The sequence below is a fragment of the Plectrocnemia conspersa genome, unplaced genomic scaffold (genome assembly GCF_051122295.1).
Source record: "Plectrocnemia conspersa isolate PC_06_02 unplaced genomic scaffold, ASM5112229v1 ptg000010l, whole genome shotgun sequence".
In the NCBI taxonomy this organism is placed as follows: Eukaryota; Metazoa; Arthropoda; class Insecta; order Trichoptera; family Polycentropodidae; genus Plectrocnemia; species Plectrocnemia conspersa.
The window spans coordinates 28,094,362-28,360,000 of NW_028277174.1; the positions used below are offsets into that span (position 1 = coordinate 28,094,362).

Here is a 265,639-nt window from a genome sequence, read left to right on the forward strand (position 1 = left end):
TTTTACAGACAAAGATAATTTATTATTATAATTTTAAAGTATCTGACAAAGGATTGAGTATGACGCTTTTGACTGAATTAACTGACCTTAACTTATACGTTACAAATTGTAAAGAATAATCTTATGCCAACAGGAGCAATGTGAAGGACAAATATATAAAGATATACAGTCGAGAATAACTAAATTAAATTGCTACGATTAATTAAAAAAACAATTACTCACAAATATTTAATTTATCGTCAATCTCCTGCTTTATTTGTTCCGATTATAATAATCATTGTAGACGCTAAAACCATGATTATAATTTGAAAAAATATCTAAGCAATGGTTTTAAAACCACCCTGTATTAATTGAAAATTTAATTAAAATATTATAATTAAATAGTGTTTGCAATACTCACTATCAGTCTGTAAAAAACACAGACGCATGTCACTCTGACAGATATTGTGTGTAAGTTTATACCTGTCACTGTATTTTTAATACGTATAAGATTAATTAAATACTTTTTTTATGATATAAACATAACATTGATAATACTTTGACTTAGACAAAGTGATGGCATATATATATAGTATATATGATGCGTTATAAAACGCAGACTAATATCTTCGCACCGATCAATCTATAAAAAAACATTTAATTTATTATTATATATGTTTTTAGTAACAAATTTCTGATTAGAATTTATTACCCGAAAGTTTTTTCGTAACAAGTAGTTACGAAAAAACTTCATTAAGTTATCAAAAAGCCTAACATTGATTAAGATTGATTAGTTTACTTTATAAATATTTTTTTCAGAAATTGTAATATTATGTTGTGTATGAAAAAAAATAATGTTAAGTGGTAACATACCTGTGAAAATTTATGGTTATAGTGATTACTGTTTATGGTTTTCGAAAGTCGTTGTTCTTGTGTGTTCTAAATATAACGACCTTTTTTAGGGAGTAGTTTTTTTTATACCACTGTTTTATCGTGGAGGCTCGTTTTAAATAAAGCAATATATATTCATAATATTATTTATTTTACAAATAAATATAATAATAATAATTTGTACATATTTATATATGAAAAAACAAATCATTTAATTATTTTCATCTCCAAATTCATCATTAACTTCTGATCTATGTCCTTTTCTAAGTTCTTATTCAAAGGCAAGAATCTTCTCAATGGTGGCGATATCAATACAGGATCAATTTTAGAAATATCTGTAGCTCCAGTGACGAAACTCACAACAGTACCAACAGAAACTCCAACAATTAGTCCAAGAATCATGTACATCATATACGAGAGCTTATAAAGGACGAATACATCGTCTTGTTCCTCAGGTTGATTACTGTGAAAAATATAAAAGGATTTACAATTTTTTAGATAAATACAAAAGATGCAGCAGAATTTTATTACGCTAAAATGAGTAATTAACATATTTTTTTTATTATACTTAGTTTAGAAATCACAGTCACTAGGTAGCATTTAGCACAAGTATTTATTTGAAAAAAATATTTTTTTTGTTTTGGTCTTCTAGATTTCGTCTCAGTCGATTTTCGGCGTGGCTCTACTTGTTGCGAATTCGGCTAAGCACTTATTTATTTCAAGTTAAAAACGATATTAAGTAAATATTATAAATAAATATTTTTTTGGGAAAGTTGAAAAAGCAACTTAATAGTTTAAGCATATTAAACTAACGCTAATTTTAATTTAAAAAAAAGTATGAGTCTTTTAATGTTAGATATAGAAAGAGCTTTCGATACAGTATGGATTAGCAATTTGATTCATAAACTATTTAAATATAAAACCCTTGACTATCTACTACGCTTTATAAGTTGGTACCTGAGAAGTTAAAGATTTATAGTTTCACTAAATAATGAACAATCGATACTGTGTAAAATTTCAGCTGGAGTTATATAAAAAATAAAATACCCATTTATATATTTTGACGAATAAGTTATAAAATTCTATTAAAATCCATAATAAATATGTCAAAAGGTGAATTTTTAGAACTAACCAAATTAAAAAAAAACATTTATTTTTATAAAACGTAGACAAACCTAAACAAAAACACTAATTTGTAAACCAGAAATTATTATAAAAATATTTCGCAAAACCACACTCACCAAAACCACACTCACAAAAAAAAAACCACCTTAAATTTAAATATCACAAAATGCCAAAGCATATTTTACTTTAAAAGCTAAAGACTATCAATGGCTCAATATATTAGGTGTAATATACTCAACTTAATAATAAATATATTGGTTTTTTCCTACCACTTTTTTCCCCCAAAATTATAAAAATATTTTAAGATTTTTTTATAAAATTATAACCACATTTAAATTAGTAAGTCTAAAACAAAGTTTTTATTCTGATCTGAGATTGTAGAGCTGGTGGATCATCTTTATTCTTTCAGTTGTCAATCGTCTGGCCAATATGATGATTTGTTTAATAAATATTTAGTTTGGCTATCTGTAAACAGGGATTTAAATAAAAAGAAAATTTTATAAAAGTCTAAATGATAATCACTTAAGCTTCAGCATTTTTGTATTTTGGCACCGACTGTATTTTTTGTTTGATTACTTTTTGCAAAGTACTTTTAAGCCGCACGTTCGAAAGATAATTGATTTTTATAATTTTAATACTTGTTCCTCACAAATAAATGTCCATGCATTAAATCTATAGAGTTTTATGTATATGTTACAGTGAAATTATATTTTTACTGGCATTTTAGTTTTTATGTTTGAATACAGGAATTATATTTGAATACACTTTTACTAGTAGATATATATTTTGATAAGGGAAAATAAAGTTTGAAAGTGTATACATATCCCAAATAAATAAACCAAACCCAATATTTCTATGCTTGATTTAGAAATCACATTGAGAGTATGAATGGATTATATTTAAAATCAACTGTGCCAAACTTAAACCAAATTGATATTAAATATAATCTAATCTTAATCTTAATGTGATTTATAAATTAAGCAAAGGCTTTTTAGTATCTTATATGTTTTATTAAACAAAAAAACTCACGTGATTGTTGAATTCATAGATAAAAGTGACTCAGTAGTAGGGATAATGTAATCACAAGTGTCTACTGGATAAACACTTTTAGACACAAAATTCACCTTAGAAAGGCTAGATCCTATGGCTATCCAAGCAAGTACTATACATGTACTCAAAGCTCCTGAAATAGCGCCTTTGGAATTCGACCAAGGAACTAGTATTCCAAGTGAGAATAAGACACACACAGGCGCAAAAGTGACGCTTGTTATTATGTAGCTTACCTGTAAAAATATTATAATTAAATTAAAAATCGAAATCTTCAATAAAATATTTTTCTACGTCTTACAGATAAAATTTTTCCCATTCTTTCTATCAAAAAAACGAATACGATCGAAAATGCTCCTACGGCAAATACAATACACTTCATATATATTTGTGCTCGATTTTCATTGCCTCCTGGCTTTTTGATGTAATCCTCGTAAATTGTGCCTGCAATTGTGTTTAAGCCTGTGGAGAGTGAGCTGTAAATTTAAAAGAATATTTATTGTTTGCCATTAAATCTAATATACAAAAATTAAATACCTAAGTGCGGCACTGAATACTCCGGCGATGAAAAATCCCGGAAGTGTTGGTACATGTCCAATCTTATCTAGCACGTACAGTACAAATATTTGATCGGCTTGATCTACCATCTTAGATTGTTATATAATTTATATTACAATAAAATATTTAATAGTATATTATTCAGTAAAAAAAGTATGTTTACTTGATTTTTTATTGGATCGCATCCGTAATAAGTAACATAAACCAGCAAACCTCCATAAACACCCATAGTACTAATCAAACCAACTCCAACGCAATAAATAAATAATACCCTGAAACAATTTATTAATTAATTAAATTTAGCATTAGATTAAATAATTTTAAAATAATATTTACATAGATGTATTGTTTGTATTTTTAAGAGATTTCAGTCTTTGAACCGTCGTTTGTCCAGTTCCAATACTCAAAGACCACGTGAACATAGTTCCAAGAAAAACGGTCCAAAATGATGATCTTTTAAACGGAGTTGGATCCATACTGAATTTAAAAAATGTTTAAGTAATAATTTTTTTGGAAAGTTTATTTTAAAATGCTGCTTACTCAAAAATGTTCATTTTTCCATCTTGATAAGATGTGCTTAAGAGTGTACCTAAGCCTCCAACTTGATATGTTCCAATGATTATGATGAAAAAGCAGGCAATTATGGTCACTACAGTTTGAAAGAAATCGGTCCATATTACAGCTTTGAGACCTCCCTGTTAAGATAAACGTTCCTTTAAGTTGTTTTATGTTCAGCACATCTCAAACAATGATATAAAAAAAATCGTATGCTAAAATTAAGTTTTTCCGATTGCATTTTGTATTGTTGCATAAATTATTTAACTAAAAAGTATATAATAATAGTTGTATTTTAACTATATTTTTTATCATATACTAAATAAACTAAAGTGTGAATTGTTGTATAATATAATTACATAATGTAGGTACTATGATTATTATAAAGAAGCAATATTTGCATTTATATAAGTTTTCCATAGAGCAAACCTTAACTTTAGTAGTAGTTTAGTCAATAGGATGCAAAGTAAGTTTAAAATATTTCTTTTTCTAGCAATTCTTGTGAAATTTTAACTATTGTTTAAATTTGTTTATGGTCTTTTAATAATGACTATGTTTCACGCTACGTATTTTTTTGACTTAAAAGTTTAACAAAAAAAACTTGTTATTGTAGTGATGTTAAAAAAAATATTAAACCATTTATTTAACTATTGGTTATGTCTAGTGTTATTTCATTGTTACTCTTCATTAAAAAGTATTATACATTTTTGAATAAACACATTATAAATAATAAAATATTTCGTCAATATGAACGTAAAAATTAATTAGCTATTAATGTGCTAATAATAACTAATAATAGATAACAACATAAATACCAGCATAAAAAGTAGGGTAATGTTTAATTTTAAATATAATAAATCTGGCGACGCAATAAAAATTGAAGTAGAGTTTAATTATCTAATCGTTTAATTAAAAAAAAAATGGTATTTATTATTAAGATAAATATTTAACAATTTAGTTGACTATGTTAATAAAATTTACTACACGGTTTGTGTTAATTATCCTTTAATAAAAAACTAAATATTTTTCTTATCTCATCTTATCTTTTTTAGGCCGTTCACGAGTTTATTAAATTTATATTTGCATATTTAATTTTTTAATCTTATTAAATTAAATAAAATTTGAGTTTGAAAACTAAATGTGCTTATTTTGGTTGTTTTATATGTATTAAGTATGGTGGTGACCGTTTTTTATATTAAAGAAGATAATGATGTTGCTCTGGATCACTTTAAAATAATGAATGATACATTAGATGAGTAATAAAATAGGTCACAAAATCAATTCTATAAAGTCGGATATCGCTTCGATAATTTTTTTTATTAATATTTCGTTGTAAACTGATTAGCGTATGTCAACCAGGCTTAAAAAATAGCTAAAGGTAAGTTATAATCATCAGACTGAAAGTCTGTGACATCTATTTAATTTAATATAAGCTATTATGTATGTTTTATTTAGCAATTAATAAATGTTACTTTGAATCTGGTGCAGGATTTTAATATCATACAAACGCATTTTTTTATAAATAAAAATCGAGTTTGCTCCTGTGGCTCGAGCCCGCATCCTTTGGGTCACCAGTCAAGACTACAGATTACTTTATTTCCACAATATATATTGACAATTAACGATAGACTATTGCTCTGAACAAAGATATGAGTAAACAAAATTAAATTCCAAAAAGAAAGGCTGAGATCGTTAAGATATAAAAATAAGTACTTTCATTGATCAATGCAGTAAAGTAATTATTCTATTCTTTAAAAAAAATAGCAGCAACGATCGTTATTATAGAAAAATATTGAAATTAATTAATTATAAAAACCAAGATTTATTAAAAGTAAGAGACGAAATGAAAATAGGAAATATTGCTTTGTAGAAAAAAATTATCAAAGTAAATAATTAAAGAGAAAAAATAATTGATGAATATAGCTAATAGCTCCTATATACTACCAAAGAAAGAACGACGAAACATAATGTGAGGTAACAAATAGGCCACAAAATTAAAATTAGAGTATGTTTAAATATAAATATATAAACATAAGTAAATTACTAAAGGAAAACCAGACTAAATAAAAGCAAGAAACGTAATATTGGAAGCAAAAAATATGAAACAAAGAATTTTAATTAAAGACATTGTCTTAAATAGTTATAATGTAACGTTAGTTGTCTACAAAATATTTTTTTTATATAATATAATATAAATATACTTACGATTAATGTATAAAATACGCATATAGCCGTAATTCCAGCACTGATGATGTGTAGATTTAAACCGGTTACTGTAATATGATAAATATTACTGATAAGTTAATAAGTTTAATAAATATAAAAGTAAATTGTACTAATACCTTGACTCAAACAAAGTGACGGTACATAGATTATTGTAGGCAAATATAGTAAATATGAAAGATTAAAAAACGCAGACGTCAATCTCCGAATCGACCGATCGAATCTGAGTTCTAAATACTAAAATATAGATAATTAATTATTATTTTACCTTATAAAAATATCCAATTTATATTAACCTCATAAACACTTGTCACATTTAATTCTAAGAAGATTGGAAGAAACATTGTATTTGCCACCCAACAAGCCAGAAACAAGGTTGGAACAGTGATCCAATAAGTTGGATCTTCTGTGTATACTTCTGCAGGTAATCCTATTAAATTTGTACCAGATGTTGAACTAAAAGGTTAAGATTATGAGTATGGTAAATTAAAAAAATCTTGTATGGTAAAATTAAAAATTACCTGGCCACTAATGAGAGCGCAACAGGAATATTTCTCATGTTTTTTCCGCCTAAAATATATTCATCGACTGTGTTTTCTTTTTTCTTATAGAATCCAAAATATACTCCAATTAACACAGATATGACTAGCATTAGCACAAAGACAGTATAGTCTGTCCAATCGAAATATGCTCCTTGCATGGTTGTAGGTCATGTAAGACGTGCACTTGGTCAAATGTCAAGAACTGAATGTAACTGTTTCACTTTAATTGTGATCATTCTGCTGTCCATAAAAGCATTTGCTCTGTGATTAAGTCGTTCAAATACGAGAAATATTATCAAGAGCAAAGGTATTATGTATTTAATTAATGTTACAAAAAATGAGAAAATACATTTTTAATTAAAATAATATTTAAAAATATTATTCCATAAATAAATAAATACATTTTATAATTATATTAACTTACAACCAAAATTAAATGTACTGGAAGGTAATATTTAAATGTTTCTGTTAAGTAAAAAATACTATTTAGATCACGTAACCGGTAGTAATCAATTAAGAGCAATGAAAAGAAACGGAAACACAGTTCATTGTTGAAAATTAGTCTATTGCTTGAAAAGTAAATGACGAGCAGTTCGCGGTCAAGATTAAGTACTAGATTTTTTTCTTAGATAGATTTTCTTAATAAATAATTTGGTTATTCAAAATGATAATTGATCTTAAGATAGAGAATCCAGACGAAATATTAGTATGCAATTTTCATCTTATTGTAAATGCGATGAAAAAATTGGTATAAGATAAAAAATATAAATATCTCGAGAGCAGTTTGTGTTAATAAAGATAAGAATTAATGCTGATAAAAACTTGTGTTTTTTGGAGAAAAAAAAACTAAATTTACGATTTTTCAAACCAATAATTTTAATAACTGAATAGATATTTTATTTTTATTTTCAGAGATTTTAGTAATATTATAAAATAATATGTTACGTGAAGTGTTTGTATTTTTGTTTCTATACATATTTTATTGAGCTATAATTGTCATTGATCAAATGATCAAATATATAAGGATGCTTACAACATAAACTGGTGGCATAGCTAAGTATTTATTCTATTTTAATCACAAGAAAACATTTTAACAGTGCATGTAAATGTTAAGATAAAATACACAAATATTATTTTATATGTATTTTAATGAGCATTTGTGATTTATTAGATATGTACATAACAAAATTTATTGTAAATATTTTTTTCCAACTCAGCAAGCAGTAACCCAATGCTTTACAACTGCATCAACACATTAAAAAAATACTTAGTAAGTAGTGAGACACCGGACTATAATTACAGCCTGTAAGTAAATAATAAATTATTATTCCATGACACAATAAAAATTCAAAAACATAAGGGTTCATAAAATATATGAATGCCTTTCAAGTATGAGTCCCAAATTATACCACAGGGACAACGAACAAGCGATATGACACTAAAATTTCCTTTCCGATGCAATTAATATTTGCAAAATGAGATAAATTTAATGCGCTTTTAAAGATAAGCAAGCGGCTAGAGAAAAAACATTAGTATATAATTTTTATGACGTACCGAAATTTGCAAATCTTACTGTCTCTTGCTTTTCGAAAACATTCGTATGCAATGCACCTGTCAAAAGCTATAACAATATTTATATAATATAGAAAATTACATGTAACGAATGTATTAAAAAATAATGAATCGTAAGATACACCATCACTTATTTTAATTATTAATTTATGTAAATATAAAATACATTATTTCTATAGTAAGATTTATTATCTATTACTTATTATAAATAATTTCAAAATATAAGATACGAGAAAATTAAGAGATAGGAATAATTTCACAATTTAATTATTAAAATGGGGTGTGATGTTAAATTTATTATAAATTATAGCTATATATTTTTTTATTATTTTTTATTTATTTCATGATTTTCATTTCTACATTTATCATTAATTTTTGCTTTAAACCTTTTTCTAAACTCTTATTTAAAGGTAGAAATCTTCTCAATGGCGGTGATATCAACATAGGATCAATTTTAGAAATATCTGTAGCTCCAGTAATAAAACTCACACCAATACCAACAGTTGCACCAACAATAAGTCCAAGAATCATGTACATCATGTAAGATAGCTTATATAAGATAAATATGTTGTCATGTATCTCTGTTTGATATCTAAAAACATTTAGTTGTAATAAGATTAAGTTAATGAACAGCATGTTTAAGGTACAGGAAAATTGCATCGCCTTAAGGCAAAATAAATGATGTATATTTTATATTAAATTAGAAAAAAACTCACATGGTTGTTGAGTTCATATGTGACTCGGTAGTAGTGACAATGTAATCGCAAGTGTCTACTGGATAAATGTTTTTAGATACAAAATTCACTTTCGAAAGACTGGCTCCTATAGATATCCAAGCAAGTAATATGCATGTACTCATAGCTCCTGCTATAGCTCCTTTAGAATTCGCCCAAGGAATCATTATTCCTAGAAAGAAGAGGACACAAACTGGCGCATATGTGACGCTCGTTATTATAAAACTAGCCTGAAATAATATCAATAAAAATCTTAGATATGTAATAGAAATCTTATGATCAGGTAAAGTTCATGATGCAAAAAAAATTAATTAAATCATAATTTATATTAAAGAAATCAGAATTATTTTGATTTATTGTATATATATATTTTTAGTCTTACAGATAAAATTTTTCCCATTCTTTCTATCAAGAAGACGAATAAGATCGAAAATGCTCCTACTGCAAATACAATACACTTCATAATGAATTGTGCTCGATTTTCATTTCCAGGCTTTTTGATATAGTCCTCGTATATTGTTCCTGCAATTGTATTTAAGCCGGTAGAAAGTGTGCTAAAAATTTACAATTATGTATAATGTTTGCTATTTATTGTATTATTTCAAAATAAATACCTAAGTGCAGCACTAAATACTCCAGCTATGAAAAAACCTGGAAGAGTTGGTACATGTCCAATTTTATCTAGCACGTACAGTACAAATATTTGATCTGCTTGATCCACCTTCTTATATTGTTATTTACAAAAAAATGATTAAATACATATATTTATTATTAATTAATAAGTATAAATAAAATATTAACTTTATTTTGTATTGGATCACATCCGTAATAACTAACATAGATAAGTAAACCACCATAAATTCCCATAGTAGTAATCAAACTAATTCCAATGCAAAACAAAAATAATGTCCTAAAAATATAAAATTAATCAAACTCAACATATTATGTAAAATATTTTTAATAAATGCATACATGGGTGCTTCTTTTGTATTTTTTAGAGATTTTAATCTTTGAACATTTGTTTGTCCAGTTCCAATACATATAGAATATGTGAATATAGTTCCAATTACAACGGTCCAAAACGATGATCTTTTAAATGGTGTGAGATCCATGCTAAATTGAAAAAAATTAGTATATCTTATAATTTTAATTAACTCACAGATCCTTACTCAAAAATGTTCATTTTTCCATCTTGATAAGATATTCTTAAAAGTGTTCCTATGCCTCCAACTTGATATGTTCCAATGATTATGATAAAAACACAGGCAATTAGAGTAATCAATGTTTGAATGAAATCAGTCCATATAACAGCTTTGAGACCTCCCTATATAAAAATAAAGTTTTTTTTAGTGTTAGTATGAATATAAAAGAAATATTGATTGCGACATTATATTAATAAGTTTGTTATTTATAAGCATATAATATTTAGGTTTTACGAATATTAAAATATCATTAAAACAGGCATATTTATTATGTCCAACACTGCGGCGGAAGGCAGCACATTTTTTGGTGGTCCGTAACGCGAGTTTGACGCACCGGCGGTGCCTCGTCCGCCGATTACTCGCGTCGTTTTATCAAAGAGCACAAATTATGAACTTTAAAAAATACTAGTGTAACAAATTTATCTGTGCTTAATTGTTATCCGTCATCATCAGTCCACTTAAGTTTTTTTATAATTAATTACGTAATTTATTATAATAGAAAATTAAATGTTTTTTGTATGGGATAATTATTGTTTCTTTCTGTCAATTTATTTTTTTATTTGAAATAAATATGAGTATAAAAAACAAGACAAATATACTATGTTACTACTGAAAGTATATAAAAGATAACTGCAATGTAATAAATTATTATGGAATTCATAATTTATATATTAAAAATATACTTACGATCAATGTATAAAATACGCACACAGCTGTGATTCCGACACTGATGATGTGTATATTTAATCCTGTAACTGTCATATAAAAAGAGGTTGTCAATACCATTTAATATTAAAATACACATAGATATAATAATTAAATACCTTGACTTAAACAAAGCGATGGTGCATATATAACTGTAGGTAAATAAAGCAAATTTGAGAGATTGAAAAACGCAGATGTCAATAAGCGAATCGATCGATCGAATCTAAGTTCCAAATACTGAAATATAGATCATTAGTCATATTTTTACGTTGCATACTATTTAATATGTAATTACCTCATAGACACTCGTTACATTCAATTCCAAAAATATTGGAAGAAACATATAGTTAGCAACCCAACAGGCTATAAACGTTGTTGGAACAGTGATCCAATAAGTTGGATCTTCTGTATATACTTCTGCCGGTACTCCTATTAGACTTATACCAGATGTTGCACTAAAAATTAGATTAAGCATTTTGAGTGGATTTAATTTTAGTGATTGAATTATTTAAATTTATACCTGGCAACTAATGAGAGCGCAACAGGAATGCACTTCATCTTTTTTCCGCCCAAGATATATTCATCGACTGTGTTTTCTTTTTTCTTATAGAATCCGAAATATATTCCAATCAATACTGATACAACTAACATAAGCACAAGGACAGTATAGTCTGTCCAATCGAAATAAGGAACTTTCATAGTTTAATATCGTGTGGTTTGAAACGAGCTCTTGCTAAATTATCACAAGGTGAATGCTACCGTTTGACTAAATCAAGATGACGCTTCTTTTGTGGTTCCATAAAAAATATTTGCTTAGTGATTAAGTCGTTCAAATACAAAAGCACTATTTTTTTATTATATTAAAAAATAATTTATGGCTCAACTATATTTTAAAACAATAAATATTTAATAAGAAAATAGTTTGAAAACCACTGGTTTGATTAAAACAAGTAAATAATTCATAAATTATAAAGCGACTGAAACATAGCTTATGCTCAAATAATTGTTTATTGTTTAAAGAAAAAAAAATTGTTCTCATAATAATGAGCGTTACAGTAAGGTTACGATCGAGATCAATTAGTAAAATAAATAATTATATTTATTTATTCTATATAAATAAATTATTAAAAAAATGGCTATTAAAGAATGTAAATCAAGATTTGTTATTGCGATGCTACGGAATTGTTAATATTATAGTTACTCTCTATAGTAAGAATTTAAAATTCAAAATAATCTACATAAGCATTCTAGTTAGTTGGTAAAGTTTTATAATTTTATGTACAAGCAAAAAGACATATTTACATATTTTGGAAAATAATATGGATCGTACATACGGATTTTGAGCAGGCCTTTGACAAAGCTTGTCATGAGATACAATTAAAAAATTGCTCGGATGATAAAACTTGGTTATTTTCGAGTTATTTAAGCGGTCAATTGTAGAAATAGTATTTTACCCCTTCAAGGGTTTTTCAAGGGGCTAATATGGCCGTCTGTTCTTCATGATATTTATTAATGATATAAATACGGTTTCAATGCATTCGATTTGTTGCAAGCTCCTTTTTTTATATTTATGATTTATAAATGTCTTCGAGAATCATGATCGCATCCTCTTTTGATATCAGTTAGAGCCAGGACGTCTGCATTAGACAACTCGCCTATGACTGTCGCCATCTAGCTCGTTATTACATTGCCATTTAACAATAATCTGTTAAAAGTTAGCTACGAAAAGCTGGTCCAGTTTGTTTATTATTTTATTATATTATAATTTTTCTTTCTTTCTCACTTTCTACTATTTTTTATTTCACATATTTTTTTTAGTGTATTGTAATAATATTAGAAATTGATTTTTTACCTGTTAGGTTAGGTTATTTTTTTGATTCATTATTTTACAATATATCTATTGCCAATTAGTGATTTTTATAGATAGTTTTTCTGCTTCCCTTTGTTAATAAGGACAAAAAAAATAATAACACGTTCAATATAATCTTGCTTTATTGGCTCTATTATTTTTAATATATTTGTGGTTTGGTTTTGTTAGCAGTGTGAGATTATATAATATATCTTAAATATATATATATATATATATATATATATATATATATATATATATATATATATATATATATATATATATAATTTATATTTAATAATTCCTTACATAGTTTATTAGGGCGTACTTACAATATTTTTATGTAGTTTACGCACAGATTTTTTCTAGAAATAAACTAATTTGGAAAATACAAAGGAGCGTTTACTATAATATACAAAGGACATTATTTTGGAAATTTTGTATAATATTTATATATGCCCTCGACTCTAGGTCAAATATAAACAGAGGAAGCACCTTAAACGTGAGATCCGTAGGTGATAATAATGATAATTTTAAATTACGATCTGTTAACTAATACAGCTTATTACGTTGTTTCCTCTTGTTGTATTAATTTAATTTTAATAAATAAATATGCTGTGTACCTTAAGATGGTATTCTAGTTTTAAAGCAATCATATTTTTATTGATTAGACACAATAAGAGTGGATGAGTAATACTAGATAATTGATCAGTAAAAAGTGACTATTAAAACAATGCGTTTTACAATCAGGAACTTATAATTTATTTAAAAGCGCTGCCCGAAAATATTCTCATACTACTTTAGAGAAAGTGGACATTTTTGGCAATTGCTCTAATTGAGCTTTTTCTCATTCGTCCAAGCTTTTAAGAAAACATATATAAATGGCATGATACTTGCTTAGCAAGATAGTACCAAAGATACTGAAGAGATTTACTACGACAATATATGCTAGTACTATTTATATATAAAAATTAGTTGTAATATTAATTAGTCCATCACAGTTACTAAATCTACTTATATTTTTAATATTTAAAAACAATTAATTTCTAAATTTGTTATAATGTCTGATCCAAATCATTTCCTAAGCTCTTCTTCAGAGGTAAAAATCTTCTCAATGGCGGCGATATCAACTTTGGATCAATTTTGGAAATATCTGTAGCTCCAGTAACAAAACTGACACCAGTACCAACAGTTGCACCAACAGTGAGTCCAAGAATCATGTACATCATGTAAGATAGCTTGTATAAGACAAATACGTCATGTTCCTCAGGTTGATATCTAAAAATATTAATAAAACATTTATAATCAGATGAATCTGCAACGCCTCAAAGAAAAATATTGTATGATAAAAAAATGAAAAAACCTCACATGGTTGTTGTATTTATAGATATAAGTGACTCGGTAGGGGTGACGATGTACTCGCAAGTGTCTACTGGATAAATGTTTTTAGATACAAAATTAACTTTAGAAAGTAATGTGAATGTACTTAAAGCTCCTGCTATAGCTCCTTTAGAATTCGCCCAAGGAATCATTATTCCTAAAAAGAATAAGACACAAACTGGCGCAAATGTGACGCTTGTTATTATGAAACTAGCCTGGAAAAAATATCAATTTATTAATCATATGTTGGAAATATATATGTTATTATAATAAGATTAAACGGATTGACAATATTCATACTTATATACTTATATATAATATATGTATATATCTTTTTGAATCTTACAGATAAAATTTTTCCCATTCTCTCTATCAAGAAGACGAATAAGATTGAAAATGCTCCTACTGCAAATACAATACACTTCATAATGAATTGTGCTCGATTTTCATTTCCAGGTCTTTTGATATAGTCCTCGTATATTGTGCCTGCAATTGTATTTAAGCCCGTGGAAAGTGTGCTTAAAATTTACAGCAATATTTATTGTTAGCTATCTTAATTATTATTTCAGATTACATACCTGAGTGCAACACTGAATACTCCGGCAATAAAAAATCCTGGAAGGGTTGGTATTTGCCCAATTTTATCTAGAACGTATAGTACAAATATTTGATCTGCTCGATCCACCATCTTTAAATAATTTAATAAATAAATTAAACCTAAATATATTTAAAATAAAATATTGTTAATAATATATTTACTTTATTTTTTATTGGATCGCATCCGGACCAGGTGAATATAGTTCCAATTACAACAGTCCAAAACGATGATCTTTTAAATGGTGTGAGATCCATGCTGAATTTTAAACATTTTAGTATAACTTATAGTTTTAAATAATGCGTATTGTAGTATATAAAGATTCTTACTCAAAAATGTTCATTTTTCCATCTTGATATGAAATTCTTAAAAGTGTTCCTATGCCTCCAACTTGATGTGTTCCAATGATTATTATAAAAAAGCAAGCAATTAGGGTCACCAAGGTTTGGAAAAAATCAGTCCATATAACAGCTTTGAGACCTCCCTGTTAAAAATAATTAGTTAATACCGTATTATTGTAAGCCTAAAATAAAATTTTAATTACGACACATTAATTTAATTACAATAGTAAGTAATATTTTATTCATAATATTAGAAGTTTCTTGATATTTTACGACATTATATTTTTGTGAAAAAATTCTTACGTATTACTTTTGTAATTTTTTTTATACTTGCATTGTAAGTGTATTTTTAGTAGTGAGAATTTAATTAATACAATTGATACAGTAGACTTTCATGTGATATTTTAGTATATAAAAATATCATAGAAATAAAAATATTTTATTATAATGATTGCATAAAAAATTGCTGTTTTTACATTAACCTAAATGTTATAAAATAGTAATACGATGAAACATATATTTTAATAATTGTTCGTATTATATATAGTGACCCAACTAGCTGTTCCGTTAACTCTTAGGTCATTTAAACGACTATTTAAAATATTATAAAATAATAAATAATCAATTTGTTTTACCAAAAGGCTCATCAATATATAATAATGTACAACTCTAAAAAATTAGTACTACTCGGGCTAGCATATTCATTCTGTTAACCACTAATAAGCATAATAAAAACTACCTTTTTTGGGCGTAAACAATGCGTCTGCCTTGCGTAAATATCGCTATTGTTACCCAACTCTTGTAGTTTCTTCATTAAGGGAATATATTTTATTGGTTGCGATGCAATTGGCCCACTAACATTTTACATCTGTGATTTGCCAGAGACATCTAGATTCATGCATCTATTTTATTTGAAAAGTAACACATTTTCTGCTTCAAAAAAAAATGATAGAAAATATTATGTCCATAATATTTATTATCTATCATTTTTTAATTCATTGATAAGCCTCTTATATGCCAAATAACTAATAGGTAAAACTTTTTTAAATCTGTTATACAAATTTTGGGCAACTACATAATTTTTTCTTTAAATCTGCTTTAAAATATATTAAAATTTAACAAATAATATTTTTTCAAATTTATGTATAAATTATTATTAATTATTGTATAAACTACAGCTAAATACTTTGGTATGCCCTTGGACACCAAACTGCGCTGGAAGGAACATATAAAAAAATAAAAACTTGAAACAAAATATAGAAAGCTATATTGGCTCATAGGAAGAAACTCGAAACTAGCAATATACAAAAAATCAAGATATACAATCAAATCTTAAAACCAATTTGAGTCTACGATGTACAGCTCTGAGGATGTGCCAAACAGTGCTACATAAAAATGATTAAGAAAATGTGCTCCGTGATATGTTCGCGATAGAGACATACAACGTGACTTATGTATCGAATATGTCGCTAATGCTATAAAATGTTTTACTGCTAAACATAAAACGAGGCTCTAACTGCACGTCAACATCGAGGCAACAAGCTCCTCAATGTGGACAACTTGAAAATACCGCTGAAGAGAAAGTAGCTCTTCGAACTGGTCTAGTTATCATTACTGAAACTTATTTATTATAAGTCATTCTGTAGTGTAAAACAGAGAAGCTTTGGACGGCAATAGGTGAACAGTGTTAATAAACATAAATAAGATCGTTTTTAATTAAAAAAAAAGTTGTGACAATCGATTTCGATACACAAGTGTTCTTATGAAAAAAATTTCAATTTATGTTATATTTTATACAACCTATAAGTACTGTTAAAATAGCGTCATAAAAAACAATTTGCCAAAAACAAAAAAAATGCTGGCAATGCAACAATAAAAGCAGATTATGTTAAGAAGTAGTCAGATAAATATGTTTTTTTATTGTTATTATTATTGCAGTGCTTTGTATAATACGCATGCTATATCATGCCTTAAATAATTATTTCGTATAATATACATATATATTTACTTTTAAATAAAAAAAATATATCCAGCAATAATCTAACGTTAAAACATATTTTTTTAAGAAATAAATATTTAATCATTTATTTTTATTTTTAATTTATTATTATACAAGACAGCGACTATAACTATTGCCATTCTAATAATTATTCACTTAAAGCATATATATATATGTGACAACAGTGTTATCAAGAGAGCTACAATTGCACCATTTAATTATTTTCAACAAGAGCGGTTATTCTACAAAGTAGAGGTAATTTAATTATACTTGGTTGTTACATATCGTCTCGTTTTTATATAATAATTTATTCGTAAATATATAAATTTATTGAAATATGTAATATGATCATTGAACTTTATGTATAAAAGATTCTACTCTTAAAAAATTCTGAAACTTTGGCAAGAAGACTAATTTAAAATTATTATGTAATTAAAAACCGTGTATGCAATGGTACTTACGATCAATGTATAAAATACGCATATAGCTGTAATTCCGGCGCTAATGATGTGTAGATTTAAGCCGGTAACTGTAATATAAATAAATGTAAGCAATATGACGTCTTTAAAACATACATAAATAAACTAATTAAATACCTTGACTTAAACAAAGTGACGGTGCATATATGACAGTAGGCAAATATAGCAGATATGAGAGATTAAAAAACGCAGATGTTAATGAGCGAATCGATCGATCGAATCTAAGTTCCATGTACTAAAAAATCATTATTAATATTTTAGATTGATTTATAAATAAAATTTATAAATACCTCATAAACACTCGTCACATTCAATTCTAAAAAGATTAGAAGAAACATATAATTAGCTACCCAACAGGCTACAAATGTTGTTGGAACTGTGATCCAATAAGTTGGATCTTCTGTGTATACTTCTGCCGGTATTCCTATTAGACTAATACCGAAAGTTACACTAAGAAATAAAATAAATATATATATAGCTTTTCAATTTAAGTATGTGTAATATAATAAATTTATAAAATTAATATCTAGCCACTAATGAGAGCGCAACAGGAATGCACTTCATATTTTTTCCGCCTAAGATGTATTCATCGACTGTGTTTTCTTTTTTCTTATAGAATCCAAAATATATTCCAATCAACACTGATATAACTAGCATTAACACAAATATAGTATAGTCTGTCCAATCGAAATATGTTACGTTCATTGTTAAATATGTGTGGTATAAGACGAGCACTGGCTAAAATATCACAAGCTGAATGCTACCGTTTGACTAAATCAAGATGACACGTCTTTTGTGGTTCTATAAAACCATTTGTACATTGATTATGTAGTTCAAATATAAAGTCATTGATAGGAGTAAAAGGATTAAGTAGAAAAAGGGTAAAAACCACTGGTTGGATTATGATAAATTGGAGTGCCATGTGCAGATCGACAAGAACAGACATCAGAGATAGAGGGTTTTGAGTTTTGAAATTATTGTAGTTTTCTCACGTTTTATTAGTCAATAGATTAAGTACATAATATTTTATTTTATAACTTTCATCTCTAAATTTAATATCAACTTCTGATCTAAACCTTTTTCTAAGCTGTTGTTTAAAGGTAAAAATCTTCTCAATGGAGGTGATGTCAAAACAGGATCAATTTTAGAAATATCAGTAGCTCCAGTAATGAAGCTCACAACAGTTCCAACCGTTACACCAACGATGAGACCAAGAATCATGTACATCATGTAAGACAGTTTGTATAGGATGAATATGTCGTCATAGTCTTTAGGTTGATCACTGAAAAATTACAAACGACTCTTCTGAAGCACAATTTTTAGCTAGTTATAAAATTAAGATATACACTCACATGATTGTTGAATTAATAGAAATAAGTGATTCTGTTGTGGTTACCACATAATTACAAGTGTCTATCGGATAGACGTTTTTCGAGACGAAATTCACCTTTGAAAGACTAGCTCCTATTGCTATCCAAGCAAGTATTATACATGTACTTAGAGCTCCTGTTATGGCTCCTTTAGAATTGGTCCAAGGAACAAATATTCCTAAACAGAAGAGGACGCAAACTGGCGCAGATGTCACACTTGTTATTATGTAACTTACCTAGAAATTTCAAGAATAATTTGAAATTTAAATGTTATGCTTAATAAATTTCTCTTTATATATTCATGTTTTACATATAATATTTTCCCCATTTTTTCAATTAAAAAGACGAATAGGATCGAAAATACGCCTACTGTAAATACAATACACTTTATGATAAACTGGGCTCGATTTTCATTGCCTCCAGGTGTTTTAATATAATCTTCATATAGTGTGGCTGCAATTGTGTTTAAACCTGTCGAAAGTGAGCTGAAAATGTGATAATATATTACTATTTATTGTTTAGTATTGATAATATATAACATACCTAAGTGCAGCACTGAACACTCCAGCGATGAAAAATCCCGGAAGTGTTGGTACATGTCCAATCTTATCCAGCACATATAATATAAATATTTGATCTGCCTGATCCACCATCTTAGATTGTTATATTATACAAATTGTTATATTGTAATATATTTAAATATACATATTTGGTTAATTGATAAATAAAATATTTACTTGATTTTTTATTGGATCGCATCCGTAATAAGTAACATAAATAAGCAAACCTCCATAAACACCCATAGATCTTATTAAACCAACTCCAACGCAATACACAAATAATACACTTAAAACAAAAAAATTAATTGAATCTAACAACATTATAAAACATTTTTATAATAATATTTACATACATACACTGGTGTTTTGTTGATATTTTTTAAAGATTTAAGTCTTTGAACAGTGGTTTGTCCAGTTCCGATATTCAAAGACCACGTGAATAAAGTTCCAATGAAAACTGTCCAAAACGACGATCTTTTGAATGGTGTAGGATCCATACTGAATTTATATAATGTTTAAGTAATAATTGTTTCGGAAAGTGTATTTTAAAATGCTGCTTACTCAAAAATGTTCATTTTTCCATCTTGATAAGATGTGTTTAAAAGTGTGCCTAAGCCTCCAACTTGGTATGTTCCAATGATTATTATAAAAATGCAGGCAATTATAGTCACTATAGTTTGGAAAAAATCAGTCCAAATTACAGCTTTAAGACCTCCCTGTTACAAAAATAAATATTATTATTGTCAAAATAAAATTAAAATTTTAATTGCTATTTCATATCCTTTTTATGTTTTTAATAGTTAGTCATATCATAATCATATTTTTATTTTTTTTTTATATTTTACGACAATATATTTTTATGTTTATATTTTTGTAAAAATTATTCTGTAATTTTTTTATAATTATTTATAATGTGAATGTTTATTTATAATTAAATTGTGGTTTGCGACAGAAAAATATTTTTTTAAATATTTTTCAATGTTGCACCTGCATAATGCCTAATATCTTTAGCCTAAATTTTATGTAATATTTGATAGGTATGATACTGTAAAATTTTACGATTTAATAGTACAATCCGAAGAAAACTTTTATAGCACTTACAATAATTACATATAATTGCATATTATATTATAGTCATTATGTCAAAATTTTAAAGGCTCATAAAATATACAAAACGTTCCTAATGACGTAATATATGCATTTATAGGATATATTATAATTAATTAAATGGTTATGTGCTTATTTTCTATATTTTGAATAAAATCTGAATAAAGAATTATTGCTAAGTATATTTTAAATATTACATATTATACTGATTTAAAATTAAAATAGGGAGCAACGAAAATATTGTTTAACATGTAATTTTATAAAAAACACACTAAGCCTTTGTTGAGAGAAAATATTATTTAGATATAAAAATAAAAAGTACATGCTTAATTAGTATTCCGTCACTCAAATTTTATGTAAAAAAATAAAATATGTAATATTTACACAAAACTTGATAATAAAAATAAAATTTAAAATACAAAAAGTTAAGCGTCCAGTATAACCACATTTGTTAGCTGCGGTACCTCATGACAGCGAGAAACCGACATCTAGTAAATATATTATAAATATATTATACTTACGATCAATGTATAAAATACGCATATAGCTGTCATTCCTGTGCTGATAATATGTATATTTAAACCAGTAACTATTATATAATAAATATTACTGATAAGTTCATTGGTTAAAGCAATACATATAATATGAATCGATACCTGGACTCAAACAAAGTGACGGCACATATATAACTGTTGGTAAATATAGTAAATATGATAGATTGAAAAACGCAGACATCAATTTGCGAATAGATCGATCAAATCTGAGTTCAAAATACTGAAAAATAAGCAGTTATCATTATTTTATGTTAAAAAATATTTAGTTTATAATTACCTCATAGACACTGGTCAAATTTAACCCAACAGGCTAGAAACATAGTTGGTACAGTGATCCAATAAGTTGGATCTTCTGTGTATACTTCTGCAGGTACTCCTATCAGATTTGTGGCAGATGTTGCACTTAAAATTTTTAATTAATAATATATTCATATTGATAAGAGTATTTAAAAAAATAATACCTAGCTACTAATGAGAGCGCAACAGGAATGCACCTCATGTTTTTTCCACCTAAGATGTATTCGTCGACTGTGTTTTCTTTTTTCTTATAGAATCCGAAATATATTCCAATCAACAATGATATGACTAGCATTATCACAAAGACAGTATAGTCTGTCCAATCAAAATATGCGTCTTTCATGGTTGAATATCATGTGGTATATAAACAGACGTACACTTAGTAAAATATCACGAGGTGAATGATACCGTTAGACTAAATTAAGATGACGCTTCTTTTGTGTTCCCATAATAGCATTTGCTCAATGATTAAGTCGTTCAAATGCAAAATTTATTATCACAATAAAGTTTTAATTTTTATTTAGTAGAAAAAATAATTGTTGAAAAGAAAAATATATTTTAAAATCATACTATTATTAACATACATTAAAAATAAATATTGTTTTCATAGATATAATAATTATTTAATCGACAATCCATTTTTTTAATAATATTATTTTATTAGTGTAATTAATGACTAATAGCGAAATAAATAATAAAAAAATAAGCTTATTGAAGTTTTAATTTGTATAATAATCAGTCTTTTATTTTATAATTTTCATTTCGACATTCGTCATTAATTTCAAATTAACATCTTTCTCTAGATTATAATTCAAAGGTAAAAATCTTCTTAAAGGTGGTGATATTAAAACAGGATCTAATTTAGAAATGTCAGTAGCACCAGTGATAAAACTCACAATGAGACCAACAATAACGCCCACAACAAGTCCAACGAACATGTACAAAATATAAGAAATTTTATACAGGATAAATACATCATCTGTTTCCGTTACTTCCAATTGATCTCTGTAACATATGCATATATTTTAAATGTATTATATTTAAATTTATTTAATTAAAAAAATCACTTACGTGAAGCTTGTTGAGTTAAAAGCTAATACAGATTCAGTGGCGTTGCTATAATCGCATGTATCTATTGGGTATACGTTTGAAGATGCAAAGTTGATTTTCGACATATTTGCTCCTATAGCTAACCATGCAAGTACAGCAAAAGCGCTTAAAGCTCCTGAAAACGCTCCTTTTGAGTTTGCCCAAGGAAAGAATACTCCCAGACAGAATAGAACGCCCACCGGAGCGAATGCGATGCTAGTGAGAGTATAACTTACCTGTGAAGAATATTTTACAACAATAAGTACACACGATTTTAATATACGCTTTGATAAACAATCTTACAGATAGAATCTTGCCCATTTTTTCAATCAACATCACAAATACGATCGAAAAACCTCCGACTATAAAAACGATACACTTCATTATCAGCTGTGCCTTTACTTCATTGCTGTCAGATTTTTTTATATAGTCTTCGTATATTGTCCCTGCGATTGTGTTCAAGCCTGTTGATAGTGAGCTGAAAGTGAAAAAAAAACATTTTTTTGAACTACCCTTCCAAATAATAATTCGACTACTCCATGAATGGATTAAATCAGCAAGTATAATGGCAGACTTAACACGGCCAAAAAGCTTTTAGTTGAATTTACGGCCGTGACAAACGATATATTATGCTATTATATTAAATATTAAGCCTTAGTCACAAACCTAGTTTTCACATATGAATAAAAAGTTTTTATCAGTGTTAAAAGTGCTAGAACATTTTCTAAAATTAAATTAAATGTCATATCTTGAAGTTTTTTTCTGGATCATCACTATATTTTTTTATAAAATTAACGATATTGTCTTACATTTATTTTTTTATTATTCCAGTTATACCATAATTTCTTAAATATTCTGTACAGAGTTTTCCTAGCTTAATATTTTATCGCAAATTTTTTACTAAGCGTTATGCATTTTAATAATTCAATATTTTAACGGTTTAAGACGGCTACCTAAATGTACATTTTCCGAAATTATTCCTCAATATTGAGGTTCAAAATATATCTCAGTGGTCTCTAATCATGTGCATGCGATCGAATGTATGCTAGCAAATCAATTTCAGAATTTTAAACAATATTTTTTCATTTTTTTAAAGAAAATATTACTCCTTTATTTGAGATATGCATTAGTAATTTTAAGGATCTGGATAATTTAAAAATAGATAATAAATTAAAAAATATTTATAATAGAGTGTAGCAGAAACTGAAAGAAAGCAAAAACTAATCCCGAAATATTTTGAATTTAGTTTATGTATTTAAAAATAGAACCGGGTATTGTAACATTCAGAAGCTCGAAAATACCAGTACGAGTTGAGTAAGAAGAAACACTAATTAAAAATACGTTGTATCTGCAACGTTCAACAGTAAAGGTATATTTTTTAGCACGACAATGCGTGATAGTTAATTGATCCATAAAAAAAATCACCATAGTTTTTCGACATTTTGCCAACTAATTTTCACTTATTGCTATTTCAATATCTTCTGATAAAGTAACAACCAAAATGCTGCAAAAAATAGCGTTTCTAATGATGTTTATTTTATATATAAAAATATGATTATTGGCTGAGAAAAAGGTATTTTAATTTGAAGGCTGTAAACCAAAATTGTTTCCTAGCAAAATAAAAAAATATTACGCTGTAACAATTTGTGTTATATTGTACAATACATTAAATAATAAATTTAATAAATTAAATACCTGAGAGCAGCACTGAAAACACCGGCAATAAAAAACCCAGGTAGCATTGGTATGTGTCCTATTTTATCTAACACATAAAAAGCAAATATTTGATCTGCTTGATTTACCATCTGAAAATCATATAAGTTTTGTATATTATATTATTTAACAAAATATTATAAATAAAGGTAGAGAGTGAGATAATTTAGAAATATGTTCTGATTGATAAATATATAAATGATATATTTTTTTAATTTAATCGGATTCTAAATAAGTTCATTCTCTTCTATTGATAGATTCATATACATTATTTTTAATTGGATCACATCCGTAATAAGTGACATAAATCAGTAAACCTGCATAAACACTAATTGTAGATAGGTATGCAAATCCTAACCAATACAATACTAGCACTCTGAAAAATATTTATTAATAATAAGAACATGATGAAATATTTTATTGATTATATTAATTCAACATACGCTTTGTCGTCTTTAGGGTTTTTTAACGACATGAATCTTTGAACATTTGCTTGGGCAGTTCCAATCTGTATAGTCCATGCCACGAACATTCCAAAGAAAACGGTCCAGAAAGTCGATCGTTTAAACGGAGATGGGTCCATGCTGCAAAATATTCATTATTTTAAAGATTTGTGGTATACTTTTAAATGTAATTTATTTAAAATATTTACTCAAAAATGTTTAATTTTCCATCTTGATAAGCAACATTAAAAACATGGCCTATACCACCAACTTGTTGTGTTCCGATTGCCATTATCATAAAACAAGCAATGATTGTTATCACGGTTTGAAAGAAATCTGTCCAAATGACAGCTTTTAGACCTCCCTATTCTCGTGTAAATTTATGGCGTGTTATAAACATAAACAATATGTAAAAAACGGTTTATTTTTTTGTATAAATAATACTTACTATCATTGTGTAAAATACGCAAACAAGTGTTACGCCGACTGTGATGATATGCAAGTTTATGCCAGTGACTAAAATAAATATAAAAATTTAAATTCCTTTATGACTTAATAATGTAAATAAGCTAGGTTTTTAATACTAGATTTTATTACTAATTTTACTACATAAAATTTTCTAAATTTTTTGAACAAATTATCATTTTTAGTATCATTAAATACCTGTAATACGTTGTTATATATATTATTATTTTATATAAATATTATTACCTTGATTTAAACATAACGATGGTACGTATATAATTGTTGGTAAATAAAGCATGTATGATAGATTATAACAAGCAGACGTCAATTGGCGAACTGATCGATCGAATCTTAGTTCCAAATACTAAAAAATATATTAAATATTTTTAATTAAAATAAAATTAAAACGAAATAAAATAATGTTTTGGCTATCACCTCATAAACACTAGTCACTTTTAGATCAAAGAAAATAGGTAGAAAACAATAGTAGCTGACAACGCAAGCCAGTATGAAAGTTGGTACTACGTTCCAATATGTTGGATCTGATGTGTATACTTCTGAAGGTACTCCTATCAGAGTTATACCAGAAACTGAACTAGAATAAAATATTTATATTTAAACTGAATAGTTACATTGTTTAATAGCAAAAAAACATAATATCTCACCTAGCTATTAAAGAGAGCGCCACTGGGTATTTTCCCATGGTTTTTCCACCGAGTAGATATTCATCTACTGTGTTACTTTTTTTAACGCAAAATCCAAAATATATACCGATCAGCATAGAAACTATTAGCATTAACGCAAAGACGGTGTAGTCCGTCCAATTAAAATGTGCCACATCCATGATTATTAAATAAAATATATAAATGATCTAACGTTTATACATAGACGTGCACTGTTTGAATGACAATATGAAAATGAGAGGAAACGACAATTTAATTTGCTTGTTTAGTTCTGTCACAAGATAACTTGACATTGATTTGTCACCCGCTTAGGTAACTCAAATACTATTATCAACTCAAAGAAATTTAATTTAAAATAAAACATAATGACAAAGTAAACTGATTTGGTAATGTTAACATTAGCATCAAACATAAGTTAATTTCAATAGTTTGTCAGTTAGTATCTCAGAAATACTTGATATAACACAGAAATTCTTGATGTTCACTGCAATATATCCCTAAGGAACGTATCAAAAATACCCTGTAAAAGATTTGTAAGTTATGCAACGTTTCATATTATCCCAGCCGTAATGCAACAACGGCATTTATTATGCATACTCACAACGAGCAACAGCTTATTTCTTTTAAAATGCACATTTTTAGTATTATCCTTGTACATGTTGAGCATCTGCATTATTTACTTAGCCACAATATTAGCATTTTATTTTACTTAATTACGTAGATTCATGCTGGATTTTTATTAAAATAATTATTGCTGTTTGCATTTTTTAATTGCTATATAAACCATAGATGTTACCATTTATTTTATTAAACTGAATTTAATATATTAAATAATACTGTTTGAATTTTTTAATTGCTATACTGACCATTTTGGCTATCGATTATTCCAGGTATGCAATCACATATTTATAATCATTGTAAAATGTCTTCTATCCAAGAAGCTATACATATGTATGATGCAATTCGTCACTCATGAATTTTTTTTTCTGCAAAATGGTTTTAATTTATTTTGCTGTAACCAAAATTCTTCAGCTAAATAACCGACTGCATCACAATCATTGTCACGCAATCATCATGAAAAATCCCTAAAAATCAATAGATAAAAAAATACGTGTTATTAGCATTTATACGGTTTGATCGAAATTAACCTCCTACCTACGTACTAAGTATATATTACATGTTTACATTTAAAACGTACCTGGTTCAATCCAATCTAACATATAGGTGCATTAAATCTGAAGCAATGATAATGATTATATATTAAAAAAGGAAAAACTCACTTTTCAGCTTTGGAGCCCGTCGACGGGAATTTAAAATTTGAAGATTTCATTATGAAGATTGTTTTATGATTGTTTATCTTGTTTATTCAATGTATTCTTTTAATCCTCAACGCATTATGTATATGGTTTTTAAAGTTATAACACACGTAATTAATTTGCAATCCGATGACGAATTAATGAAAATTATTGTCGCGAAACAAAATATAACTAATAAATAATAATTATTTAAAACTGTTGTCACGTTACGGTCGGCCATCTTGTTTTATATTTGAATGCTTATTTTTCATTGGTCGAAACAACAGAATACATTACCGGTGCCTCGGAAAGCAATGAAGCATATTAAATTTAAATTTTTATTATTATTTTTAAATATATTTCTTTTGTTTACATGTATTATTATACCGTTCATACAAAGCGATACGATTTACAGAGTTAAAAATTAAATTCAGAGAAGAAAAAATTGAATCGCGACGGCGCCGACACGATTTTATTGATTTTGACGTGAATTTTTGCCTTCTGAGAAGTGATAATTGTTTTTGCGCTCTCTTATTGACCAAAATTTGATTTAAAAATACTTTGATCAGCCCTTTTATATTAAAAGAGCATAATAATATCGGTAAGGATAGCTATCATATTTTTAAAACATAGTGTGATATCGAAATGTTGATAAACTGTAGAACAATATGTGAATTAAATTTAGTTGTCAAATTATCGATAATATAATCTATAGAAACATTAAATTTATATAGTTTCTATTTGTTTTTTCCTTTAGGTATTTAATCTGAATTTTCTGATCGAATAACTTAATTTACTGCTACTAATTTATATTCGTTGAATATTTACTCTCATTTCTAATATTTTTATAACGTTAAAAAAGCAATAAAGTCAACAATTATTTGATTTGCAAACAAATTTCAACACAGATGTAGCCGCGTCAAGAAATTACAATCTGTTCTTTTAAATAATAATGTTTATTGTGAAAGAACTACATAGAAAGTGGGTTCTTTTGAAGGCAATGTTCCGCTCCTTTTACTCATTGTATAAAATGTATAAAAAAATACTAAAGAAACTTATACCTTAAATACGTCGGTTTATACATCTCAAATAACGTTTGATTCAGATTCATTATTTGAGGTCGATTTTTATTTTTTTTATAAATATATTCTTGCTATGATTTTTTCCAGAGCTGAGCTCATCAAGGAAAGGGCCCCAGAAATTTGTTTACTCCCACCGTGCCTCGGATGAACCGGATACTTGCTGTCCTGTATGAACGATTCAACATCTGTAAAAAGACTAATGCCTGCACTACACTCTCTGGAAGTTATCCAAGGTTGGCCAAGGACGGAGAATATGTGAGTTACTTCGGTCTAAAATCTCTCGGAAGTTGTCCGAGGAAACCGAGAACGGGAGGTAAAGTGGGGGTAATTCAGTCGACTTGGCCAGCTTCGAGCGCTTTTGAACATTGTCGGCAAACGGACCGAAGTCAAAGAAACCGAAGTCGGAGCTGCTCTTTCGAGCGCGAGCGGTGAGATACTTCCTCTTTCGCTCTCTCGCGTGTTAAGTGACGAGAGTGAGATAGATAATGATATGGTTTTTTGCAAACTGAGATAGAACGAGTAGCTCGGTTCAATTTCAGTATGCGCGTAGGCGTCCTATGGTTAACACGCACGTCGAGCGCTGCATTGTGGTCACGTGGTCAAGCTATAATACCACATAACTCTTACTGACATCTTTGACTATTTTAAGGCACCAAAAAGGATTAAATATATTTTTGATAGTATATTCTTCTAACAGATATTGTTATTATATTTTTTTCATATAAAATTAAATAATTGAAAAATAGTTATTGGTACTTGATTTTGTTAAAAAAATCGTTTCGAATATCCTTATGTATTTTCCTAGATCGGTTTATATAAATGTCACATCATAACGAATTCTTATTAAGAATCGATGGCGATAAGTATAATTTTTATGCCTTATTGCATTTTGCAAAAGCCGACAAAGATTTTGCGTAAATTGAATATTTACGACCGTAAAGTTTTCACTGATATTGTATTGGTGAGTGCACACACAAACTTTTATAATTATCAGTAGCGTAATTTTAATAATATGACATTAAAATTGCGATTATTAGGCACATTTTTCGATCGCGCGCAAATATGCCAGCTGTACATGACAGCAGCCGCCATGCGTACGTCATTCACCCCGCCGTCTGGACGGTATATAAAATTTGTAGCAGTGTGGCCGCTACACGGAAGTCTGCAACCTCGGCCGACTTCAGTTGAACATCGGTTCGGACAACTTCCAGAGAGTGTAGTGCAAGTATTACATTTAAGAGGAGCGTTTGTATTACCCAGACTAATAGTGAAAGATCTCTGATCATTTGACTTCAGCAACTGGCACTGCGTGGCCCACAATAAAGCGAGGTAACAGATGATCTTGGATGATGTCAAGGCTCACAACAGCTGTTGATAGTGGTGTATTTCATAGGTCCAACTTTTATGTTTATTTTATTTTTTTAGGTTAACCTGTCTATTTATCAATTCTGCTTTTATATGTTATGTTCTACGTCGGTTTTGTATACCATCCGCCAACGCGCGCCGCAAATTATCAATGTATGGCAAATCAGATCCTCGAACGAATTAATCTTTGATGTAGCAGCCGACGTATCCTTCCGGATCTCGAAACGGGAATCAATTAGACTTATAGAGCCCACATTCCCGAAGGCATCCGCGGCGCAATCCTCGGCTAATCTATAGCCATTAATCATATCAGATTATTTCCCGGGGATAAAGCCGGATTTTGGGTTTGTCCAAAGGCACGCCGCTTTTCAGGCCGCCATTACCACCTCTCGAATTGGAAACCTGTTATTAGAGAAGCGATGATTGCATTTTAAATTTTATTACCAGCTCCAATTTGAATCCCGGTAATATCACTTACATAATCACTTACGACTTCGGGTCCTTCCAGATTATACAGGATGTAATAATGAAACGTTCAATATGGGGACATTATGATAAAATATATGAAATATTAACGCAATGCTAGATAAATATGAGTGTGTTGGTAAATAAGTATATTATAATACAATAAAGATAATAACTAGAATCAGAAAAATATGTATATCTTCGTAACAATGTTTATTATATAGTTTACATTTACATGAGATCGATTTTATTAAATATTTATATGTATCGATAAAAAATTGATTTAATTATTCCCATTTGTAATTCAACTAATTCAATTGCAAACAATAATTCTAAATAATATAATATTATTATTTATCAAAAATACATATATAAAATTTTAAAACACTGTCAAAAGTACATAGTTTGATTTTGAATTTATGCATTATAAGTATCTGCATAATTATTAGAAAATTTGACTGTGACGGCCGACATGTTTCACACAGACAAAAACAGAATTGCAATTATACAGCGAACAATGAATAATAAATAAATGCAGATTCTAGTAAGATTTTAGCGGTGGTTGGAGTATATACAAAAGATAAGCAAGCATTAAATATTTTTGTTAACTAATAAATGCAAATTTCAGAAAGGTGTTATCTAATTTGGAAATTCCAGGCCTTTTAAATATTATTTAAAAAATCTTGTGAGCCTATTTTGCGAATTAAATTATTATCTACCGCAGATGCTTTTATTTTTCTATCGATCCATTTATCTCGTTTCAAGTTTGAGAGTATTTTTTTTGTGACTTCCTACGATACAAAAAATCGTAAGCTAAGATCTCTACCTTAACCTAATCATTGTCAGCTATGATATTTACAGTTCTTCACCGCGGAATTTCTGTGTATTTATTTTCAAGTGATTAAGTTATTGTCCATAAATTCGAAAGAATGATTATTAGTTAATTAATGTAGCATATCGTAGTCTAATATTGTTTTTATCACAGGGACATAACAAGGTTGAGCTAGTTCACCGAGAGGTACTTATTAAAAATTGAACAAGAGCACCGTTGATTAAACGGACCAGTGTCGGGTCTTTTCCATTTATCTTTGCTGTTTTTCAGCATTCGTTTTTTCTCGTTGTGCTGACGGGTCGTTTGTAATGCCTGTGCCCTAATAAATTAAGGCACGGCGCTAATGGAGTCGGTGCATTACGTCCGCCTGGTGTAAACACGCGGCAGATTGCATTCGCCACTTATCCAGTTAACACGTGTGCAGAAAATACACTATAATCCGCAACGGTGTACGTGGGTGTAATAGGAGCCAACGAGCACCAACACCATCCCACTTCAAACACCGAATGGCTGTTGAGAATATTGCAGCACGTGTGATGGAAGCTAGCTTATTTGATTTATTAGTCAGACCCTTCTACAGCAATTCTCATTGAAGCCAATGATTACAGCTCTTGAAAAGTCTACAGCTATAGAAGAGAAACACGTGCAGTCGTGTGGGAGAGCTGCATGAACAATTGATGCTTACAAAAAACCGTCCGAAAGAATAACAACTGGTTTTCCTGTTAACCAGTTTTAACTGCCTCTAAGTAATAACGCTGTAACGTTTCTTACGCTCTATTTTTTTAAATTTTAATTAAAAACTTTTTATTCATACAACAATACAATTCAAAGAGTAATAATTTTAACATATATCGTTTCATTTTTGATGCGAGCATGTCCAACGGCGAAAGATTTGAGCAAATATATATATTTTAAAATTAATTTAAAAATATAAATAATTCCCACATGGATTGTTGGTTAGAGACATATGCTCTAACAAAGGTCAGCAATATATTTTTTAAAGGCCAGATCGTAAATATTTTAGAGTCGATGGGTCAGGAAGCAAACCCTTGTATATTTATATACGCAAATAGTAAAACAGTAGACTTTTATTATTTAAGTAGCTAATTCTTCACTTAAAATATAACATTGACTTTATTAATAAACAGCAGCAACCGATAGTACAAAAATTCAATTTTTAATTTAATGTTGTGCTAATTGTTTTCAGAATTCTCAAAATTATTACCTACTGTAATGTAACAGTAGTTTGTATTTAATTATATAAAATTTTTACTAATAATATTTCGCAAAGTGAGCGTGTTATAATTTGATAAATGGCACATTAGGAAAACTTAGATTCAATAAGAACGTCGAGATTAAAAAATTCGCTACCACTAGGTCATTAACCTTGATATTTAATTGGCCATTGATGTTACTCACAATGTGCTCAACATTTCTAGCAACTGTTTTCGCCGAAAGGCTGCTGGATATATTTAATTTCTTCGGCTGCAATAATCAAACATGACTTTATTAATTTTTTTGTTAGCTATTAAATGCGTTATTGTTAACTAACTTAAATTACAGTAGCATTTTCCTTCTTTATTTTTACGAAAAATTGCGTTGTGATAAAAAATCTGTTTTTAACTTTGCAACTTTTTTGATCAGAGTGCTTAGTCTGGTAATAGTGATTGTTTTTTTACAGACATAATGTCATTGCACTAAAAACCTATTGCTATGCCACTTGATTCGATAACAGTTAATACTCCACTCTACTTTAAAAATACGACATTTAAAATCCACTAGTCTTATATTTTTGTAGCTTTAATAGTGACATGATTAATATTCACGGCTAATAAAAAATGTTACACGAAGCACTGAAGACACTGTCAATAATAACTGCGTAACGTTACACCAAAATGCGAAGCAATAGGAGCACCACATACGATCATACCTCGCAACTCCTCAACTCATCATGGCTATTGATTCACCATTAAGTGTTAATTTTAAGATCACATATCTGATTTTCTTAAAAGCCATTATCAGCAAGATTTAATTATTTTATTTGAAACCCCATTTATAACACCTCCGTTCTTGTTTTATTTTTTAAATATTGTTTGATTAGCATTTTAAAAATAGTTTAGCGATTGCTTGGCATATAATCATTTTATGTAATTTCTTAAATAATTAATTAACACGAATTATATAATCATCTTCACTTGTTCCTTATAGTAACTATAGAAACAGTTAAAGTGTGTTTGTAAATGGATTCGTAAAACTTGAGCTTGCTCAAAATAAATTAAAAAATTAAGGTAAAGCACATATCTTAATGTTGTATATCATAACGGTCAAGCTGTATAATTCTAAAAATATTTGCTCATACTGCAATAGGATTGATCACTTCACATAAACATTCGTTCACTTCATCACCCACGGGTACCATTCGACGAAGAACAAATTACCATATTCATTGCCCTATCATGACTGAACCGAAAAAATAAAAAAAAACACGTTTCGCAGATTTCATATATGTAACGTTTCATTCAACGAGAACGAAGCAATATTTCATTGTCTATTTTTTCCGTTAGATTCCTCTACCCCCACCACCGACGTGTCTATTGCGAGAGCTTTCGGGGTTGACCCCCACCCCTTCCAGGCCATCTGTTTGCCGCCACTGACAGTTTAATTCTGACGTCGCAAACATGTTTTGCCTTTCGCCTTGCCCGGGAAAACAGCGAAAAACACGCACGTGTACCGGGAAATTTTCACACGGGAAAAACTTCATAAAGCCCCTGCGGGGGATCGAAAGCGAGAGACTGACTTCAATAATCCGCTCTTCAAGATATGATAGTATTCGATTTATTCTGCTAAACATATTTTTCACTATATCTGATTTTTGTGAATATTGTTTTAATTAATATTATAAATAACGTGAGAGGTTAACCTTGCTGTGCAGTTAACGCGTTTAGACATTTGCGTAATACAGATACCCTTCTAATGATAAGAAAAACTATCCCTTTGTGCATAAAATATGTTGACAATGCGCAATCTACTTCTTGCATTAACGATACCAAAATGCGTTATTCTTGCAGTTTCACTTATTCAAGTCATTATTATATTTTGCTGGTCGAATATGCAAGCGATGCAGTTGCTAACTAGCATCTGATCTGTGATTCGCCAGAGACGATTTTGAGACAAGAGTCAGATACGATCAGACGCCTCGAAATGGCAGACGACCATGAACAAACAACAACAAATACGATAGACTTTAGCGGATCATCCTGAGGACATCACTGCTCGACTAGCTTCTCCATCAGCACTGTGACGATATGTCGCTGTGGTAAGTTGTATAATTTATCTAAATATACTGTTACTAGCTTTCCAGCATTTATTTTGGCTGCAAAGTCATAGTGATAAGATAATATGGGAATTAAATCGGTCCAATTCAATATGACTAAAATTAGTCATTAGCGAAACTTCACTTTCGGTATAACCTACGATGAAAATGGTTTATTCTGTACCATTATGGATCTTGGAACATCATATGTTCTCAATTTTCATTACTGTATATGAGTAATTTTCATATTTATTTATTTTGAGATGCAGGGACTTTATTTGTGGGGTACATTTTCTTACCATAAAATCTGCCATAAACATGTGTCAAAATCGTGGTTGAGTTAAAATCGAATTCACTGCGTTTTATTATTTTATGAATACTACATACATGAATTTTCTTTGGAAAATTTAATCATGGAATTGTGTGTCAAAAATCTAATGTCAGCAACACTGACGATATAGAATCTAAGCAACATAAAAACATATTATATTTTTAACTTGGGGAAGAGTTGTAATTTTATTTATAAATTTAAAAACTGACTAAGTTTTAATCGACCCTATAAAAAGCTGAAATGACCCGATTAAAATGTCTGTAAAATAATAAATAAAAAATTTTCTTCTCAATTTCATTATTGATCAGTAATTTATGCATATTTTATACAATTCATAGAGTCTAAGGATTATAAAACTAATAAGTTACTAATAAAAATAATTTATATTAACCAATAATTAGTTGTTTATTATATATTATTTTACGTGAAATTAATTGCTTTTTTGCACTAACATTTAAACACTAAATTTATTTTTAATTAAATATTCGAATAGTTAAAAACTATGAATAATTGAGAACCCTAGTTTAAAGCTGTTAACTATTGTTAACTATTGGTCATATAAATCAGTATGAATTTTTTACAGGTCTAAGTTCGATAATTACAAAAATATTTTGATTTTTTAATTCACGATACTCTTAGCGGTATTTTTGAATTCCAGATCTCAAAAAAACACTGAAAGGAAAAGATACAATATATACTTAAGGACCTTCTTGAAATTTTTGTCACAAAAATAAAATTGTTTAGTGTACAAATTTTAAATGCCTTGTTTTTCCATATTTTTAATTCTCTGATTTTATCAATTCGGCGCCTTTACCATCGTCTACCTGAGACAAGTTCTTCGCTCGCCTCACCTGTCTTCCGGTTCTGATACAGATTCTTTTAACAGTAAAGTAAAAGAAAACAAGCAACAACTTTGTTTCGTATGCTTGATAATTAAAAAATAAGTATCTAAGTGTCGAATATTTTTGTCAATTTTTAGTATTAATTCTTACTAATGAGATATTTTTTACACATTTTTTCTCTTTAACTCGAGCTTATGTCCTTTAGAATACGTGGTAATTAAGTCTAGGTATAAAGAGTTAGGCATTGTAAATTATACATGTTGCATATTTTTATTTATTAAAAACGTTTATTTGTTGTTTACTTTTTTTCTCGAAACTATGTAGATTAAATATGGGATTAACATGGTGTCATCTGCATATCTCCAAATGTTATCGCGCGTTATAAAAACGTCGTAAGCGCTCCGCGGAAGACCTAATCGGCTTCAATAACAGGTAAAAAGTGTCGACAATGTGTTATAATTAGCGGCGACCTTTGACACTGGAGCACAAGGTGTTTAAGCCGAACTTTAACGGCGGCATTAAACGTGGGCCTCTCCGTCTATAATAAGGTCTGACTTCCGGCGGAGATAAGGCCCCAGAGGACCCCGTTATAGTCTCATAACGGATAAGCCCGCCAAACATCCAGCTCGGCCTCGCAAAAGTCGCAGGGGTGCAAGGGGATGAAGCTCCTGGACGGGGGGAGTGCCACACCTACTATTAACCCTTGAATTGAGGGTCCCAGGAACCCCAGAAAAGATTTAAGATAAATATCATAGAGATATATCGACATACACAATATAACCATATTTTTATATTAAATATATATGTATATCTTAGGTTATTAAGAACAATAGGATTTAGTAAAAGGAAAGGTTTTTAGATTTGAGATTATTATACTATTGCTCCTATTAATTGCATAATGTTTTTTCAGTGTAACAGAGGTTGGTGTTTTCGAAAGTGTTTTATCTAGAATTACATTCATAAAAATTTTGATTCCAGGGATTTTAAGAAGTGCCGAGGTTCAGAATCCCTAGTTCATACGACCCTACCAGTAAAAGTCCATCGAGGGTTTTAAGGCCAAACGAGCTGAAACGGCAATCCAGCTTTTAAACAACTGTAAAAATGTGCCGCACCTTTGCGAGGACAATAAAAAAATATGTAAGCGTCGTTCTATTCTCTCTTTTTTTATACGCGTCGATAAATTTTTACGTTCAAAACCCACCTCCACCTCACTGCCGCCTCCTTGGCATTACAACCAAACACACCCGCGTTTTGAGATTTACGCCAGGCGTATGCGAAACGAGCGGAATATGAGATTTGGCGGCGATAATTGAAATTTAAAGCTGGTGCAATGTTGTTATTTTTTTGTTATGAATTTTGTTTAGATATTTTGAGAGTTGTTGCGTTGTTGGTATATTGGAAGTTATTGCAATGTTTGCATTTCTGCGCGAGAATTTTTCATTTTCGGTACACGATTTTTAACAGTGTTTATTTTGTTAAGTTAAGGTATATATTAGTGTTTTGCAAATGATACTGCAATATATTTTCGGTAGACATCATAAATTTTCTTACTATGCGCTAACATATCGACACATTATTATACTGTGTAATTAAAATTAAAATTCAGTAAACAATTTCATTGAGCTAGCTCTTGGTGACTCAAAAATAGCAGGCTGCTTGTTAGTTTTTCTACAGACTATAATGGTATCTGTCTAAATGTTTAGACACGTTTGTATCAATTTGGTGAGCTCCACTGGTATGAACAATAGTAAAATTGTAAATCTTGAATTATAAGTGCTTATAGAAGTGTACTATATTGATAGATAAGATTTAAGAGAAATTCTACTGCTAAAAGAAAAGGCTTCATGTGTACACTAAGGGTGGAATTTAAAAAGTGTATTCTTTTACATATTGTACATTTAGACAGGTTCTTATTTAAATATTTTCTGTCAACATAAAACTAACTTTGAGGTTAAAAAACATAGCATATAATATAAATATTGACTATTATTTATAAATATTGAATTAAATATATACTAACTAAAAAAACATTTGTCTAAATAATTTTTATCATTTACGATAAATTCTGATTAGTCTAATTTAAATTCTAGCCGTTTAATATAAATTCCAAGCAACTAATATTCAATTAAATTCCAATCAATCAAATAAATTGTAAGCGTCCAATATTTATTTTGGCCGCTTATATTGTGACAGATGTATTCTGACATTCTATTATAAATTCTGACCTTTGTAATATAAATTCTGACCCGAAAAATGCGAGCCAATGTCTTATACACTATGTAATAAAACAAAATTGTCATAAACCTGTTCATAATTTATAATTATGCGTGTTTGTTAATTCACTTTGGTTTAATCATAATAATAGCTGAAAGCTCTAAATCACATATTATAATAAATACCAATTTTTTATTGTCATTTTTATTCTGTTCATTATAATTTTATTTTATATTAAAAAAATTCTACTTACTAGGTATATCAAAGTAAAAAAACAGCTAGTAGAAAAATAATAGTTTGATTCATTGGTAGTTTACATATTTTCTTGGCCTTAACAGTCATACATATAACTTGTTATAAAGAAAAAGCTTATTGTCTTTAAATACTGCATATATAAATATTGTAATGCTGACATTAGCTTTTTGATAAAAAAAATGATGGCATGTAAATCAGTGCATAACTAAAGTTCAACTAATTACTTAGATATTTACCATTAGCATTAAACATATGCTAAGATTTAATTATAACAGAGCTTGTATTTCCCAATATAGTGTACCATCTTTATAAGTTTATTAAATAATTTATAACTTTATAGCTTATAATTGAAAGTACATTACGTAACTTAAAATAACGTCGATATAGAAATTTCAGACATAAGCTTTGCAAAGTTTATGGCGTCATAGCTTTCTCTCTTTTGTGTCTCTTTTTTGATCTAAATGCGTAACTATATTATTTTTATTCAGTTATTTTGATGCAAAGAGTTTATTAAAGTGAAAAAATTATATTTAAAATAAATATGTAAGTATAAAATCTTAAAAAGAAAAATATATTTAATATACTTGTATAAAAATATATGTTTACAGTGTTTATATATAATTAACATAATAATTCATTCTAGATAATACGACAAGTATAAATTTTAATAACAGAATTTTATAAAACGAACATTATTGACTTATTCAGACGGAAAATATCCATATTTCATGTTTTTTATTGTCAGTGAAGGTGTTTTGACATTAGCTTTATATTTTTGATTATCAAAACGACAATGGTATGTCAAATTGACATATCCACACTGACTTTCAAAATCCTCAAAGCTCCACAAGCTTTGAAACTCGTTAAAAAAAATGCCCTCGCATTGAACAAGCCTTGTATTAAATATCCTTTGTAATTATCGGACGACCGCTCTAAAAATAAGCTACCTTGAAACCAACTTTAGATTTAGAGTTAGACTTATTTGTTAGTGTATTTTTAAAGGAACAATATAAAATATGTGACACTCGATCATATTACTAATTATTGACCACAGTTACTTTTCTGAGATACAAATCTCTAAGTGACATCTATATTTTTCTGCACACATTTTTGATTAATTATATATTTTGTACAAGAAACTGTGATAAGATTTTTGGCGTCTAGCTGCGAAATTAAAACCAATTGGACATTAATATAAAAACTTCGTATTTTTCTTTATTTAAAAATCCCATTATTTTTAATAGCTTATTAGAAATATAATAAATGCAAAATTATCAGTTTTGTTTTAGCGTTTTCCATACAATTTTCTTAAGAAATCCTAGAAAATGTTAATATATGGCAATTATTAACCATTTAACTTCACAATCTAAATGATATTATAAAATTAGTAAAAATTATGTCTGGTTTATCCACACCTAATAAACATCAACATTACGTACCCAAGAAAATTATTTATGTAGAAGATAATTTCAGTATGAAAAGGAATTTAATATTGTGTACATTAGGCATATATACTTTTTATGCGTATTAATATGTCGTATAACTTTATGTGTGTGCATAATCGTAGTTTTGACCCAAAGCATCAGCAAAACACAGGAATTTTATGACAAGCCTGACATGCTTCCTTTCTTCATTATAACTAATGGTGTATACACGGATGTTCCATTTTGTATGTGTGTACTTTAGACTCTTTTTACTGCACATAAAAGACAATTTTATATATTATAAACACTCTCGCCACTTTTATTTGTGTTTTGTTTAAAATTTATGACGCTTCTGACACATACGACTAGTAATAAATTATTAAAATGTATTACTTGTAAAATAAATATCAATATTATTATTGCAATAAATGCGATCTTATTTTTATGCACATTATCAATTATTTAAAATGTTTGAGTAAAAAAATAAAGCAAATACATCCCTAGGTTTTTTCGATTAAGTTCTATGAGTCAATTGTTGGTTTTACACAAATAAAAAAACCGAAGCGAACCTGTTTACTAATGTAGACTATAAATCTCCATTAGTCTGAAAAGCTTTCCTTGTAGATATAAACAAACATTCTTGCATTAGCTGAAAAGTAAACATTTTATTTTGAGATTTTTAAAAAATATTTTATCTTATTTTCGTGGCTTATATTTATAAAAATATTATACGTTATATATAAAAAAGTTTAAGCAAATATAATTTTTTAATATAAATAATACAAATTCCAATAAATCGAACATTTGATGGATTTTATTAATTATAAAAATAATTTAAAGTAAATGGCCACTTCTGGACCTTTTGCAGTAACCGATCTGTCCGATGACTTTTTTTGTACATTTTGATTTTGTTCGTATTCATAGCTTTGTTATGTTATGTATCGTCCTTAAATTAAATTTACAGCTTTAAGGTCCATTACCTAATTATTTTAGTGTAGCAGGATTGTTTTCTATATTTTCTTTATTTGAAACAGTGATAATTAGAGTGTTATTCAAATAATTACAAAGCATTTAAACATGCTTTTAATTATTTTAATAGATATTTTCATTCTGAAAATGATCCACGTATATTTGTGGGTGGTAGATCTGTTTATTCACTTTGATTGTTCTAAAAATAGTCACCCACGTTATATTGTCAGGAAAATGCATTGATTGAATTATCGTGCAATTAAACTTTTAAAAAAATATTTAAGAATGAATCATTGGATGTTTTTTGGATCAAAATATTTGGAATTGAGTGAAAGGGCTATTAAAAGATTACTGGCATTCCAAACAACTTTGTGAGCACTGGTGTCAATGTGTTTTAGATGGTTTAAACTGCTCCATTAAAAAGAAAGTCATTTTATGATTGGTGAAAAATTAATAAAATATGTTTTTTATTGATATATCTATGCACTTCATTATATAACGTAATAGAGATTACGTAGATCTTTTTATTAGTTACGAGGTAAAACATATTTATTAAATAGGTTTTTATTGCATATATTATACCTGTTTTTTAATGGCAATTATATGTTTTAGTAAAATGAATCTTATTAAATAAATACGAAGCACGATTTTCACGCGGTATGTTCATTAGTTCCAATTCTATTAAAAACGAAACATCCATTTGATTTAGTTACACATTAATAACAATTTATCCCTGCGCGTCGCCGCCGCCTATGGGCTGCTGTGGCCAACCTTTTTCGGCACGGGGCTCAATTGTAAAATTTTCTGAAAATTACGCCAATAAATTACTTCATTAGCAAAGTCCCTGAGCCTGTACGCGTGTATAAATCTCACGAGTATTATCAAAAGAGATAACGTATGAAATTTTGCGTAACGTGAATTATTGCATTTAATAACACAAAGCCCGGGGCGAGATTTTTTGGGGGGCGCCCCGGATTCGGACAATTCGGCATAATGCGGTAATATATACGGCGAAAGTTGTTCGGTTCGACATTCTTTGTTACCATACATATATGGCCCCGAAGAGAGTAATTGTTTTCCGTTCAACACCTGCCCATGTAATTAATTAGTGGGTGGGGTCATTAAAAATGTCGTGCGACCGCTAAGGGGGCCGTTTGGGGGGTCGAAGTGACCCTGTGCGGGGTGGGGCTGTAGTGATTAGTGGGGTCGGTAGAAAAATATGCCCCGAAATTCAGGCCCCATGGGTGTCGTGCCCGAAATTCAATACAAAAGTGAGATTGGGGTTTTCGTAATTGATTGACGCTACGAGAACCCGGAACTTGGGCCTTAATGCTAATTAATGGTGGATATTGTGCGGAGTGTTTAAGGCTTAGTTTAAAACTATTTTAACATGTTTATAAAAAAATAATAATGAAGATATAAAAATACTACAATAAATGAGATTTAATAATATTTTTCTACTGATATTTAACCATACTTATTTATTTATTTAAAGTTTGTATGTTTCGTGAAAATCAAAAACTTTACTAAACACAGTTTCGATTTACTACGCAATCGAGTACAAAATTTACATTAAATTTTTAACTGCACGGTTCTTTAACTGCTTTTCGTTTTTTTATTACAAAATTCTTACTTAAGTGTTTTATTTATTAAATGACTTATGAATAATATATTATTAAATGTTTAAAAAATTAGCAAAAAATGAAATATAGGTAAAATGAAATCTGTAAATTATGTATTTTTGTTAAAGAAACTTTTTTTAGTTATTGTAACAAAATAGATAAGGGTTGCTTGATTTTGATATATTACTAACGATTAAACTTACGCCTACGAATGTAATCGTATATTTCTAAAAATAGACGCAACCTTTAAAATACACCTAATATATTAACACAAATAGTACAATGTATAGAGTATTTTAATATAATAAAAGTATTTTACATATTTATAAAAATTAATGAACAAGAAACCAATACTTAAGAAATATAAAATACTCTATGTAGGGTTTTAATATTTGTAATATTTGTATTTTATTTAATTTTTTATCTCAAATCAAGCTTCTCTAATGCATCATGATGGCCCTTATATAAACAATAAATTTGTTATTAAAATATAATTGAAAAACGGAATAGCGTAGTCTGTAACATCTCAGATTGCGGGTTCGAGCCCCGACAGTGACATTCAAATTTTTATTTGTAAAAAAATGCGTTATTATTAAAAAGACTCGCCTCAACTGATCACCGATTCCCAGACTTTCAGTTTGGTGGTTACTTACTTGTAGGTATTCATTATGTCTGTTTGACTTACCCAGTACAGATTTGCCCGTTGTAACGCATTGGGCTCACGCCTTCCAGAATATAATGAAAGATTAAATAAAAATAAATAAATATACAATTCCCTAAATCACCAATGCCTCATTTTAATTTATTACATTGGTTCTAAAAAATGTATACTTTAAATAACAATATTTTATTTATCATGATAATTATTAAATGTGGCAATAGCAGCTTTATTAATGTTTTTTTTAATAAGCTTTTTTCACAAAAAGGCTACAAATTTATGCCTTAATACAAGTAAGACGTAAATATGGATTTTATATAATATAAGAAAAGATTTTAATAATTAATTATGCAAAATCTGTAAAATATTTATAATGATAAATTCATAATAAATCAATTATACCAAAGTATCGAAATTTTCATAAGAATTAAATAAGAATATCGGTAGCTTATTAGCTCACAAAAATGAGACAACTTACATTTTTTTACTCTAGGATCATTATATAGAATTTTTTGTTGTTACTTACAATGTAACCTCGAGGCAAAACGACATATACATATGATACAGAAAAATTCTAAAAATATCAAAGATTTGTAGGTTTTTGCAATATATGTTATATAAACATATATATTATATTGCAAAAAAATAAAATCTATTCCATTAAATCCTTGAATTTTATATATTTTTTATATAAAGCTTAAGAGTCCTACACTTAAGACTTAAAAAAATCTAAGAGGGATTAGAGATAGACGCATTTGAAATACGCCACTGAAAAATATTGCGCAGAGAAAATATAACCAATACCTATTGATAATAGATCTATAGTTTAAACATATAATTTTGAAATGGACGAAGATGTGTTTGTGAATCACGATTTTCATCAATGTGGATATTGTTTCAGGTTTATACTCTTATAGACAGTTTCCAAAAATCACTTCAGAATTCTTATCCATGTATTTATTATTGAACAATCAACATCGAATATCAATACCGTTGTTTCCGTTGATTTGTTAGTAATTTTCAATGTGGGAAACGTAATTGAAATCGTTCGTCAATATGTATGTAGATATCTCATGACGCCGAGATACTGAAATGAGTTAATAATTAATTGACTTCAAACATACGCCCGTCAATTTTGGACCACTTTGTGTGCCGTTTACTTTTCCGGGGCTGTTCGTCAGTCAATTAAGGCTGTTGACTCAGATAGCAGTCTACGTTAAATTTTAACTATTTGCGCGTGACGATACGCGGCCGTGTTAAACCACGGTTTGAACTAACAGGAATAGTTTGCCGAGTTACGTCTCCAGGATGCACGCAAACATTTGTAGTCGTGAAAGTTGCCTGAAAGTTATGACATGTTATGCTGTTATATAACATAAATTGTAAGGAATTCGAGCGTTATGATTTCGGAATTTATATTTTTGTTCTAAACCAGAATGGGTAGGCATTCACTTTTGAGTTATACATTGCAATTCGGCGTTAGAATGCTTCCAAATGCACGTCTTGTAATGTGTAAAGGACTGAAGCAACGTTTTATCTTATCTATGAATGCTATGCACTAGTTAGTGCATTTGAAAATCCGTTTGAATAGTCTGGAATCTCAGCGAGGCAAAATACACATTGTTACCGGAGAAGGTTCAAAGGAAATTCATCGGATATCTTAATCAGTACGGATCATATTGGAATATGTTTGTATAATGTCTACTAATTAAACACTTGCTAATGCGACCTGTCTCTATCACCCCGAACATGATACAATACCTCCTTTAACCTAGGCAAGCTGCATTCTATTGCAACGTACTGTCAGGCGAACGACCTGTATCATGCCAAACATCACTACCTATTAATTTGTTTGTATATCTAGTATATAATTAAATACATAGGCTTTTTAAATTAATAAACAATTATTTTAATAGCATAATAAAAATAAAACAGAATTTGCTGCTTCAAAGATACAGACTGAAAATGAAAATCACGTTAAAATAATATTACCATAAAATTAATAATTAATTTTTTTATTATTTATATATTTATTTATATTTTAAAATCTGATTTGTAAAATCACACTCAATCAATAAAATTGCCATTATTAATTATTTTTCCTGAACAAGTGACGATATATATTCGGTTATTATAATTTTCAATATACTGAAGCCTGTTTCAGCAGAGGGGTCAATGACCGGTAATGTTAAAATTATCTTTTATGCGATATCCAAATTCGGATATGACTAATATATTATATTCAAGCATTATTTTTATTCTTGTAATGTTGTAGTTTAATTAATTACCATTGCCTGATTTTTTAAAATTATTATTTGTAATATTAATTCTTTAAAATTAATATTGTTAAGATACACGAAGGAATAATCATAAAATTTTCTGCTTTCTCCGACATTAATTTTTCTCCCTTTCCGCTTGTAAGGTGCGTGAGACGCACCATCGCTTGGCTCTATATTACTCGTAGGGTGCGTTAGGCGCACCATTTCAATTAATGAAATATAACGTCGATTTTTGGGTATTTACCGTGCATGTTTTGAATGGTGTTTTTGCAGTGTTGTAGACAAGAGTTTCAAGAAGCATATCTTATCAAAAAAATATCATTTTTACTCGAATCAAGCCGGGGAGAGCTCATTTATCGCGATAAGTCAGGGTTTTTTTGATGACTAAATTTAAATGCAGATGTGCCGCAGATTTCTCCGAAGGCAATGGTTGGCGATTGTCCTTCGGTAGACACGCGTCGGTGACGTTTTTATTGCCTATTGGGTTTTCGACAGTCACGGGTGTACATAATTTGTGTCTAAGTAAGACTATAGCGAATAATAATTTTGTTTTAATTACTTATTTTTTCATTTTTTTAAATTTCATTGTTAATTTTTTTTTAAATTGTATTGTAAAAAAAACAGTGCCATCGCTGAATGTAGTGATTGTAATGATAGTTATGGAGAGGATTTCATGTTTGATTTTTCATCATGTTTGATGTAAAGAAAGTAATGTCAAAATTAGGTATGTTGCCTTGAATCGAAGATGGAATACAGGCAATTAAAATAATAGCGAAAGAAACGATACCTCAAACAAATCGCACCACATCAGAAAATTGGGGAATAATAACTAGTAATGACAATGTACTTTAAAAATAGCAATATTTTCACCAAGTGATAAATGACCTGGACCCCAAGTTCCCGCAAACTGTATACAACCTATTGATTATTTTCAATTGTTTTACACTGATGAGTTGGTATACTTGAGGATTTACGAAAAATTAAAAAATAATATTTTTCCATATTTGTTCCTTAATTTATAATAAATCAACATCTCACATATTATTAAACGTAGTGCCCTTTTTTGTGCATCACTTTTTTTATTTTTATATAAAAATATGCTATTTAAGCATTATTAGCTCGAATATATAAAATCACAAACAAATATGTACCATAAAGCTACTGAAAAGATAAAGTTTTGTCTATTATTAATTAAGAAATATATAAAATAATATGACATTAACTGCAACGTTTCATTTGACCTTCGATGGGACGTATTTTAGTTTTTAAAAATATACCTAACATCAGTTTATATAAACTTAGATATACCTTGTGCAACCGATGTAAGCTTTCTTCGTTCGCAGGTAGATACGTTTATCTAAAACTGAGCGGCATGTCTTTGTTATTTGTGTATATCTACTTATTTATGGTTAAAACATTTTTTGGTCCCATAAATATTTTAAAATGGGTGGTCGCCCTATTGTGTTTATTTATTGTTATGGATTGTCAACCAATGGTACTTGAGAAAACCAAAAAATATTAAAATGTAATTTAGAGAAAGTATTTGTTCTGATTTATTTGTTTTTGGTATTAGTTTATTTATATTTATGCTTTACATATATAATTTTAATTTAAAAAAATAATTTAACATTTTTCATTTTTCCCGAGCTGGCGACATTTTATTTTTATTTTTATTTTATTTTTTCGATTAAATTAAGACCATCGTGGCCTAACAGGTTACCCCAATGCGCCACGATGGTCGAAAGCAAATTATAAATTTATAAAACATAAAAAAACGTATACATATAAATAAATATAACAATACTTGAACATAAAAAAAAAAAATATAAAATATTAAAATTAAAAGATATAAACCGGATCAGATCCTCGTAGCTAACATTAAATAAATCAATTTTCAATGCCAGCGTATTAAGGAGCCGTATGGCCACAGCTATAGGCGAGTCGGCAAGTGCGGATGTCCTAGCCCTAACTGCCATCAAAAGAGGTCTCGATCGTGATTCTCGAAAATGTTCCGGAACCCAAAACTGGAATTCCTCGAGAATAGCTGGATTGTCGACAGCACCTTTTAGTAGTTTGAAAAAATGCTTAGCGACATACAGCTTTCTGCGAGAATTCAGCGAATCATATCCCAACGCTCCTAAAAGAAAGGCGCTGGGATATAAGAACGGATAATAACCAAATGTCCTTTTGTAAAGGTATCTTAAATACCTTTTTTGAATTTTTTCTACTAAAAGGGAATATTTGGCTATTCGGGGATTCCAAATTATAGATCCCGATTCAAGAATGCTACGAGCTAAGGTGTCATAGAGGATGCAAATAACTGACGGATCGTCAAAGTGAAAGGCATTCCTCATAACAAAGCCGAGCATCTTGGAAGATTTATCACAGACGTCGTGTATGTGTAGAGAGAACCTCCATTTGCTTTCGAAAGTGATTCCGAGATCTTTAATGGAAGTTTCTCTAGTCTAAATGTTACCACCGAGATGGTAGAAATAAGCTGATGGCGAACGGGATCGAGAAAATGACACAGTATGGCACTTTCCGACACTAAAGGGCAGACGGTTAACGGAAGCCCATCTCCACAGAGAGTCTAAATCACTTTGTAGAGAGAAGGAGTCCGCAACAGATCAAATGCATTTATATAATTTTAAATCATCTGCGTACAGAAGAAAACTTGAATTTTTAATTGCTGTATTTATGTCATTAATAAATAACACAAAAAGCAGAGGTCCCAGATTGGATCCTTGAGGAACCCCCGATTGGATCCTTGAGGAACCCCCGAACATACCTAGTACGAAAATGATTACGAGTGCAAAGGGTTATAATTTGAAATTTCATACAGTTTTTCATATCTACATTTAAGTTGTGTTATTAAAATATCCATAACCCTTTTAATTTTACTGTAGATAAAAAAATATCATAAGGAACATATTAAGATCGATTATCTAATTTAAAAAAAATACATCGTTTGTTCTCAAATTCTGTAGGCAATTCCATTTCAATGGTATCTCTTAAAAAAATCAGAAAACTATTGGTTAATAAGAAAAAAAATGCTTTCAATGTAAAACAAGTTAATGCTATACGTGGAAGATCTAACCAGAATGGATTATTCTAATTTGGAATACCTAAAATTTATTTCAGATAATTTTGACACGTTTGATTATATTTTCGACACTAGGGGTTAATATTATAAGATAATATATATTGACTTATTGAATTATTTTTAAGCCGCAATACATTTGAGATTTTTACACATTTTCTTCTACACCCTCCCACGGCGTGGAACACAGCCTCCCTTGCAAATTTACTGCACTGGGACTCGTCAGTACATCTTCGGTTTTTCTTCCGCCACCGCTGAGATTTATGAAAAGTCCATTATTGATGAAAATCGCACGCTGCCGAAGCGCTAGGCGGAATTTAGACGAGTCTCAGGACAACAGTAAAGATTTCATTCTATGGCCTAACAAATCACGGGCCACATTCCCGGAGGCACCAGACACCTGTACCAAATGATATTGCCTGGAATAAATCATTCCCCTCGGATACACACACTCGTCTATCCCGAGCCTCTATTACCCTACCTTAACGGCGGATATGCCAGGCATATTCATATATCTCTTTTCGGCGAGAGAAATCTTTTCGGGGCGAGAGCTCTGGGAATTCGCCGCGTTTGTTGTTTGGCTGTTGGCGTTTTTCGATTAATGCAATTTCGGCGCTGTGTCAATGGATGTTGCAGGCTACAAAGATCAAATGCAATCAAGGTACTGCTGTGTGAAATTGACGTCAACTGCGGCTAAAATCAGAGTGACATTTGGGAAAATGACATGTGATAGTATTGAACTCTCCGATATAATCGATAAAAGTTATTTTTTTATTCATATAAATATTGTCATATATTATCTAGTTGTGTTAATAGGTGTATATAAAATTATGCTTTCGGTAGCAACTTTTGGTTCAAAAGTGACAATTCAGCTCTCATTAAAAAATGTTAAGTCTCAGAGTTTTAATTTGTGAAACTATAAACATGTAATTTTTTTATAGTATTATGCTTTTAACTATAAAGAAAAAAACGCATCGTAAACTTGTGAAAAAAATGTTAGATATATAAAAACTGAAGATGTAGATCAGGATCCGAACCGCTGCCCTTTTATTTTTTTTAAACTGCACTTAGTCCAAATTCGCTATTAAAAAATTAATATAAATTTAAAAAATTAAGTGTTTTTAGTTTTCATGATATTTAGTAAAAATTTAATAGACCCCCCAATAACACAGTAAAGTTACTTAATGTATGAGTGAGCCAAAACGAGGACATCTTACCACATGCACTTCATCCGTACGTATGTACAACAACTACACGCACCCTAATAGCATGTCCGCAATTTACCGTGTTATTGGGGAGTCAACGGTACATTCACACACTTTTTAGAGAAAATAAAAACAAAAATATACATATGTATAATAAAATTAAAATAAATATTATTTAGGTGTTACAACAATATAAAAATATATTTTTTTATGTTTATTTACTTAAAAAAATATTAAAAAATTAAACTATGAATCTAGTGAGATTTAAAAAACACCTACCAACACATTTTAATTATAAATTATTCTAATTTGATCGTCCAGTGCAACGCATTTTATTTGGTAATAGACAACAAATAAAATTGCATTATTTGCCAATGAAAAAGGTTTCTTTAAAAAAAAACATATATTTCTTGCTTTTTTTCGAATACGTTTTTTTATGAATGTATTGAGACTTACGAATTGCTAATATTTAACACCAATATGGGTAAAATATGTTCGAATGAAAATAAAAATGTACAGATAGTAGCAAGAGTTTTGTGTATGCAATGTCTGCTTTTGTTTTAATTTCGCCAGCTATCCCTATCATATAAAACAGTGCAATCATTTTTCTGTTACATAAAAAAATTACTGGGAACTGCTACTTGGTACCGTTAGATTTTTTAAAATAAAGCAAATGCATTTAATTTATTTACTCAAGTTGCGCAAACACAAAGTTAAATTAAATTTTGAAAATATAACAAAAAAATGTGTATTTTTCGTGAAATTATATTTTCACTAGTTTACTAACTGCTTAAATTTTTTTACCGAAAATATAATGACTGGCGCTAGTGAAATTATATTCTGCTCTAAAATATCTTACGTAACGTCTATTTTTTCTTTGAGCCCAAACATAATTTAAACAAAATAAAAACAAGCCCAACGTGACCCAATGAAAGTTAAAGTACGATTAGATTAAGAACTTACATTATGTCATTTTTTTTTTGTTTAAAAAGAAAATATACTTTCTGTAACTATTACTGAGAATGTGTATTTTTTATTAAAGCTATATGTTGACTAGTATAAATATAATTAAACTATTCAGGTCAGTCAAAATGTACACATCAAATTGATTTATAATTTGACAGTGAATACCAGTAATGTATTTATTCACTACGTAGATATATGTTTGAAATATTTAACCATAACATGTAATATTTATAACTATAACCCTATAACTATTCGCTGTTAGTGTACAGGATTTAAGAACTCGCGTTTACTGTCTGTCGAGAACTACCGTTTATGTCGTAATTTTTTCACACGTCTCAACCTGTCTAATGAAAGCTTAGAGCAGTATATAATTTCACTAGCACCTGTCAGATAAATTAGAGTTTCGCTCGTTTAAATATATATTTCAATGAGATTTTAGTAAAAATATATATGAATAAAAAAATACGTTCAATGTATAATAACACAAGCTCGATTTCGATTAATTCGAGCAGTGTTTTTCCTATAATCAGTCTCGTATACTGGTAGTATGCATACAGAGATATTAATTACTGCTTAGTTGTTGTAAATTCCTAGTATATAAAATAATGATAAAATACAAATGTTTTTGCTATATTTATTAATATAATGCATTATCAGTAAAATATATGTTCAAATATAAATATATATTTAAATACAAGAAATACTAATTTTAATTTAAATATATTTTTTAATTGTAATACAATATTTATATAAAGAAAAAAGATACAACTATTGTAAATAATACAATAAAAGGCTAGGGTATGTATTTAAATTAAGATAAAATGTGTCAATTCGCAAAAAAATATAAAATAATAAAACTGATTTAATAAATATTTAGAAAGAAAGCAATCTTTTTATATTAAAAATCTTTAAACAAATGATCAGAAATTGTTTCAAAAATATTTTAAATAAATTTACTTCGGAATTTTAAAAATCGAATTAAACTCAAAATCCTTTTATGCACAAAGAAATTTATATTATTATTTAGGTTAAAATTTTAATTTGGATCTTAATTAAATAAAATAGATATAATGTATATGTATTTATTAGGAGAATAAATGTCTTATCTATATGTATGTATATAATATTATATCTTATACCGACTAATAAATAAATATGAATATGCAATTATGGAATATTATTTAAGATGAAAAATTATCCATGAATTTTATATGTATAAATTTATGAAAAAATAAATGTTTCTATATTTTAATCCTTATATAAATATCTAATGTTTGTTCTTAGTTTTAGAATACACACACCTGTCACTTCAGTTCAACAGTGAACATTTTTCCAACACCCACATATTTGTTTTACTAGAATAGAAACTCACATTCCTTCGAAAAAATATTTAATTTCGGACTTGTTTCATCCTTCGCAACGCCACCGCCTCGAACGATTTTCCGATATAAATTTCACTTTGGTAATGGAAAAATTGATTGATTTAGTGTAGTTGAGCAGTTTGACAATTATTAGAGAAATTCTTTGAGCAAACTTATATCCCGTCATCCCAGAAGAAATAACCGCGTGTGTGGCCATTAAAGTTTTACCGGTGTGCTGCGGGGAGAGATAAATTGATGAGGAAAGTTGCACGGCAGCGATATTATTGCCTGGTGGAAATCCTGAGATGCTCTTAGGCCAATATTGTTTCTGGCCACATCAATTATTTCCACTCGTACACGGGGGCGTGTGCAATCCGAGTCGGTTAAGGCGATATCGATACTTTTCCTTTCAGAACGTCGAATGAACATGCCCGTTCTCACGTATTAGGCGTGAAGTGTAATATATCGAAGCTTTGGGATACCTGTACAAAATAAATATGTTTGTGTTGTGTGTGTATTTAAACATATAAAATCGTTTACAAATATTTAGATCATACATTACCATACATTTTAGGTAGAAGCCAAGTGGTCAAAGTAAATGGATTTGAATCTGAACTAGTCTACATTATAAATAGTGTTTGTACAAGTGTTTCATTTAAGGCTCTCACTATTGTATTTTAAATAATTGAGGTGCGAAAAGTTATTGTCCAAGGATACGAACAAAATCATTGGAGCATTTTTTTTAAATTTCAAAAGAGCTTTCGAAACAATTGACAGAAGAATATTAAAGAAATTATAAATTATTGGTATAAATTAAATAGTTTAAAGAAGGTATAAAAAATATTAAAAAAATAAAGCAAAAAATGTTTATTTTAAAGAGTAAATAATATCTTATAGCGTACCACAGGGGGCCATTGATGTTTATAATATATACTAGCGGACTTGGCAATGCTTGTATATATATATATGTATAAGAATTAAGTAAATACAATTAAAGTTCCATATCACTTCATTCATTAAATTAAAATGACATGAATTAAATTGTTGAATAATTAATTTCTTTCTGTTTCATTGCTGTTTTGTTCATGATAGTGTTTGTTCTTCTTCTTTAGATTTAGCGCCATCTGGATACATATCTTAAAAAAATAATAAAATGTACAGTATCTATTCAATATTAATTTTATTTAAATTGGGTGAATTAAAATTAATGAATTATTCATATTTAAGATCATTGAAATGCTCTGGAATATAGGATGTTTTTGGTGATTCCATTTGACTCATATACAAACTGCTTGGTTTTCCTACATGCAATGCAACGTAATATTGTATGAGAAAAAAAGCATGCCAATTAAATTTTTTTAGTAAAACATAGGTATAGTATCCAGAATGAAAAATATGTTAAGTATAAACACAAAAAAATAATTTGCAATAGTATCATATTGCCCCATTTTACTTATTGTGAGATAATATTAGATATGTTAAATAAATTAGATAAACAAAAGTTGCAAAAATTACAAAGTAGGGCAATGAGAGTAGTCTTAAATAAAAATAGATTTACTATTAAAATTATAAATAATAGCGTTATACTCGCAAAATATTTATTTGTACATAAAACAGGACTTTGCGGAAAAATCCGGAAAATATGGGTCTGCCAGAACCCGTCAAAGATATAAAATTAAGGCCCCTATTGACACGTTTATATATTTATTATAGACTATAATAAATATATAAACGTGTACCTCGATCAATAAATAATATTTTGAAAAACAAAAGAATGAATAAAATGGCAGTTTTTTATTTATTTCAATGCATTTGTTTAATTCGGTCCGTGTCTATCAAAATCTAAATCGTAACAGTAAAATTCAATACAAAGATTTTCTTGTGAGTATTGCTAGATCATGGATGCAGAATTCAGTGGAATCTGTCGATTCTGAAAACATTTCACCGGTTTTCACCACATCTTGCCGCAGCCCGTGCTGTCGATCCATCAGAAAAGCTTTCGGTTAAGCCAAAAAGTCGAGAGAAATATGTGATAAAAAAGTGTTGTGATTGTTCTGCAAAGATTCAGCATACATGTGCGGAAGCTGTGATATTCCTCATCATCTTGATGAATATGTTTATATAATACGTGTCACTAAAAATATATTTAATAATAGATAAAAAAGTGTGAATAATAAAATATTTATAAATAAATATATAGTGTAGTTTGTAAGTGTGATTGTGAAAATAAACGTGTTTGTGATAGTTGAACGTAGAAAATGGGCGCTGAAAAATTTGGTGAGTGCAAATTATATTCTATTTTAAACGGATATTTAAAAAAAATCGGTTTGATCCATTGCAACCATTTTCAATTTACACAAAATATTAGGAACGAAAAAAACGTATTTATTCGTTCATGATTTTATTCCTCATAGATTCTTTTAAGCTCAATTATATTTTTTCTCAAATATTTTAATAAATGACGGCAATAAACTAATATGGCGATAATTTATCCGAAGTATAGCTTTTTTCCCTGGTTTCTTAATCTGTGAATTATTGCGATTTTTCAAATGTGATGAAATAGCAAAATAACACCCGGTAAAAATGTTCGTTAGTAATTGGATGGTATTTCTTTGAAGTTTTTTGATTACTTAACTGAAGTCGGCCGAGGTCACCGACTTCCGAGTAGCAGCCACACTGCTACAAATTTCATATGCCGTCCGGACGGCGGTTGTGAATGACGTCCGCACGGCGGCTGCTGTCACGTACAGCTAGCATATTTGCGCGCGATCGAAAAATGTGCCAAATAATCGCAATTTTTAAATTGTCATATTATTAAAATTACGCTTTGTGTGGGCACTCACCAATACAATGTCAGTAAAAACTTTTCGGTTGTAAATATTCAATTTACGCAAAATCTTTGTCAGCTTTTGCAAAATACCATAAGGCATAAAAATTATACTTATTGCCATCGATTCTTAATAAGAAATCGTTATGATGTGACATTTATATAAACCGATCTAGGAAAATACATAAGGATATTCGAAACGATTTTTTTAACAAAATCAAGTAACAATAAATATTTTTTAATTATTTAATTTTATATGAAAAAAATATAATAACGATATCTGTTAGAAGAATATACTATCAAAAATATAATTAATCCCTTTTGGTGCCCTAAAATATTCAAAGATGTCAGTAAGAGTCTGTTAAAGTCCCCGATAAGCATGTGGTATTATAACTTGACCACGTGATTACGATGCAGCGCTCGACATGCGTGTTGATCGTAAGACGCCTACGCGCATACTGAAATTAAACCGAGTTACTCGTTCTATCTCAGTTTACGAAAAACCATATCATTATTTCGCTCACTCTCGTCACTTAACACGTGAGAGAGCGAAAAAGGAAGTATCTCACCGCTCGCGCTCAAAAGAACAGTTTCGACTTCGGTTCCTTTGACTTCGGTCCGTTTTCCGACAATGTTCGGAAGCACTCGAAGCTGGCCAAGTTGACTGAATTAACCCCACTTTACTTCCCGTTCTTGGTAACCTCGGACAACTTCCGAGAGATTCACAGCGGGCAGAACCGAACTCGACCAAATTAACCCACTATATTCTCCGTCCTTGGCTGGCTTCCATAGAGTGTAGTGGAGGCATTACATAACATATTATTTTTTAGATTAAATTAATAATTATGATTCATACATTTCATAAAAAAATTAATGTGCCCCAAAAAAGCGATAACTTATTGCATAGCGACGCAATGAGATATGATAATTTTTATAAAAAAATGTAGTCAAATATAATTTATTTTTGATTTGATATTATATAGAAATAGTATACTACTATCTCTCATTATCATTTAAAGACAAACTTAATAGTATTCCAGTATTTTTTTATTAAATGAAAACGCATGATGCAGCCACTAAATAATGTTCTTTCAAGACTCGTACATGAGTCCACGGGTGTTAAGCTGTTAAGCCGTCAAAGTTGTAAAAGCATTTTTATAATTAATGGTGGCGAAGATGCAGGAGATAGTCCTATTATAATATCTTAAAGGCTTATAAGGCAGATTTTATATCAGCGGAAATATCACAAAATTTGACGCTGTAGTGGTATTATAGCCCTTGTTTAAAGCTTTTTAATTAGTGCTATTTTTATGTGGTCAATATGCTTAAACAATAACTTAAGAATTGGTTAAACCACGTGCATTTAAAATTGCAAAAAATCCTATAGGTTCTGAAGCATAACAAAAATTTGATCGCACATCCTCTAAAAGTAAGTTTTTAATTAGACTAGTTAACTGATAATTTAGTGATAATGTATTAAGGAAAACATATTTTTTATTTTGTGAGCCACTGAAGTTGACGTCATAAGGTAATTACATTTTTTAATCAGTAAATACCAATGAATATGATAGGCTCAATTTGCACAGATGGTGTTTCTGAAATGTTGGCCGGAAATTTTGAATCTTATTCATACGTCAAATACCGCAACAGCTAGTGTAAAATTATTTTCATTTATTAAAAGAACTAAAAATTTAGATAGTCGAGTTCAAAATATGCTTAATTAAATCGTTCTTAAAAATAGTAAATCACAGCCTTATGAGCGATCGATTTGTGAGCAATATTCGTGAGAGAAATAATTCACGTGACTAATGTTTCTGTGACCAGTTGACATGTAAGCAATAGTTCGTTCACTACTTGTAATCTAAACAATTCTTGACTAAAGTAAAATTGTCCAAGCCAATCTTACAATTTTTTTATTTACAATGGTAATAAAAAATATGTTAGTTTTAGACATTATATTTGAGTTATTGTTTATATTTTTTCTCAAAAATGAGCGATACCAAAACTTACAAATTCAAAGAGAATATATTCGATAGTGTAGAGGAAGTAATAAATATTACAAAAAATTAACACGGTATCTAATATTTTTTCGAATTTAGCTAATAATGTCCTCTCTTAAGTTTTATGTGATTTTATTTGTATTCGGGATTGTAAAATTATTTATGCATTAAATGTCGTTAAACAAATTTAAATAGATCATTTACCAAGAACTCTCTTATATAATAAATTAAATTAAAATATTATCTGGTCTATAAGGCTGCAGAGACATTTATAGAAATATGACTGTTGAATAGTTTAGTATTATAGTAACTTATTGAGAGAGCAGGGAAACATTTACACATTGATGAAGACTCACATTCAGGCGCGTGAACTGTTCGCAAGCTTAGAACTTATTATAACGAGAGCAGATGCACTGTGCTCCATGTATATATGTTATGGAATTAGTATTCTAATAGAAACTTTTACAATAATCACTTTATTTATTTTTATGCTCCATATACCTTTTAACAACAATAATATGTTGAAAGTAAGGTGTGTAAACAATGAATGTATACAAACCCTTTTCAAAGATGTAACCATATGAAGTAATCAGTGTTGTCAAGATTTTCATAATCGTTTGGCATCTCTAAACAATATAACTATACTCATTATGAGATTATATGGAGTTGTCACGTTCAAGGCATGTTCTAAAATTTATCAAGATTTGTGATATGATTTATCGAAAAAGCTTACTATGTAGTTTATTAAACATATTTTTAAATTAAAGTATAATTTTTTTCTATTTACAAAGTTTTAAACTGTCCTAGCCATTCTTCACAATTATTCCTCAAGGGTCTCTCGATATTCGGTGCTTAAAAATGAACTACGGCACCACACGCGCAAGGTGAGGCGTCGCCTAACAATGGCGTTATTCATTACCTTTATTGGCCTCTCAATAACGGTTAAAGTTAACCGTGTGTAATGAGATATTATATGAGAACTAATTGCCCTGTTAAGCAGAGACTTTCGTGTCCCAGTTCTTGGTCGTAGTTAGCGCCGACTGAAGCTTTAAACTTTGCGCCCCGCGCCGCCAACTTTGAGAAATAATAACTTCTTACACCGACGAACTTGGCTTTAATGCGAAACGATTCCGGCAGTTGGCGACCCCTGCTATTATGGCACGCGGACGTTTTTATTGCAGGATCATGCCACCAAAGCTTCGGGATACGATCTCAGATGTGCAAAGATTATTAGCTCGCGAAATTATTTATTCATTAAAAAACGTAAAACCAATTTGATTTTTTTATTTATCTATAACTGATCTTTGCCTTAAATTATATTGAATTATTATATGTTATAATAAGCTAATGAAACATTTAAAGCAATATATGTTGCATATATTATGCCAACTTACGGAGAAAGCACGGAAACATCCACCGTTGTTAACGCTTCGCGTTCGGGCGCATGAATTGTTTGCAAGTTGTGAGACTTGATTCATTATACGCCATGTTACAGGGTCAGTATTCTTATATCAACTAATACAATACTCGCTTTATTTACTTCTTAGCCCCATAGCCTATTTAAAAAATATTTTTATGAAACTTGCATTCCTATCTTAAAAATATCATTTTTATTATAACGTATATTTAAATTTTACAGCAAAACATAAATTTTCAACATATTCAGTTTTAAAACTAGTGAACGATACAATATAACGCGCAAAAACGTTTATTTTTATCTCCACACGTAACGCAGACATTTTGAGGTTATAAAAAAACGGTAGCGGCTGTAGATAGCGCGTTTTTTTGAGGTTAGGTTTCGATAACCGCCGGATTACATTGAATGCCACAATAATGGCCAGCGTGAAGCGACATTTTGCTTGATCATAAATCTTGCATTGTGCTACTACCTACAGCCGACTGGGGAAGGTATAGGTGAGCGTTTATGTATTTTTTTGAAGCGGGTAATCCAGGAAAAACCTAATATATTACAAATTAAATTTCCGACCGAAAGAGTCATGTGTAAAAACGTCACCGGGAATTAATAAGCCGTCCATGCCAAACAGCGGTCTTTGTGGCCCAAAGCGCAGGATTACGGGCCATAGTTGCGGCGGGCGCAAAAATTTATATATATAAGTGGGGGATTTTGTTGGTTTTGCACCTAGAATACATCATCATTTATTTATCAGGATTTATCAGGTATTTAAAGTAGTTTATCAAATTTTTTTCATATTATTTTGTAAAAATTTAGGGGGCGTAGCCCTAGGGGTGGTTGACCTCGCGGTCAATGAGACTTCGGTGAATCCTATTAGATTGTTTATTAAGTTATAATTGCAATTTGGACTATGGACGATTACCGCGTGACGTGTCTTGCTTTACATGGCTCTGTAGCTGCGTGCGGCGAGTGTCAAGTGGGATCTGCAGGTCTGTTGGTGAGGGCTAGAGTCTCCAATTACTCGAACCATCAACTACTCGAGTATCGAATATTAAAATTTTAAAATACTCGAGTACTCGAGTACTTTCGAGTATTTACCAAATGTACCAAAATAGCTATTATTTAAATTCGTGCACATATAAATAAATTAATAAAATACTTAGTATGTTAATTTTTACAATTATTTTAACTTCACGAACATACTTTTTAAAAACAATAATGAAAAAAGTGTCTCGAATTTAATATTACTGCTAACCTTTGGTTTTATTATTCCCGTTATGGAAAAAACCCTTTCCGTTGCTGTTGATGTTGGTCTTATTGTCATTAACGCGTTGGATAAGGCTTCTAATTTATATCTGTTCGCTTTTTATAGATATAAAATTTTTTGAACTCTCTTTTTATGTTCTCTTCTTTCATTCTCTTCTCTGATTTTCTCTTATTTCCTTCAACTATTGACAAAATAGCATTTTGTAATTCTTCTTGAATAGATTTTTTTTCTTAACAATATACAATATTCTACTCCTTCTGATTAATGCGAAGAATTTAAATCTATATCCTTCGAAGATGTATTTGGGTGAATCCCTTTCACTCTAGAGCTAAACGGTTCGCAAAGAACTGACTTTACTTTAAATGCCTTTAAAACACACAATTGTTTTGATTTATATTTAAAGCTGAGGGATCAGTATAAACAATTTACAACACTTTACGCTACAACTGCACAGTCATTTAACCTAAAATTTTTTTTTTTGATATTTCATATTATTCATTGCCATAAATTAGATAAGTCGGGACTGTCGAACAGAAAACACAAAAGAAATTTCTCCGTCGTACCCACTAACATAGCCGACGACCGGAACTATGCAACTATGGAACTATGAAAAAATTTTACCTGATAGTAACCGCTCTAACTCGGGACTTCGGGCATAAACGCCAAATAAAAGCAAGACGTTAACCTTTACCGGACCGAGTTAAAATTATTTTTGTTTCTGAAATATTTCAAAATTTTTTAATTTCGAGTATTAATCGAGTAATTTTCAAAATACTCGATTATCAAGTACTAGAAAAATAGACAAGTATACTCGAGTATCGAGTACTCGATTACTCGAATTGGAGACTCTAGTGAGGGCGCGTGGCTGGTTGTCTGCGTCACTGGCTCTGCTGTCTGGTGCCGTCTCTTGTCTCGCGCCTCAGCCGTCTCCGTGGGCCGTTTCTTAACCGTCTGCCTTGGGCCGTCTCTTGACCGTCTGCCCTCTCCTCGTCGGAGTCCAGGCTTAGATCCTTTCGGGGGATGCACGCTAGCTGGTCAATTACGATTGTGCATCGATCTCCTAACCAATCGCTGCAGTGGCTTCTTAAAATTCGAGAAATCGGATGTGTATATCGAAAGCCAGTTTTTTGCTTGTCTCTAGACTTTCGAATTCTAAGGAAAAGGTTAGCATTGACCCGTGTTTTGTGGTCAAAAGAAATTCCTCTTGTGCCATGATGTTTGTCTCATTGTTAATGAATGAACGTTTTTGGTCACGGTCATTAACAATGAGGCAATCGCCCTTCTAAATGTGCATAAATGTGTGGTCCCCACAGATATATGATCTGGTGCTTAAGATAGATCAGTGACTAATTTCCGAAAGACTTAGGGTTCAAATCTTATAATAAATATTTCACTGAGAAGTAGTTAAATAAAAATATATATGCATAGTTTAGTTGTTATTAGTATCCCTCTCGTTGGTGACGTCACGCGTGAGCTCTCAGGCCATGTATACTATTTGGTGTAGCTGGTGCATGCAGATATAGATATTATGACCTAAGGAATAATTTTGATTTATTATTTATGGTATAAAATAAATAATATTAAGACGGTAAACTTTTAAATCGTACCTCGCGTATATTGACAACAAAGGATGAATAACATTTTTCGTAAATTTTTTGAGTCTTTGTGTATCGGCGTTCGTTTTTTGTCGCTGTTGTGAAGCTTTTCAACATCTGAGATGAGAAATTTTACAGAGACAAAGCTCGATATTCCTTCACGACGTTTGACAACACTAGTCTCGTTTTTTGCTCTTGTTTTGTTTCATCGAGTCTGTTTGAAGCGGCGTTCGGATGGTCTCTTTGTACGACGGTTTTTGTTGTATAAACAACGAGCCATGACGAACATTGAATTATTCACGATATCTTGAAAAAATTCGCGAAGAAAAGTCGAACTTGATTGATGAGAGGCTTTCTACTGAATAATATTACGCACATTTCATTTGAAGCCATAAAATACATTATATACATTTACATACAGAGTAGGCTGCGAATATATACACACTTAATAGAAATTGTTCGCGAATAAAATTATATAAATAAATCGATTTTAGTTTATATGTATATATGCTATATACAAGGTTTTATTACGATTCCGGTTGAAAAACACTTAAGGGGAAACGAGCCTAGATATTTTGTTGAGTAAATTAGGTCATTTAATACACTCATATTGCTCCACAGTATTTTGGAACATATAATTCTACGACCCACAATAACCTGTGGAAGTTAAAAATAATCAATTTAATATTATAGTTTATAATGTCTGTATTTATTATAATATTATCATATTTTGCTTCCTAAATATGTCAGAAAAAATATGGCGTCGATATTTTTTTATGAATATATTATAAATAGAACACCCTTATCAAGAATCCTATTTTAAATGGGTTATAACATGTATATATTGAAAATTTATTTATATTTATTAGTACAATTTTAAAAGTACATTTTTTCCCTAGCCAAAACCATACAAGGATATCAGAAAAAACAAAGATTCAATTCGATCCATTTTGTTTTTTCTCAATATATTTCCATATCTATATCTATACTTTTTCATTAGTAAGCGGCAACAATGTATAAAAGAAAAAATATTATAAACAAACCCTTGAAATAAATTGTCATAAAGTAACCCATAAAATCAGATATTTGAAATGATCACAAAATACTATCAAAAACTATAAATCCTAATTCATTCATTAATTAACGGCGATAACCGTAATTAAAACTTCTATAATAACGATTTATTGCCACTGTATTTAATATTACTTTTAAAATATATTTTATAATTGTTAAAACGCGTATTGTTTCACTCAATAATTCTCATTCGTTTTATATTATGGTTATCAGATTTGTTTTAATGAATGGGCACCAAAAAGTATTTTAATCAGAAGTAACAAAGTTCAGACTGGTTTAAAATTGTTGTAGCAAGTGGTTAGATTTGATATAGAGTAGTTATTGTAGTGTTGATGGTGTGCCTTTTGAAATTCGCGGGTCTCTCTGGTCTCTGATCTCGGTTGTTCGCTTGTGACGCTCGAGTCGATCGCCTGATGTAAATAAGTCTCAAACCTTTTACACGTATCTTTCTAGTAACTTGAACACTTGAACAAAATAAAAAAAGGCTGACAATTAAACTTTTACTAGCCTTACTATTTAACTTTATTTATTCAGTACAACCCCTCTAAAAATGCTGATCATTAACAAGCGAAACCATTGCGGTTATTTCTTAGTGTTATAGAAGTATTTAACAAACAGTTAGGTGGTTTACAGTAATATACGTTAATGACTTTAAAAAGTATTAACAAATAAATAATTCTGAACATTTATTAAAAAATGAAGAAATATGTGATTAAATATATAATTTAACAATATAAAGATTGTTGAAGAAAATACAAATTTTGCGATTATTAAAACAAAATAATTAATTATACAAAAAAGGTGGAAACATTAAATTGGATTATTACGCTAGAGCGTGTTTTGAAGCAAATGCACAACACAGTCCTTTTTACATGTACAAGTTTGTCTTATAATCACATTTTAGTGAGAGCTAAAAATGGCTTATAGTTATGTTTAAGGTAAACATAAATTATTTTTAAGCAAAATGTCAAGTTCCTTGTCTTTTATTTATATAATACATTAGCGTCGCTTAATGTACACTTTATTATTATTTACTGCATAAAAATTGTAATCATTTTAGCTTAAAAATTAGTATTACTTTCCGAGAATGATTGATGGTGCAAATCAATATGCCTATATTGTTTTTCACGTCAAGAGGAATTTGAATTGAACATCTATCACGCTCGTATTTTTCCAACTACGAGCATTTCCATCAAAGCTATGATATTGTTCTATATAATAGATATCATAAGTGTTCGATGAATAAACTTTAATACTATAGGGCTCATCAGAAAAATATTTATTAATGTATTAATATATTTGTTTTCCAGTGAGTATTGTTTTAATGTTCATTCTGTATATCAGATAACAATATTTTAATAATAACCGCGTTTATTGTAGGCATTAAACTGACCGATAAAATAAGACGCCATACATTGAAATTTTTATGGCATGCTTACATTATATATTTTATATAGACTTTAAATGAAATGGAAAGATAAATGGCCGTCGGCAGTTGCTCCTGAGAATCCAGAGGTCTTCGCAACCCCCACAGGGTCAGATATGAATTATTCATAATTTTTATTTACTGTTCTTCAAGGTGAAGCACGGAATATTATTATGATAAGGGACGCACACACGAAATAAGAAAACATCGTCGATGTGTATGTGTGAATACAAATAAAATATAAATTAATACTGTCGACAAGTTTCTGTGTCAAGGAGTTGCGAGTAAGTTTTTATTTTCTTATGGATCACAAATGTATGTGGTCATCATTGAGAGTCGCTCATGTTCTCGTTGTTGCCGGTGACTCGTTTATAAAGCACTGATTATGAATTGATAATCAATATACTTGATTTTTCACGAGCAAACTTTTTAATAGCAGAGGAAAAATCGAGGATTATACATTTTTTTGAGTACGTCCAGTCTTTAGGGAATGCAGGTTTATTCTGGATAACGGACGTCGGATTTGATTAGGGATGTGTAGAGAGAAGCGGCGGGTTCTGTATATTTGCTGTTCTGAGGTTGGGTCGGCCTCGTTTTTATAGTTTGAATGTCTTAAACTTTGAAGTGGTAGTTTAATTGTTAATGCTAATAGAATAGGTGTTTGAAAATATCTCGGACGATGTGTCTGCGAACGAATTCTTGAACAAAGTGTCTTAGTCAATCTGAGTCAAAGTATCAGCCCCTTTTCGGCAGTACGAGCAATTACAATAAAACGAGTTTCTTTAATACAAATTTCCATTGGCCGCTGGAACAGATTATGAAAGGCCGTTTCGATTTTATTTCCTCAATGCGACATGTATGTTTAATTCTTTCTGATTTATAGCGCGTACTTTGCAACTTAAGCTGTTAAAAAGTTTTCGACGGTTGTGTTGCATTTTAACAAGTAAACATATTTTTTCCTAAATGGTTAAAACGATTCATCATAAGTCAAATTGACCTCTTTATGATTTAATACTCAGTACTCTTAGTGCAAATTTAGATGAACTCTCGTGTGTCTCAAGTAAATATTTAACTTGTGTAAGTTCAAGATGAAAGATTCTGAAGTGTATTCCAAAAAAGTGTCATGAGTACACTACGTTTGCCCTTATAAAATCTTTGTGAGATTAGGGAGGTGCTAAGACGTTTTCTTACATTACCTAATGTGATAGATTGGAAATGTAACAGACTATGTTGTTTGCGGTTACTTTTCTAATAATATTTTTTTGCGTAACGATTATTTTTTAAGCATATGGAGATGTAATAATTTAAGTTAAACATTCCACTGACAAATTCACTGGCGTTACGAATTCACTTGTTCTGCAAGTCACAAATATTTTTAGTAATGAATTAACACATAATTATGTTAAATCTAAGTCTTACAATGCAACAAGTAATGACGATAAAACAGTATTTATTTTTATATAGTATAATAAACTGTGGCGACCACACACATATGCCAACTTTGAAAGGATCTTATTTGCAAAACAAGCGTTAATTTTCTGTGACTAAAATCATTATTCATCAACAAGAAAACAAGACAATAGCGTGAAGGATGGACTTAAAACATAAGTTATCGTTACATATTAGAATTGTACATAGATTGTAATTAGATTACATATTAGAATTGTACAAGCAATGGTAAACACCAAAAAATAAACTGTGCTCTCAAAAGTTCTTAGCTTTTAAGAGCAATGGTATTTCACCGATTTTTAACAGGTTGTCACAATTTCCACTGTTTTAATTCTTCTCATTACAAATTTCTCATTACAAAGATCTCTCACACCCATCTTTACGAAATCAAACACAGATATGCTAAAATATATCTTTGGATAACATTTTAATTAAATATCAATTTTAACTTAAGAAATATAATATTTTAGATTTTTATGTGTTTGTATTCATCATAAATATATTTATTTATGTGAAAAACACATTGGCAATCTGTCACAAAGAATGCGTTTTAAGCCTGCGGCCCATATAAAAAAATGGTTCTCGAGAACTACAATTTATTAAGGTATAAAATTTTTTTAATGGAAAAAATGTTTGTATTGAAAACTATTAAATAACAATTAGTTTTTAAACGCATTTGCTGACGATTATAAAATTGGGTAGAGCGTTGCAGTAAACGAATTTTAATAATTTGGTTTTACTTTTTATGAGAAGCAAAAACTATTTTTTGCACCTACATATTTATTAATTCATTTGGCACATTTATGTTGATTGCTATTCATTTTTTTGGCACATACTATGTTATAAAATGTAGAGTAAAAATATATATTTGAAAACATATAAATTGTATTGGTTAAATGAATTGGACAAATTTATCGGACGCACGATTATAAGGTAGGGCAAGCTTAATACCGCAAAATCGCTGGCTAGACTTGTCCAAATATTATGGACATGTAAAAGCTCAAGCTTAATTGAAAGCTTTAGCTTGGCCCTTGAGAGCTTCTGCACTGTCAGACACATGTCACACGGAGTGGTCCTATCGTCTTTTATGGCTTAAGCATGAAACAATAAAATTATGACATTTCATTTCTGAGAAACATATTTTATTAAAATATAAATTAAATGTACTATTCGAAAGCTGTTTTTTTACAGACAGTTGATAAGCTTGAATATTTTTTTTCCCTTTAAAATAATTTGGATATTGTAATATTCTACATTTAATATATATTGAATTACTACTTAATGATTTTTACTGCAGGATTAAATAGATTTTAAATTTTATTAAGGTAAATGCTTTTTAGGATATCATTGATATTATTTCGAAATCTTTCACATTTTTGTAAACATATTTTCAGTAACAAAAATTATTATTATACTATGATGTTTATATTATAATATTAAAGTTCATATTTTTAATTAAAAAGTTGTGTGCTTAACATTATAATTATAAAGTTTTAAATAACTTAATTTTTTTTATTAAAATTTGTTTTTTGTTATTGTAGTGATGCTATAGAATATAATCTTACGTTTTGTAAAATTATTTTGCCACATTTGTATTTGTATTATTTTTTTTATCGCATAGATATAATATTCTAAATTTACTGACCATTGAATTATTTTTCTTAGTATTTTAATGCCATGCATAGTTTTTAATAGTATTTAATAATTATATATATTTTTAATAGTATTTAATAATTATAACTTAATATATAAAATTGTTGATTTATTATTTTTTTCAAAAAATGAATCTCAGCAAAATAATGCAACGCAAATAGCAATATTGTGATTTATTGTGATTTGATTATAACTATATTACTTAAAATATATCAAAAGTCTATTATTATTTTCATACTTGATTTTTTTAGGCTGTCAAATTGAAAATTGAATACTATTATAAATTGTTTTTGATAAAAATAAAAATTAGGCTGCTTGAAAAACCGTGTCATATAGTTACCAATATTAATTGAATATATTTGTATTATATATTATAAATATGTTGTGATTGGCACAGGAGATTTTATAAACGTTTATTCATTTTTAATGTATAAAGTAAATATTTGATACTGATTTAATTCATCGTATTTTACAAAATTGAATTGAAACTTTTACAATATCGAACCTTTAAATATTGTATCTACTCAAACTAACTTATAATAAAACACTTATAAACTTTCTCCGTTAACACGGAACATTATTCATTTTTAGTTCACACAAATGGATTTATTTATAAGGATAAAAGTTTCCAAAAAAGATAATGGAACAACTCGGATTATTGTACTTTTACAATAGTTTCAAGATCGTTAAAGCAAGTTTTGCTCCTGTTTTATCACCAAATGTAATTTATATATCATCGTACTCGTTGAAAAATAAACGACGAGTGTAAACTAAACGAAAGCTTTATATATTTAAACCAAATAAAAATATAATTTATGCAAAATACACAATTCTGAAATTGAGCTGAAGACATCTCGCTATGATAGCGCTATTGTCGGCTCTATATAATAAAATGTATCTTTTGCAAATTAATTTATTATGCGCGAAAAAATTAAATGTAATACGCGAACCCGGTAGTGGGGAAAAGCGATTTTCGTAAGCTGGGGTGGCAGAAATATGCCTCCACCCTTTGCTGGCGGCAAGAATGGGTGGTTTTAAGCCCTCCCTCAGATAAGGACGTGTGCATCCTTTTATCGGGGCGTTAAAAAGAGAAATGGGCAACTACCCGTCGGTGGGTTGGTTCGGGGTTTGGTTGGGGGTCCTGGGAAAAACTTGCGGGATGGCGTATTTAAATTAGCTGCGGAGTATAATGTATTCTTTCGCCGGGTCAGGGCCCCCGGGGGCCTTGCCGCGGGGGCAAGTGAAAGCGGTGCTTATTAGATTTTTGGTGTGAAGCACATAAAGACGCCACTATATCGACTGGTCCCGGATCATTATCATTAGGGTGAAATTGAATTTCATATTCTATGCGTAGGTATAATAATAATGTGTATCTACATCTATAATTTGGTTTGGGGCGACGCGAAAAAAAGAGGCTTTGGAAATTATATTAGACATTCAATTTCGTAAGTCGATTTACTCGATTTTATGGTTCAATGATTATTAAATTAAATTAAATATTATACCGAATTTGTGTGTTAGATATGATAAATATTTTATTTTTTTAACATATGCAAAAAAAGTACAGTAAATTTTGATATTTCTTATGATTAAGCATATGTCCTGCAGGCTTTGCATAGTAAGCTATGCTTCAAAGAATTTCGTCTTAAGCCGTCCGATCAACGACTGCGTCCGGGTTGCATCATAAGATTCCCTATCGAGCTCGACGGTTTACCGTTACATTCTGATTAGAATTCACTACTATTCGTCTCTCAGCCATACACCAAAATATGTTCATATGTAGCTTATTTATAAATTAATAAAAGAAAGTCATTTATGAATGGTAAAATATGTAAGTCATGATTGATTGTCCCAACTTAATAAATGTGCCCGGGAAATACGTTTATTTTAATCAGTTTCTTAGTGAGAAAAAAATTCTAGAAGGGTTGAGCACATTGTATGTAACATCAATAGGCGATTCAATAGAAAAAAAAATTTGGCTTCAACGAGTGATTCTCAAACTGTTTAGGCTCCCAAATATATTAGATAGAAAATATTATTTATATTTAAAGTAAAAAACTAGTATCTATGTAACACGATATTGTATTTTGTCAAGAATAAACATTTTTAATAATGGAATAACGTTTGTCAAAAACTTATCTACTAATATATAATTTTAAAAATTAATACAATAGTGGTCTTTTAAAAAGATTTAATAAAAAATTTGACAAAAAATATTTTAAAATGATATTTTTTTTAGAAAACAATGACTTAGAAATTAAAAACGTTTCATTTTTTTTAATTCAATAATTTTTCATTTGCCGGTAGATAATTTGCCAACTCTAATTTTTTTTACAGTTTGAAGAAGTTGGTTAAAATCGTAGAATCACTCATATAACATTGTTCAATCAAAATCTCAATTTAGACTTACGTCAGTTTCAAGACTTTTTTTGATCAGAAACAAAGGCTGTATATCTTTATATCCTATACTTTACAGCAGTTTGATGGCTCAGTCATAGTAAAGTTTTATAGAGATTTTTTAAATCAGAGGGGCGAATGAAATTTTTCTTAACGAAAAACTTTTGTTGCAAATAGCAATGAATTTTTTTTAATAGGATAACCACATTTCAGTACAGCTGAAGATCATCCAAAAATAAAATAAATAAATTAGTATATTAAGTGTAGATTATAGGAAATATACCATGTACTAATATATTGTATATATAATAACTCATAAATAGACAAAGTGTAGAGTTATAATGTAAATTATATGATTTACAGGCTTTAACGGCCAGAGGATTAGATTAATATGCTTCTTACATATAAAATAATATAAAATGAAAAATTTCATACCCATACATTGGCAATAATACAAACATATGGCAATGACTATAATTATAATATCGAGAGAAAAATATTATTCAAGCTATTTTTTTATAAAAATAATTTATTCAAAGTATATTTATAGTATTAAAATTATTAATTTTATATACATATAATTTATAACAATTTAATATTGTATGCTTTGTATTACAGAAACTGTGTACGTTTGAGCTTATCGCGATTTCAGATCATAAATTTTTGATTTCGCTCCAAATCGAGTGGAATTTATTAGGAAAATTTATAGTTTGTCTCGACTTTGTAAGCGTTATTGTATACACATTATATTATCGTTTATCTTGTTCGTGAATAACGCTAAGACAACGAAACATAGACAGACGCCTAGACGCCTAGCTCACAGAATATTCCATTAGCAGCTTGAAAGGGGTGAAATATTTTTCTAGCGTTTAAATCCTCGCTTTTCAATCTTCTTAAAAATCTTGAAAAGCAACATCACCGCCAGATGCTCTAGATGAAATTTTTACGTCCACACACACGGGATATTTTCCTAAGATGGAATTCGTCTCGATTAACCTTTCACTGGAGGTATATTGGATTTTTTTCTTGTCACTATTCGAATGGTGTCAGTGCATTATTGAGCAAGTTGTGTAGATGCATATTTGATTAAATTAATACAAACGTATAGGAGAAGCATGTAGCCGACTAATGTGGCATGCGACACTGTAATCTTGCGGTAAAGTAAGAACTCCACAGCGACATTTTTATTTGTAATAAAAAAAATCGCTGATAAAAAAGCCGGCATCAGCTGCAAATATATATTTTCAAAAGAAAATTATAATAGTTGAATCAAGATTGAGATGTTTTGTCTTAATCTATTGTATATATTTAATTCTCTAACTAGAGTACGCTCGGGATAAGGATGCCGGTTTGTTATTGTGTGCGTGTATATGAGAGGAAGAAGCGATGTAGCGTGTACTTCGTTGTTTCGCTTTCTCTTTTAAGGACAGTCGCTGATTCGTCAACGCTGGTATTCGTCATTAAAGTGCAGTGTGGCACAGAAGTTCGATCTTCTCTAGTGATTTATTTTAAATAATTTTGTGTTGATATTGGTTTAACCCAGATGTGCCCACTGTCCCATGGGTAGGTCACTAAACTCGTGCCACTGTTTTTTATTTATAAATTACATTTTAAGAGAACAAAATTTCTTGGGCATATCTGGGTTAATTTATATCAAGGCTTCAAATATACATTGTAAGTTATTCGTTCTCTTACCCGTGGATTTAACTATTTTAATTATTTTTCCATTAATCCGTACGTTGTTGGTTTTTTTACTCTATTCTCTGTAAAGCTTAAAAAAGTTATTATTCTTATCGTTGCGCCAATGATAATTTTTTAATTTATTCAATGGATTCTAATGATTTAATAGAGTCGTCGAGCCATTAAACAATCTGCGAATACTTTCTTTCCCCATTTATATCTTTTTGCTTTTGAAGAAAAGCTAAAGACATCATTATTTTTTTGACTAGTGAAAGATTTTGAATTTTGCAAATATTTAATTAATGACATCAATGTCTGGTTTCTTCGATTATATAATATATTGTTAATTGTCCGTTGAAATTTCCAACTTAGCTCAGATGTATGTATGTTAAATAAACATATATTTTCTTTAAAAATAAAAAAAATAAATATTCTGAACGAAATTGTCTTGAGCTACACAGTTCACGCACACAATAACAAACCGGAATCCTTATCCCGAGCGTACTCTACATGACCGCTTGAGAAGTAAAACTAAATAATACGATTTGACCTACAATTTGGGTCTAGAAAAGTTTACCGACTGGTAAATTTACTGATCCCGCCATTCATCAAACGGAAAGTTCGCCGATTCTATAATTTATCGCTGATGATTTATTTATGAAAAATAAATTTTAAAATTGTTGATTCAATTGTAATTTGATTTTTTTAAATTTTTATTTATTTGTGAGTTTACGTAAATTATTTATTTAATTACCTATATATGAATAAAATACACAACAAATTAATAATAATAATACTCAAGAGAGTAAAGCCACATGAACTTGTTCGGTGATAAGTTTTTGTGACACAAAGAAAAGTTTGACACGGATCAATATGTTTCACAACATAATGTAATATTGTATATGAAAATAAAAAAATATTACTTATTTGCTGCGTTGACAGTTTGATTGTAATGGCAATAAGAAGAATATAATAATAAAATACATTGCATTAATTTGTAATATAACTTTACTAAATTAAATTAAAGTAATTAAGAAATACGAGAAAAAATATTATTTTTAATAAATAAATTATCAGCGATCAATTGTAGAATCGGTGAACTTTCCATTCAACGAATTTTAAAGTCAGTGTTCTTTCTGCTCGGTGAACTTTCCGGATATATAGAATTTCTTGTCGACCGACCCAACTAGCGAATTTTCGGCCCTGGACATGTAACCGCACAGTTCATGGTCAATCTTACAAATAGGATAAAAACTGCTCCGTTGAAATTATTTTTAGTAATAGTAATAAAATGCCATTTAATAATTTTTGTTATTAACGTAACTCCGCATGAGTAAAAATAATTTATTCTGCGGTTACAATTTAATACATTAAAATTTTAAATGTACTACATATACATTTATAAAAATATAATAAATACACTAAAAATATTTATTATTAAATTTTAAATAAACAAATATTATTGTAAAATGACATCAAAAATAAATATGATATAATGATATATGATACATATATGTATTATTTATTGACTAAATATTATTTAATTAAATTTTAATGAATTGAATATAAAAATATTTTTTAATTTCTTTGCAATTATTTGTAGTTAATTTTAGTATGCAATATATTTTAAAGAATTTGCCCCGAACTTTATAGAAAGTTCTAGTGAAATGAGTAAATTATCGGCAAAAAAATAAAAATTATTTAGCTCTTTCTGAATTTAAATGGCGTATTTATATTCGATTATTTTTCTAATTGTTTTTGGTTGCTATTATTATTTAATATTTTAGTAGTTGATGCCGTCCTAGTTTGCCTTCAGAGATCACCACTATGGGGGCGTTGTGGTTCGGAAGCCAGGAACGACTCTCCAAAAATAATACGACTGTTTGATGCCATTTATTTATTTTAATTGGTTCATATTTATACTTGATATCTAATTCTGTACACGTGTATTAATGTGTAGCGCGTGTAAATAATTAATTACAAACATTTTAAATAATTTGTAACATGTGTTTATAAAAATTTATTCGTTATTTATATGCGTATTTATTTTTATTAAAACTAATATACAGTTAACTTGTTTGTTCCGGCAGTAGAATAGTTATAGTAAAGTTTATAAAAATACCAATTAAATAGTAGATTTAGTCTAAATGTAGGAAAGATCTGTTGTAATGAATTTTAAAACTTCATTTTATCGATTTTCGTATGCGCATCGGTAACGAAAAGCACATTTGCGCAAATTGTTTCGATGTTTTGCCTGTCCCTATCTACATGTTTATTGAAAATTCTAAAAAAAATCGGGCAATGCTCATTGATGCGTGAACAATTTCTCTTTATATTTGCGCGGATTATTGAGGCATTTTCGAGTATCGAGCTCATTTCGAGACCTCTTTAGACGGGCGTCGGTTATTGCCGCGTGATTGCCCCTAAGTCATCCGAATCCATTAAGGGCGTCGCATTTTGGCCGCGGCGGCTCCCCGCCCTTAATTGCACCCATAAAATCGTCTTAAACGGTGTAACGTAATATTTTGCACAATATCCGATATCATCTCCGCAGCGTCCGCATTATGGTTGATCGTAAAGATTTCTAATAATGGCGACGCCGTGGACGTGAAAGCTATTGGGGGTCGGCTAAATTGGAACTCGCCGAGATTATTAATGTGCGCTAAATTGGCGGGGTCGCACATATTTTAATCGGACAAAGTATCATCGAAGAAAACGATGAATTATTGTTACGTAGATGAAGATACAGAAATTTTGCGTAAAAAAATGTTAAGTTTTAGGTTGCCAGGTAAATAACATTCTAATCTAAATTCATTTACAAATAAATTTGATTAAAGTTGATACATAGTATTAATACCATGGTGACCTAATAGGTCATTCCAATGCGTAACAATGGTTGAATAAAAAAACAATATAGAGCATAAATTTAATACTAGGCTTATGTTTTCCAATTAAAGATGGCAGTGTTATTTTGTCGAAAACTACGTTTGGTTGAATAAAAGTTTTCACTTTTTATTTCGTGTAGTAAAAATGTATTTTGTTTGCGACATTTTTGTAATAATTTGTAATAATCATCGGAAATGTATAGAAAATTGTTTTTTCGAATAGTCATTTCTATAACTCCAAAATAGCGATCATTTGGCAAGAATGACTTTTGCGCTTTAAGCACGTGTCTTTATGTGGATGATGAAAGTGCAAATTAAATTCTTTGTTAAAAAAATTTCCATAAATTATCTTCTTAACATAGCTTGTGTTATTTTCCCTACATTTTTCAACGTATAAATTATATATTTTTACTATATTTAATTTAAAGTTTAAATACTTTCTATTTGGATTGTGAGACCTTGTATAATGGCTTTCTGATTTAGGAAAACTCTCAATGTGCTCCTTCACGCGTTTTACTTCTTCTTCATTTCCTGGAAGAACCATCTATTCTACCATGAAAATCTTTTCCAAAATTTCGTTACATTGAGAGCACGGACCATTCTTCCTATAGATATATTTAAAATCTATTGCATATTAAAATTTTTGGTTCTTTGGTATCTAAATAATATTTAAAACTGCAAGTCCTTTGCGTTACCCTGTAGTTTCTCGGTCGCATTCTTTTTTTCACACACTTTTGTGTAAAACTAATGCTTTTTCCTCGTAACTCTGGAAACTGACTAACATAGCACGCTTTTCAATTTTTATTCAAATTATTCTATTTTGAGTGGACTTGCCTCACTTTCAAAATCAACAAACAATTAATATCATTGACCAAAATAAATTAATAATTAAAAATTTACACTGTTATTTATAGATATGGTTGTGAATTAATTGAAAACAGAAATTTTAAAATAATTACCAATGAAAATTAGCTCTAATTATTTCTTTTTATCAAAATGAAATTGCCCCACTTTCAAAATCAATGGCTCATTTAATAAATAAATCAAGTCAAATAAAATCTTGATAATAATCATATATATAAATATATTTCTATTTTTATTTGCCTGTAGAAAAGTTAAAATAAAGTAAAGTATTATTTAAATTATGACAGAATGATTATATTTTAAATAAAAGTAATCAAATGTTTAGTTAACGTTTTATTATTCTATTAAAAGGCTTTATTAAAATATATTTATTTATATTATTCTAATAGAAAAAATATGTAATTTTAATAAATATGAAATAAAATTATATCTCGAACTTTGTAATTAATGACATTCTTATCAGGAGCACTAAATACTTTAAATTATTAAAAATATTACTCATAAAACTAAATAAATAGGCTCAATTTTTTTCTGTCTAGTCTTGACGTTCTCTCGTATAATAAATATTAAAATTAATAAAACGCACTTTTTGTATACACATGCTATACAGATGATCAAATAAGATAAATTAAAAACAACACATTAAACAAATAGTATCGTTTTATTGATGCATGTTATTAATCAATCATTAGTTTAAATACAAAATTCCGGTCAACATGTATAATTATAGAAAATGAAAAATACGTCCGTTTTTAGTGGTAGTAGTGGTTTTCAAACTTTATGTTTCTACGCCCTTCTTTAAAAAAATTTTGACGAATCTCTAGCCTTTATTTCTTAAAATATTACAGACACATTTTTAATGATGAAAATGTATTTAAACATACAAATAAAAAAAATTGACTGAATAAATAAATATATTGGTTTTAATGCCATGGATCTGCTAGATGATTAACACAAAGTCTGTTGAATCTTGGTGTCGTTGGGATGAGTGTACAATACCGGTAATACTAGTATTGAGGTGAATATAGACGTAGTATCGAATAATTTTATTTGCTTAAAAATATATATCTATGGGTTAGAACTACATAAAACGACGATTCCTATATTGCATGAAAGCAGAAGCGTAGAATAAATAGTGCTCATTGTAAGTGATTAACTTAAGTAGTGTTATTGGCGTAGGATATTAATCTAAAAAATATTATACGTATTCTATATTGCTTACATAAACATTTATATTTAAAATTTTATTTAGCATGAATAGAAATATATAAGTATACATCAGATATATCTTTTATAAATAAAAATTATTGGGTTATTTAAAAATAAATAATAAATGTGCAATAATTAAAATAATATTATATAAATAAATCGGTAAACGGACATTTGCTCTCGGGACAATTGCTCCTACGACAATTGCTCTTAAGACAGTTGCTCTCTGAAATCTGGAACGACGCTAGTAATGCATTTAAAGAAATAGAAACTATTTTTTTAGAACGTTTGTTTTAGTTTATTAAACTCAGTTATATTTCTTTAAAAATTGTATGGACTTACAAATGTAACCAAACTGCAAAGTTTCATGATGTCGTTTTAATTTGCATGGTCTATATTATCTGCAGCTAAAATGTTGCACAACATATACACATTGATTTTTCCAAGCCATATTTATTGATTAATAGGCTAAATCGTATTTGCTTGTATTGGGAGCTTTACATTATTATTCCCTATTGGTTGTATTCTCACTACTTTTACTTGAAACAGCTTCAGTATCATATTATTAGTGGATTTTTTCTTGTAACTAGTAAAATATTAATTCATTCGTCAGAAAATATTTACACATATCCGTCATTTGCATTTTTAAACAAAATTATTAAAAAAAAACAATTTTTAATATTTTTTAAAGCGAAAAATGATTTAGAAGAAAATAATTAAGACAGTTTTTTAAAAAAAAATAAAGAATAGCAAAACATAATACCAACTTGAAATAAGAAGCTGTCTAAGTTGACCCTATATGTCTCACTACAAATCACATATTTGACGACCTTATACTTTATGCAGGTCTCGTTAATTTTAATTTAATCTATGATTATTTAATCGAAATAATGTGATTGCACAACTTAAAAAAATATCCAATTAATCATTCGTTTCTATCAATCTTATATATAAAGTAAATATTTCAAATATGTGATTTAACAGTTTACATTCAATCTAAATTGTTGAGTTGCAGATTTATTATATTTACAAAGTTGACATTTACAGATGTCCATTAATTACAAAAAAACGTATCTTTTTTCTTGTTTCAAATCATATAAAACGCGGGTAAAAATTAAATCGAGTATCAATTGTATCAACGCTTCACTACTATTACCTGCAAGGCAATAATTGGTAGCAACATGTCGAGTAAAGCTCTTCTCTTCTTCTTCGCCTGCCTAGTCGCAGCTCAAGTAAGTTCAATTTATCTAAAAATAAACTCTACCTTTAATTAGTAAACTATTACGAAAAATTTAAATGATCGCTAGTTGTAATTTTTTAAAAATATTAACATAAATTTACATATTTTATATAAATACGTAGGCGTATAAATTAAAAATAATCCATAATTTTTGTTTTAAAACTATAATGTAAATGTAATAATAAAAATTATTGACTAACATTTTGAGTACAATACGTATTAAGGTCGCAATAATGTAGTCCATAAGGTCTATCTTGATAACCCAGAGGCCACGGGTTCGGGCCATGACAGCAATTTTTTGTTAAAAAAATAGACATACTTTGTAATCTACTGAAGTTTTTAATACAAAAAATATGTATCATGTAGGTGATCGAAGGATGCGGAATCCGTCCATCATGCGGAGGCAGAAAAAGTGGCAGTGACAGTCATAGTAATAGTCACAGTCATAGCCGTAGCAGAAGTGTTGAAAGACCAACTCCAGCACCGGTGTGCAATAAAGCTTGTGCTGGTGCCACAGCTACAGCCGAAGCCAAGGCCTCAGCTTCTGCCAGTTCTACTGCTTCAGCTAGAGCAGCTGCGGAAGCTAGAGCCGCTGCTAAAGCCAAGGCTTCTGCGTACGCTCAAGCTGCAGCATACGCTCAAACCTATGCCGCTGCTACAGCCGCCGCCTCAGCTGATTCTCAGGCTAATGCAAGGGCTGCTGCTGACGCTAGCGCCTCTGCATCTACTACTGCAACATCCGCTGCATCTGCTTCCGCTGACGCCAACGCTATTGCGATCGCCGCAGCTTGCGCTTCAGCTGCAGCTTCTGCCGAAGCATCAGCTGCCGCCAAAGCTAAGGCCTCCGCCATAGCTGCAGCTGAAGCCGCTTCCCAGGCTTGTGCCGAAGCCGAAGCAAGAGCTTCTGCCGCCGCTGAAGCCGCTGCTTTCGCTCAAGCTACAGCCAGCTCACAGGCTTCCGCTTCTGCTTCAGCCACTGCCTCTGCCAACGCTGCCGCCTGTGCCAGTGCTGCCGCTTCAGCTACAGCCACCGCTACTGCGAGCGCCGCAGCCGCAGCCTCTGCATCCGCATCAGCGAGAGCAAGCGCTGAAGCTAGTGCATGCGCCGATGCTAAAGCTGCCGCTGAAGCCAGCGCTTCTGCTGAAGCAAAGGCTTCCGCTGACGCCAGTGCATCTGCTACTGCTACAGCCAGCGCTTATTCAGCTTGCTGCAATCCTACTCCTGCACCAGCGCCATCAACTTGTAACTCTAACGCCGGCGCCACCGCTGTTTCCAATGCCTGTGCTAAAGGCGGCGCTAACTCATCAGCGAATGCAGCAGCTAATGCAGCAGCTAATGCAGGAGCTAATAGTGGATCTCGCGGAGGTTCATGTGCCGGAGCCAATGCCGCAGCTACTGCAATAGCTAATGCAGGAGCTAATAGTGGATCTCGCGGAGGTTCATGTGCCGGAGCCAATGCCGCAGCCAATGCCGCCGCCAATGCTGGTTCGTGTGCCGGTGGCAACGCCATGGCCAATGCTGCCGCAAATGCTGCAGCAAGCAGTGGATCTCGCGGCGGTGCTTATTCCGCAGCAAACGCAGCTGCCAACGCCAGTGCAGGTGCTGGTGCCACCGGCAAAGCATGCGCTACTTCAAGCGCTGATGCAACTGCTATTGCAGGCGCTAATTCAGGCGCCGGTGCATGCGCTAGTGCAAGCGCGAACGCTGTTGCTAATGCCGCTGGTTCTGCTGGATCTTGTGGATCTTCCGGAGCCACGTCTTCCGCCATGGCTAATGCTGCTGCGACGAGCGGCGCACGTTGTGGATCAACCGCAACCGCTACTGCAACCGCTGCAGCAACTGCAGCAGCTGGTGGAAAATCACGTCCTTGCTAATAACTCACCAAATGATCCAGATCTTCAAATTTGTCCATGTATTTTTTGCTTGTAACTCATTCACTCTTTTTTGGATTTTTGACACATAATTTAATAATTATTTATTAATAAAATAAAGTCACTTGCTATTAAAAACATTTTCTTTTTTTATATTTATGTACGTTTTTTCACAAATTAAGTTAAGTTAAGCTTTTTTAAAAAAATTATGGATTGTCGGCTTAGACATGACTTAGCGTCACCCCATAAAAATCAAATGGCGGTAAATCGCATGATCTTAGCTGCCAGTTGACGTCAGCAAAAGGTAAAATAATGCGACCTGGGATTTTTTCACGAAACATATCCAACGTTGCACTCAATGTGTTGCAAGTTACTTGTAAAAACCATATGTCTTCCACAAAAATATCTTGGATTTTGTGGCAAAAACAGTCGGCTGTAATGGACTTATAGCCGTTACAGTCTGTTACAGTCCTATATCGTTCTCAAAAAATTAAGTCTCAATGACGCCGTCTGACCCCAATGCGGACCAAACAGTCACTTCTTGGGCATTTAATGCTCTGTTGTGAATCACAAGAAAATTTTTCTTGCCCCATATGCAGCCATTTTTAATATTATTCCTGGAGAGGTGCCTCATCAGAAAATAAGATTTTCTTTGAAAGTTCAGCTTCAATTTCCTGCTGCTTTAACACCCAATCTGCATAAATTCTTCCCTGAGAATGGTCTTTAAATATAGAAATTTTTCGTTGCATTTATGAATAAATATTTAAAAATTTAGATTGGAGTCTCTACTTACAGTATTGGTTTTAATTTCTGTTTAAATCAAGGTAAACGATATATATATATAATATATATTTGTAGAAAAAATTAGAATTATTAGGATATTTACTTAAAACATAACTATTGACATGTACTTATTCAGAATTTTGAAATTTATTTGTAAATATATTTTTTAAACAAATATTAAAGATTCAATGTACGAATTAAATAATGATTTTTTACCACATACATATATACATACAAAGTCTGCACTTTATTAATAACTTTATTGTATTCAAAAAAAAAATATTTTAAATTCAATATTCTGTGTCTCCACTAATTAAAAATCATTAAATGAATATAAGAATAAAAAACACAAAGCATTTTATTTATTCTAAATAGCTCTTGGTTTTATGCTCAATAATAAAAAATAAATAGCCTAATTATCATATTGATTCATTTAAATACTTTTATTTACCTTTGTAAAAGTTTTTGCATATATTAAACTTGTTATTACATTCGTCTTATTATATTTTTTTAAATTTCCTCTTGTTAACTAAACAATGGTTAAAAACCAGCAACTTCTACTTTATTTGAGAGTTTAAAATAAAATTTTGTAATAAATGCCTGTATAAAAATTAAATACAGCATACTATTACTTTCAACTAAGGTATAGAATAGTACATTGTAAATGTTTCATATTTTTTTTGTTTTGGAAGGAAAAAAGCCGTCGACAAATGGTTTACTTTAGATTGTTAACTTTAATGAAAATCCTACTTACAATAAAAATTGAACTAATTCGTTCTATACTAAATTAAACTGATTTACAAAAGCAAGTAACATTAACTTACGCTGTAATTTTTTTTAAAACGAGTAAATTGGACTAAAATAACAAAAACTGTACCTTCCTTACCTATTTCATATTACTTGAATAAATTAAATTTGATGTATAAGCTGATGCAAATAAGCATTAAAGTGATTTCTTAATAATCTTAATTTTAATACCTGATATTTAAATAAAAAAATATTTTGATATTTGGGTACTTGAATCAAAATCAGATAAACAAGTCAGGTTTATTAATATAAATTTTCTCGCTTTATCATCTCAGTGCAAAAAAGCTAGTATCAAAAACAGGCAGTAAGAAGTGAATTTTTATTATTAAAATAATGAATTCTTTGAGTTAATACTTTAAAGCGTTCTCGACCCTAAGGCGATTATCCGAGTCAGCAAGTCAAATATGCCACTCTTAGCGTCGACTTTCGCCAGGTCTACTTAAAGCAATATTTTTATTAAAATTAAATATTAAAATTAGCATAGGGATGACTGTGAATTTTGTTTCATTATTTTACTGAAACTTTTTTATTGAATTGTATTATGCGTAATACGATTGAATACATGTAGCGGTTATCATTGCAGAGATGAGTTGGCGAAATGTGTTGATTCGCTTTCGTCAATGGCTGTTTAAACAAAGTTATCTTGTTAACATGTTAAACGATCAAACTTGAGCCTTAATTTAAACGTTATATTTATATTTTCATAACAGACTTTTAAATAGTACATTGAAATTAATATACATATTTATTTCAGTAGAAATCTATTTGATAGGGATTATTTTTTTTATAGATATAATATATTTTTCAAAGCATAATTAAAACCTAAATTAACCAAAACTGCAGTTAAGGCGATCTTTATTTAATTTTTAGATGTGTTTATTTACAAATACACATATCAATAGAACATAAAACCAATTATCTAATTAAAACAAATTAATTCATTTTTTGGGCCATAATAATGGGACACCCCAATAAATGTGTTATATCTTATAAATAAAAATATAAAACCAACTAAGGTTGTTTGAAACATTTATTTTAAGCTTATATTTATTATTTAGTAGGCCCACCCTTAGCTATAATTACAGCTGTAACCGTATGTGCCATACTGTCAACTAATGACAATTTTATCGATTCCATCTGCAATTTTTCTTGCAGCTTAGTTTTCGGTTTGCAATCGTGTTAGGCAACACTTTCTTTAATTTTTTTCAATTAATGCTCTATCGAGTTTAGGTTAGGTGACTGTGTAAATCATCCAAAAAGCGTTAAACTCTTTGATGTAAACTAACCAGTGCTTTTTAGCGAAATACGGCATGAAGCGTTTTACTGCTGGAATCAGTTGGTAGCTCAGTCTGTGCTTAAAAATATTTTCCAGTAGAAATCCATTGAACGGGATTGCAACATTGAAATATAAATGTCATTATTCATACTATTCTCGCAAGACTACAGTTTTCCTACCTCTGGTGTTGCCATGCAACCCCAGACCATAACGCTTCCGCCATGATATTTGACTTTGGGTACTACGCAATCAGTTAGATATTCTTTTCCGATTCTTAGACGAACATGTACTACACCAGTGTTCGCAAAAATTAAAAAATGTTAAAAGCGTATTGTTAGTTTAAAAAAATATTGCTTTAAAATTTTTTTTTAAATAAAAATAAGTTTTTATTTATTTTATATTAACCAATTTTAGTTTAAAATTATCATCGGACTAAATCTTCAGATGTCCAGTCTCGTTATTTTCGGGCCCATTTTAACCTTTGAGTTTTATTCTTTCTGAAAGCCATAGTTTGTGTTCCACATTTTTGAGATTTTTGAGATGGCCCTCCGCTTTACGATTTTATAGGGATTCATGAACTAAGATTTAATTTTCCTGTGCAGTTGTCTTTTGTTTTTTTTCAGTTTTTGGCTTTGATTTGTAAGAATCATATTCGTTGAACCGTTTCATATTATTTTGAACAGTGTGTCGTGAACACACTGCCATGAAACAAAGGATAAGCGATTGGTGCAGACCGTACGTGACAATAGACAGATGCATCACAATAGCCATTTTAAATCTTTTTTGTTTAAAATTGATATTTTTTATTGAATCAACTTTGGATATGCATTCAGAAATACATCTTCCATTGCGGTTTAAACTTGCTCAAACGACAAGTTTTAACCATTCTAACCATTCAGATGCAAATCCACATCTTCCAGTCTGTCGTACTTGGCCGTTTCAGCAAAAAGCAAGGAGCAAAAAATTTGTGTATAAATGCAGATACATAGGGCTCAAATGACTTTCGCTCAAGACAATAGCTCTACAACATCATTAAAAACTGCAACCAAATTTAAAGTAGACTTACGACAGACTAACCGCTTCTCTCTTCACATTAATCCTGATTTAGTCTAATGACTAGAATTTTGAGTTTAATTAATTTAAAATATAAATTAATATTTTGGACCACATTTGAACATCATTCAAACTGTTATCAGTTTTTTACTACTTGACAAACAAGCGTATTCGTAACACCAAATAGGTACGTCACAATCTGAGATTTGGACGCATTTACTAAATGCAATTATAAAAAAACAAACGTTTGCTATATTTTATTAAAAAGTGCCGACAGTCGGTGAAATATGCTATCTAAAAAAGTGCCTTATGACAAAGTTGCCAAATCTTTAGCATTTTAAATTGTGAATAAATGTCTAAAAGATGTTCTTAAGCAAAGTATATTACTAATGGAAGTGATTTAATGTATACGTGTTCTTATTATATACCCTTTAGAATTGGAAAAAGTTCAATGTATCTTTCAGTTTTGATTGTCTGGAAAATTTCTTTGATTCAAGACATATAAATTATTTTTAACGCTAAATAAATTACTTTATTCTTAGAAAATGTAAAAAGCACAAATTTAATAAATACATTAGTATAACAAGTTTCAAAAAATCCTTGCAATTTGTGATTCAACTAGCAACAATGGTAATTTTATAATAATACAAATATACATCTATCTTTTAAAACCTAAAGTTAGTTATAGATTGAAGTTTACAAAGCCTAATAAAATAATGAAGAATATGAAACGGTGGCTTTCACGAAACAGATTTAAAATCGTAAAAATCAAAGCTTAAAATTTAAGTTTATCTTGTTTCGCCGCCTGCAACTTGCTCCTTACTTATATATATTATATTATAGAGCTATAAATTTTAATTTAAATTACTAAAAATGTTTCATTAAAACTCGCGTAGGCGTTTAACGCCGTCGCCGAAGCAGGTGGTAAATTATAAATTGTAATGAAACCATCGGTGACAGGTATTTACCTTCGGGGACAATTATCCGAAGTTACTGTTTGCCCAGCAAAAATTGTAACAAGCCGCCGAGTTTTGGAACAATTTGAATTTATAATTCGGCCGCCCTTCTATTTTATATAATATAATACAAAATTATGGGCGGAGAAATTGCGCCATGTGCCGTAATTTTTGTTTGAGCCCACTTGGCCAAACAAAATTCAATTTGGCGTAACGCTTATCTGGTTATTGAACCATCGGTACAATCTTACGGAGGCTGTGCTACGAGATAGCGATCTGCCGCTTTGCGAATTCGCAGCTTTCCAACTATTGCCAATTGCCGCATTCGAACATTAAAGATTTGGATGTACCTATGTATGTATAATATAATATTAAAGTGGGTTGGTGTTTTAGATTTTTAAGGTAGATTAGTTAAAGTTGAAATTGCATATTTATACTTACGTAAAAGTGATGAATTTATATTAACTTTGTCCTGAAAGAGCAGCTTCTTTCGTCAACAATTCGTAGAATATTTGATTATATTGTATTATATGACATGACATATAATACAATATAAATACATATAAATTAAGCAATGCTTAACATTAGACGTGTTAAAAGTTTAATCAGTCGTAAATTAGTATATTTAATAAAATTATCATTGATAGATATTTAAAAATATTTTTGATTATATAAGAAGCAAATATTATTTGTTTTAAATACGATAATATATTTTGCGATAATAAAGTTAAGCTTACTCGTTTTTTAAAACAGTTAATAATATTTTAAAGCTAGAGCTAACTCATGACAACTTAAAGTAACGGCTGGGTTGAACGAAATCTTAGAGTTAGAGTGTGTTTAGCTGCCTTTATTTATAGAATTGTACTGGCTTCTCGATTCAGTAAAAGTTTCACTGGCAAGCTCAGGACGTGAATTATATATTTTAGTGTCTAGTGATGAAAAGTCTCTTTCAAGTGGCGTTGACAGTGAAAATCAACTACTTTCTTGGTATTCTAAGGATCGTTTTTGGCCTGTTTACTAGAAATATGAAACTCTTATATATTTCTAGTAGGCAGTGAAGTGACAATTATTGTTTAGAATGTGACAGTGCATTTATTTCCTAATGCTCTAGCTTTTCTACTCTTTTAATATTTAAGAGAAGTCCTTAAATAGCATTTTTATCAATTGTAAAGCCAATGCTATAGCTTAGAACAGATACAGCCTATTTGTTATTGACTTATAAATTTTTTAGTTACCATTTATTTTTATTGTAGTAACAACAATAATCTAATTTCGATAAACTGCATAATCTTAGTTATATGTATCTATATTATACACAGTCAGTCATGTATTATGTCACCGACTGTATCATTTGCTTAGAACCTTTTTGTTAAAGTGCTTGCAATACACGCGCGTTTGTGTAATGTGGACGAATAAAAAAACATTGTCATTAAAAGTCATAAATAGGTAAATATTATGTATAAATTTATTTAATTAATTTTTTTATTACAAATCTTACCATAATGATTAGCCAAATTTACCCAATGCGTCATGATAGTCAGTAAACAAATAATAATTATACAATTAATCATTCAAAAATGAACAATTATAGTGGACCTAATATATGAAGATGAGCACCATCTGACATTTTTTACCGTTCTTTAACCCTTTATGTGCTATGTGCGGATAAATCCGAATCACTGTGTGAGGCTCTTAATTGTAAAATTCGGATTTATCCTACGCTCAATAAAAAAAATAGGTGCTAAATTCATTTTAATAAAAAGTCACATAATTAGTCAAATAAAATAAAATTTAACTTAAACTAGCTTAGAACAAAAAATATTTACTTAAATTTATTTTGCAAAACAAGGATTGAATAGTTGCAATAATTATTTTTGCTACTTTAATAATTAAAGAATACTTTTAGCCACAAATATTAAATTACAATGTTGTGTTTATGTACATTTATATTTAGATCGAAAAATTATGTAGCTTTAAGTTTAAAGTCATTGTTAGTAGAAGTTTGTGAGTAAAGCTCTAAAAAGGTGATCGTTGGTTGGCCTATAGCTCTCTTTATAAAATGTTTTGTTTTCCGACCCTTTCAGGGGAGCGGCCAATTAGAAAAAGGTGGCGAGTTTTGAAACATATTGCTGTTAGAGCAGATTACAAACTGTTTTACCAGCTTAGATCGCGATTCTGCATGCACGTGTTCTTTCTCATGGAATTTGCGACGGATACTTTTAATGTTTCTGATTAATTGCAAGTACATTGACTTAGTCTGCAAAAATGCTTTTTCACGACGGTGTTCCGTTTTAACAAAGACTTATGTAGAGTAGCAAATATCACATTCCGGAACTTGCTAAATGCTTTATTAGACTATTTATATACATCTCGATTTAATCTTATTAATATCACATATTATAAACTTATATTATATAATATTGAATATTAAAATGTTGTTGTTTATTTTGTTTGAAACTTTATACTAGTAATTGTAGTTTTGCGGTGGGTATTTTCGTAATCGCTTTTTCTTCTTTAGCGCGGCTTTAACATATTTTTTGGACTTGACTCTAAAACACAACAAAGGAAGAATGATGCCTTTGCTTTTACATTCCTGAAACAGTAATAAAGTTTGCAGGGTCCGCCTGTATAAATTGAAACATGACAATAAAGCGCGTCAGCCGAGTAAAAATGAGCAGAGTTGAATAGTTTTACTCGGCCGCTGTGTGGCGGCGCAGGGGTTAAGTAATAAAAGGTTAACGAGTGGAATGCGAGTGCCGAGGTTGCGGAGGTAACTTCCGCGCAAACCGTAACGAAATTGTGTAACAACCATTATCATAAATTATCCCAAAGTTGTATCATTAACGCTTTTCTTGCAGCAGAAAAGTTGGCCCGAAGTCGAGAATTAATACGTCCGTTTGCTAAGTCGTTAATTACCCGGCGATATTGTTTTGGGTTTTTTCCCTTCGTGGTTGCTGAATTGGATGTGAGATACTGTAAAATAGAGCAAATATAAACACGAGGATATAATATTATATTAATCTAGCAAAAAATCTAGATAAAACTATGTATAAAATATATTGTTTTAAATATTGATAGATAAAAAATGATATAAACAATTACCAAGATTTTTATTTGTTAAAATTTATATTTAATCTTTATTTAACAATCATTATAATGCTATTTTTAAATAAATATTTTTAATTATTTTTCAATGATATTATTCTTATAGCTCAAAAAGTTATAGTTTAGTCACAATTCAATATCTTCTTGCCAAGGTTTCACACAATTAATTTTTTTTAGTATATATTTAAGAGGTGATTTATATAATATTTATTATTATTATAAATGATTAATTGTTGGTCAAAAATTGTACACTAATATCCTTTATTTATAAAACACTACGGCATTTTTAATTTGACACACAAAGCACGTTTTTCACAGACAATAAATATAATGATACTATAGCGTCTAAATTGCACCTTTTGTAAAATTTAAAATTTTATATGCAACGTTGGCGGCCATTTTGTGCAATAAGTTTATAAAACCATGACCTGGCCCACTTTCAATAATGTGGTCGTATTTTATTTGTCCCATAAAAGCTATATTCTACAGCGATAATAAACATTTTATGCACACAAATGTATACAATTAAAACAATAGTGATATGTATTTTATAAAAGTAAAGTTACAAAATTGTATACTAAATTAATATTTTGATTAGGATTTGTAGCAATATAGATTAATTATTATTTATTACATTTTTGTTGTATTATAACTTAATTTATTTAGCTAATTTTGCTTATTTTCTATGTACTAAACAAATATAAGCGAAATATTAATATAAAGTATATTTATAAACATATTATTGTATAAAAGGGAATATTATTAAAATTGATTTATTAAAGCACGAAGGTGTTTCTTTATTCCATTGAAGAGATCCACTACATTTTTATTTATTTCTCCATACTATATTCCCCTGGCCGTACTCGTTCTTTTATATTCATCCATGTTATCTACATTTCAGTCGCATTTTAAAAATTAAATTCCTAATTTGTTAATTTTTTTATAATCTTATTATTATTTTAACCGTTATTACGTTATGTTTTTCTATATATAAAAATTATTAGAATTATTTTCACTTTTCATTGAATTTAAAAAAAAAAATTATCGATGTCCTCGAGTTATTTGTTTTTCTATTATTTTCGTATTCCAAATATATTTGCACGTTTTTTAATTTTTGCAGAATAAAAACCTAACATTTTCTGCAATTAAAATTCCATTCTCCAGTATTTTTAATTTTATCAAAACTTCATTCTAAAAAAATAATTATAAATTCCAAAAATAAATTTGGATCAATATTTGAGGATCTATATGTTAAACATAATAATCTTTACATGAACCAATCTGTTTTATCTTAAATACTGTATTATAATTATTATCTTTTTTAGTATATAGTATACCATCTACTGTATGTCTGGAATTAGAATCGCATTTAATCATATTATATTCCTCATTATTCATTTCATATTCTGCAATATCAACATAAATTAAAATACAACCCTTACGTATGGTTTGAAAGAAGAAATTTTGTTGATCTTCATTACCAATTTACAAAATTTACACCAGTATCTTATCAATGAGCGGTAAATTTCTAATCCTAGAATGCTTTTACGCAATTTTCTATTGTATGTGGAAAACGTTATTTAGCAAATACAATAATTCAAGTTCATTTTTTTTTATGCAATTATTTTTAAAAAGAGATATGTCAGACAGGCAAAAAAATATTTTAAAATTTCATTTAATTTTGACTTTAACTTAATATTAGAAATTCTGCGATTATTTTTAAAACTTGTAATATACAAGAGTACGAGTTAGATATTAAATAAAAACAAACCCTACAAATATTTTCATAGCATTTTTTTATTGAATAGATTTATATTACCTTTATGTTTTTCTTTTGTAATATTATAACCATTTATCTTAAATGCATTTTCTAAGTTTTAGAAAACATTTTTTAAGTTACATAATCTTTTGAAATAATTTTGATATGAATCAAGAATAAGTGCATTAGTTGTAAATGCTGATTTAATGAAAAGGCTTTGATTCAGTTTTTGATAAAAATAAATCCCAGCAAAATCTTGCAAAATTTACGTTATAACTGCATTTTAAAATATAAGATTGCTCTATAAATTATTGAAAAAAATTTTGTCGTATTTTATTGTAAGAAATCCAGTTTTTATAATTTATTTTTAATTATTTTCAATGAAATTTCACACAAATTAATTACTCGAATTAGGCAAAGTCAGCGTGATTGCGTATCTCGGCTCGCCAACCGGGCGTTCATTACTCCCCGCTAAAGTATTTTCGTGGAAAGTCCAAAGAGCCAGTCCTATCCTTTAAAAGCCTACCATGACAACTAATGGCCAAAGTTTAACACTTAAAATGTGACCGAAGATGCATTCCCTCCACATTTTCACGTGGCGAGCAATCTGTACAAATTTTCCACAATGCACGATAGAAGACTCTTTGGGGTCTCTGAGTTGGGAAATCTTACGGAAAACTTTGCCCTTGGAGCCCTTCGTGCGCTTGTTTTAAATTTAAACGTGTCATGTTTACGACGTAATTATTTGATCATTAGTTGACGAGTTATGTATTACATATAATTAAGTTTTAATAATCACGTCAATATTAACATGTATTTGACAAGGTTGGATAATATCTATTGTAATATACATTATATTTACTATTTTAGGGTTTTGAGGCCGAAGGCAACTAGCTTTGTTGCAAAAATAGACGCTTACATTTAATTATCAAAAAAACTGTAGCATGTATATTTATGTATAGTTCAATTTAAATTGAGGTTAAATATAATAAAATATATACTTTTTAATTATTATGTAAAAAGTACTACATATAAATAACTAACACGTATAAACCATGATCACACTCACTTATATATAAATATTTCACGTAGGTCAGCGACTGTTTAAGTCTAAAAGATGCTAGACAGTTATGTCTAGGATTAAACGGGATCTCGCCAAACTCCGCCGAGGCTTATCTCGTTATCCCGTTGAAACCCTTACTTTGGTCCTTAACGAGACCGAATTATTTAATCAGGGCATCCATGTTTTTAACGCCTCTGGGCGTTATTTGGTTACGATCGTTGTTGTTATTGGCGTTTTAATTGTGACACAATTAGTAAGTTTAGTTTTATCTTGAGGTTAACTGCGCGCGTGGGAGACGTTAAGTTAGTGGTTAGTGGGAGACCTAGGTAATAATCGTTATTACCTTACATATGCAAAGGTCAAATAGTTTGGAATTTGTAATTTGTGGGTACTGTTGGCCGTATAGTTTATTTATACTTGTTGTTGGTGACTCAACTGAAACGCTTCTGAGCATATTATTTTTATATAATTTATATCATAATTAAAAATGTGTTTCAATTAGGGTGTCAATGTTGGAATGTAAGATGTTGGTCCGGTGAAAAATACTTCTTACACCAGGCGATTTAAATCTGTAAATTTGCACTTGTAATTTAAAAATAGATTAAAAAAATCTGAACGAAGCAAAAATAATATTTAAAACCTAAAAAGTTGCAGGTCCGGTACTCAAACACTCACAAGCTACGGTACCTCACGACAGTGAGGTACCGACAGCTAGTTCAATAAATTGCCTACAATGAATTATTTTTGGCTAAGTCTCTACTTCTCATGTATAAGTTTATTAAGCGTAACATATAGTCTGTGGTTTTGTATATGTATAGTTTATGCATTAAACCGTCATACCATACTGTGTCGAAAGCTTTTTCTATATCTAGCAATAAAATAACTGTACTCTTTTATTGCAACTTATTTTTGCAAATAAGTGATAGTAATAAATTATCGTATGAATTTCAGTAGTTTTCCAGATAGTTGGGAAATGATCAAAAATAGGCAGGCGTTAAAGCTGTTTATGAAGTTATAAATGCAAACTCCAGGAAGGTGTTTCATTACCATTTTTTATTTTTTAAAGTTTACAATGGTATATAAAATTTAATATAAATTACATGTCCTTAATCTTTGAGTATTTTAAACAGAAGTCAACATATTTATAATATTAAACCCTTATTATTTAGTTTAGATTGACTATATATTTAAAAAAGTATATGTTAATATATAGCATAATTGAGTATTATTTATTTAAAATACAAACAGATACTTGAACCATAAATATAGAGAACCATAAAAATAATAAAATCGTAAAATAAAATAAAAAATTGCTGTACCCTTAAATAATCTAAATTAACTAGTTAAACGAAAATCTTTTAGTATTTTTCGGTAAATTATATATTAAGCTGTTAATTAACACGTAAGTCCATCGACGTGTTTTTTTGTGCATGTTTGCACATTTTTTTTAACGTATGCATTCACATTTCAAAACCTAATAAAAAACCGGTCCTTCAAATAATTTATTGCCTATTCTCTACCACAAAGGTGCGATGAATTACGAGAGAGAGGATCGCCCCCATCAAATGCAGGTATTAAAATTTTAATTAAAAACCGAACCATTGATTTCCACCGCGTTTTTTTTATTTCCCTGCCCCGCATCTTTATCGTTCCCCTAAGCCGCTATAATATTTTTTTAGAGATGTCGTCTCGCGGAAATTCGCAAAAACTCTACTGCGACACGCCATTTCAACCGCTTAATGTAGTGGCAAGTCTACTCCGGGTCTAAATTGAAAACGGTAACCGTTAACCGTAATGTGTTTAATTAAATTTTATATTTCCCGTGAAAATTGAACACGCCCGAACATGCAATTGGCCTCGGACCTCTAGAGATTTTTAAATTTTTAATAGTCTCTCTTTCGCCCGGTTAAATATCACTACCCATATTTAACTGAGATTTTCACTTTTGAGTTGACAAAGTTTACTTTTTTTTTGACGAAACATTGGATATAGCTAGTGTCAAATGTTAATCGTTATTTTTTTATATCTAATAAAATCAGGTTTTGCGGCTGAAGGGGTGTGATTTAAGAAAATATGTTGATATTTGATTTTTTAATCTGTACAATTTACTACAGATGTGTTGTGAATAGTGTGGAGCTATATTCCGTAGACTGAGTGCTGTTTGAGAAACTCAAACGCTCACTAATGTCTCTTGTGTCAATGCTTTCTCGGTTTGGCTAAAATGCAGTCTGTGTATCGTCTCTGATTGTCTCTTGTTTCAAATCATCTCTGACCTTCTCATATCGTATCGTTTGATCGTCTGCTTATGTGGCAAGGTGTCACACTTTTTATACTCCTGATTAAAGACAACTCTGTCGAATCACAGAAGCAGATGTTGGTAAGCTAATTGCATCGCTTGATGATCCATCCAACGGAACGTGAAGCGAAACTCTCAATAAATCTCGAAAAATGCTTTGTCTATCGCAAGCGATAGTTTTTCTTAGATTAACCAGTTTAGCACAGTTTACCCGTGATTTTTTTTAATGATTGCGCATTTTTTAGCAACAAGTTATTTTTTGGGCCTTTTGTTTTTTTCATACTATTTGAAATGGTCATTTAAATGCATCTAAAGTATGCATTTCCCACAAATATTATTATTATTGTACAACTAATTATTATTAATTATCACTAGAAGATGTATTATATGTATAACAACATATCCCTGTTAGGTAAATCTCACAAAAATAAACTAAATGTTTTTCATATATAGGATTGTCAAAGTTTTGTTGTATTTGAGGTTTGATAAACTTTGCCACGTCAAGCAGACACTAGCAGAATCGGAAAGTTATCAACTGAGTTAAACCTGTTTTTTTTTTCTAACCATATCTTAACGCTAAGCTGCGTAGCAAAATTTAATTAAAAATTCATATATAAGTATATAAAATAATTTACTTACAGTATTTAGTATTTTATTAAAAATATATTTAAATTAATTAATTACTTTTTAGTAAACATGGCGAAAAACAATAGTGACCGTTCGAAAAAAACAAACTCGGATAAAAAACAACGGACGGGATAAAAACCGATTTTTCAGGAGTGAATTTTTCCCTGACGTCATCATCAAAGCGATTTCCTACTGCTCTTGGAAAAACCAATTAAAAACATAGAGTCGAGAGGTCCCTAAAAAAATAATAAGAAAAAATATTTTTCACAACCGACCCTCGGCGATCTTTCGTTGCTTGTCTAACTAGATTTTTATATTTAATTGCGGCTCGCTCCTAATTTATCCCTAACTCGTTTATTAATGAAAACTCGATAAAACTTTCAGAACGAAACGGCCTTGGTTTGATTGCTTTTTTTCAATTAGGCACGTTGCTAAGTTTAAAAGTAAATAAATTCAACTTTCCGACAGATTATTAGATTTGATGGCGGCGATTACGTTTTTCGATTCGTTTCTCAGAACGATCGTGATAATTTTAAATAGATTTGGCCTTTTTAGTAGGAACGTTTTAATATATATAATATCGCGTAATCATATCTCAGTATTTTTTCTAGCTTAAAAATATATAAAAAAATGTAAAGGAACTACATATGCATATATAGAATATGAGGTATAGATTATTTAAAATACAAACAGACACTTGTAAAATAAATATTTAATGGCATACATCATGTTTACCCTTGGGCAGGTTATTGTACAAATTAGCTTTAGGTCTGTATCGACCTTTTTTACATGTCACTCTTTTGGGTTTCGGTTATTTTTGCGAATCCTATTAAAATTATATTTAATTATTTTTTATAGAGGTTGATTTATTTATGATTTAACATACTACTTAAATATATAAATATAGTTGGGAATTTAAAATCATAAAATTGGCTATAAGAATAGGATACAATAAAATTGAAAAACTGTACCTAGTGCATTTTCTCGAGAACTATTTGCAAAGAAATGCTTGACAAAAATATAAAATCATGATTTCTTATTTTTCAAAAAATTTCCTGATTTTTTGATCATTATCATTTAATCCTTTCTAGTTCAAATTTAATTTTATATTTTAGGGATTTACTACCATTTGAATCTAAACTTTAAACTCCGGCTTTCGATGAGTTCTAGCTAAGCAATCACCTGCATACTTAGAGTTTAGTCTGATCATCGAGACGAATTAGTGATTGCTAATATATGCTTATCTTATGATACGTATTTAATTTAATAGTTTAAATACAGAATGATAAATATTATTAATTTAACATTATATCTGATATATTGTATTAAGATAGAAGTGTAAATGTGATTTATTTTATTTCTCGACAATGGATGGGAGTCATGAAGAAACATGATGATACTACTTACATATATGTATGTGGTGTTATCTCTTATTCCATATCCGTGTATTTTAACATCTGACGATAAGCAGGCACAGCCAACATACTCAACTTTACATTACAGCTACCGCATCAATTACACGCTTTTTGAGCACTCTTCCAAGCGCCTCGTTCCACGATATTAAATATTTACCTAGCGACCCTGGTTTTTGGGTTTAAGGAGGTGGGGGGTACGGTCAGTAAACAGGCCACTTTATCGTCCACTTTCTGGACATTATAACACCTCCCCAACGTGGATAATGCTAAAGGCCTGAAAGTAAGGAGACGTTTTTGTCCCAGCAGATGCATTATGTAAGTTTCAGAGACAATCCCGAGGCGCATTGCTAATTCAGGCGACCGAAAGAGAACGTACTAAGATTGCTTTTTTCTCCGGATAAGATAACCATTTAAAAAATATAACACTACTTGCCAGCGAGTCCCGCGTGACTGCTAACTTATAGGCCCGAGATTAAATAAGTTGAACCGTAACGTTTCTCTACCTAGAAGGCACGTGTTACAGACTGGTTAAAAATGAAAATGGTCAACGAAGGACACAGAATGGGTTTAAATAGGTGGATAAATTATTTTAATAATTTTTTGACACCAAACAAACCACCCTTTTAGCCTAAACCATTTTTTTATTAGTACGTTGCATATTATACCATAGAAGCTTTTAATAATATTTATTTATTTCAAATATACCATATCAGGTATCTTTAATGTATCGTTCTATTTATTTATTTATTGTAAATCTAAAAACACAACCATCTAATACACTGTAATGAGCGTCGCCTGGTTGATGTTTTTGAATTTTCAGCAATACTATTTTGCACTAACACTATTTTATTGACTGCAATTTAAATTGCCAAGTCTGTAACTGATCTTTTTGTCTGAAAACGTTAAATTATTCAAGTGTACAGTAATAAAATGACGTTGATATGTACGTTTAGTTTCAACGATTTGAAAAAAAATAATTCGATCACTTTCGTTTATTGGTTTATATTAAAACTTTCTATGGTTAATTGTAAGATTTTAATGAAAGTTACTATTAAAAAAAATTAAACAAACTTTGATAATTATTTTGTTATAAATTGTTAACATTGGTTCGCGACTTTTGCGCCACCCGTTTTTTACATTTTTACTTTTTTTAAAAATAGTTTTTAACAAACTATCTTTAATTAATTTCAAAGTCAAATTTATTTAAAATATAATTCATCATCGATATTATTTTTTTCTAGAAAGTATTATTTTAAAAATATCAATGCATTTAATGTTTCATATTTCATAGAATTTCGAATTTTCTGTTCTGACAGACCTATGTAATGAAAATATTGTAGTCCGGTCCTGTAGGAAAAGCTGTAGTTTAAGCTTTCCAAAACTGTACTTTATGTCTAAAATGTCAATTTTATTTATGGCTTAAACTTAATTACTAATTAAATTTTGAGTTAAGGTTTTTTTATTATGATCTAAAGCTTAAGATGATTTATAATAATTATTAGAATAAAATTCTTGTTAAATGATATTTTTTATTTAATTAAAAAAATATAAATATATATTTATTTATATATTGTGCTGAGAGAACTTTAAAATTGAATATCGATTTTACAAAATTTCATTTTTTTGTTATAAAACATTTTTTTTTATTTGTTTGTATTTATTTTAATTATATTGTGAAAGTTACTGTTTCACGTACGCATATGCTCATTGGCCATGCGCATATATTTAAAAATAAAGTACTCGATTTATATGTAAAAAAATAATAAAAAAAAATCCTGTCTTGTAAATCTGATATAAAAATTATACAAAGATAAAATTCATTCTAGTACTAACATATAAATTATTATCTGAAAGTAAATAAATTGGTTTCACCATTTTGTTTTACAATACTTGTTTAATAGTTCCATTCTGATATTAATTTATGAAATATGTTTTATATAAAAATATTATTCAAATACGTAAACCATTTATAAATATGTGTTAAAATGTGTATAAGCTTTTTTATTGTATTGGAAGAAAAGCCATTCGAATAATTATTACCGTCGAGCTTAACTGAGTTTATCTGCGCTATATGTATGCAAGAGAAGTCAAAGCTCGCGAAGGCTAAAGTTTTATTACACGCTTGGTCTCCGTCGAGCGATTTCTACTTTTGGTTTTGCAATCGACTCGAACCAAATACTTATTTAATAAAATATATGTAGATAAAATAAAAGTTATAAATAACATACTTTCTGACACATTTTAAGTCATGTTAAATCATTGGAACAATTTTATATTGTTATTAATATATATTGTAATAATTTCATTTAAACATATTTATGACAGTAAAAAAATAGTATTTTTCAAACCAAGTCTATGGCCCGGACCTTAAATTTGTTGAATACCGATGGATTGTCGACACCACCCTTCGTCTCTAGAATCGTTTTGAGATTGTGTTTAACACTCAGCATTTCTTGATAATTTCATACATATGTTTAGGTATGGAATTAGCCTTTACTTTGTTTTTTATCTCCTCTAAATAGGATTTTATTGTTTATGACCTTCTTTTAACATAAAATGTAGGATAACTTTGATACATCTGTGTGGTTTATGTTTCATGTGTTTTGATCAGAAAATATTTTATTAAACCATTTTAGACCGTTCCAATCTTTTGTTTATCATGTGTATGATTTTGATGCCGCCTCTGCTAAAGCTAAAGGTTAAAGTTAAAGGTTCTTTGATTCTGGGAAAGATGACAATATCCAAAACACAGACACGCTTCCAAACAATAGACGGAGAGAAAATTGTATGGGAACGCTCATTTTCGGTGTGTTAATCTTCCCCGGGGAAGATTTTTATTTATGCACGTATATTACCGGTGGCTGCGGAATAAAGGGGAGAAATGCGGGGATTAAACGTGTTTGTATTAAGTTATTTTGGCGTATTTAAACCGCGACAATAACCGGATGATCTTCGCGGTCTCCCTGTTTAGTATGTATGTATATTTTAATATACATTTACATACGCAATTTTGTTATGCGATTATTATACGAAGTTTTTTCAGGTATGGGCGTTTATATTTATAATAAAAATATATACACATTTATATGGAGATATGTACATTCGCGAACATAATGAGATTACCGTGTGTATTTGTGTTTGTGTAGGTAAAAAGGCGTTTATTACTTGCATATACGAGAGATAACATAATTTTGTTTTGATGATGAGCTGCATAATCTATGAAAATGTGTTGTGTATGATTCGCGTGAAAGATATAAATTTTCTTACTTTTATATTTTTTTTAAATATGGCATATGTGTTTGTATTAATAATAATAATATTAACTCCAATAAAAAAGATAAAATCATGTAAATTAATATACAAAATTTCTAAATTATTTGTTATAAAATTTATAAAAAAAAAGTCTTGAATTAATAAACAATATACGGGTTGAGCAATTTAATGTTTAATTTAACTAAGCGTTGTTATTTATTCCAGATTATAATTTTGCCTAATAATTATGATAGATCTATTTATTAAAGTTGCATTTTTTATTACCAATACATTTCTTATAAAGCTGTTTGAAACAATATATTTTTTTTTCTCCTTGAGTTAATACCCTTTTTCTTTGAGATGTGTATTATATTTGTTCAGCATCTGATACATTTTATCTTTTTTTATATTTTTTATATCAAACACAAAATTGCATTGATCCTTTTCTAGTTAAAAAGAAAATATTGTGTGACACTATACAAAAGAAAGAGCGACGCTTTCACTTTAACAATCGAGGCCCAACTTACATGTGCGGCTTTTACCGAGAATCAAGGCATGAAATAGCTGACAGAACAAACTGTATCTAGCAATTTCTATGTAATTTATAATAACCCTCTTGAAAACATAAATATATTGATCATTACCACGTTTGCAGGGTACAGTGTAAAGCTTGCAATAATTATTTATGTATTGAGCGACGCTTTAGAATAAGTTATTGCATGTGAATAGTGCTTTAATAATTCCCATTTCTCGAGAAAATCGCTGATTTTAAGAGAATTTTCATAAAATATTGTTTTGTTGAAAATTTAATTTATAAAAATATTTTTATTTTTATTACAACCTTTGGATTTTATATATATCGTTGCATAAGAAAGGACAGGTCCGTTACAGATGTTTAAAAATATGCGCGTTTTCTTGAAAGCTTTTAAAAGAGGTCAAAGGCAAAAAATGATGCCTTTTTTTTTGATTATTTTAATCGGCCTTAACTTTGCTTTAAATTCTAAGAACAATAATAATAATCAAATAAGAGAAATCGACAGATTGAAAAAATGCATATGGATCTTCCACAGAGTAACACCATAAAATTTTGCTGTCGACGAAATGAAATCTTGTTTTTTCGGTAATATAAAAAATGTAAACTATCAAAAGCTGTTATTTTCCATTTTCTCTCTAATTTGGTTATAAATGCGGAAGCCTAAAACTCCTTCGCAACTTGATGCTCTCTAATCAATTGTAGTATATCGTTTCGCTCTGGTCCTTCAATTATTCGCATTAATTTTAACGGGAATATTGTACTTTTATTATTACCAGCACATTAAAAGTTATCTAATTTCGGGTTTTCTGAAGATCTCATAAATCTATTCTCAAATTACTTGACCAATAGATATCAATTCGTCAAGTATAATAACTCTTTTTCAGAACGATATAAGACCCCTACTGGAGTACCTCAAGGATCCAATTTGGGTCCATTGTTGTTTTTATTGTTCATTAATGCCATAGAAACAGCAATAGAGCATTCAGATTTTTTATTATATGCAGATGACTTGAAAATTTACAAGAAAATGCATTCCATTTCTGATTCCCTCGACCTACAGGAGGATCTCAACTCTATATGGAAATGGGCTTGCTATAACCAATTGCCTTTCAGTGTAAAGAAATGTCACACAATTTCATATTCAAGGTCATTAACGCCGGCAAAATATTCATACCATCTAGGCGGATATTTTCTGGAAAGGTTTTCTTCAACTAATGACTTAGGAGTGACTTTCGAAGAACGTTGGAAATTTAGCCAGCACATTGCAGAGACTCATAGCAAATCCTTAAAAATGTTCGGTTTTATCTTGAGAAATGCGCGTTACTTCAGGAATACTTTAGTATTGCGTACTCTTTATGATACTCTAGTCCGCAGCATACTAGAAACTAGCTCCATCATTTGGATCCCAGGCGTAATGAATCAATGTAATGAATTGAAGCTGGAAAAAGTACAACGTAAATTTCTTCGATATTTATACTTGAAGGAATACGGGTATTATCCGTTCTTGTTTCCCAGTGATTTTATTTTGGGAGCCCTGGGATACGTTTCTTTGTCGACTCGCAGAAGTCTTTATGTAATTAAACACTTCTGGAAATTGCTCAAGGGCATCGTAGACAATCCTTCAGTGCTCGAGCAGCTTCAAATGTGGGCTCATGAAGGTGGTTATAGTTCTCGGTCGCGTCCACTATTCTTGCCTGTTAAGTGTAGAACTCGAGCACTTGCCAACTCTTCTCTAGCCAAGGCTATTTATCTGCTCAATTCTGTCTATAGAAATATTGACATTTTCTCTTGCACATATGGAGTTTTGGTTCAGTTCGTATGGGACAATGCACACCTGTTGAGGTGATTTGTGTCTGTTGTTTTGTCTTGTTTATATTTGTATGTATTATGATGTATTTGTACTTTTGACTATCGTGACGCATTGGGTTTGCCTGTCAGGTTACGATGGCTATAATTTTAATAAATAAATAAATAAATAAATTAAGAAAATCTGGAAAATTAAGCTTAAAGAATCTTCCATGTGACTATTAGTCAAACACACTTAATTTTTATGTTTTATTATTTTAAGATACAAAAAATCTGATTAACATAAGTACGTATATCGAAAACACAAATTTAAATATTCACATTTTCTTAAATTTTGTATTTTTCGTTACAAAAATATTTATACAAGGACTTGGCTTTCAAAGAAATGTCATATTGCAAACTAATAATTTTATTTTATGTACTACTTTATCAAAATTAAATAGCTCTGCAAATTTATATATCTACGCTATCTTTGAATTAAAAATTTTCCAAAATTATTAAGCCTTTGTTCAAAATCTTGTAGGACTTTCTGTATTTCAGACACAATTTTTTGAGTTGGAATAATGGCAATTATTTCTTTGTAAATAGTCCCTTATATTTAGAAATCGGTCCTAAAATTTATCCCTTGGATATAGGATTATAATTAAAGCTTATCTTTAAAACGCAAAAATACTGCTAATTAAATCACAAATGATGGTGTTCTTACCTTGCAAATTTAGGTCAAATTTGTTTAAGATTTTTTGATGAACATATTTTCTTTCTTCAAGAAATGAATGATCATGAAATATTTGCTAAAACTTGCTTCGACTTATGCACCTCACACCTGTATGTAAAATCAAGTACCTTTTTGTCCTTGGATTGCATTAAAAAAAATCGCCACTGAAGAGATTTATCTTTTTAAAGTGATATCAATTACAATTTTTGAAACATAAAACTAATTTAAAAACAATGCAATGATAGCTCAAAATAACTCAAAAAAAATTCGTTACTCTGACATGTGGATAAAAATGACGAAATTTAGAATAAAAATGATGAAATCCATAAGTAGGGTTTTGATTGTGACTAGTTTAGGTAATAGCAACCGTATCTTGGCTACATATTTCTTAAATCTTACTTCCGTTGGTTCATCCGATTTTAAAGAAAATTAAATACCTTTATAAATATGCTTATCATGAGGCATTCAATTATATTTTTGCTTATTTTTGGGTTAGAAGATTATTGCATAACTTGAATGATACTTATTTTAAATGATACTTATGTTTTCAACTAGTAAATCAATTGCGTTATTAATTGAAAATATTACATATTCATCTTAATTTGCTATTCACCCATTAGTACTGCTGAAAACTGCTTTGGTAATTTGTTAGTAAACACACGAGAGTGAGGTAATTAAATGTATTTTTCTATAATTATTTCTGTTGCTATTATTATTTTATTAGAGAAAATTATAGAATTTTTTTTTGACGTTTTCTTGCTTTGGTTTATTTTTATACTCTTTTGTATTAGTATGTTTTAATAATTCATCTTAACACTTTTTTATTAATAAATATCAGTAATTTATTTTACGTATTTATTATATATATTATTTAGCCTTTTTATATATTTTTTTTATATATAATAAATACAGATGCTTTCAATATTTTTTATAAAATTAATAATAAATATTTTTTGTTATGATAATTTATTTCCTACTCATAAATTAATTAGTATTATTTTCTGTCAAATTAAAAAAATAATTTTCAGAAACTTTTTTATTTCTTAAAATATTTTTTTAATATTCATATATAATATTATAATAGCACACCCGACCATATAAGTATTTTTAAACTGAAGTTTTGCCTCAGTGGCAACTATTATTAATTAATTTATTATCATAAACCAATTTTACCCCACCCTAGAAATAATATGCCGAAGCACTACTTAATTATCATATTAAAATCCATGTATTTTTAACTAGCATCAACGTTCAAAAAACGGGGTCCGTATTTTTTCTAAAGCATCCCTGATATTTTTTTTATTACACGCCGCGGCACCGTAATACACGTCAGGCTTTGTGAAATATTTAAGCATTTCAGCGCGTTTATCCTTCAGGATTACATAATGCCTTTGTATGAAACATTGTTCAGTCCCGCATTAAAACCCGTATATATATACCTGAACATTATAAGAACCGAATTATTACCAACAACGTGCACGTTTAAAAACTGAATGGCCGTTTTTTTCATTCGCGCCTTACGCCGCCATTGCAGCGCGGTTTTTGTTGGCAAAAAAACATGAATAGGATACGAGGGTACGAAAATTTTGAATATCCTAATAGGGATAAGGGAAGAGGGAAAAAAGTAATCGCAAGTGACGCGTTTAACGTATAAAAAATGTATCCGAATTCTAAACTGCACGCGCCGTTCTCCGTCTGGGGTTTCTTCTTTTATTTTTGTTATTTCATATTTATTTGCTTTTCTGTGTATATATGAATTATTTATAGAGTAATCGGTAGGGTATGAGTGTAGGGTGTGAGAACAATAACAGTTTTTTTTGTTTTTGTATTTTATTATTATTTAATTAATTTCATTATTAAAACATTCATTGACCTTTACTTATAAAAGCGAATTCTATAAAATAATTGCAATTTTTTAAAATGTTTATTCATCTGTATGTATTAAATATGTTGTGTGAGTGAAATATTAAAAACAAGAAAAAATTAATAATTGAGCGATTTAAAAATACTATATTAAAACAGTTCATAAATATATGTAAACCGTATTATTTTTAACTAAGTAATTTATAAAAACATGTATCTAATATTCTCGCGATTAATTTTTTGCTTATTGCTTTGATTATATTTCATTTTCTACAATATGATAAAAATAAAAATAAATAAACGTCAGTTGATACTGATTATCAGGTTGTTAGTAAAATAAATTTGCTTTTAAATTTAGAATCATTTTTTTATTCAATTAAATACATGTCTGGAATTTCATATGGGGTAAATTTTTTAAAAAACATAACTTATTGTTATATTTATTATTTAATTTGTTATGCAATAATTTTTCCATAAGCTGCAAGCGTCTTCAAAGTGGCTATAGACTCTGGACTATTGGATGTGAAGAGGGAAGCAGCGACTTCTGTGATCTCTGATGGCCTGAAGGTGAATTGGTCTCCTCCTGATTATTGTCCAAGTAAGAGAGCTTTCAAAGTAATGTTGATTTAAACTCCAAAGCGGATGTCTAAGTTTAAATGTAAACGCCAGTTTAAATGATTTTTGAAAAATAATGTTACTTAAGGAATATTTTGTTATCCGCCTCTTTTCGGTGGGATAACAAAATACAGAAACAAATTGTAGCTGGCCGCTAAAGCAGATTAGAAACAGCCGTTTAGAGGGCAAACCCAAATGCACGCAATATCTTTTCTGGATATTCGAACTCTAATTGATTTGTGGATATTTGGTGAATTTATTATATAAATGTTTTCTCACGGTGGTATCCCATTACAACAAGTTTTTTTTCTAGACAGTGAATAAATAGTATCAGTTTATTCTTACAATTATAAATATAAGAAAAGTGAAATTGATGAGTTCGATACAATTTTTTAGAATTATTATAATTTTTTCATAAATTACTTTGTAAATATTATTTTTATATAAATAATTATTTATACTAATTATTCCGAAGTTTTAAATGGTGTTAAAATTACAACTGATTTGTTAATTTTAATAGATACGTATTTTTCTTGTAGCCTTGTCTGAAATATTCTTTAGGTCTTCTTTGGATTCTGATTCGCTTTCTGTAGCTTTGGTTTGTGCAAATTCGGCTGAGCTTGGGTTTTAGGTCTGAATGCAAAGTAGTCAAAATATAAAATAATAGTTGCTGGTAAAAATATCCGATTGGAAGGGTTGTTATGTTTACGCTTACATACTCTTTTAAAGTTAGAAGTAGTGCTTCGCTCTCTTCTGCTTTTAACCATTGCAGTCTGTTACTTATCTTATAAAAAATGTTCTTTGCGCAACGATCATCATTCAAACAGCTGTTATGACGGTGTATTTATTTGTGAAAATTCAATTAAAAAGAAAATTTGCTAATGTTCCTAATCCATTCAAATAGGTGTTTGGCACGTGTGCTTGTATAATGTCAGCGTGACAAATATTGTTCTGAAAGTCAAGAATAAATATTGTATTTGATATTTTGGTGCTTTTAAGAAGTAATTCTTAAAAGCGCCAATGTTTAAGGAGTGGTCCCGTTATAAAGTTAGCAAAAAATTGTTTTTTTTTTTTTAAATTTCTGAATTCAATGTTACAGAAATACAGATCATAAAAAGGCAGTTAAGTAGGTCATTTTTATTTTATTTTATATTTATTTAATCACCCCTTTAATCTTTTATTAACGAGAACGATATTTGTATGTTAATTTTAAAAAAGAGTTATATTTTTCAGTATTTAAATTTTTTTTAGAGATTATTGCAAATATAATGCAAGATAGTGTATATTATTTAATTATTTAATTCGGAAATTATAAATTATGGCGTAAAATGAAAATGAAACGACTTTTTTATGCGACAAAAATCGCATTGTTTAGTATTCACAATATCTCTTTGATTTTATCTATATTCAACCGTTTTTATTCAGTATAAAATAAAATAGGTATATTGTGATATTGTAACTGCACTTAGTGATTAAAATCTATATACTATAAAATATAAATTAATTTATCTTTAAATATATGCTGTAACGCACTGAGATTTTGCCTGTTTTATAGCGGTACATTTTATCAATATTAATATATTTATTCATATATTAAATACACTGTTATTTTAGTATTCATTTTTTATTAACCTCGTTTTGGCAGTGGTCGGAGTAGAAAAGTCACCGCTTTACGTGTTTATAATTTCTCAAGGCTTGACAGAATTGGCTCGAAACAACTTCCCGTGGTCTAACATAAACCCGATGGTAAAAAAAGGGATGACACACACATCCTGGATAATAATATCCGAAATGTCGTCCATAAAACAAGATTGGACCGTTCATAATGCTGCATAATCCGCGACAGAAATCCTTCCCTTCGAATTTCGCCTCGGTTCTATGTATCGTATTATATTACATTTGCTTATTTATTTTTGCCAGGCGAATTAATCAAATGGCTTGTTGGCATGTGAATTAACTACTGCTGTATTTATTATAAAATTAATTATATTTCAACCTTAAAAATCCATTTGATTATAATGTGATTTATTAAGTTGTCAAGAATTGACTTATTTTATTTAATATTTATACAAAACCAAATAATTAAAAAAAAAATTGTAACGTTGATAAATTATTGGTTATTAAGCCAATGTTGAAATTTATTAAATTAAATTTAAAGTCATAAAAATTAAAAACAATTTTTTTTATGTATTTTTTTATATAAAATACTATATTTTCATCATATACTAAAAAAATAAACAATGACTTTCAATGAAAAAATATCAGCCCAATGAGAGAAAGATTTTGTTACTGGTTTTTATATATTTAGTTAGAAAATTGATTTAAAAATAAAAGTTTGATATAAAAGTTACAAAATATCATAAAAAATTCATTTAAAAAAAATAGTGGCTTTGAATTAATTGGTTCATTGAAGTTACAATGAAATAAAATTCAATGTTTTATTATTATTGACTTTTCCGTAAAGTATATAAAACGGACATAATATCATTAATTTCTAGGTAAATAATTGTGTAATTATTTAAATTATAAACTTGGGCTATTAAAAAGTAAAGTTTTTCTACTATACTTTTACTCTTAAATATATTGTATATAAAATACTCATATATTATAAGTGTATCATAAATGTCATATTAAATTTTATCTCCGTGTTAAACAAGTAATAAAACGTTGGTAACTTTACTTTATATAATGTGAACATATTATTATGCAGATTAATAAATCATAACGTATACGTTATATACAGTGCATTAATATTTTAACTAACTACAGTGCTATAATTTTTTTACACAAAGATAAGATAACTTGATTTATATCTTAAATTACAATATGATAACATATAAAGTAAAAGTATATCTAATTATGTTTTATTTATATACACAGAAAATGGTAATTATTTTATACGTGGCATTAGCTCTATTATTGTTTTTTAAAGTACAGTACAGAAAAATTGTCTAAAAACATATATGTTTATTAATATATTTCAGTTAATAATATATAAAAACGTATATGATATATAAAAATAGAAAATAAGCAACGGAGGCGAATTGACGAATAATTTTTGGTTTGAGAGTCTTCACTGTAGTCGTCGATGATTAAATTGGTGATTGCCGTCCATCGAGTACCAAGTATTATACTTTTTATTATCAGATATCTGGATAACGCATTTCATATATAATCACTATAATAGTCTGGTATGATCGAGAGAATTTTAAATGTGTTGTGGGAGAGCCCAGTCTTGAGCAGTATATATCTGCAGAGCTTATTTCAGCGTTGGGGCTTAACGGAAAAAGACTTTCACAGCACTGTGGCATTTAAATTGTTTGAGAATTTTTGTGGCGCCTATGGAAAGAGGGAGAATTTCTTAGGAAATAGCAAGACACTTGTCATCTTGTGCCATCCAGCAGAAATCTTAAGGCTTTTGAGAATTTTAGTATTGCTTATGTAAGAGCTATAAATAATAAGCAGTGTAATACGTATAATGTATTATCCAATCTTTATTTTTATTGTTTAATTTATATAATTATTAAATAATATAATTTCTTAATTGGTATTTTGTGAAATTCGATTAAATAAATAAAAATTGTTACATTACGGTCCGCTATTATTTTTAATTGTTTTGTCATGTTTTGGCAAACGATAAGTTTTTATTCATTAATAAAATAAATATTGTAAACTGATAAAACTTTGAATTATTATTAAATTCAAAGACCACAAAACGGTCTTTTAATGTATGTCGAAATTCTTTGGATCATCTTTATGTGCAGATCACTTTCTGTTTGTATATTTATTTTTGCCGCACGTTACGATACCATAAAAATATTTTTTCTGATCCATATAATTCTTAACTGCAATTCTATTAAAACTGCACTCTCTGTCAAGCTTATTTTGTAGCTGTTTCAATGGTTCAGAACAGTTTAAAAAAATTATCTAACGCCATCAAATTATCGTTAATAAATACAAAAGGACGAGCAAGACTTTTTTTATTTTCAAAACTCTCATCCTCAGCCTTATTTTTAAAACCACTACTGCACGATAAATTCATTAACAGTACTAACATAAAAAGCATTGTTTAGTTTATGAGCAGTTTCTGTTGCTCCGTGACACTCTTTGAGTTGAGCATGGTTATGAATTTTAAAACATCGTATACATATTTGACATGTAAGTTATAATTAAATTATAGTTTATATTCAGTTTGAAGTTTTATTAAGACGTATCTATCAATGTCAATAAACGACACGTTTCACACAAGTTGACATTATCGTCAATTGCTGCCTGAAAAACACTCCAAAAGGCCAATAGCGCTACCAGTTAATTGCTCGGACAATTACCGCCGTAGGTGGCACGGTCCGGTTACTTTTTAGTCGATCCGCACGACCCGAGACCGAACTCTACTTAAAGCCTGGGTACCCAATAAACCCGTTCGCTAACAGCCTTTCATGTGGCCGTTAGAGATTGGGTTTACATGTATCCAATTGAAATCGAAGCACACTCGCAGAACGGGCACGGGAAACCATTTTGTTTCGTACCTTTCTCGGTCACGCTGCGCGACCAATCGACTGGAACTTTAAAACGGCACTTGGACTTTGTATAGGAAAAGTGTTGTTTATTTTAATTTTTATTTTAATGTTCGACTGGGATTTTGTACGGGAGTCACGGGAGAAAAATAGGGGAGCTTTTCCGTTATTGTCTTGCGTGCTGCTTGGTAACGACAACGCTGTTGTTTTGTAACGACGCAACGGTCGTTCTCGGATTGGTACAAAAGCAAAAACGAGTCCAATACGATTGTAAAATATTGTTGCATATTAAAAATTTCACCATATTTTTAAAGTACGAGATGAGAAATTCTCCAGTGCTTCTAAAACTTTTTGGGCCTGAATAAAATTAACTTATTGTAAAAAAAACATATTTTTTGTAAGATGGCATGCTGATATCATTTGAAGTCACTCAAATGTGTATTATTAAAGATTATCTTACATTATTCTAATGTTAAAGATTGTCGTAGCTATCATTATTAATCGCCGCGTTGCAATTACTTTGTACAAGATTAAATTATTTAGCGAAAGTTGCAATTCTCTAGAGTGACAACGCGCGACGAAAGTTAAAATATGAAATACTTGTTGCTAATTTTTGCTTATACTTCAAAAACAATCAAACTGCTGCCAAAAGTGTATTTTAACATTTTATTAGCACCGGAACAAAAAAATATATTACAGAAGTAACTTAACTTAATAATAAAATATCAAAAAATTATTATTCTTATTAAAAAACACATTATAATCTGAGAAAAAAATATTTTAATTTATAGGTCATAAATGGCAATTATTTTTAGGATAATAAATTAAATTAATAAATAAAATTTTTAATTAATTTATATTACACTTTATAAATTTACTTTATTTTATACTATTTAAAGAAATACGACAATTTATTAAATTAAACTGTCGGTCCCTCACTATCGTGAGGTACCGCAGCTTATCAGTGTACGGATACTAGATCATTGACTTTTTGTGTTATATTTTTTTATTGCTGCATTCTGACTGTTTTAGACCTAGTTTTTGTAATAATTTGTCTTAATTACATATTTGGGTATATTAATTTAAAAAAATAAGTTAAAATATTTTATTGCACTATATTGTCATATTTTATAGTTTAAATTAATTTTCTTTAGCTTAACACAGCTTTATTATTATTAAATAAAGCCATAGAAGCTGTTTTGGATTTTATATTAAAGCCCGTAAAACATGTCTATTGCGTATAAAATTGTGTACGAATCAGGAACGCAATAAATATTGTAGCGATTCATATACGACACCAGTCAAGAGACACGCCAGATGCGCGTCTGAAATTCCGTGAACTGTGTCAACGAAACCTTTAACATGCGAGTGGGTATACGGTTTACGCGTACTATACACACTCCATTATACTCTACTACACATCAACGCTCGGACTACTACTTCGCTCCAATCACTTTTTCGCTGCACTGACCTATTCGACCACGAATTACGCTTCGCCTCCTATCTGAGCAATCACCTCCACAAAAATGACGTCCGTTTAATACAAATATTAATTTGTTCCTAATTTATTGTGCGAGTAACATATAACAACTTATTTTCACAAAGTCATATGTTATACTCCCCTTGGTTATTCTTGTCAATATAGTGCTAAAAAAAATCATTTTAATATTATTTTATATATGCATATAGACCTAAAACGGTTCACGTACTAAGATTGTATACCACTGTTTTTCGGAATGGATGTTGTGTGGAGGCTGTAGTATTTGGGGGTGGCGCAGCCAATATTACGTGTGGATGCAGAATAAGCAAACGAGATATGTATTTCCTGATCAAATTTGAAGATGGATGCGGATAGGCGCGAGGGTGGGCTCGAGTCTGAAAAATGAGGCATGCTCTCTTGTGATGTATGTATGTGTGTATCCGTAGTATATACGAATATGATGAAATCGAATCTAGGAGAAAATCTATACGATCGTATCAGAAATTGAAAATAAATGATATATAGACACGTGGATGCGAGAGTTTGGGGATAAGATGCTTATATCTGATTTAGGGAAGGGTTCGTCTAGTGTAACTTTGTGTTTTTTAGGGATGTAATGTAAAATATAAGTTGTTTTTAAGACTTTGAATAGTATATATTTCAATACTATGGATCAATAATGTAAATGTTACGCTTTAAAAATATGCGCGTCTTAAAACTTTTAATAAATTATATATATATGAAATAATGACTAGATTATCCACTAAGTGTAAGTGTATGACATATAATATAATTTTAAATTGCAACTATGTTGTAGTAATGTTAAATTTATATTGTATTCTTCAATAAATATTTGTTTCTATTTTATTTGGAAATGAATTATAAGCTAAAAGTATAGCGAATATTATGTAGTCATTAATATTTAAAAAATTCTTAGTTCTAAACATGACTATTTTGAAAGAATATTAAATAATTTACGCACTGACGTATACTATGTGTTAAACTAGTATTGCTAAATTTGAATGAATAATATACCTTATAAATTAGATGTTTCACATGAAATACGGAAAAACCAACATAAAGTTTGCCGCAGAGCGATTTAGGAGCTACACACGCGCCGTCCGAAATAAAACACGAAAAAGTGTAATACGCAAGAAAGCGTTAAAGTGCTCCCATTCTTTTTTTTTAATAAGAAACACACAGGACGCTCTTCTTCGTTCACAGGATGTTTCGCAAAAAGTTAAACGGCGTAAATTGGATGTTTTTATGCGCGGAAAAATCGAGCTCACGCGTGACGGCATTTTAAAGAATGTTAGGGAGATGAGGGAAAAAACTCAGGATAAAATGGTGTTATGTCTAAACTTAATCCGCGTCATACGCCGACGAGGAGAAATGCAATTTGAGCGAAAAGGAAGTATCGTTTGACGCCAGTGCTTTTCAATGTAAATGTATTTTTAATAATATAATATTATAAGCTCAGTGTTCGTTTAAAGAGTAACAAAAAGCGAATGATGTGGTATGGTTAAGTTTTTTTTACATAGCATAGTCAAATAGTGAAATAGAATTTCCTTCATTACAATTTCGTAAAAGCATTATCTGACGCAATTCTATCCCCTGTGCCTTTTTAGAATTTTGTAAGAATTATGTTCTTTATTCAGTAGTTTCAAATTATATATTTTCAATTCATATTTAATAAATAGTATTATCGTTAATTCGTACTTTAACAGTCACATTTATATTTGTAATTTTTATTTTTTTAATTGATTCGATAAGCCCTAATTTAATATTTATAGCCACCCCTTGGTATAAATTCTACTCGATAAATAAACAATCCGTTAATAACAAGCAGAACCGCAAACAAGCAAATTCATTACGAGCCACTGAACGAAAGGCTTCCGAAACCGATACGAATTAATCAATCCCGGCAATATCCCAAGCATCTGCATCTGGACTCCTTTAGGGATGCTTTTAAGGGCGGTGGCTCGATTAATCAATCCGCGGCCCACCGAAATTAATTAGGTTCTTTTCCGAATTAACCCCGACGCGAAATGAGTTAGTTAATATTTAAACGGCACTTTGCCAAACCTCCGACCTAACGAATAGCCAATTCGGAAAATTAACTAGGTCCAATGAGCTTTTTTCCCCGTCTTGTAGGTATGTACGTTCGTACGTACAAAAGGGATAATCGCGCCCTTTGTATAATTGATGCTTTGTTTTAAATGGTCGCTCTCGGGGTTTGTCATTATTTTTTCAGTGGTTCGTTATTTATTATTGGGTCTCAAAAATAGCAAAGTGCGTGTATTAAGTATTTTGAGAGTGAGACTCTATAAATTTGATTTAAAATAGTGTTTTATATTTCTTTACCAAAAAATAATAATCGATAATATGAATATTTTTTTATATTTTTGTTGTTGATTTATAAACAAAAAATTAGCTCCCAAAATCATTGGTGTTATAAAAATATAATTTAATCTGCTTTATATTTAAAAAAAAACTAAAAAAAAAATTGAATGGGGTGATTTTGTACCACGTTATAGATCTTATGTCAATTTTTGTGGTTTTGTAAATTTAAATTTAACATATTAAGCAAACTTAAATTGCTATTAATTATTTGTTATATTTATTGCTTAGCTTAATTAGTTATAAAATATTTTTTTTGTAAATAATTCTAGCACAATAAACACAATATTTATTTTTGGGAGTCATTACAAATCAGTTAAATTTAGAAGATAAGTGCGAAAATTACACATGAAAAAAATTCACGACATTAATGCATAAGGAAACAATTTACATTACACACGCAATAAATTACCACTAGAGTAATTTAACATTCTCCAGTATCACATTTAACCCTTTTTAACATTTTAAATGTAAATATAAAATATTAAAACAAACCCCAAGAATGTAAACTTTTTTATTAAATATATTTTATTAATGACAAAAGTAATTTTAAATATAAAAAATAGTATGAAATAAAATTTTTAATTTTGATTGCTGTGAAATACTTTATTATTATCTATTTAGAAGTTATAAAAATAATACCTTCTTTTAATATATTTCGTCAAGTTTATTTGGATAAATAATTTTTAATTTTATTTGAGACTCCCTTGTATTTTAAAATAATTTTAAAGTATAAGAAAGTTTACAACAGCAATGATAATTAATAATTTAATCGTAAAATATTTTTTATTCGAATTAATCATTATTAAAAAATATTTATAAAAATTAAATAAACTTTTATGGTTTTATCATCATATTTTATATGCACACCATATATTTAGCATTTTACTATACATTTGCGTTAACACAGTCAGTTCGAGAGCTATCCACTTCATAACTTAGAAAGAAATGGCAAGTTTGGGTTTACGCCACTACTATAAGCTCTAAAGCACACGATACAGATATACTTATCATTACTTAGGTTAACTTTTTGAACACATTTATACAATTTTTTTTTCTATAAATGTGTTAAAAAATAAACAGAAGTAATGATGAGTATATCTTATAACCGTATCGTGTGGGGCGTAAGCCCAAACTTGCCGCCTTTTTCTAAGTTATGAATAATAATGCAATGGATGGCTCTCGAACTGACTGTGTTAAATCAAATAGAGTGTAGAGAATGTGAATTAACTGCAGTGTGAAATTTATTGTGTGTGTAATTATTTCTCTTTTTATGTGTAGTTTATGACTTATGTATTTTTTACTATGTAATTTTAACTTGTGTGACTTTATCTTGACACCAGTTTATTTTCAAGGAAAGTGAATAAAAATATTCCAAAAGTTGCGATATTTACATTTTTCTGTCATTAATGTCATAAAATGGTTAAAATTATTTTTTTAATATTTAATGTTTTTACCGTAATAGTTGGCAGGCAAAAATGTATTTTTTGATTTCTGAGATGAATTAAAATAATATAAATAAAATAAATTTTACCTATTTCTTTGAAAACTTTATTCTGCGACAGTGGTTGTTTTTAATTAAAAATGTTGTATTGCTTAAATTAATTGAGCAAAATATTTAAAATACGTTTAGGGCTGTGGAAGAACTGTGGAATTGCTTAAAAATTTATTGACTCCGACTTCAACTCTTACATTACCTTATGCTTCGATTCGAAAAAATAAGTTGAAATTTTAATTAAAAAATAAATTTATTGAAACACAAACTAATTAGTTTCATAAAAAATACACAAAATATACATAAAGCAATGTCTTAATACTAAAAATATAAATATATATAATATGATTATACACACATACATATATATATATATTACAATTCAAAATGTGTTGAAGTCGGTCGATTTTTTAAGACTTTTCTTAAAATTCTAAGCTTCTAGTTTTTTTTGCTTAATTTCGTTCTACATAGAGATTAGTACATAATATTTTTATAGACAAAATATAAAATAAATTTTTAATTAATTAATATTATTGTAATAAATTAAATAATTATTCTTAAGTTTAAGAATCTTTACGGTGAATTTTAAAATTTAAATATATAATACGACATAATTATACTTATATCGTTTTATATGATATACATATAAGAAAACTATTTTATTCAACTTCTATGTACTATTGGTAAATTTTTATACTGATACTATGATAATAGTAAATTTATTTATATTTTATTTATTTATTTTATGTGTATACTTGTCATACATAAGGCATGCAAATCCCGGCCGTGTTTCGTGCAATTTTTTATTATTTATCACCAATAATGTTACGAAAAGGTTACGATGTCAACACGCCAAAACACCGGAAAACGCACAACCCGGAAAAAAATAACGGCCATAACGCCGTTTATTACGTACATATCTCACTTAAGGTGCAACTTATGGTCATTTGGCAAAGCGGAAAAGCCGTCGCGGCGTTAAAACCGGAAGAAAACCGGAATAGCAATGAACCGAACCCGAAATTCAATATCGAAAAATATTTACGTAGCATTCTTTGGTTTTTGTGTCAAACTTAACGAAAATTCATTACAGGGCAGAATAGGGAAAGGATAAGGGATAGAGGTAGAGTAGGAGAGAAAATATTCGAGCCTCTTTCTTTGTTGAGTATTCGTTTCACGAAACACTAAAAAGCCTATGACGTGTATGAAGACGCCGATGTTACGGTCCGTATGAGCCAAATGAGACGGGAACACCCTGTATATTGTTGTTTGGCTGGTACACGTGGCTTCTCTTTTTCGTGTCGTGCGCCCTGTCTCAACGTATAAAGGCGGATAAATGAGTTTAGATTTTTTTATAGCGGCCGTTATGCGGCTCGTGGAATTGAGGCTTTTTTTCTTGAATGCACTGTACATATGTATGTATATAATATTTTTGTTTAACATCGCAGCATCTTTTGTTTTAAATCGTATTTTTTTAATTTACAATATTTTATTTTTATTGTTATAAACAAAATTATACAATAAGTTTTAAGCACTATGAATATTATAGTAAAATAAGCACTACGACATTTCTTTCTGTAATTGTTGCGCCAATGATAAATGTTAAATTTCTTCAATTTCTTCTAATAATTTCATAGTCCTTAGAATTAATCGAGAAATTAAATAATTTGTGAATATTTTTTTCCCCTATTTTACGCTTTTAAAGAATAAATTATTTTTTTAACTAAAATATTTAATTATTGGTATCATTGTGTAGTTTATTCGATTATATATTCTCTTCAATTTCCCGTTGAATTTTCGAGCTAAGCTCATAATTGAAATTTTCAAATTATTTTAACAAAAAAATTATGGCCCCTTCGACTTAGACAATTATCAATAACAGTTGTTACTACTTTATAAAAACAATTTAAAAAAATCTTTTAAGATTATCAAAACAGAAAAATAGCCCTAAATCGCTTTGCATTCTTCTGATTCCAATGCGTAATTTCTTCTTACCAAAGCGTGTTTTAGATCATCAAAGCAAAAATAAAGCCGCCGGCCGGCTAGAGTAAATCGCAAAAAATTTCCATTTAAATATTTTTAATCTTCCGAGAAAGTTTACATATTTTCAATTATCTCACAAAAACACTTTTGAGAAAAATGATTATCTGAGTGTCTTTTTTTATTACTTAAGCAAATATAAGATGCATTTAAGAGATAAAAAATTATAAACACTTTTACGTCATTCCTAGCCCCCTAGTAAAACCTTTCATGAAATCGGCATGAATCCGTATTTATTTATGCAGCATTATAAAAAGAAAAGTGGTTGTAAACCTTTTAAAACATTTGTATAAATTTAATTTAATATAATAAAAAATGCTTTATAAAATTTCTCTAAAAATTAAAATTCTCGATTTGCTATTTTTTTCGAAAAATTCTCGTGACCCCCAAGTCACCACGACCATCGGTTCAAGAAACGCTTATAGATTTTTTTTATTGAACGAATTATTTATGCAACTGAACAATTTATTAACTGTTTGTTTTTTTTACAAAATTAAAATTTGTAATGTGTGTGAACTTAATTTAGTAAAATATGTATCTCTTAAAATATATTATGCTTAGAACACAATCATATGCACTTTAAGTAACATATGAGGTGTTTCTTAAAAAATAAAATTAAGACCGGTTTCGTCATGATCGCAATCTAAACTTTTACAATTTTTATAAACTAAAAAATTATCGTTTAGGCACATCATGAGTTGATATATTATAGATAGAACTACCACTTTACTTTAAAGTTAAAATAAATTTTAATTGCACTAATTCGTAAATAGGTTGAAGTATATGTAGCCTAAAACTTATATTTAAGGCTTTACAAATTTACTTAAAATCGCAAAGCAACTAATGTAATTGAATTTTGTGTTGTGAACTGCAAGGTATCACAACTGGTCGTTTGGCAAGTGATTAATTCCGTGCCGGTCGACTCAGAGAGTCAGCTGGTATCTGGTCTTAGATTCGCAACCTCATCTTAAAAACTGCTTCGGTGATTTTGCCAATGTCAACGTTATTATTTCAACATTAGGCAAGATCGTCGACGACGAAGTATATTATTGTCTTGGGAATCGATGCAACTTCTGACCCTATTAACAAAAGATAACGTTGACAACAAACGACGCACGAAATCGTCGACCCTTAGATAAATATTATATTATAAATTGCATTATACTTCTTTATTATTTTTCATCACTATTTAAATTTAAAAAACTTCGATTCAATTTTTTTTGTCGTGATTTTAAATACTAACTAATATTTTTTGCAAGTAGATTTTTCAAATATGAAGTGGATCACACTAAAAAAACAGCCATCCTAATTAATTTTAATATAAACGCAAAAATAGCATAATACAGAAGAGTCCAGAAAAAGAGTCCCGTTCGCAAAATAGTCTTGGGAAAAATTGCAGTTTATAGTATTTAAACGCAATTCAGCTTTTTATATTCGGTACTGTCTATTTACCGAATTAATAATTATATTATAATTTATATTAACTGCGGGCTTTCATCACTATCGATGTAACAATATATTTGCATTAAACGTAATTTTGCTGTTAACTATTATTATTTATAGACCATCTAACAGATTTCCTGGAAATTTATGTTGTATAGCATTATAATATTCTTATACGTAGCAAACATTTCAGGCGGTTTAATTTGTAAGCGCCTGAACGTGAAAACCTTCATCTGAAAAGCCTGCGACTTCTAGTGGTATTTTAATTAAAGTTTTTCCAGGCCAAAGGTTTTTGCTACATACGACCATGCAACACACATAATCTCCAGGGCGTACAAAAATAACGAAACGTCAAAGAAATTCAGGCTTTTTACAAGCGACACACGAAAAAACACCGTCTGAATAATAAATAAACAGTAAAAGAGCTCCAAAAGGAATAATGTATGAATGCGAGTAATTAAAATAAAAATGCTATTTTAACTTTGTATTGTATTATCGAATGTCCTGAGAATCCTGAATGCGGTAACTAAATTTACATAGCTCGAATTCGTACGCTCTTGAAACAATTCAACGGTGTATTTGTACAAGGTATTTCTTTAGTAGTTCTCTGGTTGAATTTCTATACAATATAATGTGAGTCTAGACACAGGAGAGTTGTGCTTTGAACTTTATTTATCTTTTATCATGTATCGTCCGAAGCGCATAATGTATGTTAAATATTGGATTTTGGTTGCACGTTTATGCATTATTTATATTTTATACATAATTTATTTAAAAAGTATATCATATTTTTAAGCTGTTTTTTTTAATGTAACAACAACAAGAATCAGTTTTACATAACATATTTGTAAAAAATTTAAAAGCTTTAGATTTGTGTTATTTATTATCAAAGTTTAATTTATATAGTATGTATAGCATATGCAAAATTAATAAATTCATTAAAATAATATAGTAAAATATTGAACGATCATATAACTTTAATCTTAAATTTATGTAATACATATTTTTTTAATTTGTTTCAAAAAAGCAGTTAGTTCTTATTTTTTATTTTATTATCGCTATGGCATTGAAGACAACCCAAATTCTTAGAATTTCGTATATATGTTTAAGATTAACCCAAATAGCTATTTTACGCACTTCATATCAGAAATATATTTATTAAATATTCTATTAAATTATACTTCTTAAAATTAATGAATAATAAAACGTTAATAATTTTGTATTTATTAAAAATTAAATATAAATAAAATGTGTTATTATTAAAAGTTAATTTAAAGTAAAGCACCTATTATTTTATGTATTGATAATATAACACTCCTTAATATTGAAATAAATAAATAATATAATATTATATTTTCGAGTGAGGCATACAATTTTAAAGTAGGGTGAACTATAATGAATTTAAATTATATAATCGTATTTTATTTGCATTGTAATTTATATATTGAAAATTTTGGTCTCTTGGGCTTAAAAATAATACACATTGACCCATTGTAGTTGCTATTTTTTTTATTAATAATATTAATATAATTCGCTCTGGTTTATTATTTAATATTATTCTTGAGGATTAAAAAAAGTTCTGAAACTATATTCAATAAATTACACCATTGTCTTATGATGATATTTTTGTTATAATTGAATATTTTTGTTAATTTTACAGTTTTCTTTTATCTTCTATGAGCTATGTAGCTAATTATTAGATAATTTTTAATACCTTGTATGTTGTATGTACGACTGGATTTAAATTTTTCATTACGATATTCATTCATGAGGAAAATTTAGATAAACCTAATTTGTGGTAATCGATCAAAATTATAACTATAAAATATTTAATAATTCGAATCTCTTTCTTAGGTCAATAGTCAGTGCCTTATTTTTTTAATTTTTGTGGTATTACATAAATATTAATATTTTTCCCCTAAGATAAAAAAATCATGCCCATTATTTTTTTATATAATATATATCTACAATCATAAAATGTATACAACAATTTGTACTTTGCAAATATGACGTTGGTGATAATATATCATCATTTATTTAATTTGATGCAGAAATAAAACAGTAAAATCTAAAATATGATGATTTTCCAAGCTTTGTGATGAACTAGTTACACATATGTATGTGATGACATGATAGATTGCTTTTCGTTGAATAAAGTATTTTTATATTAAAATAAACTGTTTTAAGGTGCAAAAGTTATTATAAATTAACGTGGGATAAAAGTTGAGTTGAACCGAAAAAATTAAAGTTTCGCATTAAATTTGATGTTAAAATTAGTTTATAGTCTGGTGAAATACAATTTTTACATAAGCATTAAAATACGCTTTAACTTGCGAGGATTATACTTTACAATAGGTATGATTTTTAAAGGTTAGAGATCATTGGACAGGATAATATAACCCAAATTTTTAATTTATGAAATTATTTTTGGAATCGATAGATATATTTTAAAGAAACAACATGTCTAAATACAAGAGCTGTCGTTGGAAATTTTTCCTTACAAGATCCAAGGTCTTACAGAATCAGTTTATTTAAAAATTGTATAGCAATAAAATTAATTTCATTGATATTTTGCCTTTGTTGTATTTGATTACAAGAGCTCTTGTTCATATTAACCCTTCTTGAAGATCAGCAAAGCGTCACATCGATTCACAAGCTGTTTTTTTACGGGATTTACAGGAAATGCGATGTCAAATGGCACGATATTTATTACGCTCGAGTTGATCAAAAGGAATTTCACAATGGCCGAAAAGCAGCGAAGGGAAATAATGGAAAGGAGTACGCCGGAAGTGGGTATCCTTAGTATCGTTTGAGTTGCCGACGAACATAAGAGCTGAAATGCTCGCCGTTAACTTTATACGCTGCTTTCATTGAACGGTTTATAGAAAAAGCATAAGACTTCGGTAGGATAGTGTATTTGCAGCGGACATGTAATCTGCAGTTCGTTTGGCTATTGGAACCAATTGCACGCGGACGTGAGAATACTGTTCAAGAAGAAATCGCATGAGATGCATACCCCCACGTGAAAGAAATTGCCTTCAACAGTTGCTCGTATGTGTTTGGATTAACGTAATCTATATGCCAAAGAGAGTTGAGAATGTGTAGAAATTCATTTGGATAAGATTTGAGTGAATGTGAATTTTATGCTAGTTAATTCCATGTGGAAGTAGATACGCCTGAGATATTCAATAGTGTTTTGAATTGTAAATCAAACTAAATTTAGTAATGGGTACATTATTTATTAAGTCGCATTTGAAATGAGATCTTGAAATTTCTGTGAAATCTGCAGTTTTTCTCGCAGCATAATTTTGGGTTCGCAACTGTGTTGTGCAACGTTTTCTTTTAATCTTGCCACTAAATGCTTTATAAGATTCAGGTTTGGTGACTATGTAGGCCATTCTAAAAGCGTTAAACCCTTTGACGCAAAATAGCCCCTGCTCCTTAGCGAAGTATGGCATTAAGTGTTTTTTTGTTGGAATCAGATGGTAGCATGGTCTGTACTTGAATATATTTTTCAGTAGGAATCCATTAAAGTGGGTTCAACATTGAACTCACAATGTCACTGTTCATATTACCTTTGCAAATGTACAGGCTTCCTACCCTTGCTGCTGCCATATAACCATAGAACATAACGCTTCCGCCACTATATTTGACTTTGGGTACTACGCTATACAAGATAATTTAACCATCTTTTTTAATCCGACAAATTTCTTTGTAAACTTCTCTGAAATACGGTTGAAATTAGCTGCTAAAATATTTCGGTCAGAATATGCACTTATAGAGAGTTACACACCATTTCAAGGGGTGTCCCATTATAATGGCCAATGCTCTATTTATACATTTTATATTATGTAGTCTGTTATTTATGCTTTATTGTGTTTTTGTAATTTGTAAATTTTAAATTATTTTTAATTAGTATTTATTTATACTAAGTACTAATTTTTTTACCTAATTTTAAAGTATTATACATTTGCCAAAAACATGTTGCTTCGGTGTAAATATTTTTTTTATTTTTTCAAATTAATTTTTAATGCCTTTCAGTAAAAAAATAGTAGTAATATAAAAATAGGTCTTATTATATGTTTGTTAATTTTATATTATTATTTTTTTTAGTTATTAACCCTTTGAAATATCAGTCTAAAGTTCCGCACAGCAACGTATTTAATAAACTTAAGCTTAGAGCTCAAGTGAATATTAAAGTATTTATTGCTTAATTTTATTTTATAATACTACCCTGTATTTTTTAATCTTGAGAAGCGTTTGAAAAGCTCGTTTACGTTTATTAAATACAATTTACTTTGTTTTATTCTATAAATTCATAATTTTTTTTCTCTTAAAATACATGTTTAAATTAAAAAAAGTTTTTTACGATTTCCTTGATTTGGTTAAAACCATAAGCACTTGTGAAAATAACTTTGTCGGTAGCATATTTTATTTTTTTTATTATTATTTGTACAATATACATATAAGGTCAAAGAAAATAATTATTTTTAAAAACTTACATGGTTGAATATTAAGTGGAAAAAATTGTAACAGATAGTTATTAGTCTTAAATTTTTATAGTTAGTAAATCAAATTGTAATGCTAATTAAAACTATCAGTTATTTTATTATATCTTAAACTCCCTTCAGATAAAGTCAAACGGGATGAGATTATTTGTTTAAATATTTGACTAATGTCAGTAATAAACTATTTTTTTTAACTCATTTGGTGAATAACGTAGTGTAATCTGGATATCTCTACCTCATAATTTCTCGATTGTTTTTGTATTAAAATCTGCACACTGAATTATTTAAAGTAAGATTGCTTATATACAATGTGACGCAAATATTCACAATAATACAGATTACATACTGTTTAAATTATATTTTAGATTGTATTGTCTTTATTTTATGCATAAAAACTAACATTCTAAGAAATAGACAGAATTCATACAACCGTTAAGTTCTCGTTCTGCGTCAAGCAAAAAGCAAATATCCGCTTTGCCACACAACGACAAAAGAGTTTTATTTGCTCAGTTTACGTTCGTTATCTTCGCTTCGCTTTTCCAATAACTGATATATATATTTTTAAATATTTAGTTGTAGCAAACGGAGAGATATAGAATTTAATATGAATTTCATCAGAGGCGTGGTATATACGCATCTTGAGTACACTCGTAAGGTAGAAACATGTGTAGTCTTTTTGCACCGCCAGCTTTTATTCTTCTCACAATCTATCCGATCCCGCCGAGAATAACCTGCTTGCTATCCTCTCCGTTGCAGCAAAACAAACGGTTCAAGTATTGATTCAGTGCCGGCAAACAAGTCCACAAATCTGCCCGAACATCTAAACGAAAACAAACTATTTAAAGCGATTCGTTTTCGAGAAGCGAAAACTCCAAAATGAACGGATGGTTAATTTCTCATTTTCGGATTAACAGTGAAAATAAAAAAAAACGCTAACACATAGATGTGATAGTGCATTGTTAGAATGTCGGGCGAAAGAATAAGTTTGATTCTCACTGAGAAGTCCAATTTTTCATCTGAATTGAAGCTATTTATATAAATACTTGTTTAAACTGCAGCTAATGTTTAATACATCGGGATTGACATATGGCTTAATTGGCTAAAATAAACCTGTTCAAGTTTTGTTAAAGCTGCAAAGGATCTGACCCATACACATTCATTAGAGGGCGGTAACATCAGCTCTTTGAAGACGACAACTCTTTAGTGGACTACTAAATCGATGACCTGCTATACTACTTTAATTTAAATTCACTGCATCGCCAATATAAACACGTGATTTTTATCTAAATATATATACGTAGGAGCCGTTGAGTTTGAAAGTGGCGCAAGTCCATTTTGGTAAAAAAAAAGTTACTGTTAATTTTCATTAAAAATTAATTCACAATCATATCTATAAATAACAGTGTTTTTTTACCAGTAATGTATTTTGGTCAATGGTTTTAACTGTTTATTGATTTTAAAAGTGAGTCCACTCAGAATAAAATAATTTTAATAAAAATTAAAAAGCGTGGAAAATATTCACTAAAAAAATATGGATCTTTATAATTATTATAACTTTATAGTTACATCGGTCAGTGAGACTAATAAGTTAATTAATAGTTCAATTTTATAATAAATATGATAAAGTACGTTTGTATACACAGTTTATTTTGTAACGTATGTGATTTTTGCAGACCACTATTCAAATATAAAACATGCAGGCTAACAGAATAACCTTTAGTGAATAGTTATATAGCACATCCTCGATAAAATGTTACACTATAAATATTGGCAGGTCATCAGCGTATCTAGTGCATCATACATAATATAGAGGCCACGTCGATTTTTCAGGTCGACCATTAAAGTCCCAGAGGCGCAAAGAGGCTTTAAAATATTGCAAACAACATCATCGATATGGTAATGTCATTTGGACGTGTCGCTAATGCGAAATCGATATACCCCGAGAGGTACATGTCGTGAAAAGGGACACGCTTGTGCGTACAGGATGACCCTCATTTTTACATACCTTGAGCACCGTACACGCGCACGCAAGTCCTGTAGGACAATTATCGCGTTTAATTCCGGGACCGCAATTAATCATAGACACAATGCACAATGCGGGGTATTGTACTACACGGTGCGACCAAAAAGTTGGCGGACTGATCCTGGAACTTGAAATTTGAAGGAGACAAATGGAATTTACACCCCGTTTCAAATATTCCAACGAGGTCTAGACAAAAAATAAAATCCGCAAAAATGTGTATACTACAATTTAATAATATTATTTTAAAATGTACGAAACACGATGACTGACAAAAAAAATACATAGTGATCATTCCGTCAATAGTTAGCTAGCAGTATGGTTTTATTTTTTTTAGAACAACAGTGCATTACAATAAATATACAGTGACAATGTCAACCTTTTTATCTATCGGATGTAAAGTAATTAAAAAAAAGGCCTGTAATGTTGATTCAGAGCCGAATTAAAAAGTATTTATATATGCCTTTTTTATTCTTTTTGTTGAATGGTTTTTTGATTAACAATATTCATTAATAATACTCGTACCTGTATTCATTATGAATCTGCGTTATTTTTATTTTGCAAAGTTATTAAATTATCAGATAATTCGTAATCTATCAAACATTTTTTTATAGGGCAATAGGGGAAATATGGCAATATAATAGTATTGTAGATTATTTTTATTTGTATTTATACTTATTAAATATTTCTCATCCTAGAGAATATCCATACTTATTTTTCTACTATTTTTTTAAAATATAATAACAATGTTCCTTAAAATTAGTACTATATATTAGACTGATGCATTAAATTCATAATCACTTCCGTAGTCTCAATGTAGTATGTATTATTTTTTCTGCTACCATGTGATGCTCTTATTCAATTAATATATTTATTATGTCATTTATCTAAGTAGGATTATTTTATATATATTATTCGGGTTATTTTAAATTTTATTTTCCACTTTTTATATATTTTTATTAGCTATTCCTAATGCTTTAACTGTCATATTTGTACATTATTGGTATGTTTTTTAATTTTTTATTGTAAACTTTATATTCTACTTGCTTATTTTTTATTACTTGTAGTATTTAATATTAATAATCTCTTCTCTTTAAAGTGTTTTTAACATCATCATTAAACCACGGTTTTGGGTTGAATCGATTTTCTGTTCTAAAATTAACTTTACCTTTTATCATCCACAATATTTTTAGACATATTGTTCCATATTATAATAACATCATGTTATCTACATTCTAGTCACATTTTTATAATTCCATTCTTAATGTGTAAAAATCTAATAATTTATTTACATTAATTTCATTAATTATTTCTAAATAAATACCTACAATAAAATAATCAGTAATTCTAGGAGTTATTTTTATTTTATATTACAGTGTCTAATATTAATTTTTATTCAGTTCCTGGCCAAAACCATTTACCTGGGTATCTATTAATTTGTTCTAACTTTTATTTATTGATTCTTTAGGGCAAAAAAAAAGTAAGAAATTTTTTTTTTTTTTCTCATTAAATTAGCTAGTATTTTTTTAAAATATTTATGTTATCTTATTAAGGTTTTTAACTAATAGGTTAAAATGATTTTTATTTTTGTCATGGTAATTTACTTTAAGTTTATCGAAATAATCGCGAAAAGGACAGGGGTTTCGGACAAACCATTGAGCATTTGTCGCCATTCTTTAATTTTATATTGTACTCTTTTACTATTAGTAAAAAATAAATCTATTAATGTGCTAGAGTTATTAGTTGATTCTTGTATTTTCGTTAACACATTATCTTAATCCAAATATCGTGCGGAAAAATTCTGTAAAAACCTTGCTTAATTCGGGTGCAGTGTCGCATCTAAAAATATTTATTATTTTTTATTATTAACAGTCCTATTAAAAAAATAATATTATTTAAAAAATATTGATTTGCATTGGTGATTTTTATTGATAAATTGCATTTGATTAATCCTTAATTAAAAGTCAGAATTTCGTGCACTCTAAGCTTATGCAAGCGCTATAAACTTTATCTATCAGTCGGTTTTTTTATTTATTTAAATATCTTTTAATGTCAATAATAAAGTCTCACAAGAGATTTTTCAGGGTGCTTAAAGTGTCCGATAATAGGTGTCAAGCACTAAAAATTTATTGTTCGTAGTCTCATCCTTCTTTATTCTCCAAATAATTTGTTTCTAGATGTTTAAGTTTGGCTTACTACAACACTTTAAAAATATCATTTAAATATTTATTATTTCATTAGTAAATAATATTAAAGAATTTATAACAGGTTTGTGTATTTATTTTAATAATGAATAAAATATTATTCGACTTTACCGAGGCGTAAAGGGTCAAGTGATGGTTCAAAATTACGCTTTTATGTCGGTATTTGCCGCCCTGCAAATGACCGATGTTTAATGTATTAGTTATTAATGGAGTATTGGGTGTTTCAAGAATATTCTTAATGCTAGGAAATCTATAAAAAAAAACAATATTGGTCTGATGATTTTTAATAGTTTTTAAAAAATGCAACAATATTCGAAGCAGTTAATTAATACCAGAATTTTTGTGTATTTTTTAATTACTCTAGACTTTAAGATCAGCAATATAAAACACTATGGGGTGTTGTATAGATGTGATATAAAAATATTTTGTGCAAGATAATAAAATCGATTGTAATTATTACATTGAAAAATGTGAATTTTCGAGATAATTTGTGACATAATATGTCATTACTTTATTTTATGCTTAAATAATTTATTATATTATTTGATCATAATATAAATTCACATACATAATATTTAATATTCTATGTGGAAAAACTGTATATTTTTTGTTACAGTCTACAAACTTATACGCCTCGCATTTGCGTATAATAAGCGATTTTCAGCTTTGTTTACCCGCTATGGTCTGGGCTTTTATTTTTTCATTACCCAAAGCCAAAATCGAAGGATATTCGGTGAACGGCCGCCGGGCGGGCATTACGTTTTATTTTATTGTCGGTCGAAAAACGCTAATGCGATTTTTGCGCCGTTAATTAAACGGAGCGGATGTTTTATAAGCGTTTTGTGCTTTTTATCCACAACATACATACATAGCTGTGGATATGGATATGGAGGCTGTGGATGTAAAAAATATATGAGCGGGTGGTTTCGACGGTTTGTTTGCTCGGAAAGCGAAGCGCTTTGCCTAAGTACCGATGGTCGCTGATTGAAAGCCGATATATTGAATCTCTTTGGCGCACTCAAAAATGTGCTTATTAATTATAGCAATATTTACTTTTCAATTAACGTTTAATCGTTAAAATTTTAATATAAAACCGTCGTTGATTTAATAAGAATATCTTGTGCTAAGCATGCTTATTAAAAATTGCGGTATAAATAAATGTAACATAAATAACATAGAGACGCAATGTCCGTGAGAGGTGACCGCGAACCTAGCAGTCTGTACTTCCAAAAACAGCGTATTCGCACGTAGTTTGATTTTGATATCTTTAATAAATTTTTTCACCACGTTGTGTTTGTATTAGCCTATCATTAGATACTCTAAAACCTGACATAAGTTATTTTTCATTTTATATGTATGACAGAACTGGCATATTTGCTGTGATATTTAATTCTGTTATCTAATCTTTGCTAAATACTCTACGTACAATTTTATATAAATATGTCTAACTAAACAGAGATATATAATAATTTAAAAATACTGTTTTTAATAATTCGCGTATGTATAAATTCACAAAAGTCGAATTTGTTTAAAGCGATGATTCACTAATATCTTTACGTATTTTCATAGATTTAAGTCACCAATCTGCTAAGTTTTTAATTCAGTAATAATAATATAGACTTCTTTAATTGTAGTTGTTGAGTTTTTTCAATTTTTGTATACATTGAAATACTGAAAAGTTAAAGTATTTTTTTTTACAAAAAGCTCTATAGTAATATAATCATAAAAAAACTAATTAAATATAATGAGTACATTAAAAGCATTTATATATTATTATTTATTAAACATATATACACATAAAAAAAATTAATTTTATTGGTTGTGAATTAATTTAAATTTAAATTTAGGGCAAAATATCAATTTTCGGATATTTCACTTTTCTAGTAGGCATTTTCTATAAATAAAAAACTATTAGTAAGGCAGCTTTATAATTTAAAATATTATGATTGTAAAATAATATACACATTTATTTATATGTATGATGAAAAATAATTACTCAGAATATAAATTCATGGACACTAACTCAATATCTTTTAGCGTCTAGTCTCGTAATCTTTTCTAAGTACTCGAAGACAGGGCTTTTAGTGAGGTCAATAAATTCCTAACGTTTTTCCTTGATCGGAATCGCTCTAAACCACATACATAAAAATACGTAATAAAATATATAATACGTACTTGCACTTTATAAATAGTCAAGATTCACTCACCTTTACTGAATAAATCGCATTTTTTCCGGGATACGACTTTTAATTAACCGGGACGAAAGTGGAGTCCCCGGCACGTGACGAACTTCGGTAGACGGTTAACTGGGTGGGTACATTTTGTTATTTATTGCCACTTTCTCTTTCTCGGGCTTAATTTAAATAATAAACTAGTCAAGGGGGTCGTATTAGCATAAAACAAGCTCCTAGCGCGGCACGTCTTTGAAATAACACCTTCTAAGTGGAAAAGTATGAAGGGACAAGTTTTGCTCTACGCTGACGCCTGTTTTTAATAATACCTCTGATTATAATTTTATATTATGCCAATTGAAGATTTAAACAGATTAAGGAAATAAGCGCCAAATTTTATAAAACTTTCTTTATACTTTAAAAATAATATTTAAAGTAATTGTATATTAAAATGTTGTCACTCACAACATTTTATGAATTATATTTTTTTTTAAATAAATAGATGGTTCAATTTGGAGAACACAAGCCGTTTAAATACTTTGTTTATTCAGAAATTATCCAAGATTATAATTTCACCTTATTATTGTTTTTTTTCTATTTTTAACCTATTAAGGATTATTAAAAATATTCAATTTTAAATTTAAATCTATGTACTATGTAATTCTATTTACTAATAAATTACATTTAATCATTAAAAAATATCATTTCATGCATAAATGTGGCAACCAAGTTGGTTGTTCTATTTCAAGAAGACTACATATTTCATTGAAATATGAAAAAAACATATGCAATAGATCTTAAAAGATATTGGAAGTTTTATAGTACATGTGTGTCATGTCCTGGACAATCATTCACGGCCGATGGCACAGCATGTGTGTCATGTTTACGCCAACAGTTATTTTTCTTTTCATATTTTAATGACATCATATAGGGTTTATCAAAATTATTGCTTACTGTAACAAGCCAGTAATTTAATTGGAATGGCATTATTTATTTAATAATTAAAATATAAACTAAAAAAACAATTTTTTTAATTTACCTAAAGAAATTATATTGTATATACAACTGTTTTTTTATTACTAAATTCCCTTTGAAACGATTCGTTCTATTCGATAAATATTTTGCAGTCACTGCAGTGCGAGTACGTGTTATACATACTAGTCTCAAATAGTTACACATATTTTTATATATGCGTAAAAATGTTGAACTGTTCATCCCTGTGTTCAAATACCACTTCAAAAATGCGCATCGTTAATTGAAAAGTGTACTAAATCAAATTGAAACATAAAATACTCTTATAAAAAATAAATAATATTTTACATTTAACAAAAAAATTGTAAATATTACAAACTCACACTTTAAATATTATATAACTAAAGCTTTGTAGATATTGCTATCGCGTAAATCGATTGGCTGTAATCTAAATCTCGTATTTCTCTTGTCTCACATTGTATTCGCGTTACATGAGTTTGTGTAGGATAAATTTATTTTCAAACTGATTTAAAAAGCGATTTCGCTTTCAGAGTGGATATGGAGAGTGACTAAGAAAAAATAACAGGTGCCTATATCTCAAATTCGCTTCGTATAACGAAGCTTCAATCACTCGTCGCGTCTCGGGAGAGACTCATTGAATTATATGAAAAAAAATCGTAAGATGTTGTTATGGCGAAAGATGAGAGATTCTCGCGAGAAATTCGAGCGATTCCATTATCATTCGTTCGCTCGTCATATTGTATTTGATGAAAGAATAAATTATTTGGTGAAGAATCTGGAATATTTACTTTCCATTTACAAAAGTTTGTTTCGTGGAATCCAAATATGCAAATCTTGATCAATGCTTATTCTTTGATTAAATATGTGACAACTTTCTTGGTCATGCCTTAATACATGTCCAGAGCCTCCCAAGTTTTATATATTTATTACTCAGCAAAATTTAATTTATACACTATAGATGACATACAAAACAAAAATTTATTTAATTTTTTAAACATCGATATTAGGTTGATCTTTGTAAGTAATATGTAATATGAAATTATTTTTTTTAGCTTATAGGGTTCGTGGTTTTTTTTTAATAATTATTAGTAGAGAAGGGGCTCTGGGTTCCAGACGTCTTGCTGACCAGTGGATAAAAAAAAATACAGCGATTACTGAAATATTTTGCTGGTTCAAATCAGCCTCATCTCGGTTGCGTTGCAAATTAAAAATCTTTTATAGTTCAAATACATGTCAGAAAAAATGATTTCTGATTTGCAGAGTCATAGTATTTATATTTATGGCTACTCTATAATAGATTTTCTGTAAAACGATCAAATATAGAAATTAATTGCTGGTGGCAACTTAGATAGATTAGAAACGGTTGTGCACGTTAAATATTTCTTAAGGCAAAAATATTAATTTTGATATAATTTATGGCGCGTACCTTATTCCGTTAAAAGGTCTCCCATTGTGTTTCATTTTAAACGTATAAACCAATTTTTCAACGTATAAAATACTTTTATTAAAACTCCAACTGTTAATCCTTCAAAGTATAAATATGATGTGTTCAAGTTGATGAACTCGGCATCTTTAATTTAGTGTAACTACAATTTTATTAATATACAGAATTACTTTTTGCTTACAATGCAACAATGAATAAATTTCTTTGTAAAAATTTCAATTTTAAGAGCTTGTAGGTTCGTGGAAAGTTTTTTTAATTTAATGAATATTGAATTTTGTGTTTCGAAGATCTCAGTCTGAATGTTTAAAACAATTATAAATCCCTAGTTGAACTATGAAGGACATTAATTATTTTAGGAATATTTGTATGTAGATTTAAATATTTTTAAAATATAATTTTGCTGCAATGGTATTGAGTGTTTTTTTTTTATGGAATACACTCAAGATTTTCTTCATAAGCAGACGTTAGACATTATTTTAAAATTTTAAATACCCATATGTTAGACCTAGCTCTATTCAACTATTCATAACGATATTTTTCAGTGAGATTAGGAAAATCTATGATGATTGATTGGAATTATATTCTTATAATAATAACTAATTTCGATCTCCTAGACAAGACAGATATTAAATAACACTAAGGTCCACTGGGAAATTAGATAACCACTTCTCTATTGTTCTGCTTAAATAAACGATCGATAAATAGCTCAACCAGAATACCATTATAGAGCTATAAAAATTATTCTTAGCTTATTAAATGTTTAAAAAAATCATAATATCTTCTGGTTATCGTTAGAATCCATATTATTATATGAGGTAATGACTCTTTTCAATAATGATATTTTTTCATTATGTTTTACTACTAATCTGACCATCGTGACTTGATAGATTATACTAGTAAATATAAAAAAAAATATGGAAAATAATACAAATAAATTAAAGATTACGAAATAAATGGCATATTAATTATATGAAAAATTATTGGGATCTTCTGAACTGATATTAAAAAAATTCTATAAAATCCGAATAATAGATAAAAAAATATGTAAAATAAAAACCCGAAATTTATTAATTGAAAATTGTTAAAAAAATATTTAAAAATACTGATACAAAAAAGTAGTAAGACAAACCAAAGAAATTAAACGTTAAGAATCACTGATTATTTGTATATTTTAAAATAAATGCAAAATAAAAAAGTAATAAATAAATACCTATTTAAATAATTATGGAATGATACGTACAAATAATTCTTTAATGTGTATAAATATACTCACTACTCTTAGGGTTAATATACTGAAATTTCACATTGATTTATTTTATGTCAGATATAAGGAGCTGGTCCGATTTGTGTCATAACATTTTATTATTTTGTGAATTTTACTATATATTATTTTATTAATATTGTGTATTGTATTACAATGTATGTTTTATCATCGTTGTGGATTTGGGTAACCTGCTTGGTTACTATGGTTTTGATTTAATTTAAAAACATTCACTTAAGTAGCTAATTTTAATCAGGTAAAATAAATCAATCTCAAAGTAAATTACATAAATATCTGAAATATTTATTGCATGTATTAAAAAATGCAGGTTTTTCGAGTCATTATAGCGACGTGTATTATAAACCACCTACGATGGATGATGGGTCAGGTCAAATGGGTGTGCAATCAAGATACTCTCGAAGATTCCCCTTTCTGCTGAATGAGGGTAGACAAGATTCTATTCAAGTTGTCACGATCTTTTTATAGACTGTTGAGACTCTCGAAAGCCCCTCGGCTGAAAACTTGCTTACAAAAGTGGATATCCTGCCATGTTCGAGTGCTCAGGTCGTTGCCATACCTTCGACACTTAATCGGGCAAATGACTATATTTTATAGGTGTGTAGACTTGACTTTTTAACAAAAAAAAATAAAATATTTGTTAAATTTTATATTTATTATTTAATTTTATAGTTCAGTGCTTAAACAATTTTGCGAGAAACGTTTATGTTTATATATAAAAATAAATTGATAAACGCTTTGATATGTTACGAAATCAATATAGTATTTGGCAATAAACATTTATTTTACGGAATCAAACTCACAAACTCTTTAATTGTTTTTTAATGAGTACATTTTCTGCAATTGATTCTGGAATTTTGGTAGGCAAAGATCGTCACACTCAACGTTCAGTCATATTAAAAATAACAATAAGCTGCTTAGTCTGCTTGTGCTTTTTTATATGTAAACAATATAAAAAATGTTCTCTGTTGATATTTAAATTAAATTAAATTATCCCAAATCCATTTGACGTGTATCTCTCTGCAAGTATTAAGTGACTGTTTTCAGTGGCGATACATACAGGAGGAAAAAAATCCGTAAAAATATTTAATACGTATTGAATCGCTTTGATGTTTTCTCGCTGATCCTTCACGCGTGAAGATTTTTTTTATCGAATTGAATATAAAAAAAGAGTGAAATAAAACTCGGCAGCAAACGGGCGCAGTCAGTGGTTCGTGAAAAATCCAGGGCCGGATCGCGCATTGTGCGGGCTGCACCGGTTTTTACCGGTTCCGCTGATTTATCTCCACCGACGACTATGACAGATCGCAGTGATTTTGTAAAACCGAAATTCCGTTTTTGTAAATAAACCGTTATTCTGTCCCATTTTGCAAATGTCCTGATTTATGCGAGCCGCTTTCCGGCCCGCGACCGATCGCGGCTCGGGCGCATCAATTTTGTTAATGTGCTACTCTTTTCGGGTACTTGTGCGATAATATTTTATATATATACAAACGTGAAAATATCATACACATAATTCGTATAAATAATATTGAAAAAATGAGCACTATAATCGTATATAAAATATTTTCCTAACTAAGTTAAGCTTAGGGTTACAAAACGTGTTCAAGTCCTGTAGTATTATTTTACAATTTTCACACAATTGTTAACCTGCCTTATTCTAAAATTCATTAAAATATAATTTCAGCTCATAAAAATATTGGGTAGCAAATATTAAAAATTAAAATAGCACCTTTAATTTTATATAAATAATATCTATCTATTCAGGCAGTCAAAAATGTACTTTAAAAATCACCATTTGTATTTTTTAAATTAATGTAAACGCTGAAAAATTTTTTTTTATACTAATACGAAACAGTAATTTCTTAAGATAATTTTTATTTATTTTTAAAATTTTACTTCTAAATTAGAATGACCATATTTTTATATATATTATAAAAGCTTTAGAAGAGAAGTGTAACTACATTTAGGCTAACTGTTAATTTAATGAAAATTAAATAGCAGTAAAAAATATTTTTCATTAATAGACCTATTTTTTTAATAATTCAATACAAAATTTAGATATTGATTTCGTACTCTGCGCTCAAATTATCGCGTTTTAATTGTTCTTTGAAACAATTCATTCATAAATATGTGTAATAACCATGGCATAACTTTATATTATTGAAGTAATCTAATATAAACTAATTTATGTGACAATTATTTCAAATTAAACGGCATTTCAACCAATTTAAAGCTCCGACCAATCAAAGTTAAAAAGTTTATTAATATACGTGATAATTAAATACTGTCTTATTAAAATTTTAATTTAATAAATGATAAATTTCATAAAAAGGCGTTGATAAATTTGGTCAGATATTGTTTTATCTCACTGTTAAATAAAATAGTAATTTAATATTGAGACTTCATTAAAAATATAAATAATCTAATTGGCGATCGATATAACGTCATTGTTGTAGGGCGTAATTATTTTTTTACAATATAAAAGTTTGATTGAATTTAAACAGCCGATTTCTCTCTATATATTAGTATCATGTTTTATAAATTTATTTTTATCTAATATAATTTTAACCATCATGATTTTACAAAATAATTTATTTAACACGCATATACGTCAGCTATAACATGGACTCTTAATCACAGAAAATCGTATTAAAAATACTTACTTCAAGCACTGATCAAGACCAAGAAAGCAGCCGCTTCTCTCTTTGCGTAAATTTTTTTTCAACCAAGATGTCTGAAATTTAGATTTTAACCTGATCTTATGCGAGAAATTTTTTTTAATGATGCATATAATGCTACAGATTTATCCGTGACTCAAAAATTGTTAAATAATAATTTATAACGAAATAAATTTGTCTCCTACAAAAAAATTAAAAATGCAGAAAGATAAATAAGCTTATTAATAATTAGAATATGTGTAATAAATAAGTGATAATTTATATTTCTCATCGCTGGTTTTGAAACAGGTACGATATAGTTTATTATATAATTATCTAATATACGTGCGCTGTAGATAATCTTCAGTGGTAATTATCGTACCATCAGGAACAATCGTGAATGGGAACCGGATCTTATCTTCACAATGAATTGAAAGATAAAAAATTGTGGAACAATGAAAGAAAATTAACAATGAGTTTTATAAATGCGAATTAAAATATATAAATATTTTGTTGTATTATATATTTAAACTATATAGCTATAAGTATATATATCCTAGTTCTTATTAGCCATATATTTTTTTAAATAGTAATTAATACAAATAATTAATTAAAAATAATTTAATTTAAACAGATTGAAAATATAGTCCCTAACCATTCAATATAATCTCTACAATTTTTTTTTTAATTTAGGAAAATTGACTAAATTATAAGTTGTAGGTATATTTTCTATATTAAGATGTATGAAAGACACTGTAAATGTAAACAGTGCGTAAAGTTGGCTAAAAAGTCTTGTTTTACGTCACGCAAAAGCGATAAACAAACGTATAAACGTGTACCTATTTTTTTTTCGAGAAGAGCCAAATTGGCGCAATGAAACGGTAAATTATACGCATGAAGTGTATCGTACGTAATATCGCGCCTTTTACGGTCGAATTTTTATTTTTGTAAATTTCGCTCGTCCTTTTATATACCTTAAGGGTCATTAAGATTGTTATGTGGCCGTAAATGTGGACAGTATAGTGAGGTATAAGGAAGTGGCTTGCTCGCGTAACGGCTGTATAAAGTGCGGATATAAAGTGTAGTAATATTGCACGGTCGGATGTCGGGTATTATTTTACAATATTTTTATGTCATTCTAACATACGTACACTACACATATGTACATATCAAAAATATTATAGAGATGTAATAGTTTTTACGAAACAGCATATTTTAAGTTATTGTTATAATTTCATTGTATTATTTCCTTTTAAAAGCGTCTGGTTTTTCTGTCGCGCAACCTGTCTTATCTTATCCCCGTAACAATTGACAAGATAATTTAATTTTATTTTCTCTGACAGTGGTCCAAAAACTGATTACCTTAGCCTTTTCTAAATCTAAATTATTCCCTGGTAATAGCTTCTTCGCAACGTGTGGCAATTTTTCTTTGTATAATTTTTAGCGAATGACTTATTAAGCTGATCAGACTTAAGTTGCTGTGCACGTACGAATTGCTCTTTTTTTGCTAGAGGAATAAATGCCGATCGTAAAACAGTCGTGGGGTACTTTTTAAAGAAGCATATTTTATTAAGGAGTTTTGTGGAAATGCTTAAGTTTTTCTCGTTCAATTTTTTTTAAAATTCTGCTGATAACGAATCAGGTATGGTTGACTTATTGTTTTTTTAATTTTTATAATATTCATCTTATAGTGTGGACATATTTAAAGTTGCTTCTCATTTGTTTTGTAAATATTATATTGCGACATGACTGGCGTTAGGCCAATACGTTACAACGGGGTAAATACTATCTACAACTATCCATCATATTATTTATAAACTATTATTATATATATCTAATTGGCAAATAACTGTTGTTTGACTCCCTAAATCTGACAAAATACTTATTGGCGTACTAATAATTAAAATTTTTATTTATATTTTCTATAATTGCGATATCATTTTGCATAATTATCAACTATCACTGTGTTAGAAAATTTTAATATGATTAAAAACTTGTTGACTATATATTTAATATAATTATTTACAATAACTTTTTTGTGGTACGCTGTCATTGTAAAACCTCTATTGCCGATTTGGATTTAAAAGTGTTGCCATTAAAAAACACTAAATTAATAAATTCAATTACTGGCGCGCTTTTGAGAAAATTATACAATTTATTTTATTGATTAAAATTATAGAACACTAATTTAAATGATCTTGAAACCATCAAGCTCTACAATAAAATAAGTTTAAATCAAAATATTTATTTTACTTGTAAGCAAATAGTTTACAATTTATTTGGGATTTAAAATATATACTTTTTTTACCGTTTTGAAATATACGTCATATTTTAAGATTTATTGTGTACTTGGCCAAACCTTGGTGAAACCTAGAAAATTAAAAAATATTATGCTGCGCAGAAAAAACTTTGCTCGAATTAGTTTTTCTACCTAAAATAGAAGAAGGTCTTTAAATTGATAATATTTTTAAATAAAATTATGTAATCAGAATTTATTTTTGTTTTAAAGACACTTATAGTGTGAATATTTAGTGTCTTTTTAAAAAAAGTTCTCATCATAAAAACTTGATGAAATTATGTATTAAAATATACAATTTTATGTGTATTTTATATCATTTATAATTATGTCAATTTAGCAAGAATTTTTCTTATAGTAATACATTTCAAAAATACGATTTTAAAAAAGCGGGTAATATTATATCAAAAATGAGCAACAACCCAATCAATGACTATAAATTGAACACTTTGAAACAAATACATAAGTTCAGTCAAATAAGATTTAATTTTTTTGAGTGTTATATTCTAAGATTATATGTAAAAATACTATTTATTAATATTATTTAGCCATGTTGTGAACCTATTTTTAAAGACATCATTTTTTTGTTTTATTAATATTAATCTAATATGCAAATCCATTTTCAGATTAATAGTTTGTCCACATATATAGCTTTATTATTTAGTACTTAAAAGCATCTAAATAAGTCGTTCTCGTAGTGTGATATTTTACACAGAAACGCGTGAACGGTCGAAAATTTGCTTGGATCAACTGCATATACATCGCAACAGTAAAAATTAGAATAATATTTATAAACCAACTTTATTCGTACACTCACTTGCTGCGGTATCTGATGATAGTGAGAGACCGACAGCTATTATAGTATATTTATTTATACATCTTATTCAAGCAAAGTTTTTTTTGAGCAGCATAGTATATTTTAATATTTTTTTACAGTAAATTATCTTAAAAAGTTTTTACTGCGTTACCATTTACACAATAAATCTTAAAATATACCCATTTATAAAATTACGTACTTTACTTTTTCGTGTAAAAAAATATGTTTTAAAATATGTTTATTTTAATGAAATAACTTCCTTATATAGAAATATATCTCTGGTCTCCTAAATGTAATCGTATTTTTTTAACATCCTGTTTCTATATACATGCAGCTCTTTACTGAGATAGCTCAAGTTTCGAAAACCTTTTCCAGCATCCAATAAATCTGTTTAAGAGATTTTCGGCAGAATGCATCCTGTCACATCAATTTTGTTGAAGTGCATTCACGACCGGTTTATTTTCAGCGTAACATGTCATTTACTACCTTTAATATATTACATATATAGTGTAGCGCTTTTAAGACTTGTAATGTATTAAGGTCATGTTGATTTTTTTATTTAGTTCTATCTTCTATCAGCATTTTAGCCATCCATGTGAAAAATAACAAAAAAGGTGCAACGGGAAAAAAAAATTTTTACAATATAATTTTTTAATTTAATACTTTCATTCCTAAAAAAATGGTCTTTAAATTAATATAAACTGTTTTAAAAAAATTTTATCTTTATGTTCAAAACATGAAAATTTATAGTACTAATATTATATTAATAAAATAAAATTTATTAAAAAATTAAATCTGATAAATTTACGAACAACTACATAATTATGGCAGGTGAATTTTACAATTTTGTTTAGTTATGCAACTTAAAGCTGCATTGTGAACTTTGTTTCGCAATAATGGATACTAAAAGTTCACACAGTTTTAATTAAATTTAATTTTATAATAATAAGTTTAGGCAAATAGTAATTAATATGTAAGTCAATTTAATATAGCCATGAATAAAATGTTTTAAATCCTAGAACCAAATTACTTTCACGCATTAAAAATTCTTTAAGATAGAAATCAATACCAACACATAAAATATATTTTTATTTATTTACATTTTGAAAAAAATTATAAATATTTTTAATATTAAATATTTATCGCCATTTAGGAAAACTAATATATTATATAGAATAATACTTTATCTGCTATTTTTAAAAGAGATTAATATATTGGTCATAAATCATATCAAGAAAATTTGATAGCTCTTTAAAATACCCTATTTCATATATATACCCCAAGTTTATTGCTTTGGAAAGTTGTCTGAAAATTCCAGCACACTGTAGCACAAAGCCAGCGATAAGCTCAGCAGATTCGGGCGGGTTAAGTGGTTCGCAACATGTTGCACAGCTGACGCAGCATATTTCTCTTCGTCGGTGAAGGAAGAGTCTATCAAGTCTTCCTTTGGTGAGAGATAATTGACACTTGGGGGGCGGTGTCGAGTGCTTTTCCGGTTCCATGGAACGTGACCGGATGCTGAGAAAAACAATCGAATAACAAGCCTAAAGGTGCAATGCCCCTTATTTAAGGACACTTACATTTGAATATAATAATAGTAAAATTGTGGTACTGGCATTATTAGCTGCTGATATAATTTATATTTAATTTTTATTTCAATGAGCAGTCCAAAAACCGTAATATGCCCCAAACATATACAGCGGAAAATCTATCTAAACAACTGTATAAAATTCAGAAAAGCAAATAATATGGGGGTGTCTCCTATTGGTATTCACTTTATCGATGGTACAATGAAAGCGTTGGATTATGATATTGTCTTAGATTTTTTTCCAAGCCCTTTGATGAAGAAGTAAGTGAGCAAAATGTGTACTGAAATTACATAGTTTGCACTCTTTGACCCTAAGCTGGTATAGTCAGAAATATTTTCTTTATATTTATTTAAATATTGCAGTAAGAACAGGATAAAAAATTATATTTAAATAAAATATTTTAGAATATAAAGAAAAATGCTAAAAAAACTAAATAGCTATAGAATATTCATAAATTGATACAATAAAAAATACGATTGCAATTATAAGAGCAAAAAAATTATATAAGTGATCTAGAAAGTATGCCATGACGATTTAAATTACATATTCGTTGAATTTGTAATATTTTAAAATTATATAGGAATTATACTGTTTTATTATATATTTTAGTTATTTTTTTATATATGTAGCGCTTTAATAAATATTTAAAGAGTTAAAAAAATATGTTAATTAAAAAATATAACACATCTTCAGTTATACAAAATGTGATATTGACGAGCTAACCATGAATCTCATTTTGCAATTATTGATAGATTGTTTTGTCATAAATTATGCCACATAAATACTTTTTTGTAACGTTTAATAATAAAAAAAGGTTTTAAAAACACCCATACAAACCGTAAGACAGGAGTTCATAAATAAAGCAAAGACAACCCCAAAGATCACTACAAGGACGATCTACGCGATTACACTTAATTGAGGGCCTTTTTTATTGCCCTTTTGCGTTTTAAATTGAACAGCTTTGGCTCTGTGCTTCTATGGACGTATTGTTGCGATCTCTTGGATATATTTATTTATTATTCAACGGTGTGCTTTTTTTACGATCCCTGCCACAGTTCAGGGGCGAAACAATCGGTGGAAGAATGGAGAAGAAGAATTATTCCGGCGGCGAATGAACGAGATTTTAACCCCCTTCAATTATTTATTGGACGTCTACTATTTTTCTTCCGAGAGATAGTAAACCTGGAATAAAGTTCCAAAGTCCTTAAAGGTTCGATGCGCATTAAAGCGGAAGGCAGTGTTCGATAAAAAATTGAGTGTTCCATAAAAGCGGGATTTGTGTACTTGAAATTTTAATTTTGCATCAACAGACACAAACTATGTAGGTGTATGCATTGTAAATATTTTACAACCGAATGAAATTGAGTTTTTGTTATAAATATTCTGAGTTTTATAGAAAAATATACGATCAAGGAAATCCCTAACATTTTAAAATTTATAATTAAAATATTTTGTACGTATAAAAAATAACTTACGAATATAAAATAGAAAATAAGCAAAAATTAGTCAAAAGGGTGTGAAGTGGTTTAAAATATTACCGACTCTTACTCGATATTCGATTATAAAAATATACTATATAATTGATAGCAATAAAATTAAATTTAAAAAAAAGTTATAAAATAATCAAATAAAAGGCCAAGGCAATAACAGATTATTTACCTTATGTACCACAAGAGGTAAAATTAAGTATACGTGTATCTGAATTTATATATTTTTTTCATATTTAAAAACAATATTATTTTTAGCTAGGCTAGATTATGGTACAATAAAATGTAACCGAACACAGCATAACTTAACTACTTATAGAACACATTTTTCTTAAAAATTAAAGGTTTAAATATGCGATTTCACGAAAATTAGGAAAGCGATAACTGCTTAGTTTTTATTATATCAAAATAATTTTTGGGCCACAAATAGACTTTATAAAATTCTGTAAAGTTTTTTATGTAATCTAAATAAAAAAAATATATTTATTGTATATTCTGTGATTTTATTTTTATTGTAAAAATAAAGCACTATTTTCAAATTCGCTCTATTTTCGTACAACGCCTTTCAGAACTTGTAGGGTATTTTTAAGTGAGCGTTTTACAATTTAAATTTGAGTACTATTATGCCATTTTTCACGGTGGGAAGTATATAAAATTTGAAACGGTCCAATCTCGCTATGAGCGGATATTAAAAACAAACAATTTTCAGGGTATCCATTTTCAGCGAGCTGGAGCGTTTTCCAATAGTTTGACATCCGCTTATGCACCCTGTGTATATTATTATACGTATCTGGTAAAGTGGTATAATACATAAAATGAAAAGTTGGACGCTTTCTCTAAAATTCGATTTGTTAGCGAAACATTGCATCAGCATAGATTAACTTTATATGCGATGTTATATACTATAGTAGGTGTAGGATATTGGAATATATAGAATGTATCTCATACAAGGATTATAAGTTGCGGCAAACGTTGCTATGTAATCTTCGGTTCCAACTCGGATCAAGTTTTAAGCTTTAAGCTCGTTATAAAAGTTTCGAGTAGCTATTGAATATTTATAATATTTTATATTTCTTATTATTTTAAGAGGAAGCTGTGATTAAAAAGGTTTATAAAATAATAAAGTAAAAATATATATACATTTATAAATTATTATTATACAACAAGTATAAATAGTCAAGTATGTTTTTAATTATATCAGTTATTTATATATTTATTAATAGGATTTTTTCCATAATTATCATAATTTATTAAGATTAATTGATGTATGTATGTTTATAAAGAGTCCCTTGAAACATAAAATAATATTATTTAATTTCACATAAGCCAAATAAGGTTTACAATGAAATTTTTATAATAAGTTTTCTAACATTTATTGGTTACAAAACAATTATTTTCCATACAACAAGTTTTTTATAAAAACGGGTGTTATCATTTTGCCATACATTGACGATGATGATATAATTTTCTTTAATCACTTATTAGTTTTTTAAACCACTTTTAGTTAGTTATGCATAGCAAATATCATGGGTTTCGTCTCACCAGTTCTACGGTTATTAAAATTTTGTTTTTCTGCGGAATAAAATATTTTGATGCGGAATACAAGTAGAATTTTGAAAAGGTGACAATATTTGTCATAGGTTTAAAAAAAATTCGACCATGGTTGCTCAGATGTTTTAATTCAATAATTCTCAAGTTTATGGCGGATGAACAAGTGTATTTAATTTTGTTAGAATTTTTATATGGTTTGCCAAAAAAAACCTCGCTCAGTGTGTCAAAAAAGTTTGGCAGACACTGTTCTACAGTGATTTAGATTTTTTATAGAGATGGGGTTTCGCCAGCCCTTTACCCTTTAGTGTCGGAAAGTGCCATATTGTATTATATGATCTCGATAATAACATTCAGGCCTTAATTTTTTTATTAACAAGTGGAGGTTCTTTCTATAGAAAAAGTAAAACAATGTCTACTAAATATTTGATATACAAAATGACAGATAAATTCATTTTATAATGATATTCAATTCTAGTTGTTTTGTAAGTTTATGAATATTTGATCATAATAATATTTATTTTTATAATATTATTAAAAAGAAGCAAATATGAATGTATATTTATTACTTAAAAATATAATTTATTTTGTATAATATAAAAAATAATCAAATTAAGAAACAGATGAAATATTATATATATATATATATATATATATATATATATATATATATATATATATATATATATATATATATATATATATATATATATATATATATATATATATATATATATATATATATATATATATATATATATATATATATATTAAATATATTAAGCTGTTGATTTCGCTGATTAATACATAGTTACCAAATTTGTAAAAAAACAATGGAATAAACAAAATGGTAGTCTTTTTATTAATTTCAATGCGCATTGTTTAATTCGGTCCGTGTCTATCAAAATCTTAATATTAACACCAAAATTAAATACAAAGATTTTCTTTTGTGTAAGGCTAAAGAGTGAATGCAAAAACCAGTGGAATTTCCCCGGTTTTTACCTCATCTTGCCGTGCCAGTGCTATTGATCCATCAGAAAGGCTTTCGGATGAGCTAAAAAATCATTAGCCAATAAACATAAGCAGTTTAGTGAAATGAGTGAAAAAAGTGTCGTGTTTGTTCTGCACATTGAATAAGATAAAATACGGCATACATGTGCAGAATTTGTGAAATTCATCTTCATATTGATTTGTATCACTAAAAATATAAATAATAAAATAGATAAAAAAAGTGTAAATAATAAAAATAAATTTAAACAAGGATATAGTGTAGTGTATTAGTGTAATTTTAAAAATAAATGTGTGTGTGTGACAGTTGTATGCAGAGAACGGACGTCGAAAAATTTGGTGAGTGGAAATTATATTATATTATAAATGTATTTTGCTATAAATTGGTTCTACAAAATTTTATTAACGCGTTAAAACTTACATATCATTTAATAATAAGGTACTGGTTTATAACCAATACAACTATTTTCAATTTACACGAAATATTAGGAACGAAAAAAACATATTTATTCGTTCATGATTTTATTTTAAGCGCAATAAATTTTGCGCAATATATTTTACTGAATGATGGCAATAAGCTAGTAGAATGATAATTTATCCAAATTAAAGTTTTTTTCTTGTTTTCTTAATCGGGTGAATCATTGCGGTTTTTCAAATCGTATGGAAATATAAAAATTATAAACATTCGGTAAAAATGTTCGTAAGATAATGGATGCTATTTCTTAGAAGTTCTTTGATTACTGTTTTATCTGATTTATCTATATATACTATAACTTTTTTCTTTTTATTTTTGCAATAATATACAGAATTTCAGGTGGGAAAACTTTTGTTGATTGCTGTGCTATCAACAGAATTTACCTACCCAAACATTTTTGACCTTGAAATTTCTTTTTGTTTAAAGAGTGTAAGATAATATATTATTTTCTACATGAAAATAAATAATTATATTGCAAACATTCTATAAAAAAATTTTAGGTGCTCCAAAAAGGTGACGACTCATTGCATTACAACGCATGGGATAAGACGACATTTTTTATAAAATTTATTTTAATAATTTTTAGAAATAGTAAACTACTATCTCTCATGATCATGTAAAGGCAAACTTGATAGTATCCTAGTATTTTTTTAATAAAAGAAAATGCATGACGCACGACTCAAAGTTTAGTCCACGGCCACTAAACAAAATCCTTTCAAGACTCGTATACGAGTCCACGGGCGTTAAACTGTTAATGAAGTTGCAAATCAATTTTATAAAACTTAGTATTTGCGTAGAATAGAAAATATAACTAATCTCAAAGAGAGAGAGGCGATGATTAATATATTGTCAACGAAAAGCTTTTTTTTAGAAAATTCGCGTTTTTTTTATTGTATCTTTTTTACAATTCTGATTAAACATGGTTTTAAAAATTTCACAAAATGCTTTATTATACCAATAAATATTATAAAATTAATAACAGTTATAGTGCGAATCTCCGATAGACAAAAGCCATCATGCATATATTTTTCTAGCTTCTCATAGTTATCGTTAAAAACATATGTTAAGAAGCTGAATGGTTCATTTAATAGAATCGTTCTCAAGCGCTGACATTCTGGCCGCGACGGTTAGCAATAAAGGAAGTGATCGCAACCGTCTAGGGCGATCTAAAACTTCACAAACCTACACATACAGCGGTTGTAAAATATACATAAATAGATATTTAAGATTCAAATTAGAGTAATTGATTACTAGACAACGATTAACTAGGCAATTTATTGTAAGTTGTGGTGGTAATAAGCAATCGTTAAAGTAGTTTTAGATATGTTAAAATTTTTAAAATACCGTTAGTCAAAATCGAAGTGTAACTTAAAATTAATAGCAACTTTAGCAAATCTTTGTAAATACTACTAATAAAATCGTTACAATTTTATTCTATAAAGTTATAATAATATGCTAGACTAATAATCTATATTCGTATCAGAATCAAATTATTAAAAAACGTTTACAGTGCTATAAAGACATATAATATTTTGACTGATTTATAAACTTTACTTTTTAGTCGTTTGTCACAATACTAACTTGTAGGTATTTTTTGTGATACCTTGTTGTAGCGCATTGGGCTCACGGTTGTTACATTTACAACAGGGGAGTAATAAATCAGCGGTTCTTGCGCGGGTCAATATTATTAAAATTGACCTAGATATTGATTTATTAAAAAAAAAGCCAAGTGATCATATTAGAAATACCATGATCAAGTTTTTGGTGTCAAAATTAAATTTTAAATCAAACTGTTGCTTAAATGGATTATATTAAAATATGCAGTTTTTAACAATTTCTTTTCAAGAAAAGCAGTCTAGAATATGCAAAAAAAAACAGTAATTTACAATAAAAAAAAATAGCATATTTAGGCAAATGTTAAAAATTATTTACTATGTTTATTATGTACATAAAAAACTTTTTAGTATTAATAATTTTATGGTCTTTGTATTTTATTTAACGATTTACAAATGTGCTGAAATGATAGGCGGATATTGGATTTTTACTTTGGCAGCTTAACTTATCCTTTTCCTTATGATGTTTCTGTTCATCATCATGATATGACTTGAAAGGAATCTATTTTACTATAAGGGAAATGAGTTTATAAAATAGAAGGTTCTATTATTAATTATTGTAGGCGAGCAATTTTTTTTAAGGATTATTGTAAAATATAATAATGCCTTTTCTTTTACATCTTACGTCATTATTTGTTACAGTTAAATCACAGTTTAACCAATTTTAAGTATTTTTTAAGATTAAATCAACTAAATAAAACACATTGGTTTTTCAAACTTTTAGGTGACTCAAAAAATATTGTTTGAATTTTACCTAATTATTGCAACTTGTTATGACCTTTAGTGTTTACATATAATTTAGATATGCTTAAAATAATTAGAGTACGTTGTTGTGACATTTTTATTATTAGATATTATTATATCCTAGCACAGATGTTACTAATTCTCTGTCAATACCGATTTATATGCATTCGCCAATATTAGCCCGTAAAAAAATCATTTATTTAGTAAGTTTTAAAACGACAAAAATTAAAATTTTGATATTGCTGGCTGGTGCATTTGGGTTTTCTGAATTGGAAAATTAAAAAAATTGAATTCTTGGAGTTGAATTTCTCAAATATGAAGAAAATGACAGGTAGTTGTGAATTCAACGTGTCATTATTTGGTAATCACCTTTAAGAAATTTCATTAAAAGAGATTTTAGCAGTTTATTATCGTCGAGACAATGGTCTCTTGTTTATCAATCATTTTACTTGCCAAATAAATATTATGGAATAAGTTGCATACATTGCAGAGCTTGTTCAAATGTAGACAGAAAAACTGGAGCTAGAAATTTTGGACCTTCAGAATAATATTATGGTAAAATCCCTAATATCATATCAGTACTTCTGGAACATAGTGGACAGAAAAAAGTTTCTATTCTTGAAAAAAATCTGCATATAAGATAAAATAATTTATCCGTTCCACATACTTTTGTAGATCATTTTTTCAAATTTCATGAATTTAATAAAACCAAAATAAACTAACAAATTCTTAGCTATGAGGCACTGGCCAATGAACTGCAATGGAAAAAATCACACTGACTATTATAATTTTTTTATGACGTTTATTTTGTATGTATGATGCAACCATCACGTGTTTAGGATTTTACAGAATTTAAAAAATAATTTTTATATTTTAAATGATTTTTAATACTTGTTAAGAATGACGGCGCCACTCAGTACTCCCCGCTGCGTAACATTGCCGATATTAACAATAGTTTAGCCCTAACGACTACCAAAGCGGCCAACAACGTTGTGCTACATTAATACGTTTTAAAATATAAACGTTTCAGGTGCGAGTGACCATTAGTAAAAACATTGTAAAGTAGATCTTGTTGTCAATATATACAATACTCTTTTTAAGTAGATTCGTTGCAGAGAGTTATTTATAAGATGTTCGCTGTTTTGATCAGCACTCGCACTTAACATGTTCAAATTTTAAAACGTATTTATGTAGCAAAACGGTTTGGGCCGCTTTCTTAGTCATTAGGACCAAACCAGCAATGTGACGCAGCGGAGAGTACACAACCATTACTTTTTGAGCGTGGCGCCATCATTCTAAGCAAGCACCTTATTTTTTGTGTATTACTTTTTACCTATTATAAATTTGCTTTGAAAACATAGATAGTGCCCGCCACCCTACTGATATTTTAGAATTTGCTCTAGGGTACAAAAAAGTTGTCCTAACATATTGTTAAGATTATTAAATATCACTACATTTTTTTGCTTTGATACTGCTATTGTTGATATATTTATTAGTAGTTTATTATCCTGCATTTATCAGAAATAGAAATAAGCCGTTTAAATTATTATATAAAAAGCATCATATTTATTTTATTTTTCTTTAAATATACTAGTTTTAGATTCACTGCTTTAATGTTAAGATTTTCAGTATGTGTCGCATCGCAAAGATTATCAGAATTATCATTGCTCGTTATTCACTGCTCATAAATAATTCAAGCAATATCTGCGATACATATTCGATAAGCTTTCGTAGCGTATTATCATTATTGTTATTATTGTTATTATTATAAGATATATCTTGAGTCACGCGCGTTCACTTCATAAACACCCTGTTCTCAGAGGCTTAATATTTCATCGATAGTATCGCGGTTATACAATTGTCACAATATGTATAAACCTTATATAAACCGCAAAAGCCTATTCCGTGCCGCGTTCGAATTTGCACGTGAATAATTATCGCGCTTATGGGCGCGGAATAAGCGAAATTGTCGGAGGCTAAAAGCTTTGCATCGCACACTAATTTATGCTATGCCAAATGCTAAACACCCGGTAGGCGCACTGATGACTTCCACGTTTATGACTACAGGTTAGAATTTAACTAAGGCTGCAAATTTAAACGGAAAATTTGTATTGTATATAACGGCAATCTCTGAGTTGCAAAAAAAAAAAATTTTCTATATTCTAAAATTTAGATTTTTTGCTGTCAAATCAGAGTGAATTTTAGTCAGTAATAAAATATTTAAATGATTCGTTGCAGCTCTTTGAATCAGTAGTCCGAATTCTTTTGTGTACGTGAATGTGAGAAATCCACACATTTTGGCACGCCCCTGTCGCCATAATTTTATCAAAATTTATTCTTTTTATTTTTTAGTAATGTTGATAAAGTAGCAATGTTACATAAAATATTGCACATTTTGACGTGCTAATTGCTAGTTAAATTTCAATTACCCGTACGGTAATTTTAACTCCTAACCAATTTTAGTAACTTCAAACCGAAACAATCTAATATCGAAACTCGCACACGTCGAACACGTCCGCACCATAATTTTTATTAAGTTACCCAAAAACGTTATTTTTACGGTTCGACTTTATCCGCCGTTTTAATATTTCTACGTTGCGGTTCTCGGTGAAATAACAACCGGACATTATAAATATGTTTTTAGCAATACTTCGATATAAGAAGACGTGCGTGTGCCGAACTGACTTTTTACGGCTTCGGCGTGTTCGCGTCATGACTTTTTATTTTATAACCCATAAAATGGTTCACAGTTTTCGATGACACGGCCGAAGAACCCTTCTTTCCTTTGCTTTTCGTCTTCATTTTAATATCCACAATACACGTGCAATGCGCAGAAAATTCTTAAATTATTAGATTTGTGCTTTTGAGCAAGGTCTCTGATTAGATTAAATTAACATTATACATGAATGCTAGAATTAATTTAAAAAAGTCAAGAACGCAAAACATAAAAAAAATAAAAAAAATACTTCTAAAACCAAAATAGTCTTCTCATTAGACTGCATCTCGCATGCTGTATCAATTGAGTAAGGCAATACTTAGAGAGTGCCAACATCAGCGCTCTATATCAAGACTGCAACCTTAAAAGCTGCCACCACGAAATGAGGCATTCAACAAAGAGCGAACCGGGAATCTGCGCCGCTTTCTTTTACGGCCTCTAGATACCGCGTTGCTTAAAGCCTGTGGCAAAATGTGGCGTGTGTTATAAGTGTATTTTAAGCACTTTCTATTTCCTTTCTATATACATGTTTCATATGGCAAAATTCAAGTTTAATTAAGTTGTGTGCACCATATCTGAGTATAAATTGCGGGTAAAATACTCTGGTGAGCTGAGATCTTCACAGGTCTAAGAAACGGTAGTAAAAAAAAGCCAAATACCTCTACTATTTATAAAAGAGTATAGGAGTACAAAAATAGTGTATTTAAAAAACTTGAATTTGAAATATATTTTTAGCAGATACTTCCACAAGTGAGGACTTACTTTTTTTTTCAATTGGGGATACAAGAAAGTTTAGTTGAACTCATACCAAGCAAAGTTACGCTGAGTATCGAAAAGACTTACAAAATAATAATTCACTTAATGTTAAACGTGATTTAGTTACGAATTCCGAAATTTAAGAATTCAACCCGATATTCAGAGACGACTTGGAGACTATAAAATGCAGACAAAGTTGCGAGTAGAATACATATTTATACTATTTTACAAATCGTACGTTATTTTAAACTGTTTGCAGAGTCTTTAATGTGTTTCTAGGCTGTTAGTTATTTGCACTTAAAATAGTCACAGTCCGTCTCCTTCATATAAATATATATGTATATATTCATATACACGTATAATACAAAAAACATATTCAAGTGCCGGCTAGTAGATTGGTCAGTGTCGATAGCTGCTTATCAGATACGAAGAGACTTCACGATAAGAACAACATTCCGTGCAGGAAAATGGGTTACTGTTTACTCTATCGCCAAGTAAAATAAATATGACAATAAAAGAAAAAGCGGCGAGTGTTTTTCTTGCGCCGGAGAAAATTGCACGTATATTTTTCTAAGCGATATTCTTTCGTTTTGCTCATTTTTTCCAGCTCTGGAAATATTCGGCCGACTTAAGGAAATGAATAAATGTATACGTAGACACAAAAGTTCACAGAAGTATACTCAATCAACGCCCGATGTATAATATGTACAATATATAATGTGAGTGCTGGCGTCGAACGATATTAAAACGTCCATGATGTATCTATTTTATCCACAGAATATTGTCTATAACAACATTTCGCTCGTCTATAGTGAAAGCGTAACGATATTGTGCCAACTACTGTTGTATATAATGTGTCGTTTATACGATGACAATTTTAATACAACGGTTTTTAGTGTTGCAGTACTAGTTGTAATTTTAGTGTTATTTATTAGACACGAAAGCCATATAAAACTTTTAGCGTTGTGAAAATGCGCATTAAGCTTTAAAGCTTTTATTTCCAACGGTATTAGCATAGAATGTATATATTTCGTGCAGAGTTAATATTTTTTACTATTATTATTTATCCTCGTTGATAAATATATTAATTTATTTATTTTATAGAAACATGTGCAGCCTCTAATATTTTATTGTCAATGTTAACGTGTATATATTTTTTATGTTTAGTTCAATACATTTCTTAATGAGCTTAAGTAGTTGATTATTAAAGAATTTTCAATACCATATACTATATACGACTTACATTGATTTTTTTAATATTTTCATAGCGAAATCATTAAGAGTTTTAAAAAAATTGTTTGTCACTTTCATTTAATATATTTTTTATTCATTTAATTCTTAAAAAATAACTTTCTCCTAAAAAGTTAGTAGCCAATAAGCTTAGAAACATCCACAAAGTATTAACTATATTTAAAAAAAAGTATGCTAAAAAGTAAATAATGTATAAAAATAATATTTTTATTTGTAGTCAATATATAATCAAAAATAAAAATTTGCTATTTAAATAAAAAATATAACAACAAAAATATTTATTTTATTTTTTTATTGTATATTAAATAAATAAAACTAAGTAATAAAAAAAAATTATAATATTCAAAAAAATATTATTTTTATCTTAATCGTGATTTTCTAAAACAATAAACAGACAGCTAGAGCTAAGAGTATTTATTTTAATTGATGTAAATATTACTTTTTTAATATCGTATTACCTTTTGTATATATTATTGATGTATTTGCATTTTTTTAATTATATTTCTATATAGTTAGAAAAATTCTATTCCATACTAAAAATAAATAATTTTATATTTATCTTTTACAAACAATATAACATAGCAATAATTTTATTTATTTCAATAAAAATTGAATTTTTTTAGTAACATACATAAAAATATTAAGTTGTAAAACTTTACTTCTTCATTTTTAGTCAATTTAATTATTTATGTGATAAAGTAATACAAAAAAATAAATACGTTCTTAATATATTATTATGATAATGGTTCAAGGATTCAGGTATAAACTTAATTTATAAAAAAATGTTTATTTATTATTTAAAGTAAATCAGTCTTGTACATCGTCCTTTTAATACATGCTACAATATTACAAATAAAAATATTTTGGTTGGTACAAATAATTTTAAACAATTATTATTGTTTTTATTATCTAACCATCAACTTTTTTTTAAATAAAAAAAAATAGTTTTGATATTTCAATAATATCTATACATTGCTTAAAAATAGTAAAGTAGAATATTAAAAAAAATATATATTTTAATGTCAAAAATATGTTAATTTAAATTCATTGTTTAATATTTTAGAAAATTAAAAATGAACATATTTATATAATACATAATATATATTTGATTTATTATTTTTTAAACTTTTTATCTAATTTAAACTAAAGCAATTAATTTTACATACTTAAAATAATCTTGTACATTTAAAATAATATTAATTTATATATGTACTATCATGCTAGTCTTAGTAAATATAAAATCTAAAACACATTTTTTTTTAATTTTTTTACCCTTATTACCCATATTAAAAATTTGTTATTTTCAACTTTTCATAAATAATAATGTTAACTTTGTTAACTAAAATAATATGACTATCACATATTTACTAAATATATGAATACACAGAACAATACATATAAATCTGTTATTCGATTTGTTTAAATCTCATAAATAGATTAGAATGATAATTTATTACACGGTTATGCTTGGTAACTAAAATATCAAGACTAGATCACAAAATTATAGTAAAAAGCAAATTTGGTACAAATATTATTATACTTATAATATTATCTAAATCACATTGGCTTATACCATATAAAAAAAATTAAATACATATATATATAATAACAATACCATATTTTTTGTATATCTATAATATACTCATTAACTGTATCACAAAACTATTTGAAAATAATTATATAAGTTAATGTAAAAAAAATTAATTACATAGTAGTTTATTCATTTATAAATTTAATTTCTGTTATGCTACATGATTAGCTGTAAGACCTTTAAGTTTTAAATCCATCATGAATAGACAAACATTGAATAATAGATATTTATATATTTATGTACTTTAAAGCTAATTTTGTAGGACTAAATCACAAATTTACTAAAAAAATATTATAAAATCTATATATATAGAACAAAAAATATTAACCTGTTCTTTGACTGATATTATTTACAACCCTTACTCTTAAAATATTTCGCTTTGTATTCCATTTTTATCATATTTAAATCAAATAGTACATACAAATAAAAAAACAGTTTAACTAAAAAATCGTAATGATTAATGCGGATTTCGCTAAAATAATTAAAATCAAAATCATCTAAATCACAATATTGTATCACAAATTAAAAAATATATATTTGATGAAATTAACTTGATTTTCAAGTACTATAAATATTTATATTAAACTCATAAACAGTTTCAGTATTATTTTTACAATACACATAAGCTAGGGTAAAAAATGGTGTTGTTAACTATTTTTAGAAATTAAAAAAAAATAAATGCTATACAAAATATCTATCAGACTTTAGCCTGGAAATCTTTACTAAAATAAAAGCATTAAATTATTCATGCTGAATATTCTTGATGTATTTTTATAAATATAGTTATGCTTGGTAACTAAAAAATTCAGACTGGATCACAAAATTGTTGAAAAAAACAATACGCAATTGATAATCAAATTAAATAATAAAATGCTGTTCTTTGACTGTTATTATTTACAGCTCTTACTCTTAAGATATTCCTCCATTTTGCGCTTCGCAATGCGAGCTTTGGCTCTGCACATCCTCGACGCAAAGGTATTCTTTTTTCTGGCCTCACTCTGTTCCACGTTAAGGAACGTTCTGATCATATTTGGGTTGTATTTGGCCATCTCCTCTCTTAACTCTTCAGGAGTAACATCATTTTTGAAGTCTTTAAGAGTTCTCATTTTATCGCATTTGTTCGCAGTGTTGTTTTGAAGAGGTTGATTTCTTCTTTCAGAAGCATCTCGGATAGGCAAATTTTCGGTAGATTCTATGACAATATGTTGTACAGAATCCGAGGTTGCAATATGAGCAATAGTCTCAATTGAATTTTCTTTATTTTCTTCTCTTCGTGTTGTTTGTATCTCGTCGTTCGTAGTATTTGCGGGGTAGAATTCTTCGCGTAAGAGCAAATTTTGAACCTCTATCAAAATTGGACGATTGTCAGAATGATGTGCGTCCATCTGAGAAAAAATAAATAAATATGAATAAAAAACTATTTAAATATTGTAACAATTTAAAAACAAACTGACCTTAGCAATTTGATTGGTACAATGATCATGAATTGGTTCAATTATTGTCTGGGTTGCATCTCTGCAAATTTCAAAACCTTCAACCGAGCTATCTTGTATAAGCATGTGCTTTTTCCAGTGAGCCTCACGAACAATTTTATCTTGTGTTAACTTTGTAGAATCCTCAATAAGCATTAAGTCATTTTCTTGATGGAGTTTTTTCAGCTAAAAATATTAAAAACAAATTAATAAGTATGTTTAGAATAAAAATCTTATAAGATTAATAAATTATTTTATAGAAACTTTATTAAAAAAAATTTGTCAATGCTACCTAGTGTCTCATTAATTAAGTTAGGGCAAAAATTTATTAATTTCATTTGAATAAAATTACTAACCTTGTTGTTCAAATTGGTTTGGACGTTAAACTTTGGAAAGTCGGATGAAATCTCAACTTGGTTTTCTTTTTCGTTTTTCGAGGTAGCTTTCTGGGTCAGCTTAGCAATCTAAAAATGTATTAAGGAAAAAGCGTTTAATAAATTATAGTGTTAAAATAAAAGTAATCGGATATTTTACAAATTCGTTAGTTAAAAATTACAAACCACGGTGCTGAGATCTGATTTTTTTCCCTTGGTGCTAATAGTTTTGGATGAATTGGATTTATTTTTATAAAGTCGGTCTTTTGATATTGCTATTTTTATTCCCACTGCTGCATTTGACTTAAAAAATTAAACAAATACAAATTAGATCTGATAACTCAAAGGATTTAGTTGTATAATATATACATAAATTATTAAGAAAAATCGTTATTGTTGTATTAAATTATTGATTTACCTTAATGTCACAATCTGTAAGTTCTGTAGTTAATGATCTTGAGCTATGGTTGCTATTATCAGACAAATTAGATTTTATCACAGACATTGGGGTTTCCTTTGGAATTTTTTCTGTAGCTTCGATTTCACGTGGAACCTGAAAAAAATATATAATAATTAAAAATTACTGGAAATAATACAAATACAAATCAGATCCGGTAATTCTGTGTTATTTGTAAAGGGTGTAATAAGAAATAGTCGTTATTTTTATATTAAATGAATGATTTACCTTAATATCACAATGTTTGAGCGTTGTTGTTGAAGGCCCTGAACTTTGGTAGTGATTTTCAGACAAGCTGGATTTTATCACAGAGATAGGAGTTTCCTTTCGAATTTTCTCAGTGGCTTCTTTTTGCTGTAAAATCTAAAAATATTCAATAATTAAAAATTGCTATGCATCAATTTTACTCTACTTTCTTATATTTATAGTAAAATATAATCAAGGTGGCATTTTGAGTAGTTTCTGATTGACATGTATTCTAAAAATAAATTTAAAAAATGAAAAAAAAACCCAAAGATTTATACTCATCGTCTTATTAAATTAAAGCAAAAAACAATAATTTATTTAGTTTAATATTACAAACCTTGCTATTGCAATCAGTTTGGATGGTAATCATAGAAGAATCGGATAAAATCTCAACTCCATTTTTCTTTTGGTTTTTTAAGGTAGCTTTCTGGGTCAGCTTAGCAATCTGAAAACGAATTTAGGAAATAGCGTTTAGTAAGTTATAGTGCTACAATAAAAGTAATCGAATATTTTACAAATTCGTTAGTTAATAATTACAAACCACGGTGCTAAGATCTGCTTTTTTTTGCTCGATGCTAATAGTTTTAGATGAATTGGATTCATTATTATAAAGTCGGTCTTTTGATGTAGTTATTTTTATTCCCATTGTTGCATTTGATTTGTAAGCTTTTTCAATCTAAAAATTATACAAATAAAAATTAGATACGTTAGCTCCAAGGATTTAGTGTTAATAAATTATAAGAAAAAAGTAGTTATTTTTTTATTAAATAATAAATTTACCTTAGTATCACAATCTGTATGTTCTGTAGTTAATGGTCTTGAACTATGGTTGCTATTTTCAGACAAACTGGATTTTATCACAGATATTGGGGTTTTCTTTTGAATTTTCTCCGTAGCTTTTTTTTGCTGTGAAATCAAAGAAAAATATTAGAAATCGCTATGCATCAATTTTACTTGACTTTCTTCTATAAATACAAGAATTTTTTTTACTTATTTTTAGAAAACATATCAATTAAAATGCCAAAATTATTATATTTTACTTTAAAAAGTAAAATATAATAATTTTGGCATTTTAATTGATATGTTTTCTAAAAAGAAATAAAAAAATTTAAAAATACTCGAATGCTTTATATTCAGTGTCTTATTAAATTAAAGCAAAAAAACATAATTTATTAAGTTACCAACCTTGCTGTTCAAATCGGTTTGGATGTTAATCATTGAAGATTCGGATAAATTCTCCACCCCGTTTGCCTTTTGGTTTTTTAAAATAGATAACACGGTCAGCCCAGCAATCTGAAAATAAATTTTAGAAAATGCTTTTAGTAAACTATAGTGCTGTATTAAGAGTAATCGAATATTTTACAAATTCATTAGTTAAAAATTACAAACCACGGTGCTGAGATTTAATTGTTTTTTCTCGATGCTAATACTTTTGGATGCACTCGATTCTGTTTTGGCTTTTTTTATTTCCATTGCTAAATTCAATTTGTGAGCCTTTTTAATCAAAAATATTATAAAAATACAAATTAGATCCATTAACTCTAAGCAGCTAATTATAAAAAAAGTTTTAAGAAATAGTCGATATATTATTATTAAATTAATGATTAACCTTATTATCACAATTTGCGAGTCCTGAAGTTGATGGCCTTGAACTTTGGTAGCTATTTTTAGGCATATTGTATTTTATCGCAGATATTGGAGTTTCCTGATTTTCTTCCATAGCTTCTATTTGATGTGAAATCTAAAAAAATATTTATTAATTAAAAATCGCTACTAAGCAGTTTTACTTGACGTTATCATATTTAAAGCTAAATATTTCCTAACAAACTAAGAAACAAAATCACAAACCTTGTTGTTGGATTTATCTTGGTTGGTGACTTTGGATAAAATTTTAGCTCGGTTTTCTTTTTGGACGTTCTTTGCAGATTTCTGAGTTAGTCCAGGCTTATTCTTTTTCTAGAAATAAATAAAAAACAATTATAAAACCTGGCAATTTTATGATTATATAATTTATAACCAATACTAACCATAGTTCTTAAATTATTTTGGACCGGCTGAATCGTTGACTTTTTGGTTGAGGGTACTTCAGTAAGCTGATACTGTTGATTGATAGCTGGCAACTCGTTCGTGTTAAAACTAGTGATGTTATCATTTTTTAAATTCAGTATCGTTGAACGTTTGCGTTCAGACGCGCCATTGAGATTTTTTTCAGACGCTGCTTCTGTTGTCTTTTGTTGCGGTTCTTCGCTTGTTTTCGAGTCTGTCACTTGCTCTACAAACATTTTATTTATTTGGGATACCGCTTCTGAGCACCATCTTTTTTTCGATCGCGTTTGAATCTTTGCACACTCCAAAATTTCTTTCTTCTGAGCTATGATCTGCTCGGAAAGTGCCTTCGGCATTAATCCAAAATTAAGCAGAAAAGCTATCTGAGCCTGTCGATCATTTACGTTGCTGCTGGTTGCCATCGTAGTTTTTATTGTGATCTGAAAAATTTATAAAAATAAATATTGAAACAACAACACTATAGCACAAATTATGTTTTCATTTAAAATTTATAAATAATTCATTAACGCATACTGCAACATATTACATTTTATTGAATATATATTTTTTTTATGATAGCTAGAATTAAAATTTTAAAAGAAAATTAAAAAAACACTGTGTACTCTGTACAAAAAAATAAAATGTCACGAATGACAAAATATATATGTAAAAATTGTTGTATGTTTTTGTGCTTGAAACACTGTGTTAGTGCTTGTGAAATCTGCTATTAGGCTTCTGAATTGGAAGATAAATTTATTTCTGATTTAAATAAATTAAAATATATGTGTAAATATTTTAAATTTATTTTATTCACGACAATTGGGTGATTCCGGTCAATTGGGCGACGGTCAGATTAGTGATTTGCTGGCGTCCCTCAGGGTTCAATTTTGGGTCCACTACTATTTACAATATTTACAAGCGACTTCCCAACTAAACCTCATAGAAATAATATCACTGCCCTCTTCGCAGACGACACTGCAATTCTTTGCTCCTATAAAAATACCCATCGGGCAATTGATAACCTTCAAAAGAGGATTAAAATCATCGAAAAATGGTTCGACAAATGGTTAGTCACTGCAAATCCATCAAAAAGTGTCGCAGTAATGTTCTCTCGCAGAAGAAAAAAGACCTTTGCTGTCGATAAACTTAAAAATGTACAATAAATATTTAAATTGGGAAAATACGGCTAAATACTTAGGTCTCACACTCGATTCAAAACTTTCATGAAAGACCCATATAGACAAATTAATACTCAAAATTAAAGACACTAGAGTTAAATTATATCCTTTTTTATGCCGTAATAGTAAACTAAATATTAAAAATAAACTCTTAATATATATACAAATCGATAATAAGACCTGCCATTTCATATGCATCTACGGTATGGGGATACATAACCAAAGCTCGTAAATATAAAAAAAACTTTAAGCCCAGCAAAATATTTCTTTGAGAATCGTATCGAATGCTCCTTGGTACGTTTGCAACTCGATATTACATAGGGACCTTAAAATATACACTATCACTAAGCATTTTGAGAAATTAAATAATAAGCATCTCGAACGAATTAAATCTCACAGTAATAAATTAATAGCAAGTTTAGTTAATTAGACAATTGATTGATTGTTTTAATATTTATTAGTTTATTGCACTAACATACTAATCTAACACAAAAAACACAAAAAAAAACAAAAAAAAAAAAAAAAGAGGTGATGCATGGATGAAATTCAACCATGTATCCACCAATGGTATGTTAAGCAGGCAAGAGACAGAAAAGTCTAGGAACTGCTAAATATTAATAGATACTATTAGATTAGTGATGGTTATTTGGGCGACGGTCATATTATTTTATTAATTTATTTAGCTTAATAGCTAATATTTACATCTAAAAAATTTAGTAAGCATATATAAAAATATATAAAAAATACATAACAGAAAGAAAAAATAAAAATATACAATAATAAAGTCTTAATATTATAATTTATTTCTATATGTACGAAGGTGTTTTTTTATTCCATTTATGAAACCCGTTATATTTTTGCTGTTTCGGATTTCTCTTGGAAGACTATTATATAAATCAAAACCTCCGTAAATAATTCCCCTAGCCGTACTCGTTTTCTTATACTTAATTATCTTAAAATTTTCTTTATTTCTAGTATTATATTTATGTACATCTTTATTTCTTATTAAATACTTATTAAAATATTTTGGTAACATATTATTTTCTAACTTATATATATATACTAAAACATTCATTCTCAATATTTCTTGAACATTCAACCATTCTAATCTATCAATCATACTTTTACAATTAGTTAATCTATTTTTATTTAAGATTACTCTCATTGCCTTATTTTGTAATTTTTGCAACATTTGTTTATCTAATTTATTTAACATATTTAATAGTGTTGCACAATAATTAAAATGGGGCAATATTATACTATTGTAAATTTTTTTTTTTGTATTTATACTTAATATATTTCTTAATCTAGATAATAAACCTATTTTTCTACTAATTTTTTTTAATATGTAATTACAATGTTCTTTAAAATTTAATTTTGTATCAACAATTACTCCTAAATATTTTATATTATCCACTATTTCTATACTAGCGTTATTTATTACTATTTTGGTACTATTATCTAACACATTTTTATAATTAATAAAAATACATTTAGTTTTATTCTCATTTAGTTTAAGTACATTATTCTTTAACCATATTTCTAATATACTTAATTTATTATTTAAATTATTTATAATTTCTTTAATGTTATCACCTATGCAATACATTAATGTGTCATCCGCAAAAAGATGAATTTTACATTTTTTCACGTTATTAACTATATCATTAATATACAAAACAAATAACAATGTTCCCAATTAAGACCCTTGTGATACTCCATAAGACACTAATTTCTCTTCAGAATATACATTATTAATTTTAACTTTTTGTTTTCTTTTATATAAGTAATTATTAAACCATCTTAAAACTATATCACTTATACCTAGGGATTCCAATCCCGGGATCCCGAATCCCGGGATCCCGAATCCCGGGATCCCGGGATCCCGAACGATTTTCAATACCCGATGAGTCCCGGGATTATAAAGCATAATCCCGAATTTTTCGGATTGGTTGATTTATCAAGCACAATCGAATTATTATTGACAACATCGTTATATTTCGTGTACAAACTTGCGCGAGTTGCACGTGTCATCTGTGAATCTTTGAGGCTGTGAGTCTGAACGTGCTTTTTCAGCAGCAGGCTGCTTAGGAACCAAAAGCAGATCAAGGCTAAATGATAAAACACTTGATACTTTGATGTTACTTCGTGAGTTTTATTCAAAATAATGTTTTCAATTAATTGTGTCTATGAATGTACATATGTACATACATTGTCAAAATTTCATTTTTTTCTTCCCAAATAAATATATAAGACCTTCCCTTTTTTATGTTTATTATATTATTTTATATTTTAAGCCCAAGACTAAAATTATACGTACTTTATACATTGTACGTTATAAAAAACATGTAAAAATATATTATATTATTTATTTTAAATTATTTTTATCGATAAAATAGCATGAAAATTATCCCGGGACTGGTCCCGGGATCTCGGGATCGACTAATTGCAATACCGAAATCCCGGGATCAAAATTTTGGCCCGGGATTGGAATCCCTACTTATACCTATACTCTCCAATTTCTTTAACATTATTTTTCTATTATTTATTAATTATTTTTTTATGACCGACAGAAATTTAAAAAAACTTGGACGCTTAGCTTTATTGTAAATATTGTAATAGTAAAATATAATTTATACGAAAAAGTATAATAAATGAAAAATAATTTTATTTTAAAATTATTAACTCATATTATAATTAAATAAATGCAATACTACGTAAATATTGTATTAAATTTTCTCTATTGTACCTCAAAACCTTTATACCAATTATTTGGTCAGCTTCTTCGTAACGTCTTATTTACGCTGATGTTCAAAACCTACTATAGTTCTCTCATAATCAACATTATAGCTTTTTTGGATTTTTGAATTTATCTGAGACCATTAATAAAAATCTATAAATTTAGATTACTTGAACTGCTACAAAAACTCAATTGCAGTTTCCGATAATATGCCTCGGCAAAATTATTGGTCTTATCGCTTCCGTTTAATGTTGGATGGAAAAATCGGTGGAGCCTTACTTCTATTATTTCTTAGGCGTTCGTAAACCATTTAAAAATTGCTTCTAATTCATTGGATAAATGATTCTCTAGTTCAGAAAAAGCATGTATTATATCTTGTTCTGAAACGAAAGCAAGTGAAGTAATCATTTTTGGATTAAAATCTAATCATAATAGTACCTATGAAAAAGATTACATAAATCTAAATGCTTTCGAAGATTTTGTACCAAATTAAAAAAGCAACCCTTTATGTTAGATTGTGGAAATACCGTACGCAAAGCTTGATGTATTGCAATTTCATAATCAACATTTAATTTATCATATAAAATAATTTTATGAACGTTTCAAGAGTCTTATTGGGTAATAAACAAAATAAAGCAGGGAAAACAAAACCTCCATCCTTTCTAGGCAAAATTACAAAAATTAAAAAAATAAAGGGGATGAAAGTAAAAATGTGCCATTAAAATAATTCTTTCATGCTTTGGCTCCACAATGCATTACTTTGACCATCTAAAATTAAGATTCTCATTGGGTCGACTTGTTCTGATCCAGAATCAACTAAAAGAAAACGTTAAAATTGTGATGGACTAGATTCATAATTTAAATATACTACACTATAGTAACTACAGGAATAATTAATGTTTCCCTAGAATCAGGTATCAAAAGTACACTGTGCGCTAGATCTGGGTTATAGGAACTGCCCTTATATAGTTTAAAAAAAATAAAATTCCGAAAGTTCGTTCTCACAGTAATTTCTAAGGCTCAAAACATAAAAATTATATCGCATAAAAGGCAAAATCAACGACAAATATTTATCAGTAGTGATGTTAAAATTACTTTTTGATTATTATTATATTATTTTAAATTATTTTTTAATTAAAAGGTTTTATGATATCGGGTTACTCTCACAAGTTCTTGAATAAAAAAAATCAAACAATCAAACAAATATTTTATGATTTAGTATAAATATATATTCTATGTTTTATTCAGATTGTATTATGCTTTTTATCTTTTAAGTCTTTTCTAAAAAATATCAGTAATTTTTATTTTAGTGTGTACGTATGTTTATATTTAAACTTGAAGTAAATCATGTTAATTAAATATTTAATAATAGGGTCATGTTACTATATAAAACGATACAAATAAGATTTGTATTGCATTATTATTGTATCGCCCAAAAGACCGTCGCCCAAAAGACCATTGCCCATTTGTCCGTCGTCTAGTATTGCGTAAATTATATTATATTAAATATTACTATAATATAATTTACGAATATCATTTTTAAGCTTAATACTAGTAAAACTTTATGTTTTTAACGCGGAATAATTAAAATTAAATTCACGAACACATAAAAAAATCATACATATTTTGAAATAATTACCTTTATGTTCAGCAATATTTTTCTGAATTTATCGCCTTCATTTGGACACTTTAACAGTTATCACACACTTTATCACTTTTCACACTAAGAGCGTTACTTATCAGCCGGGCAATTTACCGACCAGAGCCAACTAATGCAGAGGGCGAACTGATTTGTTCATTCGCCCGGGGTGCTATTTATACTAGCTCTGCCCCTGGGCAGTGACGCCAATCCGCTTCTGAAAAGTGGAGGGGGTAAATTATTTTATCAGCATACTTTGTATGATTTATTAAAATAAAAAAAATATTCAAGTTTTTCTGAATAAGTAATATGATAATAATTTGTAAAAAGATTATATTTTACTTGCAAATTTTAAATAAATAAAATTAATATTTAAGATAATTGTTATAATAAACAAGTATGTATATTTAAGTTATTTAATAGGATTTTTCAAAAGATGTTATATATTTTATATATAAAAAAATGTATATTGCGTTATTTTTTAAATAATTTACTAATTTTATAGGATATTAGAGTATTGGCAGTACCCAAATCCAATTGCTAAATCAGGGAACTGTATGTTATTTGATTGATAAATTTTTGGATGTGTAAATATATTTAAATAAATTCTTAATGTAGTTTGAGTTTAAAAGTACAATTAAACATAACTATATAAAAAAATGTGATTATTTTTAATAATAACACATTATATCTTATTTTCTACAATAGGTTAAAAGGTTTTGTTGCCGCAGGGTTAATGAACCAAATGTATTAGGAAATCCAATTGGCCGTCGCCGCCGTTCCAATAGTAAAGCACTGTGGAAAATTAGAGCTTACACATTAAACGGAAAAATAAGCGCATGCTAGATTTCTGTAAACGGCGACGGTAAATTCTTCGCAGCAGAAAAATTCGCTGCGATACAAATAAATACTAAATTATATTTGATCAAAAACTTAAAAAAAAAAACATTAACGTAATTTATTTTTAATGTACGTGTGTGTAGTATGTATTCCTTATTCGATACTGCTTACAAATAACATTATAATATATGTTATAAAATCTGATTTTAATATTTACCAATGACGGTCTATTTTGCTTTTTATAAAAAGATAAGTGTATTACCCATTTGTTAGTTTTACAGTTAGAGTGCATTTCGAAATCCTAGATAACGGTAATCATGTCAGCCAACAATCTCTATTTTTTATTGCTAAAAAATTCTCAGTATCTCAGAATTATATTTATTGCTAAAAATTCTCAGAAAAAAATAATAATTATGTATATTTTAAGATATGAAATATATACTTAAAACATGTACATACCAAATTTTATTTTATAAAAAATATATTGCATTCATAAATTAATTGAATATATATTATATTCATTTCTATTGTCACATTATGTAGAGGCAATTCTTATTTAATAATTTATTAATGCATTTAAAATTGAATCACACACCTTTCATTCCGCTTTTTCAGAAAAAAGCGGAATGGATGGTTTATGTGATCTTCGAGTTTAATGATCCAGATCCTAAACAAAAATATCGACTGAATCATTTTTTATTTTGAATAATATTATATTAAAATTTAATTCCTTAGTATCGCTCGCCATGTTTAATTTTTAAATTAGGGCAGAATATGATAATATATATTATATAGGAAAAAAATCCAATATAATGTATTTTATCTCGCAATTTTTAGGCTGTTATACTAGAATATCTTAAATTTTTTTTTTACATATTCAGATTATTTTTTAATTTGTGTATAGTTATAATATTATTCATATTAACATACTGTATTAAACAATACCATTGCTCTTTTCACTTAGTACAAAAAAGTTCGTTTTTCACCCCAATTAGTATTACAGTTAAAGTGAATTGTGAAATCCAAGATAAGGAAACGAACGAACTTAGGTGTCGGCCAACCAGCGGCAAGCACTCGGTTTTTTTTAAAAGATAATAATTACTGTGTGTTGTTTTTCCTAAATAATAATTTTACGCGAGATCAATTGTTCATTATTTAGTGATACAATATAGCTTCTACTTTTTATGTGTGGGTGTATAGTCAGAGGTTTTAATAGGTACATTAATTTAAAATTTATTTTTAAACAAATAAAATAAATTTATTAATATTACTTTTACTTTTTATTAATTTACTTATAATATCAATAATCTAAATACTGTTAAAAATATTATGTAATAAATGCATTATCAATAAAATATAATTTATTAAAATATATAAAAATCATATATATTTTAAAATAGTCCAGAATTTTTTTTCAAAAATAAGGTACGCCTTCGCTCTTAACTAATTACAACCTCGCGGTCGCGTCTCTGATCTGTTTATATTGTAATATTTAATATATTTTCCTAATAATTAAATATTAAATTTTATAGTATTAAAAACTTATTACGCAATCAAATTAAATAATAAACCTTTTTATTTATTACATTTTTTGAATATTTTAGTTTTCAAAATTATTTATTCTAGTTTAAATCACATCTTAAAGTAATAGAAAAGTCAATTTATTAAAAAAAACTTTACCAAATAATTAATTAAATTGCTACACTATAAAAAATAAGTTAAATATTATTTAAAAAAATAAATAAAAATGCATAGTTGTCAAATAAAATTCAGGATAAAATATAATAGATTGTATAAAACATCAGTTAAAAATGTATATTAAAACAAATATATTAAATTCACTATTCAATAATTTACTGATGCAGTATAAATGCAGTATAGTTAAAATGTAATTTGTAAACGCATAAAACAATTATATATGATATAATGTAAATACCTTTATATCCAGAAAAAATCGAGGAAATGATGTACGCCTTCACTTGCACACTTTATAACTTATCACACAAAATGCACAGAACGTTAGGTAGACGCCACACTAAGCGCGTCACTTGTCACCCGGGCAAATGAACGACCAGAGCCAACTAATGCACAGGGCGAACTGATTTGCTCATTTGCCCGGGGTCCTACTTATACTAGCTCCGTACCTGGGCACCGACGCCAATCTGCTCCTGTAAAGTGGAGGGGGTACGCTATTTCACTTGCATACTTTTAATGAATTTATTAAAATTTAAAGCATAATCAAGTTTTTTCTGAATAATTATTATGATAATAATTTGTAAATAATTATTATTTTATTTTTAAAAAAATAAAATAAATATTACTTATTGTTTTAATAATAAAGTATGTATATTCTAGACTCTTATAGTATTTGTCAGATGTTTTAAATTATATTATATTTCATTTATGAAACATTGTTTATTGTGTAATTTTTTAAATAGTGTGAATATATTCTTATTAAGAATATGTACATACTTTTAATTAGATAATCAAATCATTCTGGCAATATAAAAAGTATTGGCAGGATAACTTATTCAATTTCGCGCTCTGTATGTCATTTTGATTTATTTCCTTATTAATACGTGTAATATATTTTATTTAATTGATTATATATTATGATTTTTAATTTAAAAAAAGTGAACTTTAAACGTTTCTTTATTTTAAAATTGTGATTATTTTCAATAAAAACTTATTATCTTATTTTGTACAGAAGGTACAAGTTTTTATGACTACGGGGTCAATGAACCGAATGTTTTGCGAAATCCATGACGACAAGACAGCGTGACGGCCCTCTAACAAATTACAACCTCGCGGTCTCCTCTGTTCTCTTTTTCTGCATATAATTTTTTTTATTTTGTAATATTTATTAAATTTACGATATTTTCCTTAGAAATGGGTGCTTAATTATATATTATTAAAAATTTATCGCCTAATCAAATTAAATAATAAACTTATTAATTTTCAGTGAATATGTAGTACGCATTCTTAATTTAATATTGCTTTAATATACCATTATATTATATGTATATAATATCTGATTACTATATTCAACAATGACACTGTCTATTCCGCTTTATATAAAAAGATAAAGTTCGCTACCCCTTTGTTAGGTTTACAGTTAGAGTGCATTGGGAAATCCAAGATAACGGTAATTATGACAAGAATCTAATGGCAACCTTGCGGTCGCCTTTTCCCTTTTTTATATATGTTATTATATAAAGCAAACATTTTTAAATTAGTAACTTTTAAGATAAAAGCATGTGCAATAAACATGTACGTACCAAATTCAATTTTATAAGAAACATATTTGATTGGTAAAATTATTGAATGAATATATTATATTTTTTTATTATATCGTATATAAAGAACCAATTCTCATTTAATTGTTTAATAAGGTTTATATTAACTATTTTTGTGTGCATATAAAATTTAACTAAATAATAACATCTTCCTTCCCACTTTTTCTAAGAATATGAAGGTTGTGTGTTCTTTAGGTTTAATGATTCTAGTGCATTGTGAAATCCAGGATTACGGCTATCGTTACAGCCATTTAGCGGTCACCTTCATATATTTAATTTTACTATTCTGTAGTCCTTGATATATTAATAAATACTAATTATTTATATCGACTAAATTATTTGTGATTTAAAACAATACTGCAATATAATTTTATTCCTTAATATCGTTAAGTAAGTTTAGTTTCTAAATTAGGGTAAAGTATGATAATATATATTTGAAAAAAAAGTAAAATTCATTTTATTTTGCATTTTTAAGCTATTTTATATATGTATAGTTTGTCATTATTTTTTTTTATTTTTTATATATTTAGAATATTTTTTAATTTGAGTATAGTTATAAAATAAGTAAAATTTAGTTTCTGTATTAAAGCAAAACATCGTTATTTTCACTTTATACAAAATAGTTTATTTACCCCGCAATTAGGGTTACAGTTAAAGTGCATCGTGAAATCCAAGATAAGATAATGGACGTGCTTAGGCGTCGGCCAATATGTTGAATATTCCTTTGCGGTTGTCCACAAAAAAATATGGTGGTACTCACAAGTGCTTGTTACTCGCACTGTTAACATTTTAACATTGGCAATAAAGTATAAATATATATAAATTAGAATTAATTAATAAAATTTTCTTTTATAAGATTCGAAAGACAAGAGCGTTAAAGCGTTACAAATTCTTTGAGCGCTCAACATCGTTTTTTCGTTGGTTTCATCTATAACTACATTAAAAATGTAAACCTTTAATTACGTGGTGAAAGTTTGTAAATTTGTTTTAAGCTATGCCGCAAAAGTTTTCGTCGATCGCTTGCGACGAGCGACGTCAAAGTTTGATCTTTCGCATGTGGGGGTGGGAGGAGGGTTACTGCGGGACCAATTTACGGGTGATGATTACTTTGATTTAAATTTTTAACGCTTAACTTACAAATTAACCAGCTCATGTCGTGTCAAATTATTATAAAATTTAATTTGTTTCACTATTTTGAACCAAATGAAAAATGGTATTGGATGTATAAAAGTGAAATGAATTATTTTTACAATGGTAATAGAAAAAAATCAATAATATTGTATCTTAAGAACACTTCTGCTATTTTAAATATACAATTTATGGTACACTTTAGTCATGTAGTGATAAAAAAGTATTTTTCCGAATGGAATTGAAAATATCGACAAAGATTTCTCGTAGAATCAAATCTAAAACTGAACGTATACATTTTATGCCTCTTAAGTAAAAAAGTCGATAAAATAGAATCCGTGCAATTTAATTGTACCATAAAAATTAAAATATTAATTATTTTTGCGGCATCTACTTTTCCTGAACACAACATATATTTTTAACCTTTGCAGATATATGCTTTTTATGTAATAACATGGTTTTCACCAATCTTTATCAAATGTTTTTTAAAGCTATATTTAAAAATCATGAGACTATGATAAAGTCAATCACGATTTACACTATCTAATTTCGGAATTTCTAAAGATCTCATTAGGGTATTTTTAAATTACTTGCCCGATAAATATTAGTTCAGCAAGTATGAAAGCTTATTTTTAAAACGTTATTATATTTTTACAGAAGTATCGCAAGATCTATCTTAGGTTCATTGCTGTTTATATTGTTATTGATATAGAGACGACTATAGATATTTAATTTTATTTATTTTATACATACAACTTGAAATTTTTCAGAAAAGTGAAGTTAATTACTGATTTCTTTGATCTGCAAAAGGATCTCTATTATTTATTGAAATAGGCTTACATTGTCACATAAATTGATTCTTACTATTGTTGGATATACTATTATTGACAGTTTTAATTTTCCTTCGATAAAATTTAAACGTTTTATTTTTTAAATTTATAACCACGAAAGTTATATTTATTATTTATATTCCCATTTTTTTTTATTAAGTTGTAAACATAAAAATGTAAACATAAAAATTATTAACCAACGTATAAAAAAATATCTGAAGTAGTGGACCATAAATAATCATTAGGGTTAAATAATATTCAATTACAGGCATCTCAATATTTTATTATAGATAATCGTATTACTTCGAACAACAACAGAGACGCCTAAGCTCGTCCATTTTCTTATCTTGAATTTCACAATGCACTTTAACTGTAACCCTAATTGCGGGGTGAACAAACTTTTTATGTATAAAGTGAAAATAACGATGTCTTGGTTTATTACAGTAACTAAATTTTACTTATTTTATAACTATACTCAAATTTTAAAATATTCTAAATATATAAAAAAATAATTATAAAATATACATATTATATAAACCAGCTAATTAGTGAATCTGAATTTGTGCAAATACTTTTGACCACTTTTAGGTCATCTGCATAATAATTAAAATCACTGACAATAAAAATATTTAAAAAAATATTATTTTTGCTGTTTTTATCTTCTCGAAAAAGGCTAAATAATAAAAAAATGTCGCAATTTAAATTAGGTATAAATAGTAAATTATAAATATGTTTGATAAACTCTACAATTTTTATTTAAATACTATTTGAAAAATAAGTATAAAAATACGTGTGTAAATTACTAAAATAATTATTTAAGCGATTAAAATATTTATATTAATTTTTTTATTTACTTGTCAATATAAAATGGGATGTTTTTGTTGCAATAGTATAAAAATATTTATCTATTTTTTAGCAGTTTTTGAGTTATTATGATTGTCCCCGTAAAATGCCAGTCCATGACACTGCTTCAAATGATATTTTTCCATCCCTTTAAGCGACTTCCCTTTGAATAAGCCGACTCCTGCGAAGCCATTGTTTATGGAGAGCTTATGGCAACACGTTCGGTGTTGCCACTACTCAAACTCGAGCTGAGGCGTGACTTATGGCTTATTTGATAATAGGCGAGGCAAACGGCGCTGAGTGCCCCTAAACTTTGCTCAGAATCTATTACGGATGATTTACGCGCGGAGAGTTTGTTCGCGGTTTGTATGCAAAGTTTTACGTGCCAATATTGATCATAATGAGCGATGCTTCCTAAACGTATACCCCGGTATAAGATTCAACTTTGGGATGCTGCATTATGATATTAATATAATCGTTTAATGAAAGGCCTACCTGCCTGAGATGAGGCTGGTAAGCGATGCGGAGAAATTTGGTTATGTTTATAGGTTTCCTCGAAATATAATTTAAATTATATTATTACCATCTTCACAAATAAAATAGATAATAACAATGTAAAATAATAATTTACCGTTCAGAAATATTCCTGGAAATAGTACTACGAAACGGTTGTGTATTTGGGATATCTAAAACACTTTTAAGGTTTCAAGTGAAGTTATAAATTATTTATAATATGTAATCATACAACTACTCTAAATTTTAACAAGAAAAAACGTAAATTATATTTGTAGATGAATATCATATTTTTATAGCACTTTCAATAAATTCAGTTTATTCTGTATTGATTTTTTTTAATCGATAATATTAGTGATTGAAGCAAAGTAAATGTATTTTAAATAAATACAAATTAAATAATGCATAATACAATAACCCAAAAACATGATATATTCATAGCCGCCGAATTTATTCGTCTCACACCTCGGCCAGATTGGGTTCAGCCGTATAGGTGAGCGCCGGGCCGTAAGTAAATGTCTCTACAATAGAGATTTATACGAAAGCTTTGGAAAAATCGTAAAGATGCCTTCAGCTTAAGGAGATAGATCCCGCGCCGTAAGTTAGAATGAGTCGGATGATGCGGGCCGTAAAACATTTGCTAAGGTCGCTTTATAGGTGACACGCTCCGTAATGGCTCAGATCATCGCGGAGAATCAGTAATAAAATTACTCGTAGCTGTACGTGCCCAAATTATTCTTATAATATTCTAAATGTTTATGTTTGAAAGTAAGGAATAATGTTGGGGATTTGATTTTCTTCCGTGTGTTTTCCGGTCGTTTTTCACATTGGCAGGTGTTGAACCGGAACGTATGGGTCTCTGAGGTGATATCTTGCCTGAAAACATAATTAAGCTTTGGTTACGCGATTGGCTCGAATTGGGTTTTTGTGGGTCACCTATATAGGCATACATATATTTTCTAAAAAAAAATGTACCCTTAGTAAATAATTCATTATATTTTTTTTAAAGGATATTGCTGTTATGTTGTGTAATTATTAAAATTTAAAATTTATATGTATATATTCAACTACTATGGTTTATGGTTCTTGATCTTCAGTACTGACCATCAAAGAAACTGCACTCAGATCTTAAATACGGCTTAAAAAAATTAAAGATAGGGTTCTTCTAGGCCTGATTTGATTCCTGATTTAATTTTGAAGTATTGTGAAGTCAGTCTCGCTGCTCCTTTAAAATATAATTCCGAATTAATTACATAAATACGGCAGTTAGAAATTCAAGTTTTATTCTGTACGCAAATGATTTAAAATTGTATAAATCTTTTTTAAAGACAAAGTTTATTACTATTTTTTTTTGTGTAAAAACTGAGTTTGATAATTATAACTGTAATCTTTCGTGCTTGCGTCCGTAGGATAAATAGGCTTCTGAAACGGGTTAAATCGGGTTAAATTGAAACGGGCTGATCTAAGGGATCAAGTTGGGTCGGTCTCTTCATGATTGAATATCTTACAAACACTCAGTTGGTGATTTCTTTAGCACAGTGTATGTCAGTGTGTGTCAGTAAAAGTGTCAGAGAAAGTCTCTGAGGAGGTGACCGTTGGTTTCGTGCGTTTCTGTATTTATACATATGGTCCCTTCCATAGACGATTTTGTTTTCGGTCCCTTTCTGTGGAACGGCCATTTAAAAAAGAGTAAATATGTTTGGAATATATTAAACGACAATTTGGAATGGCAATTACAAATGCACGTGTTATTATTTTTCAAGACATTGGCGACGGATATTTTAATCTTTCTGGTTATTGGCGGATACTTTGACTTACTTTAAAATTAAGTCTTCTCACAGTGAAAAAAAAGTGTTTTTGGTTCAAGACATATTAAATGGCACTGAAGATCAGCAGCCCCATTAAAAAATACTTAAAAGAACGCAGCAAAAATTAAGATTAAAAATAAAAATAAAAATCATCGAACGCATGTTGAACTAATAATCGTAAATATACATTATGTATTTTTAGTGTTAATATGTTGCGTATTTTTTCATAATAAATAGTAGGTGTTGGTTCAAGGCGCGTTTGGTGACTTACATTCCCTTTCACTCACTCGCATGTTAAGTGACGAGAGTAAATGAGAAGAAGTGAGGGTGCAGAGCGCATGCAACTAACGCCCTTATCTCTCACTCACTCTCGTCACTTAACACGCGAGCGAGCGAAAGAGAATGTATCTCACTGTACGCGTCAGGTTAACTTACAGTGTTAACTTCAAATTCAGTGCGGAACAACATTCAAATGATAAGTAATAAAAATACAATATTTGCGCAAGAACTGTATGTATTTATTATTTTTAAATCATTATTACTAGTACTTTTTTCCCCTTTCCCACTCTTCGAAGTTTCATTATTTAATTTAGATCTCTAGTGGAGATTACATAAATTTACACTAGTATTCTTTTGAGGATGTGGGCGATTCCTATTAAAACGATCTTTCGTACTTCAGATACCAATTTATATCCAGGAAGTCTTTTAAGATGTTTATGTATTTTTAAGCGTTACCAACGCGTTCTTAGTTTTGCAGTTACACATTCTGCTAATTTATCTATCCAAGTATTTTCTTTATATTCTTTTTTTTCTTACAGTTTCTTTTAACCTTTTATTTGAGCCAACTGGAAGTTAAATAATAATCAGCAGACAACTATTTTTTTATTATAATGCGTTTGTTGTTTTCTTCCTCATAAATTTTAAATTTAATTTATTATGTTAATTTTTTTGTATTTTCTTATATTTGGGACAGACGTGGCAGCATTAAAGCAATACATTTTAAGCAAATTTTACGGTGCTATTCAGCATCCAGTAATTCTGTTTTTAAAAAAAAAATGATCGCATATTTTCTATGATATGGATGGCTGGCGAAGTGAAAACAAAAGCAGATATTGCATACACGAAATTCCTTCTACTATTTGTATACTTTTATCTCCATTCAGATATTTTTTTACCTAAATGCTTCACTATACATTGTTGTTAAATATTAGCAAAAAGTAAGTCTCAATGTTTATATTAAAATAAACGTATTCGAAAGAATTGCGCAAAATATATGTTTTTTAAATAAAAAACCTTTTTCATTGATATATAATGCAATGATATTTTTTTTCTGTTACCAAATAATGATATTTTGTGCTAGACGATGTAATTAAAATAAGTAAAAATTAAAATGCGTCGACGAATGCTTTTTAAATCAAACTTGATTTATAGTTTATTTTTTTAAGTAAATAAATATGAAATATATTTATTGTTGTACCAATTAAATATTTTTGCTTTTTATTACTTCACGTAATTGGGAGTACATAAAAAATTGCAATTAAAAGTCATATGTATTTTTTATTTTATAATATTTACATATTTACTTTTTACACGAGTAGAAGTAAATATTTATTATGATATTCTATATTGAATATTAAATTTACAATAATTAAAATAAATCACATCTCAATCATAAATCATAAAAAAAGGTTTGTTAAAAAATATATGTCGCATTCTGAACACACAGATTTACAATTTTTTACGCACTCACATTTCACAAGATTCCTTCGGATAATCATAATAAGTAATATATTTTTATTACAATAAATTGGCACCTAGTAAAAAATTTAGGAAGCATCCGGTCGATAAAAAAAATATTTTATCAAAGACGATATTGTCCTAGATTTATTGTTACAAAAGATAAAAGATTAGTGCCCGAATTTTTAAAAGATTAGTGCCCGAATTTTTAAAAATATTTTTTTTTATAATAACTGCGAGATGTGAAGCAGTCCCCAGTTAGCCTAACTACAGTATGAATGAATTTCCTTCATTTCAAAGCATGTTTTTATTTTATTAGCTACGCTATATTTACCAATTGTTATCTATACGTACGGTCGCTTTGTTAACAACAAACAAAGCCGCGTTTTAATTGTAAATTGAATTATTAACAATATGATAAAATTGAATTGATTAGGAGGCGCTCGAACTGGAATTGGGTTAGCCTCACATCGTCTAGAAACAAACAGACACCCCATATAAAATTCATTCATATTAAAACTTTGGCACGGCATACTACCTACTACATCCAGTATTCCAGTTAGTCGAACTAAAACAATATTTCACGGGCGGCGTGGCCCGAGCCCTTTCCCTTACAACGTGTAGGGAATAAATTAGTTGATATTACATTCGGAACATCGAAAGGGGTCCACCTGCGAAATAAGGCTCGGAGACCCTATAAATTAATTAAATATTAATATCAGAAATGCCTTTGCTTGTGTGCGTATTATTGTGAAGACGATTCGTGTTCTACAATATTCTATTGTTGTATTATATCACAGTGTGTTGTTTTAACATTAGGGCGACCATTCTAATTACACAGACAAAGACCGACGTCGGTTTAATTTGACTTATAGTGAATATGGTTTAACTACAATATATTAAACATAGGTATATGGGCAAAACATATAAGGCTCAATTGAGACGTGTAGTGACACGCTTGTTCGTTTAATAAACGTGGTTGGCAAACACACACATACATACACTATTGCGTAATTTAACTAAATAATGAGGACCTTAGGTTTAACGATGATTGTTCATAACAGCCATAGTTGTGGCAATCTGGTAAGCAAAATGGCACAGAAATATTATATAGCATAACATGTATTATTATATAAAATAAATATCATTGATTTTGTTACATTTTATATTTTTTATTTTTTCAATACGTGTGTAAAAAGTTACATTTTTACAAGAGAAAATAAAAATAGGTTGAATTATATAAAATATTAAATAATTAAATAAATTCGGTGGAGATACTTATTGTGGAGTTTCCCAATACTTAGGTTTTTGCATGTGGTATTTCAAAGGTTCTTTCAGAATTTCCGGATTGTATATATTCCGCAAAAAGCAAAAAAGACTCTTGGTAATTTTGGATCTAGCTCTTATATTCCGAAAGAGAATAAACATCAGCAGCAGAAACAAACTCTGTATAAATCTTAATATGGAATGTCTGTATCGTCTAGGCCAGCGTTTCTTAAACTTTTTGGCTATGTAGCCCTCTTTTGAGTTTATTATTTTTTCTCTCCCTCCTCCCCACAATAATTACCCGAAAAAAATTAGGGAAATAGTACACATTAAAAATTATTTCGGGTATTTTAAAATTACAAAATATATTTCTTATAGTACTTTATTTTTTTTAAATAAAAAAAATATTTTATTATTAAATATTTCGTTTAAAATTTTGTACATTAAATATTGTAAGCGGACGGATATTATGAGAATGCAAGAAATTTTCATATTGCATAAAAAACTGGCAAACTTTCGTTCTGGCATTTGACGACTACAACCGATTAGGAACATGACAGTTACTTTCTCGACGATGTATTTCTCCTGGTATAGAAATATAATTATTTATTTGTATACTGTATACATATATATCGTAAAATGTCACTGAAAATTTCATTCAAGCGCGAAGCAAAACATTGAAACATTTTTTAAACTGTCATTATTCTCGTTTCTTTTGATTTTAAACTGCAGATGACCGGAATTTAATATTCCAAATAATTTTATTTATACTCTGTGTTGCGCGAAAATCACGCGGCAAAAAATGACTCATCGATTAAGTGTTACATGATTTGTCTAATATTTTCAATTGACTATATCTTATTATTTAAATGTTCTCTATTCTATAGTAACATCTTTTTTATTTAATTAATAAATAGCAACGTTTTTCTTACTTAGTTGTCGGAAATGACGATCTTGAAGTGTATTTGATTAATTCAATTTTATTACTTTTATTACAATATTAAGAGAGGCGTGTAAACGCTCTCCCAATATTTCTTAAACGAAATGTTGACGATGGATTACGTAATGTAAGCAAAACATATTTGACACATCATTTTTCAGATGTGAGATAACTCTTAGATATTTACCAACCGTTTTAGCAGCCCCATCGTTGCACAAACTTGTATATTTTCAAGCAGGATATTTTTTCGATAAAAAATCCTAACTTCATGATACATCGTTTCACAATGTCAGCTTAAAATTTTCTGGTAAAGAGCTATTCTTCAATGAGCTTTTGGTTATCTCAGAATCTAACATATGCCATTAGTACGAATTCATTATCACGTATAGATGATTCATCTATTTGAAAGTCAAATTTCTTAACTTGCAAATGAGCAATTAGTTGATTTTATAATACTTAAGAATTGCTCAAAGGAAAAACTTGAGTAATTGCGTTTGATTCGTGACCATTAAAATAACGATAGATACTGCTAGAAACATCAAAGATTCAGTAAAAGTATTATATGTTCTTTTTCGACTTTTTTAATTAACTGAGAAATTTCATTTGAAGCAATTAAGAATTCTAAATTTTCATTGATCCTTCATTAAAAACTCGTAGCCATTTTTATTTATTCAATAAATTATATTATGATGTTAAAAAATAATAAAATTGCCATTTTTGTCATGATGCTCTGGTTACTAGTTGCAATATTTCAACAAGTATCATTAACTGCAGAGCAATAAATGTTAGGTACCCTAAATGGGAATCATGGCAGGTAATGGGTTAACAAGTGATGTCACATCACTGATGTTTCGCCCTATAACTATATTTTAAAACGAACTTTGTTCGTAACGTATAGAATTTATTAAGAGACTGTCAATCAAATACTCTTGATAAATGACAGCTTAGAGCAGCATATATTTTCACTAGCATCTATTAAATAAAATATATTTTATTATTAAACGCATGGTGATGAGTGAGAAATAGACACATATTAAGCGTATAATTATAATATGTGGCGCGAATCAATAAAAGACGTCAATTGCTTCGATTTTTGGGTAAATAATCATGATTTTCTATAAATCAAATTTTTTTGTAAATATACGTTATTAAATTTATTAAATTAAATTATTTTTACCGCAATATTCCTAAATTTATGTAATTAAAAACCAGTGAAAAATTTCTTAGTTTGCTACTGAATTTTTACAATGTCATTTTTTAATAATATAAAAATATTAAAGGCAATATTAATAATAATTAAGATCGGCGGACGAGGCGCAGATGGTCGCGGTCAATCAAAATATGTGTTGCTCTCGCCGCCGCCACGTCCGTGTTGCTCACAACGTTCCCCACATTTTCACTACTAGAAACAAAATATATTCTTTGTTTTTTATCTATTCTTTAAAGTATACAATTTTTTTATTTATATTTTACACCTATAAATTTTAATTTGCAATCTAATAATTATTTAATGTAACTTGAATTTTTTTAACCAGTTTTAGTTAGGCCTAAAACTAGAATATGTAGTCATTAATTTTAATGTAATTTAAAAATAAAAATATTTATGAGTATATTTCGTCGACGTATAAGTTTGTAATTATCACTGTGTTATTCTATAAATAACAATTTGAAAACAAAATAATTCACGAGCAAACACACAACGCTTCAGCATTTTTCGGTTTGTGTGCACATGAACCGGTGCTTTGGGGGCCAAGTTTTGAATACACGTAAGGGAGATGTTTCCGTTGGCGCTTTGCGTGGTGGCAAACCAAACATAGGCGCCCTCGAAGCCCTCATGACATAATTCCGGACAAACCGCAGTCCTTCACCCTGCGGTATGTTTACTCTCGTTGATATTTATTACGTTCATCATATGGGAGGCGGTGGTGACGCTAAATTATCCGCGAACCTCGTAAATCAAACAAAGTGTCTATATATTATATTTTGCGTGTATGTACCTAACAATATGTGCTATTTTTGTTGCTTAGGGAGTAACTGTCCTTATATTGTGAACAAGTGTTTATCTTTAAGAAATATAAATATAGGTACTTAAATTAAATTATTAAACTCTTTCGCATTTGACATTATCAATCGATGCTGACATTCAAATTACACATATACTAGATGGAGTCTCATTGGCTATGAAATGTCATACTACTTGCTATTAAAACTATTATTACTATTATTTTGTATACGTATTAGCAGTAAAGCCAAGATTACCACTTCCGGCTAAGTATTACAACTATAAAAGATGTTTTGTTAGCACAAAAAGAGGTTTTAGAACTCACATATTTTAATAGATATTTTATTATGAATCATCTTAGAAAGTAAAGGAAGCCCCGTATTTCTAAAGTACGCTTGACAGTAAAATGTGTAATAAAATCTACAATATCAAAGATACATACACAATACGATACACGATATATTTGAGGAAAATCTGTTGGCATCGTGTGCCTTTTTATGGTTTGTTTGTACAGTATTGTATGTGCGTCGTATATATGATATAAATATACTACATACATATATTATACACACTAACATAAAAGTATAGGTGTGTTTTTAAACAAACATTGACGCCTCATGTTGAAAGTATCGAATGTCTATGAAGAGGTGAAAATTATTATTAGAATTCTGTTTAGTTTGTACTGAAACGAATTTCAATCACAAAGTTGCTAAGTAAACAGATACAAATTAAAAATATTATTGACTTTTCTTATATACACTTTCAATACGTATTATATATACATATTTTTAATATTCGAGTCTAAGCACTTTAGTCTAGTATTTTTGGGACCTCAAGTGGTTCGTCCTTTTTTAACAATTTCTTATTAAATGCTATCCATTAACAGTTCCAAATACTGTGGACTTTACTTTAACAAAGGCAAGGGTTGGTGTCTAAATATCTCAGTTAAACAAGTGCACTAAAACGTCATTAACAAATGCTAATAAGCGCTGTACCTAATACAGAAACAGTTCTAAACAAAGAAAAATTGCTTGCCAAATATTTCAGTTAATCATGCATTTCATAAAATAACGACGATTTTATTAACCCCTTCACCGCGAGTAGCATCTTTAGATGCCATCAAGCAAATTTTCAGTATTTGGCACTTAAAGGTTTATTAAGCTTTGCAATATAGTTATTTTGTATATTTAAGGATAAAAAATACTATAATATTTACTGATTTATGGCATGTATAGGTTCCCAATACATATTATCAAAGTGCAAAATGGCGTGAAAAATACCAGGCACTAGTTAATACTTTGATTAGACAATAATAAAAAGTCTGCTTCTGCCTTGAATCCTTGCATTGATCAGAATATTAAGGAAAGGAGAGAATGTTGCATTTTTATTATTTTCTAAAAGATATATTAGGATCTATTCATAAAATAACCCAAAATAACAAAACAATTTTGCTTCCAAATTAATGATATTTCAACTGAACTCGCACAAATCAGAGTAATCCTGAATCGACCGAGACGACCCTAAGATGACCGAGAAAAACAGTTGCTTTTAACTCTTAAAATCTGTAACCGTTACATCATTCTTATTCATATTTAAATTTGTTATAATAGCAGCATCAAAAACAAATATCTGTTATTTTTTATAATTCTCGGAGGTTAATTTTTTTATAGTTCTTTGCAATTTTCGAAACATCTGTGAAACATATAATTTATTTATTTTCAACGTTTATTTAATTCGTGTTCATTACTAGCAATTTCTATTGGAACGAAAATTTTCACTTGAAAGGGATGATATTTCTCAGAATAACAATATTAGCTTTCGTTTCATTACTCTCTTCTTCGTAAAAATGTATACACATTTAAACTTGACATAGTATATACAAGAATTTCAAGGATGTTGTTAATATTTTTACATGATTAGAAATGTAATTTTCTTCCTGAAGACTTTCTGGGAAACCTCGATTGAAATATTCCTTTACAAAATCATATACTGTTAGTCAGAGTTAATTGAATATTTAACTTACAGTGTTTATATGATCAACTTATTTGTTGTCAGGATCGACTTTTTACATAAAAAATAGTTACAAACTACATACCTATTAAATTATCGAAATAAGAATTATAGTTAAGACTTCAGGGCCAATTAATGACAGGAGGGTGAGGGTAGAAATGCATTTATACTAAAAACAAATCATTTATATCAAAATTGCTAAATAGAATTTGCTTTTGTTAATTTTTAACCTTTTATCGACTTTGTGGTAGGTTTAATAAAAGCAAAGAACTTTAATTTCTTCTGAAAAATTAACAAAACCAGAAAAATATTTTTTATGTAATACTAACCTTAAGATTTTGAGAAGTAGAGTTAATTATTTTACATTTACGTATATTTTCAAAATTATTTCTGTATATTATATATTTATTATTATTTAATATTGCTTTTATAGTTATTAATAATAAAAAAATCAGTGATTTTTTTTTTTTTATTGCTCAGATTTATTTTTGTTAGAGAATGTTTTAATAAATTATTTTAAGACTTTTCTTTTTGAAAATTTTGGTAATTTATTTTACGTATTTATTTATGCCTTTAATTATTCGGTTTTGTGGATTTTTTCTGTATTTACACAAAGGCTTTTATTATTTTTTTTAAATATTTTTTGGTAAAATAATTTATTTCGTAAACTATAATTAATTAGTATTATTTTGTTTAAAAAATATTTACAATAATTTAAGTTAGAAAATAATATTATATCATATAATAATAATATTTTTAATTTATTATTTCATAAGTTATATATTTAAATATGTAACAATTATATTATATGTATATAACTATCTGGGGTATCTTAAAACAGTAAAAGATCGACCGCCGTACAAGTACGGCGGAACTTTTCAAAGGGTTAAAAAACCTTCGGTGTTATGTGTATTTTTCAAACTCACATGATTTAATTTTTTTTATAACTTCAACACAAATATATTGACCCAATACATCAATTTAAATTTATAAAACAACACCTTCAATATACATATTTATCAATAAAAATCTTTGCCCCAAGATCTGGCTTTTAAAGAAATATTACATTGCAAAGTAGTCATTTAATTTGCAAGAGCTTAATTTTTATAATCAAATAGCTCTAAAGATTTACTTGCAACTGATTTTTCATATATTCTAACATAACTTTCATTTTTGTAAAGCATTAAATGTCTTTTTAAAATCTGGTAAAGCTTTCTTAATTTCGAGCACGTATTTTTTGGTATTAAATGTGTTGCACATTAAATTTTTTGTAAATGGTCCCTGATGTTTGGGAATCTGCCAAAACGGTTAAGCTTGAGTTTTTGAACTAACTATTGTTTTTAAACGCAGAAATATCACTAATCAAATTGCTGATATTGTTACTTTTACCTAGCAGTTCTAGATTTAACACACTTAGTTTTACTTTTTAATTTTGATTCTACAAGCACTGGTGAACTTTTCTTTTCACAAGAAATATAACGATCTTGTTAAACGACTCTTAAAATATAATATTTACAAATCTTGTTTTGGATAATCCGCCTTACATATGTGTGTAAAAATGAATTTGAAAAAGTCGAAATTTTTCTCAGACAATATCCATTACATTTGGTAATAAATCTCTTGCTATTAAAAACATATTGATGAATAATTCAATGATAGCTCAAAATACCTGCAAATATTTTTTGTTATTGGTTACGTATTCTTTGAAGTCAATACAAATATCGATACCTCGAGTTCTTCCTCGCAATAAAATCATCTATCTTGAATAGCTCATTTTAATTTGCTTTTTAATTTTACAAACAGGGAATCTGCTACATCAATAAAAGTTTCTTGAAGCAATTCGCTATAAAAAAGATTTACATTTTATAGCTTTTTGGCAATCTTAGATTGCTTAGTTGGCTTAAAAAAAATCCTTGTTTAGGTATTGCAATCAAAACGCCATATATCTACGAGCAACATTTCTCTTTTACCTTGACAAAAAAAGGCTAATTCCCATTCCTCGCGGAAGTAATAAGTTTTTGTTTTTTGGATTACTTATGATCTACAACAAAGATAAAAATTTCAATATTTATATCTAATAGTGTATTGTATTATGAAAATTTAATACTAACAAACAGACAAACACACAATCGCGACAGCACAGGCACAACTACTAGGTCGCGGTGGGCAAAGCTAGCTGGCAACAGGCTAATTCTTCTCCCATGCGAGCATTCCCGCTTTACTCATTACTAGCGACAATCAAACTAGCTTTATAACCAATATTCATTTATTAATTAATATTTATTTCAAGATATTTTTGTACCAAGCTAATGAAAAAAATTACTCAAAAATTGATTTGTTATAAACCGTTAAATATATATTTTAAATACCTTGAACGATCTTATTTGATATTTATTTAAATTTCTAACAAATACGATTAGCAACTCTGAATATTTTAACACGACTTTTTGGGCGGGCTTGTTATATTATTTTGTAAATATTTGCAAAAGTAATTGTTTTATTCATTTATCGATAAGTTATTGATTTACTTTGTGTAAGGGAAACGTAGTTTAGTTAAGTAATATATTCTAAGGCAAATAAAATTATTTGCTTCCACTAAATAACGTTAATTAATATTGAATCAAAGGGAGGATATAAACAGATAAGGCAACAAATAATACTAAGTGCATATAGTAATATTAGGTTGTATACCATTTATATGTACAATATAAATCTTTTCGATAGTTAGTCCACGACCCAATAGTATTGTGAAATCTATTAAATCAACATATTACCTTTACTGTTTAAATATTTAAATTAAAAATCTGTTATTATTTCCAACAGCAGCTTATTAAATTGGCTTATTAAGCTATTAATTAATATATTGGATCCAACTTTTATATGAGGCGGATCCAGTCATCATAAAGAGTGCACAATACTGTAAAATCCTGTATATTCCTGTTTAAGCGCTAAGATACGATTCATTGTTAACTCGCAGAAGTGTTTATGTGACTTGACACTTTTGGAATTTTTTTAAAAATTTATAAATGTGGCTTTTTCACAATGATCTCGCCCATCTTTGTCTGTCGCAATATGTAATATAATCTGATAAAATTCTCACTAGTTTTCACTTGCGTCTTACTGGCTGCAAATTCACATACCTCAGTGTTATTATCCTGAAAGGACAGAACGCAGCTTTGAGCGCAAGTTTGAAGCGTTACACTCAACATCAGTAAAAATATGCAGTAGAGTAAAAAAATAGTTTTTAAATATATGTTATGTAAAAGATCAAATGTAATACACATAGCTCAGGACAGAGAAGATTATTTAGTCATAATCAACTGACAAACTTTGTAATTTGGCAAACGACAAGGATAGAGATTCAAGGACTCGCATCAAGACAGATTTACTAATTAGGAAACTTCGTCGTCACTGATATATATAATATTTTTCATAGCTCAATTGCGATCACTGGGTAAATTTTCCTCCGAATCCAACCACGAACCGAAAGAGGCGGTCTCTCTCTCTCTCTTTCTCTCTGCCCAAAAGCCGCTTATTATTCCGACCGAAATAAAAGTTATGCTCATTGTTTGTGTTTTTGTTGTAAGAATGCCTGTCGAACAAAATGTGGCGGACAAAAGAGAAAATTTGCGGTTTCGCCCTCAGCCGGGGGTGTGGCATGTAATTTTCGTCACGCCGGCCTCATTGATTTCGCATTAGGGATCAATGGGGAGGGCCGGTCAGGTGACCCTTTGTGTCATTACCATATCTGCTATGTGATTATTATAATTAATAGCCGAATAAAAGTGGTCGTTCGACCGCGACCGCCACGGTCGATGTGCGTTAATATCTTATATTATTATAATAGTGGCAAAGCACTTGTTAAAAAATCAATGAGTATTTTTTAAATATAAATAAATAACCACATTAATAATTTGATATGAGAATTAATATTACAAATTTGTTAATAAAAATTAACAAGCATGAGCAGCTTAAAGCTAAAAAAAGTCAACACTAATCAAGAAAAAGCGGAAGTGTTGACAAGCACATTTTCACGCCAATTTATGATATCGATAAATCCGTAATAGATAAAAAACAATAGAATATTAATTAATAAATAATCTAATGTATTAATGGTACATATGATTTAAAAAAATATTGGGAATTGTCAATAAATAATTTTTTCTTAATTTTCGATTTTATTTATTGGGAATAAATTAATTAAAATGAATAATTAAAAAAAAAATATATTTTTAAGACCTTGGCTTATAATATATTATTTATATAAAAACGTGATTTTCTTGCATACGAGGAAAGGACTCTAATCTTTGCTTCTTTCATTCAAATATTGTATATGAGTTCAGTAATAAGAGAAAATATGATTAATGTATTAAATATGCACTCTTATACTACATAATATTAACATGATTAAAGTCTTTGGTTTGTTATTGTTTATGGTTCGTACTTATTAGTATACAATTAAATTCAAAGAAATCTATGCACTCTTTCATTATATAATATCAAATTACTATGAATATCACGTTTATATATGCGATTTGAATTATTAAAGCCTTTGGTTTGTTATTATTTATAGTTCGTACTAAGTATCATGCTCTGAAATAATAAAGTCTTTATAATGCAGGTACGTTTTAAGCGGGTAATTGGATATGTATGAGATACAAAATGCACCACAATGCACGCGAGAAAATGTTCAATGAATAATGTATAAAGTTTTTCCTGAGCGTTTCCTCGTTAAGGGGCGTGGTATCAATGACGAGGAAAAACTAGAATATTAACACAAAAAACAAAGCCGCTGCGACAACCCGCTTAAGTACTAAATTATATAATAATGTTATATAAGTTATACGGTGAATATTGATTAGTATATTACATAACAGGTGGTAACTAGAGAGTATTTATTTGGTTATTTAATAATATTTGGACCATGACAGATGTTTCTAATGCAAAGAGAGAAGCGGCGGCTTCTGCGATCTTTGCTAGTCTGAATTTGGGTCAGCCTCCTCTTGGTTGGAGTTCAAGCTATAGGGTTTATGCAGAAGTTATTTAGCTTAGTTGAATAAAATTAAGGAGATCAAATATTCAAACCTGTATAAAAAAATATTTTAGCATTCATTATATACATTTATAAACTTATATTGTCAGATTGATAAAATAGTATGTTTAATCGCTTCGTAATATGACAGTAAAGCATAACACATGGGTCATTATAAAAATATTTATAGTAAACTGCAAATAAAATTAACTGTGAATATATTATATCACATGCAGCTAGTTACAGCTTCAAATTAACTGAAAAATATTAATTACCAAAAATAACGATGCGTCATTCATTGACACTATATAGGCGAAGCTTTAATAAACCGTGTCCAATTTCGTGTCACAATTTTCATTTCAGCCATTAAGTGATCCGTTGTTGGTTTTGTCTGTTTGCCACCAGTACATAATCAAACAATGTTGTAAAAGCAGACAAACAGTCAATGTTCGCCATTAGACGGTTTAACTAAATGTGCCCTAATTTGACTGTGACGTTCGGACCCATTTGATAAATATATTTATTTTACTTTACTATTATAAAAATACAAAATAAAGCTTAATTAAACTGATGCAGTTACCATGAGAAAAAAATTGTCGCAATATGCGTTGAAAATGCAAGAATCAAAAATTATATTTTTCTCTAACGCTACGGCGTTATGTTGATTAAATTTGTACCTGACGATCAGAGATCTGCAGGATAAATTAAAAGTGGAATACGAGAACAGATGAAAAATTGTCTAATCTCAACCTATTGCTTGGACTAAAATTCTTATTAAAAATAAGAAAAAGATAGAAAAAAACAAGTCCAATTTAATTCATTAAATTTGGTAATTGTCCGTCGCGTTAAGACTGGGTGTCTAAGGAAACATTCTTCAGCTTTTCCGTCAGCACTTCATTTGAAATTCGTTTCTGAAAATAACTTTTAACAGTTATTCTCAACTTGAAACACACGAGAGTTTATTACTTGCACTAAGTGAAGCTATGTCAATCATTAAGGGAAACTGGGAAGAGCAAAAAAGCAGCCGCTTTCTGATTTCGTCATCTTTGGTCCTGATTTCTAAAATCTAAAAGAAGCTTGCTCTTTGGAAACGTCTATACTTTTCAGATGCAGACAAGGCCATTATAAACAAATTGTTTGTGAATTGAAAAATATAGTCATGTAAAATATATAGAAAGTGGCAGCTTTTATATTAATAATTTCGATTATATTATATATCAATCAATCTTTAAATTCACATCTTATATATAATTGTTCTAAGCCGCTTCCGCTTCCGGACGCGCATAACTTTAAACGAAACATTCTCCGTTCAATTATCTACTCTGTAATTCGTATCGATTTGTATTAACAGTGTGTAACAATACACGTAAACAAAGGAAATATATTTAATTATAATAATAAATAATAATAAAAATTAAAATTGAATTTGTTCCGATTGATTTTCGAGCCGCCGGCAATGCGTTCTGTTGTTTCGACCAATCAAAAATAAGTATTCAAATATTCAAATAGCGTCGACCAATGAAAAATAAGCATTCAAATTCAAATAGATAGTACCGTGACAACACTTTTAAATAATTATTATTTAATAATAAAATTTTGCTATGCGACAATAATTTTCAATAATTCGTCATTTGACATGAATAAAAATGAAATATATACATACTGTGTTGAGGATTAGAAGAATACATTGATTAAACTAGATAAACAATCATAAAATAATCTTCGTAATGAAATTTTCAAATTTTGAATTCCCGGCGACGGGCTCCGAGGCCTAAAAATGAGTTTTTGCTTTTATAAATAATCGGATTGCAAATTAACTAGGTGTGTTATAACTATGAAAATTAAATATATACATAATGTGTTTAGGATAAGAAGAATACATTGATTAAATTAGATAAACAATCATAAAACAATCTTTGTAATGAAATCTTCAAATTTTGAAATCCCGTCGCCGGGCTCCGAGGCCGGAAAGTGAGTTTTTCTTTTATATTACATAAACATTATCATTGCTTTCCGATTTAATACACATATACGTTAGATTTTAAGAATTTTAAATTAACCAGTTATGTTTTAAACATGAATGTGTAATATATCCTTAATATGTGAGGATTGAAAGTTAATGTCGATCAAATCGGCGCTGTCGGACAGCTTATAAATGTGTAGTTTCTTGGATGTTATCTAATAAACGACATTTTACAATGATTATAAATATGTGATTGCATACCTGGAATAATCGATAGCCAAAATATCTAAGAGTGGGTTATTTTTAATTCCGATGTGGCAAAATATGTACAATTTTTGTTCTGTGCCATCATTCCTCTTTCTGAATAGCCAAATTTAAGATATTCAGTTACATCAAACTTATGTAGTATGTTCTTTATAAAAAGATAATACTTGCTGACAGTGACTTCAACATTAGAAGATTAACTCTTTGTTTATATATACCAATTCTACGTTGTAGCCATATAGGTCATCAAATTGTTCCATCATTGCTTCTGAAAAATAATTAAAAAACAATAAGACTCCTATCAAGAGTAAACATTGAACACATTATTACTACTAATATAATCCATAAATTAAATTTAAACGACAACCAAAGAACACAATTGATGGATGTACTGTAGAGGATTAAACATGTAGATTGGCATCTTTTCATCTTCTACAAAATTGTCACAATATGTCATATATTTTTTATTATTACTAGCATTGTAATATGTTTAATTAACTTCGGTATGTATACCTTTAATTGCCAAATCACCGCTGTTTGTCTTTTAATATTAGATCCTGGAAAGTCAATAGTAATTTTGTTAGAATAACCGTGTTATATTATTCATTTATAACTAAACACTTACTGGCACACCCACAATTTATAGTTTTGTCTATAATTTCAAATGCTCCATCACTTGAATCATCTTCAATTGTCACTTTTTAACAAAAGTGCCGCGATTATAACATATTACGCAGCCGGCACAGCGAGCGCTTGCCAGATGTGACAGAACTGTCAAAGCAAATTTGGGAAGTCCCGCGCTTGAGAACGAACTAAATTGATTTTAACGAGCGAAATTGATTTTAACGATTTAAATTGTAAAACATTTATTAAAATATGTATAAAAATCATCAAATACTAAAAAAAATGTTTTTTAAAATATTTTTTTAGTTTATAGATTTAAAATATAATAAAAATAATGTGGATATGTATTAGCTTCTCTATACAGAAAAAATATGTACCAAAATTTTGGCGAACGTTGGCAATTTAAAGTTTTAGTTTTTAGAGAATTTTTAAGACTTTGCTTTAAAAAATATTTTCAACAAAAAGGGGCAAAGTTTAAAAATAAGTACTATTCATTACCAACCAACTACTAAGCGCACAGTATTGCAAAAATCCCTCTTACTGACGCCTTTAAAAGTAAACTACACAAAAATGTATAACACTAATTTAAATATTTTTTAAATTAAAAGTTTCAGAATAAAATTTCAAGATTTATTCAAAATATTTTTTTAAACATTAAAAATCTTTTTTATTTTATTATGGATTTTAAATAATAATAATTTATTATAGATTTTAAATATCTTTAGCTTATTATTAATTTTAAATATAGTGAAAACTTTTTACACTCATTAATTATTAAAATATATAATGCTGCGCAGAAAAACATTTACTTTAAAAAAGATGTAAATCAAAATATTTTTTGATCAAAAAAGACAAAGGTTTCAAAATTATTAATATTTTTAAAGCGCACTTTTGGTCTAAAGTAACAGATTAGATGCTTGATATTTTTAGTTTATTGTTTCTTTCTAATTAGTAAATGTAATTAAAAACTGACTTTTATATTTACACATAAAACATAGAAATATTTTTTTTTATTATAAAGTAACTTATGGTGTCACCAAAAAGTTTTTTGTTACGAAAATTTAAATTTATGATAAAATTGTGTTATGCAGCGTTAAAACTGACACTCAAACACCTAAAATACGCTAAAACACAATCAATGACTTATAATCACTCACATTGCACTAACTATATATGATCGACTGTGTTGTTGCGTTAGTAACGTGTAACAAAATATTTTTTCATATCAGTAATATTTTTGAGCGGATGTGTTACCGATGCTATTTATTATTATTATTTATTAAACTGTAAACCTACTTTTAAATGATACAAAATGTTACGTTTTAATATTATTTTTTATGTTGAAAACATTTTGATATTTTTTGTTTTATTAATATTTAGTAAAGTTACAAACCTATTTTAAAAAATAATACAATGATATTTTTTTGTACCGAATACCGAAATAACGAAATTCCCAGTTAAACGAATCTTTAATTTGTCCCCGAAAAGCTTTCATACAAAATGTTTTCATTGTAATGAAGACTAATCTCAGTATAACAAAATATTTTGCTCCGAATTTAAGAATGACGTTATAACTTGACAAAATATTTCTAAGAATTCAGTTCATCATTGACTTGGGGTGTGCCAGATGTGTTCAAAAGCGACATTACAGGTGTTTCGTTGACCCTCAAACTTTTTTATAAAACATTTTTTTCACAAATTTTATTGTGTTTCATACATTTTCCTTAAACAAGGAAAAAAACGATCTGTCAACCTTATAAGAGGTTATTTTGATGCTGTAGTAATATAGTAATTAAAAATAAAATAAAAATATATCATCTTCCTTACATTCAATATAACGAATTTTCAGTACACCAAAATTTATTCATTGGTTCCGTGAGTTTCGCTGTATTGAAATTTCATAGTACAATTTAAAATTTATTTTTATATAATAAAAGTTTTAAATCTATTCATAAATGATATACAATATTTAGATTTATCATTAAATATCTAAGTTTCAATATAATGATAAAATCTAACGTTGTAAATCTAATAAATAATATAAAATGTTTTCTTCTAGAAATATTTAGTCAAGTTGTAAACCTATTTTCAAATGAATTGAAAATTTCAAGTAGTTTTTTATAGATTGAACTATTTTGTCTATCATTGAAAATTCTAAATAGTAATGTCCAATTTGAACCATTAAATTTTAAAAAATATTTAAAAAAATCAGAACGAAGCAAAAATTATATTTAAAACCCAAAAAGTTGAGGGTCCGGTATTCGCACACTCGCTAGCTATCGGTACCTCACGATAGTGAGGTACCGACAGCTAGTTATGTAATAATTCTACTAGCAATGTTATTAACGCGTTCCTGCGATTGAAAGCTCTGTATGATTATCTAGATTTAATTAATGACCCTTTAATGTTGCCTGCGGTACTGCCGTTATCCGCGTGTAAAAACACATAATTTACCAACATTTCAATGCAGTGCGAATATAAAGGGCGTTGTGGAACCGCACATAAATTAGGGAATTGCGCAATAATATGCAGGAAAAAACAGACAAACCCTTATATATTGTATAGCAAAATAAAATGCTTTGTTTTTTAGCTATATACGCAGCAAATTCCTATACTTAAAAATCCTTTTTATACATTTAAGTGCGATGGAAATTATGTGGTTGATACTTTATAAAATATAATTGTTTTATCATTATAAAATATTTGTAATATTATAAAAATTACACAGTAACTAAATCAATATTAAATATATATAAAATAACTAAAATGATTGTAAAGTAAATTATCATGAATTACAGAAAATATTAAAATCTAAAAGGTTCTTATTAGGCATTATTTAAAAAAAATTTTTTTTAACATTTTTACAACAATAAAAAAACTTTGTGTATAAATTTAGTAATGATTTAAATAAACAAAAAAATATGGGGAATTTTAGGCATTAAAAATATGAAAAGACCTATCGGGTCGTCCATGCTTTCAAGCAAGCTAAAAATTTTATAAAATATTTCTGAAATAAAATTAATACATTATTGCCCATTTATATTTGTATATGTTATAATATTATTTAAGTCATATGATCGTCCTTAATTTTTATTCTGACCGTATGCTATTTTTAATCTAACTATTTGCTATTTATTCTGACTAGAATGGTCTTAATTATATAATCATTCATTATTTGACTTCTGATCGTCTTAAATTATATTTCTAATTTCATATTTATTCTGACTCTAAGTAATATAATCATGAGCAGGCTGTTAATAAAATTCTGACCGAGATTTGATTTTTACTCTGACTCAAACTTGATCTAGATTCTAACCAGTTAATTTGTTTTTATTGAAAAAAAGTAAGCCTTAGAATGAGTGATTTCATACGGTTAATTAAAACTCTTAAATAAAACTCTTAAGCAGCGAATATTTTTTTTATTTATTTTTAAAATATCTACTGTTTTTTTCTGTGTAAACTATTGCTTACTGTTGTTGGGGGAATTTTAAATTGTAACTATATAAATATGCATGCCATCGTAACATTGCATGTGTGATCATTATAAACAAATATTTTAGTGCATATCAAAATGCAGTTGTTATCTGTATTACCTGAAAAATACACACATACAGGATGGCGTAGTTAAAGCGATTTATTTTGTGACTCAATTTTTTTTATCTCAAACACCACATCTAAGCGAGTCAGTTAACTATTTTGTATTTTTGATATTATATATACAACAAATAAAGTACACTTGAAGTATCCATATGTAGACCGCTATGAATATCCATAAAATGACCCCCATTGAGATGGGCGATGCTTGGGTGTGAGAAGGGTCTCGTAAAATATTCGCCTTGCAGGAAGAAGCGAATACGCTTAACGCTGGTCGGTTTTTGTGTTGTGTCGAAAAAAAAATTACAAGCGGCGAAAAAAGGGCAATAACGTTTAAGTGGTGTACGTCTTCTTACTTGGCCCTTGTGGTTAAATTGTTTTGAAATTTCTTAAACGCCATGCCGCCGTTTTATTACATCAAAAACGAAGGTCAAGGTCTTGAAGCGAGAGGCAGTTTTGCCGCAGCAGAACAACAGTTAAATTAATTTAATTAACAAATTCCCGTTACATGCGAGTGTGTGCGTATATTTTTGGCGCGTGCTTGTGTGATATGTATATTAATGTACTATGTGGTGAGATGTGTCGGTTTGTGGCGGTTATTAAGATCTTATGAGCGCAGATGGTAGTAAACAACTTTTTAACAAATATTTCATATTTTAAAAGCATTTTTATCGTTATCTTTAATCTGAAGAATATATGATTCATATTGAACTCAATGCTTAAAATTGTGTTGTCAAATCACTACATGTATTGTAAGAACGACAAATTTCATTCCAACTCTAAATCATTGCAATTTGTGTAAGCGTTAAGATGAGCGAGCCCTACCCCATATAAGCGCATATATAGTGCACACCTAGCATTTCCATTCAGAATACACTTCCGTCAAAAACTTCCATTAGAAATTTCACTACGTACGATCTGGCTTTGGATAAACAAGGGTTCATCTAAATTCCCATTAAGCAGAGCTACGCCAAGCATAGACTAGGACTTAAAAGGCCAAAGAAAGCAGCCGCTTCTCTCTTTATGCTAACTTTGGTTTATCTACGTACTCTGAAAACCAGAGTTCAACTTGACTGTCAGTATTAGTAACCTAGTGCCGTTTTTCTAAGAGTTTTAGCGTGATTTAGAGAATCGTGATCGCATCCCTTATTCTTTCACGTCGCGCCAGGGCGTCAGCGCTTGATAACGCTCCACTTTCTCAAGCCATCTAGCTTTTTAATTAGCTCGCCAATCACAATGATGTTTTCAGTAGCACAGTATGGCCATTTTTTTATTCTGTTCGCCATAAGTTTATTCCTACGATCTTAGTGGGAATATTTTGACTAGAGAAACTTCCACTAAAGATCTCGGAAGTGAAGGTTTGTAAGTGGAGGTTCTCTCTATACATACACGACGTCTGTGATAAATCTTTCAAGATGCTCGGCTTTGTTATGAGGAACGCCTTTTACTTTGACAATCCGTCAATTATTTGCGTACTCTATGACATAGTTTCTTAAACTTTCACTGATGGTCTGCGAAGATTTTTGGGTGGGCCGCAAGTAATTGCAAAATAAGAAAAATCTATATTTATATTTCTTGTTACTGACTGTTTTAATATACTAAAATATGGTTTTATCAGCATACTGTGTTGAAAATTTTTTTTTAAAAAAAAAATCAATTATATAAATACTTATTATTTTATTCCAATGTTGGTGGTCCGCCAAACATTTTTTGATTTTTTTGGTGGTCCGTGGATGTAAAAAGGTTAAGAAACTATGCTCTATGACAACCGTAGTTCGAAGCATTCTTGAATCGAGATCTATAATTTGGAATCCCCAAATAATCAAATATTTCCTTTTAGTAGAAAAGGTCAAAAAAAGATTTTTTTAAATACCTTTATAAAAGGACATATGGTTATTATCCTTTTTTATATCCCAGCACCTTTCTTTTAGGAGCGTTGGAGTATAATTCGCTCAGTTCTCGCAGAAAATTTAATGTCGCTAAGTATTTCTTTACATTACTGAAGGGTGCTGTCAACAATCTAACTATTCTTGAGGGATTCCAGTTTTGGGTTCCAGAACATCTTAGGGTATCACGATCGCGTCCTCTTTTCATGGACGTTGGAGCACTTTCCGGCTCGCCTATGGCTGCGGCCATCTGGCTCTTTAATACGCTGGCATTGCACATTGCTCTTTTTAATGTCAGCTTCGAGGAGCTGGTCCTGTTCGTGTCATATAATTTTATATATAATGATTTTTTGTTTGCTTCTATATGTATATAATTTTCTGTGTATTATTTTAATTGTAAATATAGATACATTTGTGTATTCTAATAATACAACTATTGTTTTCGACCATCGTGACGCATTTGGGTAACCTATTAGGTTACGATTGTCTATATTTAATTTAAATAAATAAATAAAGTTACATTTATAAAAAAAAATCAAAAATATTAGTTTATCTTAGAATTTTGCAAATCTATTATGGACTTGGTGGAGTTTTTTTAGGACCATAAAAGGTTAAGGAGTTTTTGAACAGTCGACGATTTCGAGATGTAGCTTTAAAAAAGGCTTTAAAGATAATTAAAGGGCATTTTAACAAAGGCGCTTTATGAGCCTCTAGAATAATAATATTAAAAACACTAAATACTGACGTTTACGAGACTCTTTTTAAGATGTACCTATAACAATAATCATTGTGGTGAAGCACTTTTAATTTTTTGTGAATTCAACAATGTATTGCTACTCATTTTAATTATTAGTGTAACCAAATGATCAACCTCTATAAATCCATATTTGTTAGAAAGCAGGTTTATTTCATAAAAGGAAACATTAGAACTAATTGTTAAAAATAAACATTTTCATGATTTGTCAAAGCCGCTCTCTGAAAACATATAAAAGGGTTTGCAAGAACGCAAAAATATTCATTATGAAAAGCACTTTTTACATTTGTTAACTGAGAGAAATATAATGCATCTCAATTTAACGTGCGATATATAAAAATTGTTTTAATTAAGTAAAACCCTAAAAGTAATGATACCCATGCGCTGAATCAGATGCATTTATTATTGAAAGAGAATAACTATATTGACTATGGAATTATTTTGTCGAAATAAACTCTTTTTCGATTCGTCAAAGATGTTCATTGAAAGCATATAAAAGGATTTTTAGGAAATGAAATAACATAAATAATATTGTAAAAAACACAAGGTACAACTTTTTGGCTTTTTGCTTGAAACTGAGTGAGTCATACAAATGCTGTTATAATAAACTAGATTGGATATTAAAATGTCTATATTCTTAATGAAATATAAAAATTAAAAGCTTATTATATATTATTATATATTGCATATTATTCATTTTAAATATTGAATCGTACATATAGTGTATTATGTAAAACAAAGTTGCATAACATTTGCGCTCGAATCGTTTCAGATTTTTTGTCTAGATTTAAGTGCTCGACAAAAACACACGACACAATAGAAGATAATAGAATTTTTGATGTGAACGAAGAGCAAAGTTCGATGCTTTTATGTCGGCCGTTAAAATAAGCTCGGTTGATAAATGCAATAAAGGTGATGAGTATGGATGTCGTAAAAATGTTGTTTATACCTGATGCGACCACGATACATACACTTTTATGACTTTGTCATACCGAGGCGATAAACAATTTAATATTCTAATATGGATCTATGCCATTAAGCTATTTTTTTGATGCTAGAAAGCTTTTTAATTCGACTTTGACATGAATTACACATTTAGCATTAGAACGATGTTTTTATGATATAAAAACGCTGACCTAATGTATATTGATTATTCATTATTTATTTATATTCAGTATAACGCAAATCCTTGGAACAATGTCTACTGTTTAATGCATACGTCTCATGTAACTATCGGTTTACTATCTATCAAGATATCGTATTGCGTCCGAGATTACATCGTAACGTGATTAGACTGTGATAATATGAAATTTGAGCTAGTGTTAGGAAAGCAGATTAACTTATAAACGTTCTATATGTGGTGGTGCGTGGGTTCAGATTTAATGAAAGCTGTTGAGCAAAATAAATTGTCTGGATTTCGTTCTCTATCAATAGGACATGATATTATTTTTATTACACTTGATTGCATAATGCATATTTAACTTATTACTTTACATATTTATTACAGATAAAGTCAGCTTTTAATTTAGGATTTCAATCAGCTATTTTATTAGTTGTACAGTTGAATTAGACATTATGTAAAATATAAAATGTTTCTGATGTGTATTAACACGACCTGATATTTTAACGCACGATTACGACGGTATCCAACGTTAAAAATGATCATCACCCTAACGCAAAACTCACCCCAACGAAAATAAATTACACAACGACACGTCATACACCCTCAGGGTGGGTACGTTAAAATGTGAGTGTGCACAGAATTGACAGTGGTACAGGTGTCGGCGGAATTTTCCATCAAGTGAAAGCCTTCCTGCGACACCTTCGCATATCGCTGTCACCTCCCCGGCAATTTCCATCCCTTACGCACTTAAGATAAATAATCTGGGAATAAATTTAAATCCGCCCGACTTTAGTTCCCGTCCCGTTTGATACATACCCCATGTCAAAGTAGTCATCCTGCGCCTAGGGCGAGAACAATATTGCCTTGTTACAGTGCCTCGACAACGACAACCGGGCTTTAACACGACCTGCCGTGACTTAGGGATGCTGTCGATGCTTAGATTAGATGATTTAATTAGTATTTGAACAGCATTATTTTTCTCTATAGAACTATCATTGATCATAGGAATAGGAATTCGCATCAACTATAGATATATTAATCATTTAAATTTTTTTTGGATCACTTCTAGTAGTTATCTTATTATCTCTTTTGAACTCTGTTAAAATTATCAATTTACATTTACAATACATATATAATTTTACGGTTAAAAATAATTAGCAGAATATATTAGTATATATTTTGCTTAAATAAATAATATATATAAACTATTTAAATATTATTATATTTAAAAGCATTTAAATCTATTTTAAAGTTAGTTTTGTACTTATTTGGATTTGTTTATTATATTATATATACATACATATATTTAAGGATTTGTCGTAGTAGTTATAATTATTGACCTAAACTTATAATTGTTAGTGTCGAAATCTCCATAATCACAGCGTCGAAATTAGTACCGCAAACCTTGTTAAAAGGGTCATAAAATTAATTTATTTGGGTAGATAATCGATTTTATTTTAGCTTACAAACAGAAATTATGTTATATACGCGATATTTATCAGCATAATCTATTATTAGTACCGTAGGAATTTGAAAAAAATAGGTGGACCCTACTTTAACAAAAAAAAGTCAGCGCCAAAAAGCGCTGTCAAACAGGTATCATTGTTAAAGTACACAATTTAAAATTACTTGATTCGCCATTACATACCACATTAGGTGTGTTTTGGACAAAAATAAAGAGTCTAGTTAAAGTTAAGTTTAAAAAACGTAGGCACGTTGCACTTTCACCCATTACTTCATGATATATTTAATAGAATCCTGCCATACTTAATCACTTCTAACCGAGCTTGAAAGATATAGACTGGTAACCTAGAGGCCGCAAGTTCAAGCCAAGGCAGCAAATTCAAATTTTTATTTATAAAAATGAGCTTATCAAAAAAAGCAGCTTCAGATTAAAAATTTAATACACATAATAATTAGTATTTTATTATATAAAAGTCACTGATTCTAAGACAGAAAAGTCTAATGCCTGCACTACACTTTCTGGAAGTCGGCCAAGGCTGACCAAGGACGGAGAATATAGTGGGTTACTTCGGTCGAGTTCGGTTCTGCCCGCTCTAAAATCTCTTAGAAGTTGTCCGAGATTACCGAGAACGACTTGGCCAGCTTCGAGCGCTTCCGAACATTATCGGCAAAAGAACCGGAGTCAAAAGGACCGAAGTCGGAGCTGCTCTTTCGTGCGCGAGCGGTGAGATACTTCCCCTTTCGCTCTCTCGCGTGTTAAGTGACGAAAGTGAAAAAGATAATGATATGTTTTTTCGCGAACTGAGATAGAACGAGTAACTCGGTTCAATTTCAGTATGCGCGTAGGCGTCCTATGGTTAACACGCATGTCGAGCGCTACATAATGGTCACGTTATAATATGCTTATAATGGACTTCAACAGAATCTTACTGACATCTTTGAATATTTTAGGACACCAAAAGGGATTAATTATATTTTTGATAGTATATTCTTTTAACAGATATCGTTATTATATATTTTTTTCATATAAAATTTAATAATTAAAAAATAATTTGTGGTACTTGATTTTGATAAGAAAAATCTTTTCGAATATCCTTATGTATTTTTCTAGATCGATTTATATAAATGTCACACCATAACGAATTCTTATTTTGAATCGATGGTGACAAATTCTAAGATAGTCACACATGAGGTTTCGTATTCTGAAGTATCATTTTTATGCCTTATGGCATTTTGCAAAAGCCAACAAAGATTTTGCGTAAATTGAATATTTACGACCAAAAAGTTTCATTGATATTGTATTGGTGAGTGCCCACACAAATTTTTATAATTATCAGTAGTGTACTTTTATTAATATAGCAATTTAAAAATTGTGATTATTTGGCACAATTTTTGATCGCGCGCTAATATGCCGGCTGTACGTGACAGAAACCGCCATCCGGACGGCATATGAAATTTGCGACAGTTTGGTCGCTTACTCGAAGTCGTAGGTCCCAGCCGACTTCAGTTGTAACTATGGTTCGGACAACTTCCAGAGAGTGTAGTACAGGCATAATGGTTAATACTTACTTGTAAATATTAACCAATCATTATGTCTGATTGTAACAATGCAATGCATTGGGTTCACGTCAGTTAAATAAAAATAATATAAAAAAAATTGTACATGGCACTTGACTTTAAAACGACCACTTTAAAGCAAACAAAACTAGAACAAATCGATCAAAAAGACTCTTAGAAGCTCGAGAAAAGCAGCCGCTTTTACTTTGACACTTATTATATTATCTATTCTCTATTCGACAACTTTTAAGACCCGCCAATCTGACCCAAAACCAGTATTGGGTTTAGAAATTGAATCACCCTTCAATTGACAATTGGAATCCCCCTATGAAAGGATTAAATCGACAGGTCTAAAAACGATCGAAAAGTTTGAAAATGCGTGATAATCTAAATTTAATGTTATTCAATCATAAAAAAGTCAGCATTTGAGAAACAAATATGGGTTTCAACTGTTTAAGATAGATCGATTTTTATATGCCAATAAATTAAATATTAAAAATATATATATATTTAATTTTAAATTAAAAAAAATATTTTTGGCACATTATATAATATATAAGTAAATGCTCAGAAATTATTTTCTAAGTTGTGCCATCGTGTTTGTCTAAAAAAAACATGTTTTTTTGCTTTAAAACGGTATTTTAAAGTAATTTTGTTTTGGGTGCCACTTATTTACAAACTCTTGCTCTCTTAAGTATCGTTTGAAAAAACATAATTTTAAGTTAGCTCTTAGATAAAACAGTTACACACATAGCATTTATAAAATAGAATACTTATATACATATCGATATAGTGTGCATGTGTTAAATTTAGTATATATGTCGTACAACGTAATGTGCACGATAACATAAAATATAACTAAATTATTTAGATAAATATCATTAGAAAAGCATATGATTTTATATAATTTACTTTTATTGCCGTCTGTAACATCAAAGTATGTCAAATTGTGGTATGCTTTTAAGGTATTTGAGGTAAACCTTTCAAAGATTTATAATATAAGTTTCACCACAAATCCAATATTTTCCAGGTGTTACACCACACGACTATCGGTCTGCTATAATATTTTTACAATCAATAAAAAGATGTGGCAAAAATATAAAAATAAAATCATTACTATTTTAACAATAGAAAAAATATATTTATAAAAATCTTTGAATATATAAATAAGATATATTTTTATCTCCCAAAAATACATTTCTTTTTCAAGAACAATCGACGTCTGCAAAATTTACGGGGCATTGTTCTTGTATCTTGATTTAAATTCGCAACTATGTGACGTAAAACAAACCGAAATCGGTTTAATGGAATCTGCCGGAACATTTCTTCGCAAAATTAAATTATTTCATAATTTACACAAATTGTTTCGTAAATAACGAAGACACCAGGAAACATTTTAAAATATTTTTAATTAATAATTCAATAACATAATGAATTTCTGTAACAATCGTTTCTAATGGTTTTAATTATTACTAGTTATATTAGTTAAAACAATTAGGTTATTCAATATGACATTTCAGAATCACACATATTGTTATATAATAGTATTATTAATACGCACTAATTAATAAACTCTTTATACTTATTATTAAATTTTATTATTTTTTAATTTGTATATGTATGTGTGTTGCGAAATCAGCATTTTAAGAGTCAAACGAACTCAGACGATACTCAAACACGAACATAGGTCGCCCAAGTGCCATCGCGGGCAAAGTAGTCTCGGACTAAATTATGGACACTCTACACAAACTCTAATACAAAAGCCCTGTAGCTTTTTGTCTAAAGACATCCCTTGAGGTAGCTGAAGGTACTTAACATTCTCCAATGTGAAGCTAAAGACTTTGATGATGGCTCGGGGAAAAATCGTTAATTGAATTTTTGTTACGGCGTTACATGCGCGACACTAAAACGACAATTACGAGTGGTGAAAGGATTTCACTTTTATCATAATTAGCTGGTCTTGATGTATATCTAATAAAACGACATATGTTCTTCAGATGAACCAGTTTATTCTTTTAATTTCGCTAACATATTTTTCATATATGATTAGGAATATGTTTATAAAAAATATTGTGTCAATAACACATGTATTTTTATTGTTTTTATTAAGAACCTGACCATTATTTCTAGCTGACTTGTCTCAATGCTTCATAATGGTCATAAGTTCAGGTTTGAAGCTAGTATTTATTTGTTGTAAATTTGTCACTTTTTGCCATTTTTTAACAACTTGTCTGCAATCTTTTATATAAAAATCAGTTTTCAAGCTTGGATCCAATTATTTGGTATTTTGACGTGAATTTATATATATCTTTTTAGTTTGATTTTTGAACTAATCAACCATTGAAAGCAATGATATATGATAAAAACAATTCTTCATTGTTGTGATAAATTTCAATAGCGAATACAGATTTAAAAAAATCCGTTCAAGTATGTTGAAGTGGTTTATTTTATTAGTAAAATGTATTTTAAGCTATGTTTATATTATTAAAAAATCTGGTCCATTTATAGAAATAGGTTATTGCTAACGATTAAAAAAACTTTATTTTCAGAAAATGGATAATCGTCGCTGATTATTTAATTTCACATTGGAAAGAGTCTAAATTTTTATAATATGGAAGAAGGGGTAAAAATTCTAATTCTATTTCTTTTTTAATTTTGAAACAGCAAGTAGCTTAGTATAAGGTCTCACATTATCATGGAGTAATATTTATATTTTTTCAGGCATAATTTAAATATTTTAAAAACATGATTTTTCTGTAATAGTCTCATCTAGTTTATTAATTGATTGTTAAATAATTCCTGATGACAATATATTTTTCTTTGCCATCTAACAATTATTCTGATTTCTTCTGGTTATTGCAGATAATAGGATACATTTCATATAGCAGTGGTGGTTTTATTTTAAATTATTGTATTTTATATATTATTAATATATTTTATTTGTTATATCTTATTAAGTTTTATAATATTTATTTCTTAAATTATTATTTTTTTTAAATATTTTTAAGATTTGTTAACTACATACTATGACAGATAATAGCTAGCTTCTCTACCACCGCTCAGAGAATAATGAACTCGGCCAAAATTAAGTTCGTTTTTCTCCGAGCGGTGGTAGAGAAGCTAGCGGGGGGATGATGTCAGTGGACGATCCTCAGAGTTCTGCTTGGTGTGGCAGCGATAGTATATTATCCGAGCGATGGTGGAGAAGCTGGCGGCATGTGTACGTCCATAATCGTATTATATATTGTCCGCGGGCGAGCGGTGAGGCTAATAAGTTTGATAATATTTAAGGCTTGTCTTGGAGACAAGCCTTAAATATTAAGGGTTGCAAAGCTTGTTGACGAATCACAATCATGCAGTGATCGTCTAGCCAATATATGTACTCGTTTCTTAGAACAGAAAAATAGATATATATCTTTAGAAATTGACATTTGCTTGATGGGCATTTTCCAAGGTCGTAAACTGCAACAGAAATATTGTGGTTTCGCAACATAAAATATTTTTTTAGGGACGGAGAATATTTACAATAAGAACACTTGCGTGTTATTTGTGTGATATTTTCTTGTTTTAACGAAGGCTTTTGTGTGGTCCCATTCTTTACGCTATTGTCTTGTTTTCTTGTTGATGGATGATCATTTTAGTCACAGCAAATTAACGCGAGTTTCAAGAATAAGACCTCAAATATTATTTTTTATTTAATTTTAATGTTTAATTACATTTGATATCGCAGTGGTAATTTTTTTTAAAAATATTTATTTTGTATTTGCTGCGCGTGTCTGAACAACTATATGTGAATAAGTTTTCAAATATATTTTCATCAATAGATTTCGCAATGTTGATAGTACCGGTTTTAGGCAAAAATAGATTTTCGAGACTACCGGTATTACAAAATAAGTTACCGGTAGTAGCAGAAAATTATTTCAAAATCTTTTTTAATTTTTTTTAATCCGTACAGTTTATTTGTTATAAGCGATCTATTTATGTCTTAGAACAACGCGTTGCTTAAAATATTAAAGTAAAATAATAAAATATTCCACAGTAAAAATTCGTAATAAAACCTCTCAGTTCCTTAACTTATAGTACTCTCACAATATCCAAAATTGATTCGTGCCATAGAAGTTAAAGCAAAATTATAGATAATTGCTCACATAGGAACTTCGATTGGACATCGACAGTAATTTGTATTAAATTAAACGGTTTTAAGCATCCATTAGATGTTTTTAATGTTTTTGTTTATTCTCAAACTCAATTTTCATTAAAATTACAAAAGCGGATGATAGATACGCATTTGATAGATTAATGATTATATATTACTAGTTAATCGCTATGACCATTAGCTTTGTTATTAATTTGTTTTAGGGTAAATAAATTACATATAATTTCTTACTCTAATTCTATTTGATTATTAATTAAAATATTTTGTATAAAGAATTAAAGTATAAGTATAAAAAATAATATCATAAATATATATTAAATATTATATAACTATTTAAATATGTTGATTTATACTATAAATTTCTGTGTTACAAACTAAGTCCCTGTGGACGTTTTATAGGCATCTGCGTGTGTCAATAAATCACAGTGTTGTGTTAATCAGACCTTTCTAAATAACTTCTAAATAGCTTTATGGGTTTTCTATAAGTATAGATGCTCTATTGAAATTTAAATCGTGTCGCGCAAAATAGACCATAGCGTTTAACTAATTTACAGAAAGTGGAAAGAAGAAAATACAAATATAGTTTTATTAAATATTTATTAATTTTGACTTTAATGTTTATATTTGAACATTTATATAATTTAATAGTTAGAATAAAAATAATTGTGAATATTAACTCCATTGAACAATAATAAAAATCATAACATTATTTCGGGAATTTTTTCATTTAGTATTATTAAAAACAAATTAAGCAAATTTTTTTTTAAATATCATCGGTAATCTATGGAATAGCCATGTTATATTTACAATATCGTTGCTTTTCATTAAACTGAAATTTTATTTCTTGTGCTTATTTTTTCACTTTAAAAAACATAAAAGATTTGTTGATAATGATATTGGATAATAAGGAAGATACCGTAAAAGTTATATGCAATTCATTGCATATGCTTTGGTATGAGTTAGTGCATTATCATGATTGGTGAAAATGTATTCTAGATTAAGGACTGTTTTTTTAGATTTTCTTTTAAATATCACCTGAAAATTTCTAGTTTATGATCATTTTATTATTTTTATTTCAATAAAATACATAGTATCTAATAAATAACATGCATTTTACTGGCCAAATTCAAGGAGGAGGGGAATGCCCCTACCTACCCCCTAAAAGACGTCCTTGTTGGTATTGTAAACCAAATAATCTTAAACCAATAACAATATTGGTTCAAGATTAAGTTGTTTTATTTTATTTAGTAACTGTATACGTAAAATATTTGTAATTTCAACTTTTGCTTCATATATTGATTTAAATGTATTATTTCTTCATATAACGACTCAGCAAGATCTTCGTTATATTTCTTTGTTAGTATTTTACCTATTTTCGATTCTTGTTGTCATTTAAATCGCGATTTAACTACATTTAACTTAATGCATTATTTATTTATTTTGCTGCAATAAACCAAGTTGTCAAATTAACCATAATACAGTATATAAAAACATTAAATTTATGTAATTTAGTTAGCGCTGTTGTTGATTCTTCGTTATTATTTTTATAAATTTACATATTTATAAATATACATTCGTTGAGTATTTCTTTCCATGTCTAATATTTTTTAAAGGTTCAAAAAGCAATTAAGTCAACAGTAATTCATAAACAAATTTTTAACACAAATGGAGCCGCGCTAAAAAATACAGTCTGTCCCTTTGTATAATAATGTTTATTGTCGAAGTACTTCTTAGAAAGTAGGTGCTTTTGAAGGCAATGTTCCGCTCCTTTTATTTCTTGTATGTATAAAAAAGGCTTAAGCAACTTATGCATGAAATATATCAGTACATACATCGTAAACAACTAGCTTAGTTCAGATTTGTTATTTGAGGTGGGTTTTTATTTTTTTATAAATATATTCTTGCTTTTAATTTTGAGTCGGGCCTCTCAATTTTAATCTCCTTGTAATTTGTCCCTTCTCTCCCCTCTCGACAGGGTTGTAACGCATTGGGCTTACGCCTATCAGGTTACAACGAAAGATTTAATTATTCAATAAATAGTTCATATTCTTTAACGACATATTAAAAACTAGAAATGCGCTAAAAACTTATTTTTGTATTTAAATGAGAAATGTTTAGTATATGTATTATATGTATTACTAAGGTGCCAGTATAAAAATACTTTCACTGGTAATACACATTAACTCTAACATAGTTGTATGTACTACTATTTTTTTAATACTAGGCTAAGTTGATTCGTCGCAAAAAATAATAGCAATTTAATTTGCAAAATTTATTTTATTTTTTAGTTTATTTATTTACTAAAAATGGTATATCCTTTTATATACTTTTTTAATTATAAATAGCTAATAAATGTATAATAGCTATAAATACGCTAAATACAAACACTATCATAACAAGTAGATTTTAAAAATTGTGATTATTATTTTTAACTACTTCAATAAAGTTTATATATATAAGTAATGATATGAAGAATCTTAAAATACATTTTGTGTTTTTAAAAAACTATAAACAGTACAAGGAATATTTATTTCAATTTTAAAAATGCAGAGCGCTTATTTTTAAACTCGAAATCAGCACAAATCTTAATTTTATTTATAACTACAGCCATTATAACTTAAAACTTGGTACGGTTAAAAAATTTAAATATAATGAATAATTTAGACAGGCTTACAATTGAACCATATTTGTATTGCTTTGAAAAATTCGAGCCATTCAGAAAGTTGCCTCACAATATCAACTCAGAAATATGAGTAATTTATGGAAATTCTGCAATTACAAAATATTTTTTTTTATTATTATTTTTTGTTGGCTATTAGTTGTTATGGTTATGTCTGTTATAAATAAAAAAATAATTTTATTAAAAAAATAAAAAGAAAAAAGTTACTACCTGCGTTTTTTTAGTATACCTACTAAGATTCAGATTATCATTCAAATGGCTTTCAAGTTTCTAAATCACATTAAAAAATAGCTAACTCATGCCAAAAACTCTACACGAGATCGTTAAACAGTATTACTTATTACATGGCATTCCCCGGATTCGGCCGGACCATAGTCACCCGACGTATGCTAATGGACGTAGCCGGTGGTATATGGTGAAGCTTTGGTTATGTCTGTAGATGTTCTCGTGCGTGTGCCGGGCATTATCCCCACAATTGTGCGGTGTTTGTGTAAGGCGAGCGATCAAGTCGGCCCGGCGAGCTTTCGAAGGCTCCCTTAGTCAAATTTGCCCCTACAAGATTAGCCTTCGTCGACAATGTGTCCCTTTTATGCCCTTTGTTTGACGCTTCAATTCGGCTAGGTGCACACACAGGCATATGTATATGCTGCATGTGTATGTGCGAATTTATTGTTATCACTGCTGCTGGTGTATTGTGGGTGTGAGTGAAATTTATTTGCGACCGATATTTGTCCTTGAGACCACTTTTCATGCGGAGGATTTGTTCTTGTGTGTGGGATTTATGATGTGGGTGATGTCGATTTCATGCGTGGTTGGAGTGTTATTTATTGTTATTAAACCGTCAGAAGTTATGATGAGCTTGTACATATAACGTATAACATACAACGTGTAACATATAGCGTAAATCGCATAACGTATAAAGTACATCGTACAACGTACATACGTGATGCGTATCATTTACAAACCAGGGCCAGTTTACCCATATATATAATATGTAAAGTGGCATTTAATAAAAAATAATTGAGATGAGAGATACAGGTAGTGTAGCAAGATAAAAATATTATTTAGAAAATCGCCAACATTGTAACAGTGGATGGAGGCAGGTGATATATTTCGCGATAGCGTAGATCTGTTAATTCTGTATGATTTTAGAACTTGATATTGTCATCTGAGTATTTTTAATATAATCAGAAATTTTGTTCAAAAACTACTTCTAAAAACGTTTGTAGCGATTGATACATACCATCAGTACATGGCACACGCGCGTTTGTTCGGCGAGCCATGTGCGTGTACCTAGCAGCCGTCGAGTACGTCCGCGTTCTTACGATCTCCATCAAAGTGCGGTATGGGGATATGGTTTTCTGAATTCCTATACATTTATCATTGCTGGGTTCCGAGTCTAAGTGTGTTTGAAACATCTAATAATATTTTTTTTAAATTAAAATGCACATATATTAATTATTTATTTAAAAAAAACTTCAATTTTCTGATATAAATACCAAATCTTCTTAATATGAAATTATATTCATATTGAGTAGAATAAAACTCCTGATTCCTTAATGTTTTTAGCTTAGATATCATTTCACTTTTTATTTATTTATACAACTGTTAGATTAGTTTCATTGTGTTTGACGGATTTTTTTTAATATAACAATGAGATGTAGATTCTTGTATAAAGATACTTTTAAAAAGCTACAATTTCCAATTGTGATTTTCTTAGCATAAATTTGGCCATCAACTTTCAATCACTTTTTCACAATTTTCTATACTTTTTGTTAGCATTGTTTTTGCAAAAAAACCTTAAAACAGTTTAAAACTTAGCATATATTTTACAATGAATGTGTATTATAAGTGAAAATGTATTTTTACTGGCTTCTTAGTGAAATCATATCGAAATACATTAGATATATACTAGTGAAAATTTAATTTAAAAAATAAAATAAAATTGTTTATCAGGTTAATTTAATTTTTACTAGTTGAAATATATATCTTCAAATTTAAATCTATTTGGATATGATTTTACTGTAAAATTTAGTAAAAATATTTTTGCATAATACATGTAAAACTATACCTTCACAAAAACATTCAATTGTAATAGTTGCGAAACGTCAATTGGCTGTTCAAACTCAAACCTAACCTAAATCAATAAACTAAACTTAACATGACCTCATGAAAGTTTCAAAACATCTATAGTTTTTAAACTTTCATAAGGCTTAGGTTTGAACATCCAATGGACGTTTTGTAACTGTCAAATTAAGTCTTATAAACATTTTAGAGCAGTATATTATTTTACTAGCGCAACTAAAACAATACACATGGTCGATGGTTACTGTTATTCAATATTGTTTGTAGGGCATTAAAAATTTGCAATTGTTCTGTTTAAAAAGGGCCACCCGGGAAAAATTTCATTAAAGGACCGACATTATAGATGGAGATTTAATATACTGCATTATCAGTATATGTGATAATTTTATGATTAAAAAAGCATATATTTATTTTGCAATACTTGCATATTTTAAGAGTTTTAAATTTGCAAGAAGAACTTTTTTATTTGGCCTGACTGTTTGCTTCACCTCTGTCGCATTCGACACCGCCACCCAATACTGACACCTTGACTACATTTGTATTTTGTTTTAATGAATACTTTGTGCAATTATAAATATATGTATATGCAATATTTTTTTGAATTTGAAATTTATATACTTATATACAACATTTAGGGTTCGATCTTGTAGAAGTTGTCGATTTATTTTGCGTCAAATCCTTCAGTGTGCATGACCGAGATCGTAGAATTTGCAGAGAATGTAGCTAGTTGAGGTGTGGGCTAATTTATTCAACTTCTACTCGGACAGCATAGAAAGTTTGACGTTTATACTAGCAAGTTGTAAATTATAATTTAATTTGGATGCCACAAAATCGGGAGGTATTAAGTTGAGAAATATACCTAGCGCAGATAAATCAACTGAGCAAACAGCAACAGCACAAAAACAAACACGACAACTCAATTGAAAATTTTGGAAATCCACTTCGCAGTCCGCTCGATAACGTCGCCGGATTTCCAATCTCCAAAACCAACTAGAAACTCTCGCCTTAGACTCGACTAAATAGAAGAATGCCATTGAGATGATTCTCGCGCTAAGATCCCGTGTCGCACGTTTTGTGTACCCTTTCGGAGGCATTGATTTCGCCCCTAGGTACGAGGGGCTGGAAGCAGCGGCGCCGCCACGGTTCACACGGAGAGAGGCTTCCGCGGAGGCTGGACGTCGGTCCAAGCACCTCTCGCTGTCCCTATCTACCCATCCCTCTCTCTCTTCCTCGTACGCCGCGTCTCGTCTCATTTCACACCTGACCTTCGACCGTTCCACAGGTAGATGCCGCAAATCGGACCTCCTGAGTTGGAAGGGTCTTTTCGGGGATTTGATATCGCGGCGATAACGGAAATGGGAGATTTGTGCAATGACACGAACGTAAACAATACGTAACCTGAAAAATATTTATTCGAAACAAAATGTGATGTGATGTTGAGTGCATTTGTGTGGATTGTGTGACAATGTTGACAGTAATTATTGTGGCTGTGAGGTAATCGCTAAACAGTTATTAAGGTGAGTTTATTTTTGTGTTATTCTTTATCAATAGCAAGTGTGTTTAAATGTGTTCGTGAATTATATTTATAACATCTCATTTTCGTTCAGACATGCGAACTAGGGATTAAGGTTTTAAATATAATTTCGTGAAGGCTATTAAAGTTAATGTTCAACATAAAAATATACATATTTCAAAAATAAAACGAGAATGATTATAATTTATTTTTAAACTAACTGTATATTATTTTAAAAGATAATTCTTTAAACAAGCAGCATCTTTATAAAAAATATATAGTAAACATAAGAATATACATTATTTATTTAAAAAAAATATTTTTGAATATGTATGTGTATATAAATACATATTTTATCGATTTTTTTAAAAATAAACTTTAAAAATAATACAATTTATTTTAATTTAAGAAACATATTTTTAAAAATAAAGTATGGTATGTATTTGGGAAAACAATTTAATAAATATTTTTCATATTACTAGGAAAATAAATATACACATTTAACTCAAAAAATTTTTTTTTTTCAAAATAAATTCGTTATGTAATCAATTATTTAACTTAGTTAGTATAATTTAAAATTGTTAAAATTATTTTTTTATTATTAAAACATTAATTAATGTCAATATATAGTTCTGGAATCATTGATATTTTTTAAATTTATAATGTATTATAGATTCCAAATAGATAATATTTTACAAATGTATTTATTATATTTGATTTTTTTGTGTTATTAATATAGCTTTAAAAGACTAAGCACTTATTAAAAAAATTTAAAAAAAAAATTGGTTTGAAAATAAAAATTATTAGATTTATTTGAAAATTTGAAATAATCTTTAATTTAAACTATTATTATTTTCTATCTTTTAAAAATAATCTGTAACCAAATTTACTATAAAAAAACATCTTTATTTCAAATTATATATTACTTATTTTTCGTTAATTGACATAGAATTATGTACTTTAAGTTTATAAATATAATCTTTTTAACAATTTTTATAAATAAAATTATATCGGTTTAATTCTAAACCGAAAAAATCATATATAAAGTAAATGCATACACAAATAATTTTATTATACATTTTCTTAGCAATAAATAAATTATCTCAGCAATAAATACTTTAATAAAAGTTAAAAAATTGAAAATAATTTAAGGGGGGGGGGGCAATTTATTATAAAAATATATTTTTATAAAAATGTTGAATATATTTTTATTTTACCTTTAAAATAAAAAATAATATTTTAATGTTAAAATTTTATTTATAAATACTTAAATTTAATTCAAAACGCAAAAAATCATCTGTTAATTAAAATATTTATTTTGATAAATATATTTAACACTGCCTAATTATTGATTGTTTTTAAAAAAATTTGCCCTTAAAATAAATGATTTTTTAGAGCAAAGTTTTCAAATAATATTATTAAAATTAGGAACTATTAATATTATAACATAAAAAATCTGAATAATATGCTATTAAGGTATATAGTTTTTAGATCTTAAATTATATTAACAATTTACACTTAAAAATAAAATCTTTATACGCCAAACTTTTTTTAACATGGTTATTTTATTTTGTTTTACTCATTTAAAAAAATTGCTTAATAATTATAAATAATATATTATTAATTTATTCTAGTGCAACTTATTTTTATTTAAAATGTAAGAAGTGCGTATTATTAATAGCATATTTTTAATGATAATAGAATTATGGGTTGAGAAAGATTAAAAATATTTAAATACAAATAAATTTGAATTATCAAGCAGTTATAAGGAAATATCTATCAATAATCAATGTAATTTAAATTTTATTTTAAAAGTGAAACTTATTTAAATAATAAAAACTTAATAGTAGCTAAATGGCTAAATTGTTTATACTTTTTTAAGAAAAATATAGAAAAAACTACTGTAATACTTTTTTTGTGTAGATTATGTTGTTTATTGCATTTAAACTGATGTTAACTAACAATCAGTTCTTTCTTTCAACATTATTTGTAATTGTTTGTGAATGGTATTTAATATATATTAATATTAATGTTACATATATTTTATTGTTTATACTATAATTTGACTTCTTTAAAATTTTTAATACCTATTTATATATATTCTAATAAAGTTATTTAAAATTTTGTATAACATTTTAATTACTGTCTAAATAAAAAATAATTTATAATTTAATAAAACTCTGTTAACATATTTTATATTAAATAAAACTATGAAAATTATAACAAAACATTTAAGTTATGCAAACTCGAGTCCTTAATTTTCTCCATTGCCGTAATCATATTTAACTGTTATTACACAATTTAAATTAATTACATTAACTTCTAATTCACTCTGCAAAATTATACTTATATTAATTTAATATCACTTAAAAACAACCCCTTATTATGGGTTATTTTATCGATTATATTTGCTTAAAATAATTTGCGATTCAAAACAAATTATATTTTATGGATTCAAAACCACAGGATCGATGTTTACATTTTCGTTTACGCATATAGATTTTAATTACTACACACAGTATTTATTTGCGTTACATAACTCGAGCAAACATTGCATATGGAGTTTGCTCGTCGTCGCCATCTAAAGCAGAATTTACTCAACCGTAACTGTTTATTCCAACAAATTGTTTATACTTAGACTGGTACATTTACAGGGTGGTCTGGAAAAGAGCAAATTGAATTCGCAAATTGTGTAAATGGTTATAATCATTGATAATGATATTTAAGTAATCACAAAAGTTTATTATTTTGGGTATAGCACTAATGGTTCGTGGTTTGATAGGAGCATTTAAAATTTAATGTATTTTTACAATACATGGGTACTTTGTAAGAAACGATAAAAAAATTATCGTCTATATCTAAGTATATGTTTAACGAAGAGTTCGTACAACAATAACTCATATTGTTTTTCGCATTCGGTTAAATGCCCTCGCGCGATTTTCGACGGCCCTTTTCTGGCCCTTGACAAACACGAATAAGGAGTGGAAAAAAATCCAATTCCGATTTGTCGCCGAGCCTAAAAAAGGGCCTTTATTTCTGGTAGGGCGCACAAGAGTGGCGCTATCATGTCGCCGCTTTCTTTCGCATTGCGAGGGTCTTTGCTTTGAGTTATTTTTATTTTATTTTCTAAAGAAACGTATGATTGGTTAGAAAAATCTCAAGTGATCGAGTTTAGTATTTGAAGGCAATAAAATTATTTTTAATTGTTTATGTAATATTAGGTTCTTGAAAAAGCAACATTTTTTGCGCGTAACGAAAATTCACCTTTTCTACGTTATTAATAATAGTATTTAATACTTACATTTTAAAAAAAATTAAATAATTACAAATATTACTATTATTTAGTACATAGTATTTAATAATCGTATACTTAAAAATTATATAAGTGAATTATACCAAACATTGCAAAGTATTTTATGTATTGCCATTTTTATATAATTCATATTACTTCAAACATATTTTAACTAAAGGTATTTACCTTTACTTTTTTATTCTTTTTACTTTGGATATAAAATTAACTTACATTTTAGAATGCAACGTAAAACTTTTAAGAGCGTTCCGAAGATGAACTTGTTAAGGAGTTTGCATATTGGGTAGAAAAGTAAAAAGACAGGAAGAGTGGAAAAGTGTTCTTTCCCTTCGTATTTGTTTTTCTCAAACCTTCAATTTGATTTATTGTGAGGATCGAAAGTCAAACATAAACACGGAATGGAAATGGAATTGGCTGAGTCTTAACAAGGGGCGCATTTGAATGAAGACCAAAATGGCAAAGTTAACGGTTAATGTGTTGCAGTTTGTTTAGTTTGCCTTTTGCCTGCTTTTGATGTGTACCGAGTCGGGAGGGTTTTGACACTTAGGCAAGGGACTTAGCCTGGGAATAACAAACGCTGAATTTAAAGCGGGATTTTATCGAATCTTGCTCTTTGTTCTTCTTTCTTCAAGATATTCGGGCACCTTTAGGCGTAAAAGCATTTATTGCGTCACTTTTTAAATATATCAGTGGTTCTATACTTGACGATGTGGGTGAAACATTTTTTTATTGCCATTTAATATATAATAAAAATTTTAACTTTTATGATATTTTAATAAAGTCTTATTTAACGGTAAATTATCCAATATCCAACCTTGGGTCAGAAAATAAATAAATAAAAAAGCATACACCGCTTTATTTGCTGACTACACGACCGTTTTATGCTCCTATAAAAATCCACATCGAGCGGTAAATATACTTTAAAATAAAATGTGTATTAAAACCATATTGTAAAAATTTCTATGGCTCACCCCAAGTTTAAGTTATATATTAATATACATTTGTATTTATTACAAATATAATAATTTTTATTATGCTGAATTAAATGTGCTATTATTACCACCGTATTTTACCATTAATAATATATTTTTTTTTGGGTTTAGGTTCACTTATGTTATTTAGTTTAGGTGCTTATTAAATATGTTGAAAAGTAAAATTTATATTTTAAGGTTAAAAATTTGTGGGTCATGTGAATAGTTATGTTGTCATAAAATAAACTTTACGATTAAGCTGAAAAATATAGCGTGTATTTTTAGTACTTTATTTGATGTTGATAGTAAGGATGATGAGTCTGCTGGTGTACTGATAAAAGTTTGAACGTGTTCAAGGGAAACCTCATACACATCCGAGTCGCTTAAAATTTGTAATCATGAAATTTCATCAGTAGCAAAGGACATTAAATAAGCTACTTTTTCAGTTATAACTGCAATAACTTAGAATTTTTATTTTTTCAATTTAAATATAATTTATTTAAATTATTCTTAACTGAAACATTTTTCAGTAAAATGCATTATGAACCACTATTATAAATATTTCATTATTTTTATAAAATTTGACTTCTAAATACAATAAGCATTTTAAAACATTTATTTTTGCCAAATACTTTTTTTTTTAAATATTAATTATTTTTGTTTTTGTCTACTTTTTGACTAAATTTCTCACTATTTAAAAATCATAATTTTTTTTAAATTTAGGTATTTAAATAAGGGTTGCCAACGGGAGTTAAAAATTTATTACTTTATTATGTATTATATTATAGTACTTTTTAATAATCTATTTTTATTAATTTTTCTATTTACATATCAAGTGTACGAAAACAGTTCTTCTTAATCTACCTCTTTTAATGTATTATATATGCACGTTTAATTGATTACATCACTCGGAATCTCACTATTAGTAATTTAACTTCTCTAGTGATTAGAGCAGTATCTTCTTAGGAATCTGAGTTTCATAGAAATCTTTTTTACGTAATCATTGTTTGTATTGCTTGTTTTTTTAACGACCATTTGTACCTGAGTTTTACAAATTGTTTTAGTGAATAGAAATTTCTACACAAAACAATTCGAACGATCTGTTCTTTACTATTGTTTATACATATGTTTACATTTCTCATCTTATGTGAAGAATTATGATAAGAAATAAAAAAAACAATATAATATACAAGTAATAAAATAAATATTGTATTTTATAATTAAATCTATTTTTGGCAATCTGTTTTTCCATTTAGATATTAAGCAAAAATTCTATCATTAAATTCCACATAGGTAAATCGCACAATAAGCTCATCAATTATTTTTCTCTTGAATCTTCCAGTCGATCTCTCCAAATTTAATTTATTAGCCAAGTTGTTGGGATGTTTTTTCAGTTTTTCTTTGTATTTTCCACTTCTTCTCTTTCTTTGTGAATAAGAAAGTTTGGGACATACCACAAAATTTATCCAAAATTACAAATTTTATTTTAGAATATCTAAATTATTTATATGGAATTACTTGCTGATCCTCAGAGTTAAATCCGTGCATACAAAAAGGCTTAACCCTTTAATCGCCAGCGACTTTTTAGTGACTTACATGTTATTTTTCACGCATCAGTATCTTTTTCTGAAAATAAATAAAATATACTTGGCTTACTGTGGCGACAGGTAACAATAAGGTTACAATTCCCGTACGATGTATAAATAGACGGGACAGAAACTCCAGAGTACAGTTAGCCCGATTAAATTACGTAGACTCGACTACTGGCTCCGCTCACGCCCTCGCCATCATCTCCGACGACCTGCCGCAGCCATTACCATCGCCTACGACCACCATTCTGCCGACCACGCTATCCACCGGACTCCCCTCAAGGACTTGAACCAGCCGCCAAGGACGCACGAGCTCCAGCATCAACGACGCGGCCCCCCAAACTGGTGACAACCCGACGTGAGCACGAGCTCCAACACCAGACGACACGACCCCCACATTACTAATAAATAAAGTATAATAATATTTAGTAATTGAAAAAAATATGTATAATTTGTTAATTTGTTTTAAAAAAATATTTTTTCTCAAGAAAAATAATCAACAAGTGACTCACCGGTGAGTCGCTAGCGCTTAAGTGGTTAAGGATGGATTTACTAAAATTATTTATTGTATTTATTTTACGTGGGAATAGATTTTTTAACATTTTTGATTAAATAGGCAAGAGACTAAATGGATTTTTTTAACTCTTTCGGTGCTTTATTCAGATTGGTTTTAGTGCTCGGTTCGCTTGTAAATTTGCACATTCTTCTTAGTTTTCATTTTTTTTTAAAATATTTTCGTGTAACAGCTGTTTGTTGTTCTCTTTTGAGGGTGTTGCACTACAGGCTAAGCTCTGTTTGACTTTTTTAATGTGAGAAACTGCTTGATCCAAATTTATTTTGATTTAAGGAAAACGTCCAGTTTGGTATTTTTCTTATATAATACTACTACATCTCTAACTAAATTTTAGTGTGTATTTTTTTGCTTGTTAGGAATTCACAAGCACACTATCAAATTTGTGTTATTTTATAAACACACATTTTTTGATAAATAATAAAATTTTACATTTATTTTAACGTAAAACCATGTTTTTACTACAAGGTATGAAAATGACTCATTAAATAAATTGAATTTTAAATTAAAGACCCCATTTTCACACTTTGAAATGAAAATGTAAAAGGGGACTTTATGGAGTGGTAAAGTTATATATTTGCCAATTTTATTTAGGGGTGGGGGGCTCCATAAAAAGTGGTCTAAGATAAATTTATTTCAGAATAAAAAAGTAGACGAAAAAAAATTGCTTGTAATGACATGTAATACGCTAATTTGTCACTGTCAGGAGTTAAAAACTTGTGAACTATGCCCTTTATTAGTTAACCACCTTAGTTTTCTTTTCACTATTGTAAAAATTTAAATTAATTTAAAGCATATTAATCAATCAGGATAATTTAATTAATTTAAAAAAGTAATTTTATTATAATTTACCTAAGTCAAAAAATATTTCTATAACACAAAACTTTAATGTTTTATCAAGTGCCACAGATGAAAGATTTTGTTATAGTAATACTAATAATATTATTGGTAGAAATTTTTCGTGGAAAAGCAGCCTTTGCCCCACACAATCAACGATCAGAAATCTATTTGATTTTCGACGATGGTAACTAAATTCAAGTGGACTTCTTTCATGGATTTCAAAAATTCTTAGATAACATTTTTATTGATGGAACCTTGGATTTTATATCAACTTTATTTGGTTACTGTGAAATTATTTTTTAATTTGTATTATGATAAATACCTGTTAAATAAATATTTCACGTTTTAGAAACTCCGCAGAATTACAATATAGTACCACTGTAGTTTTTTTTATTATTAAACTACATAGAGATGAGCATAATTTTTATTTTTACTGTTTGTCATGTGCCGATAACTTAAGTGTGTTACAAAGCGTCTTTTTGCAGTTTTTTTGTAAAGACTGTGGAAAAAATCTTGTCTGTAAAGTTTTTTTTATGCCTGAGTAGAAAGATTTTTAAATAATTTTCAATATTATTTACTTTTAGAAGAAGTAGAAATTCAATTTAAATTTTTATAATAGTCGTTCTCAATCGTCTTTACTTTAAAAATCTATCAGTGACTTTTATCCTTTACACATTTTTTTAACCGTAGCAATCTTGAAACATAATTTTTAAAATTTAGAATGAAGTTTTCTCTCATATTACAAGATTTTTGCGATACCTTTATAATATATTGTTAAGGTATTATCATTTCCTGTATTCCAGCGCTATTTTGTTAGGAGCTTTGGGTTAGGATTTTCTGTCGTTTTCATGTATAAGGTTTAAATTATAGAAATGTTCTTAAAACTAATAAAAGGTGTTAAGGACTATTAGCAGCAACTGAAATAAAAATATAAAAGACATCTTGATAAAATACAAATTTAAAGTATTAAATTCTATGTGTATAATTTATTTTAATAAAAATTTATAAATATTTTTATTATATAAATATGATGTGAATAATTCGTGTATTATTTTTGAAGCGAGAGGTCGTTAAGGGACAAGCGTGACTAATGCGACTATGCGTAACATTGTCTTTAACTAGCTTGAACGCTTTTGACCGTTTCCCTTATTTTTGTTATATTTAAATTCATAGATATATACTAAAGGGTTTTAAAAATTTAGTTTTTTAATTAATAATATTTTTTTGTGAGATGTCAAACTAGCTGCACCGGTACCGCTGAGGTGATTTAAAAAAATATTAAATATTATAAAAAGGAACTAACAATCTGTTTTTACAAAATAACAATAGAAAAAATACGCAGTATCAAAATTCCGTAATAGTTAGAAATTTTCTCTCATTAACCCCTCGTAAATACCAGAAAGACTAAACTTTTGTAAGTAGAGGATAATTCGCAAAAGCTGATTTTAATTACTCTTAATTTTACTTCTAAATCTATTACATATGTAAATATAAATATTTGGCCAACTCGAATTATTATTCAGGTTAATAAATCTATGAACTCGATAATTCATTATTTAAAATTAATTTTAAAACACTAAAATTCTGTCAGTTTCTACTTATTATATCCTCTTTATCGCCATATTTCACTCGTGGGGGAGAAGCAAATTAAATGAATTAATTAAATTTGCAATCTTCAGATAAAACATGATACGCTCTTGAAATATGGTAATGGGAAATTTTATGTTCTGCCAAGCCCTATCGTTCGGACCGTGGAGAAAAAAGATGAGTGTAGAGGGAAAGAAAAATAATTTTCCAACCCATAAATACACACATATACATACAAACATGTATAGAGCAAGAGAGAGAGAGAGACTAATAAGTTTGCATGTGTGCGAATGTCGCAATTAGTGAGGAGATTTATTAGGCTTTTCGCCCATGTTAAACGTCGTACACATAAATACACATACACATTCGTTGAATGCATGTATTGATACCTTTATACATACATATATAAAACGTTATATAATTAATTGACTTAATTTGTCTTAATAAGTATAATAAATATTTAGTTATTGGCAAACAAAGTTTGATGAATAATAATTGTTAAAATTTTTTTTTTGTAGATTTTTGTTATATAATTTAATATTTGGTGCAACAATAAAGTAGTCTGCAGGTATTTCCGAAGTGGGTTTACTTTAAATTTTGGACGTCGGCTAGACCAGTTAATGCAAAGAGAGAAGCAGCTGCTTCTGCGATCTTTGCTAGTCAAAAAGACGGTATTTTTTTGGTTGTAGTCCACTTTAAAGGGTTCTTAAAAATGCGATGCATCTGACTCAGATGTAAATATTCAAGTAAATATGGGTTGCCCATATTTAAGTATTTATATATTTATGATAGATTTGATTGTTTGCCCCTTTTTCGGTAGATCGGTAGGAAAGTTATTTAAAAATAAATTACCATTTGCCGATTAACAAATTACAAAGAATAAAACCGATTGTGTAGGTAATCCTTTCGCAAGGTTGCGGATTATTTAAACCTTTTTGATTTATGGCGTTAAAAGGAATCTCACGGTTTTTCCGCATTTCAACGAAGAAACCCATTTTATTAAGCGATTAAAACCCTTTATAACGAGCTTAATTCGCTCTTTTATAACATCAGCATAGGCTATTTCCTCTAATTGTTATTAAAATAGTGGTTCGATTTAAATCGATGAATCAAAATGGTTAATTTGATTTATATTCTAAATTTAACATACAATTATTGATTCTGTTTTATAATATTATAGAAATAGATACTGATTTTTAGCCGTAGGTGTTAAATAATATACCTTTTTGTATTTTTAATGTATATTAGACGATGTTTCAATATATTTCAATGCAAATGTATACCAAATTAGTTATGAGGCACCAGACTTCGATTAGTGACATCTATTTTATGAATTGAAACCACTTTTATAGCTCACAATTATTTTTATAAAGGATATTGCTTGATTTTATTTAAATTATATATACTGATATTTTTAATGGAGATCAATGAAAGCTAGAAATAACTAGTCTATGATGATCGACCGGAATTATATTTATATAATATTCACAAACTCCGTACAACCAGATACTATACAAATTAAATATATATATATATATATATATATACAGAATTTAAGGTCCTCTAGTCTTAGATATTCAAAAACTTATACAATTAGTTAATTAAAAATACTATCCATAATTTTAATATATATATTTTTTATAAGACACGTTTGTGATTAACTATTTTTAGGAATACATTGCATTATACAATATAATAATTATATATGTATATATATTTTCAATTTATTACCTATCTACGATTTAAGATAACATGTACTTGCATACTATATTTATGAATATATAAATATTAAATAGTTCACTTTGAAAGAATAGGAATAAAATTTTTAAAGTTTATTGCTAACTTAAGTCAAATATTTTACTAGAGAAATTAAGTTTTTATCATAGTAAAATTTAGCTTATTAAAATATTTACAGCTTCATGTTTCTATAATAGAATTTTAACTATGTAGTATAAAATTATTTTTATATTATATATTTAATGTGGTATTTCATGTTAAAATCAATTTATGAATAAATTTGGTATATTTTTTATAAGTATAAACAATTAAGCCTTAATATTTTTCTTTAATCATGTATTTTATATATATTCAATTTTTTTATCCAATTACAGCAATATAATGTACGTTAATGAAATATTAAATATATTTATTATTTATAATTTTTTTTTACTAGAAACTTTATTTAAAAAAAATGTTTTTTTATTAGTGCATTATTTTATTTTGCAACTTATTGATTTAATTAATAAGTTTAAAAAATTAAATAGGATAGAGTTGTAATAAATAATTTTTCGCTTTAGCTGCTTTTGGAATTTCTATCTAAATTATTACATATAAATTGTATAATAATATAAATTATATTTGCAACTTTATAAAACATCATTTGGCCCCATTGTATGTTTCTTATTTATTTTTCAATTAAAAAAATCTACAATCTTATTTGATTTTCTATTAATATATTTTATATTTTTTTGTTGTTGTAATTTCCAATATATAATTTTTTTCTATTTTGGCAAAAGTTGCAATCTATAACGATCTGTAATTTTTTACTAAAGTGACATAAATCGATTAATTGGATCAAAGAGCATAATACAATTTTTTAAAAAAATTTTCACAAATACAAATAAATGCTATATTATATTGACAAATACCTACAACTTTGATTTAATTTTTTAAATAGACAATAAAAATATGTTTCTACCCTTAAACTGTCGTATTGGTTAAAGTGTTAGGAAGAGCTAATGCCCTTATTTTAAAATTTCACATCGCAAACAACTTGGATAACAATTTTTAATAGAAAATATCCAGCTATTAAAATTTTGAATGTTACGGAAAATTTGAAAAAAATGTATTAAACAATAAAAATATATGTTTACCCCCAAAACGTTGCATTAACTTAAATGTCGTGAATAAGAAGAACAAAGAGTCGATACCTTTTAACAATAACTTAAATTTACACTACCGAAATTTATTAGACAGAGGAAGCAGTCGCTTTTTAATTATTGTCAATTTTAGTTCAACTAAAATTGGCAATAATTAAAAATTGTACTAATTGATATTAGTAACAGTAATAATGTTTTTATTTTGCACATCAGAAATGTATATATTCAAGAATTTAAAAGTTATTGTTTTATCTGAAGCCATTAAAATTAGAAAATAATTAAAATTGAAGCGGTAAATGCATCAGCTTTTCATTCTTATTCATCTAACGATATTATAAAAGTAGATGTGATTTATTTTAAACAAATTCTATAATAATTTAAGGCTTGTATTCTATTCATATAATACGCGGGTTATCCTCGAGTAAAATGGAAAGGTTCGGCGCTTTTCAATGGACGCTCGACCCCCACGTCCTAGTGTAACCATTAATCTTTTCAGGAATTTTCTTATTCACTACTTTCAATTTTCAAGGCTCGCTCGTGATGTTCGAGTATAAAAACATTATTTTTTCTCTCGCATTCGCGTCCACCAAAGCGTAAATCTTCGGATTGGATGTGATTTTGGCATCATGCATATAATAGAGTATTGAATAAATGTAGTAAAAGACGATCACCACACTGTGCTTATTTCACAAGAATATTTGCTATAGATTATTGAATACAATTTATCATAAATAATTTTATTTGATACTGCTGAGTATTATGTTGTCAGTAGGAGAAATAGTATTGTGGAAATAAAAAAATATTGAGCAATTTTTTTACTCGTACGGTTTAATTCATAGACGCTATAAAATAAAAACTTAAGCTTTAGTTACAATAAATAAATATAAAACATATCTATTTTTACTTGTAAGCTATTCGATTCAATATATTAGTACTATGGCATAGCTATATATGGAAGTGCAAGACACGTGGAAAAGACAAATGGTCAAGAGAAACGAAAAGGTGCAAAAAACCTGAGAGTAGTTGTAAAAACTGCAGATAAAACAAATTGAACCATTTCCGAGAACATCAGTAACATTCAATGGTGATATGTTAGAGTAAAAATCGAATGATAATAGTTTTCTATATATTTATATAAACTATAATTTCTTAAAAAATATTTATTTTTCTTTATTAGCATTTTACCACTTTTAACCTTATAATTATCATAATGAATAATATATGCTATTTTTTAATTTATTGGATATTGCGTTCCTTGTAACATTTATTGTTCAAACGTTAGTTTTGTTTACATTTTGAGTGGTATAAATGTCCAATATTTGAGAAAATTTTCTCTATCTTGTCGTTCATATTTCAAAGTGAGCGAGAAGTAGCTTCGTGTATCTTGAAAAGTTTCCCCGAGCATTCCATTGGGAAACATTTTGTTTTCCAATAGTATTTATTACTTTTTAGTATGTTATAACTCGAGTCAATTTCATATGTAACAGCTGCTGCTCTTTACGTACAACATCGCAATGTAAAATATTAAATTTACATAAAAAACATATTATGCGAACGATACTGCAAAAACGTTTGAAGCCGTTACATTGTGTTTTCCTTTATTATTATCTTACCATCATCTCAATTATTATTATGTATGTTTAATTTTACATAAACAATATTTATAATAAAACAATAAAAAATTAGGCCTACATTGCGAATAGAATAATAAAATATAGAATATAGTTATATATGTATAAAAACGGCCTATATAAGGGGTCGGAAATGAGTTGCACAAAAGTTACGATTTTTTTATTTAAGTAAATTAGAAACTTGTAGTATATGTTTATTTATTAAGTGAATAATATTTTTTATTAAATGACAAATGTGTATAATTTTTACAGAATATAAATTATACAAAATTTACACGCATTCCTTAAAACTAATGTAAACAACGACCTTGCATTCCTTTGAACAGTTGGAATATATCTTTACACAGATGGAACAATGGTATATGTTTTAAAATGATTATTCACATAAATGACATACATACCTGAATAGCAAATGCAACTTTTTCAACTTATCATATGAGTTTAGAAAGGCTTTTACAAGTATTCAAAATCATGATATACCTTCTGTAGATCTTTTATAGCGTTTCATTTTTGTCTTTCCAAATCTTTAATTATAAATAAATTAAAAATTTAAAGATCTATAACTTTTTAATTTTTTTACTGTTTTTAAATTCTTAGTATCCTTGCATAAAAGATTTCTTCGTATAAAATATTGCTGTCCTAAAATAATCAATGCTAATAGAGGCATATCTTTATTTATACAATTCTTAGAAAATATTCAATGAAAACTTCTCAAAACTTTCAGCGAAAAATAGCAATTTATTTTCAAATGAGATCACTTCTTTGAGCATAGAAAATGTAGGGTTTTATTTTTCTTGTAATTAATGATTGAGGAAATTTAGTTGTGATGTGATATCTACAATTAAATATTTTTTTGTTAATAATGATCTATCAATTATGAAGATTAAACATTATGTTTTGGAAAAATATTTTAAATTCATTTAGGTAAGCAAAACGTTTACAAACTTTCTTGACATTCGCTATTATTTTATCTAAAAACTCTTTTGCCTTAAATACAAATTCAATAACTTTTACAATATTTTTTTAGGAAATGTTTGTGCACAAATCATGCAATAAAGCATTAATAATTCGTGATTATTTTTTTATTTAAAAATTAAGACTGTCATACTTTTTGTCCCATCAGTTGAAACTAATGTTTGTGCATGTGATTTTTTTGATGCAACGAGTGACAGATTTTGCTATGTCCTCTCCAAATGTATTGCCCTTAACCTATTAACGCCTTAACAATTTTGTTTAAGATTTTATTGATTTTTAAAAACAGTTAGACTGTGTTTTTTAATTTTTTTGCAATCAGTTCATATTTTTTTAGTTTGCTATATTATCCCATAAGCGTTCATCGTTATTTCAGTAATTTTAAAAAATACATTTGTATGCATATTTTCTGTATTTTTTATTTAAAAGGTAAGATATGATATAAAAAAATGCAATATATAAAACCTATAATAAATAATCTGAAAATCAAAATAAAATATAACTAAATAAAACTATATAAGTTGTATGACATAATCTAAAGTATATTTTCGAATGTACGTTATATTTACTGCATGCATATTTTTATTGGGTATTTTGATGAGCAATTTGATGGTTAATCTTATCATATATTACTGATTATATAACACTACTGTTGTTTGAGCGATGAAACAATTTGTCTAATAAAATTTAATTAGCTAATCTTTAGATATGTAAATCGATATGAAATACATATAGTATTTAATATAGCACGATTTAAATTTTCACAATTCTTAAAGAGAATAATTACACAGTAAAGTCCTTCTAAATTATTATTCTTCATTTTCAGTCTGGGAGTTAAAATAGTGTAGTTTAAAATCAGTTTCCAGATGTTTTGCAAAAGTTAAAGATTTTTTGATATCGCTTCTTGTCCAATTTCCCTTACTATTACCGATTGATGGATGATGTATTTAAAAGTTTTTGTTTTTTTGTCGCTTTCCAGATAAGAGTTTGTTGTTTTCGTCGCAGACAAATTTTCAAAATATTTTTCTATTGAAGAGTTTGGTAATTCTTAAGGAGTTTAATGGCTTGATTTAGTTTTTGTTTGTTCCCTTGAGCACTTGTGATCTGCCAATTTTAACGAAGCCTTCTTTTTTTTGATTATTATTTATTTTAATATAATCGAACATTTTTCTTAGTTGTATGGTCGCTGAGCTCATTAGTTATATATATATTTAATGTATGATATCAAGTAGTTTATGATGATTTCATAAATGCTGTCCAATTTGTTTTCTTTTGAAAAAATGTGTTTTTGCCTTATTTATTACTTCTGTACACATATTAATTATGATTGAAAAATGATATGATGGTATGATGGACATTTATTTAATATTGCAAAAGTCGATAAAGTCTTGATTTGTTTTTCTATGAGAGTGACAATATTTAGGTTGCGCAGTAAAAAGATAAGTGAGGTTGCAAATTTACATAGCTTTCAGTAGTTGTCATTTACAAGCCCCATTGTGTGTGTTTCGCATTGTAATAACCTCCTGCTAGGAATCGGTTTTAAGGGTGGTATATAATTGTATATACTAGTCTATTTATATTTGATATTTTAGTGAATTAAAAACAGATGTGGTACTTATGGATTCAACCCAATCCTCTATTTATATTCTAGTGGCTTGAATGTATTTACTGTAATATTTATCTACTTTAAAATATTTTATTGTATTTTAAACTCTAATTACAGAATCTCATGAGCAGTTCCGTATAGATGAATAGTATGATATATTAATACTTTGCTATTTAATCGATTAGATGGGTTTCGAATATTAAATGTTTTTTTTCTTGCTTATGATCAAGCAAGCCATTGGCGTTCCATACTGTCTTAGGAGGTTGGTTTAGTCATAATATTATTTATACTTTTCATGTGTTCTAATATCATTTTTATTAATTATTTCTTCTGCTCTATATTTTTTGCTGCGTGTGTAGTATTGTAGTTGGTTTGCATGGGGGTTGTAATATTTATTTGAATAGCATCAATTTTTTTCCATGGGTGACAGTAATTTTTTAATTTTCCGTTCTTTATTTTACACTACATCCTTTATAATTTGCATGGTTGTGCCATTTACAGAGTAATGTTACTTTAGGGGTCCTGTTCTTTTTTGTGTAGCTTGTTATCAAATGATCACCTTCGCATTTGACTTGTGGTTGTATATTTGACATATTGTTTAAGGTATTTATTTTTTCTGTGTAATTCTGTACTAGATAAAATGAAGTACATAATCAAAATATATAACAGACAATCATTACCGCAATAACATAATATAACATAAAGAATAATATATACATATAAAATAGACTGCTAGATTCAATAACATATATTTAAAAATGCAATCGCGTATATTAAAAAAAAGCTGTAGTTTAATAAAAATAATAAAATCCAAATAATGACAACTTGCATCAAATGCAGGACAAATAAATAAAAATAAATTATGATAATTATAATAAATATATTTTATAGGTTCTCGTAACTGTACATTTTGACATTTTTTATTGCATAAATGTTCGTCTTGATGTTATATATAAATTTTGAATAAATTTAGCTTAGTATTCAAAATGTGATTTGAACCATTTCAATGCAATAAATAAAAATAAAATCGTCGGTTTTAAAGCGTTTATTGGTTTAAGCTTTAAAGTTCCGTATTTACGTTCAAGGTTTTGCTCCGAGTCGGTTCCGTTTCATATATTCAATAGTTCCACAAAGGCTAATATATTTTCAGTTAAACGTGTTACAGTATATTTACAAAGTCGTAAACGGACTTTTACTAACACAATGCGCCCCGAGAAAATTGTATTAAGCGTAAGAGGGAAATGTGTAAACAACACAAAGAAAATCTTGCGCTGACTCGAGCTGAGCGAAAAAAGACCCATACAGCAACGAAAATAAAACACACATACACGTACAAAATGTTGCAAGAAAAATAAAATAGCATGAATAATGGAAAGCTCGAACGCGAATATGAAACAAACGCAAACGAGCCTCGATATTTTCGTTATTATACAAAAAATCTTGGCACACGACGTCAGCCTTTTCAAAATTCCCATAAAGTACTTGCAGGTCTTTTGTGAACTTGAAAAAGTTTTCCTTGCCTCTCGTCGAAAGCGAGCCTCGGCTGCCTTTTTTATTTTCATTTAATAATGAAAAAAATTGGTATGAACAGGGGTGTAATAAATATTTTATTTATATATGCACATAAATAGTGTAAATACATTTTTATTTCGAATTTTTTAAACCACTATTGCATGTAGGTTTTTTTGAACAGTATTAAAATTAATCACATTATTTAGTTTTGTTAAATTACCACCGGTTTATAAGTCATACCAAATGCTACTTATTTAATTCTTATCTATATTTAATTTAATAGCCCAATTTTGAGCAAACGTATTATGAAATCATATTAAATGTAGCCAAAATAGTAACGAAGCAATCTACATTAAAATTAAATAATCATGAATACGATAAAATGTATATATGTGTTTGTAACAAAGCTGCACTATTATCGCTAACATAATAAAAACGACTATTTTAAATATAATATTATCAAAAGGAAATAACAAGTAGTCCTGACAAAAGGTTAAGTAACAATAAAAAAATATTCAATACATGTTTGCAGATTTGCCGTTAAACACCAGAAAATTTACTCTTTTGTGAATGAAGAATCCTGCGTAAAAACTGCTATTGACATCTAAACATTGCATTAACGACCTTAAAAAAACTCATTGGTTGAATATTTAAGCGATGCAATTGCCTCACCAACATCCGAATCTGTGATTCGCCAGAGCTGTTTCAAAGAGTATAAAATATCTGATTGTGGATTCGAAAGGAGACGGCCACACGATCAGCGGATCATCCAAAGGATATTTATTTTTCACCAGCACTCGGTCTAAGTACTACAACTCGACACTATTTCTCTGTAATAAATTCAACTTAATAACAATAAACTGTTACCAACTTTTGAAAAAAAATGTTTAAAGGAACTCATTAATCTCAATTAAGGAATAAAAAAATGTTAGTTCTTAAGTCATCTTGGACTTAAGAACTGGGGGACTTTAAATGATCGTAAAAGTACGCTGACAAAAGCCGGCCTACAGTAAATATGGATATATTTTACCAAATTAACGGCGAATATATTATTTAGTTCTGTTTTCAAACATTCTCTGAAACCAAGTGATTTACTCTAACACAATCTAACTCTCAAGGTTGCTAGCTCGTTTACACCACTAAACAACAAAATACGGTTGTATGTAAAGTTATAGAACACACGTGATTGCGGCAAAGATTTTGACTGGCACATTTAACAGAGTTTGTGCTTATTCCTAGAATTTCATTGATGCCTATCAATTTTGAATTACTAATTTGGCTTGCTAATAATTAATTCACAATGAGAATCACTCAATAAGCAGCAAACATATCTGGTCAAGGATAGAATACAAAGCCATTGAAGATACACCCATGTACTGTAACCCTGACAACATACGTGCATGACATTTTTTTGCCATTATATTACACTTTTTTCTTACTTTGGCTACTTTGCTTGATACTGCTCTTGTTGAAACTTTTCTAAGACCACCCGCGGAACTGTGTGCTCCTTTACCGCAAATAAGGATTAAATATGTTTTACTGTTAAAGTAGTTTAAAATTTATCGTCTTAATTACGTCCGCGCAATTATTATTTTTTTGCTGTGCTAAGAATACATTAAAATGAAATATACCAGTTGTTTAACAATACACTTGATAATTAAGTGAAAAGGGATTGCGATAATGGCATTGATTAAAAGTTTGAACGAGATGCTATTAGGCAATACATTTAAATCGGAACTGGTTTTTCATTATTATTACATGTACTAAATGTAACATTATTTTTATATTATATGTTGCGATCACCCGAGAGAAAGCAATAAGAACAAATAGTCAATTGATAAAGTGGAATGATATTTTTTCATGAAGCCTTGAGGTATATAATATTCCGTACATATAAAACACAAAATATCAAAGACAAATGTTTATGTGTTTACTATTTATATATATTGTATTTATTATATTTGTATTTGTGGATAGACTTATAATTGATATTGCGCATTTAAGATGACAAAGAGGAATATAATAATAGATGAGTATAAAAAAAAACGGAAATGGCTCAAGAACTTCAATCTATTGATTTTATGTCGACTTTATCTATTGCTTATGGTCATCAATATCGTGGATATAATTGACAGATACAGAGACGTGGAGTTTATTGTGTGCACGTCACTCACAAATGATTGGCGCACAGTTGGCCAATTTTATGTATACGTACATGAAATTAGATAAAAATATATTTATTCAAAACTCAATATTCAATAAGAAAGTTTATACCAAATACAAACTAAATCTATTAATCTTGATAGAGCAAAATTGCACTGCAATGCGATTTTAAAATATGAGTGTTTTGGGAAAAGTTGGTTTGGCAAATAAAAATGCATGATTAATATCAGTACATTGTAATGTTTTATTACAATTTTATTTTATGAGAGTTCAATAAAGCACATATAAAAGCTACTAAAAGTATTTGAATAAGGTAAAATATATAAGATTTTCTATTGAATATTTCATCTAGCATCTTGAGTCTAGAGATGATACATTTTATTTTTAAGGTTAATTGAAAATATAGAATATTAATATTTTTCACATAACAATTATTCATGATGCACAATTGAAAAATATAATTGTTCAAACAAAATAAGATTTTTCCCCACTGTGCGTCTCGCATGTCCGACGAAACAAACAACGTTATTTCCGTTTTTTTCCTTCTCTCAAACTAAAAATATGGACTTTTACTACGTGAGGGTATAAGTCGGTATTTTAGAAGTTATTTTCGATACCCTGCCGAGTCCGGTGCCTGTACCATATTTTTCACGTTGCGCTCGCCTGTCATCCGCAAATGATCTCGCGAGAAATTTATGCCTTTTCATCAAGATTTTGCAAATGGAAAATATGATAATGATTGTGGTGTGAGCGTGTGTGTAAAAGACGTGCGAGGAAGATGTATTGGGTGTTTCTTATTCATTTATTCGTGTAATGTAAGTCTATATATTATATAGCCAGCGAAAAATCTTTTATATAAAACTAATGCTTGTATAATTAATTAGAGGTTTATATTTTATTTTAGTTGATTTGTACATTTTTTTATTTTGATTTTAAACATATTAAAGTGTTTCTAAGATTGTTAATTAATTAAAGTACAATGTACAATGTTTGACTTTAAAATTATGATGCTTTTAATTTTACAACACTACCCTCAACATGTTCAGGAGGTAAAATTTATATTTTCACTAAACAAAATGCCAAGATCCTTTGTAGAATTTTCTCTTTTGAATAGAATTCCTCTGGGATCGTAATAGTCGAGCTTTCTTTAAAATGTAGTATATGACATATTATGTATTTATTTTAAAATTAGGTTTATAACCAATAAATATTTATTTGTTTTAAATAGAAAATTATGAAAAAATTCAATAAAAAAAGTATATAAATCTTTAGTAAATATCAGGTTATTCCTTAAGTCTATGCGTTTTTTAAGGTGCGGGCTAAATGAGTCAAATCATTAATTTTCATTACTATTAAAATTATAAGTTTTTTTTTCTAATCACTATATTAAATTGATTAAATATTAGTAAACTTAAAATTTAAAATTATCTATTCCAATATTATTTAAATTAAATATTGCTGTAAATAAACTACAATATTAACAATATTTAGCTTATTAATAAACTATATTATTAGATTTTTGATAGCCCAATGCGTTACAATTGTGTGAACAAAATGAATATTACGCTGAAATATGAGTATATAAAAAAGTATTTAATAATTTAATACACGTCAGATGAAAAATCTAGGAAAAAATAATCTCTGTTTATTAGATAAGAGCAAAAAAAAAAACACTTGGATTTGAACCCAGCTCTTTTAGAAATTATTCATCGACTAAGTAATTATGATTCTTAAAACATTACACGGAAATTTATTGGTAATTATTTCATTGATGTGTTTTTAGTTAATGGATCACTGTTGCTACACTCACAATAAACAATACAATGTATACCTTCATATTCGCGGATTTTGGTACATGTAGTCTGTTATACATGGACGAATGATAAATTATGATACTGTAATTCAGGCTCTCTGTTTTCATTGTATCATTGCGTTAATTAATTAATTCATTCGACCCATTCGTCCGTCATAATTAATGTTTGTGCACAAACGAGCTTAAATAGTAGTAGAGCCCGCATCGAAAAATAATTCTATTAAGTAAAAATGTATGATAACGTTTTACTATTTAATTATACTTTGTTGCAGGTTCGCAGCAACCGAGCGTTGAAGATACCATAGTGGGAGCCATGTACGGATGCAGCCATGGTATATCAGTCCCATCCTCGTCATGGACTTACGTATTATTATACATTGGGTAAATATATTTGCAGAAATACACATTACATGATATTAAAAAATATTCTGCTTAAACCATGCAATAAAATTGGTGACTCTAAGCTATGATAAAAATCAATTATTCTCTGTATTCTAAACACCCACGCTTTTTGAACACCTATAATAATATGTTAATGCGTGATATAGGTAAAATCTAAGAAAACTTAATATGTCATGATCGAATGAAATCAATAATATATAATAATTAATATTATTATCCCTATAATACGATATTGTAGTATATTTTTTTTGTGTTGTATTATGTTATTGTAATATAATATTTTATGCTGGTGAAGGGCTAATATTGTATTTTGTAAACATGTTAAATTACTGTTATTATTGTGTAAAAATATATTCTGATCTACGTGGTGTAATTTGCATAATGACGAAATTTATCGCTGAAAAATACAATTTTTAAAAATTCCATCGTGTGAAATTAGTAAAAGATATATAATATAAACCTGAAAAAATGAGTTGCTTGTTAGCATTTTTATGCAATATTAAGCTTATACAAAATTATTTACATAAAAATACATATGACAAAGCAGTGATACATTAAAAATATATTCATAAAAAATCTACGAAATTATGGTTTAGATTGCTCGTATTATTAATCACATTATTGCTTTTGTATATATTTATCTTTTATGTACAGTTTTACAAATTTTAAAACCGATAATATAATCTGATAAATAAAAATAATAAACAGGTTATCGGTTTTAATTAAATAAACATATTTTAAAACTTTGTTTTAAAGGACCGATATTTTTTATAAAAACAGCTATTTTAACAAAAAAATTACAGTGAAAATTATTATTGTTTTACTTTATTGGGCTAAGAAAGTAATTAATAATAAAAATTTTATTTTAATTGCAAAAAAAAAACTAATTAAAAAGCAACAATTATAGACAATAAAAATAAATTGTAATTATTACACTCAAAAAATATTAAACGTTTAAATGTAATTAATGATCATAATATTAATTTCAAATAGCAAAAACTGCAATTAAAGCACCTTTAAATTTAAATAATATTTAATAAGCATAAAACGCAAAAGTAATACATATTTTTATGGAGCCAATGTTACAGATATTTAGCTTTTAATATATTATTGAGTCTTTATTATTTTAATATTACAAATTATTGCCTTTATGTAAGAATGTTTATTTTTACATTCAATATTAATTTTATTTACAATTTGTTTTATTATTGTTGTATATGGATATGTGAAATTCTCATAGCTTTGTTTGCTTAATTCTGGAGTTGTATTTTTGGAATTTTTAAAATTAAATGAGAGATGTATAGTATAATTTGTTACCATAAATAAAAACGTCTGATAAGATTCCAGAATCTTGGAATCTGGACGTTGTAGTTGGTCCAGAGGTGTACGGTGAGATATATTCCCTTTCGATCGCTCGCGTATGCAAGCATGCGTTACATGCGTTCCGCACGCCCGTATCTCTCACTGGCTCTCGTCACTTAATACGCGAGCGAGCGAAAGGAAAGGCATCTCACCGTACGCTTCATAAGATTCCCATGTCGTCTGGACGAAGTACCGTTACACGAAATAGCATGCTCTATCTCTTTCTTTGTTGCGTGCGACACCCCTCCTACTTTTATTTCTAGGGGATCAGCGTCAGTTGTGGATTGTTAAATGAATAAATTTGATGAACTTACAATACCACTAACTTCATTTCATAATTTTGCTACTTATGTATCTGATTTTTTTAATTTTGCGCAGAATTTCAAAGTTTTTTTAAATAAATATAATTATTATAGTCATTAATAAATGTCTTCCTACTATTGTTGTTTTCAAAAGCAATAAAATATTTGTATTTATTATTAGAAAAGAGCATTATTATATATTAAAAATAAAATGGTGAATATTTCTTTAGAAGCGCAGGGTAACACCCCCACGGTGTAAGGCTGAGAGGCAAATAGTAGTGGATTCTAATTAGAATGTAACGGTAAACCGTCGAGCTCGATAGGGAATCTTATGATGCTCACCGTACGCGCGCGAGCTGGTCCAAGGTGACGTGAAGAGAGAAGCGGCTGCTTCCTTAGTCTATTTTATCAATGTGAATAACTAGCAAAGCTCCATTTATTATTGATTCTGATGAATTATATTCTGTCAAGAGTAGCATTTCTTATTAAAATACCGTGGAAAGCAAACTTCTAATGAAAGTATAGATATAGGCTCTAGGTTTTTGCTTTTATACGTTTGATCTCTTTAAAAAAAGTTTCGTGCTAACACACTTTTCTCTGCAACAGGCAATCACAAATATTTTAGTGTTTAATTGAAATTGTTATTTTTATTAAAACATTATTGCTTTGCGTGTTCGGTTGGTGATTCAGCAACCTAAGAACTTGTATTTTGTTTTGATTAATACGTGATTATGATAATAATATTTATTACGTATTTTTTAATACTTTATGTGTAAACAAAATATAAAAAATGCTATTTTTTATCACTACGATAATACAAAATAATATTTTATTTTAATAGCCATAACTATTTTAATCAGTAATTAAAACACAAATTAAATGGGTTGAAGTGGTTTAACAATAGTTTATTAAAAACTTGTTTATTTTATTTTGCAGCAATCTTCAATGCGGCTCTCCTGATGATGACTATTGGCATCGTGGCGTCTCCTGATTGGACAGACTGTCCACCACCTTGCCTTTGCAAATGGACTTATGGAAAAAAGAGTGCATTGTGCGCGTCCTCAAATCTAACATCAGTCCCAACTTTAAATTCAGACCTGCAAGTGCTAGACCTACAGCAAAATTTTATCAGCTATTTAAAAAAGGACGAGTTTTCCTCCGCCGGTCTGTTAAATCTCCAGCGGATTTTTCTGAAGAACTCCTCGTTGCGAGAGATACACCGGGACGCGTTCAGAGATCTCAAAATACTGATAGAGGTCGACCTATCGAACAATTATATATCGGTTATACCGAGAGACACCTTCGCCGGAAACGATAGGCTCAAAGTTTTGATCCTAAGCGGAAATCCTCTGAAACAGTTGTTCAACGAACAGTTCCCGACGCTTCCGCACTTAAGGTCGCTGGAGCTGGAAAATTGCCAAATCCGCATAATAGCAAGGGACGCCTTTGTTCATTTGGATCAATTAGAGAAGCTTAATTTAAGGCAAAACGATCTAGAAAATTTGTCAGAGGTTGTTTTCGTGCCTATAGTGAGTCTCAAGTCTTTGGCGTTGGAGGGGAATCCTTGGAAGTGCGATTGTTCATTGAGAGCGTTCAGGAACTGGTATTTGATTAGTAAGCTACATTCTGTATCGCTCTCTTGTTCGGAACCGGGTCGATTGAAAGGAAAGCTATGGGAGGATATACAAGCTATGGAGTTTGCGTGCGCGCCGGAAGTCAAAGTGACGGAAAAGATGATAAGAGAGCACGCCGGCGGAAACGTGACGTTCGGATGTCACATAAAAGGCGATCCGGAACCGGAAGTCAAGTGGTACTTCAAAGGTTATCAAATAGGCAGTCCCAACGCGACACACTCGGAGCAAATGTTGATAGAGGAGATCGAAGGCATTGTGGATAAGTGGGTCAACGTTAGTATATTCAATTTGACCAAAGCCGACGCCGGCGAGTACTCGTGCTCGGCAAAGAACTTTTTAGATAGGGTCGTTAGGAATCTGACGCTTTACGTGCAACAAGACGTGGTTGTTGTCACACTTAGCAAGACTGAGGCCGTCTATCCCATCTCTAGGCTGGTGAACGGCGGCGTGTTCACGTTGGTCGTCGTTTTCATAGTGATAGCGTTTAGTTGTGTTTTTTTCGGATACCAAAAAAGACGTAGCAGGCATAGGAGAAAAGGCAGGATCAAAGACAGCGGGAGTTTCACGGATCAAGACAAAAAACTTTTAGATGTGTCAATTACTACGAGCACCGAGCGTCAATCTGCAACTCAGAGCATGGAGATGTTCGGCAGCTGTCAAGGAGAGTTGAAAATGCCAGAGAGTTCGTCTTCCATGACTTTGGAACTAGGTGAACCTGTTCAAATAGCGATAGATAGGCACAATCAAGAGACTGCTATGATTCCGATAGCCACGGCTTATCCTACGAGCTTCGGTCTGGCCACTTATGCGCCCACTTTAGATTATAACTCGAGGATGCTTCAGAACAGCGGCTATGGTAATATATTTATATCTGTGTCAGTGTCTAAAGATCCGTTTTTGGATAGCGAGGGGTATCCGGACCTTTTAGAGATACCCTGCAAGGGAAAGGGGGTCGTTGGAGTTAATGCTCCAGAGTTTCCTTTTTGCGGAATGCCTGTTTCCTCTTATGCTACTTTGCCTCGGAGGCCGGCGAGATCTTCGGAGAGACAACAGCCAGGACCCTTGTACGACAAATTGGGTCGCAGAGTTACGATGCAGGGCAGTTCAACTTTGTCTCTGCCGGACGCTCAAAGTGAAGAAGAAGCGGCGAGTGTACAAAAGGAACCGGTGATAACATTAGAAGTAGACGAATACGTTTCTCTTTAGTGATCATTGTAAATATTTACATATAAATACGAGGTACGTTCAGTGGGTATTAGAGATGGCCTAGAAATTGATCGATTAGTTTATATTGTTTTAAATGAAGTTCTAATATTTTTATAAATAAAGTCACACTCGGCCGAGTGAATGCATATTGTAATACTCGGCCGAGTGACTCGGTCAGTGTGAACCAACCATTATTAATATTTTGAGCCTGTATGATTTAAAATTATTTATTTATTGTTTGCAATATTCAAAATAAAAGTCAAGAGCACTGAAGTTTGGTAGACTATTAAACTCGAATCGAATTTATAGTTACAGTAAGAAAAATATCATTGACTAATTTGGATTGTATTTGTTAGGTTTGAATTACTAATTTTTTTTTAAAAATACTGATAGCACAAAACATGTATGATTTATATATAATTTGGAAAAAAAATATTTACATATCTTTTTAAGACATTTTTTATATTACCACAAATATCTGTGGTGTAAGTTGTTTTTGTTTCATTGCAGTCATTTGCTTACATAGTATTTTATTAAATTAAAAGACATATTACTTGTAATAAAACATTGAATTTATATAATTTGCTGATTAAGTATTATCAAATTGGTAATATTGAAATTTAATTGTAAATGACTCCAGGCCATCTCTGATTATTTAATATTTCGTATTATACAATAATTGTAAACTTTGCATATCTTATCAATTAAATTTAAAAATATTGTTTGAAATGGTGCTTTTAATCAACAGTCGTATATTTCGTTCAAATAAAGAAAGAAGAAAAAAAAACAAATCAAACTTTAGCTGTGTTTGTTCTGAGAGGGATGAGAACGAAGAAGTGTAATAATAAAACTTTTTGTATTGAATCATCTTTCACTTTATTTCATTAAGCGTGTAAATAAAAAAGTTTTAATCCATGATACATTTTTCATTGTATCAATTGTAAATATCATATAAAACGTGTATTGTAAGTCGAATAAAAATTATGTATAAATATTTTCGTATAAATGCTAGATCTGTTATGATAATCGAAAAAATACATAAATTCTTTGATTGTTGACTATTTTATTAAAAAAACGACTGTTGTACAATAAAATAATTTTTCTTCGAATTATATTTTATTTTTACCGGCGCTTGTTTTTGTTTAAAGTTGTTCAGAATGTTAATTAAATTATGGAGAAAAAGGCAAAAAAATATAACGAGCCAAATTTTTGTTTTTAATTAAGAGAGACAGTACGAAAGCGCGGCCATATGTTCTAATTTACATTGTTCTACTGGATACCTGAAAAAAATATTTGCATTTTTCAAAAGTCTACGAAAACTCAACAAAGCTGTGTTTGAACTTTCATTCTTAATTTGAATTTAATTGAGAGAAGCTCCTTTGTAAGCACAGCCTTTTTTCGTTAATTTATTCCTAAAAAAGCTCCTTTATTAATTACTAGTAGGGCATAAAGATTCGAATTTAAATAAGTAAAAAAATATATTTATATTTAAAATTATTATTAATAACCAAAAAAATATAGCTTTTACCAACGAATGACTTTGATCGGTGATTGACGTAGCTCTTATCACAATGCAGGACAAAGTCATACCCGTGTCAAAGTAATACTCAAAGCTACGTGATTTGACGTAGGTGAAATGTTTCGAAACGAATGTTGTCATGAGGTTACTAAGAAAATTGACTTAGCCCTCAAATTACCTTTATAAATAAATAGTCCCTGATTCATAAAAATATTATATATTGATGAAGTTAAGAGAAAAATGATATATGTCGATTGAGCATTGCTACTTTTGACGTTCCGAAAATATATATTTCATATTAAGATTTCTAAAATTATTGATGTCGCATCCCTACCTTTAAGCTTTTAAACTTATAGAAAAATATGAATATTTTATTATTCATTGAAAGGTTTATATACCAAGAAAATAAAATCCGCTTACAGTATATTAAAATTGTGAATAAAAAGCAATCTACGAATAATAAACCTAAGCCATAATTTATTATATGATAAATAATGAAAAGTATACAATCCATTCAATAAAAAAAATCCATTTATTATTTTTCAAACAATATTTACATTGGTATAAATATAAAATAATAATAAAGTATTAGTAAATGTAAACATAATATTTACGTATATTTAATTCAATGACAATGACACTTCAACGATCCCAATAAAAATACTTCATAGAAATACTTCAAAATCCAATTAGACATGCTCAAGTTTTACGGTAAGGGTGGGTAAAGATAAGAAGAAGAAATATCATTATCGAATAAATATTATATTAAATGATAAAAAAATTAGATATTATATGTATATAAATTTTCAGGTAAAATAAATATTTTTACAATATTTTGATTCAATGCGAATTGCTTAAAATTTTATTTATTTAATTCGGGCTTTTAATGCAAAAATATAAGTTTTTAAAATTATTTTTATACATAGTTTATTATTACTTGATAGCATTCCAATGATAAAATTTTAAGGAAGTTTTTGATTTATCTACAATTTTTATAACTCGAAAACAAAAATTTTATACTGTTTATTTTTAGAATTTTTATAAAATATTTTTTTTTAGATATTCTTTAAATCGTATTATAAACATACATATGTTTGTACATATATTTTTTATACAAAACTATATTATAAAAGATTATGTCTAACGAATGTGTTTAGCGTCCAAAATTAATAACACAGATATTAAGCTTAATTTGAGTAGACACATGTTTAACTTTTTTTCGGATTCAATTTCATAAGGATTTTTGGTACATATTTAGTTGAAATGTACTTTTATGCGTTTGTGTTTTTAAAGCGTCTTCTCAACATTTATATTATTATTTTGTATATTAAATTTTTTTGCAATTGGTTTAGCCCTTTCACAATTTTATGCGATATATTCTGTAACAACAACCTAATTTATTTTGGCATAGTAAGCTAATTTTAAATAATACATTTTTGTCATAATAAGAATATTTAAATTATTTTAGATCAATTTATTATAATCATAATACGTCGTTAACATATTTTTAAGTCACACTTTTCTTTAAATAAAAAAACCTTGGTTAACCGATTAATCATTGACAAAAAATCATAGTGTTGTTAGAGTGCTGTTAAATTATTAATATTATATTTTTGTTTCTAATATTTTTAATACAAAAATTACAGAAAATGTATTATTTATTACACATTTTTTTAAGTATAAAAATATATTAAATATACACACATAAAAGTCGAGTTACAGGTAAGTTTTACGATGAGCGCAATTCATTCGATTAAGGGCACGCGTGTATACCAGGAGCCTTATGAAATTTCCGGGAATAATTTAGGACCTAGGAAAATATTTGAGGTTTTCCATCTTCTCACGAAGCAAAATGTAATTTCGTAAAAGGCGAAGATTGCTTTCGCGCTTTTTCTTGTTTACAGTCAAGCAAAGGGTACGGGACACCTTATTGAATTCAGTTTTGACCTCTACGCGGTTTTGTATTACTTGTATTACACAGTGTTAAATAAAATTACTAATATTTTTTTTATTATAATAATTCAGAATAATAGTATTTAGTATCTGTTAAATCAAAATGCGGATTCAGTTAAAAACTTATTCAATTATACGTAAGGAGGTCCCAGTTTTGAAAAAATACATTTATAAATTTAAGAAGGTTCTATAATTTTAAAATTTAAATTACACTTATTAAATATTGTTTATTTTGTATCATTTATGAAATAATTAAAATAAAACTGCATTTGCTTATTAAAGAAAATGCGAGAAATTCGAGATCCAGTGTCCTGAGAAATAAGACTGTACAGGTAAGTTTTATAAATTATAACTACAATAATATGAGGTATAAAATCTAGTAAAAAAGTTTTATAAAATATTAAAATTATAATATAATGTAGCTAATATAAGAGTTATCTTAATGTTTTTTTAAGAAAATTTGTGACTTGCATACTTTTATGATTAATTGTCTGTACAATTCTGCAGTTTTTAATTAAAAGTACTTCAAAATAACAGTTTTAGTTATATTAATATAACGTTACAGTGAATATGTATTATCAGTGAAGTTATATTTCTGGTGACGTTTTAGTTAAATCATTTTCTAATTAATGTAAATATATATATTTATAAATCATATATAGCAATAACATAAAGTAACTAATATGCTACTTTTATCTGTAGCTGAAAATCAATTTGACAGTCGCTAAACGTCAATTTTATGTTCAAACGATAATCTAATCTAAGCAAATTAACTAAATTCAATAGGTTGATTTGTTTTGGTTAGGTTTGGGTTTGGCTTAATTTTGTCAAATAAAGTGAAAATACGCAAACCGGATTATCTGTTTCTATACAAAGTTTTACTAATATTAAGCAGGAAAAATGTAAATCAATTGTTGAATATAATTAAATAAGCCGAGTCTGTTAAAATATATTTTAATTGGTGAAAATATAAATTCACTGGTAAGAAGCATATCTATGCACAATATTTTATTTTTAATTCCCACTGTCTACAAATTCAAAACCCTAGACATAACAACATTTTTAAGTCTCTGGTTTATATCAAGACTGACTTGTTTTGAATTCCTTATAGTCTTGTTTTTGCAGACGTTTAATCTTATCGTATCGTATCGCTGCAGCGATAGACATTACAATTAAAGACAACGTCAGTAATTTAATAAAAAATACTAATTAAATTATTTCCTGTTGCGTAGCTGCCTACATATTTATCTGTATGCAAAAAACACATTTAATTGTTATTCATATGTAAAAAAATTAATGTATTGTAACTAAGAAATCCAATTCCGAACCAGAAATTAAAATTGTTATTACGGAATTTCTGGATTACAATTTTACTATTCCAGAATTTTTAAAAACATGTTTATATACACTAACTTATACTTATTCGATCAAATAAATACTAAACGTTTTTATAAAACACCAGAGAAAAGAAATAATAATAATTAAAACCAGAAAAGTTGAGCGTCCGGTATACGTATTCGTTTGCTGCGGTTCCTCACGATAGTGAGAGTCCGACAGCTAGTAAATGTATGTTATATACACATATAATTATTGGCTAGTAAATATATATTATATACACATAAAGGTCAGTCATTGATCGTCACAATTATCTGAGAAAACCCCAGGGGTTGGCATAATACTAATAAATCTTAGTCCAGCACAAGTATGAAAAAGAAAAGAACAGTTAAAGATGAACACCATAATTTTCAATATATAATAAATGGCAAATACAATATTTTTTCAATTTTGTAGAAAAATATATTTTTATATTTATTATATTAAAAAATAAGTATATAATAATAATATATTATTTTGTCTATTATGTTAGAACAATATGTTTGTAAGGAGTATCAAAGAAACTTTAAGGTGTCAAGGTGCCAAATATATCAAAAAAAAATTAGGATGATCTGAAATTTTTATTTTAAATATGTTTTTTTCAGTAAATCTGAAATATTAAATATTAAATGTTGACTCTTTTTATTCATTTTTAAATATTAAAAATATACGGCCTTATGTAAATTAGTTTATGTAGCCCGTGGTGCAAATCGAGTTTGACATGCCTGGTCTAAATGTTTATCGTGCCTTACGAGCACCATTTAAATTTAAATCTCAATTGGATTTGCATAGCAAGTGTTTATTTTTAACGGCCATTTGAAAACTACGTTAAACACGTCAAGACTTGCTGAGTTCACTAGAAGTCAAGAGAAGGTTGACAATCTTTGGAACAGTGAGAATTAAAAAATAGACACTTTTATTTTAATGTCAAACCTTGGTCTAGCTCTACGTTCTGAATCCAGAGTTTAATTTAAAAACCGGTAAAATACTTTACGAATACAATTACTAAATAATCTGTTGTTAAACTATGTAAATGTTTTTTTATTTAACAGCTAATAAAATATATTTAGAATTTTTATTTAATTAAATAAAAAGCCATATAAATCCTATTTTTCACATAAGTTTTCTCATTTAAAGTTTGTATTTCCACCCATTAGATTGAGGTTTGACCAACGGCTTCTCAACTTGTTAGCACAGTCTTTGGATACCAGCAAAGTCTCTGAGGACACTTCTAGAAACCCCAAACCCCAACCCATCCCTTGTTACATTCTGAATTTCCCGTGTGCAACGATTCCCGGGGAGGATTGCGATAATTCGTATTCTATGCTAATTATAACGACTTGCACAAACTATCTCTCCAGCTCTGGCAGAATCGTACGTGGGCATAGTAATTGCTGTTGGCTTTGTAGTTCGTAGGTGTATTGTTGTTTTTATTTTTGGTTTCTCACGTTTGGGTGTCGCCGGGGAGTTAATGCGTTATAAATTGCAGCGATAGTAATTTTCGCTTAGAGTAAAGTGGAAAAATCCACAAACGCTTGGCGGTCATAAATCTTGTTGGAAATGTATTATTTTAGCAGGAAAATCCTGCAGCTGGACACACTGCATTATACAATGATAAAACATTAAACAAATATTTAAAATTCAGCATATTTTTTTTAAAGGTAAAGATTGAGCTATAATCATCATATATCAAAATTTATTCACAAATATTATTTAGTTTTCTTACTCAAATAAAATTTGATTTTTTTTATATATATAATAAATAAATAATCTGTTGTAGTTAATGAATAACAAATTAAGTAGGAATAAAAAAAATACCAGATCATTGTTTAAGAATTATTTTTTCTCGATTTGTATCATATTTATATGAAGTAGACTTATGTATTCTTTTTTTTATTATCTGCTCTGTTGTTTTAGGATATTCAAGAGAATATTAACATTCTGTGAATACCACAGAATCTTGAAAATACATTAACAAGCAACGTTTGCAATTCAATAGAAGTCACACATTCTTCGCAGTACGTTCCTGCAACGTGGTAATAGAAAAACACATTTCAGGTAACCCGCCAGAGAAAGCTCTTCCTTACATCGATCCACGTGACACGCCACAAAACGAAATTCCAAGAATCGTTCTACTAAGCGATTACTTCGACAAGACAACCACATTTGGATACAAGCCGGTTCCTCTTTTGCTAAGCATCGCAAACCCGCCTCCGGGCATTTAGTCCTCAGCCGTAGTGCTTGTGAGCTTTTCATAAATTCCAAAGCTCGCTTGAGCGGAAAGGCGATACGCGTCTTTAGTTCCTCTATCGGGAATGGAAACTTTTTTTCTGCCTCAATAAACATGGAGGAAGCGCGAGACTGTTTAGAAAGCCCCCGGGATGGGTTTGAGGTTTGATGGTGTTTTTTCTACGTGGTGGTTTACGTTTATGTGTCGGCAAAGTGTGTCATCAACGTTTTTCCTCTTCTAATATGCATATGGGTGTTGGGTAAATACAGTTCTTATGAAAAAAAAATCTATGGGAACACTATAAGATTTTTTTTATAAAAAAACATTAAGGATATATCTATTTTATAAAATATTTAGTCTGCTGCAGACATTTTGAAAGAAAGCTGGTTGCTAATAAACGCTGAGGATGTAAACATATTAAGAGATTTTTTTTAACAAAGTAGGTACCTATCAGAACATTTTGTTTAAACTGTATCATGAACAAACAAAAACATGCTAACTGCTGTCTTAACAAAATAACTAATCCAAATTTTGTTAGAAATAACGTTCATATTTCTTTGCAAAAATAAGTATAATGATAATTATTAAGTTAAGATATTTATTAGATGACTTGTAATTATGGTATAAAGTATATAAATCTGGACGTTTATTATTTTCATTGTTTTAGAAAAATATAAGATCATCACAATCTACCTCTATTTATAAAGGCATCTTTATAATTAATAAATAGGTGATGCGAATTGAGAAAATTTGGTTCTTGTTTTAAATCCATATTAGTATTTCTCGACTATTTTTAATGTATAGTTTTTATATATGTGTACATGTTTGTATGTATGTATATATGTATTGTTTATCGACGCGTGTATATATATATATGTATGGGCGCGGTCAGTGAGATAATTTCCCTCTCGATCTCTCGCGTGTTAAGTGACGAAAGTGAGTGAGAGATAAGAGTATGCGGTCAGTAGGCCCCTATCTCTCATTCACTCTCGTTACTTAACACATGAGTGATCAATAGGGAAAGTATATGTATGTAAAAAAAAATATGCATATAAATATATGTAAAAAAAATGAAAATAAAGAGGAAAAAACATTTAAGGATGATTATTGTTAAAACAAACATCTACCAAAAATAAATAAGCAAGTAAGATATCATTGTTTAGGAACTGAAAAATACAGTAGATACTATATATAAATTATTTTTATATATAAAAAAAATATTTGTCATATTTATGTAATTAATGAATAACTAGAAAAGCAGCGGTCCAAATTTGGATTCATGAGGAGCTCCCAAAATAATGATATATTCTTCTGACAGTTGAACCAAATTATTACAAAAGTCTAAATATATTATTTAAAGTTAAAATATGCAATTAGTTAAACCACGTTTGACACTTACATGTGAATAATATTCAAGTTTGCCATATTCTAATATTAGTAGTCGCGAAAGCGATCCAACAAATTTTGAAGAGCGGAATTGAAATTTTAACGAGCGCCGCTGCAGTTTGTTAATTAGCAGTAAATTTTTAGTGTGTAAAGATTTTATACCTGTGTTTTACTGCTTTCGGCAGTGACGCCTGAAAGACCGCGGTAGTTGCAGGTCGTTAGCAACGTAAAAGCACATTTGTTCCAATTATGAAAAACGCTGGTTTATCTCCACTTTCAGGCGACGCTTTTCGTACGTCCTGGTTATGGCCTCTTTTTATATGTACATATACCAAAGCACAGAAAGCTTTAATTGCTAACGGTACAACATGAAGCATTTTTCAGTTTTTACTATTTAGAGCTAGTAAAAAATAAAATATTTTTTTAATTTAACAATTAAAGTAAAAATTGTTTGTATTATTTTATAAGTGCTAAATAATGAAAATGTAACTTTTAAATATACTTGTTATTCCAAATAAATGTCATTTTTTATTGAGGAAAAAATCTCTTTAAAATGATAAATTAATATAATATTTTATTTTTTAAGATAATATCCTTTTTCACCTTTCGATTATTTTTTTAATCGATCAAAACCACACGGATTCAAAATATTGCAATATAATTCTTTACACATCATCTGGATTTTCATTTAAGAAGTGTTGCATCGATCAAAATAAATAGTAGTTCAAAGGAGCAAGGTCTGGAGAATATAGTGGATGAGGTAAAACCATCTAGCCAAGTTCCTTGATTTTTTAAAGAGACAATTTTGCGTCATGGGGACGCTCATTGTCGTGCTGTAAACTATTTGATTGTAACTATTGACACGTGCAGGCTATTTCTATTCATTCATACAAATTATTTAGTTAGTCAAAATAAAAGAATGCTTATTTGTTTGGCCAGTTGCTTATTTGTTTTATATATACATATTATATAACATTTTTGGATATCTAATAAGTTACCTACAACTTTAAAAATATTTTTATTGGCCCAATTTTTTTAATTTTAAATGAGGAGTTCAGATGTGCAATAACATGAATATAACTAAAGATGCACTCAAAATAGGAATGGCTGTTAAAACGCAAAAATAAACAGACAATTATTTTGGGATTATATATGAAGAAGGGATTATATAATAAAACATATCTTCATAAAAATGTTTTATTGGTGAATTGAAACATATATTTATACATGTACATAAAAACGAGCTGTGTAGAATTTTAGTAATTTTTATGATCTTGCTTATGACTATATTAACAAAAGCAACAGCGTTTGATTGAAGCCGGAAAATAATTTGGAAGCCAATAAATATGCGATAAGATGCAAAAAAATATTTCTAGCGCAATTTATACTTTGAAAATGGGTGTTTATTTCTGGCATAAAACGTTTGTTTAATAATAGAGAAATACTTTTATTGCTACTACGAGAATAGGGCAATAATTCCTTAGAAAATCTAAGAGACGGTGCAAGTACTATAAAAACAAGTAAATTTCTTAAAAGTACCATTTATAAATAGACTGCTGTCAAATAGTCTGCCATTTTCATTGCGTCCTTTATTTTTGCAATCAATTTAAGCAATCAACCTTTATTTTCGAACAATGGAAAAAACGAATTCAAACACTTTCATTTAAAAGGCAAAATATCAAAAAGAATTGAAGATGAGTTGGAAGAAGATCATGTAACGTCTGTACCAGCATTTAAAACTGTTTACAATTTAAACGTCATCGTAGAGTACGCTCTGGATAAGGACTCCGGTTTGTTATTGTGTGCGTGAACTGTGTGGCTCAAAACAATTTCGCTCAGAATATTTAATTTTTTTATTTTAAAAGAAAATATATGTTCATTTAACATACATAGATCTGAGCTAAGTTGAAAATTTCAACGGACAATTAAAAATATATTATATAATCAAAGAAACCAGACATTGATGTCATTAATAAAATATTTGCAAAATTCAAAATCTTTCACTAGTCAAAAAATCAATGAAGTCTTTAGCTATTCTTCAAAAGCAAAAAGATATAAAATGGGGAATGAAATTATTCGCAGATTGTTTAATGGCTCGACGACTCTATTAAAACATTAAAATCCATTGAATAAATTAAAAAATTATCATTAGCGCAACGATAAGAATAATACATTTTTAAGCCTTACCGAGAATAGTGTAAAAAAACCAACAACGTACGGATTAATGGAAAAATAATTAAAATATTTTAATTCACGGGTAAGAGAACGAATAACTTACAGTGTATATTTGAAGTCTTGATATCAATTAACCCAGATATGCCCAAGAAATTTCATTCATAAATAAAAAACAGTGACACGAGTTTAATGACCTACCCATGGGACAGTGGGTATATCTGGGTTTAACCAATATCAACACAAAATTATTTAAAATAAATCACTAGAGAAGATCGAACTTCTGTGCCACACTGCACTTTAATGACGAATACCAGCGTTGACGAATCAGCGACTGTCCTTAAAAGAGAAAGCGAGACAACGAAGTACACGCTACATCGCTTCTCCCTCTCATATACATGTACACGCACACAATAACAAACCGGCATCCTTATTCCAAGCGTACTCTTCATCCACAAGTGATGAACATTGTTTCAGACGTCGAAGTTTTTCTATTGTTTTGTAAGGACTTATTGACGTATTCTCGTATTAATCATTTCATAGGTAGTGAAACATATAAAACTCGCTGTTAAGTGGATGACACAAATATTTTTGTTTGCAAGATGAAAACTTAATATAAGTACTGTACAAATCAGCAAAGATTATTCAAGGAAGCGGAAATAATTGTAATTTTTCTCCCATTTATCTGATAATATAAAGGCCGGAACGCATTTTTGTACTTTTCTTTAAGATTTGTTATACACAAGACAGCAAGTCCATCATTTTGAGTTGATAAGCTTTAAGAGCGACAGCACGCACAATTTATTACGTACCTTTAATCTGATTATCAATTAATTAAACTAGATGACATACATAGAACGTTCTACAAATATGTACTTCTAAAGAAAATATTCTGAAAAACAGCATTGTTTAAACATCCCCATTGCTATTTAAATTATGTGTGTATGTACACCTTATTATTTTTTTCTAAAATTCACAAGCCCTTGCAAAACACATACTTACATGCATATTTGAAAGTTCGAAATTGACGCTTTTCAACTAACTGGCAACACTCATTGTTGTGAGGTTGGGTTGTGCGAGAATCAGCGGTCGCTTTTGTGCTGCCCAAATTAATGAGCCGGCCTCGCACCGACAATACAAATTATATTACACAACTAAAAGCCTGTTTACTTAACCGCTTCACTGTTGTGTTCCTAGTCTCGCCGCCAGAGCGAATGGCGAGCTTTTGTGATAGAAAAAATCCCCAACTCTCCTTCGCGCCGCGAAAACGCTCCGTAACGCCCTTCCGTTTTATCGTAATTTAACTTTAATAACTAAATTAATTTGCCTTGCGGGCGCAGCGCCGAAACTAACTCGGTTATGGTCGAAAATAATCTGCTTTTGAGCGCGAGCGGCGAAGATGATCGCAACGATAAAGTAGGCAGCGAGATTACTCCGATACAAGATACTGAATTTGGTTTGGTTTATTAAAAACGCTTTTTTTCTTAATTAAACATTACCCCGCAAAACTTACTAATTTGAACCATTTTTTAACTAGAAAAAAATTCTAATAAGATAGCATTATTTAGTATTAACAGCTGGTAATAGTGGAGCACATTTCCAATCGTGAAAATTTTATTCGATAGGGTTTATACGCCTACTTATCGATCGTTAAGAACCCATCATCAGCGAGCTATCAGGACTAGAAACTCACTATACTATCGCATTTTAAAATATATTTAAAAGTAAATTAGTTATCATAAAGCCTTAGGAATAAATCGCAGATCGCTAGCTAGAAGCTCATTGAGCAGCACTTTCAAGTGCAAATATATGTAAACTTACACTTATTTAAAAAAATAAATAAATATTTGAAAATAATACATATTATTTGCGGAAAAACAACCTTGGCCATAATAATGGGGCACCCCTTAAAATGTTATATAACTCTTAACGGGTGCATTGTCCAACCGAAATATTTTAGCAGGTAGTTTTAACCGTAATTCTGACACCTATACAAAAAATATGATATTTTTAATTGCTCACTTGAGTTTCTAAAAAATATTGGGTCTCGTTTAAGTGACCCTTATGTTTAGTTGCGTGAATTCGACCTTTATTTGTTGTTAAAAAAATATTTTAATATTTTTTTTTGCATATTATACAAACATTTAAAAAATGCAAAATAATTAAATCTACATGAGCTAATATAATTTTATTGCATTTGCATATGGAATATAATTGACTGAATATATAGAAAATTAATAAACACAATAATTGTTTAAGACACGCTGTCCAAAATGCTTTAAAACACTTCAACAATTATGGTTTTTACAAATCAGGCTGCTGAAGTCTTTGCAAGCGGAGGGACATCAATTTTTTGACGGACGGTGAGAAAAAAGCTCAACAATGTGGAATTCAGAAGTTGAAAAGCTCGACACAAACCGTGGCATTCAGAAATAAATAAAATTCGAAGGTTAGAATAAATCTAAAAACACTGAGATTTGGCATCTGAAGATTAGGCGAAAGTAATTCAATCCGATGAAATAAATTTTAAGATAATTTTTTATTATGAAAAAAATTTAAAGAAATATTTTTTTTAAATAATCATATTTTTAAAAAAAGTCATGTTTTGCAACCCTTGGTGTAGCACACGTGCATTGATGACTCAGAGAATATTATATAACTAATTGCGTAATACCTAAAGTCAAATATAGTGGCGGAAGCGTTGTGTTCTGGCGTTGCATGGTGGCAGCAGGGGTAGAAAACCTGTATACTTGCGAGGGTTGTATGAATTATGACATTTATATTTCAGTGTTAGAATCCACATTAATGGATTCCCACTGAAAAATATTATGAAGCACATACAACATCCGATTGCAGAAAGTAAATGATCAAAGCCATACTTCTATAAAAAAGCAGGGGTTAGTTTGCAGCCAAGAGTTTGACGCTTTTAGGATGGCCTACATGCAGACCAAAATCCTATAGAGCATTAATGAGCAAAATTAAAAGAAAACGTTAACAAACACAATTGAAAACGCAAAATTAAGCCACGAGAAAAATTGCAGATGGAATGGAGAAAATTTTCTCCATCCAACCGCAAGTCAAAAGTTAAGATTATGCCAAAAAAGGTTGCAGCTGTAATTAAAGCTAAGGGTGGGCCTACTTGAAATAAACACTAAACACACACACAAACAAATAATCACCTTGATCAGTTTTTTATTTATATTTTCACTAATTTTTATGGAGTGCCCCATTAATATGGGCATGCTTGTACATAGGTACATATTAATTTATTTAAACAAATAAAATATATTTTATTAGATATTTATTTATGAAATATTTTACATATTCAGTGCAAAATATGATTTCAAAAATATTAAAGCATTTAATGATGAATCAGATACCAAATTTCTTAGTGTCGTATTGAATATTCCCGCCCTAGAAAATCTTTGCTCGCTTTCTGTTGAAGTAAACTTTATTAAAAGCAATGCTTTATATAACAGATTTCAAGATCTGAAATTTCTCTTGATGATTGTATCTATTATTTATACCGTTGAAATATGATGGTGTTGTACTAATTTTCTATTAAATTCTTCTTAAATCAACAGTATGATCATACAATCAGTGCTTACTTCTTCCTCAAATAATTCGATATCTGAACTTTCTACTTTGAAAATAAGTTTTCTCTATAATTCTTGAACATATTTTATACATATGTTTTTTGGGCAACTTGAAAAATAGTTTTTAATAATAACAGTTGGGGCTTTGTAACAAATGTATTAAAACAATGAGGCACATTTTTCGTCTTTTTTCTTTTTATCCTTTCAGATTTAAAAATATTTCTTGCGATAAAGTTGTATTGATAAAAACCAATAGTTTTAGAAGCAAAAAATGTGGCATCTTGGTGACTTAAAATTTTAACTGCTATTGTTGTGGGAGCCAGTACTTTAGATTTTTTTAAATACACGGATTTAAGTTTATACGCGAGTAAATAAGGTTCGATAATAAATTTACTCTTCACATATTTTTGTAAAATTGCATTTTTCATAGGAGTTTTTCGTAATAATTCTATAATTTTACAAGTGGGATTGAGAGCGTTATTGAAGCTCTATTATGTTTTCATTTAGAATTTCTGTCCTTTTATTTTTTTTAAAGACACTTTACTGATTATCTTGTTCTTCTTTGTTGTCGTCTTTTTCTTCAGAATTTTCATCTGTTTGACATTCATCCTCTTTTCAGTATAAAACGAATTGCATGATGAATATGTAATTTTCGACCGGACTCTGACGTCCAATTTTTTTCATTACACTGGCTCCTTCAGTTGTGTTGCAATATAATCGATTTTAAACACAATTCAGAATTCTTCCAAACGGCTTTTTAAAATTATTTGGATTGCGTATGAATCACATCTTCCCAAAATAAAGACTAGTCTTAAATTAAAAATATTTTTTTCACTGTGAACGACGATATTAAGGTAAACATGTTCCATTTTGCAAACTCATCCATTAATATTTAAAAGCATTTAATGCCTTTACACACACATTTGGTACTTTAAAACAGATTAATGTTACAAGATCTGTATTCAATCAATTATTATTTTTTTAATTAGATAAAAGTGATTAAAGACAATTTTTCACATTTAAAGACAAAACATATAAAAATATTTATAGTGACTTTAATTTAATTCAAGTTTCATGTTTAACTTATGCCATTTATATAAAATTAAAATAAACCAAGATATGTACATTTATGTTTTTTTTAAGTGAGAATTAAAACACCGATAATGCGCTACAACACAATCAATGACCTAAAACTGATCACGCTGAAACAAATATACAAGTTAGGTAGAACAAAATATTTATAATAATTTTTAGCGAAGTAATAAACATTTTGTTTAAAAATTAACTATACAGATGCAAATAAATTTTTGAGGTATTTCAAAAAAAATATTTAAATATAAGTATTACCTAAGCTAAACCAACTCGTGAAAATTAATAAAAATGTGCAGCGTAGAAATACTAAATTATACTCTAATATGCAACACATAGTTACATAATTGTTTAAAGACAATTAAATACTAAAATTAGATTTTTTAATCAGAGCGAATCATAAATATTATTTAATTATATATATAATATATAAATTTTTAATTAAAGGAAAATAACAAGTTGTGATTTTTATACAGCATAAAAAATAATGTAAAATTTCAGAAGTTTAAAATAATATTTATAAAAAATTTAAGGTATGAACGTATTATATAAAGATTCAGCAGAACCGTCAAAAGTTTAAAACTTATTAAATCAAATAGTTTTCAGGATATCGAACGCGTGGACAGTGCTGTCATTGTCACTTTCTTCAAATTGAAACTTATTTACGTTCCACTTTCTGTCAAGAAAGGCAATATAATCTAGTAATTTTGTTTTTAATGTTTTTAATATTTGTAATTGAATTTATAAATTTGTGTAAGACACATGATACATATTTATTAAAATAAATAAGATTTTTGATTAAACAATTATTATTAAATATATTAAAATTGTTTTCGATATGATAAACTTAAATTTTCTTTTATACAATAGACATACATTTTAAAACAGAGTATATTTTGTATTAAAAGTCTTTTTAAAAGCTTTTGAAAATGCACAACTTTCCTAACATATATCACAGAGAAAATGTGTTAACATGGAAATGATTCAATTCACGGAAAACGGCATATAAATATTATATAAAGGCGCTATAAAATATTTTATATGCCGTTATGCAGCGTTGAAAAAAATCTCACAAGAAATAAATTTATTTGAGCAGTGATTTTAGAATACGATCTTAGATAAAAGAATAAGGAAAATAAACATAGACTCTAAAACGCTTAGATTAATGATCCCCAATCGGTTCAATAAAATTTTCTTTAAAAATAAAAATAAATATCTATCGTCCGATGAAGTTGATTGATTGATTTTATATTCAACAAAATTTATATCAAGTACAGGGTAAAACGACTTAAGTTTAATGAATCACATTATCTTTCTTCCGCCCTTCTCGTTAATTTCTCTTTGAAGATAGCTTTATTTCGTCACGACTGTGCCTTTGAATTGATTGATTGATGCAAATCTCTACATTCGTATTGTACACCTGTATTATTACACCTTGAAATTTTGTAGGATAAGGGTTTAATAAATTATCTATCGATTTTGCTTCCAAACCAGGTGTTGAACATTGTACCACTTGTATCACAACAAGATAATTTATTCATCACTATTCTAAAGCAATAAAAAAATATTTAATTTACACCACATGTACCTATAATGTTCACCTGTATTATAACACTTTGTTAATTGGAGGCTTTGGGAATTTCAAGGATTAGGGCTTGAAATTAATGAGTTGATTAAGATACGGGACTAAGCACTTAGCAGTTCGAAGACGTTTTGGCTGTGGGGTCGATAACGATCGATCGGTGGGGCTCGAGACACTTTTGTCGTTGAATGGCCGTTAAGGGTTGGCCGAGGTGGTTGATGGACGATCTGCTAAACTTAAGCGGCTAAAGGGTCGTGGCGATCGAGGTCTGCTGATAATGGACGCATAAATTGTGTGCACAATATAAATAGAAACGTTGAACAATGAGTGGAGATTAATCGAATTTTTGGGATGTCAAACTAATAACACTCAATAAATTACTTTACAATACATAAATACATATAGTAAAATGATTTACACTAAATATTTCTTAAATATTTAGAAACAAATTAGTGAGTGCGCAAAGCGCCAGGAATATTTACAACACAATTTTATTGATCTTTTTTTTAAATCCTTAGCTTGTCAGACTAACACCGCAGTGAGCTGCTATTTGCCAAGCTTTGATCCTTAGCCGGTTGACCCCATTAATAACTTTACCTCATTTGTGAGGTATTTTCCCGAAAATACTTTTATTGACGCTCTCTACTAAAATGCAAATTAGCAAAGTAAAATTAAGTCTTTTGTGTTAAAATTTTAAAATTACTTAAATTGTGTATTCATTGGCAACCTAATGTTTAAAAAAGAGAAATTGACTAGCAACCCCTTTTTTAAATCTAAACGATAAAAAGGTATCTTCTGTAAACGGGAAAATTAATAAAAGCGTTCTTAAAAATATGTAATAGCTATTTTTATATAAAGTTAAACTAGAAAAAGCATTATCGTTTTTTTAATTCCATTGTTGCTGAATTTATGCAGCCTAAGACAAATGTATTTCGTAAAGAAATGATTTAATGCTTTTAAAATTAATATTAATTTAAGTTTCGCCTCAAATCAATAAGAGTCGTTAAAATTTTGATTAAAATCAGTACTTCAAAATTAATTACAACGGCGGATAAATTAATTGCTTGTTACAAAACTCAATAAATTTATCAGTTTTAAATTATTCGTATAATAAAGGATAAATAATTTAATTTGTATGTAGTTGTATCTAAGAAATATTTAGTGAAAAGATTATGTAGGCACTGAAAAAAATGTTTATAATTTATTTTTATTTATATTTTATTTTACATATATTTTTTTAAATTATGTTTATACGTAATCTACCCCTAAATAATATTTTCTTTTAATGTAATTTTGAATAAATATTATAAAAAAATAATTTTTATTCACAGTATTATCACATTTATCACAATTAATTAATTTTAATAAATCATCATATAGATTAACTATTTCATTAATTAAAAAATATTTGGAAAACATCCTACATAATTTTATAATTGTATCAGACAAATGTATAACTAAATTTTTTGCAGAATATTAAACACATCGATACCAAATATGAACATATCGATAGTAAATCTTCTCTTTGTATACGGCTGACGTTACAAATAGTGGAGGGGTTGCCAGTAATAGGCGAAGGATTTATCTTTGGATAGGAAGTGAGGCGAGTGCAAATCCCGCGGGCGGCATACGTTACGGGGCGCCTAGGAAAAATGGAATAATCTGTGTTTTGTGGCGCTTACGTGGTCGATTATGGAAATGTCTTGGCCAAGATAAACGATCCTAGAGTCAAAAACCGGTCTCCGGGTTGACCCGGCTTCTCTTGCACTTCCGTCACGAGCAAAAGACGAATGGTGTCGCCGCCAAAAAACTTCGGACAAGTCCTGATTAATTCGTTTGAGAATGGGATTTATGTAAGGTACGGGGTTATTGCAAAGTAATAAACAGACAGCGTGTTTTATCGCATGTCGCATTCGTAGTCAGCTGTTTCTAAGCATAGTTTAAAATAAAATGATCGTGACTTTTTGTTAAGCATACCACTCGGGTTCTAAGTTGTATGTCACATTTTTCGTCGATGAGACGCTAAGTATATATGTCTAGTATATGTATGTTTTATTGCTCAAGTATTTTTTTTTTAATTTAATGATGTAAATAAAATTTAAAAGAATGTAGATGTTTCGAAGTAGTGACGCAGATTATTAAGTTTAAAATAGGGTAGTCCTGAAAGTGATAATAATACTGTCTTTCTAAATGTGTTTAATCAAATGAGGAATTTTATTTACAATTCGAACATTTAAGGTTTTTTTAAATCAAAAATTTTTTTTTAAGTAATTAAGTCTTATAGTCATGCTTTGCCTCTTTCGTGTACGCCTCTCATATGAAGTATATGTATTACTTTAAGATAACTATACCTAAACTTAACTATTGTAATTGCTTCACCCCCCATTAAATCAAATTATTATTTATATTTATTTATTTGTGGAGGTACCTATTCTTGAAACTCGCGTTGAAATCTGTGATTAAAAATAATCAATTATAAATAAGGATAAACTAGAAAATAGTGAGATCACACAAAGGCCTTGAAAAATTGAATTTCCTATAAATAACACGCAAGGATAAGATAGTGATGCCGGGAGACCATCAGCAGCTTCGGACCGGGATACCAACAGTAGCCGTCCACCGTGGACGGCTCAGGTTGAGATTTGGCAGTGGACCATCGTCACTGATGGGAAGCAATCGTGCTAATGAGCCGATAGGTAAGGGCTTACACACGACATGAGGAAGTGTGCGGAAGCACCAAGCCCCACGGCAAAAAAAAATGAAGCAATTTATCACCAGAAGACAAAAATAACCGTAATGCCACAACATTCCCGTTGTACAATTCAACCTCAGAGTTGTTCATCAAGTAAATGTTACTTTCTAAAGGCGTATACATATTTTGTTTTTTTAATAAGCGAGTAATATTATTATCCGATTAATTTTAGCGAGTTTTTAAATGGTTAGGAAATACACAAAAAATAGGCAGGCAATTTCAGAAAAGTGTTAAAGCAATGTAATATCTAATATTTAAATTTTTAGACTTTTAAAATTTTATAGTTTTTAATGAGATTATTTTGCTAATCTAATCCTTATATACCGCGGATGCTTCTATTTTTTTATTGCTCTAATTTTTAAGTTGTTAATTTTAAATGTCACGGACTACTTAATAACACATCTATCCTTTAACGTTATTTATTTTTAAGTACCGCGATAAAAAATATATTTTATAAAAGATGTGTGATAAACAATACGATTTACCTTGCGTATTTTACCATTTTGTTACAAAATGGCAGAGTAAAAATCTAATCTGTTCCTTTGTTTAAGGCGGTAACACATTTAGTAAAAGTGTCTAAGAAGCAGTGCAATTGGTCTAGGAACATCTTTATCTGCGATTTGCCAGATTTGTCTCAAATCATTATTATAAAAGATGTGACACTTGATCACAGAGGAGACTTGATAAAATTCACAGCATAATGCAGATCGTCTAGCATCATCACAAGAATACATCGCGACAGTCGACAATAATTCAACTCGATACTCCAGCAAAGATCCATCTCAAACTACTTGGAGACCATCGACTCTAATCGTGATCGGGAACCCGGCCACAATTGTCAATATGAGACGGCTCAAGTCAAACCTGCAGATTCCTAATGAGCCGATGCTTAAGGGCTTATTCTAGACCGTAAAAAGCGGGTGGAAACATCTAGAGTGCATTTACTTTAGCGAAGAATTTTTGACCTCTAGGTCTAGCTAATTTAACTTTATCGCATGATAGCGGCATCTACAGTTCTATATATATATATGTGTATGTGGTAATTTATATATTTTTGCAAATTAACTGTAACAATTTTTTTTGTTGTATATTTTGTCTGCAAAGTCACACCCCTTCAGCCATAAAAGCAGAAATCTTAAAAAAAAATTAGTTCTTCCCAACAACAAAGATTACTTCGCTTCTTTCGGATTTTATCTTGTATGCTATGAACTAGCATATCACATAGAATGTGAATCGGCAATAAATTTAATAAGTGACGCGCTTCGCATAACGAAACCGAGCATCCTTGACGTTTTTTTTATAATTATAAAATACTAATGACACATTTATTGAAATGTCATCATAACATTTACGTTTTAATGACAGACATACCACTGACAAAACATTTATATTTAAAAAGAGTAAGGTAAAAAAAAATACCTGTAAGCTCAATATGCTCACTGGGTGAAATATAAAAAAATAAATGTTTAAACAATTAGCTTAATAAGATATGCTACATTTTTGTAACCTCTTTATATATTGGTTTCTCAATATATTGTCAATTGTACGAGATTTGTCTTGAACGATAAATCTTTCAAAGGGTCCGTTTGATACTGCTTTTCCCAATCGAATTGCTTATACATTCCATATACTTTGAGCATACCCATGTTACATAATACATTCTGTTGATCGGATTTTTTATTCGTCTCTCCAACCAGTTGATTGTGATTGCCTTCCATCTCCTCAAATCTGTCTAACGACCCGTTATCGCGATCGTTATCTCATATTTACGTATTGGAGTCACATTGGCGAATCAGACTAATAAAGGGAGAACAACGCCAAATGCGTTAGACGATATCCTCAATCCTTACAGTATACACATAATACATAATGTAGGCAATTTCCTTTCCATCGGATCTCGTGTTGTGAGCAACAAAAGTGATGTGTGCACAGCAATTTGTCAGTGGCTAGATAGATACACAGACGAACCAAAGAGGCAACAAAAGGCAAAGTACAAGAAGTAAGCCGAAGTGGGAATCTGGGTCAATCTGATGCCGACGGTCATATTTCTTCGAATCGCTTTATAAAGTGGCACTTTTTTATGGTATTGTTTGCCGGCGGATCGGGATTGCTTTGTTAGCGGCGATGTGAAAAATCCGGGAATGGTGCGGAATGCTCGGAATCTCACAGATACTTACAGACTTAGTGCTTACACTTTCATATTGTAATATTTATTTAAAGTAAAATGTTTGGGTATTCAATAGCGCCTTGTTTAAATTTTGATTGCGCATTGTCGTGCATGAGAATTGGACCTTTTTAATAAATCAGAGCGGAAACCAGCCGTTTCAGTTATTAGTGAAAAAAAATTCTTAGCTGTTCCGTTTCAGCAAAAAATAATATAATATAAAGCAAAACACACACTAAACTATTATAGATTGCACAGCTCAGAGAAATCAAAAACAATAGATTATTTACCCGTAAAGTTAACCAACTTCGGAGAGAGTTTAAGCTATGTAGTTCAATGTGTAAGGATAAAGAAAGAGCTATCATAACTGACCAACTCAGGTAGATGGGTTCAAATTGTATACTTCGATGATTTTTTAAATGATAAAGAGAAGAGTTCAGAAGAAGAAAATTACTACTCTGTAAAGACACTAACAATTATTTCAAGTAGTGGTAAAAGAGAGTTCTCTTTGGAGAAAGTAAGCAAAGCGGTAATGTATCTTAAAAATAATAAGTCACCAGGTACAGATAAACTTTCTACACTATACTAAAAAGAAGTAAAGATACTCTTTTGCAACACATACAAAAACTATTTGACATTATAAAAAATACCTTCTTAATGGTATAAATAAATGATATAGCAAGCTAACAGCAACCATCTTGAATATAAAATAGTAGAAAAATACAAATGTGGGTTTAGAACAGTAAAATTAGCAATTGACCCATTTTTCTCAATATTACAAAGAATAGAAAATACTAGGAAATTTAACATCGAGTCGCACTACCAATTTATCGATTTTAAAGCTGCACATAATCCGATAATTAGTAGTAGATTATTTGCAGCAGTATATATAATAAATCTGTACATATATTCGCCTATGCAGATGACACCGATATTGTAGCAAGGGAAAAACAGGTAATAAACCTCTAACGATCTTAAGTCATCAGTTAAGAAAATAATTATTAATCTATAAAGTATGTTTTATATTATTATATACATATATTTTAGCGCGTCAGTACTAATGATATTTTAGCTTGTTCAATTACGGTTGGTAATTAATTAATATTGTCGTCGATAATTTTAGTGTCCGTTAGGGAATAGTTCTGACGCCTAACCACTATACGGAACTCAACAATACTTTTGAAACCCTTCCTAACGGCATTGTTATAGTCATAGGCAATTTTATGGATAACCTTGACCTCAAAATCCAGTATAAAAACACAGAAAGGTGGCCTGAGGATAGAGCCTGAAGAAATTGCACATCTGAGATCAAATCATTAATATTAACTATCGCATCTTCAAAATATTCTGGCATCATGCGGTTGGTAGGGAAATACGTTTGTGATTTTGAAAATTTTTAAATCGTCGTGCAAATGGGTAAAAAGTGTCAATTCACACTGAATCTTAGGTTAAAATCACCGAATTTTCAAGAGCAAACACCGCATTGAGATAATTACAGGTCAATTCATATCAATTCACACTGAACCAATTCCAATGCACGTGCTTACAGTTAATATTTTCGGGGAAAATTACTGAATTTTCGAAAGCAAACACCGCATTGAGATCATTACAGGGCAATTCATATCAATTCACACTGAACCAATTCCAATGCACGTGCATACAGATCTTCAGTTTAAATCACCGAATTTCCAAGAGCAAACACCGCATTGAGATCATTACAGATCAATCCATATCACGGGGAATTATACCCTGCGGTAATTATTATTACTCTGTGTTTATTTTAATTTATTAACAAATGTCGCGACTCCTCTGTCTGGTTTTAAGAGACAGTCTCTTCAAAGACAGACCAAGTTGAGGAAAAAAAATTGCGGTTATAAATAAGTTTTGGTGACTAAAATAACATTAATTTTGTACTTACTATTCAGTAGTTCTTCAGTTTTATATCGAATTCCACAGGAATCCCATGTCAATAGGTTGATTCTTCGTTTAGATGTGGACATTAGGGTGGTTTGCATTTTACTGGCACATTTGGCAGCCTGAGATTCGGATCTTCTGGAGCACGATCAGCATGCTGCGTAGATCTGCAATAAACATAGCATTAGCGGACGTTTAGGCGTTTTGGGACAACAGGCATTTTTTCAAAAGCTGGTTTTGTCGGCTTTAGAGCAGGAAATTGATCTAACGTCGACTTTGAAAGCTCCAGGTTTGAGTCTGGCTTGACAAAAGATGGGCTCTTATGTATTTTCTTTGTCAATTGGAGATACTCTTTCCGACGCGGGAAAAAACATTGATTAGACCTGTGCTGACATATGGTTTGTAGAGTTGCACAATTACTATACTATATTTGAGTTAACACGGTAAGTTCGAGAGCTATCCATTCCATCATTATTCATAATTGAGAAAGATATGTCCAGTAGTAGTTTACACCCAATTAGATTTAAAGCACACGATACGGATATACGTTTGATATACTTATCATTACTCCAATTGATTGAAAAATATAAAAATATAGTCATGATTTTATTTTAATAAATTTATTCAAAATATAAGCAGGAGATTTATATAATTATGAATAATTTTGAAATGGATCGCTCTCGAACTGACTGTGTTAACGCAAATATAGTATATGGCCGATGAAAGTGCTAGGAAAGACTTACGAGAGAGGGCGCATCAGGATCAACAACGAACTCTACAGTCTCTTTCAAGGAGAGGCTGTATCTATCTTTATTAAAATAGAAGTACTTCGATGGGCAAGTGACGTTGCACGAAAGGACTCTTTTAGCAAGTCTGATAGATAAAGATCGGATGACAGAGCAAAGCTTTGGTGGTTGGACGATGTGACAAAATATGCCGCGGGATCTAACAACTAAATTCTAGTCACTAGAAGAACCTGATGTAAGAATGATGATGCTGGTACTATAAAAAGTTTATGTTTAGAAGTAATTAAGGTTTAGCTAAAGACTTTAAATTATATATTATTGTTGGAATTTTATTGCACCATATTAAACGAATATTGTATAATGTACTAACATTTTATGAAATATCTAGATTACGCACATTGACAGCAACGGCCGATAACGAACATTTGTTATACAAATTGAACAATCAACTCCAGTTGCGCACCAAATTACAGTTTTTTTGTCGAAGGATCGATTCGACTGTAGTATAAACACCCAAACTCGTGTTTGTATATGGAAAAAAATATAACAAAACACATTTCAACATACGTTTGAACTCGTCGGCGGTGAAGCGGTTAATACCGACTAACTGCGGGCTTAACCGACGCTTTACAACGAGTCTATCAATTGAGAGCGTAGTTAAAGATTTAATCGGATTAAACTGAAAACGTGTAAGCTATTAAAAAACTATTGTGTAAACTACCTTCGTACCGTGATTAACAAATCAACGTATTGTTAAGCTAACATTTTATAGAGAACAACTTCAACTTCAACTTTATGAAGAAAAATACAAATACAAATGCGGTCTATTTAAAAAGCTAATAGATATAAAAGTCTATGAAACACTGAAGTTTACAGTATGATTTGAGGTGGCAAAGTTAAATAGACCTTATTTGCAATATTTTTGCTCTTAAAATGTGTGTTTTAAATAGCCATACTCCGCCAAGGAAAAAGTAAATATTTTTCAGGAAGAAAAAATAAACTAGTTAAACAGGATTAGCTTGTCAGTCAAAAGCAAAATGAATAGGCAATGTATCAAAGTGATATTGTAAATAGAAAAAAACAGAAATATTGTATTTAAACATACATTGAAAAATATATGTATGTATAAAGTAGCTACTTATGGAAAACGAAATTCAAACACTAAACCAAATTTAAAGAAATATATATCTCTTATCTCTAATTAGATTTTATTACATTTTTTTTATATATATTATATGCTTGTTTTATTCAGGTGGTATTTTACAGTAAATTATTTAAAGAGATGTATACATTTAAATTAATATGTTTCTTTATAAAATAAATTGTTTGTGCACTTCAATAATAAAAATGAGCATTAAATAAATATATCTATGTTCAATAAAACATATTTGATTGAGCAACATTTTATTTGTAGTGTGCGCTAAAAAGAATGATTAGAGCATTAAAATAAATAAGCTGTGCATCAGTGTTCCGTTGGTGTAGCCAACGGCCAAAATTAAGCAACATTAGACATGACACACCAGGTGTCGTTAGTCATAATGCAAGTTAATAAACCATTAATGTAAATTTATTCTTGCTGGCAATTTATATATTCTTCATTTTAAATAGATCCTTGCAGAGAGTTATTCATGGGGTATTCACTGTTCTGCAGTTAGCTAATTACTTTTCGCATTATTGCTAACGATGCCAAGCGGTCATCCATCCGAGTACTGATCAGGCGCAATGCTGCTTGGCAAATGCGCAACTTATTTATTATAATGCACATATTATTTGTTTTAGTGCATACTACAAATAAAATATTACTAAATCTAATATTTTTTTTGCATTTAGAAAATTTTTTACTATTTTTTATAATGGAAATGCAGACACAATTTGTTTTATCCAACAATTATTTTATATATTACTTAATAAAATTGCCCTTTTCTTAATCTATCTCTGTTATAACTTTGTATATTAATAGAATTTTTTATATATATCAATATATATATTTATAAAATTATAAATATAATAATAATACCTGATTTTCATTAAGCTAATTTTTTTTAAAAACACTAGTATGTACATAAAATATATAGACATGTATTTATTAGGTTTTTCTACATATTTTAGTTAAGACTATATTATATGCTAAATTTTATGCTTTATTAAATTTATAGTTATGTTTTAAGTAAGATATATGTTTGAAATAAAATGCTATTAGAAATTTAAAGAAAATCGTTTTAAAAAAATGTTATTTAGTTTATCTTTTTGAATTTGTAGTTATTTATAATTGATCAATTTTCATTTTAATTTTTAATATGATATTTCAAAAGCAACTTAGATAAAAAAAAAGTTTATTTAGAGACTTCTGATTCTTTATGGATATAAAAAGTATACCAAAAATAGTATACCACTTATAAAAAAAATCTATAATTACATTTTATATCGAATTGCCTAACAAATTGAAGCAAATAAAAAAGAAAATTCTTTTTAACGACTAATTAAACAATAAAGTTAAATTCGAAAATATCAAAATATATATTAATAAAATTATTAGGCCATTTAATCTAAATACTTCACAATTAAGATTTATATTCTAGTTAAATAATCACAAAAATTTTCACTTTATTAATAATAAATAAAATATTTTACTTACTTAATTTAATTTATATTTTTAATAATCAAATTCAATATAAATTTAAACAAAATTCGTTATATAAATATTTTTTTATAATATAATTTTTTTAATAAACACTTAATCTGGACAATTTAAATTTAATGTAAAAAACTTATTTATTACTTTACTATCAAATAAAAAATTAAATGGTTATTGCAGAGATTGAATTAAATTTTTATGAAATAATAAAGATGTCTGTTTCTATATATTCTAAAATTATTTAATTGTCTTAGTATTATAAGTTTTTAATAAAAACTAAATCAATAGAGAATTTTTTTAATAAAAACATTCTTTATTGGTTTTATATTGCTGATATGATACTTTATATACTCTATAAATCAGTTAAAGCTTATTACAAAAGTTGCAGACAAGAGAGATGAGAATGATATTTAATACAAATACTTTTCCTTATTGTGAAATACACCTTAGAGATGTAAAGTATATTACACAACTTTTCTATCAAAGATTTGCATTTTATAAAAATAGAAAATCGATCCGCTTATCGAACACCTATGCAAAAGTTAACGTCAATAATAAATGCCGTAAAATTAGACTTAAAAAATCGCGTCAAAGAAACTTTTTATAGAACTCATAATAATACACAACTTTCTTGTCAAAGATTTAAAGTTAAATGATATAAAGAATTTAAATTTTTCTACAAGTTTAAAAATAATATGTTTTTATTGAATTTCATAGTTGTGCTTAAGAAAATATATATGGCAAAAGAAATATTATCTATTGAATAAAAATTAACGGATTTTCTGATGAGAAAAGGAAACGCTTTTGTGATATTATGATATCTGAATCTTTACTACATACGTAAAACATTGTTAAGAAAATTGATAATTATTTATTATAAATAAATTGTAATTCATTAGATAAGGGCAATTTTTTACTGCACAATCCGTGCAAATCAATCGAGATAAAATATTTTTTTAGGGTGAATTTCACCCATTCCGTGCGAAAAAAGGTCAGTCCCGAAACCATCCCGTTCACGTATATAGGTTAATATTTATGCATCACACATGCTTAAGCCTATATCATTCCGATGCAAATTGATTATCAAGGATGATTTTTATCTGCCGTGCCCCTCGGTGAGTTATTCAGACGCCTTCTCACACATTATATATGTATGTTTGTATTTTATTCATGCAAGAGGCGTCGTTTTTTTATTCTTCCCGTTGTTGCCTTCGAACATAATCGTATTCAAAATTTTTCGAGCATCTACAAACAACAAGAGAATTTGACCTTATTTCGGCGAAATTTTCGCGTTACAATGGATTGCCTATCAAATATTCAAGTCATAAGATAGAGGCAGAATGGGATGTATTTGATCGCCATAATAACACTCGATGTACAAGGAATAGTATATTAGTTTCTCGGAAATTCTTGGAAAATTTCATAATATATATATTATATATATACATATGTATATTTGAACATTTACTATTTAACCTATAAGATCAGAAGTAACAATCGCGATATTCAATTTGAGACTTCTCTTATTTTATTAACTCTTTTTTACCATTTAATATGAAATAAAATTTCCATATACAATGTTACAGGCATATTTTACTGCTTCCGAGAAATTTGGTTCGTAGCAAGTTTTACATTGTAAATATAATAATTTTATAACATAGTCAATTGAAACATATTTTCGTTCAATTGCTTAATTTATTCGTACTTTGCGTTGTTGAATTTTATATGCCATAATAAAAGTACAGATATAATTATAATCAATTTAAACTAAAAACTTTTTGCATTAAATGTTTCTAATTCTTTATTAACATAAATGTTAGATTTGACTTAAGCATATAGAAAATTTATGTACATTTTTATTATAAAAATGTTATTTATTAGTAATAGCGTTGTGAATAAAAATATATTTTACACATACATTTTAACTAAAGCTTTTTTAATACAGTTGTATCAACACGAATTAACGAAAAACATAGTTTAATTTATTTAATATGCGCAAAAATGGTAAATTGTATTTAAATGTAAATAAATTATTACTACACACTTAGCTTTGGGATTCTCTAAAGTTATAGATTATTTTTGATAAAGATCCTAACTTTTGATGGTTTTTATTGAAATTTTATTACAAAATAATTTGACGTAAAATAAATAATTTTAATAAATGTATTTTTTTCCGTTTCATAATTTTATTTTTTAATATTTTCTTGCATAATTACAATTTTTAATAATTTGCTATTTTATTACACTTTTCTCTAATTGTGATATTTTATTTTTATAGTTATTAAATTTTTTTGTAATTGAAATTTTACAGGCAATTTAATTTGCATTATTTTTCATCAAATATTGAAAAATTTATTATTATATAAAAACTGTATTGTTTTAAAAATTTATACTAGCATCGTTATCTTTTTAAAGTCATGAAAATTTTAGCAAAACTAAAAATCATGTAATAAATCTTTATACCTCACTATACCTAACCAATAGTATACAAAAATATCAGTACTTATCTATCTAAGATTTTTTGATCAAAAGTAACAAGCTAGAATATGTTTATAGGGAATTAATAAAATAACATTATCTCACCCAATATGAAAAAAATATACACATAACGTTTAAGAAACACTGCTGAATTGATGCAATGACTCAGCTTTGTATATTGTATACTCAAATACTAAGCTGTCTGAACTTTTATATTTAATTATATTTCACACCTTATATTTTTGCTTTAAATTTACTATATTGTATTATAGAAAGTGTTTTAGTGTATATGTGTTTATTTTAAGAATGTATGCTTAATATTGTCAGTTTTACGTTTATGCAACATTGATTCATGTATTTTATTACAAATTTAATGCACTGCACTATTATTTGTGTCATATAAGATTTATAGAATATTTTATAGCTGGTGCTTTCTGGAGCTAAATATATTCACTATTTTTGCATGTGCATACTTTTATGCTTCAGAAAATTGCAAAGGTTACCACTTTAACCATTCAGTGGCTTTCTATCCTTGGGTCGTTGTGAATTCGTAACATTTTGTTCCGCTCCGTGAAAAGGGTTGCAAGAACTACTTTTGATCCATTTTTTAATAAAAAGCAAACTTTTTTGGTTTCATACATTAAGTAATCTTTGTCCAACATACGGTATATTAATGCCACTTTATTATAAGCATTGATATATTGTTTCGCTTGTCAGTTTTATATATAGTAATTAAAGGTAATAAAAGTAAAATCAATACATGCATATAGCCAAAGAAGTAATTTTTAATATTAAAGTTACATCAATATACTATTCATTTATAATTATAATAAATGTAAAACTCGGCTTTGTAATGAGAAACGCATTTAACTTTGACGATCTGTCAGTTATTTGCGTTTTCTATGAAAGTCTAGTCTGCAACATGCTTGTTTGCGATCTATAATCTAGTATCTCTAAATAATTAAATACTATATTTTCCTAAGCTTAAATGTTTTAAAAAGGTTCTTAAGATATATTTAAAAAAATATATTTTGTTATTGTCTGTTTTTGCATCACAGAACCTTTCTTTTAGGAGCTTTTGGATACGATTCACTATGTTTCAGTTGTATGTTGCTAAGCATTTTTTTAAACTACTATAAGATGTTGTCGAATTATAAAATATTTTCTATAAATTTCAATTTTGGGTTTCGGAACGTCCTTGAGAATCACAATCGCGTTCTTTTTTAATACCTGTTAGGGCTTGCCGACTTATATATGACTGTCACCAACTATGGCTTGTTTTTGCTATGACTTGCCAATGGTTTATTTTTCGAATTGGCAACAATTTTTTCAACAACAGCTAAATTAAATTCTGACAGCTAATTTGTGTTTAGTTTGGTTTCCCATTTCACCATTAAAAACGACTTACGCCAGAACAACGCTTGCAAATTGGGCCAATTTATTTCGAAAATCGTATTCAGTTCGCGAACTGAGAGAGTAATTCGAATAACTATGGATCGTTTTCGCACCACGCATACTCTAATTGATAATACGCATCCGCAGAGACATCGTACAGTGCGCACCAAAAAAATGTTTCTGATGTGAAGCGTAGTATTGTGGAGGACCTGAGTGAGCTGATTCACCATCGTGCATAGAAATTGAAGTTGTGTCCATCCACTTTATGGAAGATTTTACGGAAAGATAATGGTTTTCGAGCTTACAAGATCTAGCTCTTGTTAAAATTAAAGCCGCTTAACCATCGCTCGCTAAATGAGCCGATAATGAGATTGCTCTTGATCCTTATTTTCGCTACAATATTTTATTTAGCGAGGAGGCTCATTTTTGGTTTAACGGCTACGTCAACGAACAAAAATGCTACATTTGTATTGAAGAAAATCCACAAGTCATTATTGAGACGCTGTTACATCCAGAAAAAGTCACTGTTTGGTGTGCTTTCTATGGACTGGTGGCATCATTGGTCCACATTTATCAAAAAATGCTGGCAGCCAAATTTATTGAAGGAAACAATTCATTAAGCGCATAATTTTCCGTAATTCACTTGTGAACTGATCTCCAAGATCGTGTGATTTAACACTTTTGGAGTTTTTTTTGTAAGGATATGTAAAGTTGTTAGTCTACGCTGATAATCAGAGCTGACGGATGATTTGAGAGCCAACATTCGCTGCGTTATTGTCGATATACGGCCCCAGCTGCTAGAAACTTGGACTTATAGATTGCGCTTTATTTGAACCCGCCGCATCGTCTATATGCAAAAAAATATACGTAAACACAAATGGCATACAATTATCTTTCTAAAAAAATCAATACCATGGCCATTTTCATGATTTTTATGTGTTTTATTTTATTTTAAATTTTGGTTCCTTTAAAAAAACACCCTTTTTTATATTTTTTTGTGTATTTTAATGATAATATGGAAGTGTTTTTTGACCATTATGACGCATTGGGGTAACATATGAGGTCAATGTGATATTTTTTTTCATTTAATTTAACGACTTAAACGCCCGACATTCACCGGTAAGTCAGTTGTTGATTCATTTTTTTTTTAAATATTTTTTTAAAAAGAATTTACCGAATTATTTACATTTTTTTTATTCATTAAAGAATATTTAACTAGCTTTATATCTAATAAGTCACTGGCGTTTAAAGGGTTAATTAAATATATGTACCTCAAATTGTCAAAAAATTAG

General features: G+C 28.7%; 8 protein-coding genes and 2 long non-coding RNA genes across 20 annotated transcripts; 2 read left to right on the forward strand and 8 right to left on the reverse strand.

The window, feature by feature from the left end:
• Positions 1-1,002: 1,002 nt before the first annotated feature.
• Positions 1,003-7,201, reverse strand: LOC148231276 (sodium-coupled monocarboxylate transporter 1-like). The gene is made up of 11 exons (XM_088195102.1): positions 6,900-7,201; positions 6,675-6,834; positions 6,498-6,615; positions 6,361-6,428; positions 4,141-4,295; positions 3,937-4,077; positions 3,764-3,872; positions 3,580-3,689; positions 3,344-3,518; positions 3,025-3,278; positions 1,003-1,333 (listed from the first exon to the last, which is right to left on the reverse strand). The coding sequence occupies exons 1-11, from the start codon at positions 7,076-7,078 to the stop codon at positions 1,078-1,080; spliced, it is 1,725 nt and encodes a 574-aa protein (XP_088051228.1). The 5' UTR covers positions 7,079-7,201; the 3' UTR covers positions 1,003-1,077.
• A 1,608-nt stretch (positions 7,202-8,809) lies between these two features.
• LOC148231277 (sodium-coupled monocarboxylate transporter 1-like) lies at positions 8,810-11,993 on the reverse strand. The gene is made up of 11 exons (XM_088195103.1): positions 11,654-11,993; positions 11,429-11,588; positions 11,253-11,370; positions 11,116-11,183; positions 10,396-10,550; positions 10,199-10,339; positions 10,028-10,136; positions 9,841-9,950; positions 9,609-9,780; positions 9,209-9,456; positions 8,810-9,084 (listed from the first exon to the last, which is right to left on the reverse strand). Exons 1-11 carry the CDS (start codon positions 11,830-11,832, stop codon positions 8,829-8,831), a joined length of 1,716 nt encoding a protein of 571 aa, XP_088051229.1. The 5' UTR covers positions 11,833-11,993; the 3' UTR covers positions 8,810-8,828.
• A 1,323-nt stretch (positions 11,994-13,316) lies between these two features.
• On the reverse strand, positions 13,317-15,140 carry LOC148231278 (sodium-coupled monocarboxylate transporter 2-like). Its single transcript, XM_088195109.1, has 4 exons — positions 14,941-15,140; positions 14,709-14,880; positions 14,351-14,577; positions 13,317-14,260 (listed from the first exon to the last, which is right to left on the reverse strand). Exons 1-4 carry the CDS (start codon positions 15,048-15,050, stop codon positions 14,038-14,040), a joined length of 732 nt encoding a protein of 243 aa, XP_088051235.1. The 5' UTR covers positions 15,051-15,140; the 3' UTR covers positions 13,317-14,037.
• LOC148231279 (sodium-coupled monocarboxylate transporter 1-like) lies at positions 15,080-18,225 on the reverse strand. Its single transcript, XM_088195919.1, has 4 exons — positions 17,894-18,225; positions 17,759-17,826; positions 15,287-15,441; positions 15,080-15,215 (listed from the first exon to the last, which is right to left on the reverse strand). The coding sequence occupies exons 1-4, from the start codon at positions 18,006-18,008 to the stop codon at positions 15,080-15,082; spliced, it is 474 nt and encodes a 157-aa protein (XP_088052045.1). The 5' UTR covers positions 18,009-18,225.
• Positions 18,226-18,756: 531 nt separating this feature from the next.
• LOC148231280 (sodium-coupled monocarboxylate transporter 2-like) lies at positions 18,757-22,155 on the reverse strand. Of its 4 annotated transcripts, XM_088195105.1 has the most exons (11): positions 21,829-22,155; positions 21,645-21,769; positions 21,470-21,587; positions 21,335-21,402; positions 20,268-20,422; positions 20,064-20,204; positions 19,884-19,992; positions 19,690-19,799; positions 19,457-19,631; positions 19,129-19,382; positions 18,757-19,058 (listed from the first exon to the last, which is right to left on the reverse strand). In XM_088195105.1, the coding sequence occupies exons 3-11, from the start codon at positions 21,546-21,548 to the stop codon at positions 18,803-18,805; spliced, it is 1,347 nt and encodes a 448-aa protein (XP_088051231.1). In that variant the 5' UTR covers positions 21,549-21,587; positions 21,645-21,769; positions 21,829-22,155; the 3' UTR covers positions 18,757-18,802. The 4 variants fall into 4 exon arrangements, with proteins under 4 accessions (XP_088051231.1, XP_088051233.1, XP_088051232.1 ...); XM_088195107.1 differs by having other exon boundaries at positions 21,470-21,769; XM_088195106.1 differs by having other exon boundaries at positions 21,335-22,155.
• Positions 22,156-22,299: 144 nt separating this feature from the next.
• LOC148231281 (sodium-coupled monocarboxylate transporter 2-like) lies at positions 22,300-26,296 on the reverse strand. The gene is made up of 11 exons (XM_088195101.1): positions 26,040-26,296; positions 25,810-25,969; positions 25,621-25,738; positions 25,358-25,425; positions 25,119-25,273; positions 24,910-25,050; positions 24,734-24,842; positions 24,449-24,558; positions 23,057-23,231; positions 22,736-22,989; positions 22,300-22,669 (listed from the first exon to the last, which is right to left on the reverse strand). The coding sequence occupies exons 1-11, from the start codon at positions 26,216-26,218 to the stop codon at positions 22,408-22,410; spliced, it is 1,731 nt and encodes a 576-aa protein (XP_088051227.1). The 5' UTR covers positions 26,219-26,296; the 3' UTR covers positions 22,300-22,407.
• Positions 26,297-56,091: 29,795 nt separating this feature from the next.
• LOC148231282 (uncharacterized) lies at positions 56,092-234,471 on the forward strand. 5 transcript variants are annotated; one of them, XM_088194996.1, is made up of 4 exons: positions 56,092-56,293; positions 102,277-102,396; positions 228,729-228,837; positions 231,459-234,471. In XM_088194996.1, exons 3-4 carry the CDS (start codon positions 228,786-228,788, stop codon positions 233,360-233,362), a joined length of 1,956 nt encoding a protein of 651 aa, XP_088051122.1. In that variant the 5' UTR covers positions 56,092-56,293; positions 102,277-102,396; positions 228,729-228,785; the 3' UTR covers positions 233,363-234,471. The 5 variants fall into 5 exon arrangements, with proteins under 5 accessions (XP_088051122.1, XP_088051124.1, XP_088051125.1 ...); XM_088194998.1 differs by having other exon boundaries at positions 102,277-102,365; XM_088194999.1 differs by lacking the exons at positions 56,092-56,293; positions 102,277-102,396 and adding an exon at positions 141,612-142,145.
• On the reverse strand, positions 59,606-76,360 carry LOC148231283 (uncharacterized). Its single transcript, XR_015811057.1, has 3 exons — positions 76,143-76,360; positions 60,751-61,096; positions 59,606-60,676 (listed from the first exon to the last, which is right to left on the reverse strand). It is a non-coding gene; the product is annotated as an uncharacterized LOC148231283 (long non-coding RNA).
• Positions 76,501-78,625, forward strand: LOC148231284 (uncharacterized). The gene is made up of 2 exons (XM_088195001.1): positions 76,501-76,607; positions 76,982-78,625. Exons 1-2 carry the CDS (start codon positions 76,557-76,559, stop codon positions 78,488-78,490), a joined length of 1,560 nt encoding a protein of 519 aa, XP_088051127.1. The 5' UTR covers positions 76,501-76,556; the 3' UTR covers positions 78,491-78,625.
• Positions 185,229-187,362, reverse strand: LOC148231285 (uncharacterized). 4 transcript variants are annotated; one of them, XR_015811055.1, is made up of 3 exons: positions 186,214-187,362; positions 186,090-186,133; positions 185,229-186,008 (listed from the first exon to the last, which is right to left on the reverse strand). It is a non-coding gene; the product is annotated as an uncharacterized LOC148231285 (long non-coding RNA). The 4 variants fall into 4 exon arrangements; XR_015811054.1 differs by having other exon boundaries at positions 185,229-186,133; XR_015811053.1 differs by having other exon boundaries at positions 185,229-186,133; positions 186,202-187,362.
• Positions 234,472-265,639: the final 31,168 nt, after the last annotated feature.

Coding starts and splice junctions, on each gene's coding strand:
- LOC148231278 (XM_088195109.1), bottom strand. CDS start 15,050: ATGGTGGATCGAGCAGATCAAATATTTGTACTATACGTTCTAGATAAA. Junction 14,578..14,708: donor GAATGGGAAAAATTTTATCT/GTAAGATTCAAA, acceptor TATTTTTTCCAG/GCTAGTTTCATAATAACAAG. Junction 14,261..14,350: donor TCTATAAATACAACAACCAT/GTGAGGTTTTTT, acceptor TAATATTTTTAG/ATATCAACCTGAGGAACATG.
- LOC148231282 (XM_088194996.1), top strand. CDS start 228,786: ATGGTATATCAGTCCCATCCTCGTCATGGACTTACGTATTATTATACA. Junction 228,838..231,458: donor TACGTATTATTATACATTGG/GTAAATATATTT, acceptor TTTATTTTGCAG/CAATCTTCAATGCGGCTCTC.
- LOC148231277 (XM_088195103.1), bottom strand. CDS start 11,832: ATGAAAGTTCCTTATTTCGATTGGACAGACTATACTGTCCTTGTGCTT. Junction 9,781..9,840: donor GTATTTAGTGCTGCACTTAG/GTATTTATTTTG, acceptor GTAAATTTTTAG/CACACTTTCTACCGGCTTAA. Junction 9,085..9,208: donor CATATGAACTCAACAACCAT/GTGAGTTTTTTT, acceptor AAATGTTTTTAG/ATATCAAACAGAGATACATG.
- LOC148231284 (XM_088195001.1), top strand. CDS start 76,557: ATGTCGAGTAAAGCTCTTCTCTTCTTCTTCGCCTGCCTAGTCGCAGCT. Junction 76,608..76,981: donor CCTGCCTAGTCGCAGCTCAA/GTAAGTTCAATT, acceptor TGTATCATGTAG/GTGATCGAAGGATGCGGAAT.
- LOC148231280 (XM_088195105.1), bottom strand. CDS start 21,548: ATGTCTGCGTTTTTCAATCTATCATATTTACTATATTTACCAACAGTT. Junction 21,403..21,469: donor GTCACTTTGTTTGAGTCCAG/GTATCGATTCAT, acceptor ATTATATAATAG/TTACTGGTTTAAATATACAT. Junction 20,205..20,267: donor GGAAAAATGAACATTTTTGA/GTAAGCAGCATT, acceptor ATATAAATTCAG/TATGGATCCTACACCATTCA.
- LOC148231281 (XM_088195101.1), bottom strand. CDS start 26,218: ATGGATGTGGCACATTTTAATTGGACGGACTACACCGTCTTTGCGTTA. Junction 25,051..25,118: donor GGAAAATTAAACATTTTTGA/GTAAATATTTTA, acceptor AATATTTTGCAG/CATGGACCCATCTCCGTTTA. Junction 22,670..22,735: donor TTTAACTCAACAAGCTTCAC/GTAAGTGATTTT, acceptor CATATGTTACAG/AGATCAATTGGAAGTAACGG.
- LOC148231279 (XM_088195919.1), bottom strand. CDS start 18,008: ATGGAACTTAGATTCGATCGATCGATTCGCTCATTAACATCTGCGTTT. Junction 15,442..17,758: donor GCGTATTTTATACATTGATC/GTAAGTACCATT, acceptor TATTTTTAACAG/GGAGGTCTCAAAGCTGTTAT. Junction 15,216..15,286: donor GGAAAAATGAACATTTTTGA/GTAAGAATCTTT, acceptor TTTAAAATTCAG/CATGGATCTCACACCATTTA.
- LOC148231276 (XM_088195102.1), bottom strand. CDS start 7,078: ATGCAAGGAGCATATTTCGATTGGACAGACTATACTGTCTTTGTGCTA. Junction 6,616..6,674: donor ATGTGACAAGTGTTTATGAG/GTTAATATAAAT, acceptor TCTATATTTTAG/TATTTAGAACTCAGATTCGA. Junction 3,279..3,343: donor GAATGGGAAAAATTTTATCT/GTAAGACGTAGA, acceptor ATATTTTTACAG/GTAAGCTACATAATAACAAG.